General features: G+C 31.7%; 27 protein-coding genes, 3 non-coding genes and 3 pseudogenes across 55 annotated transcripts; 20 read left to right on the top strand and 13 right to left on the bottom strand.

Annotated features, from left to right (window-relative positions):
- The first annotated feature begins 3,480 nt into the window (after positions 1 to 3,480).
- Positions 3,481 to 4,692, top strand: LOC114387707 (S-adenosylmethionine decarboxylase proenzyme 4-like). The gene has a single exon (XM_028347910.1). The coding sequence runs from the start codon at positions 3,525 to 3,527 to the stop codon at positions 4,575 to 4,577; it is 1,053 nt and encodes a 350-aa protein (XP_028203711.1). The 5' UTR covers positions 3,481 to 3,524; the 3' UTR covers positions 4,578 to 4,692.
- A 7,309-nt stretch (positions 4,693 to 12,001) lies between these two features.
- Positions 12,002 to 12,084, top strand: TRNAL-UAA. The gene has a single exon. It is a non-coding gene; the product is annotated as a tRNA-Leu (tRNA).
- Positions 12,085 to 17,069: 4,985 nt separating this feature from the next.
- Positions 17,070 to 21,315, top strand: LOC114388397 (probable protein phosphatase 2C 35). 10 transcript variants are annotated; one of them, XM_028348863.1, is made up of 6 exons: positions 17,073 to 17,370; positions 17,627 to 18,570; positions 19,448 to 19,579; positions 20,101 to 20,392; positions 20,634 to 20,692; positions 20,802 to 21,315. In XM_028348863.1, exons 2-4 carry the CDS (start codon positions 17,653 to 17,655, stop codon positions 20,344 to 20,346), a joined length of 1,296 nt encoding a protein of 431 aa, XP_028204664.1. In that variant the 5' UTR covers positions 17,073 to 17,370; positions 17,627 to 17,652; the 3' UTR covers positions 20,347 to 20,392; positions 20,634 to 20,692; positions 20,802 to 21,315. The 10 variants fall into 10 exon arrangements, with proteins under 10 accessions (XP_028204670.1, XP_028204664.1, XP_028204661.1 ...); XM_028348860.1 differs by having other exon boundaries at positions 17,073 to 17,375; XM_028348864.1 differs by having other exon boundaries at positions 17,074 to 18,570; positions 20,812 to 21,315.
- A 6,748-nt stretch (positions 21,316 to 28,063) lies between these two features.
- Positions 28,064 to 36,964, bottom strand: LOC114387815 (SAC3 family protein B-like). Its single transcript, XM_028348017.1, has 13 exons — positions 36,547 to 36,964; positions 35,063 to 35,722; positions 34,349 to 34,573; positions 33,995 to 34,248; positions 33,650 to 33,750; positions 33,338 to 33,553; positions 32,359 to 32,586; positions 32,187 to 32,278; positions 32,006 to 32,099; positions 31,450 to 31,542; positions 30,547 to 31,295; positions 30,324 to 30,438; positions 28,064 to 29,908 (listed from the first exon to the last, which is right to left on the bottom strand). The coding sequence occupies exons 1-13, from the start codon at positions 36,672 to 36,674 to the stop codon at positions 28,193 to 28,195; spliced, it is 4,671 nt and encodes a 1,556-aa protein (XP_028203818.1). The 5' UTR covers positions 36,675 to 36,964; the 3' UTR covers positions 28,064 to 28,192.
- A 1,984-nt stretch (positions 36,965 to 38,948) lies between these two features.
- On the top strand, positions 38,949 to 40,488 carry LOC114386856 (peptide methionine sulfoxide reductase B5-like). Its single transcript, XM_028346908.1, has 3 exons — positions 38,949 to 39,203; positions 39,941 to 40,097; positions 40,205 to 40,488. Exons 1-3 carry the CDS (start codon positions 39,109 to 39,111, stop codon positions 40,367 to 40,369), a joined length of 417 nt encoding a protein of 138 aa, XP_028202709.1. The 5' UTR covers positions 38,949 to 39,108; the 3' UTR covers positions 40,370 to 40,488.
- Positions 40,489 to 47,279: 6,791 nt separating this feature from the next.
- Positions 47,280 to 48,334, bottom strand: LOC114387366. Its single transcript, XM_028347540.1, has 3 exons — positions 48,138 to 48,334; positions 47,979 to 48,024; positions 47,280 to 47,701 (listed from the first exon to the last, which is right to left on the bottom strand). Exons 1-3 carry the CDS (start codon positions 48,270 to 48,272, stop codon positions 47,646 to 47,648), a joined length of 237 nt encoding a protein of 78 aa, XP_028203341.1. The 5' UTR covers positions 48,273 to 48,334; the 3' UTR covers positions 47,280 to 47,645.
- Positions 48,335 to 52,287: 3,953 nt separating this feature from the next.
- On the top strand, positions 52,288 to 56,554 carry LOC114387874 (putative E3 ubiquitin-protein ligase RF298). Of its 3 annotated transcripts, none has more exons than XM_028348104.1 (4): positions 52,288 to 52,423; positions 52,750 to 52,788; positions 53,031 to 55,152; positions 55,740 to 55,874. In XM_028348104.1, exons 3-4 carry the CDS (start codon positions 53,035 to 53,037, stop codon positions 55,743 to 55,745), a joined length of 2,124 nt encoding a protein of 707 aa, XP_028203905.1. In that variant the 5' UTR covers positions 52,288 to 52,423; positions 52,750 to 52,788; positions 53,031 to 53,034; the 3' UTR covers positions 55,746 to 55,874. The 3 variants fall into 3 exon arrangements, with proteins under 3 accessions (XP_028203905.1, XP_028203904.1, XP_028203903.1); XM_028348103.1 differs by lacking the exon at positions 55,740 to 55,874 and adding an exon at positions 55,246 to 55,727; XM_028348102.1 differs by having other exon boundaries at positions 52,289 to 52,423; positions 55,874 to 56,554.
- Positions 56,555 to 62,420: 5,866 nt separating this feature from the next.
- Positions 62,421 to 64,673, top strand: LOC114387475. Its single transcript, XM_028347666.1, has 4 exons — positions 62,421 to 63,415; positions 63,672 to 63,879; positions 63,962 to 64,091; positions 64,199 to 64,673. The coding sequence occupies exons 1-4, from the start codon at positions 62,565 to 62,567 to the stop codon at positions 64,480 to 64,482; spliced, it is 1,473 nt and encodes a 490-aa protein (XP_028203467.1). The 5' UTR covers positions 62,421 to 62,564; the 3' UTR covers positions 64,483 to 64,673.
- Positions 64,674 to 73,670: 8,997 nt separating this feature from the next.
- Positions 73,671 to 74,898, bottom strand: LOC114388235 (annotated as a pseudogene). The gene has a single exon (XR_003661465.1). The product of XR_003661465.1 is annotated as an uncharacterized LOC114388235 (transcript).
- A 12,908-nt stretch (positions 74,899 to 87,806) lies between these two features.
- On the top strand, positions 87,807 to 92,047 carry LOC114386652 (uncharacterized protein At4g15545-like). Its single transcript, XM_028346688.1, has 9 exons — positions 87,807 to 88,300; positions 88,388 to 88,456; positions 88,554 to 88,610; positions 89,963 to 90,032; positions 90,605 to 90,703; positions 90,870 to 91,079; positions 91,190 to 91,232; positions 91,515 to 91,593; positions 91,690 to 92,047. Exons 1-9 carry the CDS (start codon positions 88,022 to 88,024, stop codon positions 91,780 to 91,782), a joined length of 999 nt encoding a protein of 332 aa, XP_028202489.1. The 5' UTR covers positions 87,807 to 88,021; the 3' UTR covers positions 91,783 to 92,047.
- A 1,454-nt stretch (positions 92,048 to 93,501) lies between these two features.
- On the top strand, positions 93,502 to 97,205 carry LOC114385749 (receptor-like cytosolic serine/threonine-protein kinase RBK2). Its single transcript, XM_028345806.1, has 9 exons — positions 93,502 to 93,665; positions 94,116 to 94,222; positions 94,364 to 94,726; positions 95,022 to 95,273; positions 95,376 to 95,530; positions 95,638 to 95,717; positions 95,842 to 95,977; positions 96,237 to 96,386; positions 96,551 to 97,205. Exons 1-9 carry the CDS (start codon positions 93,628 to 93,630, stop codon positions 96,752 to 96,754), a joined length of 1,485 nt encoding a protein of 494 aa, XP_028201607.1. The 5' UTR covers positions 93,502 to 93,627; the 3' UTR covers positions 96,755 to 97,205.
- Positions 97,206 to 98,426: 1,221 nt separating this feature from the next.
- On the top strand, positions 98,427 to 102,973 carry LOC114388432 (probable prolyl 4-hydroxylase 4). Its single transcript, XM_028348925.1, has 6 exons — positions 98,427 to 98,645; positions 98,747 to 98,909; positions 99,916 to 99,973; positions 101,400 to 101,575; positions 102,140 to 102,209; positions 102,349 to 102,973. Exons 1-6 carry the CDS (start codon positions 98,503 to 98,505, stop codon positions 102,642 to 102,644), a joined length of 906 nt encoding a protein of 301 aa, XP_028204726.1. The 5' UTR covers positions 98,427 to 98,502; the 3' UTR covers positions 102,645 to 102,973.
- Positions 102,974 to 105,731: 2,758 nt separating this feature from the next.
- LOC114386355 (histidine-containing phosphotransfer protein 1-like) lies at positions 105,732 to 107,901 on the top strand. Its single transcript, XM_028346352.1, has 7 exons — positions 105,732 to 105,861; positions 105,976 to 106,063; positions 106,215 to 106,345; positions 106,901 to 106,969; positions 107,236 to 107,307; positions 107,454 to 107,526; positions 107,618 to 107,901. The coding sequence occupies exons 2-7, from the start codon at positions 106,004 to 106,006 to the stop codon at positions 107,678 to 107,680; spliced, it is 468 nt and encodes a 155-aa protein (XP_028202153.1). The 5' UTR covers positions 105,732 to 105,861; positions 105,976 to 106,003; the 3' UTR covers positions 107,681 to 107,901.
- A 3,345-nt stretch (positions 107,902 to 111,246) lies between these two features.
- LOC114388381 (LEC14B homolog) lies at positions 111,247 to 117,428 on the bottom strand. 2 transcript variants are annotated; one of them, XM_028348832.1, is made up of 10 exons: positions 117,219 to 117,428; positions 116,352 to 116,749; positions 116,081 to 116,200; positions 115,823 to 115,900; positions 115,130 to 115,303; positions 114,652 to 114,729; positions 113,037 to 113,212; positions 112,144 to 112,299; positions 111,793 to 111,853; positions 111,247 to 111,677 (listed from the first exon to the last, which is right to left on the bottom strand). In XM_028348832.1, exons 2-10 carry the CDS (start codon positions 116,730 to 116,732, stop codon positions 111,474 to 111,476), a joined length of 1,428 nt encoding a protein of 475 aa, XP_028204633.1. In that variant the 5' UTR covers positions 116,733 to 116,749; positions 117,219 to 117,428; the 3' UTR covers positions 111,247 to 111,473. The 2 variants fall into 2 exon arrangements, with proteins under 2 accessions (XP_028204633.1, XP_028204634.1); XM_028348833.1 differs by lacking the exon at positions 117,219 to 117,428 and adding an exon at positions 117,098 to 117,126.
- Positions 117,429 to 119,684: 2,256 nt separating this feature from the next.
- Positions 119,685 to 124,422, bottom strand: LOC114388126 (annotated as a pseudogene).
- Positions 124,423 to 124,918: 496 nt separating this feature from the next.
- On the bottom strand, positions 124,919 to 129,425 carry LOC114386334 (sugar transporter ERD6-like 16). The gene is made up of 18 exons (XM_028346322.1): positions 129,135 to 129,425; positions 128,815 to 128,877; positions 128,632 to 128,721; positions 128,206 to 128,265; positions 128,049 to 128,114; positions 127,830 to 127,895; positions 127,656 to 127,731; positions 127,503 to 127,567; positions 127,268 to 127,360; positions 127,062 to 127,142; positions 126,886 to 126,970; positions 126,731 to 126,777; positions 126,581 to 126,643; positions 126,426 to 126,485; positions 126,268 to 126,321; positions 126,100 to 126,159; positions 125,461 to 125,575; positions 124,919 to 125,358 (listed from the first exon to the last, which is right to left on the bottom strand). The coding sequence occupies exons 1-18, from the start codon at positions 129,315 to 129,317 to the stop codon at positions 125,237 to 125,239; spliced, it is 1,449 nt and encodes a 482-aa protein (XP_028202123.1). The 5' UTR covers positions 129,318 to 129,425; the 3' UTR covers positions 124,919 to 125,236.
- A 6,362-nt stretch (positions 129,426 to 135,787) lies between these two features.
- On the bottom strand, positions 135,788 to 143,777 carry LOC114387732 (squamosa promoter-binding-like protein 7). Of its 2 annotated transcripts, XM_028347938.1 has the most exons (11): positions 143,081 to 143,777; positions 142,742 to 142,920; positions 142,542 to 142,589; positions 142,333 to 142,499; positions 142,179 to 142,253; positions 141,964 to 142,071; positions 141,476 to 141,590; positions 140,915 to 141,050; positions 139,116 to 139,278; positions 137,725 to 138,294; positions 135,788 to 136,345 (listed from the first exon to the last, which is right to left on the bottom strand). In XM_028347938.1, exons 1-11 carry the CDS (start codon positions 143,563 to 143,565, stop codon positions 136,058 to 136,060), a joined length of 2,334 nt encoding a protein of 777 aa, XP_028203739.1. In that variant the 5' UTR covers positions 143,566 to 143,777; the 3' UTR covers positions 135,788 to 136,057. The 2 variants fall into 2 exon arrangements, with proteins under 2 accessions (XP_028203739.1, XP_028203738.1); XM_028347937.1 differs by having other exon boundaries at positions 142,333 to 142,589.
- Positions 143,778 to 150,709: 6,932 nt separating this feature from the next.
- On the top strand, positions 150,710 to 153,240 carry LOC114387484 (probable 1-deoxy-D-xylulose-5-phosphate synthase, chloroplastic). 2 transcript variants are annotated; one of them, XR_003661326.1, is made up of 6 exons: positions 150,711 to 150,920; positions 151,121 to 151,428; positions 151,618 to 151,899; positions 152,277 to 152,561; positions 152,688 to 152,968; positions 153,043 to 153,240. XR_003661326.1 is itself a non-coding variant. In XM_028347676.1 (5 exons), the coding sequence occupies exons 1-5, from the start codon at positions 150,716 to 150,718 to the stop codon at positions 152,892 to 152,894; spliced, it is 1,287 nt and encodes a 428-aa protein (XP_028203477.1). In that variant the 5' UTR covers positions 150,710 to 150,715; the 3' UTR covers positions 152,895 to 153,240. The 2 variants fall into 2 exon arrangements, 1 of the variants encoding a protein (XP_028203477.1); XM_028347676.1 differs by having other exon boundaries at positions 150,710 to 150,920; positions 152,688 to 153,240.
- Positions 153,241 to 161,095: 7,855 nt separating this feature from the next.
- Positions 161,096 to 166,315, top strand: LOC114388431. 2 transcript variants are annotated; one of them, XM_028348924.1, is made up of 9 exons: positions 161,096 to 161,160; positions 161,277 to 161,338; positions 162,503 to 162,901; positions 163,264 to 163,384; positions 163,858 to 164,170; positions 164,627 to 164,699; positions 165,124 to 165,214; positions 165,305 to 165,384; positions 165,987 to 166,315. In XM_028348924.1, exons 2-9 carry the CDS (start codon positions 161,282 to 161,284, stop codon positions 166,119 to 166,121), a joined length of 1,269 nt encoding a protein of 422 aa, XP_028204725.1. In that variant the 5' UTR covers positions 161,096 to 161,160; positions 161,277 to 161,281; the 3' UTR covers positions 166,122 to 166,315. The 2 variants fall into 2 exon arrangements, with proteins under 2 accessions (XP_028204725.1, XP_028204724.1); XM_028348923.1 differs by having other exon boundaries at positions 161,100 to 161,338.
- Positions 166,316 to 167,353: 1,038 nt separating this feature from the next.
- On the top strand, positions 167,354 to 172,595 carry LOC114388125 (annotated as a pseudogene).
- Positions 172,596 to 173,946: 1,351 nt separating this feature from the next.
- LOC114388670 lies at positions 173,947 to 180,058 on the bottom strand. Of its 4 annotated transcripts, none has more exons than XM_028349280.1 (8): positions 179,804 to 180,058; positions 179,347 to 179,685; positions 176,201 to 178,590; positions 175,846 to 176,115; positions 175,036 to 175,116; positions 174,602 to 174,713; positions 174,458 to 174,524; positions 173,947 to 174,203 (listed from the first exon to the last, which is right to left on the bottom strand). In XM_028349280.1, exons 1-8 carry the CDS (start codon positions 179,889 to 179,891, stop codon positions 174,101 to 174,103), a joined length of 3,450 nt encoding a protein of 1,149 aa, XP_028205081.1. In that variant the 5' UTR covers positions 179,892 to 180,058; the 3' UTR covers positions 173,947 to 174,100. The 4 variants fall into 4 exon arrangements, with proteins under 4 accessions (XP_028205081.1, XP_028205082.1, XP_028205083.1 ...); XM_028349281.1 differs by having other exon boundaries at positions 173,947 to 174,197; XM_028349282.1 differs by having other exon boundaries at positions 176,201 to 178,554.
- A 1,409-nt stretch (positions 180,059 to 181,467) lies between these two features.
- TRNAP-AGG lies at positions 181,468 to 181,539 on the top strand. Its single transcript has one exon. It is a non-coding gene; the product is annotated as a tRNA-Pro (tRNA).
- Positions 181,540 to 182,252: 713 nt separating this feature from the next.
- On the bottom strand, positions 182,253 to 182,324 carry TRNAP-UGG. The gene has a single exon. It is a non-coding gene; the product is annotated as a tRNA-Pro (tRNA).
- A 1,217-nt stretch (positions 182,325 to 183,541) lies between these two features.
- LOC114387804 lies at positions 183,542 to 188,805 on the bottom strand. 2 transcript variants are annotated; one of them, XM_028348008.1, is made up of 4 exons: positions 188,651 to 188,805; positions 188,460 to 188,532; positions 188,088 to 188,211; positions 183,542 to 186,980 (listed from the first exon to the last, which is right to left on the bottom strand). In XM_028348008.1, the coding sequence occupies exon 4, from the start codon at positions 186,794 to 186,796 to the stop codon at positions 183,890 to 183,892; it is 2,907 nt and encodes a 968-aa protein (XP_028203809.1). In that variant the 5' UTR covers positions 186,797 to 186,980; positions 188,088 to 188,211; positions 188,460 to 188,532; positions 188,651 to 188,805; the 3' UTR covers positions 183,542 to 183,889. The 2 variants fall into 2 exon arrangements, with proteins under 2 accessions (XP_028203809.1, XP_028203810.1); XM_028348009.1 differs by lacking the exon at positions 188,460 to 188,532.
- Positions 188,806 to 190,741: 1,936 nt separating this feature from the next.
- On the top strand, positions 190,742 to 198,309 carry LOC114388368 (serine/threonine-protein kinase RUNKEL-like). Of its 2 annotated transcripts, XM_028348807.1 has the most exons (11): positions 190,742 to 191,033; positions 191,140 to 191,229; positions 191,428 to 191,480; positions 191,796 to 191,871; positions 192,144 to 192,205; positions 192,304 to 192,382; positions 192,467 to 192,526; positions 192,659 to 194,317; positions 194,551 to 195,420; positions 196,709 to 197,833; positions 198,195 to 198,309. In XM_028348807.1, exons 1-10 carry the CDS (start codon positions 190,986 to 190,988, stop codon positions 197,825 to 197,827), a joined length of 4,116 nt encoding a protein of 1,371 aa, XP_028204608.1. In that variant the 5' UTR covers positions 190,742 to 190,985; the 3' UTR covers positions 197,828 to 197,833; positions 198,195 to 198,309. The 2 variants fall into 2 exon arrangements, with proteins under 2 accessions (XP_028204608.1, XP_028204607.1); XM_028348806.1 differs by lacking the exon at positions 198,195 to 198,309 and having other exon boundaries at positions 190,743 to 191,033; positions 196,709 to 198,052.
- A 491-nt stretch (positions 198,310 to 198,800) lies between these two features.
- Positions 198,801 to 199,518, top strand: LOC114388369 (classical arabinogalactan protein 26-like). The gene has a single exon (XM_028348808.1). It carries the CDS (start codon positions 198,957 to 198,959, stop codon positions 199,410 to 199,412), a length of 456 nt encoding a protein of 151 aa, XP_028204609.1. The 5' UTR covers positions 198,801 to 198,956; the 3' UTR covers positions 199,413 to 199,518.
- A 6,939-nt stretch (positions 199,519 to 206,457) lies between these two features.
- Positions 206,458 to 208,510, top strand: LOC114386535 (sugar transport protein 1-like). Its single transcript, XM_028346549.1, has 4 exons — positions 206,458 to 206,587; positions 206,746 to 207,071; positions 207,276 to 207,908; positions 207,989 to 208,510. The coding sequence occupies exons 1-4, from the start codon at positions 206,458 to 206,460 to the stop codon at positions 208,433 to 208,435; spliced, it is 1,536 nt and encodes a 511-aa protein (XP_028202350.1). The 3' UTR covers positions 208,436 to 208,510.
- A 4,186-nt stretch (positions 208,511 to 212,696) lies between these two features.
- Positions 212,697 to 215,434, bottom strand: LOC114386488 (acyl carrier protein 1, chloroplastic-like). Of its 2 annotated transcripts, none has more exons than XM_028346506.1 (4): positions 215,165 to 215,434; positions 214,164 to 214,280; positions 213,699 to 213,821; positions 212,697 to 213,051 (listed from the first exon to the last, which is right to left on the bottom strand). In XM_028346506.1, exons 1-4 carry the CDS (start codon positions 215,213 to 215,215, stop codon positions 212,926 to 212,928), a joined length of 417 nt encoding a protein of 138 aa, XP_028202307.1. In that variant the 5' UTR covers positions 215,216 to 215,434; the 3' UTR covers positions 212,697 to 212,925. The 2 variants fall into 2 exon arrangements, with proteins under 2 accessions (XP_028202307.1, XP_028202306.1); XM_028346505.1 differs by having other exon boundaries at positions 215,159 to 215,411.
- Positions 215,435 to 222,090: 6,656 nt separating this feature from the next.
- Positions 222,091 to 225,119, top strand: LOC114386895 (vesicle-associated protein 1-3-like). Of its 2 annotated transcripts, none has more exons than XM_028346960.1 (8): positions 222,091 to 222,322; positions 222,390 to 222,463; positions 222,664 to 222,745; positions 222,853 to 222,968; positions 223,073 to 223,201; positions 223,437 to 223,631; positions 224,295 to 224,372; positions 224,795 to 225,119. In XM_028346960.1, exons 1-8 carry the CDS (start codon positions 222,274 to 222,276, stop codon positions 224,903 to 224,905), a joined length of 834 nt encoding a protein of 277 aa, XP_028202761.1. In that variant the 5' UTR covers positions 222,091 to 222,273; the 3' UTR covers positions 224,906 to 225,119. The 2 variants fall into 2 exon arrangements, with proteins under 2 accessions (XP_028202761.1, XP_028202760.1); XM_028346959.1 differs by having other exon boundaries at positions 222,094 to 222,322; positions 224,792 to 225,119.
- A 1,154-nt stretch (positions 225,120 to 226,273) lies between these two features.
- Positions 226,274 to 232,547, top strand: LOC114385770. Its single transcript, XM_028345834.1, has 13 exons — positions 226,274 to 226,461; positions 226,630 to 226,680; positions 226,762 to 226,874; positions 227,487 to 227,573; positions 228,282 to 228,328; positions 228,787 to 228,844; positions 229,093 to 229,206; positions 229,434 to 229,560; positions 230,101 to 230,189; positions 230,946 to 231,041; positions 231,190 to 231,398; positions 231,761 to 231,956; positions 232,325 to 232,547. Exons 3-13 carry the CDS (start codon positions 226,793 to 226,795, stop codon positions 232,375 to 232,377), a joined length of 1,158 nt encoding a protein of 385 aa, XP_028201635.1. The 5' UTR covers positions 226,274 to 226,461; positions 226,630 to 226,680; positions 226,762 to 226,792; the 3' UTR covers positions 232,378 to 232,547.
- A 6,686-nt stretch (positions 232,548 to 239,233) lies between these two features.
- Positions 239,234 to 244,465, top strand: LOC114387245 (tubby-like F-box protein 6). Of its 3 annotated transcripts, none has more exons than XM_028347393.1 (6): positions 239,234 to 240,055; positions 242,273 to 242,360; positions 242,471 to 242,600; positions 242,689 to 242,868; positions 243,083 to 243,567; positions 243,873 to 244,465. In XM_028347393.1, the coding sequence occupies exons 1-5, from the start codon at positions 239,768 to 239,770 to the stop codon at positions 243,552 to 243,554; spliced, it is 1,158 nt and encodes a 385-aa protein (XP_028203194.1). In that variant the 5' UTR covers positions 239,234 to 239,767; the 3' UTR covers positions 243,555 to 243,567; positions 243,873 to 244,465. The 3 variants fall into 3 exon arrangements, with proteins under 3 accessions (XP_028203194.1, XP_028203195.1, XP_028203196.1); XM_028347394.1 differs by lacking the exon at positions 239,234 to 240,055 and adding an exon at positions 240,077 to 241,188; XM_028347395.1 differs by lacking the exon at positions 239,234 to 240,055 and adding an exon at positions 241,452 to 241,470.
- A 1,841-nt stretch (positions 244,466 to 246,306) lies between these two features.
- On the bottom strand, positions 246,307 to 249,174 carry LOC114387768 (inactive beta-amylase 9-like). Its single transcript, XM_028347966.1, has 3 exons — positions 248,774 to 249,174; positions 247,577 to 248,062; positions 246,307 to 247,463 (listed from the first exon to the last, which is right to left on the bottom strand). The coding sequence occupies exons 1-3, from the start codon at positions 249,011 to 249,013 to the stop codon at positions 246,579 to 246,581; spliced, it is 1,611 nt and encodes a 536-aa protein (XP_028203767.1). The 5' UTR covers positions 249,014 to 249,174; the 3' UTR covers positions 246,307 to 246,578.
- Positions 249,175 to 260,109: 10,935 nt separating this feature from the next.
- On the bottom strand, positions 260,110 to 265,094 carry LOC114388327 (probable serine/threonine-protein kinase At1g54610). The gene is made up of 7 exons (XM_028348748.1): positions 264,272 to 265,094; positions 263,546 to 263,830; positions 263,100 to 263,417; positions 262,687 to 262,914; positions 262,063 to 262,163; positions 261,641 to 261,758; positions 260,110 to 260,796 (listed from the first exon to the last, which is right to left on the bottom strand). Exons 1-7 carry the CDS (start codon positions 264,593 to 264,595, stop codon positions 260,545 to 260,547), a joined length of 1,626 nt encoding a protein of 541 aa, XP_028204549.1. The 5' UTR covers positions 264,596 to 265,094; the 3' UTR covers positions 260,110 to 260,544.
- Between the last annotated feature and the right edge of the window lie 3,205 nt (positions 265,095 to 268,299).

Below are 268,299 nucleotides of genomic sequence, written 5' to 3'. Positions count from 1 at the left end.
AAGAGCTTGACCATTTTTTTATGTTGTGTGTATGATATTGGATACGGAAAGGGAGTGAGATTGTATTGGCAAGAACCAATGTTTGTGAATGTGTGTGTCTGCGCGTGTGGTTTGGTTGGTTTGCCTTGCGTGTGAGAGAACTTAAGTGTGGGCTTGTGAGATAGTGTTGAGTTTGGTAGTGCGCGTGCATCACAAAGAGGTGGATATTGTGGTCATTATGGTGGCTGCCAGCCACAACCATAAGATTTATTGATGACGGCATACATTCTACATCATTTCAACCCCTTAAAACTGCAAAATTTTGATTCTAACTCACAAATTTTCATCATTGCCTTCCCCCCAACCTTTCTCTACTCAAATTTAGTTTATTCAGTCCCCTTATACCGTTCTGTTGTAGTGGTAATAGTATAGTGTATGCTAGATTTTGTGTACTTTTTCTTTTCATTTAGAATAATTAATACATTCTACCCGTCTTTATACTAAGGAGAAGCTTCTGTATTGTTGGTTATGCTGAATTATTATTGACATAATGTCCACAATACTCGTAAATTGAAAGTCAAGGAGACCACCTATATGATGGAGAAGTTAGTTTTACATGTCGGCAGAGACAGGCTACCAAAACTTCTTCTAAAAGACCATGAAGCACTAATTACTTCCTTTTACTTCAAAATTACTGTTACTTCTATATGAGACTAGCTAGTTAAACATTTTGATCCAAATCAACTTTATGTCCCCAAGTTAGAAGAGAGTCATTATATTTTACCTTGGCTTTGATTAGAAACAAAATTGCAAACTGAATGTCATTTATAAGCAGTTGTTGAGTAGTATATACAGGTTAGAATTATAAGCGTTGATGGTATTATTCCATTAGTCTCCAAAATATTTTAAAGGAATTTCAACGTGAAAATGTTCAACTTTCATGGTAACATAATGATGAACGTTATTTAGTTGTTTTTATAAACCAAGCTTTTTAAAAACTAATCACTTGGAGGATAAAGGTAATCGTTTTTAAATTTGATGCTGACATGGTTAACAAGTGTGCATGCATGCTTTGATAAATACAGAAATTAAATTGTTAAATTAGAAGAAAAAAAAATAATGATAATGCCACCTAGCTACATGAAACTGCATGAAGAATAAAAATGATGTTGGTGCTTTTCATTTCACGTACGGGCCTCCCCAATTCAAGGATATTCTCATTATTTACCTGACACGCCTGATTTCTTTTGGTTTTTTCTATTTTGTTCCTTCATATTTTTCCTTCTGCAAATAATAATAATTATTATTCTAACACCAAATATGGATCATATTTTGAGCACGTCAAGATTTTGGTTAATTAACACCTGCTCTCCTAGCAATAGACAAAGATGTCTCCATCAACTGAGGTGTCTTCACTTTTCCATTATGCAGAGGCCATTATCTATATCAGAGTATGCTCATATCAAACAGAGTCCCAAGTGATTGGGTCTTTTTACTTTTTGGTTACAAAATGCTCTGTTTACCCTATTTTTAACTGGAGCTCTAATTTAAACGGTCTATTAATTATCCCTACAGAGCTCATAAATCATAATTGTTGTTTTTCAGAACAACAATACAGCATCTAGCTCCGGTTGATGATTATGTCTCTATTTTAATAGAATTATCATTCAAATAGTTAAGTTGAATGCCGATGCTGAATTTTGACTCACGGAATCAAATTCCTTTGAATGAACAAGGTCTCTTGAAACATTACTAAATCTCCAGTTTCTTTGTGATTGTGAAAAGAAGTATATGATATGGTTTCAACATAATTATTTCTGATACTTCTCATCATCAGTTCAACCAATCATTCTAGTCAAATTAGCCCCACATATCGTTCAAACTTCAAATTTAATTGATTTTACTTTAAACTAAATACTAAATATAGTAGCAAGGCATGGAACTAACGCTACATACTAGAGAGCCCACATTGTAAAATATAATATTTGAAATAAATCAAATATTAAACAACGATATTCCCCCTTAAACCTCTCAAATCGACTTTCACTTTTCCAAATTTCTTAAGGGAAAAAAATACGAAAAACACATAATATTCTTATATACATAAACAATGATATATATATATATATATATAATCTTATATATCAATTAACTAATAGAGTTGAGTCTAGCTAAAGAGACTACTCTCTCACATTATTACGAATTAAAGATTCAAATCTCATTTGAATAAAATATCCACATTTAATGTCCGATCTATCTTAAATTTAGATTACCTCTTAAGAAAGACATCTATGAAAAACAAAATGAATCTTATATATCAAGCCAAATACTAAAAGTTACCAATTAGTTTTCATTACAAACACACAAAAGATGATTTCGGTTAAATTTTCTTTTATATTTTCTAATTATTTTAACCAATATTTGTTATTAAAAAATTAGCACCAAAGATATTGTTGTGCTTCGTATGATTTGTGCGAGCATATATGTATTAATTTGTGCTAAATAGCATCGTTGATATATCAAATACTTCATTAATAGTTTTTTTTTCTCTTTTCTTATTATCTTATTTCACCTTTGCATATGTTTCTCTCTTGTTCTCTCTACGTATCAATTAACACCTAGATGTCTTTAGATAATTTTTCCTATATATTATAAGAAGCTAAGTAGAATTAGAAGGCAGGCAGAAATGTAGAAAATATATTTGAAATATTAAACCACGTTTTTCCCTTAAACATCTCAAAACTATTCTCAGATTTTTTAAAGAGTAGTGAATAGTGATACATTAACATTTCTTAATTTTAAATATCTTATTAATATTTCTTATTTTTCACTATCTCTTTCTTTCCCATCATAAATTTTACTATACTTTTTTTTTCTCCCTCTTTCACTAGGTGTAGAATACCATTATGGGTGCATCAAACATTTTTCTTTTCTAAATTCCTAAACAAATATTCCTATATGTTATTGGAAGGAGTATGATATTTAGACGACTAAACAATATCAACACTCCATTAACATTATTCATTTTTCTCAATCTTTTTTTTTTGTCGCATCATGTTATTAATTACTTTTTTTTCTCTTCCTATCAGGTATCCAAATATAATTTTTCTATTCGAAGTTACAATAATGCAGATTAATAAGGCAGAAAGAGTCATTAAGGTGGGGGAAGAGTGGAGGCATAGAATAGGGAATGACAAAGCAAGAAAGAATTGATGAGCGTGGGCATATTAATTCTGTTGGTGTCTGTGAAGGAAGCTATGAGAAGATTGATGAACTAAAAAAAACATAACAAAATTGTTGCATATCATCATCCTATTTCACTTCATTATGCCTACTATCATGATTCTTGGTTCCATCACCCGCATGCTCATGCTCACACCACCCTTCTAATTTCTAAACACTCACTCACTCACTCACTCACTACTCTCACTCCACCTCACACACACCTATAAATCCAAATCACCCTCAATATCCTTTCCCTCACATTTCTCTCACCATTACCACAAACACCACCATCACTCTTCGTTATTCATTCTTGATCTCCAATGGCATTCGCATTCTCAGGTTTCGAAGGCTTCGAGAAGCGGCTGGAGCTCCATTTCTTCGGTGATGACCCAACCATCCTCCAACTGGGCCTCAGAAAACTCTCCTTCGACTGCATACAACAAACCCTACAAGCAGTCCAATGCACTGTGGTTTCAGCCGTTGGAAACTCCTACTTGGACGCTTATGTGTTATCAGAATCAAGCCTCTTTGTGTACCCAACAAAGATTATCATCAAAACGTGTGGGACAACGCAGCTTCTCAAATCCATTACTCCCTTGATCTTCTACGCGCAGACCCACCTCGGCCTCACCCTCTCTTTGTGCCGCTACACCCGCGGAAGCTTCATCTTCCCCTTGTCACAACCCTTCCCCCATACCAGCTTCGAACACGAAGTTACCTACTTGGAAACAACCCTCCCTTCAGACCTGTGCTTCAGAAAAGCCTCCATTATGCCCTCAAAATCCTCCTCACACTCGTGGCACGTGTTCACCGCCACGAATATTCCTCATCACTCTCACGCGCCTTACAGCCAAAACCACGCTTACACCATGGAAATCTGCATGACCGACCTCGACCCCGTCCTCGCCCGGAAGTTTTTCCGCCGCCCCGGCGACGGAAAAACCGGTGACTCCGCGGGGAAGGAAATGACGGAGCTCACCGGAATCGGCGAGATTAACTCGCACGCGCTCGTGTGCGATTTTGCGTTCGACCCGTGCGGGTACTCCATGAACGGCATGGATGGGGAGTGGTACTCCACCATTCACGTGACGCCGGAAGACGGTTACAGCTATGCGAGTTTTGAATGCGTGGGGTCCATGTCCGATGACGTGGACATAATCCACGTGTTGAGGAAGGTGGTTCAGATATTCCGACCGGGGACGATGTCGGTTTCTACGACGTCGTCGTTGGGGAGCGAGGTGTGGAGAGAGGTAGCGGGTGCGGTGGAGCCCATGGGACTGAAGTTGAGAAGCTGCGCGATGGACCAGTTCCCGGATTCTGGGAGTGTTGTGTTTCAAACATTTACGCCGCTTCGCCGGAAAAGTGCACAGTAGGAGGTAGGAATTGGATGAGGTAGGGTTTAGGTGAAAAAAATTTAGGGGTGGTGACGTGGCAGGATGTGATTGGTATTGGTTGGTTTATTATGGTGGTGAATATATTTGTTTTAGTGGGGGGGGGGGGGGGGGGGGGGAAGAAAGAACTAAGAATTGAAGTAGTAATAGAGAGGATTGGTTTTGGAATAGTAAGTGGTGGAGGTTGGGATACTACTGGGTCTGGGAGGTTCATCATAATGCACCCCACTTAGGCTTGTCACGCCTAAGAATTTTGAAAACGTGTTAGTGGGTGTAAAAGTGCTCTTGTTTTTTTTTTTTAGGTTATATATTGAACTTCCTTTCTCTCTTCTGTGTTTTGTGATCGATCAATCTCTTTGTATTTTAATTATGCTTTGCTTAGCTTCTCACGAGTGTCTACACACCGTGCTCTCCTACAGTTAAATGAGCCACATACCTCATGATTTTGTTCATAGATAAATTTAAAGAACAAAAATTACACTTTTTGATACTTTTTATTTTCAGCCAATATATTTCTCATTTACCCTTTGGTTTCTGGCACTGTGTTTTCAAGGATCGCTGTAGATGCATGAATCATTAACAGGGTTATACTTACATGGAATAAAGATGAGTTGGAACTTGGAATGCCACATTTTCTTTTGCATGGGCTTTTGTCTCGTTATATTTTGTAAATCCAAAAAGAAAGAAAAAAATATCCATGTACGTCTGATAAGGAATTAAACCTCAACGAAGAAAAAATAAGATGGCTATCTGAATTTGTATGTTACCATCTTTCATTCATTTGGATGGATATATAATTTTATTTTTTTTGGTATTAGGGATAGTATTGTTTTATTTGTTAAACCGTTCCTGGAATCTCAACCTTGTAAGAACATTATATTATTCTGAGTGTAATTTGAGGACGTAGCACTTATATATGCACATGCATTGCGCAGGTGTATATAACTAATTAACAAAACATGGTAGTGTAGTGGTGGCATTTTATGGGCATTAAGAAACTTAAAGTGCACGTGGCCATAATGGAATTTGGGTGACACGCCTTGTAGAAGGCAAATAGTAGATGACAAAAGTAAGAGAAAAGTAGAGAAGCAATAATAATTTGTTCCAAATTCTTGGCTGCCTTTTTTGTAAACTATGAGATCTTATTCCGAAAAAGGTTCATAATTAGTATACTCATTTGACATAATACAAATTAAACGACAAAAGACGTAAATACAATTCAGTGACTTTAGGGTGACAGTTCGGGTCCTTATATACACGTTGATTTTGAGTGAAGTCAAGATAAAGGTACGGTGGAACTTAACTTTCCACTGTAACGTTATATTGGTCTAGCTAATTCGGTCCATTAGAAAGTTGGACTTTGAAATTAAAACTGTACTTGTTGATCCACTTCATTATCAAATACTTATTTGAAATATTGCATGACATGTTTAAATACTTGTTTTTTAACGTAGTGTCATTAGTAGGGTATCACTTGGATCTTTGTGATGGTATGGTTATTTAGTATTTATGAGATAAATAATTCATGTGAAGCACTCATCAAGATGAGGGTGGGCTAGCTTATAGCTATTCAGAATGGAGCAACTGGGGTGATGCGGAAGCCACCCGGGTAGGGCTTATCAAGCGGTCTAGATCATATCCACCTCATCCAAAAGCGGGTATGTATTGGCTGTACTGAGATTTTGGTATCACTGGTACCACTTATTTACATAAAATATTTAATTTTCTGATAAAATAATAATAATAATAAATAAATAATTGATCGACCTTATAAATTTCACTTAAATATCACCCCACGTTCCCACCCGACAGCATTAATCCAAATTACATAATTATAAATATTCCTCAAACATAACAAATCTACACAAAATTCATTGAAACGAGGTTTGGGTCATAAAAAAATAGCATATGGATAAAGAAAAATGGGAAATAGGAATTACTTGTTCTTTTTGGGTTTTTTTTTTCAATTAGATTCAATATATGGATCAATTTCCTTCACCAAAAAAAAATGGATAAATTCCACAGGCTAAACAGCTGAGTATATAGTTCTCATATATTGATTGCAAATGAACAACCATATTCGTGTAGAGATTAGACTTTTTTTCTCAGGACGAAAATATATAGGAGATAAGTGATGTCTCTTTGATCCATTAGCATGGAATCGTGGACCCAAATAAAGCCCATCTGTTTCCTTAATAGGCATTTACTTTCTGCACTTCACTCAGTTTTCCTACACTTCTCATTTTTATTATGTAGATAAAATTTTCCTTAATGAGTCTCAACACTTCCTTCCCCAAATGTTATTCTAGAATGGTTATTCGGTAATACACTTGCAATCTGAAATGAGTATTCTGAAATACTCATCCAAAACATTATTCTGGAATATTCATTCTGGAACATGTTTCAAGATTTATAAGTCTATTATGAAATACCCATTTTATAATATAGTTGTAAATTTGGAATCTGTTTCATAATACCTATTTCAAAAGTTAGAAAAACCAAAATTCTTGTATGGGTATTCAAGAACATGTTTCAAGATTTACAAGTTTATTATGAAATACTCATTCTGTAATACACTTGAAAATTCATAACATGTTACGTAATACCTATTTTAGAAGCCAAAAACTCAAAAGTTCTTAATTGAATTACAAAATAGGTGTTCCATAGTACATTTCTGAATTTACAAGTGTATTATGAAATGGGTATTCCATAATAGACTTGAAAATCCCAAATATATGTTCCGAAATACCCAGAACCCTCAACAAAACCAAGCACTCACACCACAGTAGACCACAACCATATTACCTTCTTCGTGATCAAGGGAAGCAACAATGTTGCATGGGAGAGGAAAGCAGTGACAACGTCATGTGGGAGAAGGAAAGAGTGGCAAACCATGGGAGAGGGAAGTGACTCTGAATCGTAGGAGAGGAAAGCAACATCATCACATAGGAGAGGGGGGTTACCAGAAGGGGGTCTCGTGGGGGTACAAGGGCTTCTAAAGGTCAAGGGAGGTGTTAGAGATTTGAGTTCAAGACATTTGGAGGAAGAGAATATTGAAACTCATTAAAGGTAATTTAATCCACACAAGTAAGAATGGAAAGTGCAAGAAGTAGGTGGTGAAGTGCGGAAAATAAATATCTACTTAGTAACTTTGAAACCCAATTAACAAACAATGGAGTTTGTTTATAATCTTATAGTTGACCCATTATGTGCAATGGTTACAATTTTCCGATAATAAAAAAAAATTCTTAATTTAAAAGAACATTTTTAGCCTCAAAATAAGCTAATTAAAACTTAAGCACAAATTTAATAAAAACGCTATTTTTACCAATCAAATTTCGCATAAAACACGTGAATTTATCCTCATTATATCTTATTTATATGTTTCCAATTTTTCAATCATGAATATTTTTTATAAAAAAAAGACACTGTTCCACGTTGGCTTTTCGTGTGTTTTTTACGTCTGATTCGTGCTAAACAGATGTACTCTATTTAGATTAACTTAGTTTGAGACAAGAAGAAAAATTATTAGCTTCTTAAAAAAATTGGATTTATGCATAATTATTTTCTATAGTTGGATGTGTTTGAAAATCGTAAGTTCAAATGGGTATATATTATATATATTATATATACGACCTACATACTAAACCTAGACAGCAATGACGGATGGAAGAAAGAACAAACGCTTGTCATGATTGTGTGAAGTTCTTAGCCCAATGCATATGATATAATTGAAGGTTATGGACTATAGTTCAACTGAAGGAATAGGGAGGGGGGAATGGAAAACTAAATTCATAATATATGTCATATATGATATATTCATAATTCAATTCAATCAAATCTAATTGGTTTGATTCTATTTGATTTTCATAATTTTTTTTTGAAACTCAATCCAACTCAACCCAATTTATTCATGAACAATTTGATTCGGTTCAGACCAACGGGTTATCCATTTAAATTTTATATTTTTTTCTTAGAATTACTATTTTATATCATGATTCATCTAAATATTCAATACAATTAACATAATATTATTAAATGTCTGAAAGTAGTAAAATTGATTCATTTAATACCATTAACATAATATTCTAAAATAGACTAATACAAATTAAAATAAAATATTCTTCAACGAGATTTATTATTACAACCTGAATTACAATTATTTTCTATAAACTAATTTCTCACAACAAGGTTTGCTACAACCTGATTTACTGAAAGAAATCAACAAAATATGATTCATTAATATTGTAAACATGACAAAAAAAATATGGAAAAGGTGAAATAAATAACAATGTAGCTAAAAGTAATATCTTATGAAATTTCACTTGTGATTTTAACCCTTGGAATCCTAATATTAGCATTATTTAAAATCAAACCAAATAATTCTAAAAAATTTGATTGAATTTAATCGGTTCAATTCAATTTTAAATTTGATTTGATTTTGACTTAAATATATAAAAATGATCCAACTCAAATTATTCTGATCGATTTAAATCATAAATTATGATCGATTTGAATCAATTCAAATTTATAATGACTGTATCCATAAGCACCCTAATTGTTATTTCCTAAGCATCGTACCACAAGCTTTAATCAAACTAGTGAGTTGGGATATTAATGTATCAGTGAACTATGTATCTACGAAACTTAAAACCTCAATGACAATTGCAGAAAGTCTTTTTATATTCTATAATTAAGACAAATAACTTGCAATCAAAATAACGGGGTTTGGAATTTGCTCATGTCTAAGAATCCCTTGTAGCAATGTTATTAATTATGAAAACCCCAATACTATTTTGAAATGGATATAGCTAGCCATTTATATCACGTCTCAATTACCATATCTCATCACTGTAAATCATTTCCCTTTGTTGCCACAGTATTTCAGATTGGTACTCCTCATTTAAGCCCACACAAGTCAGTCCTTATCCAATATTAATTATACAAATAAAATATGTGGTATGTTAATTGGTGGATATCGGTTATTTGGACTTATTATGTAAGTGTTCCTATTGGGTTTTACTCGATGCCCACAGGCCACATGAGAGAGATTTCTGTTATCGTCTTGTGGTTATTAAATTATTATCTCATTAGACGATTATATTGTAGCATAATATTATGTGAAAAATCCTAGTCACCAAGACAGAGGACAATATCTCTCTCATTTATTCTCTTATTCAATATTTGGTGGTGTTCGTAATACAATTGAGACATTAAGGATGATTTTTATCTCCTCTTTGGGTACACATTCTTTAATCCTCTTATTTTGGGTACACATTCTTTAATCTTTAGGGAGTTGTTTCACAGACTATTTAATTATTTCTAGAAATATATACAGGACCGGAAAAAATATTCCACATTTATTATGAAGTAATAATAAAATCAATCTTAGGTATATTTAAATTCTAGAAAAAACATAATTCAATGTTCAATTTATATTTTGGAAAAATTATTTCCATAAGACATAAAAATCATGAATAAAAATTTATATATATGTGTCTGCACGCGCACACACATCACATATCATACATTACAATCACACATGTGTGTTTAATTTTTCACTAAATGTCATAACATATCACAATCACACTTTATGTGTGTTTAATGAGATATCACTGAATGTCATAGCATATCACAATCACACTGCTTTATGTGTGTTTACTAACTATCACTCCACTACTATCTCATTAAACACACATAAAGCAGTGTGATTGTGATATGCTATGACATTCAGTGAAAAATTAGAAGCTTGACCGACATAAAAAAGACTTATTGTTGACTACTGGTTTTTAATAAAGAACTAATTTTTACAACAAAAGTTTAAGATACTTATAGCATTTTTTTTTAATTTTTGGATCTTAAACCGTGCGTGTGTATGTGTAGGAACGAGAATTTTTTTTTTTCAATAATGATATTTTAATATTTATAATATATATTTTTAAGAAAAAAATAACTTAACCAACACATGTTTTAATTATTCTTTAAAATATAAAAAATAATCTTAATTAATTTTAATAATTAACCTAAGATATTTTTTAATAATATTTGAGAATAAAATTTTCATATTATATTCCCAGATAAAAATATCACAGGACTAAAAATTATACGTGAAAAGTCTTCCCCTTGTTATTGTTTTCATGTGTTATTAACATGCCATAATTGTTCATCACTTATTATTAATTTTCCATCACAGTCTTGTCAATTGTCTTGTATTAGAAATCTAAAGTCTTGCTAGAAAGTGGGAACTATATTGCAATTAATCAAATATTTTTCTTCACAACTCCAAAATGGAGCTAATTTAGGGTAGATTAAATCTTACTTATCGAGTGCGATAATGTTTTTTTTTTAAATTTCTTTTAGAAGAGATAAAAAAAAATGAATGAAAACTAAGTCCAAAAGACACACACTCCAGCCTAAAGGCATATATTGAGATTCACTAGCGATTCATGAAGGATAAGCAAAGACTCCATTGCCAATGCTCCCAACTTAGCAAGGACATTAATACAATGATTGTACTCTCTATACGTACGAAGAAGAGAAATTTCAATCCTTCGCATGTAATTGGGAATCATTGTTAGCTCATTCACGTAGAGGCTTTGATGTAGAATCTCACTCAGGACTAGTTGGATTGTGCATATAGAGCTTGAATAACCAACTACCTTTCTGAATTTAGCTACCCAACAAATGCAAATCCCATAAAACAGGGTCATAATCTCAGCATAAAGTATGTTAGATTCATTAAATCTAATAACGTAAAAATGTGTGTGTGTGAATTTGTCATGTAAGTGAATTCATTGTCAAAAAAAAAAAGTTGTCGCATTCATTCAATATAATACCATATCAATAAAATAAATTCTCCCCATAATCTTTTAAAAAAATCAGGATTGTGTGATAAATTAATTTTTTTTTAACAATACTAACACATCAAAATTAAACTTGTTGATGATTTAATTTGTCGTATTATACAATCCTCATGCAATCATCTCTTAATGAATCTAAATATAGTTATCTCTTAGCTTTTATTGTTTTACAACTTTATCAAGTGAGCATAATGTCGGTTAATAGAATCTCACACTTTTTGTTGAGGAATTTAACAATACATAATCAGAATGCTAAAAGAAATCTAGAAAAATTTTATTGTTTGACATTGATGCATATAAAAACAAAAGAACGAGATTTACTGGCTTTAACGCATATACGGATGGAATAACTAGTTATCAAAACATTCAACAAAAACTGTGTGTGCCAAACACTAAATAAAAGGATAACTAAAATATAAGTTGTTACCAAATTTAAGTGACCTTTTACAATTTTTCATTTAGGTTTGTTCGACTCAAAGGTGTGGAAAAAAAATCAGACAAGAAATAAAGATCTATTAACAGAAATAAGAAATTCATAAACATCGAGCTGGTTTGCCCGAGAGGTTAAGGGGGAAGACTTAAGATCTTCTGCACATAAGTGCGCGTGGGTTCGAACCCCACAGCCAGCACATTTTGAAACGCACTAACAAACTTTTGCTAACCATGAAAAGTTGAAAACATTTTTGTTTTCTTTCCTATTTTTGAAAAAAATTGGGCTTTCTTCATATTTTGGTATCCCTCCTTTTTCTTAAATTGGGAACCGGAACTGACCCATTATTGTGATGGACGAGCCTAATACAATAATGTCCATGTCCTACATTTGGCATTAGAAAGGAAAATATTTTTTTAATCATATTTTCAGGATTCTAATTAAGAATATTTAAATAAAATATTTTGAAAAGATGTTAACAACACACTCTTAAATACATTTTAAAAAAACATATTCTCTTTTATTAATTAAAAATTTACCTAATGCCACACAAAAGTTTTTTATAGGTCTCACTTATTTATTAAGTTTTACTCATAATTTTATAATTTGTAATAGTTTTAATTAATAGTAGAGAGTGAGTAGGAAAGATTATTAGAGAGTTGTTACTAATATTTTTAACTTTTTATTATATTAAAATTTATAAATAATTAATATTTATAACAGAATGCCACTTTTAGAAAATAGTGTATACATTGATCATATAAAAAGTTTTTATATTATTATTTAATATTTTTTGGTGTCACTCAAACACAAATAGTCATGTATGTTAAATTAGTCATTTTTCACAATAATTTCCTTTAAAATATACTTTATTTGTTCCTGTGTTTATGGAATATTGTTGACTAATTTATGTTTATTAATAAAACTGGATAAATTTATGTATTAGCATTAATTTTATCTATAATAATAATATTTTTTCAAAATTTCTCTTATTGTGAGTCTATTTATGTTTTTCAATCTATATAAGAGAGAAACAACTAATTCAATATATTTTAGTTTAAAATAATTAATGCACAAAAAACTGAAATTAAGTCTTATAAAAAAGATATAAGAAATTTTAAAAATTATGTCTTATAAATATAAAAAAAAATACTAACAATAATTTATTATTAACTGAGATTTTTTTTTTACACTGTTATTACATACAAATTGAACTTTTTTTCATTATCATTCCAAAGTCTGAAACGCGCTACACCTAAATTTCGTTCATTTATGCCGCTTCCATATTATTTAAATATTTCAATGGCAAGTCTATAGCATTTCAGGTGCAATTGGTTTCAGCCTACTTCCTATCAACATTATAAAGAATTTTTACATGCTATAAAATTTTGAATTCATACATAATTATATACTATTTTCTAAAGTCATTCTAACAAAATACTACTATATGTTTCTTATTCTATTAGATAGTAGTATTATAGTAACTGTTTGAGCGTAACGAGGATATCATAACTTACACCAGTTATGGGAAAAAATTATTACTTTTAAAAAAATAAACATAAATATGCTTCTAATATTTCAAAAAAAAATATTTTGTATTTGATCTCTATCATTATATTTACTTTGTTAACTTACTTGTCACCATGTGATAAAAAACATATTAACCGTTATAGTAAAATAAATGAATAAAATATTTTCAGATATTAAACACAAACAAAAAATCTATCAAGAATCAAATATAAAATTTCATAAATTTTTAGGAATAAATACCATATTTAGCCCAAATGGGTAGTGAATGATAGGTGCTACTGCTAGCAATCCCCAGCAATTCACTCATTCTCCTCTCGTAGAGCTTTAGTATACCCTTTATCTGAAAAATACGAAACTGTGGTAGTGCTACTGGTATACTGTATATGCATGATTCCTATTGCCTACTATTACTACAAGGAAAACAATCCTGAGTGGGATTAAATATTTATACTCTATATGAAAAATAAAGACATCTGGGCAAATAATTTAATTAAGTACTTATTTATTAAAAATAATATATATATATATATATATATATATATATATATCTTCATAAATTTAACTATAAAATAAATTAAAGTATAAAAAAATCATAAGTTGTTTTTAAAAACCCGAATTGTGCAGTAAAAAACACACCTGAATTACAAGTTCTTCTAAACTATTCAAAATTATATATATATATATATATATATATATATATATATATATATATATATATATATATATATATATATATATAACTATTCAAAATATCTCCAACTCTTTTATTACTTTCATTAGGGCGATATAATAATTCATAATCTACAATCCAATCAATACATTCGTACTTAAATCCAATTCAATCCATCTCTTTTAATAAATGAAAGTAGATGCGTTGATTGTTGGATTATTGTTATTAATGGGTGGTTAATGACCCATCCATTTTATTTTCCCAATCCATTGGATTATTAAATTATTGGAAATGGATTGAGTGGTTCTTCTTCCTATTATTGTTATCAAAAGTCCAAATCTTCTTGTTGATACATCTCCATCAGTATGTGATCTATAGACAATAATTAATTTACAGTTATTGAAAATGAATTTAAAGCTATAATGTATTTGTAAATGAAACAGTTTTTTTATTAGAAACCATTAATGAATGAGTTGGAGAACCATTTTTTTTACCAGTGTTGGATAACCATTTATTAAAAAAAAAATATTACAAGTACAAAAGCATCTGGTAGTCATGATAAAAGGAAGCATCAGATATGGAAAGTTTAATTTGAAACTTGACAGTGATATCTCAATAATTTGAGATTTCTTTTTGTTACACAATAATTTGAGACTGCATGTAACATTGCAAAATATGAAGGAAGAAATGACCAAGCACCTACCACTCATGAATTGATTAGTGGATGAATGGGTGAGGTTTTTTTTTTTTTCTATATATAATTAAAAGGGTCATGAATGGGTCAAATTTTTTCAATATATTTGTACTGGTAAGAAAATTAGTTTTTAGAGCAAATAAAAGGTAATTTTAAAACTATTGGCTGTTGGCAAACAAAAAAAAAATCTCATATTGCATTTTTTTTACGTCACTTGTTGATGGATGGTCAACGAGCTCAAATTCACTAATTAGTTGATGGACCATATCATTTTTTTTCCTTTTTAAGAATGGGGACGAATCGATTTCAATATTTTATAATATGGTTGAAATAATTAAGGACTCCAGCAAGTGTGTTGCGTCAACTTTCATATTTGATCTTGTTAACTAAGCTAATGTTATTCACTCTTTTTTCTTTTTCTTTTTGGTGTTGCTTTCCAATCTCATGTTAGCCAGAGAAATCTGGCCAATAAAAAGGCAGGAGTTTTATTTGCAAACTAATTAAGGGATGTGTTGCAAATAAAAGTTGGTTCAATCCATAAAAAAAATAGACATAGGCTCAATTTTTGTTGTCGATGTAAGAATATAATTGATAAGTAATTTGTAAATATTTATGTAATCTTTTTTTTGAGCATGTGTACTTTGATTCCAATGAACTTTCAAAATTCAATTCATCTACTAAACTTTTGTTTATGAATTTTTTTAAAAAAATATATGTGAAAGAAACTCGGTTACACAATAACATTTGTAGTGGGCCAAATTGCTCATTACCAGAAAATCTAGCATATTCATTTCTAATGAAAACATGAAAGCTTTTTTTGGTGAATTAAAAAATGAAAGCTAATAATAATAAGAATAATAACCGTCCAAGATCCTAGGACACACCCAATGTTCTCCAAAAAAAGATGAATAAGAAATTCCATAAATGAATTGTAGCAAAACTATGTAAGAATATGCGAGGAGCAAATTCTATGCAAGCACCGTACATTGTTACAACACATCAAGGCAAAGACCTTTATGTGGCCTATGAACATGAAACATGACATTTTTATTAATTTTATTTAGTACTACATCCAAATAAAAGACTTTGACCTTAGATCGAGGGAGCTTTGAATTTGCACAAGGGTTTTTGGCAAGAAGAAAGTTACCCCTACTCAATAAATATCTCAACACTATGAACATAGATAGGCAAGAAGAAAGTTACCCCTACTTCTTGTTGCTTATGCTTTGTACCTCTGATTGTATTTGGAACACCCCTTGTGTGCCAAATCAGCCTCAATAAAAAATTGTCTTTTTTTAAAAAAAAGAACTATCATAACAATGTTAATCGATCCACTTCGTTTTTGAAGGGTTTAGCATGAAGTATGAAAACATTTCAATTATTAAGAACCCAAAAATTATAGAGGAATTCGAGAGCTTTATTGAACTATTTTTTTCTCTCTTCAAGTTGCAAACATGGTAATATGAAAATTAAAGCATTAATTATATAATTAATCCTTTATAGTTTAATTGAGGGATTCAATTATTAAAAAAAAATTAATCAAGTTCTTTAATTATTTAAAACACTATAATTATTATGTTCTTTTCATCAATTCTATTAGTTTCATTGATGAAAGTTTTGTAAATACATATTTTGTATTAGTTATTTTTTTTATATCGGTTATAAATCTTAATAAATATATTGTTTTATATTGGTTATATTGATAATTTATGTAAAATATATATTTTAGTCAATTTTTTCTGGACTGATATAAGTAGAAAAATTATCTTGTTCATTGGACTTAAATATAATTAAATTTAACTAATTTTTCTTATTTAATGTTATTATTTTTAAAATATTCTTTACTTAATTTTATTTATATTTTTAATAAATTTTTTTATTGATGATAACAAATTTTAATAAAGAATATTTTAGAAATAATCTTATTTTTTTTTAGATTAGTAAAATTAAATAATATAAATTAATTAATATAAAATTAATTATTTTTGTTTATATATAAGTTTTAAAAAAATTTAATTATTACATAACCTAGCAGATTAAATTATTTAATAATTGACATATCTGATTGAATTTTTAATTATAATTAAGGAAGAATCGTAAAATTTGAATAGAAGACGGGTTTCATCAGCCAAAATAATTAATACAAAAACAATTTTAAAAAAACTTATAAAAAAATATTTTTTTTAAAGAGTGTTATATATAAAGACATGTGTAATAATTCACTTCACAACTCCCACAGTGAGAAAAACAAGTGAAATTGTGTGTTGTTGGTTTTATTGGGGTGTGTTTCCTTGGAAGAAGGGCTTTCTCGGTAGACAAACCCAACCATGCACTCATAGAATAGAATCTCGAAACCTGTCCCTGTGACTGTGTCTGCGTGTGCGTGTGTCACTGTCATTCTCTCGGGAGAACAAACCACAAACCCATTCCCTTTGGACTCTTGCTTGCTACCACCATTTTCCTTCGATGCTCCCTCTCTGCTCCCAAACGAAAAGTACAATTCTTCCTTTCCTTTTCGCCAGCCCCACTTCACACGTTCTCAATGCCTAGCCACCCTTTTGATCAAAGGCCTAAAATGTCTCCATTTTTTGGTGGGGTAAGCCTTCCCTCTCCCTCTAGGGTTTGAGTTTGTGTGGTTTTCTTCAAATCATTCTCATTTTTTGTTCACTTCTCCATAGTTCTTAACATACCCTTTTCTTTTTGTCAACCTCTCATCTCAATTCCCTCCTCAAAATCATATTTTCCCCCCTCACACATCACTAGGGTTTGTTTTTGTTTCTTCATGTTTCTCAAAGTCTCAAGCTAGGAGCCACATTGACCTTTGCTTTGTGTTTTTTTCTCCTCCAGGCCTTGTTTAGCTTCTCTTTTCAAACATGGGTTGTGTCCATGGCAAGTGCTGTACCCGTTACCCTTCACCCTCAGTGGGTGGCTCCAGAGACTTCAGAGAACTTGGCCCTTACTGTGCCCAAAGGAAGCACATTCTCACTCAGAGTTCACTGCAATTTGTTCCTGTCCCTTCCCATAACTTCACTTTGGAATACTCTGTGCTCACTCAGAGAGGGTACTATCCTGATTCACCTGATAAAGAGAACCAAGATAGTTTTGGCATTAGGACACAGTTTCAAGGCAACCCCAGTGTCCATTTCTTTGGTGTCTATGATGGGCATGGCGAATTTGGTGGCCAGTGTTCAAATTTTGTTAAGGATAGGTTGGTGGAAAATTTGTCAAGTGACATTGCATTGCTGGAGGACCCTGTTAAGGCCTACACTTCTGCATTCCTGACCACAAATGATGACTTGCATAAGAACGAGATTGATGATTCGTTGAGCGGCACCACTGCAATTACGGTGCTGGTTATTGGGAACACCCTTTATGTTGCTAATGTTGGTGATTCTAGAGCCGTGCTGGCTGTTAAGGATGGAAACCGCGTTGTTGCTGAGGACTTGTCCTCTGATCAGACACCATTTAGGAGAGATGAGTATGAGAGAGTGAAGCTTTGTGGGGCGAGGGTGTTAAGTGTTGATCAGGTGGAAGGGCACAAGGATCCAGATATTCAGACATGGGGTGATGAAGAGAATCAGGGTGATGATCCTCCTAGGTTGTGGGTTCAGAATGGAAAGCTTCCTGGAGCTGCTTTTACAAGGAGTGTAGGGGATAAGTTGGCTGAGACTATTGGTGTCATTGCTGTTCCTGAGGTGTCAACGGTTCAGCTTACACCTAACCATCTTTTCTTTGTTGTTGCAAGTGATGGTGTATTTGAGTTCCTATCAAGCCAAACTGTTGTTGATATGGTATGGTATACAATTTGTTGATGATGTCTTTATAGGTTGAATTTTACTTACTGTATTGCTTGTAAGACCTGTTATCTGCTCCTTTTAATTTTTTTATGAAATTTAGAAATTCTCTGTTTTCTGTTGATGACTTGCATCTTGCAAGTTGCAATTACCAACTTAGTTGAAAATATGGATGTGCGTTATGTTCTTTTTCATGTAGTTATGTTTTTTGCTTGACAATACCGTTGAAGATTTTTCTGTTCTGGTATTTGCTTTTCACCTTTTATGCTTTCCTATCTGTGATATTTGTTGTGTGGTTCTTAACTGGTTGCCGTATTCTGTTTTACATCTCAAATTGAAGTTTGCTATTATTATCTAACTACTGGTTAACTACATGTAGTTATCTTATTTCTCAATATTATTCTTTATGTCTTGCTTCAGTTGTTGGATTTTATGACAACAAATTTGTTTTATTGGTATTTAATACCTAATTATCCTTATGAGAGAAGGACATATTAGTTAACTGGCGTAATCTTATAACCTCAGTGTCATAATTATGTAAGCTTGATCTGTAAATTGTTCACAAGATTAAGTACTAATTGTTAGTCATTCTTTGATGTCCTAAATGTTTACACAATCTGTGTAGGTTGTTCTGTGAGGGATACTTCAATTTTCCACAGCTTGCTGCTGATCATCTTTGATTTGTTGCATTACTGCATTAGTGTACACAAATATTCGATGTTTACTGCCCTGTTTAATATGCATTCACAAATTATTGTTAACTATTTGTGTAAAAGTTACCTTCCACTAGTTAACATTTCTAAGATGAGTAGATGCAGAACTATGATTCAATGTCTTATCTTTGATGAATTCTGTTATTCCTTTTGTGGTGTAGGCAGCAAGTTATTCAGATCCCCGCGATGCATGTGCTGCCATTGCTGGAGAGTCTTATAAACTATGGTTAGAACATGAGGGTCGAACAGATGATATAACAATTATCATTGTTCAGATCAAAGGCCTGTCTAATGTATGATTACTTTGTATTCCTTTGGCCTCATTTATTTTAATGTTTTCTTCATTTAGACTTGTGTGAAGATTTAAGACTTACAATGTCCCTTAATATTCTATCCCCCCTAAACACGCCAATGCCCCAAAATGTTTAGTGGTGGTAAGCAATGACTTATTCTGTGGAGCCCCTTAAGAAGTTAGCTCGGGCTGTTCCTATTCAGGTGGTAATTTATTGACGGTTTTTAATGTGTAATATATTTGGATTTGTGTTAAAGATGGTGGATGATTAAGTGTAGTCAGGCTTGGTTACTCACGAGTCATGACTACCATGTGGCGATCTATAGTTTACCAGCCTCAAGAAACTACTACTTCTATTAACAAAATACACAGCAATATTTTACCCTTTTGTGTCTCAAATGCATTTTCCCTTCATGAGTGTGGTATGGCTGAGCTAAAAAAAACCCTTTGTGATTCAATTCATTGGAATCTATCCCATCATTTGTCTTGTTTATCTTATCTTTTGATTTTTTTTTTTGGTAGTCAGTTACATCTGGACTTGGAGCAGGTGAGATCAATGTCAGTACTGTAACAAGGACAAAGAGCAAGAGGGTAAAGGGAGCATCCGAAATATCTGCCACTACTGGGTTAGATGTGTGTCGTTCAGTCAGGAATGGTTTCTCTGATTTACAGTCCTGTCCACAGCATGTGGTCTCAACTAGAAGCCCAGCCATAGTGGTCCCCTCTCCGGCATGTCAAACACCAGTTGTATTGGTACAGTCACACTAGAATTGTTTCATATTAATCATTCAGGAGTGCTAGCAACACACTCCTTGTAAGATACTCCCTCCAATTGCTTAAAATTTATTAAAACTACAGAATTATGAATGAGGTTCATTAAATAAGCAACGAGACCTACACAATTTAATGATTTTCGATAAATTTCAGCCAACAGTAGAGAATGTATTAAGAAGAGTGTAGTATAGAGTGTATTGCTAACATTTTTCTTAATCATTTGATTAGGATTTGTGTAAAGTTTTATCTTATTTTATTTCATTTCATTTCTCCCTTTTCAGTAATCGGAGAGAGGCTTTGCGGAAACTTCACCATGTCTCATCATACTTTCTCCTAGGGGGTACATTTCTATGTTCTATTCTTCTTGAGTCTTCTGCATTACCATCGTAAGTTTACTTATTTGCCACTGTATTATTCTTTAAACCAAAATTCTGACTCAATTTTGTTAGGCTGCTGAAGGTTGCGGGCTTAGGGTGCATTATCTGGGCAGCTGAAGGACCCTTTTCAGAATTTAGAAAGCAGAAATGATTAATGGTCATTTTTTCTTTTCTCAACCTTTTGCTAATTCAAGTTGCTTGTCATTTAACCTTATACAAGCACTTCAGGAGTACACTAAAACATATCCTTCCCGAATAGCGCTGCACTTCACTCTCCAATTTAAAATTTGGAAAGGGGTCTATAAATAACTTGAGAGAAAGGAGATCTGTGCAGGAGTTTGGTTGGTGACTAATTGACTACTACTACTTGCAATGAATTGTAGTCAATGGTCAACTTGTAAGACAAGCCACGTGCTATTAGAATGTAAATCCATTATCCTCGTTCTCATGCTGGATCCAGTGTATCTCTTAGAAACATGTCTGATTTTTTTTATTGCTTTTCAATATTAGTTTCATGTTTTTACTGCAAATTGGTAACTGAATGAATGGTTATGGGTATAAACAATTTATGTGAATTACTGTTTCATGTGTTGCGATTCCGTTAAATGAAAGTAAGAAAAATGTCAGCAATATACTTTTTAAAACATTTTCTTTTTTATTAGGAAAAATTCATATAAGTCTCGTTAAATGAATTTAATTTCTAGACTAATGAAATCTATATGAATTTTAACTAATAAGAAAGGATGTGTATTAGAAAAATAATATTGTTATTACTCTTCATAAAAGTAATAACTACTCAACTAATAGCTAAGCATATTTTCATTTAACAAATAATGAAATACTTCAAATGGAAGCACTTCGCCACATGATAAAAATTAAAAGTTTCCATTATTTTTTGTGAATATTTTATTTTTCACCAAGAAATCTCAAGTGGTACTGACTACCGAGTCCTCGTGAAACTATTTGAGATTACATGAACTTTAATAAATAAAAAAAATTGCATTAGATAGTGCTGCTATCACTCTTAAAAAAAAGTAATAACTGCTCCAAATAATTGCTAAGAGCATCTCCAGTGTGTGGGGTGCTTCCATGATTTTTTAGGCTAAGAAACGAGTTTTTGTAAGTTCTTTTGCATTGAGCATAATGACGTGACAAAGTGGGTTCCTTAGTTGCTAAGGATAATTTTTTATATAAGAAACTCTAATGTTTGAATTTTGTGATTTCTTACGATTTCTTGCATTGAAGTAAAATTTTACATGAGTTTCTAATGACATGACACTGCGGGGACCACAAAAAGTGATATGGGGACCACAAAAAGATAATTAAGAAATTGAAATGAGTTTCTTGCATTGGAGATGCTCTAAGCATGTTTAAGCTTCAAATGTCAATAGCAAATGACTGATTTTGTCAGAAAAGTGGAAATATATCTGCCGCATGAGAACAATTAATAATTTCCATTTTTTTTGTCTCTAGTGATACTGATTACTTACTGTGTGTAATATAAATTTTGTAAAATTAAGTCTATTTAAAATTAGGATATTATTAATATTTTTAGGACATTAATTACAAAATTAAAAAAATATATTTATTATGAAAATTATAGGAAAGTATAAAAAAGTTATAAACAGCATAATTTATGCATTTTAATAAAAATATTTATTTTTTTAATTCTTTAACCAATGTCCTTGAGGGAATTGATTAGTATCGGCTTAAAATCAAGTTAGTAAACACTCATCTAAACACATTATCAACTTTTCTTGATGATAAAAGTCTATTTTGGATGTGAATTTTGATCAAATGAGTTTAATCCTTTGAGTTGTTCTATTTGAATCGGCAAATGATGGTAGATTGAGTTAAGGTTTTCAACTCTTAAAATGAGTTTAACTTAGCCCAATTTATTTTGTTATTAACTAAGTACAGTTTGAGTTGAGTTAACTCAATTTATTATTAACTTTTAAGATTTATTTGTCATTGTGAATTTATTGGTATCAATGATATAAAGTATTAATGTTTTAGTTTTTGCCTTTTAAGATAATTAGTGGATGTATTTGATGTTTCAAGTATTTAGATGTTTTGATAGACTAACTAATCTTATATTTGAATGGTTATTATTTATTTTTCATTTATTCTGCAAGTCAATCCATTTTTCAACTAATTTGTTTGGGTTGAGATTTTTAATTCATTTTCAAAATAAGTTCAACTCAATTTAAATCATTTTTTTGCAAATTGTATTGGGTTGACTCATTTGACCTTTTTTAATATGAATCTAGGAAGTTATAGTTAGCAATTTATATACAATTTTACTAGTATAATAAGTCTTTATAAAATTAAATGTTAAGGACTTTGAATTGAGTCGAGGGCAGAATGGAGTTAGTCAAAATATTTAAGTGGATACGAGACATTAATGTGAAGATAAAAAAGATGGTGCGAAAGAAGGAAATGGCACGTTTGTTTTCGTACCATGTGTCATACAACTGATAATTCAATCACGAAACAGAGTAATGACATAGAGAGGGGGACCAGCATCCTTCGTTTAATGTTTTCCTCCTCTTTTGGGCAATCTTATATTTCAAATATGGTACTATGATGAATTATTTTGGTAAAGATCATTTAAAAATTCATTAAATGCAATGCAATATGAGATTCCCTTCCATCATCATGTCTCCATCTATTTGTATTTTTTTTTTTTTGAAAGGAACATCTATTTATATTATGTACCTCCGAATCTCACCGCTGCTTTAAAGCTCCACCTCCACGGGATGCCTTGGACCATACCGCAACATTCATGAGCAATGGGCTCACACATTAATCAACCATTCTCCTTAAACAGTGTACGATGTTATTTGATGTGTATTTATGCATGGAAGGATGTGATTGTGAAAGCCAACTTTTTTTAATGTGCACATTTGGAGAGCGTATGTTTGATGAGTTAGTTTATGATACACTAGTAACTTTTAAAGGATTTATGGTCTTTTTGTCTAAACTTTTGTAATTTCTATTTTTTTTTCGAAGTTTTTGAACTTTTACTTTGTTACTAGTTACTACTTTTAGTCCAAAATATAACAATAATGACTTCAATAAACTACCAAAAACTTATCATATTATCAAGCAGTCTAATAAAATAGTAATGTATAATTTTTTTAATAAATTATGTTTGTAATTTCTTATTTGTTCTGACCAATTGATAATATCAAATAATTTTGATGATAATTTAAAACATAATTTTAAAAAAATTACACGTTATGTTAGACTCTTCCATGATATAATAAACAAATTATTGAGTAGTCAATATCATTTTATGTCATTGGTTAACATTATTATTTAACAATAAGAACTAATTAGCATAGTAAAAATTTACATTATGGACTAAAAACAGAAATTTGAAAAAAAATAGGGACAAAAATATAATAAACCCTATTTAAAATAATGTGTACATGATTTGATAATAATTTGTTTTGTAAAAAAAGTAAAGGTAAAAACATCAATTTTGATGATTATAAAGTCTGTTTGATAATTTTATTACATGTTTGATTTAGGTTATTATAGACAAGTTGTTATTTTTGAAGAACTCTTTTGAGGGAGTTCAGAGAAATACTTTTCTAAGAGAAATTCTTCTAAACACGATTTTCTCACACAATCATATAAAATAACATCAAAAAATTTCTTTCATACAAAAATTGTAAGATTTCTGAATTAAATGTCTTTTTTTTGTAATTGATAGAGTAAATTGATATTGATTTTAAATATATTTTTCATATTTCTAAAATCAAATTTATGTAAACTCAATTTGAGAGAGAGAGCTTTATCATATATAGAGATACTAATAATTAGAAGAAAGACAAACATTATATGAAGTGATTTTTGTTTCAAGTTATCATAACATATTGGTTTAATGTGACTATTACATCCATTATATTTCATAATTATTTTATTTTAATACATTAAATTTTAAAATTTTTATTATGGTACTTTAAGTTTTTAAAGTATCTCATTTTGATCCTTTCTTAGAGCATATCCAATAGAAAATCATATTTTGAGGCCTTAATTATCTTTTTGATGGATCTAGTAGTGTTACATCACTATTAAGTTTTTCTTAATTTTTTACTCAAATAGTAGATCTCATTTTGAAATCTTAAATCATTTTTTGTAAGTCCCACAAGGGACTCACCTTCTAATATTTAGTTACAACTTTTTTAAAATAATTAATTATATATATATTTTTTAATTTTTAAAAATTAAATAAAAAATTATTAATAAAAATTATTCAATAAGAAAATACTATGTTAAAATAACATAATATTTCAGTATTTATATATTGACCCTGATGGTGCCCGACCATGATCATTGCACAAATAGTGTACAATTATTTGAAATTTTAGTTATTTATATATTGATCACGTTCATGCATGATCGGGTGCATTATATATTGATCCTGGTCATGTACGACCATGATCATTGTGCAAATAGTGTAAAATTATTTGACATAATTCACCATTTTTTTAAATAAATTCAAAATTCCATTATAATGAAAATTTTAATAATATTTAAAACAACTAGTTTTTATAATTGCTAATTTTTATAACAACTTAAAAGTTACACATTAACAAATAATTTATGTAATTAAAAACAAACTTCATCATTTAACTAATTGAGAATGCGTTACAACATAATCAGTGATAACTTAACACATAAAACACAAACTATTAAACTAATAAAAAAAACTAATTAAAAATATACTTAAACATACAACTAATTAACAATAACTTAAGACATAAACACTAACTACTAAACTTCTTTAAAATATGATTACAAGTGATTTTGTGTCTCTTGGATTGATCTTTTGCCTTGTTAAACTTTATAAGAATATCTATATCTTCACGAAATTATCATACTCCACTACCTTTATTATTTGTTTTTGGATGATATTTCTTTCCTTTATTTCTTTTTCAATGGCAGACAAGTCCACAATCGATGTAGAAGAAGATGCTCCTTTCACTTTGATCTTTCTTTTGGCTGCCTTTTGTCCCATTGGGTGAGCCAGTGGTGTAGGAGTGTCACTTTCAAAAATATCAATCAGTGTCTCAGGATTAGAGGACAATGAGTAATTCCAATTTTCATTCAGCTTTGTTCTTTTCGAAGGAACTTTTTTGCATTGTTCTAACCATCTAGGTTGATCTTTCAATAGTTGTCATGCATGTTGCTCCAATGCAAAATCTTTTTTTTTTCATCTTCCTTCCCAAATAACATATGCATTAACCATCACAACGTTCTCCGTGTAACTGTTTTTCTTCAAAGCAACAACTTGCTTGTAACAACTATTGAACTTTTGAATGACCTTGTGAATTTTTTGTCATCAAAATTTTAATTGATTGTTGGATCTCTTACTTAGATTGTCACGATGTGTGTTGTAATTTTCTACAATCCTTACAAAAAGTCTCTAATTTTTTACCATCACCGTTGAATCAAGTGAGACATTAAGCCACAAATTAATGAGAAGTTTACCCTTTTCAACGGAAAAGAATAGTCTTGTGCCCTTTTTCTTCCTTGAAGAACTCCCTTGTCCTTCTTTTACTAAAATATTTTCTAACTCAATTTGGATAGAAAATTGTGTATCAATTTTCTCATTTGAAGGATTTTGTGCACGACTACAACTATTAGGAGACTTACAAAATACGGTAAAGGTGTTTTGTGGCACTGAAAGAGATTTGAAAATTTTTTATATAAGGGAATTGGTTATAAGTTATTGGTGTTGGTGGTGGTAGTGGCAAGTAAGGAATAAAATGAGGAGGAATTTGAGAATTTTCGCTCATTGATAGAGGTGGTAATGGCATGTAGGGAAACAACGGAGAATGTTGTGGATTTTCATTCAAAGGAGGTTGTTGGTAATTTTGCAACAAAATCATATAAGCTTGCCAATTAAATTGATTTGGATCCATATGACAAGAAACAAATAAAACTAGAATTTAAAATTGGAATTGGAGAATATGAGAATGATAATGGAAATAAGAATGAAAATGTGAAATTGTATGCAAATTGCTTCCTATAATGACCAATTTATAAGACCCAATAGGGATTTGTTATGTTATTGTTCTCGATTGTGACATATCTATTGTTGTTGTGGTTCATTGATTTCTTCTTCTTCTATCCGATTTGTTTCTTCCCACAAGAATTAGTTAAGGAGAGAGACAATAAAAAATGATTTTTTTAAATGCGCATTTCTTCAAGGTTTTTCTACAAGAACTCAATCTCCAACGTGAAGACCTTGAGAGTGTCTTTAGTAGCTAGATCTTAGAAGAACATATCTTCAACTTAAATTCATCTCCAAGATCATCTATTGGAGATAGCCTTATGATTTTAACAAAAATTAGTGTCCAATTGACATTTGAATTATAAAATAATTAAATAATATAATGACGATTAAAAATCATCACTATCTTTATTTTATTTTAAAAATTAAAAACCACTAAAAAATTATCTCCTCTGACCAAGATTCAGAACTCCCACCGTGAACCTTATTTGGTTCGTAAGTGCTAATTGATAATTCTCGTTTGAAAGTGTGGTGCTTACTCGTTTGAGGATTTTGAAGTGGAGGTTCGAAAGTATTGTATGTGCTTACTCGTTTTAGCTGATAGTATTTTAAATTAATTATTTTAAAAAATTTAAGTTAACAGATTAATAATGCTGCTAACGGCAATAAGAAAAAAAAGACTAAAATATAATTTTTAAAAAAAATAATACTAAAATGAAGATTTTAAAATTTAACATATTAAAATAAAATAATTATAAAACATAATAAATTAAAAATGACATTAAACCTAACATATTTTCAAAGAATGAGTAGAGAATGTATATTTTTATATTTGTCACATAATTAAAAATAAATTATTCATGAACATAAACTATTCTCAAGAAAAGAATAACTTCAATATTCCCATATTTTTATTCTCAAGGAGTGACTAAATTGATTCGTGTGGGATAAGAATAACATATATGTAAAATTTCCATTCTTATCTTTTAACTTCTTCTACACCCCACTTTTGCAAAAATATTTTAAATAAATTTTAGTTGTTAACCAAACTTTTTTTAAAATATTCACAAATGTCACATATTGTCCAAATGTTTTTCCTTCTCTTTTAACATGCGTTCATCAGTTCCCGCATTCTCTAATTAGTCTAAACATTAATTTGAATAATAAAAAATATGGGACCATATATAATACTAGAAAAGCATGTTTCTCCAATTGTTTCGCACGAGTTACTTCTTTCTACTAAAAGTCCATGCCACATTTGTCACTTTTGTGAACTCGGGAGACGGGAAGGAAATGAAACAACAAAAGAAAAAAAAAATTATAATTTTACTTATTGTACAAAGTTTCCTACAAATCAACATTTGATTGTTTTCTCTTTTACTTTAGTTGAGGATACATACAAAAAATAGAAATATAGAGAGAAGCCACGTTCCCATTAGAAGTATAGAAAGAGCTTCTTATCTATGCCATCCTGCAGCAATTTACATTGCTCCAATAATTTGCTTAACTTGTCAGCTTCTTTGGCTGGTTTCCCATTCATTAATGCTCCACTGTTAGAATCAGCACTGTTTAAACCATATGTTCCAGTTGTATCCATGCTAGGCAATTTATCAAGTGGAAGATTGCTTTCAGTATCCCTCACGTTAACAGTCTCATGGAATACATCATTTGAATCCCTATGTGGAGGAGTTTGAAATGCTTCCGGCCTCGGCTGATCATTAACGGGAAGAGGAGAGTTACAATTAACACTGATTATTTCATCCAAAGACGCGTCTGGATAATAAGATAGCCATGTTTCAGAGCTCACATTTGGAAGACCAACATGATGAGATTCTGAAATGTAAGCCGTGGAGATTGCCCTGCTAGATAAACCCATTAAACGCCAGTTGAAAATTCGACGAAAAATCATACCCCAATGTGGAACTACATGGTAGCTTGAGCCACGTAGCTCAAGTCTAGCACAGCTTTGCATTGTGACACTTGCCTCTTTAGTTGCCAAAGAAATTCCCATTGTCTTACTAGTATGAGTCAAGTACTGGATCAAGCAATTCTCAAGCTGCATCCTCTGGTTTTCAATCTCATATCCAACTTTAGAACCTCTGGCCAACCAGGATATATCATCAGGGAAATTAGGGAGCTTACAGTTTTGCAAAGCACAAATAATTGGTTCAGTTTTCACATTTGAGCTCCATCCCAAAGTTGGCAAGCACATTTTTACTACTCTATCTTCATCACAAAACTTGTCAAGTAAACCAATTTCTGGACAAGGCCAACCGGTAGGATTTGAATTGGCAGTAGCAATAATTTCTTTCATTGAACGATCTAAGGCTTCATTGAACAATGAGATATAGTCATTAGGACCCAAGTTGGAGTTAATGGCAATGTCCTGCACCCCTGAGAAAGAATTAAGATGGGCGTAAACAAGTTCTCGTATTTTCACACAGCCAAGGTTGGGTTGCAACGGTGATTCACCTGCCAGCCATTGCAGCCCTTCCCTTAATCGTGTATCACTGAAAAACCCACCTGAGTGTTCCATCTGCTGCTGGTTTTCACTGAGGAAAACAAGCAGAAAGCTACTAATCCGCAATTTATCAATGCTTTGAAGGCCCAGCTCATTAATAATAGCAGAAGAGAACCTTTCATCGTATGAGCCACATAAGATCAGCAGAGGCAAGCAGGCCCCAGAGGGAATTGACATCAGAAGATTATGAAGATGAGATCTCTGAAGTTCCCATGAGATGCTCTCAGACACAAGAAACATAACTGCACCTGCCCCAGATACCACCTCATCTAGACTACCAAATGCTGTATCCCTAACTACAGAGAGGTAGCACGTAGGATTGATGCCAGATTGACTAGAAATCCATTTCCTCCATACTACCAAGCCAGGAGATGAAATAACCACATCTTTGTCGCTAGAAGGCATCAACTTTGAGGTCAACCAAGTGCTTGCTGCTCCCATTTCATATCTACTGTTCATCTGAGAGCATAGAATGATCTTCCAGCACAAGCATTTAGCATCTGGATTTCTTCCTCCTAGTGTATCAGCAACTATATAGGAAACGTTAAGTCTTGACCATGATTTTTCCTGATTTTCATATCTCTCCCTCATAGCTATATCAATATCAAACTTGTTGAAGTTACCAGGTCGCTACATCAAAAAAGGGAACCACCAAAGTCAATAAATAAAGTCAAAGATATTCACAAAAACTTCCTAATAGACAATAAACAAATGAAAATTGCTTTTTTTTAAGGCAAAAAGGAACAAATGAAAATTGCTAGATGGTATTTATGTTCATGCACACAATGGCAACATTTAATCATGCAAAATAGGTTTTACTAATTCAGTAACTATCTTGAGGATTAATGAGAATTTGAACGTGGTCAGCAGGAAGTAATTAGCTAAATTGTTCCATAAGAATATCAAATGATGATCCAAAAACACATTTATTTTTAAAAGAAGCACGATTAAAAGCAATCGTCTTTATTTAACTCTCATCCTCAACACCTGTCCTCTGGCAAGAGTAATTTACTAAAAATTTCACAAAAAAAACTACCAAACTTACATGTATATAATGTTGAATTGGGGGGCCCAATGACATTGAGTTTAGTGCAGCATTTGATGCTAATTGCCTCTCTTCCCGTAATCTTCTTAATTTTGACGCTCGCCTCCTCCATAATCTGACAGGAAGACATGAAAAATGACTTAAAATAGTAACAAATAGTAAATACACGCAAACATTTTATTTGTAAAAATCTAAATTGTGTAATGAAACAAGGCTTAAAAACCTTAAGAACAACTTCAGCTTGGCCTCAGCAATTTCTTCATCTTGAGAATTTTCTCTAACTTCATTAATTTCATCTTGATGTTCTTGGTGAATAATCAGAGACTCATCCTTGGATATACCCTGGGCCACAGGAGGTGGCACAAAAAAATTATTCCCTAATGAACTTTCTGGTGGAGCTGCATTTGGTACAGTCTCCAATGGCCTTCGATCAACATTAGACTGCAAGTTTCTCTTTGGAGAACCTCTCACAATTAAATCGGAATTGGTACCCTTTAAAACGTCAATTCTAGGAAGTTGTGGTTCAGGTATAATATTAGGAAAAGGAAAGCTCAGCAGTGATGGACGAGTAGTGGACATATCATGATCTTTTCGACTGTCCTGAACATCCTTAAATGCCTTTCCTGATTTACTATCCTTTGGGGAGAAAATAGTTTCAGCATCTGGAATTTCCTCATCAAGTATCTGGACAGTAGTATCATTTTCAACAACTGAAACTACTTGTGGCTCATGCTTGTAAACCTTCCTCATCTGAATCTCTTTCACAGTCTCAACATGTGGTGATTCAGCTTGAATTGAGGGTGAAACATCCTCGGTTATCCTTCCAGACCTTTTCTTTAGCACAAGTTTTGAACACTTTGTGGGATAGTCAACATCAACATTGAGAAATGGGCCTTCCTTCACCATGTATGGTTCTTCAAATGTTTTTAGCAAGAACCCATGATACTCCAAGAGACCCTCTATGCCTTCATCCTAATTAAAATGACAAACGTGAATGTAAGAGAAAGTTGGAAAATTCAACAAAGCAATCCCCTGCCCCGTGCCCTCAATAGCCACACTCTCCGCTCACACAAGAAAAGGGGAAAAAATGAGACAGCACATATACACATCTATCTAAGAAATATACCTCCATAGCAAGCCAGTTAGCAACATGAGCAACAGGGAGACCTTGGCTATTCTGAAGACCAGAATGCAGAGAAGCAAGTGCCTGGGTACGTAACTGGTAAAAGTAACACAAGACATACAGATTAGGATCCTTGATCAGATGTAGCCTAGTCACATCATGACCAAAATCATTACTAAAGTGAATTCCACTAATGTATTGCGGACTCAAAGGGATTGCATAATAATAGAATCAAATTAATTTTACTTAGTTATCCTTTTGAAATTTATGCTCCATGAGAAAGATATTCTATGCAAAAATGAGCAAGAAAATTCTTGCTTTTAAGCATGACAGTATTATCATATGTTACGTAATTGATCACCATATATAACAAGTTCATTCAGGAGATGAAACTACTTCAGTTTGTCTCCAAACAACTCAAGCAATTTCCTAATTGCCTGCAATGATTGAGTAAATGTATGCCCAGTCTGTACATGGCAGCTCTAAGCTTTACAAGGACAAGTCCAATCATATTGTCTTTGTTGAGTGCAAAATAGAAGAAGGCAGGAAAATCCCATACCTTAGCAAAGTGAGCATGCATTAGGCATGCTTGAAGATAAGTTGCTTTTCTTGCAAGCCGAAAGAAGGCAATAAAATTACCCGTTCGGCACGCTCTGAAAAGGAAAACAAGAAGGAATGGTCAGATCGCAAACATGATAACCAAAAAAGAAACAAAAACTAACTTCTACAGGAATTTCAACCTTGCTACACTGCGAGCAAATAGAACTTCTGGAGTCTGCCTTATTGCTGGAGTCATCTTAGCAATTTCAAGGGAGAGCTCTGCAGGTTCAACCTAGTATGACATGCTTAGTTCCTTGGTTTTTTCGTAGTGAATAAAGCCATATAAATCAAAGCACTACAGAGGCTACTTACTTTATAACCAGGGTGCTTATCCAGTTTAAGAAGAGCATAATAGCCTCGAAACTCTTTTTCGGTGGGAATATTGATTCCTTTCTTTCTGTGATCATCATACATCTGGAACAGATCAACTGAAGTTTTGTTCATCTGTTCAATATTGAGATGAGCATCAAAGCCCTCAGAAAATCCTTCTCCTTTAGTGTATTCACATAATTCATGCATTGCAATGATATGTAATTTTATCTGAAACCACAGAAATCAACAGCTTCATTAGCCTTTGTAATCACCAGATACTGCTTTGCAACAAGCAATATATAAATATGAAATTGATAAACACCAAATTTATATATTTGGTATTAATTGTCTGAATCCACATACTTTTAAAGAACTATGAGGAAAAAAACCTTGATATTATCATTTGAATAGGAGCAATAATTTGGGTTTTATATGTAGTATTACAAAAAAAACAGGAATATTTGCTTTGATGTGTGATCTTGATTATACTATTACTCTACTAATAAGGATTACCAAACAAACGGGATAGTCAAGGCATCTAACAGGCTGCGCATGTTGCAGTGAGTCAGTCACTAATAACAAGTGGCAGTAATGTCACAACACCAGACATGACTAAACCAGAAGGAGACTTTCTGAAAGAAAAAACCAACAGATGTCCAAGTTCAAAAATATATAAGGGTTGGCGCATAAAATTGAGACTAATACAGACAGCATAACTTAGACTGACAAGAGACACTTGACCATCCACAAGGGATAAGTTTATGTTGCTAAAACTTAAAAGAGCATAATGTGTTTCCATATTTTAGGTTGATAATGGGAGTTATATATTTCCATTGGGAAGTAATAAATTTGTAAATGTTTGCCCACAGACCTTAGCTCTTTACCATGCACACTCATTAATAAAAGGGATGACTAGAACCAATGTTTTTGAACATGTATGGGAAAAAAAAAGTGATGATATATAGCCTCAAGGAAGCACCATCTGTTCCAGCATAGTAATAGCCCCTTGATTGAAAATGTGCTGCATTCTGAGGTCCATCCGAATTGCTCTCATCCTATCCCACAAGAAATTGTATACACCAAGAAACCTTTCATCATAAGGCTGATCTAGCAAAGTGAGCAGATAATCAATTGTCTTCTGCAGGATAGGCATAGGCCGGATCAGAATGGCTTCCCTCTCTGCTGTCCTAGTATACTGTCATGAATCATGATTTATGCTATTAATAATACTTGAAAAAGCAGTAAGCTGTTTAGTAGGAAAAACAATAGTATTTAGTAATATGACAATCACCTTCTTAACTGCAAGAAGTCTGCTAGTTACATTTCTATCCCCATCCACACGTTCATATTGGTCAAGATCCCCTTTTCTTTCCCGTTCTCCCCTTTCTGACTCTGAAACACAAATCAAAATTTGGGCTAAATTTTTCGGGTTGTGTAAACATTTATGCACTTAATTTGAAACTCCAAAATGAAGTTGGCTTTGGGGTTTTCTCAAACTACACTTTCCCACATTAAAAACAAATAAGGAACCACAAATGTTTATTGAGAAAAGTTCATTGCAGATTTAGAATTTGAGATCTAAAAATATAAAAATTCTCACAGGTTCACTCTTAGATTTAAAATCTGAGAAGTATACCAGGACACATATCTGGGCATAAGCCAATAATTAAATTGGATGTTTCCAAGCCTTCATTGTCAGAAATAGCAAGACCATTGGTAAAGTTGCTAGCTGAATCCATTAAATTCCCTCTCATATATTTCTGCTCCAACACAGACTGTTCATGTCTGTTTGCAAAAGCCTTCTGGTTGGGAATATCATCATTATTTTGTTCAGATTTGCTTAGTTCTACCTTGAACCGAGCTAAACGCTTTGCCTTGGCTAACATTTCACTGAACACAATAAGAATAAAGATTCTTTAAAAATAAATAATTTAAGATAAAGTAAATGCATAATGGATAAAAAATGGTGCCACTGCACTTAATATCTTACCGTTCAGAGTTGTCTTCTGAGGAAATTGAGTTTCCTTCAAGGGTTTCATTGGCTGCAAATGATGGAGGAGGTGATCTTGATCTTTTAGGAGCAGTGGAGCTGATGGGCTTGCTTACAGTGGCTTCAGAAACATTAGACAGGAAAGATTTCTGGTGAATTTGAGAATGAGGGACAGTCCTTGGAACATTTGATGTACTTCCCAGTCTAGGAGGAGACAGAGAAGGCCTGGAAGAACCATTAAACAGGCTCAATAAATTAGAGATGGGACTTCACATTTCTTTGGGAAGTCATGGACAATGTATGATGCTATGCATGCACTATTAGCATAAAGAATCCAAATCTACTTCTAAAAGATTGTCATATTGTTTTTCTCAGCATAGGGAAACACCAAAAAGGGCATTCCATTTACTCATTTCAGTTACCCATGTTGATGTAATATAACCTTGAATTCAACAAACTGAGATTTATAAGGAATTTTTCATGGACAAATGTAGTTTCATGATAAAGTTCAAAACAACAGGGTAACTGATTAATTATTTAAACACCATCACATATAATGATATAACAGAAGTTTAGTCCATAAGACTGGATTGACTTGACATATTTCAGCTTTATACATATGATACTCCAATACAAACAAGAAAAACTGATGCAGAGGTCCTGATACATAAAGAAATGTGATAGTATTACAGTTTACAGATGATATTATCTTACTTATTTCTTAGGACAGTTTGATCAGAACTCCTCAAAGCTTCAACATCTGCATATGATATAGGAGGAGATCTGGTTCTCTCTGGGTTCGGAAATCTTGAAATTCTGGCCGTAACACCAGTTGCAGAATCACGTGAAGCAATAAATGTTGTGACTGGAGATGGCCTTTCTGGAGTATCAGTATCCAAATCTGCATATGATATAGGAGGAGATCTGGTTCTCTCTGGGTTCGGAAATCTAGAAATTCTGGCTGTAACACCAGTTGCAGAATCACGTGAAGGAATAAATGTTGTGACTGGAGATGGCCTTTCTGGAGTATTGGTATCCAAATCTGCATATGATATAGGAGGAGATCTGGTTCTCTCTGGGTTCGGAAATCTAGAAATTCTGGCTGTAACACCAGTTGCAGAATCACGTGAAGGAATAAATGTTGTGACTGGAGATGGCCTTTCTGGAGTATTGGTATCCAAATCTGCATATGATATAGGAGGAGATCTGGTTCTCTCTGGGTTCGGAAATCTCGAAATTCTGGCTGTAACACCAGTTGCAGAATCATGTGAAGCAATAAATGTTGTGACTGGAGACGGCCTTTCAGGAGTATGGGTACCCAAATCTTTGTAGAACGGTTTCAGTCCATCACTCCAACTGGAAGAGTCAATGGATCTGAAAGAAAATATGAACTATGAATATGCATCACGCAATTATCATCTTAAACATAAACTATAGCCACGAAAAGAATGTCTTGTCTAAACAAAGGATAAAACATAAGTTCTTATAAAAATAAAAATAAAACAATGGTGGTCAAAAAGTGCCCTTTAAACATAAACCATGGAATTGTTTGGATTTTATCCAAGTTCTAGGTAGAGTAAGCTAGATGGGTTAAACAATGCCATTAAGAGTAAAGGCTATTTTAATGGTTACGCTGATCCACTTCAACAAGTTACAATGGCATTTCGCTCTGGCAATTTACTGCCTAACATTCACTACCTCAGAGTATCACAAAGCGTAATTATAGTTGTACAATAGAAATTCCTTTCACTTACAAAGGCACTTAACCACCACAGATTAAATCTGAAACATTTCTCCAATTTATCTATCCAGCTTAAATCCCAAGATCATGCAATTTGTGGTATAATGTGATGTGATCCCCGATTTTCAGCTCCAAAACACTTCTAACATATACCCCCCTCCTCATTCCTAATTAAAATAAAATAATCACGTATGCAACAAGCAGCCAAAAACGTTTGAACCCTTCCAAATGCAAACAACAAAGTTCAATACTAGCCACCCCTCGATAAAAACCGTTCATATCAAAATACGATCCTTTGCGGAAGATTGACGTAAAGGAAAGGGTTAATGCTAACAGGTTCAAATTCCTCACCCATTTCAACGAAGGGGGAAAAACCCAGTAAAAAAAAACTAGTTTTTAGGGGTTAATTTGAAGAGATTAACGAAAGAAAATAAAGGGTGTTGAAGAATTGACGTACCTGGGTGTGTATTGTGGCGAAGGAGCAGGAACAGGTGAAGGAGAAGGGTTAGTGAGACCGAAATTGGGTTGGGATTTGAGAGGTGCGGTGGGTCCTGAACTCTTCCCAAATCCCTGATACGACGACATTCTTCTTCGTCTTCTGTGGCATTCGTTTATTGTAATGGGAATGGAACCGAATGCAACAACTCTTGTGTTTTTAGCGCAGAACAGAAGCTTCTTCTTCTTCTAATGACCGTTTTTCTTTCTTCACTTTGGTTCAGGGTAACAACGAAAGTGCAACAATCAGGTATCGTTTTCGTTTAATCTCACAGGCCCTGCAAGAGTGAAGTTTGATAACTATGATGATCTAGTCTTGGAGCTGAATAAGTGGTGAGGAGAAAAACGAAGGCAAGCCAATTGAACTAAATTATAATTAAGACAGCTCAATTTAGGAGTATTCATTCACACAATTCGGGAGCCAAAAAATTATTCCATGTAGTTTCGTAATTTTGGCTTAACGGCTTTTATTTTTTTTACCCCTTTATTCAGATATCGCTCAATTTTTGTTTAGGTTTTCTCCACACGAATTTACTGTTTTTTTAATGATTTGGATTTTGAATATATCTCATTCGCTAACTTCCTTCCCATCTAATAATTAATCGTGGATGCTAACTTACTAATAAATATTTGTTCACACCGATTTTTTTTTTCTTTTTTCAACAATTTTTTATCCGTTTGATTTAAATCCAGATAAAATTTGAATAATCTGTGAGAGAAAATAAACAAGTAGCTCTTGCAAGAATTCTAAGAAATTCTTTGATTTCTTGCGAAAGTAGATACTTATTCATTTACTTCTCATAATCCATGAATAGTTGACACATTGAGAAATATTTAAAAAGATTTTTTCAAAGGATTTTGTGGATTGGATTTTATTTTACCATCTTTGTCTTCTCATTGCATGTCTAGTTTTGTATAAATGTATTGACATGTTATTAGTATTTTGATTTAATTTTTTTTTGTCTAACAAGTGGAATAGAATAATCCAATTGAAATATAATGATCATATGTTTGTAATGCATTATATGTTCCATAATAAATTGTACTCTTCTATCCTTTATCGAGAGTCGTTAACTATTAATGATTATTATTTTGAAATAAAAAAAAATACTAATTAAGTGATCAAAATCATGATAACATGTTTAAGAAATAAAATTATTTATCAAATATGTCACACCATATTAATACACAAACTTTATTAAATTACATCATAACTAATAGGTAGTGGTTAAATTATTTTTTAGTTGTCTTTATTTTAAGTTTTGATTATTATATATGTTTTAGTTTTTGTGTGAGTAACTTAAATATATTTTTGTTCCAACAATTAATAGTTTTTTATATAAAAAAGTATTAGTTTTGGATGCTCTACCATCATAAAATAGAGATCAGTGGTATAAAATTGCTAGAAACTTTCCAACACTTATTAAATCACCGAAAATTTCTTTCACAACCAGAATTAATAAAATAATTAAGATATTTTATTTACACATTATTGTTCGAGATGATTTCTAGTGATAGTGTGTGACGGGAACATCTTCATTTTTCACTAATATGAGTAGTAAAAAAAATTTTGGACGATTTAATAGACGGCAAAAAATGTCTAGTGATATTTCATCGTTAATTTCTAATTTCTGACAATGTGAAAGTACCAAAAGCTAACAAAGTTAAAAGATAACTAAAAACAAATACCAAAATGCATTAAATTTGATTGTATAAGGACTAAACTTATTTTTGCATATGGGAACCAAAACTTAAAACAAGACCAAAATGCATTATAATTAATAACACAACCGATGCATGTTTTCATTAAATCGAGACTGAACTTCTGTTTTGTTTTTTTTTTCACTATAAAACAAAAACATATTTTCAATTGTGTAAAAACATATTTTTTTGTGTTATAATACATGACGAAAACATATTACTGTTTTATTGGCAAGGGGGGGGTGAAGAACAAAAAAGGGTGTGCAGCTTGAGGCGAACACAAAAACAGGAGGGAGAGTGACAAGTACGAGTAAAGATCATATAGAATGGGGGTGCAAGAGAGAAGAGAATGGGAAGGGGAGAGTCTCAAGTAGGGGCTGAGAATTGAGAGGAGAAAGACAAAGTGAATGAGAGGGGAAGAGATTGTGAGGGAGGGATGAAATAGGAATTTTAATTAAAACCAAAAAATTTGGGGTGTGGAAATAGAGAAAATAAGGGTGAGAATAACATGGGCCTTCTCTATGTGCCCCAATAGGCCAATACCTACCTATCCGGCCACTTTTCTTTTCGTTGGGCCGGTCCGAAAGACAATAGGGAATCACCTTCTTCCTTTTTCTTAACCAAAAATCGTTTTTCGTTTTCTTAGTTTTAGTTCATGAGCGTGCCACGTGCCCCCACTGTCACCGTCCAGACCCAATTTTCCGTCCAAGTTCATTTTCCCGGAAAATCTTCTTGGAAGATTCCCCTGTTTTTTCCTTGCAATTGGGCACTGTAAAAAGGGATTTTTTTTTTTTTATTTTCAGTGTGGAGCATCTGGGAAAAAATGGCAGCACCAACGCCGATTCACAAAACTGAAGAGGAATGGAAGGTCATTCTCTCCCCCGAGCAGTTTCGGATCCTTCGCCAGAAAGGAACTGAGTAGGTTCCCAATCTCTTCTTAATTTTTTCAATTATTCGCTTTCTCTGCCCTATCATCTGATTATATTATATTGTGAAATGTTATTTTCTACTTCAAATAGTCTCTCTTTTTTCCCTCTGTATGAAGTGCGAGATTTTTTCGAAGGTAGAAATTGAAGTTTGCGTTCATAGAGAAGGAAGCGTCTCTGGGTGATGGGTGATGATCTTTTAGTGGCAAATGAATTTGATTGCTCTCCCGTAGATTCGTTTCTGTTTTGTGCAGCTTTTAGTTAGTTCCATTCCAAGCACTCTCTTGTTGGTAGTGTTTTATTGTGAAAAAATAGAAGTGCTATTTATTTGATTGTTAAAATATTGACTTGCTCCATTTATTAGAAGTTTCAGTCCTATAGGAAATTTGGAAAAAAAAAAAAGGTAAGTTTTAGTTTTTTGTGACATTTTATCACTGAAATTTTCTGTAGCTGCATCAAAAAGTTTTTTAGTGTTAGCGACTAGGTCCAAAATTTAACTTTTATTATGTATGTACAGATACTAAAACTAAACAGTTTTTACAATAGAAATAATTATAAGGGCCAAATAATTCAACCTTATTTTATCTTGGATAAGATGTCTATAGATGTGTGACTGTATGCCGTTTTGGCTTGTCCAATTTTTTAAGTGTAATACACTTAGCCTTTAAGCCATGAAATTGATTTACATGAGTTGAATTGTAACTTTGCATGCACCGGGAACATGTGCAGATTGAAGGGTACAGGAGAATATAACAAGTTTTTTGAAGAAGGAATTTACAACTGTGCTGGCTGTGGGACTCCTCTTTACAAGTCTTCAACCAAGTTTGATTCTGGTTGTGGTTGGCCTGCTTTCTTTGAGGGTTTTCCCGGCGCCATCAATCGAACCGTGAGTGGTTTTTTGAAAACTTGTTTTCAATGCTCATTTGGCTTGTTAGCAACATTCTTGATTGGAAATTGGAATTGTATTGAATTTATGGAACTTGTGATTTTCAGCCTGACCCAGATGGGAGGAGGACTGAGATAACCTGTGCAGCCTGTGGTGGGCACTTGGGTCATGTTTTCAAAGGAGAGGGATTCAAGACCCCAACTGATGAACGCCATTGCGTCAATAGTATTTCTGTCAAATTTGTTCCGGGAAGTGCTACTTTTTCAATATGAAACCTTACTTGCTCTATTGGAGGTGTCTATTGAAAGATTGTCTTGTTTGTGGTCTTTTACAGACAGCTAGCTAGCTAGCTCTCAAGAATAAAATCGTTTTCTTGTTTAGTCTTTTGCAATGGCTTTCTGTTTCATCGAGTAAAGATTTGGTAAGTCTGCATGAATCATACATAAATCAGCATTTCTTGATGTCTCAAGGCCATTACATTGAAAATTAAATTTTTACATGGTACATAGATTTTAATATAAAATATACTATTGTTGAGATTAATTCAAATACTCGTCTCAATCCCATTTAATGATTCAAAATTAATTTTAAAATATCTAAAATAAACATACTCTAATATGTCAATTAAGAGAAAGATAACATATGACTTGCTACTTGTTTGGATTTACAATTTTGGAACCATACTATGCACATTATTCACACCCAATCCCAGAGTACTTTGTAAGGTGATATTTAGGAATGGCAAAATATACCCAAATTTTATGGGTATATGCAAAAATATTCACAAATGGGGCTTATAATTACCGGTAATATGGAGGTTGGATACGGGGTGGGTATATACCCAATTCATCCCGCACATATCATATATATATATATATATATAACATTTTGTGAAAAATAATTATATTTGTTATGATTAACTCTCTAATATCTAACAATATCATTATTAGAGAATGAAAAACTACAAGTCTTTAATTAGAGTTTTTGTTAAGTGATTAAAACATTAACTTTAATATTATGTTGGGTGATTATCTTTATAATTTTATTTATTTATCACTTGAGTTTTGACCATTTAATTATATTTACTTCTCTGTTGTATGTTTTTAATGTTATGGTTAGATTATTTAAGAATAAATTTTTATTATAATTGTAGTAATTATTTTAATTAATTTTTTATTGATTTATTATTCTTAATCTTATACTTATCGAAAGTTTACATCACGGTTCAGAGATGTGTATATAGGTATTAAGTACACGAGAACAAGTACTGTATGTCAAATTTTAGAAGACAAAATTTGAATATACTTTTCAATTTCAATTTTAATTGGTCATTATTTCCTTTTGAATGGATTAAGAGAAAAACTTCTAATCGGTGTATTGTTTTGTCTTCTGTTTATTCTAATCTATAATATCGGATCCCAATCCTCTAGAGTTTTAAAATAAAGTGCAGTTCCAATTTCCAAATCCAACCATTAAAATTAATAAAATTTAATTTTGAAAGCTACTTTACTATATAATAATAAAGTAAAATGAAAGGCTGTAATTCATGCAATTTCTTCTTTTTTTTGGCTGAATGTTTTCATGCAGTTTCTCTACCAACTGCAGAGGACCAAAATCCTATAATAACATAGTGGGCAAAACATCAATTGGTATCAGAATACAGGCTACAGACTACGGTGTCTCCGATATATAAATAAACCTAACACTAAAACTTAAGCGTTGGCTTATTGAAATGGAATATTAGAAAAGTAGAATAGGACATCTTCTATATGGAATACAGAGGGGAAGAAAAATAAAATGAATCTAATACACTAAGACATGCAAAGTTTATGATCGTAATTTACAAGAGTAGGGACATGATCAAATGAATAAGATTGATAGAGTGAAAAAATAATTAGATAGTGAAACAAAAATGCATAAATTATGCAAATTCAGTTGCCTCCCTTCATCTAACAAAAATGCATGACCAGCATTGGTAATTTGGTATACTAACCAATCTCCCCAAGGTCACTGTGGTCCTAGACCATTCCATTTTGCACATTGCCAATTTAGACCATTCCATTTTCTTGGTCATTTAAAGGTGGAAATGCTCAGGATTCAGATTTTGTTGGTGAAAGTTTTAATATAGTTAAGGAGGAACATATCCCTTCAGCTTCATCGGCATTATTTATTGGTGGCATCCGTGGCCTTGTCCAGGCAATACTTCTTATATATCTGCGGCAAAAAATTTCTTGAACTTTATGGGAGTAACTTCTGTATAAAAAATTAAGGAATGTTCCACCATGACGTTTGTTTTAACTTGTTCCTTTAGTGATTGCCAAATAACATTGATTATTTATAGAGGACTCTCCTATGCTCCACCCTGCACACATTGAGGTCCCTTGGTGCTCCTGCTGTTCTTCTCTGATTAGCAATGCAAGGCTTTATATGCTACTGTTATGATGTCTTGACAAAATAAAATTTTCATTGATAAGTGTCACAATATCCTGCTATTACCTAATTCTAACTCACTGAGGGTATCTTCCTCAAAGAGAATACATCCATGTGAACGGGACCAAGGCTGCATGATGCAATCCACAAATCATCAAGAATCTCTTGCCAAAATGAAATTAGTCACTTTTACCATTTATCCCTGTGCATGGGACCAAGGCTGCCACAACAATGCCGAGGCGCTTAATGGAAATTATACCTTGCTCATGCTTTCATCTTTCATGAGCTTCCTACTCTAACATATAAAAAAAGATTTCATATAACTTTCCTAAACGAATTGACAAAATAAATACCAATTAATCTTAGGACCACCTCTCTCTCGAAAAAATAAATGCTAAATGTTATTAGGATCATCTAATTTAATTATAATATTGAGGCATGTCAGCACCTTTAATTCAATTCTTAGATCTTAATTAAATAACCAGCAACATAAACGATCTCAACGTTCTTTTTTTTTGGGGTGTTAATAGCTTACCCGTCAAACAACTTCCTTCCTTCACCTACGGTATGCTCACTAGTAGTTTGGCATGTTCACATTGTGCATGTCTATAGGGAAACTAATGCAGTAGCAGATTTTTGACTCAAACCCACAACTTGTACTAGGAACAAGTGCACTTTACCACCACACAAATGCATAAATACAGTGATATTATTTACGGTTTCCAATGAAAAAAAGACAGTGTGTTTTTTTAATATATATAGTTTTCTTTAAAAAGGTTAAATATAAATAAGAGGTAACTATTTTGAAATTAAACTTTATATACAGTTAGTAATTTTTTTTCTATGATCAAAGCTATTTAGTACAAAACAAATGGCACAAATTACAATTGTTAAGTAATATTTCTTTTTAAAATAAATATAATTAAAACCAACTATATATGTGATATAAAATTTGAATGAAAATTACGCGTTCCATTTATTGTACGAATATAAGTTTCATACTAAATAACTTTTTTTTCTTTTTTTTATATGCAATTAAAACATAATATTTATAATAGTGGTGTAGTTTATAGTGTTAATTAGTGATAAAAAGATATAGAGATGAAAAGTGTATATGATCCCTATTATAATAGTTACAAAATATTTTTAATTTTTTTTTATCATAATATTCAAAAATTAAAAAATTTACTGAAACAAAAACAATTAATATAGAATATTTAATTGTACAGCTATTATTATTATTATTATTTGTAAATTTTTATTATATTTTTTTATTTAAATAAAAAATATCAAAGTAAATCTTATTCACAAAACAGATATGTCCAATGTGATAACATAGGTCACCACCAGAAATGCTTAGATGTTAAAAAAAAAAAATTGAAAGATAAGATTAATCATATAACATCAGATCATTCACAATATTTTACTTATTTATCCTTTATTTCATCTTTTTATTATGTTGAGATTGCAAGAGCTTGAGGCCTTATAAAGTCTGTTAAGCACGAAATCATTCTTAAAAATGCCAATGATATATATAATGAACCTATGACATCTGATTAAGTGAGTTTTGTTCTCTCTACCCTATTCTTATTCCTAATATATAGTAACACTAGGTTAGCACTATGGAATTTGCTTACAAAAAAAAAAAAAAGGTGAGCACTAGGAATCTAGCTCTTAGTCTCGCAACCAATTTATTGTTGAAATGTTATGCCAACAATGACAGCACACATATTTATCTAATTTTATTTTTTTCTCTCACTTCAGTTGCAGTGTGATATTAAAGTGAAATTGTTGAAGTATCTAGCAATGAATGCTAACTATTTGGGCAAATTTTTTGTTAAACAAAAATAATTAGGTTGATTTCTTGGTTGGTTTGAATGATTTGTGTAATAGTAGGTTGAAATATTAAAATAGGAAAAATATATTTTGTCTTTATATTTTTTTTAAATCTTGTTTTTAGTCTTTAAAATCATTCAATTTAGTTGATGTACATTGCAAGAAAACTTATTTTTATATCTTCGTCACATAATTCTCACAAAGGATGTTAATTTCTTTCCATCTTAGCAAATAAAGTGCATTTTTAAATTATTATTGTCATTGTACAAACAAAAATCTTCCTTTTTAAGCGATTAAAAATATTTAATAGAGTATATTTAATGTTGGGTAGGAACACACACCGATGATCCAATCTGAAATAACATATTATTTATTATTAATTGATAATTTTGTCTTTCATAAGTTTTTGGAGGTAAGCTATGAAAGGAACATGGACAAATATCTTATTTTTAAATTAAGATAATTATATTATTTATATAAATAAACAAAACATTAACACATTAAGTTTATGTTAATATACTTATTTCTTTTATCGTATATTTTTCAAATTAGATGACATATATTAGAAATGAAATATTATGATTTATGAGTCTAGTGATACCTTGTTGGAAAAAAAAAGTGAATTTCTCATTCAGTGGAATAGTGCATTATATATGTACACGATAGAGTTAAAATACAGTTACATCTAATTACTCACTCTAATTAAGAGCTAATTGAGAATAGATTTAGAACTATATATGAGTTATAATATAACACTTGGTTTATAGTATAAATAGATAAGTAATAAATTTACAAAATAATCATTTGTATTTTTATATCAATTAACTATATCTATTAATGAAATTAATTTTAACAATCCTCTCATAATGCAACAAAGAAAACTATGTGTGAGTTCCCCCGTAATTAAGATGAGTGGGCCAAACTTGTTTTTGTCTAGAGCCATTGCTTTGATACCCATTTTTACTATTCCTTTTTCCCATCTGAAAACTGAAACTCTCCATTTTTTGGTCACCCTGCTCCGACCTTACTTCTCCATCTTAAACCCCAACTCCCCATTTTTTTCATCTACTATCTTTAAACTCCAACCCCTCCCTCCTTTTTTGGACCACCTTCCTCCGTCCCACTCACCTGTCTCGAAACCCCAACCCCAGCCCAGCCCCAATTTTTTTTTGTCACCTTTCTCCATCTCACTCTCTGATCTCAAAACTCAAACCTTCCATCTTTTTGCCACCTTCCTCCAACCCATTTCCCCACCTCAAAACCAACCATTATTTTTTAGATTTTTCATTTTTAATTCAATTAAAATAATGAGTTGATGTGACTAAATTGAGAAATTTAATTGGTTGCAGTGTTAAACAATTCTGCATTAACAATAGATAATCATTAAACTCTTAAAATTTTAATACTTGCTGAAAACTATTTTTTGAGTAGTTGCTGCACAGGAACCCAAATAATGCTGAGATGCATAAGCATCTATCCCTATTTTTTTAAGTTTATGCATCCCCGTATTCTATCTTTCTTTGACAAATAAGACAACAATTTCTGTCGTTTTTTCCAAAATTTTTCGGAAACCTCTTTGAGATAAATAGTTTTTTCGGTGTAATTCAAAATGTGAAGTAAGTCTTCGTATTCTATTGGTATATTTGAATATTTGAAATTCAACCATTCCTGGTAAGTTCAACATTTCTCTTTCCTCTCCTTGGTTGTTATGTATGTTTGTTGTTCAATTCCAAATTGAATGATTTAATCACAAATTTGTAAACTTTTGTTTCCAATTGCAAGAACAAGCAAGAAACACAAGAGTACTCGTTGCTGCAATCACAAATCCCAATACAACAGTGACAATGAAATTATGTTTTGTAATGCCTTTCTATGATTATTCCAGTGCACAAATAAGAACATACGGTTTAGCATTTCACAATTTTTATGACACAAGGGTTGGCAACACAATCATAATAGTCTCTAACATTATCAATCGTTTCTTTTTACAATTCCAAGCTCTGCAACTTATTAAACCTTTGTTAGCTCTTTCTATTTGGGAATTTAATCAAATATTGGGTGTGTAGTAATCTTCCTTAGGCAACTGCTAAAGGGTATACAACTAAAGTCAATAGGATTTTATGAGCATGCTGACGTAGGTATACAACTAACAAGTCAATAGGATTTTATGCAACCGCTAAAGGGTACCCCAAAATCCATAATTTCTTTACTGTGTTTGGAGTTTATATAAGATGGTTCAGTCGGTGTCTCTTCAGATACACAAGTGACGCGTAATCATGCTCATGATGTTCATACAGCCACATTCATGTACACTATCAGGGTACATGCTGTTACAGCTTACAACAGCATTAGTAAGTTTGGCTGTTGATCTTGTTTTTTTTGCAGAGGCAGCTCACTCTTGCTGTATATAAACATTTGTTCTCATTATGTAAAAGTGATGTAATTCATTTTTCTCCTAAATTCAATGAATTCAACATTCTAATAGTGTCCCTGAATCTTTGAAAATGTATCGGTGTTGCATGTGCGCTATTTCTCTCTTCTATAAACTATAAGTTAGTCATCATATATTACATTTTTCCTTGATACATTTATAATTTAGTGGAATAATTGAATTGTAGTAGGTAATTGGACCATTGTCTACAATGGCTTTTCACACCAAGAGACAAATCTTTTGATGCATCAGGAGCGTATCTATAAATTGTGCCCCACAAGTCCAATCCATACCTAATATATTGCAGTATTACGAGTTTAGGTTTTTTTTGTTTCAAATCCTTCAAATATGGCTATAATAAGGCTATTTTATCAAGTCTTCTAATTACTTCTAAAGTTATTGTACCATTGCTTCAACAGCCTCATGCAAAATAAACACATAAAACTAGATCAAGATCAGGCACCAAATTGCAAGTGCTTGACGAGTTATCATTCATAAAACACACTATCATCAACAGCAAGAAATACACAATCCAAGTGATTTTAGGAAGTAAAAGCAAGTTAAGGGGGGTGATTGCTCTCACCTCAAAACACGTATTTGGTATTTCCAATCAGAAAACACCGTTTATCACATATCTCTGTATATAAAAGTTCCCTTTCCCCAAGATCAATCTCAATCACTTTCAAATTTCAATTGAACTATACTACAAGATCATTCCCAAGATCATTCATTTTAGTAGGAGTAAGCGTCTGTACTCTGTACATCATAGTAGAACCACGAAGATTAACTAGGGAGAACAGAGGTTAGCCTCATTGTCATTGTCAACTAAAAAAAAATCTCTCTTCAAAATTCTACTTTCCTTGCACGTTCTTTCTCTTTTCAAAGCATTCCTTCAAAGCATATACTTCTGTCAAGAGAGTTCATCAATAATTAACTGTTCTTATTATTTTTTTGGTGCAAAACTGCAACGATTAATTCAAATACAATCATGGCAGCTAAACTTTCTGAAGGAAATATTTCATAAATTATAATTCAATATCAGACGAACAATAAGTTAGTTGGATTCCGAATGAAAAAATTCCAACAATACATTCTTACACACATTCAACTAAAATTTTAGAAATCGAAAACACGTCACGCAAACAGAAAGGGACAGAACAAAGTGTGAAAAATGGATACCATACCTGTCTGGCATTCTTTCCAATTCCTGTTTGTTCGAACAACGCAATCCTGAAAATTACGGAAAAGAATTTCCTCAATGAATCGACGATGAATCTAAAATTCGAGGGTTTAGGGTTTAAGGAAGGGAAAATAAGTAAATAACAAAGGGAAATGAGGTTAACCTGCATCAAGCGATAGAGAGAAGAGCATTCATCGAGCTGCTTCACGTTCTCGTCATCCTCGTCCACATCGCTCTGGTGAAGCACTTGCGGTGGCGGCCGTTTTGCTTCGCTCCGGTTCGCCGGTAACTGCTCCATTTTTGTTTTTTAACTGCAAAGCGTTTCACAAAAAAATAAAACTCAACCGTGTGTACATCGCATATCACCTCTTTAAATAGTGCGCCAAGAAAAAGCGACAATTTACTCTTGGACGTCGTTTAACTATACAAAACTACTAAACGACAATATATCACTTGTTTTCTGAAATACATGGATCAATAATCAATCAATTATACTATTGTAAAAAAAATATATTAATTCTTTTTTTTACCCAAATACTGTTAAAGTTTTTTATTTTATTTGTAATTCATGAAAAATATATAATTATGATAAATAAGGTAGTTATAATGAATATATATTTAATTAAATTAATCAATTGAATGATAAATAAGGTAGTTATAATTGAATGATTATTTGCCAAATTGCTCGTTATTTGCCAAGGCATCCATTTGGCTTGAAATCACGGTATTCGTGAGTTAATTTATGAGATAAATTATCAACTTGCAGTGGATCTCATTAATGATGGAGTCAACGTGACCATGTGTATGCTTTGTTGATAAATCATATCAGGAGGATACTTGTAAAACCTATCCGGTCTTATGGAGAGATAATCAATTAGTGGGCTAGTGATTCAATGAATCAATAATTTATTTGATTTGACTCGATTTATATTTAAAAATTTAAAATTATATAGACATACATTATATATAAATATATAATTAACATTATTTAACTAAGAAAAGTCTATCGATCATTTTATATTTCAAAATCTAAAATAACAATTAAAGTTGATAACACAAGTGAAGTGTATTAATAATAAAAAGAGTATAAATAGAAACTATCAAAATTAAAACACAAGTCTCATTACTTTGCACTCTCATTATTTTCTTCTTTTAATGTGCACAAGTCCGAATTTTTAAAACCATCACCGGGTTTTTATAAAATTGATTGGGTTCGATCGGGTCATCTTGAATTACATGCATGAGCAGTCCAATGACAAAATCAATCCGATTATGTCATCGAATCTCGAATGGATTGATTCGACTTATTAGACTAAATCAAATTTCACAACTATGACGCGGAATCTCATTAGTAGAGATTGGAGATTTCAGATTCCTTATACTCCACTCCACGGGAGAAAGATAATACTTGTGAAAATTTTCTCACTAGAAGAAGTTCTTTCTCTTTTGTTTAAGTTTTATAATTAAACAATTCATCTAATTTGAATATTCAAATATTTTTTTAAAAAGAAAGTAGTATAAATAATTTATTGGCTAAATTGATCTGCAAATCCTCATTTTTTTTTTTATCAAATTTTCAGTTAGTTCTCAATTTTTTTTAATTGTGTCCTCTTGAAACTTTTGTTTTTTATTAATTGGATTTTCTTGTCTAATGGTCGTAGTGAAAAATTAGTTCTATTGAGTCACAATTTTGAAAGACTTTTTAAAATAATTTTTGGTTTCTATAATATATGAAATATTGAATAATAATAAATACTTATATAATATAGCAGATACTATACTTTTAATTTTATTTAAAAAAGAAACATGTGTGATATTTAAACCGAGAGAATGGTATAGCAAATGTAGTAGTCCATTATATATATATATATTTTTAAATTATAATGCAAGTGTCGATATAAAAATAATAAACATATATATATATATATATATATATATATATATATATATGTCATATAAAAAAGATAAAAAGATTAAGTGCTATTTTGTAAAGAAAAAATTACATGTCACGTATCAATCTAAAAAAGGGATTTTTTTTAAACGACATTGCTAATTGTTAAAATCACAAAATTAAATTGTTGGGACCGTAAGTCCAACGAAATAATCCAAAGTTTTAAAGTTGTTCAAATTGAGCAAAAAGAGACACTTAATCACCTTTAGCAAGAATAATTGGGAAAGCTCCATATATAAGATTTAGGGCCCTTGTTGCATAACTTCAAAGACGCAACTTAGCTAGAATAAGAGTACATGAGGCTTTTAGAAGGTCTAAGTTAAATGAGAGGCTTGCTAAAGTACATGGAAGACATATAACTGCTTGCCTAGTCAAACAAAAGATTTAGAAAGTTCAATTACATCACATGCTCATTGGTTTCTTTTAATATTCTACTATTATATTATTTCATTGCTTAACATGTTGTTTGGACAAAAATATTTAGAAAAAGATTAAAATTCTAGTAATTTACAAAAGTATTTTAATAATTTTAAATTGGAGAATTTCAAATTCCACAAACAAAGTCAGAATTTGAAAAATTCCATACTCTTTTTTTTCTATTTTCTTTTCGTCCTCTCTTCTTTTTTTATCTATTTTTTTTTTTTGGGCAAAAAGTTTGCAAAAGCATTACAATAGAAATCTATGATCCCAACCAGGTAAACAATGAAATAAAAAAGTAGTGTTCACAACATACACAACGAAATAAAAAAAAATCATTTAAAATATACCACAACAATAATAAATAGAAATTTATAATTGTATACCCATATGTCAATTCTTAAAGCGTAACAAATTTCTTCAAAATTATATGAAAACCCTACGTATATGTATACTGAAATCAATTTTGGTTATCAATTGTTTAGTAAATAACGAAAAAAATCAAAATAAAAACAACTTAGTGAATATGCTGAGTCATCTTTTAAGAAATTAATTTGATCATATCTTTATATGATCATAAGTTTATTTGTTTGAATTTATTTTAACTTTATCTTAATTTCAAACATATTTGAAAATAATAATATATTTGTCTTTTTCTATTGTCAACAATTATGTTTTTGGAAATTTGAAAACAACCTTGACTAAATCTAACTAACTTGAGGTAAGCACATTTTCACCAAATTCAAATTATTTTGCTTTATTTATATTTAGGTGCTAGCAAAAAAATATAATAATATTTTATTAAAATATTTATTTGATTAAATTTTTAAATTAAATTATTAAATAAAATATTTTCTTTTACAAATATTAAAATACTTGTTCATGTGTAATATCGTAAATTTAGTACTAAAATGATAGTAAATTAATCATAATTATTTTAATAATCAAGATAAATGTCTAGTAACACTCTTAGTGTAATGTTGTTTATAATTTTGGGTTAACTTTAAATATGATATTATTGTCAAACTCTAATCAAAACCTTATATTTAATTGGTGAATGACCTAAGATACTCATTTATTCTATCGTTTAATTGCACTGACCAAGATCTTAATTATATCTTAATGTTCAAACTCATTATCAAGAGTCGATAAATTCTTTATTGATTAATCTTTAATTCTACAAGTATTTAATTATATCTAATGATCATTCAACTAGTGCATTAATACATTACGTATTTAGGATTAAAATATAATAAAAAAAACTTATTAATTATTATCATAATCTCATGTCAAAGAAAACATTATATTTCTTCCTAAATATAAGATAACAATAACTATGAAGAATCTTTCCTTAAATCAATTTAATGATGACATCAACATTTGTATCATCTATATATGTATTTTAATTTAATAAATAAGATTTATTAATTTTTATGCAATAAAGACTATCACATATAGATTAATTTATTCATATTATTGATATTTTATTTACAATAATCCTATAATTAAGAATAATTTAAATTAAAATTATAAAAAAATTATTTCTCCATATAAAAGATCACTAAATTGTTGAGGGGACATTATAATATTGGATCTTTAATTAAATTCTTATGTAATTTAAAGAAAATTTTCTATTAATTAATATTTTTAATTAAATTCTGTATTAATAATTTAAAAATTCAATATTATAGGATGACATTAACAATTTTGCCGTCAATGTTTTCTTATTAACAACTACGTCCCAAAATTGATTGATTGAATAGAATAAGAGGATGAAAATATAATTTTAGCGTTTAAAAATTCCTATTTTTGTATTAACATCTTTGCATTGCACATATTCACACATACCAAAAAAAAAAAAAAAATCTTTGCATTGCACACAGTGCTAACCTAGTTAGTAATTACCATAGAGAGACGTTCTACGTTTAAAAGTCTTTTTAATTTAAGGCTTAAAGCTCTTGCAGCCTCAGCATAATAAAATAAAGGAAGAATAAAACAAAAAACTGTGGATTTTCTTTCTAATTCTCCTATGTTCTAAGATCAATCTTACCTTTGATTTGTTCCAAATTTGCTTCAATCGGGTACGTCTGGATCGTTAAATACTGTTATAACTCTGGTTTTTCTCTTCCGCGTCTATTGGGGATCTTCTGTGTATTCAGGGGCTGCCAATAATATTGAAAATATAATTTTCTTTGATCACTTTTCTGATCCGTGACTGTGTGTAGAGTATTGATATGTCATTGAATTCATTTCGGTACTTTCAGTTTTCTCTCTTTTTCATCTGGGTATTTTCTAAATGCTGTGAGCACTGGGTCTTGGTAGCTTTTGTTTTTTTTCTATTTCTCTTATTTTTTTTCTGTTCGATTATTGATTGATTGATTGTTTTTTCTCAATCTAAACGTTTCAGGAACTCACATATTCTAGGCTGCAATACTGAGATTCAGAGGTAATGGATTTTCTTCTTAAATTCACTCATTGAATTATAATTCAGTTAGTTTTTTCTTCTTTTCCTTTTCCTTGGTCGATAATATTAGAAAGTTTATTTCGAATTTCCCCGATCAATTTTAATTTTCACATTATCCCTTTTAAAGAAACTTGTATTTGGATTCAGTAAATTTTGGATGCTTGTGAATGATGCTAAATAAATTCATAAAACTTGACGATATATATATTAATTCTGGTTTGCAGATAAATGGCATCATTGGTAGCCAGTGGTAGCAGTCAAATGGCTCCGTCAGTTTCTGTCCAAGAAAAAGGGAGTAGGAATAAGAGAAAATTCAGGGCTGATCCACCTTTAGGTGAACCAAATAAGATTATTCCTTTACCTCAACATGAAAGCCTCAGCTATGAGTTTTCTGCTGAAAAGTTTGAAATAACCCCAGGTCATGGACAAGTTAGTGCTTCTGGCATGTGCAGTGTAAGCCAAGATCATTCTGATGCGTTGAAGCTTGACCTTGGATTGTCTAGTCCTGTAGCTTCATCTGATGTCAGGATTAGCCAACCAAAGGAGGAACTTGAGGTAGATGAATTCCATGATGCCGATTGGAGTGATCTCACTGAAGCCCAATTGGAAGAACTTGTTCTGAGCAATTTGGACACCATTTTCAAGAGTGCAATTAAAAAAATTGTTGCGTGTGGCTACATTGAAGACGTTGCTACAAAGGCCATCTTAAGGTCTGGCATTTGTTATGGATGTAAAGATGCTGTGTCTAATGTAGTTGACAATGGTTTAGCATTTCTTAGAAATGGCCAAGAGATTAATCCTTCACGAGAGCATTATTTTGAAGATTTAGTGCAACTAGAGAAGTATATTTTGGCTGAATTGGTCTGTGTTCTTCGAGAGGTTAGGCCATTGTTCAGTACCGGGGATGCAATGTGGCGTTTGCTAATTTGTGACATGAACGTGTCACTTGCTTGTGCAATGGATGGTGACCCTTCAAGCAGTTTAGGTAGTGATGGCATTGCTGATGGCTGTTCTTCTGTTCAGACTGAATCACAGTCAAAATTAGAAACAAAAGGTCCTGAATTGAGTCTTCCAAGTCCTTGTAAATCAGTCTCCTCAGGTTCTCAACCTAAGAAATCCTCTGTGGAAGGAAATACTGGTTTGGACAAGTCAAAGAATTCTCAAATTCTTGTTGGACCATCGGAGAAAGAGGCTGCAAATTCTGGACGTGATTCTATTGATAAATCATCTAGTACTTCTGGGACATCTCAATCTCCTTTGGTGGAAGAAAAGTGTGGAAATATTAGAAAGGTCCATTCCAGTAGCACTAAGAGAGACTACATTCTTCGACAAAAGTCATTCCACATGGAAAAAGGCTATCGAACATATGGGTCTAAAGGGTCTTCAAGAGGAGGAAGACTGAATGGTTTAAATGGATTAATCTTGGATAAAAAACTTAAATCTGTATCTGAGCCTACTACCATAAACTTAAAGAGTGCATCCATAAACATAAGTAAGGCAATGGGAGTTGATGTGACACAAGACAATTTAAATGCTGATTTTTCATCTAATGATGGACCATCAACCCCCACTGCATTTAGTCTGGATTCTACTGTTACTGTTTCTCGGTCAACCAACACTTTATCTTCAGTGCACGATGGAAATATACCTGCAGTTGGTAGCTCAAACGTATTATCAGCTACAGATACTAATCTTTCTCTTTCTTTGTCTTCAAATAGTAAGTCTCCTACAACACCTGTCTGCTGCAATAATAAGCCACCTAATAGTAGTTGTATGGGGATACTGCATGACAGGTCCCTGGGGAAGTGGATACCCCAAGATAGAAAGGATGAGATGATTTTGAAGCTAGTTCCAAGGGTTCAGGAGCTGCAAAATCAGCTTCAAGAATGGACAGAGTGGGCAAATCAGAAGGTTATGCAGGCAGCTCGTCGGCTGTGTAAGGATAAGGCTGAGCTTAAGACATTGAGACAAGAGAAAGATGAAGTTGAACGTCTTAAAAAAGAAAAACAATCTCTAGAGGAAAACACTATGAAGAAGATTTCTGAGATGGAAAATGCCTTGTCTAAAGCAAGTGCACAGGTAGAACGAACCAATGCTGATGTCCGGAAATTTGAGGTGGAAAATGCTGCACTGAGGAAAGAGATGGAGGCTGCTAAGTTACGAGCGGCAGAATCAGCCACAAGCTATCAAGAGGTCTCAAGGAGGGAAAAGAAGACCCAAATGAAGTTTCAATCATGGGAGAAGCAGAAATCCTTGTTTCAGGAAGAGCTAATGACTGAAAAACACAAATTGGCTCAGTTGCAGCAAGAATTAGAGCAAGCTAAAGTGCAACAGCAGCAAGTTGAGGTATACTATTTCAAGCTTATTCTAACTGCTTTTCAACGTGCTTTTTATTTTGTAATGGTTCACCTGATATCTATGCTAACATATATGGCTCAGGTTGTAATTTGCTCCCAGTTGTTCAATATAAAAGCCTTGTCCCTAAAAAGTAAGAACTTTAGTTAGGGAGTAATTATCTGAAATTTCAAAATTTCCCAACTCTCATTTTATGCTCAGAAATAAATGAAATAAATTTGAATTGACACGCATTGACATTTTATTTGTTATTCATCTCTATGCATGGTTTAACCATTGACATTGTTACCATTAGAATGAGTGGGTAGTGCCTGTATTAAATGAATCAAAATGTTTTCCCCTTTCCATGGTGTTAGCTAACAAGGTCATATCCTTCTTACCTTCTAAAAGGTCAAGAATTGAAATGCCTTCCCTCACCAAGAAATTAATGCATATGATGATATATCATCTTTATTCTGTCCTCGTGCATCTTGTTTGATTCATACTTTGAAGGTTCTATTCATCTTGTGGTGGCAAGACTTGTCTTTTAGTTAAAGTATTGATTCCAGAACCACAAAAATGTAAATATTGTTTTACAGAAGTGAAACATGAGAGTACAGTTTGGTACACGTGCATCACTTGAGATTCTGCCGGTGCCACCATATTCAATGTGTAAATGCCAAATGAGTTTAGTTATGAAGTCTGTTCTCATCATAAAGGAAAAATATCACAGGCTAGGTGGCAGCAGGCAGCAAAGGCAAAAGAAGAACTCCTCCTGCAGGCCAGTTCTATAAGAAAAGAAAGGGAACAAATTGAGGAGTCAGCAAAATCAAAGGAGGACATGATCAAACTAAAAGCAGAGGAGAATCTGCACAGGTACAGAAATGGCATCCAGAAACTTGAAAAGGAAATTGTGCAACTGAGGCAGAAGACCGACTCTTCCAAAATTGCTGCACTGAGAAGGGGAATTGATGGAAACTATGCCAGCAGCTGTATGGACATGAAAGGCACGGCTCTGAGAGAATCGCAGGCCACTTTTATCTCAGAACTGGTTTCAAATTTAAATGACTGCTCTTTGATAGGGGGTGTAAAACGGGAAAGAGAATGTGTCATGTGCCTTTCTGCGGAGATGTCTGTTGTATTCCTCCCATGTGCTCATCAGGTAGTTTGCACAACATGCAATGAGCTCCATGAGAAACAAGGAATGCAAGACTGTCCTTCTTGCAGGAGCCCCATCCAGAGGCGTATTTTTGTTCGTTTTGCCCGTACATAATTTATTTACTTGAATGAAATGAGTGTTTTGAATAATGTCTGTTGGGACACTCTTGCAAAGAATAATGCATTCAGAATTATGCATCTCGAGTTTAAGATACATTAAGTTGCTTTCAATGCCAAGTTTGATTTTTCTGTTGCAGCTTTCTTTCTTTTTCTTCTGATGTTCTGGTTTTGCTTGAACTTCTCTTATTCTCTCATGAAGCTACGCCTGTCTTTCTCGTTTAAATATAATGCTCAGCTCTTTACTTTTTCATCCTCATTAGTAATATATAATTTTTTTGGCTCAGAACAAAAATCTGACTAACATTTGCTTAACATGAACATCAAAATGGAGATTTTGGTCCCATAATGAGAAGGCCACAACTTGCTCATTCAGAATTAAAAAGCAAGATGGAGTAGATGAATAATCTTAAAAAATAAAGCAAAGTAAACATCATATCTACAGATATTCTTTACTGAAATTAAATTATGATAGAATGTACGAGCTGCAAGGTATACACAATGCGTCGATTCCTAAATAAAATTCTAAAACTTGTTAGAATGAAACTCTCTGTTTCTAATGAAAATTACAAAATATCATTAAGCTGGAAAAAGCCATAACATTTTGAAATTTGACAATATTTTGGACTGGTTTATTATATTTAATTTATAGACAACATTGGTTGCTTGTCGGAAGTCTTAAATTCTATCTCGTGTTTGCAAACTGCTTTCTTAGAGTAAAACTGAAATACCTTATGGGAAAAATGTAGTTGAAGAGCCATTTTGAAATAGTACAAGATTGGGAGCAAGGTTTCAAAAACATTAAACATGAGTTGCATTGTCTTACTATTATTGATCTTATTTGGTTCAAACAAGATTGCTTTGTAATCTATAAAAAAAAGATGAGTTGCTTTGTGTGACGTGACTGCAATGTTTTGATTGCAACTGCATTAGGCCATGATTGTAACCCACGACGGTTGCAACTCCACTGAGATCAAAGTTTAAACCATTGGATCACTACAGCAGTAGTTAGGTTGAGATTTCTTTCTGTAGCCGTATCCATTTCATTGTTTTCATTCTCTTCATTACCCTTGTGGTTGCCACTTCCATTAGTTTCTTCGTAGGAGGGGAATGAATATCCTCTCACACAAGATTTTCACATAATCGTATCATATGAAAAAATTGTCTTTCTTAATTTTCACATAGACTAATATAGATTTTGATAATAGCCCTCCTATTCAATGCATATGAAAATAGAGAAATAGGTACAGAATTTATTCGATAAGATAATATGAAAATCTCACATGAGAGTATCCACACCCTTGTAGAAGAAAGATGCTTGTGAGATGGAGATCACACAAGAAGCTGCACCTGTAAATTAACATCCTTTCATGAAAATGCACATCTTGGCAACAAATTGTTATTTTGCGCTTGAGCTCACTACAAGTCTATAGTATTAAAAATGTAACATGAAATCACTCACGTCTTTACTAAAAACTTAAACTTTTGAAATTAATGATTCATGTCACGGTAACAGAGTATCAAGTACTTTAGAGTTTGATCCTTGTCATCCTTATTCCTGTAATAAAAAATTTGAATTTCAAGCATAAGGTAGGTGAGCTTTTGTATTATCCATGTTTCTAGTTTAAAAGGATCTTGTGTGATGATGTTGAAGCTATAATATAAAACTATTTACGTGCCTTCACCTGATAGCTTGAGATTTTAAATTTTTTTTTTACTTCATGATATTTAGACCTTTTGTATATTGAGAAATTCTATAATATCCTTGAAAATGTAAGGATTCTGATATTACATTTTGAGAATCTCTCTTAGTGTGCCTAATTAAACTCATTCAATTAAACTAGCGTACCCCATTGTCCAGAGGCTCTTCGCTATGCGAAGGTATGAGGGAGGGATATTGTACGCAGTCTTACCCTTGCATACGCAAAGAGACTGTTTCTGGATTCGAACCCATGACCAACAAGTCACCAAGACACAACTTTACCGCTGCACCAGGGCTCGCCCTCAATTAAACTCATTCAATTATTGAAAAAAAAAAGAACTGTACTAAAATTCTTAGATTTTTTAAAATATAGTAACTAGTGGCGGTACATATTTTGTGTCTTGTGAGAGCTAGCTTTGACACAATGATAAGGTATTAAGGTTGCTCTCCTTCTCCATTCCGCTCCAATCAAATCACAAGAAGCAAATGAATCCATTGATGAAAAAGATTCAAGGCAAACAAGTTTCATAGGAGCTACATCATGTGCTAAATGGAGAAGGAAAAAGATGAATGAAGACACCACTTCAAGTAGAAGATGAGTCTAAAAGAAGTTCACTACCATAGAAAGTAATGAATAAAAGCTTAAAGGTAGAAGAAGATGAATGAAGGGAGAGAAAGAGAAGAACATAAAATTTAATGCTTCTAAAGAAGTCTGAACTTTGAAATTTAATTCTCAAATGTTCAAATCAAGAGATCACAACTAACAAGTTTAATCTTGGAAATAGTCTTTGTTTACAAGGATAAAGATATGTACACGTGCACTAGATTGGCCATATATATTTTGTGATCCTCTTGAATTTTTCTTTTAGGACACGGCCTTTTTGCTAAGGAATGTAATATTGGTGATTTCTTTGTTTGTATGCGTAAGGTGCACCTTCATTGCTCCAATTGTATGTTCTACGTTATTTTGGAGGTATTTAATATTCTTACCAGTGAATTGGAATATTGCAATTTACGGTGGATTCAAATGTTGAGATCATGCAGCATTTCTGCTACCTTGCAAAAGTACATGCGATTTCTTTTGTATGTCCATTTAACATGATTATGAAAAGTCAATAAATGTGAACTAGCTGGTAAGGAATGGATAAGGATGTTGGTTTGATTCTCATTGTCAATGTGAAAATCTTGTTAATGATACTTCTGTAAGTTCTCATTAAATCTTGAAGCATATACTGGTCATGATGAGTTCCTAGGATCAATTCACCTAAATTTTATTTTATAAAAAAAAAAAACATGATTATAAAAGGCTTTCATGGTTGCATATATTTCACCTAAATTTTCGATCCTTTTTTGGTAAGTAAGGACTTTTCTATATCTGTTTAACTTTTGTAGACTGTAGCATTCATCATCCTCTAGTTGCTTGTGTACAGGGCAATACGATCGTTTCGTCCTTGTCCTGCTTGTCCATAATATTTTGGCATTTCCTTTGATGCAAGTATCGAGCATCTTATTCCAATACCCTCCGTTGACTAGCCAATGACAATTCAGCATGTGGCATGTTTTCCAGGAATCTTTTGTTGACTGTACATAATAATTCCCAAAATTTTATTAACTCAATTTTAAATTGTATTTTTTTTATGTAAGTTTTAAATTGTATTCTTTTGTTGACGAAATGTTTGCAACTTTGCATATCACTAATGCTGAAGTAGAATCATTACACGAAGAATTGAAAAACAAACACAAAAGAAAATCCACTAAAATAGAATCCAGACGTGGATGTTTGATTTTCAGGTGAAACAAACTTGAGACAAAAGTAATTTTGTCAAAAGAATTAAGGTCTTCACTCTTATTTTTATCTGTTTGATTTATGTTGGAATACACATTCAGTATTTCTAACTTTAATCCAAACATACACATACATGAAGAGTACTCCAAATTAGTCAATAATATATATATTATCTTTGATAAAAGGAGGAGTATGCTTGGGTTCTAAGCTAATTAAGAATCTTGTGAGGTGCTTATGATACACAAACCATGGCAAGGCATGCAACAATTAAGCTAGTAAGTAAGTGGAGGCCATTTACATATGGGCAGCATAGTGATGAGATACATATCAAGAGTTGATGTGTCCAAGAGCAATGTGTTGTGTACTCAACTTCTGATTCAAGAACCTGCACCCTTAGGATGAACGGGGGCGTGAACAGCGCCATCGTCACCTTCAGGGACAATCTCACTTGTGTGTGGAGAGTGGAAGTAATATAAGAATTGTTAGTAAAACCAGGATTAAACCTTTGTGCAGTGCTCTAATTCTCTTCTCTCTCTACATACTCAGTCGTATATATGCATGAAACTTATTTTCTACATCATTCAATCATTAACTATATGAGATTATCAAGTTTGATACATTACTGATGTACATCAAGCCATTTTAGATAACTATTTAAGAATCTCATTATTTGTGGATCTTTGTAGCAACTATCAAGTACTTTGATTAATAATCATTCACTCCGTATTTGTTTCATTTAGCTTGCTAAAAATATTGACAGTTAAGTCAGACAGAAAATTGATTCAGGAAACTTACTTTAACTTTCTAAGTTTCATAACCTGATTAGAATCTTCCTTAGAAGATTCCCATATAAATTTTTTGATCAATTACGAACTACCTACGCTCGAGCGATATTATACAATCTTACATCTATTGTTAGTCATGCTTATTGCAATAGATTAAAGGCCTCGCTGATTTAATATCATCAATATCTACTTGATCTTCTAACTAACTAGCTAATGTCTAACTAACTAGCTAACTAACCATTGTTAGTATCAATCTTTTAACTAAAAATTTCTGAAAAATCTTTTGAGCGCCAAGTTTTATACTTAACTGAGAAGGGTTTAAAATTTTCAGCTTAGCATTTATCCATTGGTCACAATTCAATCTATTTCTTGTGACTCAATTGTTCACTTCAAAGGTAGGGTCTTTGTTGTCTAATAATAGTGTGCAAAAATTATTAGTGGTTAGTATTTAATATGTTGCATGGGATTTTTTTTTATAAAAAAAAGAAGAACTTAGAAGATATCAACTAAAAGAGTACATATATTTAAAATTAGAAAGAGGCATATAAATAATTCGATCAAAAGAGAATTTAAATTTGAAATTAAAGAGAGAGATAAAAAAAACACGGGTCAGGTGTGAGATTACTCTTTCATTGAGAGTGCCAAGACTACTCTCTATAAAACTCTGTTTAGTCTAATTCAAATATTTAATACTATTACTAGTAAAGCTCCTATCATTGTTTATTAGTAATGTAGTTTACTAACACTAAGGGTAAAATTATTCTTCATATAAATTGTAAAGTGTATCATAAGAGTTTACCTATTGAAACAACTGCATGATGATTTTACATTGGTGTGGTCTTCAGATCTTGTCTGTCTCTCTCGCTACCTACGTTATTGACTTTTGGTTTAGTGAAAAGGACTCTAAAAAAATCTCTGTTTTCCAACTATCCTTTTGAGGGTTAGAATAGCTCAATCCAAATGACAATTGCATACTGCATATACAAATTTTATCAAGAGATTATTATGATAAGTTTAGGTTTTTTTTTTTTAAAGAGCACAAATATTTTCTCTGGGAAGCAATTCTACTCAAGTTTGATAGGATTATTATAAACAACAAACTCTTTTTCTGAGCAGTTAAGGTAGCTGCATATCAAAAGCTCAAAGTCAAGATCATTGGTTAAGCTGGAACAATCCTATGCCAGATGATTCATATACTCGGTGATAAAGTTTATGTTGTTTAAAAAATTATAAGACAGATATAATATTTATTAATAACAGCTCTCTGACCAGGTTAAGAGGAATGTATAATTAATTTTTTTTATGTTCTGGACATAAATAACAATACTTGCAATTAAATTATAGCTTTCTATAGTACATCCGAGAAAGCTAAGATTTCAACTCACATATTATATAAGAAAAGTATAAATCTGCATCAGCATACCCAATGGATGCTATGCCGTAAAAAATGTCCGCAAATCACGGGATGTATATGGAGGCTTCTACTCCACTGGGCATTGGCTGACCCTACTTAAAAAAACCATTAGTTAATCTATGCAAATTTTTTGTAATGTTTTTGCTATTATTAATTAATATAAAAACAGGATGTTAGTTAACTTATCTGCTCTTGTTGGTAGCAGTTGGCCTTGTTTTCTTCTGTTGGAAAAGAAGCTCAACAACATAGCGCCATTGTCAACTCTTCTGACTCTATCTACCTCCCTCCATGGAGTAGTTAGGACCTAATTTTGTCTCCACTTATTCCATATATTGGCTCGTTTGTATGATGTGCCACAAATTAAGGTGCTGAAAGAAAGAATGAACATTTTATGAAATCAGAAACATTGAATTTTTATTTTTCTTCCCAATAACCAGTTTGTTAGATTGTTTCCCTGGTAAGATGTTTGGTGTCATTAGAAGAAAACTCCGGCACCTTTATTCAAGGATATTGTGGCTACTATGGAAGCGCCCCAGGTCTAAAGTTGTTATCAAAAGGTTTAGAAAATTGAACTTTAAGGGTCACCATAAAGCAGAATTGTGTAAAAACAAATCTACAAGTGACCCAAATGGCCTCTTAGTTGAGTCTCAATCTGGAAGGGCTATTAGGATTGCTACATTCAATGTAGCAATGTTTTCACTTGCACCTGCTGTTTCAGAATTTAATGAATGGGTTGTCTCCAATCATGAGAATGGATCTAACAAGAAGAGTCTTCTTGCAAAGGGTGATTTTCCTAAGAGTATATTAAAGCAATCTCCATTGCATGCCTCTCTGGACAAGGCTCAGAGTCTTTCTGACTCCGAGATTCTGCCACGTTCGAATTTGAAGGTTTCTATCAATCTCCCTGACAATGAGATTTCATTGGCAAATAGTAGATTGCTTGCTTCAATAGAGAGCAAAGAGGGCACATCAGATACAATTATGGGAAATGTTTCTGGCAGGCATCAAGTTCCAGCAAGGTCTCCTGTGTGCTTTCCTTTCATTATGAATTACTGTGAGGGCACTGAGAGATTCACATGCAGCAGAAGCATCCTGGAAGTCCTGAGAGAGATTGATGCTGATGTGCTGGCCCTGCAGGATGTGAAGGCAGAGGAAGAGAAGAACATGAAGCCTCTTTCTGATTTGGCAGCTGCCTTGGGGATGAAATATGTGTTTGCTGAAAGTTGGGCTCCAGAATATGGAAATGCCATCTTGTCCAAATGGCCAATTAAGAAGTGGAGAGTTCAGAAGATTGCTGATGATGATGATTTCAGGTGCTTTATTCCTCCCACATTTTCATTGAAATAATAATTGCCACTTTTCAGTTTTCATCATGAAAGTAGTTAGTTATTATTTTCATCTTTCGGGGGCAGGTCAGCCCCTCAAATCAATATTCATGCCTTGAAATATTAGTCTTTGACTCTCGATTGGAGATACCTAGGACGACAACAAAAGAATCATGAAAGTAGTTAGTTTATTACTATTTGTAACGACGGCTAAGTTGCACTGCCAATTGTTTGTGTGATGCAGGAATGTTTTGAAGGCTACAGTTGATGTGCCCTGGGCAGGAGAAATAAATTTTCACTCTACTCAACTTGACCACTTAGATGAGAATTGGAGAATGAAGCAAGTACATGCAATAATTCGCTCCAATGACCCTCCTCATATCTTGGCAGGAGGTCTAAATTCTCTATATGGAGCAGATTACTCATCAGAGAGATGGACAGACATTTTTAAGGTATGTTCTTAGTTCACACAACTAATACATTAAAATGAGTTTCTTTTTCACACCCATCTTAGAGAATTTGTTTATATTGTAGTATTATGAGAAACTTGGAAAGCCTAGGCCAAGGTCAGAAGTGATGAACTTCGTGAAATCAAAAGGCTATGTTGATGCAAAGGATTATGCAGGAGAATGCGAGCCCATTGCAATCATTGCCAAAGGCCAAAGTATTTTTATTTTACATTTTTACTTACTCAATTGCTTCTTTGCTTACTAAACTTATTTATTATTATGATTGTTCATGCTTCAAAGTTTAATTTGAGTGCTGAAATAGATGTGCAGGGGACATGCAAGTATGGCACAAGAGTGGATTACATTTTGGCTTCCCCAAACTCACACTACAAATATGTACCAGGGTCCTACTCAGTCATTTCATCTAAAGGAACTTCTGATCACCATATAGTGAAAGTGGACATTATGAAAGTAAATGCATCTGCTCAGAAAAATGCCATTAGACAGTGCAGGAAACTAAAGAGGAAAGTTGTGAAAATAACACCACCATGTTCTGCAACAGGTGTAAGGGAATCAACCCCACCTCCCAAAATATTTGTGCCATAAGAAATTGATTGATAGAAGTGATATGGTATATTTGGATAAACAATGTATTTTCAGTTAGCTATAAAGTCAAAGTGGTATGGCCATGCAATGGAGTTTGACATTTCTTGGTGCCCTTGATTGAGCCTCAAATCGATGAGGTTTCCAAATCCCATACATGTATAATACTATTGCATTATTTCCCTTTCCACTCATTTTTGTACCTTGTCCTTGCTCGATGCTTCATATAAATAATTCAGTTCAGGGTATGATAACTGCACCAAACTGTACAAATAATTCAGTTCAGGGTGGATAATTCTGTATGTAAATATCCAATTACTTTTAACAACATCTTGCATCATATTGCAAGTAATTTAAATATTAAATTAATTTCAAGCAATAGTTGAGTTTATTTTGGTCTTGGCAACAGGAGATACTGATATTTACGATTCAAACCACTTGTGCCACTTGATGAGAATTGACTACGGATTTCCCACATTGACTTCCAACAAATATAGTGCATGAGTATATAATTAGCTTCTGTTTGGATTAGGAATTTAAAAAATTCAGGGAATTTGAAATGTCTAGAATTTGAATTGCTTTGATTTTAATTTTCTTTATTTTTTAAATGCTTTGTTTGGATAAATCAATACAAATTTCTTCAATTTTAAATTTTTTGTTTGGATAGGGCAATTCAATTTCCTCCATATGCAAAATTTCAATTTTATATTCTAAATAGATGAAATTTTAATACTAAACTTTATAGAAAACAAACACAAGCTAATTTTGAAATATTAATTAAAAAATATTTTTTAATAATTTAAAAATATAAAATATTGATAATTTTAACTAGAGTTGTTTTGCCTAACCACAACCAGTAATGTTTTTAAACTGACACCAACTAAGGTTATTTTTCGATCGACATCAAATAAGATTTTTTTGTCAAAGTGTGCCGGAAATATTTGTCAGCTGACATCAGCTGGAGCTATTTTTCGACTAACGTTGGTTGAGTCTATTTTTCAACCGATGTTGGTTAGGTTTTTTTACCAACATCGGCTAGGGTTTGTTTGGCCGGCCTAAAAAATTATGACAAAAAAATCTACTAAATATCGGCTAAAAAATAGCTTGGTCGATGCCGACCAATAGAACCTACCCAATGTCAGTTGAAAAACATCATTGGTCAACGTTGACCAAAAAATCCCTAGTCGAAGTTGGCTAAAAAATAGTCCTAACCAATGTCAGACCAAAAATCCTACCCAACATCGACTATAAAATAGCCTTGGCTGATGTTGGTTAAAAAATAGCTCTAACTGATGTTGACCAAAAAAACTCTAGTTGATGTCAACGGTAAGAACTTAGTCGATGTCAACTAAAAATAGTCATACCCGATGTCGGTAAAAAATACCTAGCTGATGTTAGCAAAAAAAATCCTAACCAGCATCAACCAAAAAACCTAGTTAATATGGTTAAGAAATAAATCTGGCTGATGTTAGCCAGAAAACCCTAGTCGATGTCGATAAAAAAATCTTAACCGATGTCGGTTAAGAAAATCTAGTTGACATCAGCCAATACATCCTAGCTAACATCGACTGAAAAATAACCCTAACCGATATTGGCTACAAAATAGCTTTGGATGATGTTGGCTGGAAATGTGACACCCTCTACCCCTCACATATATACTAATAAGGAATAAAAAAAATTCAAATATTAATTAAAAGTATTTTTAAAATATTTTTTTTTAAACAAGTCTTTCAAAGGGGAAAAAGGCTCACATTCATTTTCTTCTACATCATATTCAAACTTGTCCAAATAAATAATAAAGTATTCTCGACTCAACAAGGTCTTCATACAATTAATATAGAACCTATATCCTAATGTCACATTCTATCAGAGCGTTGTGTTCTCGTGTCCTCTAGCATGAGGTTCTTCATAGTCATCCACCTATTCATCTGCTCCCCCGAACACAAAGTTCAAGATCATCACAGGATCCAAACACAAACAACAAATCGGGAGTGAGTTATCACATTGCTAACTACTAGAGAGAAACAACACAACATATAGTAGCCAAATACAATTTACTTAGCATATCTCACATTATTTCATCACTTTGTCATTCATCAATCACACTTTTCATCCATCAATTACACCTTTCAATCATCAATCACTATACACAGAAATCACACACTCCGATCAAGACATAATAACACATCAATTTCATAATAAACAATTAGCAAGCGTATGCGACAGTTATGCTAAGACTCAAGCCTATATGCAATGTGGTACCATGTCAGTGAAAAACCACACTGGGGCGCTTAGGAGTACATAACAAGACACACCACACAATGGGTTTGTCAGGTCACTCTCACTAAGTAAGATCATAGGGAGACCAGTCAGGGTCACGATGTTTTGCGAGAATGCTCCAACCATATGAGATCAGCATAGGCTTAAAGGAGCACTCAAACCCGGTGACCCCCAAGGCCTACACTCCGAAGAGTCCGTCAGGGCCTCTCCCTCCTGATTCAGGTCCAACCCCTAAAATAATTTTTGCATGCAGACACTGCTCATGAATTATACAATACCCACGACCTTACACTCGTGTTTTAAACACGTTCAACACAATCGCACTATGATTTAACATTGGCTCCTAAATAGGAAACCTACATTTTCTCTTTAACACTGCGCATCAACGCTTTTCTCAAGATAACACTGGTCGGGTTATTGTACAATTCATAGCTTACAACACAAGTAATTTCACATCAAGTGTTAACTACACACTTATCCACAACTAGAACTCATTCACAATTTCACTTCTCATAGTGTGACAATCCACCATCACATGTTTACATGTATCTCACAAATTAACACATGTTCAACTTTACACTTATACTCAATCTCAATAACAATATTATAATCTCGAAGCAACATATTCTTCTACAATTCATCACATACTCACAATTTGAATCATCATTTCATATCCTCAATATAACAATTTATATAAAACACTATCACAACATTAGGACTAAAACCCCTTAACTAATATTACACAATTATATCAAAATCATAGGTCGAAATATACAAATATCAAGAACACAATTTATCAAGCAATTTTCATTAGGACATCAATATTTTATTTATAATCATAAAGGAAAAATTGCAATTTAATAAACATCTCAAAATAAAACCTCAATTTAATCCTCTAAGGATCCCTACACATGTTCTCACTAATCCCCAACTGTGAATAACTCATCCCTTACCTCTGAGCGGACTCGCGTGTCTTCAGCCAGGGATAGCAACATCTTTAGCGGTTCCCTGAAATTCTTTCAGTTATTCCTCCGACTGCTCCGATAGAATTCCCAAACGTCAGAGAGACGGAGAAGAGATTGAAACCTCCACTTATACTGTCTTCATGCGATTCCTTTTTCTCCTTCCACGAATATTATCTCGCAAATCCCAACGGTGGAAGCGTGCGGAATTGAATTTCGAACAACATATCCAAATTTCACAATAATCCAACGGTTAACGAAACCGGGATCGTAGTTTTACCAAGACAGCTCTGGGTTTCTGCGGGAAAGAAAAAGGCTACAATGCGAAGGGTGTTTCTCTCAGTTCAGACATGATATCAAAATTCCCAACGGTGAGAATGCTCGGAATTCTGTTGCGAACATGATACTCAAATTTCACGACGATCCAACGGTGAACGGGTTCGAGATCGTCGTTTTTCTGAGACTGGTTTGGTGGGCTGCGGGAAAAAGAAAGGGTTTTGAGAGGAGAAGGGGAAAAACGAAAATGAGACCAAAAAGGAGGCAGCTGACTTAACATAACTATTTATACCTAGGGTACTCAGCCTATTATTTGCTCTATATTTATTTATTTATTTATTTTTTTACTAAAAAGCTTTTTAAATTTATTTACGAAAAATTGGGATGTTATAGGAAAAACTTAGTTGATGTTGACTGAAAAACCCTAGTAGGTGGCTACTCAAAAGTTAGTCATGACCGATGTCGGTAGAAAAAATCTAGCCAACGTCAGCCAAAAAAATATTGATCAACATCAACTAAAAAACCTGGTTGACAACTGCAAAAAAAATCATTGGCCAACGTTAGCAAAAAATTCTCATGACTGACGTCAGTAAGAAAATAACCCTAACCAACATCATCTAAAAAAATTCTTAGTCGACATCGGTAAAAAATAACTTTGGTTAACATCATACAAAAAAATTTAAACCGAAAAAACCTCGGCCAATATCAGTGAAAAACAACTTATGTCAATGTCGGCCGTAAAAACTTTGGTCACTCATAATTGCGAATGTTGAGCGACAAAAGAATCGCGAGTAAGAAAATGAGTTAAAATGAACATCTCTAAAAAAAGAATTTCAAATTCTATATTTTTTAAAAAAATTTGAAATCTCACTATTTTAATCAATCAAAATGATTTATAAAAATATTAAAAATTAAATCTCCTTTCAAATATTTTATCAAAATAAGTTATTTCATCATGAATCATTTTAAATTTCTTAAAAAATGAATTTCTTTACTGAATTATTCCATCCAAATTTTTTTTCGTATTTGACATATGTAAGATCATAAATCAACTTTATTATAAGGAGTGCCTGAGGAACCTAATCAAATTTCGTATCTTTTTAAGTCTCAGAACACAATTAGCCCATTATGTCCCGTTGAGTACCTACCCTGCAAAATTTACACACAAGTTATGAAGTCCCAAGAGTGCTTTTGGAAATATCAGCCCAATTTTTAGACTAGAGCTTAGATTTAAATTTTGAGCTTGAATTTAACTAAAGCTTTTTTTTTAAGTTTGATTAGATCATAATTTGATTTAGGTTTAATTCGCAAGAAATCCAAAAGAATAGAAATTTATCAAGTTTTGGCCTCATTTTAAAAATATGAATTGAATTTGAATTTTTTTTTGTTTGGTTTGCTAAAACCTGCCACCCACGTCAGTAACCTGTTTTATCACCTCTATAGTCTTTACTAATAACTTGCAAGTTATTTGTATGAATTAAAACTAAATAATAATAATAATAATAATAATAATAATAATAATAATAATAATAATAATCTGCTTATTATTAATAGGCTAAAATATATTTTTGATTTCTCATCTTATTTTTTATTTCAGATTAATTTTCTAAAATTAAAAAGTTTCACTGTAGTAAGTGTATATGTTAAATCAAATTGAGTCTTTCATTAGTTTTTTACCCAAATGATATTAATTTCAGTTAAAGTGGTGGATATGTGAAATTTCATACAGATTGCCACATGTCATCAAGTTAATAAAGTTAATGTGATGAACTTGCGAAAGAATTAAATGAGTCTAACAAGGACTAAAGTGAAAAATTTTAAATTTGACTAAATTTAAATGAAAAAAAATGATGAGGGTGAAAAGTATATTTTAGTCTTAGTGTTATTATTAAATAAAAATAAATCATGTGTCTTTAAAAAAATAAAATACAATAGATTAAAGAAGAAAATAAAAAAAATAGTTAGATCAACATACATTATTTTTTTTTTATCTATTTGACTTATTATGTCAAATTTTAAAAATAAATAAATGGAGATACAGTAAAATTTTAAGAAGCTTAAAAGTTAATTATTTAAAATATATATTTATATGATGTATTAAGATTCAAAATTTAAAATTAATTTAGGATTTAAATTTGAATTAATTAATTTAAACAATAATAGTGAGAGGAATTAAATATATAAATAAAAACTTAACTTGATATAATTATTTTTTAAAAAATTACGTAATTTAATTAGATAAATAATACTTAAAAAATAGGATTAAATATTTAAATTTATAAATATGATATTCAATAAAATCAAATATTATTATTTTACCCATCAAAATAAAACATTGAACTATACTAGTGAAAAAAATAAATTGGGGATAACGTGTAGATGGGCTTGGTAAAAGGTGCAATTCACGTAAACGTTAGTCAACCAAATCAGGCTTTTGTTATGTCCACTTTCTCTTTTTTTTCTTAGTACACTCTCATTTGTTTTTTTTTTTAACTTTAATTATCATATATACCATTTATACTCATGTATCCTATATGTATGTGAGGTAAAAGTTCATACACTTCCACACTATTGCTTCTTACACTTTTCATTGCATTATGAAAAAATTCATTCCCCCATATAAAATTTGTTTCCTGCACTTTTCATTGAATTATGAAAAAGTTTATTATGGATTCTTTAATCTGTATTTTACACAGAAAAAAAAAATAATACCGATGTACCTCTATTAGCAATCAAACCAACTATCATCACAACCACCACTGTCATACCTACGTAAAACTTACACCTTGACCAAAGCAGCACAATGAACCTCTCACCACAATGAAAAAATCAGAAGAAACCGAGAACACAAAGAATGGGCGTGCTACCGTAAAAAAGTAACTTAAAAGGAAGAAGAAAACACCTAAGGGTATTTTTGGGATTTTATTTTATTGCAGGGTGCACAAGCAATATGCTGGTGCACCTAACAACAGACTATATTGTACCATAGTCGTGTGGACCAGGCTTGTGAAATTCATGGGCTTCCAGAGAACTGGGCTAAAATATCTTCCACACAAGAATAGGTAGGGGGGGTTAAACAAAAAACTCTAGTATTTTACTTGGGTGGTTGTGAATCTGAGATTCATTTACCCAACTTCATTTATTTGTAGGGGGTCCTACAAAATACATTAAATACAATACTCATTTCTTTTCATGCTTCTTGAACGTAGCATGTATAATTTGCTTCAGTTCTTGCAGGATAATCCAATGTCATTTTCAACATTCCAAAATATTTGTACACCACTACACACTATAACCTTTCTCGGCCATGGATATTAGTAGGTTAGTAAGGGTATATTTTACAAGATATTTGAATTAATTTTTAAATTTTTTTATTAATTAAAAAATTTGTTTGATTGTTTAGTAAATAAATCATTTTAATAATTTTTAATATTTTTTTAGATGCTATTTAAAGTATTATTTTTTAAAATATTAATTTTTAACTTTTTTATTTATTTATTTTTGTCCTTAAATATTTATTACATTTTCTTTTTAATCTTATCTATTTAAAGTAAATTTTTATTATTCTTTTTGTTTTTGTAGTTTTATATTTTTTAGTTACTTTAATAAATAATATAACCAAACACTTATTATTCCATATAATAGTTTTTTTAACTTTTAGCTACCATCTCTTTTTCAGCTTTCAATTAATTGTTCCAGTTAATTTTATTAAGTATTATAAAAAATAGAAACACTCATCGTTACTTAATGTTATTTTGGGGAATATGTTCATTATGATACGTTTTTGTCAGGTCTTGTTTTTTTTATATAGGCAAAAGAAAATATTAATAAAAATCAAAAGGCACAACAAGCATAAAAAGAAAGATAAACAGATACAAACTATAACATAAAAAGTGACTACTAAACCTCCCTTCTTTCCAACCATGTCCTCTCCTTCTCAGTTACCTAATCCCAACGCAGAAGAAGAATTAAAAAGAAATGCGCATTGTCTGCTTCTTAACTCTGGATCTACGGTTGTGACTTGTGAGAATTATAAACATTGTACAAGGAAGAAGGAATAAAGACAAAAAAAATCCAAATTTTAAACCTTTTCCCTTTGGTTGCACAACCATACCTTCAATGTTTCAGAACCAATTTCCTGACCAAAAAAACAATGGAATACTTATCTCCGATATGATGGAAATTTCGATCCAAATTTTATAAGTGAATTTTTTAAGTTATTCTTTTTATGTTTTTAACATTATTTTTTATTTCGAAGATGTGATATTTACATATAATTTTACTTAAAAAAATTATATTTTTATTTAATTATGTGTAAAATAAACATTATTTTTTATTATTAAGAAGCCGTTGGTTATAATTTCTTAAAAAAAAAATACATATTTTAGTTTCTTCACCAAAAAAACTCTTGAAAGAAAAAGAGATGCTCTAAACTTAACAAATTAGAAACCCATTTGCATTCATGTCACTCTAATAAAAAGAAGAAAAAAAAACAATTTAAAAAAATCCAGCGGAGCTGCTTGAATTCATTGTGATCGTCATTGGGTTGTTTTTGTCAATTAATTAAAAATAATTCAAATTCCAATTAATATAATTTCACATTAAAACATATAAATGAGCAACAAACCCTCACTCCTTACATTAATTTTGAGATTAAGTTAAACTTATCAGATTATTCATTCTGTATCAGAAATGATTCAAATTCCACGTTAAGTATATAATGTGGTTCATCTGTGAACCATTTAACCTATGGGTCCACAGTAGAAAGCGCCACAAAGTTTATTTATTTATTTTCTAAATTTATTTCAATTCAAAACTATTTTACATAATCAAATTCTTTTCCAAATCAATTTAGAAAAACAGTCACCGAATCAATTGAGAATTTCGTTCACACGGAACAGTCATAATTAAAGAAGACACAACACTAAAATAAAGAGAGAAAAAAAAAGTTAAAGCTGACAAAAAATTTTAGTTTGAGAAAAGTGTATCATGATTCTCCTTGTCCACGGGTAGTTTTTAAGTGATTTTAAATTCTTTTGAAAGGAATAAATTTGTTCTTTTATTTTTATATTTTGCTGTCTTTTTATTTTCTGGAATTGAATATTTTGTTCTGTCTTTGAATTGAACTGCAGAAAGAGAGAATGCCTTTAGGCTTAGGCAACCTGGGTTTCTGCCAGAAGCAATAAGAATAGAAAAATACAACAGCTGCTGACATTTGAACATACAATGACACAACTCTTCACCAAACACCACACCAAATTATGGAGGATTTTCGTCTCTCCTCAAAACAAAAGACAGAAAATTATAGACCATGATTTTATGGCCGAGTATTTTTTTATCTCATCAAAATTATTTTAGAGAATGTTAACTAATATTTCGCAGTTGGAAATGTACAAAACATAACCCAATCTTCTCTACCAAACGTTGGTGAGATGGTGGGGACTTGACCAAGGCCAACCATTCCATGATAAAAAATATGCACCGGGAAAATAATTCAGTATCATGCAACCTATACTGTTTCAATATTATTATGTATATAATAAGCTAGTTTGTTTTTCTAATTTAATTCATGATAATTCTTTCTTTCTGTTCACGGAGACTTTTTTTCTCGGATTATTTCAAAATGAAACAAAGTAAACAAAACTAGTAAGAAAAACGAAACAACGTCAAAGATAATCTGAATCTGGCCAAATTTCCCTATTTTAATTTTTTCACTTTACATTACAAAAGGGTGGGTACACAGACCTACAAGCAGAATCCCTTTTTAGCCCACATAATTAACAACCCCATAATACACTTCCGGAAATTTTACAAATCAAACACCCCATCTCCCTCCCTTCTTTCTTCTTCTTTTTTTTTTTTACTTTTAGTTTATTTATTTTCTCCATTCTAATCTGAAATTACAACCTAAACTTGCCCTTAACAACCAACCTCCACCACAACAACCACAAGATCTTACAATCTTACAAGATGTCATAAACTAATCCAAACTTCTTTTATTAACACTTTGGCCCCCAAACTTTCCCCAATTCCAGATCCGCCCTCCCGTTTAAAAAAATCACGGTCAGGTCAGGACTCCAAAATCAGAGGGAGCGTAACGGAGAAGCAGAAGATTCTAGATTAATGAACAGAACGAAGAAAGGAAGCCAAGGTAGGTTAAAATTGGGACCCGAAACCCAGAAATGGACGCGAATCGGCTCATTCAAGCCGAAGAAGACGCCTGAGATCACGGGTCGCGGAGTCGGCAACCGCAACCGCCGGCTGCTTCTTCGAAAACGACGGCAAGGGCAGCGCGGTCGGCGATGGCGACACCGAGAACGCCGATCCGGCGTAAACCTGGCGTCCGGACCTGAAATCCACGATCCGGATCTGCTTCTGAACCATATCCGGGTCAGGTCCGAGCCTCTGGGTACCAACGACGACCAAATTGTCACCTTCCTTCTTCAAAGCCCCGGTTTTCAGCTTCGAATCGAGCGACTCCCCCCTCCGGAGAATGGTGACCTTCTCCATCTCCAACCTCGAAAACCTCGAATCATCGAAGCTGGGCCTTTTCTCCACAACCCGTTTTCTCTGTTCGGGTCGGGTAACCGGCTTCCGCGTGCCCCTGAAGTAATTGTTGTTGTGTGTCCCAGAGGTTCTTCTCCGGGAAAACCCCGCCGGTGGAACAGCGATGCGGTGGGTGAAACAATCTTGTGGCCGTAGAACCTCCGTGCCCATGGTGTAGAATTTATGAAACTGGAAAAAAAAGAGAAGGGTGGTGTAGATCTGAAGGAGGTTAGAATTTAGTTTCCTTGTTTAGCATATGTGGTTGGCCCTCCTCGGAAACAAGGAAAGGAGGAAGGGGCAAAATGGGAAGAAAAGAGAGAGGGGGTCGGGTATAGGAAGGGAGAGAGAGGGTGAAGGGTAATATATAGGGGAGAAAGAGGAAGGAGACAAAGGTGGGTTTCCACCTACTTTGCGATGCGCGTGAAGAGAGAGATAGTGGGTTTCATTTCACAAGTGGAACGGGTTCTTTCCGTTAACGCTCGACGTCACACTCTTTTTTCTTCCTTTCTTACTCTGTTTGACGTCAGGGAACGGCACCGTGTAGGCTCGGTTAGTTGTCATTCTCGGTGGGGTCCAGGTGAGGTTGCCCAATAATTTTGCAATTTCCAAGATTTTTCTTTTTTCTATTAAAATAAAATTGATGTATATTTTGGCCATCTTCAACGATGTGTAAAAGTGGTAGGAGAGGTTAGCCTGCTAAATCATTATGCACTCTTTTTCATTTTTTAAAAATATTTAATATTTTAACATTTTAAAATCTAATTAATACATTGTTCTTAAATATATTATTTAATATCCCATATTAATAACATAAGCATTATTAGAGATTAAGACATTAAATAAGGATATAATAAATTTTAATTTTATTAAATATTTCTTAATCTATATGTAATATTTTTAAACATCATGAGAAAGAAGTAGTAGTAATAATGAAAATCTCACTTGATACTAATCAATGTTTGATCCAAGTGATATTAGACTTCATTTTTTTATGTTAAGTTTTGAATTTGAGTATTGTGGATGACAAAAACTTATTTGGAATATTTTAAAATTTTAATATAATAATTGTTATTAATTTTAGTTCAAAAATTATTAGTATAAAAATTTGTTTGAATTAAAATATTTGTGATAATATATATATATATATGGAATTTTTGCGTCGTGATATATTAATATCGTTGAAATAATTGAATAAAAAATTTATGCTTGTTTTGAGAATTGAATCTACATGAGATATTTTTATGATAAAAGAGACACTGAGACATCATGCAATATAAATTCGACTCGTAGACCTTTTGAAAAATTTATGATCCCAAACGCTTCTAAGAATTAAACAATTAAGTCTAGTGATTCTCAAAACTACTAAGTTGTGGTATTTGTTTGTTTAAGAATTGAATTTAGTGAATTGTTGGTATTATAATTTTGTGTGGATGTTTTATAAACATGTATATGTTACTTTAATTTAATTTTGCATATATCATGATTGAATTTTTCGATTACCACACCGAATGAGAATATTATTTGCAAATTTTTTTGAAATTTGCTTTATTCACTAAGATTATTATTTTATTAAAAGTATTATTTCCAAAATTCGAGAAATAAGTTTTTGAGACAAAGAAGAATAAAAGAAAAGATTTAGTTCATTAGTAGTTAAACTTTGCAATTGTTCATATTTGGGAATAAAAGTATTTATTTATGCAATAACTCATTTATTATAAAATTTTAGTATTTTAAACCATTGAAAATTTTACATTCTTATTGTATAGACTTTTTAAAGTATATTTTTATTGTAATAAAGGACGGTTAAGAAAAAAAATCTTATTAAAAATTATGAATCAGATATTTTATATCAATAGTATAAAAAAAATGATCACCTACTCCCTGCTGACTAATCTACTCCCACTCCCATGGAAGAATTCAAACTGGACAATAAATATTGCTAGTAGTAAATTATCAACAGATATTTTAAATAAGAAATATTGTTGGTCTGAAATAGTCCAAACGTAAGAAACTACTGTAAGAATTACACTAAAATATAGATGATTTTTTTTGGTCATAACCAAATACAATTGAGCTTAGTAGATGAAAGTTGCGAAAATGCTTATAAAGACATCCAATGTCTCAAAGTTAATAAAATTACAGTAACAGTTTTTAGGATTAAGAAGAAAATACCTGTTATGAAAAGAGTTTTGGTATTTATGTAATGTTTATTTTTTATGTGATTTCTAGTATGTTGGTAACTTTTATTTAGATGTGATTTTTTACATCAATGTGATGCACGTTTTATTTGGCGTCCTTCAAAATTGGACTCGCATTCACTGAAGCTAAAGTGCTTGTTTGAACACGCACTTATAAAATTAATTTTGAATTAATGTAATTTATAAAACTAATTTTAAATAAACGTGAGTCAGTTGGAAAGTGAAATTTTTAAATAAACTAATTTTATCATACAAATTATTTAAAAACTTTCAATTAAAATTGATTTTGGTTTAAAATTATCAAAATATGCATGTTTATGTATTTAATTGTTGCTATCCATTAAGATAATAGGGATATATTTAAAATACATTTTGTAACTCAAGTTTAAGGTGATGGAGAAATTATTTTTAATTATTTCAGCTAAACTTGAGTCCAAATTTCAAAATTATGTTTCCAACATACATCTGAACATCTTAGACTTAAAAATATAACAATACGTGTTTCTAAAACAATGTAGATCCAAACACGTATTTTAATCAATGCAAAAATTATTTTTGACCCATATAAGACTTAAGTTTAAAACTCAAAATACACATCAAAACACAATAATTTAAAATACTGTAGCTTGCATGTCTTTTTAAAAAAAAACTTATATTATATGACATCAACCAACATGACTAAGTAACACAAATAAACACGTTAATAGTGATCTTTTATCTACTTGACGTGGAAATTAGGGTATACTTCGATTTGCAAATGCAATTCTAAACATTCATGCATATGGTAAGGATTTTTATATTATCAATTAACTAGAAATAATCGTAAGTATATATTTTAAATGTCAATTATAAAAATTAATAACTATATTATGTATAATAGTATGTAATTGAATAATAAAATAAAAAGGCTTTTCATTATATGTTGTTATGGTGTATGTCACACATATTGTTTTGAGATAATTATCAAAGTTAACGTGTGATACACTGGGAAGACCAAAATCTAATCTAGGGGTGTATTGAATTAGATTTTTTTTTAAAAAAAATTAACATAAAAATGTTTTATGGATTTTAAAGATTGTATAGGAATATTATGATTTTTCATATTTTTTTATAAAAATTTTATGATGGTTTGAATTTTAATGAATTTATATCATAAAAATTTAAAATAATTTTATAGATTTATAAGATTTAAAAGAATTTTTTGAATTTTTTAAAAACATTCAAAATTACAAGAGTTAGTGAAAAAAATAATAAAATTTGATGAGGTTTGAATTAAAAAAAATAAAATCAGTATAATTTTTTAAATTTTTTAATAATTATATTGATTTTAGTTTTATATTCTTCTATACTAACATTTCTTGTAATAGCATATTCTCATTCACACTTTTAGATTTGAATAATAGATTTAAAATTTTACGTTAATTTTTTTATTCTTTTAATTACTACCATCATTTCATGATAAATCTAAAGATATGTTTAAATGGGATGAATTAATAAACATATGTTATAAGGGAGTAGTGATGGTAGAAAATTAGTAGAAAGGTTAATAAGTTATTTGGATGATAAAATTAAGGGTGATAATCACAAAAATAGTGTTAAACAGGTAATGAACATAGTTAATATAATAACAATGTAGTTAATTTTAGTACATAAGACAAACATTAATTTAATTTAAAAAATAAAGAGAAAAGTGCATAGTGAATGAGTATATTTGACATTTTTTTATTTCAAAAGAATTGAAAAAATATATATGACATACACATCTGGAAGAATATTCAAGAAAGAGGAGAATATATGTGATGAGAAAAAAAGAGTCATATAACCAACAAAAAAATAAAGAAAAAAGTCTAGTAAAATCTTAAGGATTTAAGTGAGATTGTTTGATAGATGTTTTATATTAAAAAGTTTGATAAAATCCATCGAAATCTTTAAAAAAAAAAAACCATCAAAATTTATATATTTTTTAATACAAAAGACTTTTTATAAGTTATAAAAAAAAAATCCTAATTCAATAGCACATGATTTTGCTATCCTCCTTAAAAAGTATTTAAAGTTTTAATTAAATACCATAAGACTCATTTATATTATTTAAAAATCCTAATTGAATATCATAACACTTTTTTTTATAAAAAAAAAATCTTTTTAAAATCCTTTGAAAGTCTATTCCAATACACCCCTAACTATAATAAAATTGTATATATTTAAGTATAGACAATTCAATGTGGTAGCCTTAAATAAGTAAAATAAATACTTGTCTTTTTTTTTTAGGAGATCACATATATCTTTTATAGATTTTTTTGTTCAAATAGAATATGACTATTATATTTACGTAAACTCGTGAGAGTTTCATAGACTCGACTTGTAAACTCGTAAAAATTTACTTCATATAAAAATAATAACAAAATATCTATAAATAATATATACCCATTAAACATTTCAACAGTATAATAAAAAAATAGTATATCATAAATTTCACAATACTTAAATAACTAATTCTAATAATGCATCACTACTAGATAATAACTTGTAGATGTTATAGTAATGATAAATTATTCCCATCGAGGATTTGATGTTATTAGAGAACAAGAGTTTGATGTTATTAAAGGTGAGAATTTTTGTATTTGAGAATAACACAATAAATGAAGGTATATTGAACACAAAATAGATAGAAAATAATCCAAAATGATTTATATTTTGATCTAATTTTTTTAACTTGCTGATTTGATAATAAACTCGAGAATATAACGAGTTTACTTAAAGTTTGTAAAGTTTACCAGAGTCTACTAAAAAAAGAATTTATTTAAGAATCAACTCACAAAGATAAGTGAATTGATAAACTCGTAAGAGTTAACAAATTAACTCAAGAGTTTGATAACCATGTTACAGAATGATCATTGAAAAATTTATATTACTTGCTATATATCGTGGTTATTTATTATATTAATATATAATAATTTTACATGGAATTCTTAATCTGTTCAATGTATTTATTTTACATGGGAGACTTTCCATCTGGTGTCCTATGTTAATCAAGGTAATTAGCTAGTGAAAGCCTAATAGTGTATTTAGACATTATATTCTGAACTATAGTACATATCAAATGAAAAACCACACGATTTTACCCATACTATAATTAGAAATTAATATGTGTGCATGTTGTATAATAAAGGGAAAATGATTTGGCACTTCACATGGCTTCGTTCATGCTCTTAATAATGAATGTTGTTGAATAATTCATTTTTATCTAGTTTTTAAAGAGCAACTCAACTTGGCTGTTCCCTTACCATCCATTTATTTTCTAACCTGCAATCATTCTCTAACCTATTTTATATTATTCATATAATATATTTTTATAATATTCTTTTATAACATTAATTTTTTCATCACATCTTTCATCTTATTATTTTATACTCCTGTCTCTTTTCTTTTAATCTCTCTTATAATTGTATAAACTTTTGAACATTTTTATTGTACAAAATATATAATATCTCAATCACAAAATAATAATCCATAAAATCAAAGCCAATCTTTATAAAAGATAAACAAAAGAAGATGGCCATGCAATACATTAAAAAGTAAGGGTTGAAATGGACATTTCACCTCTCTTCATGGGTGTCAGTGTTCGAATGAAGCAGGGGCAGTTTTGGTCAATCATTCCATTGCTTACTCAAACAGAAACACTTACCCACTTTAACCGGCTCTTGTCTCATTGGATTTTTTTATTTAAAAATTAATACCGTTCAATTGAAAATTCACTTTAAAAAACAAATGAGAAGTTATTTATTAATTACAAAAGTAATAGACAAAATTTAATAATATAATTGCATAAATTATTATGCATATTTAGTTACAATTTTCAGCATTAATTTTTTATCACAAAATTAGTATTCTTATCTTTCAACTTTATTTTTTATTCAATTTGATTCTATAACTTTTTATTTTATTTTTGTAATACATTTTTTTTATATTTTGATTTGGTCCATTTTATCCTTTGTTGTTTTTACTGCTATAAATTTTTGTCCATTATTATAGTTTTTAGAAACTTTAGTAGTTTTTTACTACTAAAATCAGTATATGACAAAAACGGAACAAATTGAAAAGCGTAAAGAGATAAAGGATCAATATCAAATCAAAGAAATTTTAAAAACTTAAAAAAAAGGTTAAAATTTTAACAAACCAACATCCCAGAGAATTCACAAGTTCGTATGTCATTTTTTAAACCACACTTTAATATTACTTTTTTTTATTCTTCATCACGAAAGTGAATTTAACAAATTAAGAGATTTTCAAGTGAAACCTTAATCAAAATTATCATAAAACTTTATAATGTGTATCACGCGTAACATCAAATAAATCTGATAATGTAAAACCATTAAAAAAAAATTTAAGAACCGTAATCAAACTAGACAGACTAGGTAGTGTTTGGTTTAAGAGGATAAAAAACAACTGAAAACACTTTCAGCGAAAAGAGATGAAAGTGGAGAATCAATGATGTTTGGTGGGTGTAAAAGGTACTTGAAATGTGTGAAAAAAAAGTGAGACTCATGTTATTTAACTTTTAAAGTCTCATTGTCTATGTCTGTATAGTGCCAAAATTTATCACTCCCCAAAACAAATTATAGTTATTTGTTTTCTGCTCTATCTGTTGCATCTTCTCTATTGTTAGCAACATAATTAATCATGTTTCTCGCATGGTCGATTGGGTGATTATTGATTTATAATTTATTTTCTGGTAACTGTACATAATGAATTATGTAATTTATATAATTGACTATACAATCATTAAATTTGTTTCGTCAAATATTTTTTTTTGTCACACCTTTAAATAAACATGCTTCCTTTATGGGTTAAAATAAATATTTGTTCAATCTCTATTTTTTTTTACTTTTTCCTTTTGTTATTTACCCTCACTTTCATCTTTCTTTGATGTATTTTCATTTCTCACACTTTCACTATTTAACATCGTTCTCTATCAAACACACCCTAATATAAACCTTAATTAATATGTTTTAAGTATGTTCAATGCCTTTGTGGAATGTGACGTGTGTAAGTTGTTGTTGTTTTTTTTTTTTGGCATAAAATGTTGTTGTTGTTGGGACTTCAAATTATTAGTTTAATAATTTGTTAACATGACACTAGATGATAATGTGATAGCTAACATATTATCTAACATATATGTGAATGTGATTTAATTGTATTTTTAATCCCTTACAATTATGATACCAAATAAATTAAAAATATGATTAATTTAGATTAATATACATGTCAAATAATACATTAACTATCATGTCATTAATATATTATTATCTTATGTCACATAAAAAAATTTGATTACATATTAAATGAAAGTGTAACAGAAGGATCAAATCATATAATTGTGATACTTAGATAACCTAATTCACAATTAAATCTTAAAAGACTAAATTCGCACAATTATAATGCATGATGTGTATGTGGCAAATGAAGGAAAGATGGTATATTTTTTTTGGGTGAGATGAATATCCTCGCAAGCAAAGGTCTTTATGCATGTATTATGATGGTTATTCATTTCAAAATCACAAGGTTAGTCTAGTGATGAGATTTGAGTAATATACATGAGATATTAAGTTCTAACATCAATACAACTATTGTACACTAAAAAATGGTTCTACGTTTCAACAATTTACTCAATGTCACTTGAATTTTGTTTTGGACATGGCTTAATTAAGTTTGTGCATAATGGTTGATAACACTAGCAAGCCATACACCTCAATACTAGCTTCGTTTGGATGCTGAAAGCTCAATAATCTCTCACCTCAGTCTTAGGCCATTTGCGTGAGCCATTGACCCTGGATGTAGATCTTGCGTCTCACACTTGCCTAAACATGTACTATCGTTATTTTACCAATAAGCATAGTTATTCTACCAATTTGCTTATTTAGATGTTCGAATCTTTACAAGTGATCATCACCATTGAACACCAGTGTAAAGAATTGGAACATTGCTACTTTTGGCATCCCGAGCCAGTATTGGAGATTGTACACGTAAAAAGAGTGTTAAATAGATTTCCAACGTGTGTTTGGTAACTTTTGCGTCTTACGATTTTGACGTGAAAATCTGGCTATGCGTGGATCTAAAAGACTAAAACTCACGCCAAAACATGTTATCCTTAACACGCTTATGTTAAACTACAACTTGGACACCTAGGCATATAGTTGGCATTGTAATGCATGATGAACATTCTAAATTCAAGTCATACCAGTTTCAGTAATTAAAATGATTCCATGATATATAAATAATGCGCGCGCAATTCATAATATATGCTGTTTCATCTTTAAATATGTCAGAAAATTATATAATATTTGTTGTGTTGTGTACAACCAAAACATAATTTTGCAAGAGGATAACTTTGTCTTGTACGTTGTTCTGTATTAGAAGAATTCTTAGTAGCATAACTTGAAATAAAGGTAAGATTCACAGTACCTCAAAAAAATATTCATTAGGTTCGAGCAATTTAATTTAAGGAAGCGGATCCATATAAGTATATGATCAAATCAATCGTCGTTATTACTACTTTCAAAAAGTTATTGTTTACGCACAAAATTAAAATATGTTAGTGTTAACGAAGTTTAATAAATAAAATTAATTTAGATAATCAAGTTGATAGAGTTATATGTAATTTATATATATTATACTGAAATTAATTTAGGCATTTAGTATTCTAGAGTTATACATCTGATTATTTGAATTTTTAAAATTTTAATTGCTAAATTATTTTTTAAAAAGTCTAAAGTATCGTCATACAATATTGTTTTTGGAAGTTAAAGTTGGGACATTTGTTTTTAAAACTAATTTAATAATAAATTAAATTATTAAAAGACTAATTTAATGATAAAATGTTTAAATATATACAATTTTAAAAATATTTACGACATGAATTTAAAAAATTAATACAATAAAGCATATAACATTAGAGTTTTCTCATATTACTATCGTTGCACTTTGCTTTCTTTATTTCTTTTTTTCCTTCGCCCTTTGAGTGTTTTCCATTGTAGCTCTCTTTGACTTAGTTCAGGACCCATTTCAATGTTGAGTTTTAACTTCTTTTCTGAAAATAATAACAACAATAATAATAAACGATTCTCTATTCCCACATGTCTGTTTCAATAATTTTTGCTAAAAAAATTAAAAAGAAAAAAAGAAGTAGTGGGAACAAATCAAATATGCTTTTCAGTTTTCATAAGGTGTGGGGTCGAATAAACCTTTTTCATAATAGTTAATTAAGTGCAAAGAATATGTTGTGTGTGTTTTAGTCCCCTTTATCCTGTACAGTTTACAAACACGGTATAGAAACTAATACCATGGGAAGGAGAGCTGAAGCATCCAAAAGAAGGGACAGGTGGCTTGAAAGGAACATGGTATCATTCAAAGGATGGGATCACAAAATGGGTTGGACTCATTTGTCAATTCATGTACGGATTATATTAATATGCTAACTTGTTTAAATCGACAAGAAAATAAGGTGGGACGGTCAATCTATCAGCTTTCTTTAATATAATAATAAGGTAATATATATATATATATATATATATATATATATATATATATATATATATTCATTGTTTAAGTCTTAAATGATTGAAACAAAAGTTTTAATGGTCTAATTATTCCAAAAGTACTTCTTCTTTTGTTGTGTTTTTTTTTAAATAAAACTTGAATCATGTATACTTTAGAATAAATAAGGAAAATTAAGTGATAATTTACCCAACATATACAAAAATGACACTATGTTAAGTTTTACAAATCACTCTCCAAATAAACTAAATGACAATGTTGATGGTGTTAATTCTAGTGTGGCATGAGAGAAATTGAGCCAAATTAATAAATTAAAAAAAACTCTTAAACATAAGGAATTTAACTTTCATAAAAAAAGAGAAAAATAACTTTAAAAAAACAATTGATTGAAATGTAGCATTAAAAAAATCTTGCATACCATAACCTGCCATTTTCTCTCATCTAGAACTAACCATGTCCGACAATGATATTGAGCTTTTAGTTTGAAAGGGAATTTTAAGTTAAAATTGTTAAACAACTTCTAATTTATAAAACTTTTTTTAACTTTAAATTATTATTTTTTAAATTAAGTAAGATACAAAATAACATATCATATGAAAATAAGGTATCTTATGTGAAAGTGAAATAATTAAATTTAAATCATATAATCAAATATGCAAGATCAATAATTAATGTTATATAATTACTTAAAAAGTTAGATAACTTGTTGACATTAAATTTAATTTTTTTTATGTATAATTATACGATTTAACTTTAATTGTCACTTTGATATAAGATGTTTCATGTCCTAACATATATTTTTTCTCTATATATAAATATAATATATACGGTTACTCTCATATAAAAAGATGTTTCGTGCTATAACATATATTTTTTCTCTATATATAAATATAATATATACGGTTACTCTCATATAAAAAGATTGTTATTTTGGTTACTAAAAGTTAGTGAATATACTTGTCACTGTCTGAGTAAGAACACATATTCAATAAGGCAAATATTTTAATCCGAAAAGCATAATCTCAAAGGTCGTGAATATACAATGTGTGAGTAAGTTCACGATTATTGGTTTAACTTTTAACTATACTAATTATTTTTTTTTCTGTCTTGTAATTGTAGTGTAAGAAAAAAATTATTTTAAAATAATTATTATTTTAACTTTTCATTATAATATTAATTACATATTTTTTATTTATATTTCTTATATTATTAATGGTGGATAAAAAAATTTATAAACAAATTAATGATAATATAATATTAATTTTATAATATTATTATTCATTTTCATCTATTTATTATTATCTTTTCAATGTAAAATAACTTTGAACGAATATTATAATGAGATAAAGTGAATAATAATTAGGTAACATGAAAGATGTTCTCGTAATCCTGAAATCTTAACATATGAACAACCTACCTTTGACAAGTTGAAAAGATAAATTATAGTTAAAACATTACCTTTGCACCTTAGATTTTCAAATATTGTATTGACATACCATTAAGATTTACCAATGTGAAAATGCCCCACCAAATGCTCCTTTGCTGTGAAATTTCAACAATGACGTGAAAAGATCTGGTCAGTTATTATACAACAGCTTCAAACCAAAGATAAGAGGAACACTTAGAGAAAATCTACTTGTACATCATTCAGATTTCTGGCTCTAAATGATCGACAAAAAGTTATGGTCATAAAGGAGCTGATTTTTTTTTTTTTTTTTATGCTCTTCCTTAAGGAGCTGGTGAGCAATCAAAAGCATTCATTAACGGGTCAGTAATGAATGGCCCACTAAATGCAGGAAAAAATCTTAAGGTTTCGTTTCCCATCTCAAAGTCTGAAATGAAGGTGACACAAATTTTCAACCCTACAAAACTCGTCATTATTAATTAGCACTAACAAATCATCGTTACCTTAATCAATAACTATACATCTGGGCCATCTGGTCCTTTATTCAACAAAAAGACCAAGTTAATTTCTACTTACACCCTCATTTTTTTTCTAAGTACACCTTCATCTCCCCCTTTTATATTTAATTGCCCATCATACCCTTTTTCTTTAGAAAAATGTAAATAGTAAGTGCCAAAGATTAAATATCTAACAGCCCAATGGATGGTTTTGGGGTCAGTTAGCCAGATGAATAAATGTCCATGATAGCAAGTAGCCGATAACACTTCATGCACTTTCCATATTGTTTTTGGAATTCCGGAAGGGAAACGATTTCGGAAGTCCAAAGTAGCGAGCAAGGTGCTCGGCATATAAAGCCCATCCCAGTCGAAGTATGCTGTGCTAGGCCCATGCCATGCAACCATCTAATCCCACTCAAAATCAAAAGAAACATCTACATATTAGCATATATTTTAGTGCACGTTTAAATTTCAGATGAAAGAATTTAAAAGTATTTTAGCCTCAAAGTAACAATTTTCTTCTTTTTTATTTTGTACATTAAAATTCACATTATATATTAGAATTCACAAAATTATTTTTTCAACTTCAATCCAAACATAACGTTACTCTTACAGGTGTACTTGGGTTGGACACAGATGTATTTGCCATTGAAAGAATGCAACACTGAAGAATTGACCTTGCGTGTATGCAATTTTTATTTTATTTATTGAGAAGATGTCATATGCAATGTTAGACAATGGTAGATCAGGCAAACATGATGACCAAGTAAAAAATAGGTCAGCAAGGTGACAAGTTGTTCTGAAACAACTCTATCGATCGATTGAAGATGTTTTATCAACAAAAATGCAAAAAGAAAGAAGGTGTGCACTGCAATCATTTTTAACTATATTAAACAGCGAAAAATCATGTTAAAAGTTTTTAAAAAATTCAATTCTAAAAGTATAAGTAATGGTTTAATAATGATTTTTCAAGTGTATATTATCAGTCATTACTAACTCTATTTTTTTTTTATCTCATTTCAACCTCATTTTCTTTTTATTAAAAATGATTCTGCCAAAAAATTGAGAAAAGTTAAACATTTAAGAGATTTAACTAATAAATCATAAATAAACTTCTTGATACTAAACTTAAATTCAAAATCTTAATACTTTTATCTTTATTCATATGATACTCAATATTATCATTCCAATTCAATCTAATCCAATGGAGAGACTTTATTTCATATTTGTAGTCCAATTTGTTGCTACCTGGTCCTTGTGTGTTCTCGTTCTCTTGCTTGTGAATGCAGCCTCTGAATCCAGTTAGGGCTATTGTGTCCTTTGTCAAAGATAAATGCCCCTGCTCTGATATTACGAAAATACTGGTGACCCATTTGGCCATTTGAGGAGGTAGGTAACAAAATCAAATAAAGTAAGCACAAAACAGTGACATCTAAATAAATTCTTGCATTGTGAGTTATTATGAGTCACAGAAGTTACAGAGCCAATATCCACCACTGTGTCTTCTTGTCTCTCATTCAAAAGTCCTATCCTTATTCAAACGTTACCAGGCCACAAGTTTTGGCATCAAACAAAATTAAGAAATTCATTCATTAAAGAAAAAAAAAAAAAGAAGAGATAAAGTTAAAACGTCTTCCGAGACACTCATCTGTGTCATCTCACTATCCAATTCCAATCCTTCTTCCTTCCTCTCAGATTCATTAACAAAATATGATAGTAGCACATAAATCCAAAATAAAATAAATTGAACAAGAATTGTACTATATAATATAACCAAAATTAAAAAAAAAGAAAAGAAAAAAGAAACAGGAGCAGAAGAGGAAGATGCTGGTGAGTGAATCGAGTGGTTCGAAGGTGGATCTTCCGGAGGAGTTGCTAAATGTTCTACCGTCCGATCCTTACGAGCAGCTCGATGTGGCCCGCAAGATCACCTCCGTTGCGCTGTCGACACGTGTCGACGCGCTCCAATCAGAGTCGTCCGCTCTACGCGCCGAACTCGCCGATAGGAACCGGCTCATCGCCGAGCTCCAGTCTCAGGTGGAGTCCATCGACGCCGCTCTCTCCGAAGCCGCCGATAAGCTAGCCCGAGCCGACCAAGACAAGGTCCGAACCGGTCCCTGAACCCGGTTCAGTTTACTCTAACCAATTCTTTTATTTATGTTTCATTTTTGCTTGATATTATTATCACAGGAGAATTTGCTGAAGGAGAACGCTTCGCTTTCCAACACAGTGAGAAAGCTCACCAGAGATGTCTCCAAGGTGCAAAATTACGTACTTTGCTTTCTTCTCAAATCTGAATTTTTATTGCATGCAGTTGTTGTTGGACTAATGGGTCATGGGTGGTTTCTCAATGCAGTTGGAGACTTTCAGAAAGACGCTTATGAAATCACTTCGCGAGGATGAAGATACTTCTGTACGTTACTTTTTATTTTATTATAGTATATTATAAAAATGTTAACAAGGGTGTGCATGGTTAAGGAAATCAAAGTTTAAAGTTTTTATAAAAAAATATAATCAATACTTTTTTTTTATTAAAAACTTATTTTGATTATTATTTTTAGATTTAATTAAATTTTTAGTCTCTCAATTTTTTTAACAATTTTTAATCTTCCATTAATTTTTTGCCTTTACTTTTACTTCTTCTAAATTTTTTGGTTCATTTTTAGTTCCTCAATTATTTTATTGTTCAAAATTAATCTTAAATATAAAATAAATAAAAAATAAAAATATATAAACTATAAATTAATTTTGAGTAATAAAAATAAATATGGAATTAAAATGAAAAAACATGTAGAGAGATTAGAAATACCGATGAAAAATTAACAAGGACTAAAAATTGTCAAATTTTTTTTGAAGAAGTAAAAATGAGAATCTAAAAAATTTAAGGGAATAAAAATATAATTAACCCTTATTTTTAATTAACTAATATCTTATTATTATTATTATTATTATTATTATGGTTCTAGTTGTTGTGCAAAAGTAGCTGTTTCGTGTACTGAAGAAGTTTTTTTTATATTATTTATTTATTATCTTGGCCTGGCTTAATTTATTAGTTTAGTAATCTTCGAGTATTGTGAAATACTAAACCAGTTCAAGAAAAAACTGTATCTACTAATAGGATTCTGTGAACGAGAACCTTTTGAGATATATCAATTTAAATCATGATAGTTTTCCTATAACTAATTAAGCTTCAGTTGTATAAAAACAAATAAATAAAAAAAGCTTCAGTATCTTAATTAGTAGCATTGCTTGGGCTAGCTTCATATCTTACTGAATTTAGTAATTATCATGTACTGTTTATTTAAATCAGTTCAATTGATTAATTAATTTTGTGTAATATGCTCGATCTGTCTTTTTTTTCATTTCTTTATCTCCACTCCCCTTTTCTTTTATATAAGGATCATTAATTATAAACTTCACTTAAAAAATTTAATAATTACCATGTTTACATTGTCTATGAAGATAATAACAGGGGAGGACTGCTACTATATTTTCTCTCACATCTTGTCTCAAACATTATATTTATGATTGATTCTCAAACATTATATTTATGGTTGATTAGAATTTATTGAAAATTATCAATTTTGATAAGTTTTATCTCTTATTTAATATACATATATTAAATCAGGAGAGAGAATAATGAAAAAAAAATCCTACAATGATAATTTCTAATGAATTAAGTACCGCTAACATTTCTCATTTTGCTATTTATTTCAAATGTTATCGGGGGACGTAACATTTGCTTTGCATTTGAGTTTGGCACAGGAAGGAACGCCGGACACTGCAGCTAAGTTACACAGTCAAGCAAGTTTCACTTCCACATCGCAATTTGGAGGTACCTTGACTACTTTCAACTTGTCTTCCATTCATTATTCACCTTTACTATTTGTGGTTCTGTTGCTTCCTGTATGTAAAGTAGTATAATTCTTTAGTGTCAAAACTCATATCACCACCAATTGGTCAAATTAATCAGGGAGGAGTGCTTGTGTACATGTTTACATATATTGTGTAATCTAAATTAATATATAACATATATTGTTACTTTACATTAAATAATTACGCAAATTTTTGTTCTAATTAGTAACACTTAATGTGCTTGTTGTTAAATATTGGTTAAGTTTAATTACATAAACAAAATGTACAAGAAATTCTCCAAATCGACATTCATACTTGAAGTCTAGATTAGATGGACCCCCATGTGGTGTGCGTGCCACTTGTAGCACCGAAGAATTGTTTTGGAAATTTACTTAATTGTTCATAGAAACTCTTTTTTGATTTATTAGTCTAGTTTTATAACATAATATTTGGCCGAGAATCCCCAACATGGTAGCATTTTGATCTTACTGTGAATAATATAAGCAGTATTTTTCTCATTTTTGGTTTTGATAAGTTCTTATTTGATTGCAGATGATGATGCATCTTCAACGCTTTCTTCTAGAACATCTTCGATGCGAATAAACACTTCTGATATGGGAAATTATTTAGCAGAGGATCGTGAGTCTGATGGTGAGCTAGTATTATCATCAAATGGGGCAATAGCATACATATATTTAATTGTGTATCATCAAAATAGACACAATATACGGTGCCTATCTTTGGTTTGGTATTGCTGAAAAGTGAACAAAAATATGCTATATATCTTCACCATTCTTGTGTATTTCCAAAATTGCAGGCTCAAAATCTCGAGCATCACATAATCTCCTCTTAGCATCTCAAACTAGCACCCCTCGAATTACTCCCCCTGGTTCCCCTCCTAGTATGTCTGCATTGGTATCCCCAACAAGAACATCATCTAAGCCTGTGTCTCCAAGGCGCCATGCAATTTCCTTTTCAACCTCAAGAGGAATGTTTGATGATAGGTCTTCAGTAGGGTCACAAACTGGTGAGACTTCCTTCAGATCCTTGCTTTTGTTGCATTTCTATTTACCAGATTTTTATTGACATTTTTTCATAACAATGGCTCATTCACTGGTTTTAATTTTGTTATCTCAGGACGAACACGCGTGGATGGAAAAGAGTTTTTTCGCCAAGTTAGGTGAGGCTGCTCGTTTTAATAAGTAATTTTAGCTATCAAACAATTTGCAAATTAACATGACATTTATGAAATAGATTCAATTTCTTTTTGCTACTTAAGTCAAAATAATCTCTTTTAGTCGTTACATAATAATACAAAAATCTATTTGAACTTTTCGGGAAGGGGTTGGAATTCTAAGTGAAACGGCACTTCAATCTGTTAGCACAAATGTCAAAGTGTGTTTGATGATACTTAAACTTTCTATTGAATTTTCATTCATTTTCTCCTGTTTGTTATTATTAGGAGTCGTTTATCTTATGAGCAGTTTGGTGCATTTTTGGCAAATGTTAAGGAACTGAATTCTCATAAACAAACTAAAGAGGTAATATCTCTGCCTCATTCCCTCTTCCATGCTTCCCTCCCAATATATCTAAATTTCTATTAATTGCCACTTGTATGTGTGTGTGTGAAATTGCAGGAAACACTACAGAAAGCTAATGAGTTATTTGGGCCTGAAAACAAGGACCTCTATACTATATTTGAGGGACTGATAACGCGCAATGTCCATTAGCACTATCATGCGGAAATTAATTTCATGACTGAAGTTTTGTTCCAACTTCCTAGTTAATTTGTAACAACTGATATTCCCACTACTTTAGCAACCTTTTCCCATTGTAAATTACATATTACTTATTATTGCGTGATAAAGTTTTATTTGAATTTCCAAGCCTGTAAATTTGAATTGGGGAATGACTTCTCTTGACAAGAGCAAGTCTGTTAACAGGTCGACCATTGGTGTCCTTTTAGGAAATGCATACTGTGTGTTCTTGCTTTCATCCCTGAGATGACTAGACATGGGTAATAATTTAACTCATTTTTGGTGAACGTTGTGATTTAAGATCTTCAACTTTTCTTTTCAATGATGTAACTTTAAGAATATAAAAATGTTTGTTTATATAAAGAATTAACACGTTTATAATGAATCATTATAAGAACTGATTCTTTAAGTTTAAAAATCTCATAACTAAGCATCTCTTGATTAAGATGCTCTGATAACAAATAATTACAATCATTAATTGTTTATTTTTCTTCCATTTTTTATTCTTTACTTGCTTCAAACCGAGACGTTTTCTCCTTAAGGCTGTCTGGCTTTATGCATATGAAAGCAAGGCTTTCTTTCACTGCATTGGGTTAGAGCTATAATTAATGTTCTGATTTTTTTTATTAAGATTACTATATCTTTCTAAAAAATAATATTTTAAAAGAAATTAACGGCGGTGCGTAAACCTTTCTAAAAAAATCGATATTTAAAAGGAAATTAACAGACATAGGTACTAATATACACATGTGGATTCTTCCCACACTTTTCAAAATATATACATATTTTTTTAAAAAAAACTTTGCTAATTTTCTCAAATTGATTAAAATTCTGCCTACAATATTGTTAATTGGATTTTGTTAACTAATATTTTTAAGAAATTAGTTAAGAAAATAAAAAAAATTATTGTGAAGATAAAAAAAAATGTTATGAATATTACAATTTTTCACATGCTAGTAAATTTTTTTTTCCTTTTAAAGCATTTTCAATAGAAAATCTCATTTTGAGATCTTAGTCATCTTTTTTGTGAACCCCTCAATATTATATCACTATCAATATTTTTTCCATTTTTTTCACTCCAATGGTAAATCACAATGGTAAATCACATTTTGAGATTTTAAATAATTTTTTTGGTATATAAGAATTAAATACAAATTAATTTTGTAGAGAGAGTAAATTTTTGTTTTTGAAATATAGGCAGATTTTGTTAATTATAGGTTGGATATCGTCGTTCCAAGCAATTAACATTTTTTTTTGGTGAGGATGATTCCAAACAATTAACTAATAAAGCCATTTATAAAAATAAAATAAAATACTAAAGGCATTTGTTGTCATTGGTTGGCTTCACCTCCACGTGCCAAAGACGTGGGAGGGAGAGAAGTTGCTCATCCCTACGTACAAGCTCATAAGTCATTAAGCATTTCTCCAACCAGCCACAACCTTTTAATTAAACTTGACTGTTTTAATTTCGTAGACTAACTTCTTTATCCATTTTAATAGTATTTTATTTATATATATCAAAGGGTGGAGAAAATTCAGATATGCATTAAAAAGAAGAAACAATGAATGAGCAACAAACTAAAGCCGTATTTTGGGCATTAAAAACCGGTGTGAGAGATAATGACAACGTTGTTGTATTATCATAGGAAAGTAGGAAGACACAGAAAAATCATGCCAACCGCTACTTTCATTTTCATGCATGTCTTTCTCTTTCTCTTCTGATCTTCCTTTCTGACTCTATATGCGTGCTCGTCATTCCCGTGGCTACCCTTTTGGTTCTCGGAAACTCGATCGTCTTGCCTAGCCTAATTGGCCACCATGACCGATGAACAACGAGAACCACAAGCTTCCCCGAGGTAATTAACTATCTTTCCCTCATGCATGTTTTTTTTTTTTTTGTTATTACTTCTTCATTGTTTCTATTTGTTTTTTCATGCAACGTTTGTTTTTCATCTCATGCATGCACCACCACGGTCTATCAATTTGTGTTTCTTCTATTAGTTTCAACTTTCAATTTGTATTTTTTTCATGTTTGTTTCCTTAATATAACATTAACCGACTAGTGAATAAATTAATACGTTTTTGTTACAATATTACTTCCGAGTTTCCAACCATGCCTTGATGTTGGGTTGATATTTATTTTTTGTCTTGTGGTTCTGGCTAACATTATTATAATGGGCTGTCGGTGGCATTTGATCATACATGGTTGCATTGAAATTTGTTTTTAGTCTCTTAGGCCATGCATGTCCAATATATTGTGTCACACTCTTTGGGTTTTTGCTGACAAAAGAAGATTATATTGGCAGCAATGGCGTCCACAAGTTAGAAAGAAAACAAATAGCTGAAAGGGAGAGATCGGTTTTTAGAGGCAGGCGTCCACGACCTGGGTTTTCTGATTCATTTTCAAGCGTTGGTAATTGAAATCCACTTTCTCTTCTTTTCTTGTTTCCTACACTTGTTGCTTTGCTCCAAATTAAACATGTAGTGTTAAAACCTCTTACTCTTTTCATTTTGTTATTTTTTGTACTAATGCTGAAAATGAATACCATATTAGACCTGGAAGCTTTAGAGATTGAAGAGGGCTCTCCTAGGAGTCAAGGGTCTGAAACCCCAAGTTCAAGGGCCAGCACTTCTGATTCGGAGAGTCAGGGATCTTTTGCTGGGACACCTAATAACAATAACCAGTGGCGTGGTTTCTTTAAACTACTCAAGAAAGGATCCCAAATGCCTTTCCAAACTTTTCACCCACTTAAAAATGTTCCAAAACTGACAAGAAGAAAAAGCAAGAGAATCAGGGAGGACCTCATTCCATCACTGAATGCAGCATCTCTTGACACTGAGTTTGGCTGCTTCAAATCTTCCTGGAAAAACTTCACCCTCGCGGAGATCCAGGCTGCAACTGATGACTTTAGCCATGGTATGAAATTCTCTTTTCAGAAAAATCAAGTTACCGTTGGATATAAAAAAAAAACACTATTGCTTTGTTAGCTATTCCATGATATGCTAATCCAACAAGTAGGGTCTGTTTGAATAAACTTATCCATAAGCATTGACCGAAAATGAAATAAATTTCTGCATATGTTCTTATAGAGAAGTTTATACAAAACAGAATCTTAATCAAAGTAACTCTGAGAGAAACCTTTTTTTTATGATGACATATTGACATCATGTTAGCTAGGCTGATAAGCTATTTTATATGTTCACTTTTGAAGAAAATTTGATTGGGGAGGGAGGCTATGCTGAGGTTTACTTGGGCAAATTGGAGGATGGAAACTTTGTTGCCATTAAACGGTTGACAAGAGGGTGCCAAGAAGAAATGACTGCAGATTTCTTGTCTGAGCTTGGCATTATAGTGCACGTGGACCACCCCAACATAGCTAGATTGATTGGATATGGTGTTGAAGGAGGAATGTTTCTTGTTCTTCAATTGTCTCCACATGGTAGCCTGTCATCCATACTTTATGGTATATATACTAACCATTTTGAGAGTTTCTGGAATGCCATGCAAATTTTGGGATAATAACAAAAGTTATAATTACCATTTTTTCTTCTTTGCATGATTTCAGGACCTAGAGAGAAACTGAATTGGAGCCTCAGATATAAGATTGCTATGGGGACTGCTGAGGGCCTTCGCTATCTGCATGAGGGGTGTCAAAGAAGGATCATTCACAAAGACATCAAGGCTTCTAATATTCTTCTCTCAGAGGATTTTGAGCCTCAGGTGCCTCTTAAGCCTCACACATCTGATTATGGAACTTTTTATGTTCTAAATCAAATTAGGATGTTAATTGTTTAATCTAAGTTTGTTTAATGCTAATCTTATACCAGATATCTGATTTTGGGCTTGCAAAGTGGTTACCTGACCAATGGACTCACCATACTGTCTCAAAAGTGGAAGGCACATTCGGGTTTGTATATTTAACATCTTCACAAGTTTTCTGTGTTTACATAATTTTTTTCCTTCTTTTCACCAATTAATTAACACTTGTTTTTTATGTTTTTCTTTTGCATCAACCTTGGATGCCACAACAGCTACCTTCCTCCTGAATTCTTCATGCATGGTATAGTAGATGAAAAGACAGATGTCTATGCTTATGGTGTACTATTATTGGAGCTCATTACTGGTCGACAAGCTTTGGATAGCTCACAGAAAAGTCTGGTGATGTGGGTATGTGTGCCTTTGCACAAACAAATACTAAATGTATATTAATCATCTTGACAAGGAAAATGTTTAATATTAAAAATAGATAGGATAAAGGATTTCTACCATGTCATCTAATAGGATTGACATATAAGATAAGTTTGTTACTTTTATACTAACTATTATAAATTCTAATTGGTCGACAGTGAGAAGATATTTACACTAACAGTGCATAGAAAATTAAAGTCTAATTTTAATCTACCCTTTTACAAAACAATTATTGCAGGCAAAACCTTTGCTAACTGCAAATAACATCAAAGAGCTTGTGGATCCAGTTTTGGCTGATGCTTATGATGAAGAGCAGATGAAGCTTGTAACCTTAACAGCTTCTCTCTGTGTAGACCAGTCCTCAATTCAGCGACCGGTTATGAGCCAGGCATGCCCCTTATGTATTCATTTCTCTACAAATGACCCTAACATGTATAGGAATAACAGCTGCAAAATTGATTAATCTTTGATCCTGTGTTTGATTTTGGCCAAGAAAATAAATAAATAAACAAAAGCTTTTAATGTTTATGTTTTTTTCCTGATTGGATGCAGGTGTTAGATATACTAAGAGGGGAAGAAGAGAGCTTAAGAATCATGAAAGAACGATCGAAGTCAAAACTTCAGAGGACATACTCTGAAGAACTCTTAGATGCAGAAGAGTACAACTCAACAAAGTTTTTGAGTGAGAGGGATCGACATATGGAGACTATTCTAGGCTGCAGTAGCTCTGTTACAGAAGATGAGGATAAAATCTAGCATATGGTCTATGATTCAGTTAATGGGTGTACATGGAACTACATAAGTTGAAATTATAAGGCAGTGATTTATTTGCAGAACATGAACTGATTCTGATTCCACTAGAGGATCCAGAGCTGGCCAGAACATGGGTTGAAGAGGTTAACAAAGACAGAAACTGAGGTGGAGGCAGAACCTCATGTGGATGTAGCATGTTTGCCAATAGTTTTATTTAGTCAAAATGGTGATGAAATGGGACATAATTTGTGATGCCAAATTAAAGCTTCAGGATGGGTTGCCTTTAGATGGGGATTACCGTTTTCCATTTTATCCACGCAGTGTCAATGATCATCATCAATTGCAAATACCATTTTCAGCAAGTTGTTTAATTTTCTATTGTAACCATAAGCAGATTTGTCCAAGAAAATTTCCTTAATTTGTTCATTTTGTGTTATGTGATTTTTATTTTATATCTCACCCGTAGTTTTATGTTTTTAGCTTTTAGTTTTCGAATACAAATTTGAAATTTAAAAAAAAATTGTCTTTTTTTTTTTATAGAAATCAAAATGGATCTGATTAAAATTAGCATGAATTGGTTTTGAATCACTTTAAAACACATTCAAGTTTTACTCTTTTTCTTTTTAAAAGTGGTTTTGGATTTTGATTTTTAATCTTGAAAACAATCTATTTAAGTTCCAAATTTCAAATATCTCTTGAAGGACTCACTTTATTATGATTATTATCACTATTATGATATTATTATTCCCAAATAATTGTTTGTGTCACTAATATTAATGACTTTTTTATTGTTATTATAGTCATCATTATTTTTGATGTCACTATAATTTTAGTTTTTACTTCTTTTGTCTTTTATTATCATTATTATTATTATATTATCACTATAGTTATTATCCGTTTATTATCACGATAATTACTGTTCTTATTATGTTGTGGTTTCTTATATTTATCCTTTGTTAATATGTATTGAGAAACATTTTTCTAACACTTAAAAGTGTGGAGCGTGACACTACAATTTTAGTATTAAAGTTAAAAAGTGTTGAAAAACTGAGCTATTAATAATTAGGAGTATTCATGATTTTTTTTTTTTAAGGAAATAGTATTCATGATCATGAATATAAAGAAGGGAAAGAAAGAAAATGAGAAAAAAGTATTATTTTGTATTTATGCTTGATGGTGATTTGATTTGAGAATGGCAATTTGGAAGAAAAAACAAGAAAGAAAAAAAGAATTGGAGTTATTTTAAAACAATCTCATTTTTCAAAGTCAATATATTTCGTTTAAGCATACGTCTCGTGTTTGGATGCATATTTTGCAGTAAAAAGAAAAACACCTCCTTAATGTAACTTTTGTTCAAATTTAAAAAAGCCATATCTACGATTTCCAAACAAGGTTGTGATTTACTCTTTTATTTAACATTTGTGTGAAATCGCGTTTAAACTATCATTCACTGTTATATTTGAATAAACCTTCAATTTCATTTTTGAAATATTACTCTTAAACAGTTTTTAAAGTAAAAAAAAAATATAAACAGTCTTTCAAATATTAAAAATATGTATTAATTTTTTTAAAAAATATCTTTAAATTTCTCCCATGGCAATAATAATTCTTAAAAAATGAAATTAATCATGACATAAAATCCTTAAAAATGTCAAACTGTCTCTAACAATTTGTTCATCCTTAAAATAAATCGTGTAAAGGCAAAGTACAAAGAAAGTTGGTTGGGAATTGAAAGGGAAAGGGTAACGAAAATGAGTAGTAGGGTTTGGTGTGTGGTGATGGCATCAGCGCTGGCGTTGATGTTGCAATGGCACGAAGCATTCAGCTCCTACGCTGGCTCCGCAAGTGCGATCATCGACCCTTCCAAGGTCAAACAAGTTTCGTGGAAACCGAGGTCTGTTTCTACTTTCTGCACTACGCATGTTTGCATACGAAACTCAATTTCGTACTTAGCGATTGATGATGATGATGATGATTTTGATGCGTTTGGTGCAGAGCTTTCGTTTACGAGGGTTTCCTGACGGAATTGGAATGCGATCACCTGATTTCCATCGCCAAATCGGAGCTGAAGAGATCCGCGGTGGCCGATAATTTGTCCGGCGAGAGCAAGCTGAGCGAAGTCAGAACGAGCTCCGGCATGTTCATTCCCAAGAACAAGGCTGGTTCCCCCTTCTCTTTATTTATTACCTTTTATATTGAATTTTTATGTGCTAGTGCTAGATCCAATGTCAATCTTATAACTCACTTGGTGTTTGTGGGGCTGTAACGTAACTACAAAGGAACAGTTCTTTAATGTCTTTAACTTGATTTTATTTTATTTTGTTTTATACTAAAAATGATAGAACGGAGAGACACTCCCAATACTACGGTGCAGGGCCCCAATAGCTTGTTGGGACTATTATTAGTAGAGACCCATCTAAAAGATTACCGCACATGTGTATATTGCAAACAGTTTTACCCGGCAGTAGATTACTCAACTTGTCTTTGAGCGTCAGGGGATCTCCCTAAGGAGTAAGGAGGTTAAAACAATTGTACTGAACATTCCAGTGTTGTCGGATAAGAAAAGAAAAAAAGTGCTAAACGCACAAGTCCAATAGAAAAGGAACGAGGGGAAGAAGTGACAAGAACATAAAATTGTGAATGAAAGAGTGTGACGAGACTTTCTCCATTCGAGATGTTAGAAGGTGCAAAATCAATAGGTGCCGGAGCTGCTATAATTGCTTCGATGGGAGTTGCTGTAGGTATTGGAAATGTATTCGGGATATCTTTTTCTATTATCCGTACCTAAGGTTCAGTGATGACTTATGATATTTACCCAAAGGTAGATTTGGAAAGCCAATTCCACCCGTGAGAGAGAGAACAATCTCTAGTGATTTGGAAAGTCAATTTCTCCCATGATATTATTTTTTGCTTTTACATGGTGAGTTAGGGAATGAGGACTAGAAGAATAGCATGGTGAGTAAGGGAGAATATTCTGATTGGGATTTGTGAGTTGTCCTGTCTGAGTTTTGACAGGTTTTGTAGACACTATGGGGGATTTTTTTAGGCTTTTTCTGTTGTTTGATCTACGGTGGGTTCAACTTTTAATTCATGTTATACAAAAAAGAAAACTGTGCTGGGTACTTTCTATGAAATGTTTTTTACTCTGTTCAGTTATTTTATAGGATCCAATTGTTGCTGGTGTAGAGGACAAGATTTCATCATGGACCCTTCTTCCAAAAGGTATGGCTTATATAAAATAATGATGGAAGTCTGCATGGTATTATTATAAAAGCTGTGGAACTTATATTATATCTCTGCCCTGCTGATAATTGATACTAAGCTTGTATGACTTTTACTTGCATGTGATTGGGTCAACTGCAATTATGATTGTCATTTGTTATTTTATTTCTAATTTTGTTGGTTTTTCTCTTTCCATAATGTCTGGATTATACACAATCATTTTATGTTTTGGCCTGAAACACTAAAATTACAAGTGAATGAGAAGGTAGTCTTATTATTCTTCTCTGTATCTTGGCACTTGTTGTTTTGTTATGGTAACTGTCGTCTTTGGCTTTAAAACAAAGTCTTTTAAACAAGGGCTATAAAAAACATAGGAGGAAACCAATCATGAATATGTTTACTTGTCAAATAGAATATAATCAGATTATTTCAGGACTGAACTGTGATGCTAGTGTTGGGCTCTGGGGCTATTATGATTTATAAAGTTTTTGAAGTTTTAGGACTCCATTCTCTCTCTTCCATCTGCGTGCCTACTGTGGCCTTCCAAAGTTTCCCTTCCTGTCTTATTCTGCATGTCAAGAAAGCCCTATTGTGACTGTGATGTGTAGAATTGTTTATTGCAATTCTCCATTCCTCCAAACTTCTAAAATTCCACAGTGAACTTTAAACTTGTCCCAATTAAATAATGGAAGCTATTACCATTTAATAATTTAAACAAGGAAACTGTTGTTGATTGCATTCAGTGTCATCTTAGGTGTTCAGTATGTTCTTACTTAAATACCAGTTTAGAAGGTTTTAAACCAGGACCCAGATTACTTTTTCCTAATAAAAGCTTTGTACTTTTATATTCTTAATAAAATAGCATACATTTAAAATAAACTTTTTTTTTACCGAATACTTAAATTCTTTAATTTGTTTAAATTTATCTTTTCCATAACTCTCAACATTGACTTTATAGATGTTAGGGTATATGGAAAGCATGAAGGGACTCTCACCCCTTTTTTTTTTTGTGGGTATGGTACCCAACAAGCATTCAATTGGCTTCTGGTTATATTTAATAGAGCCATAAACATTTGTTAGATAATCAATATTCAATAAATGCTTGACAGCTCCATAAGTACCATATCCATCAGGTACCATGGCAACTTCCAAGAGGGAAATGAATAATTTAAAGCACTCAAAGTTTACTGGAGAAAATCAGAAATAGAGGGGCCAAAGAATAGTTATTGTGAATCACAAGTATCTTGTGCAAATAATCTTCATAAAATCTTGTCCCAAAAAACTTATCTTCATAAATTCAATTATTTTGTCTAATCATTTAAATAATGAAATGCATTTTCAGCTTCTCTCCCCTCCCCTAACCCCTGAAAGGAAAAAAAAAAAAAAAAGGATGCAATAGTCAATTCATTACAGTATTTGATTTCAGAAAATGGAGAAGACATACAAGTATTAAGATATGAGCACGGGCAAAAATATGATCCTCATTATGATTACTTTGCTGATAAAGTTAATATAGCTCGGGGTGGACACCGAGTTGCCACAGTTCTCATGTATCTCACTGATGTAACCAAAGGTGGTGAAACAGTGTTCCCTAATGCAGAGGTTTGTCTAGTATTTGGCATACTTCCATAGAAATAAAAATATAATCCTGGTAAATCATTGTTGTTATAATTTGTCAAATTATTTTTCTTGGCATCTGCATAGTTATAAATGGCCTTGAGGTCTAGCTCAGATCCTTATTTAGTTCTACAATTTTCTTGTGTCAACTGAACTTATCACCAGGAACTATTCAATATTTAAGTTACCCAAAATGTCTTGTGAGATTATATTCACGTCGGAGTTTCTCTCATTTTTTCACTAGTTGCTCATAATTATTTTTAGTTTCTGACAATATTTTAAGATTAGAGACTGAGCAAAAACTTTTGGAGTTAAAAAGCTTATACTTGATTGGGACCTCTTTGGTGTATAATCAAATGGGTAATGATATATATTGACTTTACTTCTAGAAGATGCATGCTAAGAACACTCTAGTTTTTGAGAAACGAGAGGTTGAGGAGATGCAATAGCTGAAGAGTCTGAACATTCCTAGTTCTGCAAAGGAAATTGTTTCTACTTTTTACCTCTAGTGACTAACTTTGATAAGATAACTTATAATTCTGGTTTCAGGAATCTCCACGTCACAGAGGTTCTGAAACAAAGGAAGATCTCTCTGAGTGTGCCCAAAAAGGAATAGCAGGTGGGCAACTGGACAAATAGTTAGTTACTTCTATTGTTTTTCTTTTGCATTAATGTGTCACGCCACACTTTCTGCTTGTTAAATTTTGCTAAATTAAATGGTTAATTTTTTCTTCCTTCCTTGTATGGGCAATTCACAGTGAAACCGCGAAGAGGGGATGCACTTCTTTTCTTTAGTCTCTACCCAAATGCTATCCCAGACACAATGAGTCTACATGCAGGATGCCCTGTAATTGAAGGTGAGAAATGGTCAGCAACAAAATGGATTCATGTGGACTCATTTGATAAGATGGTGGCAGATGGGGGGGATTGCAATGATAAGCAAGAAAACTGTGATAGATGGGCTACCCTTGGAGAATGCACTAGTAATCCCAATTATATGGTTGGATCACCAGGCCTTCCTGGCTACTGCATGAAAAGTTGCAAGGCATGTTAGAAGTGTTACTGAATGCTTTCAAGATTCCACATGATACTTTTGACGTTGACTCAAATTTCAATTGGTTCTCAGATTTGTATTATGTATTTTTTTTGTGTGAATTGTATTGTATTCTGCCTCATTATAATGTTAGCTCTCAGATAGTGTTCCAGTACGCATGGTCACACTTCAAGAGGTACATTTCGTAGGATACTTTATATGTAAAACTACAAAAAAGGAAGTATACGTTGTTTTCTCCCATGTTATTGTTTACCCTCGTTCTCGTCTTGTGTCAATTGTTGATACATTCACTTGTTGCTTTTGTGGAATGAGAATATTTGCTGAAGTCATTCAAGAATTCAACAACATAGCTGGGGTTAGAAATTGAAAAAGAGGCAGAATATTTTCTTATTACCAAGTAGATGAATAAGAAGCTTAATTGCTGATTGCAAAACATACTTTACTGAATTTTATATTGGGGATTTTACTGACTGGATCGTGAGACATTATAAATTTATAGCAATTATTCGTGAACCTTATTTTAAGAGAAACATCTTGGCAACTATGGTGAAAAGAATAAGAAAGTATAATAATCATTGTAGGGCAGTGACAATTTTTTTCCCTGTATCTTAGAGGTATATGTGATTTCTATTTGGTGATAATTCTTTTACTGAGTCGGTCCGTTTTGGAAATAAAGTGATATCTTCAATCTTGTAAGTATTATCTGGCAAGTACATGATAAGTTAAATCCTAATTTAATTAATCATAATTTACTTTGAAAGAATAATTACAAAGAATGTATGAAATGTTTTCATGTTTTGAACACATTAATTTTTTTATTTATAAAATATTAAAAAGATTAATAACTAATATAGTAAGATATAATATACCAATATTCTTTTTTTATACATATATAACAATACTCTTTATAAAAAGTAGTAATTGATAAAATTTCCTTATGAATGAAATAAAATGTTGAAAAAAATATTGATGTGGTCCAATCTTCTTGATGGTGTCTCAAAATTTGTAAGTCGATTGCACCTCTTTGGTTGCGTACTCACTCTTGTGAATATTGATAAACCTAAAGCGAAAAAAAAAAAAATACTTGCTTCCGTGTCATTGGAAAATTGTAAAGGCACTTTGTTGTTTTGGTGATTAAATTACTTCTTTTAACTAATATTTTCTCACTAGGTTAATTTAGGTTTATTGATTATGTCTTTTGTGGTTAAAAAGGAATAAAGAAAAGTTATATTTAATGTCTTGTAACGGGTCCATAAACATTACAATTAACTAGGGAAACAACTATAGGAGGAAAATTCATGTGATGAATAAAGTTACGCACATTTAATAGAACAATCCATGGTAGCTATTTTTTTTTTTTTGGGGGGGGGGGGGGGGGGTGATCCTTGATAACTTCTGCAGTGCGCATGGAGATTTTAACCAAGTTTGAAGGCTTTTTAGCTGTTAAAACATGCTATTATGGATACGATGACAAAACCGTTGTCCAAATTATAAGAGAAGAATACAAAAGAAAATGTTGAATTGGTGATAAAGACAATTGGTGGGAGCATAGCCTTCCAAATCTCAATGAGGCGTTTTGTCATGGAGTATATAATGGAAAACCAAAGGAAAGGATCACAAAGAATCCTGTCAAATCAGGGGAATTAGAAAGATGCCCATGTTTTGTGGTCCTAGTGTTCCCAAGAGATGCTGCTTAGCTCAATCTCCAAAAGATTCATGCTCCTCTAAGTGCATTGCACCTTGCAGGTGATGGCAACAGCCATAACTTACAATATTTTTTTAATCTCTCTCTTTTCTTTCTTTTTCTTTGTCAATGCAACGAATAGTATCAGAATGATTGCAAAAAAATAATTAAATTGTAATAACAGAGAGCAGTGCAAATTGTCATGGTTAGAAATATTGTGAGAAAGAAGATGAAATAAATGTTGTGTTGTGGCAACAGCTATTGTCTTGAAATTAAGTAAATTTGGATGGACCTCTAATACAATCTGATATTAGGTAGCAACATATTATATTGGAGGCCAAAACACGTTGGGGTCTCACAAAAATGCTCAGAAGAATACATAGTAGAAGAAAAATATAGAGAAAATAAAGTGGGAAATGTTGAAAAGTAGAGAAAGGTTATTGGTCATCAAATTTCACATTGTCATTCCTTATATAGTGTACATATAATCAGTCTGTTTACAAAGATTTAAGAACAACTTTTAATATTACAAAAACCACACGGATATGAATAATGGCTAACAAATCCATTTGATTAAAAAAAAAATGGTAACGTCAAATATGCCGACAGTAACAAAGCAATAAATATGTCAACACTAACAAAGAAATGATTAGCACTAATGCGCCGTATTCCAGTAAAAAAAAAAGCACTTATGCGCCATTCTTTTCACAGTTATTATATACGGATACTAAAATAAATTGATACATGTGGTTAATAATTTAAAATTAACTCTCATTCTTCTAATGAATGTGAATTCGCTTCTATGTGATCGCCTTTAAAATCTTGCTCAATAAATAACTTTTAAAATAAATATTCTAAATATTAATAATCTTAGGTTTTATATATTATCTCTCGTCTTTTTTATAGAAAGAAACACATATATTATTACCGAACATGTGAATTAATTCACATGTAATTATTTCAACTAAATTAATAAAATTAATTTTAAGCCTTAAATATACATTTTTCATTGAATTTAAGTTTTACACTTACTGTAATTATGTAAATTTACTTCAGCTGAACTGTGACTAATAAAGAATATCTTTAGTCTCTTAAAAAAAAAAGACTAAGATGTATAGTAAAAGTTTAGAACATTTAGAAATTTATTAAGTAATTTCATTAAGCATAAAAAAAATCAAAATCAAGACAGATTAATCCAGGTACCTATACTCTTATTTCTATTTAAAATAATTTCTTAATGTATTGGTTCCGTTCGGTTGCACAAAAATAAAGCGGAAAAAGAATGAAATAAATCGTAAACGAGATAAAATTCACATGTTTACACCTAAGTTTTCATTTGAATTCACATTGATTCTATTTTAAGGTGTGATATTATTATTGGTAGAACTAGAACAAGTGTTGAGAATGGAGGGATAGAGGAGGCGGGAATGAGTAATGTTCAACTAATAGCTATAAATAAGAGAGAGAAGTGGTAGTGGGGTCCGTAATAGTGCAAGAAAAATAATTTGCTTCTCTCTCTGTCTTTCTCACAAGGTATCCTCTTCATTTCTGCTACTCCTTGATTGAGCAATAATGTTATATATAAAAATATTACTATAAGGTAACATAACAACCACCACTGTCTTCTTATGTTGTTTTGTGTGACAGACAACAGAGGAACACTCCCAAACAAACCATGGACGTGGGTCAGATGCAGAGACAGTGGATCGACTACACCAAATCCCTCTTCCTCGAGGTAACCCCCCAACACACTCACAACTTGTCAATTATACTACATACCATGTTTGTGTGCTTTTGTTTTCTTTTCTTTTTAAGGTTTTGATTGGTAGATCTGTTGTTGGGTTGCTTTCTATTCCTGATTTGTTTTCTTATGATGGTGAGAGAAGGGCTTCCTGGATGGTCAGTTTCTGCAACTTCAGCAGCTTCAGGATGAGAACAACCCTGACTTTGTGGTCGAAGTTGTCTCTCTCTTCTTTGAAGATTCTGAAAGGCTTCTCAAAGATCTCACCTTTGCCCTGTCAGTACTATTACTATCATACCACTCTCGTTTTCCTTCCTTCCACAGTTCTTGCATTCATTATTCCATGGTTGTCATCAAGGTTTTAAATATCCATCGTTTGCATTGTGATTTCGTCGCGTTTGTTGATATCACACCACATCGCAGACAAATGCAGCCGATGCGGTCCCTGTTATGGTCGCGAACAATTAAAAAATGTTGATGTTAGGGTCCAAATTACGGTAGTGGATTGTTTTTTAAAACCTTGATTGTTGTAAATGGGCCATGCATTTAAAAAGGCAACTTCCAGAGGTTTAGAATTTTTTTCAATTATGCTTTATTTTATTGTTTTAATGGGTAGGATTCAGAAAATCCACGCTTGGTTATAAATGTGCTACTGACTGAGTGTGTGGATGCGTGAAAAATTGATTGCACTGAATCTGCTTCTCCTTGTTTTTCTCCTCTTCCCTTGTTGTCAGCTACTACCATGGTGTTTGTTAGACAGTTGTCTTATGTTAAGTGATGACTTTCGAAAAGTGCATGATCTTCCATGTTCATGGGTTTTTTCCTGTGCAGAGATCAGAATGGCGTTGACTTCAAAAAAGTTGATGCTCATGTGCACCAGTTAAAGGGTAGCAGTTCAAGGTATGAAATTTTATTAAAGCCAACAAAAAATGTAAAATCCCACAGAATCCGAATAAATTGGACTTTTTGTGCCATTAAGCTGTTTTGGGGTTTGTCCTTAAAATGCTTGTGTAACTATTGTTGGTTCCTAAACAAGTAGAATTTTATTCTTTAATGCGCATTATAAAGACTAATCAAACTTAATTAGGAGAAAGTAGTGTTAGAGTATGCTGTCTTTTCTTGGTTTGCTGAGACAAATTTTTTTTTTTTTTTTGTCTTGTCCGCAGCATAGGTGCACAAAGGGTGAAAAATGCCTGCATTGCTTTCCGCAACTTCTGTGAGGAGCAGAACACAGATGCGTGAGTTGTTAATCTTTAGACAAGTTGTTTAATGGTCTTGGCCTGAAGAATAAGTGAAAAAGTTTGAATGTCTAAGCAAATTGAGCAGAAAGTGCTAGTTTGGGTAATTTCATGGTCTGATCATGGAAAGTTTCTGATTACTACAGGTGCGTCAGATGTCTGCAACAAGTGAAACAAGAGTACTGCCTTGTCAAGAATAAGCTTGAAACAATGTTCAGGGTAATTAGATAAAAAAAAAACTTAAGTTGAATAACATTCTATTACATTTTGGATTTGAAATTTATATTTATTTTATGGATACTCGTTGCAGCTTGAGCAACAGATTGTGGCAGCTGGTGGGTCAATCCCTACGGAACTGAGTTTCAGTGGATGATGGGTGGGTTTGTAGAGATGCTTGTATTATGATCCTCTTCTTTGTTAAAGATTATCCTTTATCTTATTTAGTCCATGGTGAATGTATGGGTTTTTATGAAGATAGAAGTTTTCCATCCAATGTACCTTTTTCTTCACCAAAAAGCTCTTCATAATTTGTAATCTTTTGCATGCTTTACTGAAGGATGATAGTAGCACCATTAATTGAACTTTCCTCTTTTATCTCTCTTCCAAACAAGGAAGAAAATTAGTGGTGACAACACAATACAATCCTTTGAACACCAAATACTCTAAATGAACATCTGAATAATAAATGTACAACAATGATACATGTGAATACCATAGCATTATAAAACACTTATTTGACACTTACTATTTCTCTCCATCTTTCTCATTATGTTACATCATACTATAACCTATTACACTATCAATTCTTTCTTTTTCAAGGTATAAACTAGTATCATTGGATGTACATAAAAACTTTACACTTAACAAATATGTTTGGCCATGGGGAATGATATATGATTCTTCATTAGACTTCCCTGGAGTGATATGGGGTGGACTAGTGATGGTGATGCATCAAATGGCAGTGTACTATAAATTTTTGGCTTTATTTTGGCTGAAATAATATAGTGGGATAAGCTTCTTGGCATACCTTGGTTGAAAGAATAGGGGTGTTAAGTTAATGGAGTTGTAAATTCACTTTATTTTGGAATAAGAAACTAGTAAGGACGGCAAATAATTATTTTAAATTGATGTGGAAGATAAGAGAATCTTGAGAAGATATGTAGTGGCGTTGTCCCATAATGGAGTAAATCACAAAAGGAAATGAATGCTCAACATGGCCATTGCAGCAAACATGATCATCTTTGAAATTTGATGTTGATATTCTTAGGATGCCTATCCGCAAGATAAGACATGCCAACCCCACAGTGGTGTCAACTCACCAATGGCACGCTCACGCACAACGAAGAAAATTTATCGTTGTTTTCTCTTTTCTTTTTATTAGTAAGAATAAAAAATAAATATAAAAAAGTTTATAATAAATTGTATATTTTATTTAATTAATTAAGCAAGATTATTTTAATGTCGTCCTTTTTTCTTGATATGGTGAAACATGATAAATAAACTGCAACAAGCCCATAATTGCTATATTTTAACTAACATAATATGATTGGTAAATAATTTTCTTTAAACATGTGATCATAAATTGGATTATTAGTTTATGTGTATAAAAAAATATTTGTTGGGAGAGGTTAACTCCTAAAATGGATTTCAGTAAGTTTATGCTCCCTTTTCACGTTTGAGACATAAAATTTATCAGATTTATAATGTATTGTAGCACATTGTTTCATCCAAAGGTTAGTACAAGTTTCATGTTGAAATATACAAAATGGTAATTACAAGATGACAGGCAAAATCAGTATAGGTTAATCTGTTGTATTTTGCTCTTAAGTATTTATTGTATCCTAAGTTGCTTTTATTTGTTCTTTTCCTATTTTAACTTGAAAGTCTACATTAAAGCTTGAAGAATATCAACCACACAACAAAAAACTAGTGTACATAAAATAAGAAAAAGATGCGCTACTTTTAACAGGGAATATCATAAAGAATGTGGATGACTCCATTTCTTGATCTGATCTTCAAAGCTTCCTACTTTAGCCGATTGGTTCCAGTCACCAAGCCTGTTTGCATACATCTCATGATAAGCCTTGGCATTCACATGGCTAAAAATTCTGACTAATTTCCCATGTTCCTCATCCACCACCATTTATCCATCGATGGACACATGTCCTTGGGCCAAGACTTTAATGGTCTTTATCTCAAATTTTCCATTTAGAGATGAAGGGCCTTCAGCTAGGACAACGGCACCTAGAATTTCCCCTAAGAATGTGTCCTACAACATTATAAATACAAACCGTAAGTAACAAAAACAATGTAGAAACCAAATGATAGTAACCTACTATCATATGATGTATAAAAAGTAAACCCAATCTATAGAATAAATAGTGTATACATTGACGAGGTAAAGATTCTTGACATTCGTTCGGTTACAAGTTGACATGTATGATGAGTGTGTTAATATTTGTAATTTACAATAACTACATTAAAAGTCATAATTACTATAATTTGTGGTTGATAGTATAATTTTTTTTACCATGTATTACATAAAAATTAAATTCAACCAATAGAGTAAATATATATACAGTGTAAAAGTCATACTTATCATAATTTTTTTATTAGTTGATAGTGTAAAATATTTTATGATTTTTAAAAATATAAAATATTTTATATTCACAATGCATAAAAATTAAATTCAAAACCTATATGCTTTAGGTGATATTATTTAAAATGATTCAAGGTGCTCCAATTCCCTTTTGTTTCAGTCTCAAAAATTAAAGTTATAGCATTGAAGTCATACCATATGGTGATATCTGTGGTGGATTTGCTTCAGACGGTGTAGCCTTAATAGCACACGTAAGTCAGATCCAACCACCAATAGCATGCCAAGATGTTGCAGTTATTGATGTGCTGAGATTTATTTTTAATCAATAATTACTTTTACGTTTTTTTAAATTTTAATTCTTGAAATAGATATCAAATCAAGATATTTGGTGCAAAATCATAAGTATATTCTCTACTAGAAGTAATATTGTTCAAATTAAGTAAGATCACTTTAAGCTACAAAATCTTCACTTAGATTATTTAACGTAATTATATATTTAAAGCTCAAACTCAATACTATTATTTAGAATCAAGATATGAATAAATAAAATTAAAAGAAATATTAGTCTGTTTTAATAGATTTCATTTTATACTTAATATAAGTTGCTTAAAAGTTAAATCATATATTGATGTATCTGTTATTATATGGTGTTTAAAGTATTTTTTTTTCTTTTTTATTATATGTGAGAGACATGTGACTTATGTAGAAACTAATAAATAAATAATTAATAATTAATAATTAAATTATAATTTGGTTAAATAGAAAAAGTTTTTAGAGATAATGTTATTTAGTGGGAGTAGTGATTATAAAGGGATCAAACATGAAATTAGGTTTCCTTCCTAACAGAAAATATTATTCTCTATAATCTCTAACCATCATGAAGGTAGAGAGACAAAAAGAATAATTAAGAAAATAAAATCTTATTTTTCTTCTCTTTCAAGGAATCAAATACACCAAAAAGAAGTTTTACTATAGAAAGAAGTACGCACTATTTATCTATTATTTGCAAGAATCATATATTTCAAGATCCTATTGATTTCCTATAATTATTAATATAAGGAATTCTTAAGATTTACATTTATCACATAAAAGCTTTCATAATATATTATATCAAATTATTTATTTGTAAAATATGCATGTCAATACTTTATGTTCTATATTTTTCCCCAATCAAAGTGTAATGATATTATTTTAGAAAACGTGCAAAAAACATTTCTCTTAACTATTTAAAAAAATTTCCTTCATTGTTCATCTAGGAAATCTCACCCCTCTTGGAAACTTCATCATCAATGCAAACTTCAAAGCCCAAAGTTTTGAAGATATAATAGACCAGAGAGGAATTGGGCTCGTTTAATAGGGGACAACATTGTGCATTAACCAAGGCTTTATGTTCATCCATGATAGGATTACAAAACGTAAAGAACAAGGTATAAATCAATGTAACATTTTTTTTTGGGACCCTTTCTGTAAGTAGGAAAATAGAAGAAGTAAACAGAAAGAGACATGAATCCCATGTAACTAGCAAAATATAGTATGGATCCAGACACATATGTACAAAGAGCATGAACTATAGATAAAGCAAATTTCTCCTATGAATTCGACCTTCTCTTTTATTTGGAGAAGCAGGGGCTTCATCACTCCCAGGAAATTCCCACCTAACAACATCACCATCCCAAGCCGAAGTGATCATCATTGGATAATAGGGGTGCCAACTACAATCTCTTACAGGTGCCTCATGATGATCAAGTTTTGCAACTTGTGCACCACTCACCTACAAATAATGTTTAGACACTGATATCAGCTGACATAAATAAAAGGATTAAGCCAAGTCTTCTTCATACAAATGCAGTAACTGTTGATAAAAATATACAATTAATTCTTTTTACCAGGTCATATATGTAAACAGACGAATCACTAGACCCGGTGTAAATGTACTTTTGACCAGTGCTGCAATAAGAAATACACAAGAACAAGATGTCATATTCTCGTTCTTCAGAAAAATCATAAAAGAAGCATTATTGAAAGAGGAATGCTACCAAAATATGTTCCAGTCACTTAACTAACAGCTATTGAATTGGTTCACCACTATAATATATATAGCTATTTGATTTCAAAGTAAATACCAAATATCACAAGCAATTTCAACACCTAAATATGTTGGATAAGTTAGAATCTTATATCATGTAAAAGAACAATGATATACACCAGAGTAAGAATGTTCTAAAAGTAAAAGTTACCTATATGAAGGAGAGAAATAACAGCGCACTAAAGTACGCAACACTGAGTGACCTTTATATGTTGCTAACGATTGATCATGAGGATGCTTTAAATTTCTTGCATATTCAGGGTAGTCCATCCATCGATAGTCCCACTCATCATCTCCAAGGCCAAGACTGTTGGTTTAAGTAATAAACATCATTGTTAAATACACACCACAGACTAGAAGGGGAAAAAATAAAATGGAGTCACTTTTGTTTATAAGTTTATTTTTCTTGGACTTACGTATTGACCATAATAAAATACCATGCCCATGTCAATCAAAATTCATAAAAAGAAGTAGTGAGTCTATGCACAAAAACACACTCATGTGGAAGAGGAGTTAAGCTTTACAGTTATTAAAAACTAAGATGAATAACCATCCAATATATCTCTTGAAAGACAAAGTTCCACTTATGCAACATCAGTAAACTACAGTCAGTAGCATTGTAACAACAATTCTCAGTTCAGTTGTTCACAGTTGACAACCAGAATAACATTTATAAGGGTTTAGAAATAGAATCAATTAGACTCATTGTAACTTCCAAATTCGATGAATAATACTTCATGATTTTGCAGATTTTATTATTCAAATTACTGTAGTTTTTTTCCCAGGGGGAGAAGGGAACTATCACAGCCACATTTGGTTTGCCAACAAAGAGGCCTTATCATAACCAAGTTCTCATTTAAAGATCACATTGAATTTAAACAAGATAGGCCTGAGTATATTCTTTGTATTCTTTCTTCCTTCTACTTATTTCTCTTTGAAATGCCTACTCTAACATAAAAGCATTTCAAGTAGGTTTTAGAGGGAAACAATAGAATTCATTAGCATAACTATGAATGTAACAAAGTGAGAGATAAACAGATTTACTTTATGGCATTAGAAGACATCTTCCTTATATCCCATAATTTGGTAGTTTGATCTTTTCCATTAGAAATTAAATATCGACCATCCCCACGGCTATCAATGAATGTAATGCCTTCTAAATGTCCCATTAAGATACCAGCTGGTTGTCCTTTGGCGACAAAACAACGCCTATCCCACACCTGCACAAGGTCACAACAGCTATGAATTCCTTCAATGAGTAATTGCAAGCAGAAAAACCAAAGCAATGTATTGAGAAATAAAAGGATACAAAATTAAGAGTGTCAATGAGCAGCAACTTGAGAGCTAGTTTTAAATATTAAGCTCATTTAGTCATAAGCCAGGTCTAAGCTTAAAGAACATTGTCCTTGGGCTTGCACCCTGAGAGATATTCTGCAACTACATTCATAAATATGTATTTGTTATATATATGTCATATTTAATAAACTAATAAAGTACTGAGTATTTAATGCAGAACTCGTTCTTTAGTTTTCACATAAGAAAAAGATATCCATCGATTGCAAAGCTTGGTTCATTGAGTCACATGATTTCAGAAATACTCTTACTAATGCAAGCAAATCTAAACAACCCGGTCACTAGAGTATAAACATTGCTTGACTTTGATCAACAGTTGACACTAGTATTGTCCAACTTTGGACTCTTTATATTGTCAAACTTTCTCTTCTCTTCAGCAATGTAGCTAATTCATTAATCTAGAAGACACCAGATACCGTATTAAATGTTAGAAACCATGTTCACTTTTTTGACAATTAAATAATTTGAGTGATAATAAATATGCTAATAGCCACATTTTTTTTGGTGAAGTGCTAATAGCCACATTTCAACTAACTTCACAAGCAATATAGGCAAGCAATAGAAAGCCTAAGATTTTTTTCACAAAATCATCTAAACCAAAACTTCCAAGCATTTGATGAATATTCTTACAAGCACGAAGGCTTAAAAAAACTTCATACTGCACTTTGAGGAAAGATAATCTTGAAGAATTTGATTTCTTTAAAAGAAAAAAAAAATTCAAGGAACAAGCTTAATCTTGAAGAACATCTATATGTTGGTTTCATTTTAACACTTTGAGGAAAGTTAATTTATTTGATAAAAGAAGATTCTTCCCCATATTGAATTGTTCTGACAAGCCTTTTTTTTCCAAAAAAAAAATAAAAATCATTATATCAAATACTTACATGCCAGCCTTCAAGTTAGTTGAACTGGGTCCAGTCCAGAAGAAGAAATAGAGAAATGAAATTCCAGACTTCCAGGATCTCATGAGGTATATGATTTAAAATAATATTTCAGAGTAAATTTACTACACATTTATAAATAGTATTTCTTCATAACAAGCTACTCAGGCATATTAAGTAAAGGATGAAATGAATGGAAACTATATCCTTAGCATTACAAGAAACTCCTAAGCCAATTGCATTGCCATCAACTAAGATCAGATTGCATCAACTACCCTTTCAACAGAGCTCTAATGCCGTGATCAGTACTGTAAACTTAACTCGCCAATAATGGAATAAAGACATACATTAAACAAAAATATTGCTTCCAACATAGATATTTGTGGATATTAACAAATTCAATTTAACAAGATTATGAATATTACCTTGATAAAACTATCATCACTACCGGAAAATATTAGATGGCCAGATTCATCAGCAAAGCAGACAGTGTTAACATCAGACTGCAACATGAAAAAGGCACATCAGGGTCAGATATGATCCAACTTCCATGCTCGCAAATAATGGTCCTCCTTGATTCACTATATGCCACTTTAAATTGACGAACAAATTATTAACAATTATATACAAGTCATTCTTAAAATATGAAGGAACAGGAAGAGAAGATTCTCAGACTCAAAATTTGGCTGTCTTAAGGTCTATGCTTCCCCAAAACCCTTAATTGCTCCCATAATGAACCACAAGATTCGGTTTTGACAGATTCAGGTCAACGTATCTAAATTGAATTTCAGCTTTTATTCTGATTTTAAGCAGTCAGCCAACTTTCAACAAGTATCCCAATATATTTGAAACTTTTTTATTAATTATTCAAAAATACAAATTATAGCAAATAATATATAATACCTGGTGAGCAGGAATTCTAAGGCTCAGCTTATCTGCTCCAAGATCATATACACATATCGAGCAATCACTAGTTCCAGCCACAAGCTCTCGCCCATCCGTTGAAAATTTGACAGAGAAAATTCCAAATTCATCATCACCATTATCAGAAGAGAAATTTAATCCATAGTGAATTTCCTGCAATAATAGAAGGGTTCCTGAATGTAAATCAAACAGTTATTTAATGTGTGTATACACACACAGATGCATACATACACTATAAAAAATATTTAAGGTTAGAAGTTTAAAGCATTAGAACAAATATGCTACTTAATAATAAAAATAAATAAACAGGTTGGCTCATTGGCTGTGTCTTTAACAAAGCACTACAAATTTTCCCATTCTATATGTGAGTTTGGAGAGACCTCATCCTATGACCTAGAATTCAACAGTAGTAGGAGCATGCTTGTGACAATGTAAGAAGCATTTCATTATTTTACAGATTCAAATTGCTTAGAATAAGGAACCAAGTTTTGCATTGGCCACTAGTATATCTTACAAAAATAACTTGTACAATAATTGTAAATAATATAACTATCACACAACTAGGGAAAAAACTGTAAATGTAACATCTTCTCCTTTGCAATATTATAAAAAGCTATGAAACTATATTTCTCTGGCTATAATGAATGGGTGTGAGAAATTTTCAGTACATACTGTAACATTTGCTATTGATTCTGTTGTGCCAGATCCCACGGTAACAATATGGATAATTGGTGACATACTGGCATAAACCTGCAATAGTTAGTTTTCAAATTGAAAAATGTGAGTTGCAAGAAGTTAAAAGAAACAAAGTGACAAATAGCTCAGACTTATATAAGATTCACATTCTTAATTGGTTGTTTATAACAGCAAATTCTTAATCCTAGTAATGTCCATGAACGCCACCTCCATTGGCAATCAACTCAAACTTACAAGATAGAGTTGATCTGGCGAGAGAGATGTATCAGTAACTGTCCACCGTAACTTTCTAGCAGAAATGTCCTTTTTAACTTTCCAGCCCTGGTCAACATCATAGATCCTGATGTGGCTTCCCTGTTTTATAACAAAGCACAAACAACTAAAAGTGAAGATCTAGAGACCCTTTTGTACCTGTACCAAACTCTTCAATTTAATAAAATCGCCTTCAGCTTCATACATAATTTATGTACACAATAACTACGATGATAATGACAATAGTAATAACCTGGAATCCAGCAATTAAAAGAGAACCATCAGCAGAAAACTGTGAAACATAGGCACGACTTTTCATCCGATCCACAATCCAAGGACCTTTGGTAGGCAAATAGCGGCTTAACACATGACACCCATCTGCTGATGAAAATCTCCCTCTTCCAGAATAATTACCTTCTCTACCAACCAGCATTCTCACAGTAGATGCAGGTAACCTCATCTTACCAGGAACAACACGACCCAAAAGCTCATGAGGACTTGACCTAAGTTTTGTGAGCTGTGCAATTTCATGATCAAGATGATTATCCCTTTCTCCAACTATTCCACTTGAAGAAGATTCATTATTGGCACTACCATCACTACAAGTACTTTTATTTTTATTCAACCAACTCATAATTCTCTCTCTATATCCTGCAAAAAGCATCAAGTCCAATAAGAAATACTGAACCAGAAGACTTTTTAATCACAAATACACAAAAATCTTATAATTTTTAATTGTTTCAAACCCAAAATGACTAGCAATACTAACATTCAGTGCCAATAGAGAACCCCTTTCAGACTCAATTATGAAGAAGCAAGACAAATGAAATAAAGTAAAAACAGATGTGCTCAGAACCAAACGTTTTTCAAGTGTAGTCCTTTTTGGTTGATGCAACAAAAGGGTAGGTGTGAAAATTGAAGAGAACCACATAATTAAACAAAAAGAAAGGAACTTTAGTCCAATTATGAGAATTAAAAGGAAAATGAATATCCGCGTACCAAATGAAACTCAATTCAGCATCACTGCACTGCGAGTTATCAAACAGTTGAAGTAAAAACTGAAAAAAAAATAGTAAATGGATAAAGGGATTATTGAGGAATGGAGATTGAAGAAGGTGACCTCTGATTGGAACACGAAGGTGAGTCTTGATTGGCTTGCTTTGCTTGCTTTGCTTCGGTTTTTGGTGCTGTAGTGTGTGTGTGTTTGTGATGAAAATTGGAAAGAATAAAGAATGTTAAATATTGGAAAAATGGAAATGTCAAAGCCCCTTTCGTTTCCTTGGCTTTGCTTGGTTTCTTCTCAATTTGCATACGTACACACACATAGAAGGTGCAGCGTCAATCTTTAGTTGAGTTAAATATGGTATTGTTTAAGTAGTGTCTTAACGATAATTAAGTGGGGAAAAAATTGAATGTATAAATCACAAAAGAGTAAAAAAAATATGAGTTAAATATGGTATCATTAAAAAAAATTCTACTCATATTTTCTTAATTAATGCTCTTAATAAATAGTACTTGTTAGTATTTGCCTAAATACTATTAGAACCAAAAAGCTTAAAAAATCTGATTAAGACATTAATGAATATTTTTATTAAAATTAAAAATTATGTCAAAACTATATTAATAATACTTTGGTTTATAAGGAGTACTAGTAACTTTATTTTCAATATTTTTTCTAATACACTTTATAATTTAAAATTATTGAAATTTAAACATAATTAATATGACTTATTGAATAAGAAATTCAACTTACTAAATACGTTTTTAATTTTTATAAATATAGAAATTTTTTATAGTTTCTAAAAAAATTCTTTTCTTTGAATCCATACTTTTTCTTTTAAAAAAACAATAATGTGTCAGTGTATATAGTAATTTTTCTTCAGAAAAAGATCATATCTTTTTTGTTCGTCATTTATAAAAATAGAAAATATACATGAAATATTTTTATGATATAAAAGATTTAATCACTCATTAATTACAATTACAAAAAAATTTCAGAAACATGTGTTTTTAGTTTCTAATGATGGACTAGAATCACATTACTTTTAATAAATGTAGAGACTAAATATATATATATATATATATATATATATATATAATTATAGTGATTAAAAATAATATTTTGAAGGAACAAAAATATATTTGACCTTAAATATTTTCAAGATATTAAATATTTTTCAAAATTAATATTTTATAAGATACTAAAATGATTAGAATGAGATATTATATAAGATATGTTACTCAATTAGAAAATAGTAAAAATATCTAATAAACATTATTTATTGAAATATAAAATATTTAATATTTATCTTTATTCATATCAAACAATTAAAAAGTAATTAAATGATATATTTCAAAGTCAAAATAATATAAATATTTGATATTTTTATATCAGACTTTATTTCTAAGACGTGTAAGATATATGCACAAAAATCAACTTAAATTTTGATGTATCTGGTTGAGGTAATAATTATCATCCATTTAAAAAAACGACAATTAATAATGAACTGATGAGGTAAAGAATATGGATAGTTCTCAAATTTAATTTTTCATGTCAGTAATGCGACAAGGGAAAAAATACTCAAACTATCACATGCTACCTAAGTCTCTGTAGTCCTTTATGTAAAGAAAAAAAACAAAATATAACATTTTCTTTTTATCTTGATTATAAAAAGCATATAACTAAATTTGTCCAACTATTAACAAAACAAAAAATATTATTAATTAAAAAAGTTATCTCTTAAAAAATAATCATCACTTAAACTATTTAATGTTATAAGCAATTTTAAAATAAAATCAAAATTTATAGTATTATAGATTAAAATTAATTAATATAAATATTTTTATTAATTTTGATAAATTAAATATTTGTTTATTATATATAGAACGGAAGATAATAGTATATAGTTCTTTTTATAAAAATAAAAAATCCGTTAAATTTCATAGCCTTCCTCTTTATATTAGAACCTCAACACGTCTCTATCCACCTGTTCCAAATTCGAACTACATGGCATCACAAGAAGCATAGGTGAATTTTTCCAAGCAATTAATTAGTCACGCAATGAAGCTACAGTTGGATTACTTTTTGTAAAGTAAACAACAAATTATTAGAAAAAGAGAAATGATGCTTGTAAAATAAGTTATACAATAAAGAGAGAGAAAAGAAAAAAAGTAAAAGAAAAGACAAAATTTTGAAACATAATAAATAATATAATAGAGAGAAATAAAAATGTAAAATGATGATGTATAAATTATTATAAAATTATTGTATATATATTATAATTCTATTATTATTATTATTATAAAAAAAATGGATATGACACATTTTGTTATTTTATGTCTTGACGGTTCTAAATAAGTAAATGGATTAAAAGAATGATATAAAAATTAAAATATATTTTTTATCTTTATATATATTGAAATGTTCGGAATCAATTTTTATAAAAAAACTTGGTATGATTTTTTTTCATGTAAAATTAGAATGTGTTTAATTTTGATCTGGAGTTAGATTGGGTTATATTTGAACCTAATTTGTTAGATGACTATGCAAATAAGGGAGTCCATTAGTCGATTAACATCCGACAAGTGTGAATGCTCAAACCCTCTCTCTTGAATCCATGGGTGATTCAGCCTTACAAGCCAACAAGTACTGCGTGGATGACATCTATGTGCTCGACATCAGGCGATTTTTAACTCCGAGAAATTGTAACAACTAGTAGTCAACCATGAAACCAATGAAAAAGTGACACAATAGGAGAGTGAATCTCTTTTATCTTTATGAACTAATGCAAGCCTGAACCTCTTCCAAAGTTTTTCCTTTGGTTTCTGGGACTAATTTTGCTACAAACAGAATAGTTAAGAGGGAACTTCCAGCATACAAAAACTAAGTACCTGTCCAAAAAAATAAAACAATATAAATACATTTTACTGATTATAGTAAGATTGGAACAAGAATGCTGATTAACTGTGTTTCTATAATACTATTATGTGCTTACCAGGAGAACTCCAGCTCATGAGAAAGTTGAAAGTATATGAAACTATCCAAGCTCCAAGCCAATTCACCAAAACCACCAAGCTTCCAGCAATTCCCTTCACATGTATGGGAAAGATCTGAAATATGAAAAGTAGCATTTGATAGAATATTCATTTCTTTGATTTTCCTACCATCAAGGATAGGAAAAAAGAAAACCATTCATATATTTTTAACTTCGGGTCTTTACTTCAACTATGTTCTTTAAGGAGGTCTTATATAGGAGGGACAATAGTAGCTCCAGTTGGCAATCTTTTGCTCTTTTTTTTTTTCATTGGAAAACAAAAGCTTAAAATGTTACATCTCTTGATAAAGAACTTTTTTGAAACAAATATTGATGGCTGCCATTTCTTTAACTATATGCTACGGCCTACAAGAGCTTAACTCTAACATTATAACTTTTTGTGTCAAATGATACATACCTCTGACATTATCACCCAAGGAACTGGTCCCTCGCCAATTGAATATGCTGCTATGTAGATCTAATCACAAAAGGTTCAAAAGATGGGAGAATTTCAGGTTAAACTAGAATTCGAGAGAAGGGGGAGGAGGCATTTTTTTTAGCAAAAAAATAAGTCAGCTCAGGTCATCAAACATGTCAAACTGTTCGGAAATTTCTTGGAAGGTTTTCAATCAGTTAAGAGAGCTTGGAAAGCACCAGAATTTCAGCAGCTTCATCAGAAATATCAACATCTTTTCCCCGAAGTCTCCTTAAAGCTAGTTGAAATTATTTTTCACGGCCAACCTTAGCCTACAAACAATACATATATACATACATGTTAACTTTCATTGCAATATTCCTGTTATATTTATATATCTTCAAGAATAAAATAAAGGAGCATTTGGTCCTTAGATAATGATTCTAGCTTAATAATGCTTACCAGCCATCTGGGGGACTCAGGGATAAAGCACAAACCAACCAGCCAGCAATGCAAGACACTAGCCCTTCAAAGTTCAAACCAAGCCAACAGTTATACCTTTCTATCAATAATTTGTTACGCCTTAAGGTACAATTCAAAACTAATGTCATTGTGTACTTACCCGCTAGAGCAAGTTTTCTCCAATTTATGACACTTCCTAATAAGAATGATACTGACGCTTCAGTAACAATCAAAAGCTGTAAAACATTCAAAGTCAACCAAAATTCAACTCAATTATACTTCTTAACTTCTAAATTTTAGTGGAAGAACAAATTCAATAATTTTTTTTTATCGACAAATGTTAGTTGTTAGTATGTTAGTTTTTTTTTAGTGGGAGGATTTGAATCTATGACCTATCCCTCCCTCCCTTCACCATTTACCACCAAACCAACCTTATATCTCCACAAATACAATAATTTTTAATATTCCCTCACCTGATTTGTTGTTGCAAGTTCTTCTCGAAGATTTTTGGGTGCAATTTCTACTATATATACAGGAACCTGTCCCATTTTGCTGACTCTTGTTAGATATAGTGAAGAGGCAACATATAAATATATATAGAGAAAAAAGGTTATGCATTGACGGTGTAAAATAATTTTACACTAACATCCAATTACAGAACACCATGTATGGTAAGTTTGTTAATTTTTACAAAACTAACAATGATTTGTGGTTGAATGATAGTGTAAGATTGTTTCACTCTGTTAGTACATTACTAAAACTCATATATATAACTATTAAAGTTAAATGGCACGTGACTAAACTTTATGAATGAAAATAAATAAATGTGTCTTGATTATCAAAATTATTTACCACGTATGAGATAACTCCAATGCCGTACCCTGTGAAAAATCTTCCCAAGTCAAGGGAGTAAGAACCCTGCAGTAAAGTAAACAGAATAGCATGAGTGAACCTATATTTTGTATTCTGCAACAACTTTTTTTAGTATGAACACATATTGTGCAGAAGATGAATACCTTTGAGAAGAAGACAACTAACCATCCTGTAATGCAAAATCCCGCTGAAATCCTCATTGCCTGTTTCCCATGGAAAGTATACACGGTTCAAAATATATAGTTGTCTTGCGTGAACATATTATATAGACACAAGCAATTAATATCTGAAAATAATGCTAAAATAACTTCAACATTGACTACATTTATTAAGCATTTAAATTTCACATACCCCTTTGCGGCCAATGAAATCTGTAATCCGGCCGCTGCTTATAGCCCCAAGCATTGCACCAATGGTCACTAATGAACCAAACATGGAAAACTACCAATTGCAAAAATTAAAAAAAAAAAATCAGAAGAGAAATATTATATAAATGTGAATGAGAAGGGAAAACTAGAATACTATCCTCAGCAAGAGATAGATTAAGATCTGCTCTGATAGCTGCTTGAGTGGGTGCTGAATATCCCACCTGCCAAAATAATAACTTCAGCTAAACATATAAAACTTTTTTTCTTTTTATTTGGTGTGATTTTTGGTTTGTTTCCTAACCCAGAAAACAAACACATGTAGTGACCTGTATTTTCAGAATGCTTCTTTCTCAAGCCATGCACCAAGTTTTTCACTTTTTTCTTTTCTTATTTTCACTTTCCATAGTTTGGTCACTGAAAACATACAAGCTAGACAACATAGATTGTGTGGCAATTATAACGTTCATGTGCTTAAAGATACTTACACAATTTCCAAATGTGAAAGAACCACAAACAGCAACAAGTGTGCTAAGCAAAACCATTCCAATGGATCCATTTTCCACACTCTCATCTGATCCAACTTCTTTACAAGCAACCTCCTCTGGTTGAACGAAGGGCTCTTGCAAATATCCACTCTCCACATCCTTGTGCTGCTCAATTGCCATTTTCTTAAATAGCTAGAAAAATGGCCTCAAAAAGACAGTGACAACACAATAGCAACACAAGAATTAGAGAACATGCATGCAAAAGCATGCTGTGTTGGAGGGTATTTATATTGCATGTACCACAGCAACATTTTGGGCAAATATGTTTCCAATGTTGCCTTGATACTGTTCATTAGGGAATAGAAGGAATTAAGGGTATGGCATGGTAAAATGAACAAGCATGTCAAATTAGACATAATGTAAACTGCATGTGGGAATGAAGCTGTCTGAAGGGCAATTACAAATGGCCAATCTATGACAAATTATTAGAAACTTCATTACAGCACATGTATGATTCTGACCAATATTTATGTGAGCATATTCAAGATTTTTAATTTATAAAAAAATAATAATAGAACTCAATTATGTGATATATAGAGATTAATGAAAATCACAATAATCCCTATTATATCCAAAACGACCAATAATTTCTCCCAATGTAGACCCTTTCCTTAGAGTAATGGATTAGAAAGACCAAGTTGTTGGTTTCTTTGGTAAACAAATTGCAGGGGGCTGCGGTGGCCAGTGCATGATTGCCCTTTGCTTATTCATCTCAGCTTATGTGATTCCTACTCGGATGGAACAATACAAGCTATATATCAATATAATACGCCTGTCATATTAGGCTTCAGGCTTTAGAATCCATTCCATATTTTCATGGTTTCGGGTATACAATGATTGGGCACATACATGGAAATGTGTGAGGCTGGAAGTGTGTTCTCTTCAATCAAGTAGTAGTATTTCTTTTGGTCTCAAATATAAGCAAAAAATAAAATAAAATAACTTATGTTTGTCAAGAAAATTAGTTGGATTGCATCATTTAATTGCATCAAAGTAAACATTTTTTTTCAAGTTCCCTTCCTTAGAACCTGATTTAAGAAACAAAGAGAGAGAGAGAATCATTGGAAACAAAACATCAATTAAATAAAACAAGTCAGAGATCCTGAAGGTACTATCCTTCTATGCTTCCACTGTCTCACATTTCTTCTCTAATTCCCTTAAACAAAATATAATTTCCACTCTATTTACTACCTCTCCCTCTATTTTCGGATTATTAGCAGGATTAATAGGAATTAGTAACCTGGACATGATGATGAAAACTAGGAGGTAGGTTCTGCCTTTTCACAAACTGCGTTGAGAATGATGTCATGCCTAACATGGTACTAGTTGGAAAACTTTTCTCGTGGAAAAAATGGTCTAACACTTTCTGTGCTCTTTCTGACTCACAAGTTTAGCTTCTCATGTCAGAATCTCAGAGGAAGACGCCACACAGTTGAACCTAAAAGGATAAACTTTTTTTCTCTCCGATAAATAGTTTAAAATATATAATTTTTATATGCAAGTAGTCGTTGAATTCACGACTTCTATAGACATATATATATTCAAAAGGCGAAATCATGGTTAGAATCACGACTTCACTAAAACAAAACGAAAAAGAAAGAGAAATTCTTTGACTTCGATGCAATCAAGAGATGTTTATAAGCTTCTTTTGGATGATAAATATTTCGATTCTAATGGTATTAATTTTTTAAAACTTTTATGTTCCTCATCTGGAGCTAATTATAGTGTTTAAAATGAAGTGTTTTATTTAGAAAAAAAGTACGCATAAAACTTATTTTTTTACTGAGAAAAACTTGTTAAATATGACTTTCTTTTTGTATTAGTTGATTGTCTAGAAATACGCTAAATTTAAATTGAATATGTGTGTGTGTATATATAAAGAAAATTAATTTTTTTATGTATCTGTAATAATTATCATTCATTAAGAAAATAAAGCAAATTAATGATGAAGAGCTTGGATAGTTCTTAAATTTAAATGGTCATGTCAGTATTGCAACAAGAAGAAAAACACTCAAATAATCACATAATTGATAACCTTCTCTCTCTTTTTCCCTTTAATTCGTGAAATTTCATAGAACCTCAACACGTCTCTATCTACCTGTTCAAAGTTCGAACTACATGGATGGCATCAAGAAGCTTACGTGAATTTTTCCAATCAATTGATTAGTCACAAAGCTGAAGCTACACCTGGATTACTTTTTGTAAAGTAAACAACAAATCCATTACAAAACCGGAAGAGGCAGAGGCAGAGTGTTACAGAATGATTTTTTTCTTATCAAATAAGCTAATAATACATTGTTATTATTATTATACTACAACAAAAAAATGGATATGGCAGCATTATGTTATTTAATGCCTTGACGGTCCTAAATGGATCTAAAAGAATTTGAAAAATGATGGTAATGATTTGACAGGGTCCTGCGAGTGCGTTTTTTTCTCTTTTATCTCTGTGAACTAAGGCAAGCCTGGATCTCTTCCAAAGTTTTTCCTTTGGTTTCTGGGACTAATTTTGCTACAAATAGAATAGTTAAGAGGGAACATCCAGCATACAAAAACAATGTACCTGTCCAAAAATAAAACAATATAAGTACATTTCACTAATTGTAGTCATATGGGCACAAGAATGCTAATTAACTGTGTTTCTATAATAATATTGTGTGCTTACCAGGAGAACTCCAGCTCATGAGAAAGTTGAAAGTATATGAAACTACCCAAGCTCCTAGCCAAGCCACCAAAACCACCAAGCTTCCAGCAGTCCCCTTCAAATGTAAGGGAAATATCTGAAGTATGAAAAGTAATATTAGATACACCATACATTTCTTTGATTGGTCAGAAATGCTAGCAACACACTATTTTGGACACATTCTCTCTAATTAGTTAAAATTTATTAGAAATCACAAAATTGTAAGTCTCATATCTTATTAAGCAAACCTTTCCATAATTTTGTAGTTTTCAATAAATTTTACTTAAGTGTGTATAACAATATGTTACAAACACTCTTCTTCTTTGATTCCTACCATCAATGCTTCCTATTTCCTTTTTCCAGAAGCTCAAGGACAGGAAAAGAAAATAACCCTTCATTTTTTAATTGCTGGCCTTTACTTCAACTATTTTCTTTGAAGGGGCCTTGTATATGAGGAACAAGAGTAGCTCCATTTAGCAATCTCAGGCATTTTTATTGGAAAACAAAAGCTTAAAATGTTGCATCTCTTTTTTGAAACAAATATTGATAGCTTCAATTTCAATGTTGACTAGCTTTTCTTTATGCCTATAGCTATAATTTTTGGTGCCAAATGATACATACCTCAGACATTATCACCCATGGAACTGATCCGAGACCAATCGAAAATGCTGCTATGTAGATCTGATAACAATAAGATTCAAAAGATAGGAGAATTTCAGGTCAAACTAGAATTTGAGAAGGGGGTGGAGGGTTGTAACTTGTAAATGAATGTTGCACAAGAAAACTCACCAACACGCCAGCAACTGCTAATATAGGTACCCACTCAAGCAATAAGTTTTGGTCCTGATCCATCAAGTCATATGGGCGAATTTTAGAATAAAGACACACACATTCACACAATTTATGGAGAAAATATTCTACATTTTTTATACTAATTTAAGACTTGCCTTGAGAAAGAAAGCAATGCCAGCAATCAAGCAACCTAAGAATGTCCCAGCTGCAGAAACCTGCATGTATACAAGAATTTTTGTTGAGCATCAAAGTTCTTATTCCACATACTTTAAGTTGACCTTGATAGATAAGGGCTTGCAAATAGATTTACCATTACAAGAGGTCTTCTTCCAGACTTATCCATCAAAATGGCTCCCGATAAGGTAAATGGAATCTGTCATTCATTGTAACAGATGAAATTCAGACAGAATAATGTGGTCACATGATTAATTTATGAGAAATCAGTACAGAGATAAACTACTTGTATACAAGCATATGCTATGGTACCAGCTTTTCCTGAAGAAAGTCCTGCAAATTCAACATTTATAGAAGAATAAATATGACAGACAGAACAAAGAGGTCTTTTTTTATTTTCCAAAATCAGCATGCATGTATGATGTATCTCTTCTCACTTACCAGCTGCTACAAAAATCTCTGCTGTGTAGAATCCTATGCCATTAATTCCAACAGATTGTTGACATGCCATTAACCCGACCCCAATCTGAAATTGTGACAATAACATAATTTAGATCTTTTGATTAATTTTGTGCGTTGTCATTGAATTTCTGCTAGAGAAGTGTGTTGTTACTTACAACTACAGAGCGCACATATTTGCTTTGGAGCAAATCCAACAGCTTAGTCTTAGGAAGGCTTTCAAGAGTTTCAATATAATCCTATTTTATGGGGGGGGGGGGGGGGGGGGGGGGAATAAGTCAGCTCAGGTCATCAAACATATCAAATTGTTTTCAAATTTCTTTGGAGGTTTTCAATTATTCAGTTAAGAGAGCTTGGAAAGTACCAGAATTTCAGCAGCTTCATCAGAAATATCAGCATGTTTACCCCGAAGTCTACTTAAAGCTAGTTGAAATTCTTTTTCGCGGCCAACCTTTGCCTAAAAAAAATACATATATACATGCATATTAAATTTCATTCGAATATTCCTTTTATACTTATATAGTCATATACCTTCAAGAAGAAATAAAAGGAGCATTTGGTCCTTAGATAATGATTCTAGCTCAATAATTAGTGCTTACCAGCCATCTGGGGGATTCGGGGATAAAGCACAAACCAACCAGCAAGCAAATGCAAGGCACTAGCCCTTCAAAATTCAAACCAAGCCAATTGTTATACCTTTCTACATATCCAAAATTTGTTACCGTTCAAAACTAATGTTATTATGTACTTACCCGCTAGTGCTAGTTCTCTCCAATTTATTACACTTCCTAGTAAGAATGAGACTGACCCTCCAGTAACAATCAAAAGCTGCAAAAAAATCAGTCAAAACCAAAATTCAACTCAATTATACTTAAACTTTTAATTAAAGAAAAAAATACGATAGTTCTTAATTAATATTCCCTCACCTGATTTGTTGTTGCTAGTCCTCCTCGAAGATTTTTGGGTGCTATTTCTGCTATATATACAGGAACCTGTTCCATTTTGCTGATTGCTGTTAGACATATATTATAGCAAAGAGGCAACATATAAATAAATTAAGATATATGTATATATAAGTTACACGGCATGTGCCTAAACTTCATGAATGAAAATAAATAAAAGACTTGATTATCAAAATTAGTTACCACGTAAGAGATAACTCCTATGCCGTACCCTGTGAAAAATCTTCCCATGTCAAGGGAGTAAGAACCCTGCAGTAGACAGAATAGCATAAGTGAACCTATTTTGTATTCTGTAACAACTTTTTTTGGTAAGAACACATATTGTGCAGAAGATGAACACCTTTGAGAAGAAGACGGCTAACCATCCAGTAATGCAGAATCCTGTTGAAATCCTCATAGCCTGTTTCCCATGAAAAGTAAGAGTTTAATTAATATATATGGCATGTATAAAAGCTTTTACTGTGTGATAAGAAATCATTAGTGGTATCTATTTTAAAATAATTATTGGAAAAGCTAACAAACTTATAATAGATAATTTGTAATGAGATAATAGTCTAAAGGGTAGAAGACCTTTGTACTGTCTGTATATGTATTATTTATTCAAAATGTAATAATTAACATGGAAAGACATAATACATGGTTCAGAATATTGAACAATTCTTGCGTGAACTTACTATATATACAGGTACAACCAATTAAAAGCTGAAGATAATGTTAAATAACTTGGATATAGATTTTATTTATTAGGCATGTAGACTTCACATACCCCTTTCCGGCCAATGAAATCTGTAATCCGCCCGCTTGTTATAGCTCCAAGCATTGCACCAATGGTCACTAATGAACCAAACATGGAAAACTACCAATCCAAAATTTAAAAAAAAAAAAAAATCAGAAGAGAGAGTATTATATATAAATGTGAATGAGGAGGGAAAACTAGAATAATACTTACCTCAGCAAGAGATAGATTAAGATCTGCTCTGATAGCCGCTTGAGTGGGTGCTGAATATCCCACCTACCAAAATTAATAGTAACTTCAGCTTAACATAGATAAGGTGAAAACCTTTTTTTCTGTATATTTGGCGTGATATTTGGTTTGGTTCCTAACCCAGAAAACAAACACATGTATTGAACTGTATTTTCAGAATGTTTCTTTCTTAAGCCATACACCGAATTTTTCACTTTCCATAGTTTTGTCATTGAAAACATATACAAGACAACGTAGACTCTGAGGCAGTTATAATGTTCATGTGCTTAATTAAGGGTACTTACACAAGTTCCAAATGTGAAAGAACCACAAACAGCAACAAGTGTGCTAAGAAAAACCATTCCAATGGATCCATTTTCCACACTCTTATCTGATCCAACTTCTTCACAAGCAGCAGCCTCCTCTGGTTGAATGAAGGGCTGTTGCAAATATCCACTCTCCACATCCTTGTGCTGCTCAATTGCCATTTTCTTAAATAGCTAGAAAAATGGCCTCAAAGAGAAAGTGACAACACAATAGCAACACTAGAATAATTAGAGAGCAATATGTTATGTTGTGAAAGGAGGACATGCAAAACCATGCTATGTTGGAGGATACTTATATTGCATTCATTTTGAGCCAATGTTAATTTCCAATGTTGCCCTGATACTTTTCAATAGGAAATAAGAGGGAATTAAGGGTATGGCATATGGTAATATGAACAAGCATGTGTGTCAAATTAGACATGTGTAAATAGCATGTGGGAATGAAGCTGTTACTGATGTGGCTACTACAAAAGAGGCCAATGTAGACCCTCTAGTCTCCTTAGAGTAATGGATTAGAAGGACCAAGTTGTTGTTTTTTTGGTAAACAAGTTGCAAGGGGATGGTGTGGCCAGTGCATGATTGTCCTTTGTTTATTCATCTCACCTTACGTGGCTCCTACTCGTATGGGAGCTATATATCAATATAATATGCTTGTCATATTAGGCTGCAGACTTTAGAAATTAGAATCCATTCCATATTTCCATGGTTTTGGGTCTAATTACAATGATTGGCCAACATGCATGGAATTGCGTGAGGCTGGATCTGTGTTTTCTTCCTTCAACAATCGTATCGTATATGTAAGATTAAAATATATTTTTTATCTCTAATAAATATTTATATTTTATATTTATTTTTTGATAAAAAAATTTTATTGAATTTCTAATAAAATAATATTTTTATTTTTTATTTTTGACATTTTTTTATTCAATAATAAATTAATCAATTTTGTATTTATTCTTTGATAATTTTTTTATTTATTATTAGTTTTTTTCAAAGAAACTAATAATAAATAAAAAATTATTAATTTATCAGGTTTAAAAAAGTGCAAAGGACAAAAATAAATTTTGTTTTATCAAGAAGCAAAAACAAAAAAATAATTTATTAAAAAACAAACTCAAAATTTAAATATTTATTAAGAATTATAGACATATTTTAACTTATATTTAATTATCCAGTAAATAATTTGTAGACAATCCAACACAACAAACATTCTCTTGATATTCATTTCTTTTTTATTAGACTTTTCTTTTCTACATTGCATCACCTAACATATTTACATTTGTTTTTCTTCTATATTATTTTGCTATCAGATTGTTTACTAGCAGGGGGGGTGTCCATACACCAGTTTCCTTGATTAATTATATTCTATATATTTAATATTTTCCCACTATTAATTTCTTTTTATTTCACTTCGTTTTCTTATTATTTATTTTTTTTGTATTATTTTAAATCATTATAATATATCTCTCTCTTTATTTCTTCTTTCTACACCTCAAAGGATGTACAACAATGATTTTTCTTAATCTGTCTTATGCACTCCATTTATATGTCACCTCATGAAATTTTGTTATATAAAGTTCGACGAAAAATGTCTAACCAGTTTAAGTGGCTGTTAGATGTTAAATAATTCTGTACGAAAAAAATTATACGGACCACGGAGTACAACAAAATTATCGGCATATGTCACTGTCCGTCTTATGATTGTTTGATCTTGATTGAATCGAGTCTCCGGCTAAAAAAGTACAATATAATCTTGATTGAATCATTTACACAAACTAACTAAAATATTCTAAAGAAAAACTATTTATTCTCAATTTATCTATATGATTAATTTAGCTTCAAATTTTAAGAATGCCCATTGAATACACAACTCATGCATGGTAATTTATTTACTTTATCAAAATTTATCAAAATTTAACTTCACTTCAGATAAGAAAATTTTAAAACTAAACCATGTTCTACCTTGGAGGTGTGTCAACTATGAATTTTGATCAAAATTGACTCTTTAAGTTGATCTAAACAAGTCATAGATCAAAACAATATTAATAACAGAATGGGAAAACAAAAACAAATTAATATAGCCGACCTACATCAAGTTTATGGCTTTTCTAACCCTTTCTGTTGTTTGCTAGAGAGCAAAGGTTATATATATATAAAACATATATGACAGCAAAGGAACCTTATCAATATCTGGCCTATTGTTTTCATGCTTTGTTCAGTCAAGCCTCCGGTGCCAGCTGCTTGATTACGGTATCCCAAGAAGATTTGATTTCTCAATGTTAGGGCAAACAATAGCATCATTTTGAGAATACTTCTTTTTAAGAAGAATTTAAATTTTCATTAAAAAAAATAATTAATGCTAATGAAAATTTATTTTGAAATTTGGTACACTATTAAGAAGAGTTTTTTTAACCGTAAGAATAAAAGACAGTATTAATAAATTTAAAATAATCAATCGAATTAAACTCCCTGGATTACAAGAGTGGTTTGTCTTGATTCAAATAGTTTAATTTAATATTTTTTTCTTCAATTTTAAAAGTTTTAATTTATTTATAATTATTTAAATGAAATATTTATTATTAATCATGAAAATAAATATTATTTTCTTTATTTTTTTATTTATAATTTATACTTAAATTAAAAATATTCGTGCAATGCAAGAAAACTCTTGTTAGTTTTAGATGATATTTCCTTGCTTATATTTAAAATAGTAGTAGTACACAGTTAAGGTTACTTTTATTTATCAAGCTCAGTTTATATTATTATGCATTTCTGGATATAAGATAGAGTCTCGTATCAACTCTACCAAATTAAATTAATAGTATATATAATTAAGCTGTAGGTGAGTCATGAACTTTTGGCATAAATGAATAACATAAATAGGAGTATGTAGAGGATCATTGAATTTGCACGTCTAGCTAGCAGGGTCCTTATCTACTTTGGAGCCTCTTAATTTCCTTTTTCTCTCCCTCCCTTCCAATATAAGAAGAAAGACTCCATGCGTGCTATCCAATCATTTCGCCGCTAATCCTAAATTCCTAATAGGTTAAGAATTTTTTAACGGTTAATTAATTAAGGTTAGTCTTCAACAAGGCCGATCATGAGATTTTATGAGGCCTGGACGAAATATTAAATTAAGTTATTTTATATTTAAGCATTTAAAAATAAACATATAATTTCATAAAAAAATATCTGATTTTACTAAATAAATGATATGATTTTAATAAATTTGAAAGAGATATATCATAATTTTTTATTTAATTTACTCTTATGTTATCATTTATTATTCAGTTTAAAGCAGGAAGCAAGTGTCTCTTAATTCTCATTTGCACAAAAGGTAAGAAACATTTGATTTAAAAGAAACCATATTTTATTCTTAAAACTTATTCACACTTCTCTCAAATTTTATCAATTTTGGGTAAGGTTGTATGTAATTTGTCTGATTTTTTAAATTTCAATTTATTTATATATTTATAAAATGTTAATTATATTTATAATTTAATTTTTTTATATTTAGTCTCACAAAGAAAATTTTATGATTCTATTATTATCTTCTAATATCATTTTATATTAAAGCTTACATATATTTTATTCTTTATTAGTATACTAATTTTAATTTTATTTCTTTTATAATTTTATTTTTTGTGTTTTATCTTGTTAAAAAATATTTTAAATCTATTATCATAGATCAGTCACATGTTATATTTTAATTTGAATAAAAAAAGACATAAAATAAAACAAAAACTTCAATTTATTTATAAAAATAATATATATAGAATAATAAAAAAATTATTACAAGACTTAATTTTGTTTAAAAAAAAATTGAACTTCTTTTAGTCATGCGTTCAGTGTTGTTGCACCTAAGGACGACGGTTAGGACGGACCCGGTTTTGAATAATTCTTTTAAAAAAAAGACTGTTATGATATATATATTCTATCAATGAAAAGCTGATGTAAACGGAAGAAAACAACTATTAAAAGTGTCCTTTAAATTAATCTTTACGTGATGTGTTTCAAAGCTTCACAAAATAGGTGGAAGTTTTGTCCAGGATATTTGCATAGTCTTCTTCCTAACATGCACGTTTTTCAGCCTAGCTAGGCCTAGGACTGGTCAACGGTAATGGATCTAGTTGTCCCTCAACAATTAATATTATTGTATTATTGAACGCGTAATATACAATGTCTGATTTGCTATTGCTTCCAATAACTAAGTCTTTGTATACGTAGGCATGCTGCCAAATCATTGAAACATTATAATAACTAATCAGTGAAAAATAAGAAAATTAAACTAGGATGTTACATGGAGACAGCTGAAAGTAACATCTCTCTCTCTATGGGAGTGGAACATGTTACCAATAACATATCAACTTGTAATTAATATATTAATTATTATAATTACGGGGATATAAGATTCTCTAGTGATTAAAAAAGATAAAGGAAAAAGAGATTATAAGTTTAAATCTTTTAACTAATATTTTTAATAAAATTAATAAATTAATATTTGTCAATAAAAAATTATTAAAATTAACATGAACTAGTAATACGATATAGAAAGTAATAAGTTGATAACTTATATGTTAGTATTATCAAGTTGTAATTAGTATTAATTATTATAATTAGTATTCCAAGTTGGTACTAATTAATTATATAGAAAGTGACATCTCCCTACTCTGATTTGTTACCAATAATTAATACGATATATGGAGACAGCTGAAAGTAACATATCGTCTTAATTATTATATTTAAATTTTTGTTAAACAAATATTGCATTAACAAAAAAATCTTAATACATAACATTTTTAATTAATAATGACATTTTCTGTAATAGAGTAGACTTTATCTCTCAAGAATAATAAGGAATATGCGCATTGAAATTAAGATGAACACTATGGAGACAAGATCGAGAAAGTGATAAGAAGGTCATGATCGAAGTGATTAAAAGTCTTGCTTTCATGAGAACAGCTTACTTGAAGCACATATAATTTTCTATTTTTGACCTATAAATAGCATAAAATGTCATTAATTATTTTTTAAAATAATATTTAACAACGAACTAATTAATGTCTTGTCAAACTAGATTAATATAGTTATTTAGCCACCTTCCACTGATGGAGTTTATTCTGCGAAAACTGCCTACAAGTGGCTCTCTTCTACTCTTTCCACCAATGATAAATGTCCCAGAAAATATCAATTTTTTTCCCACTAACATGTTTTGTGTTTTTAGGCATCTGTCTTTGGATGCCAATTGTTGCAGGTGCGGCTTATTTCCATTATAATCTCTACCATGGTTTGAAGATCGCAAGGCACAATTTGTGAATCTGATTCACAATTCACTTTGAGTGGGAGGTTTTTTTTTGGTTAAATATTAATTGTTAGTTTTTAGTTGGTGGAAAAAATTCAATCGGCGATCTTTCCTTCTTAACCACCCCATCAATCTTATATCTTCCAACCTTGAGTGGGAGGTGAAGTTTGTTCATGCGAGAGAATGTGTGGACTGGCTTGCTAAGTAGGGAACTCTTCTCATGAGGATTTGAAGATTTTTTAATCTTGACCTTCTCCTTTGTATCAAGTTTATCTTGCTATGTAATGGGTGTAACCACCCAGAGAATCTAGTCTCTTTCTTTTGTCTGTTTTTTCTTTCCCACTAATCAAAAGAATATTCACATAGGCACATGCACCCAATAATACACACGATAAGTGCTAAATTAGATCTTCAAAATATTGAGAACATCAATCTGGTTAGTGGAAGTTAGGAAATGAGAACTATGAATTATCAGTGGTGAGAAAAGCATAAATACGTGAAAATAAAATATATATAAAAAAAAATACTAATTGCCTTCCTTCTTCTTCTATCGTCGTTTTACCTTTTGAAAAACTTAAATCAAGAATCATTTATAATTTAATCTAATTTGATTTAAATCATAAATATTAGTAATAGTACCAATAGCAGCATATCATAAAAGAACTTAGTTCTGGTATTTGAGATGTATAATCGATTGATTATTTTATTTAATTCTTTGTATAGTTGTAACTTGTGAGATTTTTGCCATGTTATATAAATATCTTGACAGTATTCAATGGGAAAATCCATTTTTATAGTTAGAGTGAATAATTTAAAACAGATCATAATTCATAATGGTGAAAGCGGAGTTGAATGTTGATGTACAAAAGTACAAACATCACAATGTGGCCTTGCCTCACACAATCGTCCACTCCAACATTACAAGCGGTGCCTGGGGCTTAATTTTTCACTTCATGTATTGTGCCTCTTATTCCACTCCCCTCTCGTCTGATATTCTTACCTTCTTCTCTCTTATATGTACACTTCATTTCTTATTTTTTTTCATTTTATTTGGGCTATAATAGACAATGGACTAAATGCCTACACACATCTTTCTAATTTAACAACAGTTTTACTTTCATATTATAAAAAATATTCCATAGTACTATATATTATTATATCGAATTTAACCTGATTTATCAAACTCGGCCACTTAAGAGTTAAAAATGAATTGAATTTAAAACTAAAAAGTAAACTTATTTTTTAATTGATTAATTCAGAAAATGAGCCACACTTATTCTTGAAGTCTAGTCAGGATTATAATATAATGATAACAAGAATTACACGTTTCTAGAGAGAACTCTGGCATAAAAACCCAATTGTAATAATATAATGATAACAGGAATTACAAACTTTAACTATAATGATCAGACTCGTTGCAGTCACATCACAGCACCTGTAACTGCAAGTCCCTCTGGACATCCGATAAAATTGGTAATGCACAAATTAGCAACCTTGGATTAAGCTTCCAATGTAATAAACTATCTAATTATCCCCATAACACCATTTTATTTAGTGTTACAACAAATATGTACCAACTAGAAGACAAATGCAAAAAATACTAATAGTTAAACAAGCACCTTCTAACCGATACTGCTAACTCACTAACCCTACCAGGATGAAGGACGGCAACACATACCCCAAGACAAACAGCAACCGAAACAATCACAAAAATAGCTGGTCGAGAGGTCAAGAATCCCCTGCCCAAACATCGACGCCCATATCTTTCAGGCAACTCTTCCACGCTCATTATAATATCCCTCTTCAAAAGTGGTATTCTTTCCGTTTTGTCATTAGAAGTTGGACTTTTCAGTACTCCCCACTTCTCATCTGTTCTCGACAGGATACCCTGAAAAACAAATATCCATGTAGAAAAAGCATGTTAAATGCTATAGCAGTGTCACTAGATCTTACAAACTATCTGAAGTTATAAAACGAGAATACTACGTAGGGGATATCCAAACTGCAGGATAAATTAAAACACAAAAAGGAATTGCTGGGAGCTTGGATGTTAACATCAGAAGAACTAAACCAATGAAACTAAATTCTAATATTTATAAATAAAAACATACTCCAAGTTCAGCTAGAAGATAAGAAATTCAGGATAAATAGATAATAATAGGGTGTAATGCAATAAATTAAACATAATCACCAAGACAACTCTTCTTATTGTGACTATCTTAGTGTGCGTCCACCCCAACGTCTATATAAAGGATTACGGATGGGAAATATCGAAACTGTCCTTTCCAGCAGTATTGCTACTGTCTTTTTTGCAGCTTTTGTCGTTGCTAGAACTATGTGGTATGGTTCAGTTACAACCCCCATTGAATTATTTGGTCCACATAAGTATAGGTATAACCTTTCACTTAATACTATAAACCTAAAGTTCAAGCATATGAGGATGCATTAATCGAGGATACATGACAGAAGGAATTAATCCTTTCATTTACAAATTTCACCTTCAGCAGGCGTGGGTTTTTTCCACTTTTTTACCGGTTTCGGTAAAAAAAATAGAATCAAATCGCACCATCTCTATAATAAGTGAATGCCCTTTTTTCTCCCGAAGATATCGCAATTATTTGTAATAAGATATTGGCTACAATTGAAAAGGTTTTATCAATAAAATTTTCATTTATCTGAGATCTAGGTATAGGTAAAAATCCATTCTATAATTTAATGAATTATTGTGTGAGAAATAAATCCCACAAAATAACCATAACAAAAGAAATGGTAACTATTGATTGCTTCTATTATTTCAATGGGTAACCCTAACTCCTACTTCTTTCCCTTACTTTTTTTTATAGGTATACTCTTTCCCTTTTTATTCAATCTTACCCCTGCTTCCCAATTTGAATGTGTTAACAACTTCCTTCTGTCTAACAATCATTGCGACCTCTCTAATAATATCTTAAATACAAGTGTATTAGTGAAATCTGCACATAAACACTTCAATTGCTAAGTTCCAAGTTATCACATTTCACTCAATTTTAAACTGACAAGAGCTCTAACAAATTGATTGTCGTTGCCACCAGTTTAGAGAACAAGAGTTAGACAGCTTATATCAACACCGGATGCATCAACTTTATTTTCCATTAAGTGGCAAGAAAATGCCAATAAAGTAAAATAAAGTTATAAAGCATGTAACTCTAAAACTTCAAAATTTCAAAATGTGTTCATATTTCATCATCATCAGGGAGAAAACTAGGAAAGAAAATTAATAGTCCTAACCTGGCTGTTAATTGCAACTGATAGCATGTTATCTTGGGAGCAGCCCTGAGCAAGTTTAAAGCCTTCCATTTCAGAGTGCACAATTATACTTCTACTTTGCTGATGTTTCTGACATATGACATTACTAGCATTATGTATGTGATTCAGGAGTTGCGTTATGTCAACATCACTTGTCCTATTAATTACAACATTGTTGGATTCCACGCTCTCTGTCAAGATTATCAAATTTGGTAATATTTTTCCCAAAATAATTGTTGAATCATTGCATATCAGAAAATCCAACAAATGGCAATATCTTTGAATTTGTGAAGCTGTCATCACTCTGTCAAAATTTTCTGAAGTGGTGTCCTTAAGCAACCATGCTATATCTACAAGGAAGTCTGATGATGATGTGTGACTAAGTGCAAAAGTTTCACATGAGCTGCAGATAGAACCACCAGATGCAGACTGGAATTGTTTAGAAAGGAGAGAAACATCTAATTTTTGCTGCAGTGTCTTCATTTCAGTACAAATTTCTTTGTCCCCAATGAGTACAGGAATGAAGTTTGATAAACCAGATTCATTCTCCACCTGCAAAAAGCAAAAGGAATGCAATAAGACACAAGGGGTAAGAAATATGAATTAGCATAAAAGCAACAATTTTTAATTTTTTTTTTTTTAAAAAAAAGATCTTTCATACTGATGTGAAGCATTTATAAATGAAACTTAATCAAACTTGTAAATGGACTGACAATCAATGTTGTATTAAACCAAAAGATACAGACAATTTATCTTAATTTGAAGCTATTATCATCAAGAGACATGCCTAATTAATAAATAAAGCATTAGTACAATTCAGTACTGGATTCCAAAGCTCAAAGTCAATAACTCTCCTAACCACTGCAGCCATTAGTTACAGAGCCTACTTACATAAATTACATGTACTTCGGACAAGAACCGGTCTAACAAAAAGAACCAACAGGGTAACAGTGCTGAATCAAATACCAGGGAATGACTTTCTAAGAATGATATGCTACCACAGTTTTGCATGCTCGTTTTGGAGATCTTCTGATGTCTTCAAATTTAGTTATCAGAAATATAAACAAGCACAAAATAAATAAATAAAGAAAGAAAGAAAAATATTACCAATCAAAAATGGCACACAAATTATATGATCTGGTTAAGCTCAAAGTACTCAAATGTGGTCATTAAAAATTATATTTTCATTAATTTGTTTGATGAGTCTCTAGCACAAGCATATGTGTGCGTACAACACGTTTAACAGGCCTGGAAGTAATTACGATCAACATCAGGTGTTCCCAAAGTATAAGCAAAGAAACACAGCAGTAAGCAAATAAAACATCCAGGTCAAAGCATAGTTAAAGGAAACAGAACTATAGGTCAATTATTACCTCAATAAATGCAGGCCCAAAGAGACTTTCCTCTGTATGAGGAACATATATCTTGTATAACTGATTGTCAAAAGCACACGAAATATTGTCTTCAGTCCAGCTATGTGGAGATGGCACACAATACTCACATTTCAGATACTTTCCAGAAAATGATACAAGAAGCCTGTCATGATTACCACCTCAATACAGTCAGAAACACATTGACAAGGGAACCAGAATCAAAACTAGCTGTACAAAGATGACATTTGAAAATTATATCAACTGAAATAAAAGAAAGTATAAAGCATGATCAATTTGATATTACATTAGATATGCTAACAGCAATGAGATTGGAGAAAGACAAAAAAAACTAATAAAGTTAGTGCCACATATGATGTACATTTACCATGCTCTTGGGCTAAACCACATAAGGAACTTAGATTCCAAAATAAAATAAATTTAGGGATGTAAATGAGCTTAGCTATTCCTGAACTATTCAAACTCAACTTATTAAATGCTCAATCAAGCTCATTTGTTTAATTAAATAAACAAAGTGAAGCTTGGAAATAGGCTCAATTATTTAAATGAGTCAAGTTCAAGCATTACAAGCTCAACATTAATGGCCCACGGATAGCTCATTTATTTAAATTGATAGTGAAGATTTTACTAGCCTTTGTTATTTATATATTCATTATGAAAATATGTAGAACTTTGTTGCAAGCTTTTTTTTTTATCATTAGTTCGCACATGCCAGGTTTTACAGCCCAGTAAACCCATTTCAGCCCAAAAAACAATAACACAAGCCATATTTCTTCTTTAGTTGACCAAATTCCCTCACCTAAACTCTCGTGCCCCCTATTCTTTTGTGAAATTAATCCTTGGCTCCATCTCTTTCACTCACACTTCATCTCAAACCCACTCCATCTCGTTCTCTCTCTTTCATCTCTCTCATTCTCTGTTTGCTGCAACTGCAAAGCTTGTGGTTTCTCTTGTTCTGTTTGTTGTTTGCTGCTGCTGCAACTCCCATCTCTCTCGTTTTGCTTGCTGCAACTGCAGTACTCTAGTGGGTTTTTTCAAAGTGGCTTCTCTGTTTGCTGCAACTACAAAGCTTGTGGGTTCTCTGTTCGTTCCTCTCATCTCTGTGATTCTCTTTTATTTTCTTATAAGAGTGTTTTATAACTTCGTTATTCTTTGCTCTGCTTCTGTTATCCTACTTGTCAGATTGCTGCACTTGGACTGTTTTGTACTTATGATTGGTTTATGTATGACTTAGTTGTTTTACTTATGATTTTGAATTTAAGTTTTGTTCTGATTGTGTCGTGTCCGGTGTCCGTGTCAGTGTCGGTGCTTCATAGCTTCTAACAACATAAAACAGTCTCTCTTTAACCATGATGAGATAATCGCAAGAAATGGTTACATTATGAATTATGAATATTTTTTTTTATCAGCATGAATTATGAATATAAAGCCAAATCAATCATAAAACAGTATATAGGAGAAAAACAACATTACATGTCTTCTTTGCCAACAACCAATTACATGTGAACCCAAAGTTCCTTTCGAAGTTTAAAGATTCTTGTTTATGGGACACAAAATACTTAGATTTCAGGTTCAATAAGATCTAAGGATGCTCCAAACCCTCTACCATAATATTACACATCTCCCGCTCTCTTTTTGCTTATGGATGCTTACCCCAACTTCAACATTGCTAAAAACAGATATAATGCACATATGCAGACAAACATGCTTATGTTATGTCTATTATAAAAATAAATGCAACAAAGAACTGGTTTAAATTATTAGAGGTGACAATTACCTACCGAAACTTAGGCTGCAGTAAGTTACTTCCACAAGCAACAAACTCCATAGGTTTGCCAGCCTCAAAGTATGTGGGATGAACATAGTGAAGCCTCGGTGCCAGCATGTTAACTTCAACTTTTGTCACAGAAGTTCCATCTGTAACCATAGAAATGTGCTTGTTGAAATGATAGAGTTCAGGTATAGAGGGAAAAAAACATGAAGATACAAAGACTGAATATATGAAAATTGATATTGACTTGATACGATACGATGTGTTACAATATGATACAAAACATAAAGCAATAACCTCTATTTACATTAATACTAGATCATAATCCTAACTAAATAAGGAAACAAATCATGAAATATTAATAAATAGGGAAACTAATCCAATAGAAACTTGTTATTGTTTAATTTGTTTTGGAAAAATTAGAACATAATGCACATCTCCAAGATGGAGGATAAATACCCTACAAAACCATTAATATTGTCACAAGGATCAAGGTATAAAATACTAAAAGTGAGTAAGCCAAAAAGAAGATATATAACGCATACATAATGAACACAAAACAGCAAAAAACCTTTCATAACACGGAAGATCATGTCATTCAGATGAACTAATGCGGTGCCTCTTCCAGACAGCATCTTTCCAGGAGCAACAAAATCGTGCACATACTCCAAAGAGTCTTTCAATAACTGGTTGGTCCATAAAAGAGAAAGAAAAAATGAAATCAGGAGAAAAAAAGTTAACAAATCAAAGTCCGTAAAAACTTGAAAAATGAGGGAAAGCAAATTTTCTTCTATTTTAGTTGAAGTATCAAGTTCTAGAATCATCAAATTAAAAGAGGGAATATGTATCAGATGGTATATAGTAAATACTAATTAGTAGATTAGAGCACAAATAAGCATCTCAATCAGCAAAATTTAGCAAAAACTGCCCAGAATAATGAGCAGAACAAAGAACCATACAGTTTATTAGTCCAATATTGTGGCAGGTAACTGGTAATAAGACCACTTAACCATGACACAAGAACCACATAATGTAAAGAACATCAAGTTGAACCCTTACAGTTATCCACATAATGTTAGGCATTGCAATAAAAACTGTCAGGATCGTACACCCAGGGCGGATATATCCTTCCAACTCTACAGGCATATTTGCCAACCATTGGAATATCTGCACAAATGCAATTGGCTGCCTGTTAATCAGTTACATACATGTACATAGCAGAAGATCTTGCCACTATTCAAATACTAAACTGCAATAACAATGCTTTAAAATACTTGGTGTCGTAGCCTTCTAGGAAATTCTGCAGGATTCCAATCATAAAGCTTAAAAGAAATCCGACCTGTTTGGCACTACAAATGAACTTTCAATCAGCAAACACTAACCACGATTTCCTAATACATTTAATAACAAACAAAAAGGGCAACCCACCACAGACGAATAGGCATTCTTATTGTTGCAATACGAAGGTGAATTAGAAGTGTTCCCACTATTCACCCGCATTTCACCAGAAACAGCCAAAGACACAACACTGTCACTATTAATATTCTGTGCTTCGGGAGCCAAGCTGGGAATGGAGACCGGTTCATCTTCATGATCTGGAGCCAAGCTGGGAATGGAGACCGGTTCATCTTCATGATCTGGAGACACTCCTACGTCATTGACATCGGTACTCAAATTTGAACAATCTGCACGATTCGTACACAGCCAGTGAGCATTCTTGCAACACAAAAAACCAACTTTATCTAAACTACCACATCCATATGAAGAAAATAATGGAAAAGGGAGAAAAAATGAGACTATCAGCATGGCATAGTAATATCAAATACTGAAAATAAACCTTTTCCAGCTTCCACATGATAATTGTGTTCCTCATTTTGAGCAACAGGTTGAAGTAGTTCACTATGAGCAGCACCTCCAGAATCCGCCGGAGGCTTTCTTCTCCTTCTGGTATTATGCCGCTCCAACTTCCTTCTGCAGCTCCGTTTACCTTCGTCGAAATCCGACAAAACGTGAAACCTGCGAAGAAATTCGCATAGTTAACCGTCAATTCAACAACACAATCGCAAGGTAGCATTCAATTGAAGCACATCTAGAACAATAGAAGTAACTCAGCAGCGAAGTAATAATTGAATCAAATGACGGAAAAGAGAAGAAGAGAGTGAAACAAAAATCGCACTTTCCACACTGTTGGCAGTATCTCTTGGCCTCGTCGTTGAGCATAACGGTGGCGGCATTAGCGCAGCGCAAGCAAACCCTGTGTCGGCGGTGATACCCCTTGAGCTCTGAGATATCGGCTTCGCAGCCAGGGACCTGGCAGCGTGCGGACGCAGATGCACGCGCGGTGCGGGCGCGTTTCTTGACGGGCAAACCCTCGTCCTCGAGTTTCGCGTCGAGTTCGGGGCAGGCGCAGGGGACCCGACCCGCGAGGAAGTTGGAGCATGTCATCCTCGGGTCGCGCTTTCGGACCCTGTCGTTTTGAGAAATCTCGGGAGCGGCGGCGTCGTCGTCGTCGTTTAAGGGAAGAGGGAGAGAGTTACTGCTAGTAAAAATACCATCTTGGTCGTCGAGGTTGAAGTCGAGGAGGTAAGAGAAGTCCCAAATTGAGGAAGGGTCTTGGGCGTCGTCCATGGTGGGAGGAGGAGGGAGAGATTGGGGTTCCATGGAAAATTGGAAAGTGGAAACCCTAATTGAATCGGAATTGTGCTGTGGTTGGTGTCGTTTGTTAGGGGTGGTTGGATGTTTGGCGGAGAATGGAAGAAACAGCGTTGTTTCGTTCTCTCTCTCTGACTCTCGGGGTCTTCAACAACAGCGGAGCGATGATGGGTCATCGTGGCGACATTTGCAAGTTTACTCTCAACTACGCGCTCTCTTTCTTCTCTCACGCGCGCTTTATTTATTTCTCTATTATTTTTAAACTTTTTTTAATTTCTTGCTGTTATATAAAAGTATTATCAATTATTATAAACCACTACAACATTTTATTTTAACTTCTAATAATAATTATATCTTTTAAAACAAGTTGTATCCATATACAGGTACCTTCTAAGTTAAAGCTGGGAGTGTCTTTTTTGCGGTCTTTATATAGATTTTGATAATGATTTCTCCTATTAGTAAAGAATATCATTATTCTCAAATAAAGGTAAAAGGGATAGAAACAAATAAAAAAATAATTAAATGAGAAAAAATAATATTCAATAACCATGCAAGTGATATTGGATTATTTCCTTGAGGAAGGTAGTTTGAGTAATGTGGATATAAAAAATAATATAATTAAAAAAAATCATTAAAGATAATCAATTAGATTTAAGCTTAATCTTTAAGAAAACTAATGAAATTAAAATAGCAAAATTCATACTTAAAATGAGTAAAAGGAAAATATGTCTCTTAAAAAAAGGAAAATATGCATTTATTCTTTATAAATAGAAACAATAAATGGAAAAAGTGCACTCCCTTTTTAGAGGGTTGTTTTTAAATGATATTCAAACTCTTTGTAATATTTTTAAAATATATTGATAACAAGAATACCAAATCCTCTTTTAACATTAAAAAAAAAATGAAGTAAAGAGAAAAATGTAAGAAGTATAGGAAAAAAAACACACTAATGACCCATAAATTTTGTGAAATCACATTATTTTTTCGGTTTTTTTAACATTTACAATGTCCTTACTTTCTTCCTTGTAAAACAATGAAATTTTATATAATTTTATGGAACCTCAAAAATAATTAATATAATTTACTAAAAAATATATTTTACAATTAATATGCGGTAAAAATGTTGATATGTTTGGAACGCACAGAATATGTTTAAATAATTAAGCCATCAATATGGTCAATGCAGTATCACTCTCTCTATTAAATAAACTTTAAATTAATGTAATTATGTGAATAATCATTAAGGTATTAGAAATCATATTACATGGTGCTTTAAATATTGAAATAAACCGTATATCTATATAGATAGATGTAATTTGTTAAATAATTAGAACTTTCTTTTTCTTAAAAAACAAAAAATAAAGTAAATAAAAATATTTGATAAAATCATAATTTCAATTCGATTATATAGATACATAGGAAAAAAAGAATATATAATAATCTGTTCCAAGTTCTAAATTATACTAAGTTTTAGAGAAAAAAAATATTTTAAAATATATGTTGTTTTACAAAGAGTAAAAAAATTGTACATTAATAAAAAAATTACACGATCATCTAATAACAACTCATCAATGTATAATAATTTTGTTAATTTTTAAAATAATTATCTTAAAGTATTTAAATGATAATTTGTAATTGAATGTCTCAATGCATAAACATGAAACTCGGAAAATCTTGCATTAAATATTTTTTTCAAGATTACTCTTAATCAATACTTAGTAATAGGAATATATAAAATAATAAATGAGTCGTTAACTAAATACATAACTAATACATTAAAAAATTAGTTATATTTTGTAATACTTGTTCATAACCTTAAACATTATATAATCTACAACAGATAAGCGGAGGGAGTATATAAAAAATATCGAAATAAATTATATCAACCCAAGGATTAAATTGATGGTTATTCAATATTATAGGGACTAGTTATATAATTTTATTAGTTAAAAAAATTCATTACTTAAAAACTAAATCAATGCTTTATACAACGCATGTCTGTTTCTATTCTCTCTAAATTGCAGAAAAAAGTTTTGTAAGTGCATCCTATTAGAGTAAAATTTATTACTTTGCAAATAACACTTGACTCAATAGATAAATAGATAAGAAAGGTAAAATTTATTAAAAGCTAAATGAGGGTATAACTATCATCATTTGGATATACTTTAGGAAAGTAACTAAATTTTAAAAAAATAAACTATTTAATTTAATTTTAAAAAATATATTAGTTTCAATCATATAAGTTTTTAGAATTTTTAGTGTAATTTTTTGTCCACACCACATTTATTTTTCAGTAAATATAATCATATTCCACCCAAATAAGATCATTATGGACAATAAGGATATTTTTTCAAATATTTAATACAATTATTTATGTCATCTCCAATAAAAGATGTTAGATGAGTTTCTAAGAATAAAAAAATTATTTTTATTATTGGAGCAAGTTCATTTGACATTATGCGTTTTATTTTCATCCTTCCAAATGGACCTAAGTGTCGATTTTTAAAATATTTATTATTTTAAATTTTTAGGAGATTATTAATTATTATTTGTTATTATATTTTTTATCTTTATCTATTTTTAATTGTTCTATATATTTATCATAAAATTTAAAATAAATAAATAAGAAAATAATTAATAAAGTAATATAAAAGGTATGCTAAATAATTAAATAAAGTTATAATAAAACTGTAAAAACAATCATTATATCTTTTAAATTTTATATCATAACTTCAGACCAATATATAGAAAACTTCAATAACAATCTCATTTCCTTCCCATTGAAACAAAATTATAAATGAAAGAGATAGAATGATAAGGTGGACGATCGTCATCAAAGGAATCTTTTGATTACATCCATTAAAACAATGAAGGACCATAGTTGTTGGTTGTTAAGTAACTCATCTTTCAAATTGCAAATCAAGTCAGACTCGGACAAATTGATGCCAGAGCATTGTCCCAATATTTTTCATGTGTAAAAAATAAACCAGTAAAATGGAAGGAAGAAGCTATTAGAATTCCCTAATCCATGACTGATCAAAATTATAAAGCTTATTAGCCTATTTGTTCGTGTTAATAAAAAAAAATGTTTAACTTTTTTATACTTAACATAATTTTTTAATAATTTAATTTCTTTCATAAAAAAAGTTATATTTTTTTAGAAGTTATATATAAAATTTTAAGGATGTTATATTATATATAAAATTTATAAAACATTAACTAAGCACAACTTTAATATTCAAGATATTCAAATATGAATGTTTCGCACTTGATTCCTTGAAAATAGAATTTCTTAAAGAATTTATAATTTCACTTCTGTACACATAGAATATAACACGTACCCTGATATATTTTCTGTCTAGAAACTAGAAAACACTATGTGTTGATTTATGTTCCATAGAAATTTTATTTGTTATTCTTTTTATTTTTATTTAAATTAATAATCTACCTTGCAAAATTTATATTCAAATATGTACTTTTAACATTCAATACCCAAGCATGCAACCTAAGGCAAATTTTATATTTAAATTGATATTTTTTATTTAAATTATTAATCTATCATGCAATTTTATCCAAACATCTCTAATTAGAGATAGTAACGAGTAAGATCACGTTGATTTTGAATTTAAAAAATTAGGTTTAATTGTATTTTGAGTCATGTTTATAATCATTTATCAAAATTGATCTCTCCTCTCAATTTTTTTTCTAGCAAATTTGGAACCCAACTAAGTTTAATTGTATAATTCTAATTCATTTGTCAACTTAACATCTAATATTTAGTAGAAATACTGAGGTGATACTTTATATTCACACATCATACGTAACAATTGATATAAATTTAAATTTTATTAAAATGAATATGAGCATTATTCTGCACCACAACACCAGCTACCAACTTAAGACTCAACATAATCATGATTCATGTGACTCATGGGCCAGTACAGTTATTACCCATACATCTCCTAACTGTTGCAATATATTTTAATTATGAGTGTTTAGAATCGAATGAAATCAAACATAAAATCGAAAAATCAAAAATCATTGAAAAATTGATGGTCATAAATTTGGTTTGGTTTTTTATTTTCCAAACCATGTGGTTGAGTTTGGTTTGTGGTTTGATAAGCAAAAATTCAATCAAATCAAATTGATACACAAATATCCCTAGATAAATGATTATCATTTAAATATTATTCAACTTGAAAACCAATTACTCTTTTACTTTAAAATTCAATTGTTGAAACTTTTGTTATTCATTTATACCATTGATTATTGAACTAGTATTTATTCAAGTTTTGTCTAATTAATAACAATTTTTTTTAGCATTTTTTGATACTTACTAGCATAGTTTTCAAAGTGTAAAAATTGAATCGAACCAAATCATAAAAGATTAATTTGAATTTCATAAATAATTTAAATTCAATCAAACAAAACTTGATTTTCTTGTTTGGATTGGACTAATTTTAAGCTAAGATCACATCAAATCACATTCTGAAACACCCCTAATTTCAATCCTAAATCCTAACATGCTAGTACCATGTTTCCTATATTCTTTTATCACTTGTCCTCTTCATGATCCCGCATCAAATCTTAATTTTGTTGTTCAAGAGTGTTTAAACATCCGTTGAAATCAATCTATCAACACACATAATTTTCGGGTTGAGTGCATCGAAAGTTATGAAACTTTCAAACAAAAAATACACAAAAATAATATGTAATGGGGGCAAATTGATCACATTGAGTTTCATTTACAAACTACTGTTCAATAAGGGTCCATTTTGAAACATATTGTGCAAGGGGTCTGTTTTGGTAAGTATTTCATCAGCACGATCAACGAATCCATCCACATGGCAGCTTGGAGTACATTTCGCCATTGGGGTTGGCGAAACAATCAGCATTTCGCCATCGGGGTTGGTAAAACAGGTTTGGAGTGCATTCATGTGACCATCCTCTGCATGTTTCGTTGGTGGTGTTAGCGAAACAAATTTGGAAAGATTAAAAAATCGTTTGTAATTATAAGATAATTGGTGCTAATAAATGTATTTATTTTATAGCATAATTGATGCTAAAATCGTTTAATCAAATCTCTTAATTGATGCTAATAAATACATTTACTTTTTTTAACATCAATTAATATTTTATTTTATAATTGAAAATGATTTTTAATCAAATCTCTCCTAATAAATACGATTTCAGCATCAAAAGGATGACGAAATCCACTCTCTGCACCTATTTCGCTAATGAGATGGCGAAATCTACTCTACCAAGCCTGTTTCGCCAACCCCAATGGCCAAATGCTGATTGTTTTGCCAACCCCAATGGCCAAATGCTGACTATTTTGCCAACCCCAATGGCGAAATGCACTCCAAGTTGCCACGTGGACGAATTCGCTGATCGTACTGGTGCAATGTTTACCAAAAAAAACCTCCCGCACAATATGTTTCAAAATGAACCCTTATTGAGAAATAGTTTATAAATAAAACTCAATGTGATCAATTTGCCTGTAACGGGAGCCACTATTGACCTCGATCACCCGATGAAAAGTCTTTTTTGCCCTCCTATCCGCGCTCCCCTTCCCTTCATGGCACCCCTCCTTCCCAACCTTCTCTTTCCCTTCTTTGCACACAAAACCCCACCCTTCGCATTCTTTTCTAACCCCTCACAACCCTCCTCCCTCCCTTCCCTTCCCAACCCTTCATCCTCTACCTGGACTAAACCCTTCTTCCTCTCCTTCCCAACTCACATCTCAAGTAGTGATTTTTCCCTCGCTATTTCTTATTCAATGGAATTGTTATTCCCTTGTATACTATTTATGATGGAATCATAATTTCGTTTTTTTTTCTTCTAAAAAAAATATGTAACCAAATTGAGATTTCCATTGTGTATTTTGACACAACGAAATCTCCATTCTATTGCATTTTTTTGGGGTTTATATATCTATAACATAATTATGATTCCATTAATTTTTTCACCTCAATAAAATCATGATTTCATCGTTCCATTGTGTTGTGAAAAAAATAACAACAAAATTACAATTACATAATATTAAAGGGGGTGTAAAAAAATATAACAGCAAAATCGTGATTTCGTTATTATATATGGAGTGATAAAAAAATATAGAATAAAATTATGATAATTTTTTTATATATTATATAATTGAATTATGATTATGTTATAATAAAGAGGATACGAAAATAATTTTGCAACAAAATCATGACTCTATTATATATTTTATTCAAATTCTCTGATAAGGATTTTTTTTTTGAATAAAAAAAGGGGTCTATCCCTTAGTAAGAGTCAAAAGTAATTGAAATGGGGTTAACAACAACCCCCCGTATGTGTCACCCACAAAATCCTGGCTTCGAAACTGGCCGTTTGGAAAATTATATGGGTAGCATTTGCGCTTTTGCATTTGGGAAGGGGATTTTATTTGCACCTTTCTTTTTCTCTTTCCACCTATCGTCTATTTTTTTTTTTCCGACAACATACTTCATGAAAATTAATTTTTGCAATATATTTAAAAAATATATGTTATGAAAATTAATTTCCGCAATGTAATTATCTATTAATATATTTTGAAAATCAGTTTTTGTAATGTAATCATTTTTATACATTACAAAAACTAGTTTTCATAATGTAAAAGCTAACATTATTAAAATTAATTTTTGTAATATATATATATATATATATATATATAATATTACAGAAACTAATTCCTATGAAGGTGGCAGTGGTTATTTGATATTTCGAGATTTTATTCAAGTAGGTCATCAGCCGCCTATAATATTTTAACGATCATCAATTATGAACACCCCTGAGAATGATAACTTCTTTGAAAATTTCTATATTATATAATTCCTATGAAGGTGGCTTTCTCTTGGCAAATGAAAATGAACATGCTTTCATTTTTTTTTTTTTATAGAAATGAACATACTTCTTAGAAAGCTAAAGAAGGTAAGAGTGATTTCTTATTTTTTTTAGTTTGATATATTTGGCTTTAAAGTAATCAGGTGATATTAAAATTAATTAAATGAGATGATAGATGGAAAGAGAAAAAGAAAGGTGCAAATAAAATCCCCTTTAATTAATTTTAATATCACCTGATTAGCACTGTTTGAAGATTACAAAAATTAATTTTAATAATGTTAGCCATGCGCATGGCATGATTAGCAGTTCTGGATCAACACTGTTTGAAGAGCTTGGACTTTACTATATAGGTCCCGTTGATGGTCATAACATGAATGATCTTGTTGCCATTCTCAATGAAGTTAAAAATACTGAAACAACTGGTCCCTGCGTGATCCATGTTGTCACTGAAAAAGGCCACGGATACCCTTATGCAGAAAGAGCAGCAGCCAAGTACCATGGTAAAAGAGTTAATAAGAATGGACCAAATACCACCAAGCTATTAAATTAAAGATATAAAATCTTAATCTGTCACTTTGGACACCTACAGTCCATCACCTATAGTTATTTCTATAGAAAATACACTTTTTTAATAGAAAGCATAATTAATCTTTGACTTGCTATATTCATGACAGGTATGTAACTTGATTTGATTTTGCAGTGGTATCTAAGTTTGATCCAGCAACTGGAGAACAATTCAAGGCCAAGGCCACCACCAAGTCATATTCAACATACTTTGCAGAGGCTTTGATTGCAGAAGCAGAAGCTGACAAAGACATTATTGGAATTCATGCTGCGATGGGAGGTGGAACTGGCATGAATCACTTCCTTCGTCGTTTCCCAACAAGATGCTTTGATGTGGGGATAGCAGAACAGCATGCTGTTACCTTTGCGGCAGGCTTGGCTTGTGAAGGTTTTAAGCCTTTTTGTGCAATTAACTCATCCTTCATGCAGAGAGCTTATGACCAGGTTTGCATAGGCTGATAAGCATAAGATAACTTCTTTCAAAACATCTTCATCTTTGTATAGTTTTTTTTGGTCCCTATTATCAGTTAGTGATAACAAGATGAATTACTATGAGCAATGGTCTGGACATGATTAGTCTATATTGTTACCTTTGTAATCTATGCTAAGTATGTGTTGTGCGTCCATTCGAAGGTGGTGCATGATGTGGATTTGCAAAAGCTGCCTGTAAGATTTGGAATAGACAGAGCTGGATTAGTTGGACCAGATGGTTGCACACACTGTGGTGCATTTGATGTCACTTTTATGGCATGCCTCCCTAACATGGTGGTGATGGCTCCTTCTGATGAAGCAGAGCTTTTTCATATGGTTGCCACTGCAGCTGCCATTGATGATCGACCCAGTTGTTTCCGATACCCGAGAGGGAATGGTGTTGGTGTTGAACTACCACCAGGGAATAAAGGCATTCCTCTTGAGGTAAGTTAGAATTATATTGGTACCTTTATGAAGATGATTACTTGATTAGGAATAATTATGCAAATCAACTTATAACATGTTTGGTTTGACGTTGAATTTTCTAGAATCACATTAAAATATGAGTAATGTAATTTTAGATCAATTTTTACATGTTTGATTCCACTTTTATGGATTGATTCTGGGTCCAAAATTGATTTTAAGTTGAAGCAGTTTTAGGAATTGATAAAAACAATTATACTAAATTTTACTTCTAACTTGCTTTCATAATAAAAACATTCAAACATAAATCACATTTCTCCAAAATCAAAATTCTAACCAAAATTAATTTTATATATATTCATCCAAACACACACATTTGTGTTGTGATATTTCGACAGATTGGGAAAGGTAGGATACTAATTGAAGGGGAAAGAGTGGCTTTGTTGGGCTATGGATCAACTGTTCAGAGCTGTGTGGCTGCTGCTACCCTCTTGGGAGATCTTGGCTTGCATGCAACAGTGGTGAATGCACGTTTCTGCAAGCCATTGGATCATTCCCTAATTCGAAGCCTTGCAAAATCGCACGAGGTTTTGATCACCGTGGAAGAAGGATCAATAGGAGGATTTGGGTCTCATGTTGCTCAGTTCATGGCCCTTGATGGCCTTCTTGATGGAAAATTGAAGGTATTGATCCATAATACTTGTTTTTCTTTAGTATTGTAATACTAATATATACACATTTGAAGTTTCTATGATCATTTAACTAGTTACTGAAGTGAAAACTGATGTGGCTTTGATTTACAACTGCAGTGGAGGCCAATGGTTCTTCCTGATTGTTACATTGACCATGGATCACCTGCTGACCAATTGAATGAAGCTAGACTTACACCATCTCACATAGCAGCAACAGTTTTCAATTTACTTGGACAGGCAAGAGAGGAACTAGAGGTCATGACAAAAGAGAAATGCAAAGAAGGGGTTCAATTTTCATCCCCTGAAATGTACAAAGTAGCGTGATTCACCTGGTGGAAGATGCAGATTGACACATAATAGTGCCTACTAGTTAGCTAGAATCTCAATTTTTTCCATGGGTATGCAAAAGCCTTTTGTGTTCTGTTATCTGCGCTGAAATTCATTAACTAATTGTGTTGTACAAAAAGTTTAGGTGGAAGGAAGGTTAGCCAATCTAGCACATTCGTGGGGGTAGAATTTATGCTCTTAGCGCAACCTTCTTCTCATTTGACAGTGTTTCTGTTTTATGATGTTTTAGGGGTGACAACCCCTGGTAGTATTATTGCTTTGTAACTATCCCTGGGCTTAGGCCCCTTTCATTTTCCCAAAAAAAAAATTGTTGACTTTACAATCATTTTCTTAAAATTTACGCAACACTAATTTCTGAGTTGACAATATAAATTTTGTTTATAAAGAGAGCTACAAAAAATAAATTTATAAAAAAAAAGGTATAAAAAAGAACAAAGGAAGGTTGGACTGTTTTACAATACATGATAAGTGTTTTCATCTAGGATACAACAACTTTCTAGAGAACGTGAATAATTAAATGTATTAAAAGAAATAATATGATCTACATAAAAAATAAAATAAATTATTATTATTATTATTGTTGTTCTGAGTTTGCATCAAACAAGTTTAACGCGACAATTTTTAGATTGTTCTAACCATCCAATTCCCTTCAGGGGATTAATATGAAGACCAATACTATAGTTAAAACTTGTATCACACAGTGCTCTTTAAAAAGTAGATAATTTAAGTCACGGACTCACACCTTTCAAGTTAGGAGTTTCAAAATTTTCAAAGATTATTGGACATAATTTCTGCTGGAAACACCTCATGGTTATGCTTATTGTCAAGATAGTGATTTACTTGCGTATTAGTCCAATATATAAACGACACCTCTTACGCATCCAAGTAAGTCCAATAGTTCAATATATTTTGTTAATTTACACACCGACTTAGGTGTTGCAGTACCGTTATACATATAGTTACTCCCTTCTTGTCGTTCATTGAATAAGCATCTTTATCTTCTCCACTTGAAGCAGACTTAGTGGGTTCTTTGGGTATAAGTTAAAATATTTTCCACAGTAAAAAATGCTATATATTTCTTTGGTTTATAGTTTATGACGTAACGAGGATGTCATAAGGGGTACAAACTGACCGTAGGACTCGTGTTTATTGCCCCATGATTTGACCATTGATTATGCTAAACACCCACAATTATTGAATTTTCCATAATCATCAAAGTTTTCATCATGCTAATGTCAACCTGGCACGCTAATTTTTAGTGTAGTATAATGTGCAAAGACCTACCAAATATAATTCAAGAGAAAGAAGCACAAGCAATATAATAGTGACACCACATACATATCCATTATCCACACATTACTTTGCACTCATCAATCAGTTTCTGATGTTGATACTAGCGTCGGCAGATCCTAGGATGTATATTGTGCAGTGAACAACACTATGGATAAACATTAGCATGTTCCTAATGATGAACATATTTTCAGTTCAAATCCCAAAATCTAGGCTTCTAGTATTTGGCCGACCAGCAACCGACACAATTGGTGTTGAAATAACACATGAATGAATGTTCAAGACCTAGAATGGAGTGGATTAATGAATTGAAATCCACCGTCAACATGGAATTGGAATGTCAATCAAAAGTCAAAAGCAACCACCTTTTTTATTTTAACTAGAAAATGACAGATGTACTAATTGCATCAAATCCTACCAACAACATGGTTTGAACAAAACAGTGGCATGTTCACACACTCGCTTCACAACTATTAATTATATCATCATAAGTACTAAGTAGTAGGTCAAATTAAACACATTAGCGACTAGGTTTTGTTGCTCATTTTTCTGGGAAGAATCGAAGAAATGAATGGTATCATGGATGTGTCATCGTGGTTGCTTATTGAGGACAGTGCAGATTCTGAAGGAGACTCTGGCTGCTTTAGTCTATGCCCTTGCAACATTGGCCACAAGGAGGATGATGCTGAATCTTGTACCTGTGACCCAGCTGGTATGTGTGGCATATTTGAGGATGGTGAAGGTCATGAAGGTGAGAAGGGGTGTGGTGAATTCTGTGCTGATGAAGATGAGCATTGTGGTTCAGAATGGAACAGCTCTACCATGTGGCTCTCAGATGCAGCCTTAGAAATAGAATGCTCTTCACCTTTGGTTGTTGAAGATGAAGAGGAAACAAGGATTGTTAAAGTTAATGTGAATGATGTGGAAGATAAAATATTTTGGGAGATATGCATGGCAGTAGGGTATCCTTGATGAGGCCAGATTTTAGAATACCAATAAATTATCCTGTAAGTTCATTTCACAGACCTTGTTCATATATATATAGACCAAAGGATACATGTTTACTTCTCCTGTCCCAGTTTGCAGATATGTACCTTCTGTCTCATTTTTAGGTACTGAAGAGCTATCGCAGTTTTTCAATTGAGAATATGTCATATTAAATTGGAAATTTCACATGATTTCTTGTACTATAGTGTTTATATAAGAATTGCATTTGGTACCCGCCTCTTATAAAAAAAAATTGCATTTGATTCTCCAAGGGACATGGTAATATCCTCACTCCCTCTACCATCTTTTGTAAACTCCAGGGTACGTACACTACATACGGTTGTGGTTGAGTATTAATTATTACACAATTAGTATTTTGATTCCTATAAGAAGGGGAGAGAAAAAAACACAATCTGTATAATACTATTTGATACTGGCAGGTAATTACAAGTCTTCAACAAAATAGAACCAACATTTGGATTTTGAATAATTAGATGACTTAGGAGAGGTAAGTCTTCCAGTTTGGGTTGGTTTAAATTCATTTTTCTTTTGATAACTATCTAGGATAAGAGCTGTTTAAGTTTATAATAATGATAAAGCACCAGGTTTGTCCACATCTTTATGGCATACTATTCCCATTTTAGCATTTCTCACGCGAGTTGTAATGTGACAATTCAAAATCTAGATGTCAAATATTTTTTATGGATAAATGTTTATTTAAAAATTTCAAACTCATCACTTTTTTTTTTCTCTTTCACCTTTCTTCAACTATTAGATCGGTACGTGATAATGATGATCATTAATTTTGAAAAATGATATTCAAATTTGAAAACATTATAACTTTGGTTCAATTTATAAACTTTAGATTCTTATATTGGAGAACTTTCTTGAAACACTTGAATTGGAAGTTTGAGAATAAAATTTAGGATTAATTACATATTTTATCACCAAATTTTTATTATTTTACAATTTTATCATCTAATTTGTTTTCGTGAATATTATCACTTAAATTTTTAACTTTTGTGCATAAAGTATAAAGCACAGTGATAAGTATTTATAAGAAAGAAAAGAAAAAAAAGAATTAAGACAAGACTAATCAACATTTGCATATAATTTAAAACTAACTAATATATTTTAATCTTTTTAAGAAATTTCTCATCTAACCTTTTCATAAATACTTGTAAATTTAACAAAGTTCAGCATTTTTATCTTATAAAAAAAATATCAACAGTGAAAATTTACGATTAAAAAATTCTCATAAGTTCAAAGTTAATCCAAATTGGGCCATAGTCGTTAGCAAGGCATAGGTGGCCACGGTTGTGCAGCTCCAACATAGCTAGTGATGGCCGGATTGATGTGTATGAGAGCTTCCTACATTATATGTTTTGGATGAAGAGGTTTGAAATTTCGGAGTTGTCCACATGTGACTGTTGCAAGCAATGGTTAATTTGCTTGGAATCCTGCTAGGTGCACCCAGCACTAATCACGAAAAAATAGAAATACCCTTTACGGATCAAGTTGATTCGTAAGTTAATTTTTAAGACTTACGGATCAACTTGATCCGTAAATCTTTTACGAATCAAGCTGATTCGTAAGTTGATTTTTAAGACTTACGGATCAAGTTAATCCATAAGTCTTTTACAAATCAAGTTGATCCGTAAGTTAATTTTTAAGACTTACGGATCAACTTGATCCGTAAGGGAAGAAATTAGCAGGGACGGTTTGACCATTTTCAAAGAATGCTGGGTGCACCTGCAATAATGCTGGGTGCACCTAGCAACACTCATTTGCTTGGGTCAGGTGTCAATGTCCAACTGATTGAAAAAGAAGTAAATGGGCCACACAGTCCATGACCAAAGTCCAAAATTCATCGGGTGCAAACTTTTTGTAATATAATAATTATTTTTATTGTATGTCATGCATTGTTGCTTGAATGGAGCATCATGTGAGGGTTGACACTGGCAAATGTACCAGAGGAGCCGTGTCGGGATTAGAATAAACGAAGAATTACACATCATGAAAACAATCTTGTGATTGATATCCAAATTATATTTTAAGTTACGGTTTGGTTGTGTTTAAATCAAAAAGAATTAAGACGTTTTCAAAATCTTGTATCAATTTTTTAATTTTTATTATATTACTTTAATCAAACCATCCCTAAGAACGTTTAGGTAACATATTGACCGATGTCAAAAGTGCTTGGAATTTGGAAGACGGGCTTTTTATATTTTTTTTTTGTCAATTTTAACTGCTCAATTTTTCTTATGAGATTACCTTGTTAACATAAAATATTTATTGATTTTTTAATGACTATTTTTATTAAAAAAATTAACTATCTAATTTTAATGGAGTTTCCTTTTGTATTGATTTTTTTTTATTAAGAAACCCAAATTTAAAATATTGATTAAGAAATCTAAATTCAATTCTATTCCAACAACGATTAGTTTATTACACTACATCCTACTTGGATGGCAAAGGTAAGAAAGTAAGGGAAACGAAAAGGAGAGGAAGGAATATAGATTTATAGAAAAAAAATCCCCTCATTTAGTATGCAAGAAAGCAAGGGAGGAAAAACAATATATAGGCAAAGCAAATATATAGTGCCACCAATTACATTAATCTCACATGCTCCTATTTTTATGGTATGTTTTGTATCTGTGCTAACTTTTTAATATTTGATGTGTACTTTCTTTTTTTATATACATTAGTCATTTCCATTTCTGAAAAAAAATGTGAGTTTATACATTAATTTATCAAATTATTTATGATAGTTACGTTTTTAAAAATATTGTTATAAATCATTAAACAAATGAATAAGCTCTTGAAGCACATTCACCATACCCTACTCGGTTCTGTTATAGTCATTAGTCAATGAAATTATCTTTTTTTCTCCCAAGAAAATGAAATCTTGGTGGGCTTGGAAGACTGCGGAACACAAATAACAAATTGGAAGCAACTCGGAAGCAACACACAAAGAAGAACATCAATCAATGTCACAGTAATAGTTAATTATCTCGGATTATTGTTACTATTATAGGTGTTAAGAAGTATTAATATTGTGACTTAATTCTCTATGTGGTTAAGAAAGTGACAAATAGGATTAAATAATGTTATGCCAACAATTGCCGTTACAATTTAATTTCAATATATTATGAACATAATAAGTCCATTTTAGTTTTCTTTAAAAGAAGTCCATGTTAGTTTTAGGATTTTTTTTATCAAGATGGATTAAAAATTAAAAATAATTATTATAATAGATTGATCAAGGAAATATTTATTAAAATGAGTGATTTTCATTCCTTAAAAATATATAAAGCGTTATCCTGATTGACTTATAATTTTTATTCGCTGACAAGAGACATCATTATTGGTCATTAGTTAATACTAGATATATGTTAAATGACTATATCTCATGATACATTTTGACTCAATTTAGCTTGACTTAGCCAATCCAAACTACCTATTTTATATTATAAAACATAAAATTGTTTATTTTATTAAAAAAGGTTTTTTCTAATAAATAAATTTAAATAAACTCACACTATGTATTCATTCTTATGTTTTTTTTAATCTTTGTTTCAATTTTTATGTAAGATTATAAAATATAATAAAAAATGAGAAATATATTATAATTACAAAATTTATAATGAAGTATAATTATGCAGTGAAAGGTTAAACAATAATTGAAACACAATTTTAATTTTAATTTTCTTTTATTTTAAAAATATATTTATTTAATAAAATAATCTAACTTGACCACAAAATTCTAAGTGAGTTGATCGAATAGAATCTAAGTTGTTATAAATTTCTTGATTCAATTTCTATAAATAAAAAATAATAATGATGATATTTTATATAAAATAATATTATAATTAAATAAATCTTGTTTATTATGGTACAAATATATAATATAAATATAACGATATTTATATAGGTGGTATGTTATATCAAGCCTCAACAATGCCAGCGAGTACTCGCAAAATAGAACAAAGTATGGCTTTTGCTTATCATCTTCCTTCCAGGACCGGACATTGAACCGGATTTATCAGACCGGACAACGAACCGGACATACGAAACTACTCTGCTTTCTGGTCTCTCGCAGTGAAGCTTCGTTTATTTTTTTCTTTTATTAAAATATCCCTATAGATCTTTTTATAAAATTAATTACTAAAGTACTCTTGACTCTTTATCAATAAAGGCACAGAAGCTTAATGATAAAAAAAAAGACACGGAAGCGTCTAAAATCTTGATTAGTGAGTATCTCTTCAAAAAGATTTTCTGATATTTATTATTGAGGAGCTAGTAGCATGATTTTAATTGGATTGATTATTTGTAGCAATCTTCTAAGTTGAACTTTTGTCAATCTCTCTAGTCTCTAGCATGCTATTTGATGCCTTATTTGTTATGATTTAAAGGTCTTCATGAACATTATGTTATGAATAATAAGAATATTCCTATATTTTTTGGTTTTTCTTGTCTTAGTGAGACGCAAGAACATCTTTATTTTTTTTTAAACTTTTAACAATCTGGAAATTAATTCGTCTTCCATCATTATCATAAAATTATTAATGGGTGGCATAATTCATTTTGTAATTCTTAAATCATAATTAATAATATTTTATGGTGAAAATTTATCATTAACACAAAATTTTATAGTAAATATATAAAAATCTTGACGATATATGCAACTAATAAATTAATCTTATTTTAAGATTATTTTATAGTAAATATACTTTCCATTGTATATTTTTATATTGCTTTAAAAAATACACAATATAAACATTTTATATAAAGTTTAATATTTATATATTTTTAAGCAAATTTTATTTTTTTATAATCATACTCTTGTATCATTCACATCTCAATTCAATATCCAGACTCAACTAATATTTTTCTTATATGTATTTTTTAAAAATAATTTTGTTTAAGACATAATCACATTAAATAAGAACATATTAAGAATTGATGAAATAATGTATATTTCTTTTTGTATTTAAAAGTGGAGAACAATTTATTTAACTAGATAATCGTATTTGATTCATTTTATATGTAAAATTCTTTTAAGTTAAAGATAAACATATATTACAAGTAAGATTGATTTTTAACTTAGTGTTTAATGGATTGTGAGTGTCTCTAACCTAGTGGATTAGGAACACTCATGGTCTATGACTTATAAATAAAAAAAATAGGAACATGTAAAAACATTTTTAATGGAGATTCTTGAACTCAATAATTCTTTTTTATCATATCTATCAGTATACGTGCTTTGAAGATCTCTAGCATGAAGGTTGCATTCCTTCTTAACAACTTTTTCCATTTCAAAAATAAATATTTTTAATGTTTTTCTTTCTAAATGATTAATAAAATATACTTTCTTTATCTTTAATTATAATATTTTTAAAAAAAATTGATTGTCTTTTTTATAAGATTTTTTTTTAATTTTTAGATGTATTAATTATTTTTTTTCTTACATACATTTACTTAATTATTTTCTATTTAAACATCAATGAAAAATAATTAAGTAGATAGAGAAATAAGAAAATAATAATTTTGGAATAATAATATAATTAATTAACAAATGTAATGTAATTAACTAAATTAATTACTTTTTTAAGAAATATAAATTAATTAAAATATTCTTATAATTAGAAACGAATAAAATATTTAAATAGGGTCTACGAAATTCACAAAAGTGACTTAAAAATTCAAAGTAAAATCTACTACTAAAACAAAAAAGGAAAAATCTTACGTAACATGTGTGAGACTAAAAAAAAAAAAAATCCAAAACACAAAATTGGTTATATTAATAAAAATGCTCTTAGAGACGTTCCGCTTGACCTAATATCTCCAGCTAGACTCAAACAATAATAATATAATAGCATTAAAATTTCAGACATACAATGTAAAATAATTTACACGACCCACGGTCTTCTGCAGTTGCTTGATTCTTTTTGGTTCAATCTTTGTTGGATTCTATTCCCTTCACTTTCTCTTTCTCTCTTTCCTTTTTATTTTTTCCTCTTATGCTTTTCTTTTTGGTTTTTTCCCCCTCACTTTGCGCTTGTCGATCTTTGTAACTAGCTATAATGCAAGCACCTCAAGCTGCATCAGCCACTGATGAAGCTCCTGAGATTTCCCATCAGGTGAGCTTTTCATCTTAAACATGCGAAGAAGCTCTTTGCTTTTTCACTTTATTTTTTTCCGCTTTGGCTTTATCCATTTGATTTTACAACTCTTCTTTTTAACCCTTTTTTTTTCATTGTGATTCCTCATATCAGCACTGGATTACTATCTCTCTGTTAGTTTCTCAGTCATGTCTTTTGATGGGCATGCCATGCAGTGACTAGTATTTGATTTTCTAGACACAAGTTTTATTTTGTGTTTGATTTTGATCCAATTGATGTTAAGGGTTTTATAATTTTAGCTTATTCTGTGTCTACTCAAGACTGTTCCTGAAAAGCCCATGTTTTTAATTGTTTTCCTTAATTGTGTCTCAGTTTCAATATTAAGAATGTTGTTGGGTCAGGATATGTATTTTCTCTTCCCTTCTAACTGTGGGCTGAGGTTGAATTGAACATGAATCCATGTTTAAATGGCTACTTTTTCTGATGAGAGCATAAAAAACTACTTCAAGTTGGTTTTATTGTTTCAATTATTAGAGGGTAAAGGAGAATATGAGGGAAAAGACCATGCATTCATTGTTTTATAGCGCGGAGACAATTTAGCCACGAACTGGTGGTGAGAAAATTTTGATTTTAGTTTGTAGGTATTGCAAATGTAAGGGTTTCTGTAGGTCCTTGAAGTTTATGCTTCAGCTTTGTGCTCTAACTGGTAATGTAGTTTGTAAAAAGGGTTTTGGATATGTCCTTTTTCTTCTTAACTTTATGTGACATCTTGCTGTGTTTTGTTTTACCAGTTGCTGTAGAGAAATTTATAGATTTTTTGCTAGTTTCATTGACTTAGTGCTTGATTCAATTCTTGATCTTTTGTATGAAACGAGGACCTCTAGTTCTAATAATTATCAGCTTATTGAGGATCATTAGTTATTCATCATGGAATTAGATTTGAGTGCAATCTTTTGATGTGCTTGCATTTTAATTATTGCACTCGGGATATGCAATCTTTTGACAATGAATGCATTTTAATTATTGCTCTCGGAATATGCAATCTTTTTTATGTGCTTGCATTTATCATGCCCTTTTAACTATTTATTGCTATATTATCTGCTGTTCTTTGACACATTATGCCAAACTGCTGGGAGCCTAGGACTAAATAAGTTGTTGTTAAACTGTCCCTATTACATGCAGGCTGTCCCCCAGCGAAACAAAGAAGTTTCAGACAGTGGACCCGGTGGTAGGCGCCCTGATATTTCACTTCAAGTTCCCCCTAGACCTATAGGGTTTGGTAGCACTAGTAGTGGAAGGGTTCTGGACCATTGTCAAAGTTTCGGTAAAGGGATTTCATCATCAAGAGGCTTCTTGCGGGCCTTGAGCTTGAAAAGAAAAGGAAATGTAGCAGATGGCGAAAGAAGTTCCCTCCTTAATTCAGACCCCAAGACAGCTGCAGACGGACCTAATATGGCCTCCATATCTGAAATTGCATGGAAAAGATGTACTTCTCTTCCTGTTACACCTGCATCAAATCTGTCTCCTTCAGTTTCTACACCCATTTCTGCAAGGACATATAATGAACAGACTAAGCCTCATGTGAGTTATCTTCTACTTTATTGAGTTGCCTTATTTATGGATTTTCTATATGAAATGTTATGCTAACTGTACCTGGGGCCATAGAAAAAGTTGAATCATGTTTAAATGTTATATTACACTCAGGATATTGTGTAGAACTTGCAATCAAAGAAACTGAATATATGCCTTTAACCAAAAAGGGAAATATGAAACTAATCAGACTTGAGATTTTTAACAATGTATTTTAGAAAGCATATAGTTCAAACTTATGTTTAGTGCCTTCTAAAGCATATTTCATGCGCATAGTCGCATCAAACTAAGGTTGCCTTAGGTATCAGAATCTTTTAAAGTAAAGAAAATTAATGACTTTTATTTGTACGCAGAAAGATGTTGACCGTTCTAAGGTTTCAAGGTCCCTTTCTGTACCTGGGCGAAATGTTGTTATTGTAAGATCTGTCTCTTTTTCTACCCGTAGCGAACAGGAGCAACAAGATTCAAATGATGGTATGCTACGACATAAACTAGTATTCCAGTTTCATAGTCCTACTTTTTTCTGTTTTTAATTTCATAAGCTTGAAGAAAATCTAATCCTTTCTCCAAGGTTGAAATTTGTTATTATCCCACCTAGTATGGTGTTTCCCCTCATCACCATGCTCGTTTGTTTCATGGAATTCAATTTAAAAGTCTCTTAAGTAGATTATTTGATGTAAAGGTTTTCATCTAATTGGTTTTTATCATAAACAAGTCATCAGGTCAATGGTTAGACACCTAATCATAATCATTCAATTGGGTAGAAATTATCTTGATCAGTGGGTAAAGTTTGAAAATGTTGTATATTGACAATAGACAAAATGCTGGACTAGTTTTGTTATTTTTTGAACTTTTGATGTGTAATTAACACTTGAGTTACTTTACTTTACATGTTAGCATATATCACATTTTAATCTTATAGGAGCTTTCTATACTTGGCCAATCAGATCAAATAACTCCTGTGCAAGTAGAAGTTACTGCCGATGAAGAAATCCCCGAAGAGGAAGCGGTGTGCAGGATATGTTTTGATGTATGTGATGAAAGGAATACCTTTAAAATGGAATGCAGTTGCAAAGGTGACCTGAGATTGGTGCATGAAGAATGTTTAATTAAATGGTTTAGCACAAAAGGAGATAAGGAATGTGATGTATGCAGGCAAGAGGTTCAGAATTTGCCTGTAACTTTGCTTCGTGTGACTAGCTCTGTTAGACAAAACAGACAGCTGCAAGGTCAGCATAACCTACATCCAGAGTCAATAAGGTGATTTGAAAACCAATTTCTCTAATTAAGTCATCCATTATTTTCCATTCTTTACTGTGGACACTTTAGGTGTCTTTAACCGACCTAATGGCATTGTGTCATTCATGTAGCCTACCTCACATGGTGGGATAAGACTTTTGTTGTTGTTGTATCATGGACATTTAAGGTATATCTGATTATAGGTGTCTTTCTAGCATATTACTTGTACAAAATTTTCAATATCTGTGCTGTTAGGAACCCAGTTCATCTTTTATTTGTCTTAAGCAATATTCTTAATTCATTATTAATACAACAATACTGCTGCTAATAAAGTTTGACTTTGGGAAACTTATTTGGAGTAAATTGATGAGTTATTATATTTTCAAGTATTTGATACTCCTATATTTTAGTATTTTTCAACTAAATTTCTTTAACTTATTTTTTATTAATTTTGTTTCTTTTTTTTTTTTTTTGCAGCGCTTGGCAAGACTTTGTGGTGCTTGTCCTGATCAGCACAATATGCTACTTTTTCTTCCTTGAACAGCTACTGGTATGCCTATTTCCTTTGACAAAAGACTTCTGGATAATAACATCCATCTTCAAAGAACTACTCTGTGTGTATTATTCTTACTTTCTGACATTTCTTTATCTTTTAACCCATTAGGTTCCTTTACAGCATAGAATTCACAGATATAGAATATAGCCAAGAACACAGCTTATTAGATGTTTCCCATATATATTTTACATGATGTACTCACAGTAGAATTGTATTTTACTATGAACAGAAAAATAAGCAGTAACTACCCATGCATAACTATGACTGTATAACACCCCTTCCCCAGTAGAAAGTAGGCTAACAGAGGAGGTATTATTAGAATGTTTATTGTTCCAAGGTGTTATTATTTTCTTTCTTTTAAAGACATTTCTATGTTCAAGCATAATTAATTTTATATATTGTTTGTTCCACGTTGTAGCTTCCTGAATTAAAGACTCAAGCAATTATTATAGCAGCACCATTTGCCTTTACCTTGGGCCTCCTAGCTTCTATTTTTGCAGTCATCCTGGGTATAACCTCTGTAACAGAACTTTATATTTTTGTTAAAAAATGATTTTTTCTTTGAATTTTAATTGAATGTTTACATATGTTATTTGCAGCAATTAAAGAGTATATATGGACATATGCTGCTCTTGAGTTTGCACTTGTGGCTTTAACTGTGCATCTATTTTATACTATGGTGAGTATGAATGTAGAGATTTCTTGTTCATTATTTCAGGATTGATGCTAGATGAATCAAAGGCATAATAATGACTATTACTTCAAGATTTTCATATTAATAACCGCCATGATTAATCTGTTACTTCTGCCTCCTTAGTTGCAAGTTACAACTTTGAATGTATCTGGTGCATTCATGCATTATCCTTTGTGTTTTTCTGGAATAGAAGTGTTAAGATGTCCTCTAGATATAATGGTCATTGGTCAAAGCTCTTCTTATAAGCCTCCGCAGATCGCCCCACTCCTCCCCTTGAATTAGCTTTTTGTAGTTAAGTCCATTTTATTTCTACTGTGGTATCAGATCTTATCCACTGTCAAGTTGTGATGTTGGATCACCCAAAAATGCCGTATCCTGCAAACTTTATGTCTAAAGGAATTGCAGAGCGTGTTAAGATGTCTGTCCGCATGCAATATTATTGTTCTGATTATTTCATGCAGTCTTCCTCTTTTGTCATGCAGTCTTCCTTGGTAATTAAGAAAACCATGCATCCCAGCTCCTTAGTTGATTACTTGTCTGACTCAAGTGTACCTTTGATATGCTAAAGCTTTGTGACTTTGTTGCAGTTGCATTTGACAGCCATATATGCCATACTACTTTCATCAGTTTTGGGTTTTGGAATTGCTATGGGCATCAACTACGCATATATTCAGTTTGTCACTTGGAGACTTCAGGTTTCTCATGATGATAACCCAGTATGAATCTCCTCACAAGGGAAACAACTTCATGAATTTTTTTTCTCTGTATCTACTGACATGATGATGACCTGCCACAATGTTTTTATGAACCTTGTGTTTGTCAATCAATACCACTACCATGTCGTATATTTTTGCCAAATAAATATCATGAAGTGCATATGCAAGAGAGAAAGAGAAGCAGAATCTTTTTACATTTTTCTATGAAATTCTAAATTTATTTCACTGAAGAATTTTCTGTCAAAAAAGTGAAGAAGCAACAAAAACTAAGCGAATTATTCAGTGAAAATGAATTTAAAATTATCCCCTGCTTCTAAACAAGGCACTCTCGTCTGGGCTCCATTTTTCATTGGTTGAAGTTACCAATGCTAAATGAGAGAAAATACTAATCTTCTTACAGTTAACATTATAATTTTGACAGCTTTTCTCATTTTTTTAAAATAAAGTACGAAAAAAAGGCATACAAGAGCAAGTGTCATTATTTATTATTATAAAAAGAAGACTAAAAAAATCATCAGATGTGATGGCTGGTGTTTTTGTTTGTATTTCGAGTATTATGTTTGTAATGTTATAAGCCTATTAAAAAATTGGTATTTTGTACAAACTAGATACTACCCTCGAAAACTCCCTTATACAGCAAGCAAGAATGGCATGAATGATTTTATAAAATGTTTTTATTTTATATTTTGCTTTGTGTTTAAATCTTCAACTCAACTTGATAAATACACATTTCCATAGGAACACGTCAAATTAGTCAATTGGCAGTAAAAGTACAATTGAGCAAGCCTCAAGGCATCAAATTACTAACTGGGAGCAAAGTATAAATGCGAGTAGATCTTTTATGTATTTTCCTCCTTAACTTTTTTTTCACATTAGAAAAAGTAAAACAACGTATCTTTGATAAAATAAAATGTTAAAAAAATGACAACAAAAAGACAAATTCAAAAAATATAGATAAATTGGAATCCAAGTCTACTCCATCGACAAGAAAGTTTGTTTAAGTATGCGGTGAAGGGGCAGTGGAGAGAGGCATTAGAGGCCTACAACAAAAACCTAGGAGCATTGGAGGCTAAGATCACAAGAGTGGAAGACACGGTGCTACATGTTGCTGTGTATGGAGTGTGTCGGATAACATCGACAGAGAGGTGTCTCTCAACATCTTGTGCTTGCAAAACTCAAAGGGAAACACTCCCCTTCACCTTGCGGCACAGCTTGGGAACGTGGAATTGTGCGACAACATGGCCAAAAGGAACCCCAAACTTGTTTCATGTCACAACATTGAAGGTGAGACCCCTCTCTTCTAGGCAGCTGTTCACGGCAAGAGAGAGGCGTTCTTTTGTCTCCATGAAAACCAACCAAGACGTGATCATGAGGATGGCTCGTTGTTGGTTAGGAAAAGCAACGGGGATACCATTCTTCATTCTACCATCTCTAGTGAATACTTTGGTTAGAGTCATCAAATTATTCTAAAATAGTACTATTTAGTTTTAGTTTGATTCTTTAAGTTTAAAATTTCATTTTTTATTTGTGTATTACACTAATTAGTTTTTTCTATCAGTTTTCTACATGAACACATACAATGCCAATTTTGGCTGACGTGACAAATAGACATATAATATGTCATCTCATGTTTTATCACGTGTCATTTGGTTAAAAAGTTAATAATATAAATTTGAGAAATTATTTAGATAATCTAGATTACTATGTGTCTATATATGCATTGTGGTCTGGATTAATCTCTACCATTGTTTCAAAATTATGATGTTTTAGTATTTTAAAAAAATTATATTTACTGATACTTATAGTTTTCAATGTGATATTAAAACTTTTGTTCTAATTTTGTCTCTGATAAACTACACAATGATTATTGAGTATTGTGTTTATCAATTATTCAACTATCTCCATTAATCACTCAATAGTTACCAGTAATGCATTTATGAAATGTAAGAATATTTTAGTAAAATTATTTCAGCAAAACAACTTATTTATTGTAAAATATTCTTAATGGAGATGTATATAACAAATTTGATAGGTTTGGCGCTTCAAATAATTGAGATGTACCCAAACCTTGTAAATTCTGTAAATCTGGACGGGTTATCACCTCTGTAGATTCTTGCTGGGAAGCCTAATTGTTTCAAAAGCAGCATGCGAATGGAGTTACTTCAGCGTATTATTTACAATTGTAAGAATTTCCAACAAATTGTTTTTCTGCATTTTTTGTAATTATATTCGCTTATTAAAGTCACATGACAAAATTATGCCTACATTAGAAGAGAGACGAAAGTTTAAACATATAACTTAATAAATGGTTAAAAATTAAAATAATCCTAACTATTTAGGTATGATTGAATATGAGTATATGACGAAGATTAAGTATTATCATCACTCACTAAATAAATTCCACACTCATTAAATGAGAACTATATAGATTTGTGTCATACAATTATATATAAATGATCAAAATTAAATGTTAGTTTGTGGTTACGTGATTTTATCATTCAAATATAATCTAATCTACTAATGGTCTAAATATATAATACATCAATACTTATTATTTCTCACATTAATTAACAGCTTGAGTGCTCACTGCTTGATACGGTTTATATAGTACTGATAATCGCGTGTTTTTGTCAGGTTCGATTGTTGATGAGATTGAGAAAACAGATGATTTACGTTGTAATGAAGCAGACACAGCTCATCACTACCCAATGAACTATGAAACACGCGCGACCTTCTTATCATTGTTGAAGAGTATATATCATGGCAAAGTAATTTGCGTGGATACTTGTGCGTCAATCTTGTTTCATTTACTCCTTGATTTTCATTTTCTACCTATCTACTCCTAGTACCTAGCACCAGTATATATCATGGCAAAGTAATTTTCGTGGATACTTTCATATATCATACACTCTGTGAACATTTTTTTTTTATTATATCATGCTATTACTTATTATACCTATCTTCTTCAACCAATCTTTTTTCCAGAAAAGCTTAATATTGCATCTATATATCTTTTACGCTGTGTTACAGCAATAGGAAAAGATGACAACGCTGCGAGCAATGACGAAGAGAATAATGTCTCCCGAAAATCTGATAATTTTTCGTCTTGCAAATCATGATGCTAGTCCTACCCTCTAAAATAAATCAAAGAGTATAAATTAAACATGTATATATCAAACCATTTCAAATATTGTAGAATCCACACATGATATATTCACCTATATATTTTGTGGCATACATGATATATATATTAACAATAGCTGCTGCCAGCTGGTAAAAGTACTTACTCACGGTCAACTTTAATTAGTTAATGTACTAATGTCTATTTTATTTATGTATAGAGGAAGAACAAGCAAAGAAATTGGAAAAGAAACGCTACCGTTCCCTCCCAATTGGGGAGCAACGATCCGATCGATTCCTAACCCATATGATGAAGATATTGCTAATCATTTGCGGTGTTGGTAAGAACATCACCATCTATTTGTCTTCTCATTCTTAGTGAAAATCAGTAAGAAAATGTCTGTGTAAGTGCAACATATCTTTTTTTCTATGGAAGACTATGGTGCATCATGTTTATAAGTGGATTATCACTTTCTTTTATGTTTTTGCATTTTCTTAAAAAAGCAATAAGAATATAAAATAATTTTATATTATCATTCAATTACAAATCATTAAGTATATCAAGTTTATTAATTTTTATAATAATTATAAGTTGTATAACGATAAATTATAATTGAATAATAATGTAAAATTATTTTATTTTATTAGTATTTGACCATTAAGCTCATTAAAAGATATTATATTTTTCCTTACAAAATATCATTGTTAAATGTAAAATTACTTGAGAAAGAAACTCTTGACAAAGTAGAAAAAGGTAAACATGTTTACTTTTTTCTTTTAACGGAGTGGCTTTGATCACTCATGCAGGAGCATCTTGGATGGGAAAATCCAACGAAAAAAGGTGAAAGACATTCTGGCTAAGCAAGTGATGAATGAACTAATTCAGCGAACGTCTTCTTCTCTGTACAACCATGCTCTGTACAACCATGATCATACGGGAACAGGAAGCATAAATAGTAGTAATAATGATCAAAGTAAGGAGAAAGGAGGGTTTCAGAAAATAAGAAGAACGGATTCACCTATTTTGATTGCAACAAAGATGGGAGTGACCGAAATGGTTGAGAAGATTCTTGAGATAGACCCGGTGGCAATCCTTGACGTGGACGCTGATAACAAGAATGTTGTTCTTTCGGCCATAGAGAATAGGCAACCTCATGTTTACAGCCTGTTGAATAAGAGGAGCATGATTAAGGAGACTGCATTTCGTCAAGTGGACAACCAAGGAACAGTGCATTGCACCTTGCTGCCACCTATAGGAGTTATAAACCTTGGCGTGTCCCTGGTGCTGCAATGCAATTGCAGTGGGAATACAAGTGGTATAAGGTCAACATTCTTCCTCTTTCTCTGTTTTCCAACAATTTCTAAAAAACTTCACAACAAATTAGCATTTATCTTGTGGATAATGTTTTTCATAAGTAGGACATCCTCTATGGTATTCTATCTATTTAAGATAAAATATATTTTAAGTGTTTCATTTTGATCAAAATTAATTTTAATCTCTATATTTTAAAAATAATAATTTTGATTTTTTCATAATTTTAAATTGTAGGTTGTGATCACAATTGTAACTACAAACACTTTTGACCACAGTTACCCTTAGTTATATTTTTTTATAATTTATCATAATATAAAAAATTACGGTAAAACTGCAACTATAATTTAAAATCATGATTCTTATCTATACTAATATAAAAAGGTCTCATATTGTTATTCTATGCATAAGTGTGAAATCTGGTTTGAACGATCAGTTGGATCAATGACCTAATTGAATTGGTTTTACTATTGGATCAATCATGCAATTGATCCGGTCAAATTATAGTTAAGTATTGGATTTTAGTTGGACCGGTCCGATCCAACCAATTTTACAAAAAAAAATGGACCCTCTCTATGACATCGATCATTTTGATGTCTCATTATTATTCATTGTTATTTTGAATTTTGGAGTATGGATGAATTTTTCTTACTCAAATAATGTTAGTTATATATTTATATATAATAAATACATATATAATTTTAAATTTTAAATTTATATTGGATTAAACCGGGCCAATTACTAATCCATGGTTATAATATTGACCCACTACCTCGATTGGATCAATAATTAGACAAGCATAATTATACTTTTATATGTTGTTGACCTACCATTTTTTTTCTTATTTTTATCTTTTTATTTACTCTCTTTCATTTGTGCTTCATTATGGGCCCACCACCTAGTATTTCTAAAATGTGATGAACTTTGTCTCTAATCAAGTCAAAATAAAATAGAAACAAAGATAAAATCTACCATATTTTAAATATATGAGAACCAAAATCATTGTTTTAAAATGTAGGGACTAAAACACATTTTTTGGCATATGACTATACAAAGCATATTAATCACAGGATCATTTAAATTTGGGTGATTAAGTGACTTTTTAAAAAACTCATGACTATGTTGTTTTAATATTAATCATCCATGATAAAATTTAATGGTTAATATTGATTCCTCTCTCACATTTTCACGGAGACATATTTACTGACAGAGTCGTCTTTTTATAATAGTTATGTAAGTACATTGTGCCTTTGTTCATGATGTTTGTGCTTTTTAGCTTGTTAAGAACTCCATGCCACCAAATTTCTATGAACGTTACAACAAGAACGGGCAAACAGCAAAGCAGGTATTCAATAGTACACACGAAAAGCTCGCAAAAGAAGGTGGTAAATGGCTGACCAAAACCTCAGAATCATGCTCGTTGGTAGCAGCACTTGTTGCAACCGTTGCATTCACAACCTCAACAGCTATACCAGGTGGTCCGGATCAAAACACAGGCTATCCATTGTTTCAAGGAAGACCTGCTTTCAACATCTTCGCTGTAGCATCACTAGCTTGTTGCACTTAGTTCCTCAGTCACAGCCCTCGTTTTATTTCTCTCGATACTCACATCTCGGTTCCAAGAAAAGGATTTTGCTATGGACTTGCCGAGAAAGCTTCTTCTGGAATTGACCACACTCTTCACATCTATAGCATCTGTCTTGGTGTCATTCTGTGCAGGGCATTTCTTCATCGTTGAAGACGAGCTGAAGTTGGCAGTTTATCCCATATATGCTGCTACGTGCTTGCCTGTGTCATTTTTTTGCATTTGTTCAACTTCCTCTTTACTTTGATCTCTCCTTGGCTATGATAAGGAAGGTTCCTCAGCGCAGCTATAAAGTGCTTTCTCACGAATCGCATCATCATTAGCTCGAGTTACTTTTTTTTATAATATCATGTTAATTAAACTTACACTTTTGCACTACTCATCTTGTTTAAGAACTTTTTTGTTGAACTCATCTCCTTGTTAATAAGCAATTATCATAAGCACCTTTGTTTATGAATTGTAAAATTTGTACATTTCATTTGACACCATTTACCTGTCTATTTATTTATAATATATTAACAATCACTTTTATGCCAGTCCCCAAGTTTTTATCGTACGGCGAAGTTATGGTACAGCTGTTCAAGGGTAGTCTGAGAGGTCTTTGTTTTTTGGGTATTAATTACTTGGGTGATAGGTGGAACTTTAGAGAACATTCTTGTAAAACCGAGTTGCCAATGATGAGTTTTGGGCTGATGTGGTCACAGGCCAGTAAATGGGGTGGCCTGATGGATGTGGACAATCCGAAAGAAATTTGAGTTCCATTATTCATACCAACATTTTTTCACAATATTTTTTTTTATATTTTTCAATCGCATTACCACCACGTTTCTTTCCTTTCGAAATTTCTCTCATGTTTTGTAGCATACTACCAGCAACATACTACTACGAAAACTTGACAACACTAAGTAGAAATGCAAGCTCTTTTGTTCAAAATAAAGGATAAATAGTCACTTTTATTTTTTAATGTGTAATTTATGGACAAATGTGTATATGAAAGATGAAAATACAAAATTTAATTCTTGAAACTATAAAAAGTGCAACAAATATATCTGGCCGTTAATTTTTGTCCGTCACCGTTAATAAAATAGCTTACGTGACACGAATGAATAAATTTGTCACTTAAATGATTGTCAACGTGGATTGTCAACACAGGAGCATATTTGTCAAATACTTTTTTGACTTTTTGTCTTCCCACACTACTGACAAATGCGTCCATGAAAGATGAAAATGCAAAATTTAATTTCCAAAAGTATAAAAAGTGCGACAAATATATTAAAAAAAAATATATCATTATTAACGTCAGAATATATTTGTCATACTTTTTATATGTTCGAAAACTAAATTTTGCATGCATTTATCTTTTAATGAAGTATTTGTCAACGGAATGGGACGAAAAGTCAAAAAATATTATAACAAATATACTCCACAATGTACGTTAACAATCATTTTATTAACAAATTTGTCCCTCTGCGTAGGCTATTTTATTAACGGGAGGCACAATAGTTAATAGCCAAATATATTTGTCACTTTTTACATTTTTAGGGACTAAATTTTGTATTTTCATCTTTCAAGAACATAATTGTCTATAAATTACACATGCGGGACAAAAATAACTATTTAACCAAAAATAAATAAATGCATTAGGACACTAAAAGATAAAGAACATACACGAGATACCACCAATGCAGCATACTACGTTATTTCATCAGACAAACACAGCCCAGGTCCACGGCTACCACAGATTTATACCCTCATGTCTTACGAGCATCACTCACAAATCACAATTATCACAACTCAACATTATCGCAGAAGGATTCAAACTGAAAGAAAAGAGAGCATAAAAACCTTTCAAAGATTTTTACATAATAAATATATTACGGAGAGTGGGACTTGGGAAATGTGTTTTGGAAAGTATCTACATGATCTAAACTACAAATTATCAACAGGAAAAGTAAAAATGGAACCACTCTAATTAGATTTAGTCACAGGAATAAATGTTCTGTCATCTCTTTTCAACCATAAGGTGGAACGAGTTTTCTTCACATTGTCTGCAAAAAGTCGATGCCTGCAACTGAAATGTGCACATCAGGAATGAACTACCATAGATACTAGACATCATGAAACCCATAATTAGAAGATGCAATTTTGTAGCACCACATTAGACATAAAAAATTGGGGAGAGCAGAAATTTCGGCTAAGGAATTGACTATACGTGATAATGGTATACCCTCCCACCCACTACCACCCTAAGGAACAAGATCTGTTTATAATGAAAGCATTCTTCAAATTCATTAGTAAAACGAGCAAAAGAACAAAAAATATGACCTTTGATACTCCAGCTTCTGAGTAACTATGCCATTCAGCAACAGTTCTGAACTGTACACCATTGCCCCTGCAGGTGCAAAACATAGTATACTTAATTTTGAGCAGATAGCAAATTTTCAAAAGTCGAATGGAACAGTTTCTAACCCTTTTCAAGAAAAGGCACACAAGAGGCATAATCTTCTTCACAAGATAAGATCAGGAGATTATCTGCAATTGTATTGCCCTTGAAAACAGATCTTCCTACTTTCTCCACCACCTAGAAAAATCAGTTACATGCAAAAAGAATATTTGAGACAGATCAAGTTTAATGTTGGAAAGTTGTGCCAAAAGAAAGACTTACTCAATTGCATGTAGACATGTAGTGATGTAAATAAGTGTCTGTTTTTAAATCATTACTGAACCGCAATATTGATAAATAATAAAATAGAACAGTTAAACTGATTATATATATATATATATGTTTTTTTCATAGAAAATCATGAAAAGGAGAAACTATCCTAATTCTAAAGATATGCTTTTCTTTAACCATATAGGAGTGCAACGATGAATATACATGGAGAAAGATGCATAGTGCATACCTGGCCCTGAACTGCTCTCGCTAAATTTGAAACAATCTCTTTACTAGGTTTAGTATTTGTGGTAACCAATACTCTTCGACCCTACAGAAAATTATGATCATTTATCAGGAGCAACATGCAGAAAAATGCAAGTTTGTATTTAAAATAGGTCTAATTAAACTTTTATCCCTCCTAATCTTAAAAAAATTAAATTCTGGTTCACTTAGTTATGCTGTAGAATTCTATCCCCCTTAAGCAATGTTTCGCTGATATGGTTCCATTATGAGCAATTTAGTTCCCTGTTAACCTGCACTTTAGCACTGAATTTTATGACACAAACTCCTTGTTTACTGACTAGTGACTATACTTATGGAGATGAAGCAGCCCAATTTTACATCAACAATAAACTAACCAGGGGACTTAATTGCATCGGACTGAAAACTATGGGGACAACACTGTTACAATTACAACCAAATGGAACAAGATAAAATTGGTAAAGTAAGAGATTAAAAGTAAAAGATGTTTAGAAACAACAGTAGTTAAGCCTTATCTCACTGCGTATGGTTGGCAAGACATATACACGAAGGATGTATTAGGTGAGAACAGTTTATAGATTCTTTTTTTTTTGGCGAACAGAACAGTTTATAGATGAGAAACATGTCGAATGGATCTTTTCATAGATGATCAGAATTAGAAATTGCTAAAAATAATTGCAAGATCACATTAGAAAAACAAAATGACTTTTTTACAATTCCAACTGGTGAAACACATCCATTATCCCAAGATTATGATTTACTACTCCTTTCACTATGTATGTTCCACATATATTACCTTTAAAAGAGGATGCTGGATTGCACGTGCTAGTGAGACTGGCATGCTGAAACCTAACTCCTTTTCCTTTTTCGCATCCCTCAATATGTAATTTCTCTCATCAATAAAACAGCTAGCTTGACCACAGCTTTCAATCCATAAGTGTGTGACCACTGGTTTACCAAAAGCAATAGCTTCTACCATATTCCTTGTACGCACAAATTGATTAGCTATGAAATGGGTTGCATCTGCAATGGAGGAAGCCACAGAAACTCCAAGCCGTGCTAAAATCTGCAATAAGCACAAGAAACAAGATATGGCTGAAAACCATGTCAGTACTTACTGATAGAAGTTTTCATAAAAAATCAAATGATACCTTCTTCTGATGCTTAAGAATATCTTCATCCAAGTGGTGGCTGTAAAGAATTCGAACATCAGTCATGTCCCTCCTCTTTCTTGAATCTTTAGACGGAGTAAGTAATTCAGGTCTGATGTCACTCAAGCTTTGAAGTTCTCTATGGAGCTCCTTACATGATCTTGAAAGATTTCTATTGCATGATTGTTTGTAATATTCATCACCCATACAAATGGGTGATGCATCATTCACAGGCATCTTACACTTTGCCTGAGTTGCAGATGCCAAGTCAGATGACTTGTACCTCTCTCTTGGTGATTCATCTGAACTGGAGACTTCAGAATTATTGATATTGTCCCCTGGGTTAGCTTTATCTAAATTTATCTCTGATATTTTACCTTGTTTTCGATCAACAGAAGTTATTACTGAACCATCATACGAAGATGAGCGAGCTTGGCAATTCACATGGAATTTGACTACAGAATCTGTTCTCATTTTTCTCTTCCCAGCAGTAGATTTCCCAATATCTTCAGGGTGTGCAGATGGTTTAGATGAACCAACTAATGTCTCAGATTGTTTATCATCATTAGACAACTGCCTAATCCTAAGAGATCTCCTTCTTTTAGGACAATCTAATGTATCTATTTTAACATCATCACTGACATTAACAGCACTTGCCTTTGGAACCGAATTCTCAAATTGACATGATTTGGAATTATCATCTACTTCAAAGTGATCAGAAGATCCTGTAGTAGATTTAGAATTCAATGCTTTGGATGCCTGTAGGCCAATTCCACTGCTTTTCTCAAGGGAACGAATCCCTATATCCCCACCTCTCAAACTTTTGGATGGTATGTCTCGATTTATCAATTGGTTTACTGCTAAGGACCGTCGAGTTCTGCAGGCAATTGGTGTAAAATGCCAAACACCATCCTGAAAATGCCTTTTGTCGACTGAACTCCCTCCACCTTCTCCATTATTACCATCAGGATTATCCAACTCATCAAGCTGATGTCTTTTCAAAGCTCCATCTGACTTTCTTTGTGCAATTATTGGAGACAAGGATACTCTACCATTTTCATTAGCACTGGAGGTTTGGTTGCCTTCTGCATTTAACTTGCTTCTCTTCGATCTTGTCATCATATTGTCCTCTGTGCATTGCTTGACTTCTTTAGTACTTTTCTTTGATAAACCTGAAGTTTGCAACTTTGATTTAACATCAACTTTCCTTTTCCTGTCATATTGTACCGAACGTTCCTTTGACGAACCCGACCCCACTTTTCCAGTAGAAGAGTTATTAAGTTTATAAGTTAAACCACTTCTAGTAACATGAGTGGCATTATTAGCAACATGATCAACAATATCCCCGACATTGCATAAAGCTTCCATAGCCTCAGCAGCCATTTGAGTATCTAAACCTACATCCAGCATCTCCTGTGCACATGCATTAGCATTGGGCTCCATCTCTCCTCTAGAGCAATCAGTGTTAAATTGTTCATCCAATTCGTTAGCAAGATTCCGTTTTAACATTGTTGCTTCTGGTATAATATTGTCCCTTACTTTCAGAATATGCATCCCTAGTTTTGAATCAGAATGAACTGCAGTCTTTCTTTTATTAGGAATACTAAATTGTTTCTTGTCTTCCTTATCATCATTTAGTCTGTGTACTTTGCTCTTCTGGAATCCTGGCAACGACCTTGGCCTACGCATTTCACCCTTAAAAAAATCTTCTTTTCTCCTTAGGAATATATCTCCTCCACCTTCATCCTCACGGCTATCATCCCAGTCATAAATCCCAGTTCTTCTAGCTTTGCCTTTATCATTTACTGTCTTGGCCAAACTGTGTTGCCTTTTCGTACTGGGGATGGATTTTGACTTTCCCTCCATTTTAAGACAGTTAGTTTCTTGATCAAACTCCATGATATTATCTTTGAGAAACCTATCTACAAAACAAAGAGCATTGTCCTGTGACAAAACTCCAGGTTCTTGAGAGTTCACATAGCTTAACCCCGACAATTCACCATGGTAAATAGGCAACTTGTCCAAGTCGTCTCCTTCATTAAAATCATTGCTGCTAAGAGAAGGTTGGTTTGTTTCAACAGGTAAAACATCATTGAAAAGTTTTCTCACTGTTGAGTTAGCAACCTTGCACATACTTTTGCTCTTAAACCCCCCAACTTCCACACTGTATTTCCCATGCTCGTTTTCTTGATCAACTCCCCCATCCTTCTCAGAACATCTAAGAAAGGATTCTCCCTTATCCTTTACAACCAGTGGTTCCTGACAAAACTGACTCGTACCCTTGACAGAATTGGTCACATCCAGGGTTTCTTTCAAATCCATGTCGCAGGCTAGAGCAGCTTGCCGCAAAGATTCTGCATGGAGAAAATTAAACCGTGGTGGCATAGAACCTGAGAAAAATATAAACTTCAATAGCAGAATCAAAAGAAATGAAATGCATTCACATGACATGTTTCCAACAAGAAAAGCAACAATAATTCACAAAATAATCAACCTGACAATGTATTTAGTCCTACAGGGAAAGTTAAGACAGTCAAGTAAGATACAAAATGCTGGAGAAAAACAGAGAAGCAAGGATACCACTTCTCACAAAAAAAATGACAAAGATAAAAGAACATGGAAAACTCGTCAAAACAGCCAACCAAATTAGTATTCCACCAACAAAAGTAAGCTAACAAAACAAAATATTAGGATGAAAGCCATAGGTAATCCAAACTTCAATATGCATGCCCCTTTCACTACTGCAAGAGATAGGTATAAAATAATAAGTTTTCCACAAAAATTATTGTAATTTTCTATTTCCATTAAAATCCCCAACACACACATGCATGCGTGCACAATAGACATCATAAACAGTTAAGAATTAATAAGCCACTAACAAAATGGGCATTGTTAAATAAAACAGCATCATCAGCACATTTGTTTGTCTTTCAAAGCACCAACCATTTCAAAATCACCACTTTTCACTTCACTATTTCCTTTTCATCAATTCAACTAATGGCATCTCTAAATTCACAGACAAGAAACAGAAGGCACGACAGCTGAAACAGTGTCAAGTACCTACCAACCTAATAGCAGCTCCCAATCAATGCACCCAAAAAAAAATGGTGGGAAAAAAACAGTTTTGAAATGACTTCCTCACTCACCATAGCTGTTTTGTTGTGAGGATTCAACCTTCTTGCTATCCGCGGCTTCACCATTGACATTGTCGACAGATACCTCATCATCATCCACAGTCTCCAAAACTTGCGTTCTATCCGAATCCGACTCTTCCTCCAGCAACTGCGTGTCACCGTCATCCAATGCCTGAATTTCCTCGGCAAGGTTCACCGCTTCGGTCTCCAAAAGGACATCATCGAAAGCGTCACCATCATCCAATGCCTGAGTTTCACCGGCAAGGTCCACCGCTTCGGTCTCCAAAACGTCGTCGTCTTCGTCGAAAGGCACTGTGTCCTCGAAGTATCCACAAACATCGTCCTCCTCGCCTGACATTTCGCCAAAACCAAACAAAAAAAAATGTTAAATTTTATGCAAATTAGGGGTTTCTGTGACATAAGAAATAGAGAAGGAAATCGAATTGAAGATGTGAAGCACTGCACTGACCATCGGTGTCGAATGGTTGAGTGTCGACGAAGTCAAAATCTTGGTGGATTTTGCGATCATCATTGCCCGTAGAATCAATCGGACTCATGGCTGAAAAAACCCAACAGGAAAGTAGGGCATCAAGAGAGAGGGAGAGAGAGAGTGAGGATTAAAGACTGGGTATAATTTTTATGGAGGGAAAATCTCGCGGTTTTTTTGGGTTGGTGGATTAGTTAATGGACTGGTTGAGATTGAAACAACAGTGTACGAGGTCGTTACTCCGCGCCTTTAGGGGGTAAGGTAAATTGATCAAACGGGGTTAATTTTATAAATTATTTTTTAAAAAGGGTCTTTTTTGAAACTAATTCTAGAGGGGATTTTTGTTTAAAAAAAGGCATTCCGCCAAGAAGGCTGACGAAACACTATTGGGACACGACACATGGCGAATTTGCCAATGTCACTAGCGAGACAGGATTCTGCCAGGTTGGCTGGCGATATAGCTGGTACACGTGGCAATAGACAAAGTGTATTTTGCCATTAGGAATGACGAAATACTTTCGACACAAAAAATTAATTGAACTTGAAATGGTTGTAACTTTTGATAGGAATGTCCGTTTGAGGCCCATAATATGTTAAAATGTTCAAAATTGAAAGAGGAATCCGCCACGTGTCACGTCCCAACTGTGTTTCGCCAACCTCCTTGACGAAATGCCTTTTAAAAAAAGATCCCCTTTGAAATTTGTTTCAAAAGATACCCCTTTTGAGAAATAGTTGGTAAAATTAACCCCATTTAGTCAATTTGCCCCTCGGTAAATTTCTTTTTTTAACCCTCCAATTCATGGTAAAAATAATAATCTCATTAATTTGGAATTTGACTCAAAAATTAAATAAAATATGATAAAAAATTATTTGTTAAAAATCAAACTCAAATACCATTTGAATGATATAACCTCAATTTTATCACATTAATCACTTATAATCAATCACTTAAGTTAACATCAACGGTAATAAAAGATATTTTTTATTTTTTACATTTTAGCATTCTAAATTAGGGTTTTTTAAAGAAAAAATATCCCCTAATGTATAAGTAGTGTTTATAAACTGATCAAACCTAATTAAAAATTTTAAAAAAGTGATCCTACCAATTAAAAACCAAATAAACTAAAAATCAAAGTAATTGAAAGTCACAAAATTTGAATTTTCTATTGAATTGAATCAAATACTTTATTTGATTTTTAAATATTTAATTCAATCTAAATTGAACTTAAATGTAGAAATGACCCTACTCATTGTTATCCCTAATAAAATATTACATACTTAAATTTGATAAAGAAAGAAAATGTATATTTTTAAGTGGGAGGAGAATGGAGTATAATACTTTATCTAGAGAGTAAGGTAATCTATTCAATTGTAATTATTTTATTTTCATTGTTGATTATTGTTATTCAGATTTATAAGAGAGAAAAACAAGCCTTGAAATAAAGTTAAATTATTAGTATTTAAACAATTATTTCTAATCTTAAATTTGATAATAGGATGTACCATATTTCATCTGTTAAAAATATGTAATTTTTAGATGAAAATAAATAACATAATTCTTAAGTATTAAAGAAGAAGAAAAAATTAAAGCGAATGATAGCTTTCTATTTTTAATATAATATCACTACTTCATAATGTTATAAAATGGGCATTTGGTCTAGTGGTATGATTCTCGCTTAGGGTGCGAGAGGTCCCGAGTTCAATTCTCGGAATGCCCCAATTTCTTTATTTTACAATCTTTTCAGTCCGCCAAATTAAATGCCCAAGCTCGTTATTTTATGCCTTATTAAGGTGGCCGATTCCTTACTTTTATTTATTACAATGAATGAATATGTTTAATGATATAAAATTATTTTCTAATATCATAAAGATTCAAAGAGTTGGCATCAGTGCCTTTTTTTCTCCCCATTTTTTTTTGGTAGATATGTCTAAAATCTCAAAACCATTATTTGTAAAATAAATTACACATGTATTTTAAGAAATTGTCTGACTACCACAAGTAAAACAGGATTGTCATAAAAGATTATTGGTGTAATTAAGTATGTACTTCAAGATCATTGGCATAATTTTCTTAGCTGCACCAAACATCTTTTATGGGTTGTTTGACTTATTTTTACTGGGTTTTGAAAGTATGTTTGTCAAGTACTTTTAGTTATAGTCTTTAGCTTTTTTCTAGTAGATGAAGAACTTGCTTTGAAAAACTTGTCTATTTTTAATTACTTATAGGATTTTTTGAGAAATTATTTTAATAGTATTTTAATTTCGAGCTTCTTATATATTTTTTTAATCCTTAAAAAGAAATATACTTTTTGTGGATAAAAAAATTATATATAATATAATTCAGTACATAAGTTAGTCAACAGTTTAATAGAAGTCATCGGAAGAGATTGTATATAAACATGATCTGTGAAAATAACTAAAGAAAAAAAATGGGGCATTCCGAGAATCGAACTCGGGACCTCTCGCACCCAAAGCGAGAATCATACCACTAGACCAAATGCCCAATTTTAATGGTAACAAATATGTTTCATTTCATAACGATACTAATATTCTATATAAATAAACTTATATTTTTTGTTTTAGAAATCTAATAAACTTTTAACATAAAGTCTTTCAAAAACTTAAATTATGTTTTTATAAAAACAATGGATAACGATATATTATATTTTGAATTTGTGTGTTTGTTTGTTTATATATATATATATATATATATATATATATATATATATATATATATAATTTTTATGTAAAATATTTATAAAAAAATTAAAATTTGCAACTGTCATAAAAAAATCAACATTGTGCATTCTTTATTGAAATATTATTTATAAGTAAAAAAAAAACTTTTAAAAAATGTTAGAACAACAACTATCAGCTTCCCAAGCAACAATGCTTCACAACAACCCTTTAAAAAGTGCTCTAGAAAAGAACGAAATGAACTTCTTTTTTTTTTTTGCAATATATCAAAATAAATGATTTATTATCAAATTATAAAATTAAATCGTTCAATTTTCACATTTGCATGGTTTATTGCTATAATAAAGTTTGTATATATTTCTTTCCAATAAGAAATTTATCAATTATCCCAATGATTTCATTCCCAGTTATGGTAGACTGATGTTTTTAATACTAGTACATTACAAAAATGTTTAGAGCTTCACGTGTGTAATTGACTAAGTGGTGAAATGAATGTTTTTGCTTCTTTTTCCCCTCATGAATTTCATAGGTCATAAGGTGTTTTTTTTATATATATAAAAAAAAGCAAATGGGTCATAAGGTGATTTGTTTATCAACTTGTGCAATTTTCTCATTTTTTTTAGGAACGATTTTGTTGGTTGGAGTTATGAGAAGACTAGAAACCATGTATATTTGCATATAAAGGACACGAACTAATTAGTTTTATAAGACGAACTATACTTTGAGACTTTTTAGTATCTTCAATATATAAGAATAAGACGATTAGGGTTTTACCAACCAGCCATGAAATTAACTTTTAAAACTAAATTTTACAAGACGATTGGAGTTTGAAATTTTAATGTGACGGAAATAGTTATTTACCAACCAGCCGTAAAATGTATTATATTTGCGCAAGTCTTGTCTGAATAACATTGCATAGCTCTTGGCTCCCCTTCCATAACAAAACAGATCATGCATGATGAGATACCTTGCATACTTAAGGCTATTGCACCCCACATGTGGTTGTTGGTTAAACTCAATTACTTTAGTAAATACTGATTTTGTAACATAACACTTAACGCAACTCAAATTCTAATGGAAGAGAAACAAAACAAGGAACGCAAATGAGAGCCAGCAATACCTCCATACCTTGAGGCAGCTGGAACAATATCTTAGGGATTCTCAGGTGATGTCATATCAACTGTGATCATGCAGGAGCTACTACTGCATAGACACAGAAAAGTGTATTGTTTTTTTATCTAATTTAAGCAACGACTACTGAAAAAAAAAACCGAGTTAAAAAATGCCATTAGGATAGCAAATTTTGCTTCCTGGCAAAAGAGTGATACATCAGACCTATTCATGTTCAGTTCAGGAACCCAAGGCTTCTTTTTATTTGTTGTTAAAATAATGAAGGGGTACTGCTCCCGGATCAAGTTCCCAGAAGCCTCTCAGAGTGCCATCTTGTTCTTCTGTCAGTTTGAAGGCAGGGATTTGGTGGGAGAACCTGAGCAAATCTTTCCAGTATATTTTCGTGGCCCTAGCTGATCCTGCATTTGACTTGCGCTTGAAAACTGAATTATAACCACTTACCAACTCCAAAGGTAAAACATCCATCCATAAATCATGTTCTCCAACAACTTCAACTATGTCATATTCCAGGTTTAACAAGTCGGAACGTTTTATTTTAGTCGTCCAATTCCTATACAATGCCCAGATTTCGCCTTCCCTTGGAAAAATTTCATATTCCTTCTTCTTACCATCGGTAATAACCTGCACCTGATGCGAAACAGAATAGGTGTTTGCATATGTGCAGGAACGCGCACCTGCTTTGATTTTAAATCTTCCAATGGAAATAAGCATATCCTTATCTTCCCATTTAACACATTTCTCCGGTAGCCAGCAGTTAGTAAGATAAGTAACTTGCAACTCAAGATCTGGACTACTCTTAACCCTCTTAATCTGACCATAGTATTTTGGCAGTCCATCCTCATCACCATAAAATGCCCAAATCTGACCAACCTGAAACTTTTCAAGGGACCTCTCAGCATCAAAATTGCAGAACTCAGGATCAGGAATTTCAAAAGCATCTGCGGCTGAAGCTGAAGGGTCACTACCATTACCTATATGATCAACAGGATCCTTGTTCTCCTCTGCTGAATTGCTTCTTTCCCACTTAACCTTTTCAGTAGAAGCTTCTCCCTCTGAGTTCATTGTGAATTTCGACATATCTGAATACCTTGTGCCCACCCCACTAGATGGACAATGACCCTCCTTTACTTCCAAATGTTCAGCAACAGCAATCTCTTCAAGATTCATTGGCAAAGATACCGGATCAAGTTCATAAGATCCTACAGGAACACCAACTCTTTCCTGACCAGTCATTTTAAAAGATGGAACCCTGTGAGAGAATCTGAATAACTCGGTAGATGGAATTTGAAATGTGCAATTACCTCCCTCCATTCGAGAGAAGAGAGACACAAAACCTTTCAATTTAGCTAAGTACAAAACAACTACTCCCACACCTTCAACATAATCTGACAAGATTTCAACAAATTCATATTCATACTGCCGATGAGATTCTGCATCCATATGCCATTTGATATCCCAATTTTTAAAAAGAGCCCAAGTTTCTCCCTTTCTAGGATATACTTTATAAGTACAGCGGCCAATCTTTTCACAAACAATCAGATGAGAGAAACTTAGACGATCTTCTGTGGTTTCAGTGATGCCAAGTTTATGTTTCCCACAAGCAATTGGCAATTGCTCTTCTACCCAGTGGACTTGATCTTGCTCATCAGGATCTGGTTCAAACCATGTTATCCGTAACTTGAATCCGGGAGAGAAAACTTTTCTGATTATGGCATAGAATCTAGGCATACCATCTATAGTATCATAAATAGCCCAAATCTGCCCAACGGCAAAAGACCCCTCTTTCTTGTCCTTGTCAAAGTCACTGAACTCTGCATCAGGATAAACAAAATTATCTAGTTGATTTGTTGATTTCGAGGGTGAATGCTCTGAAGCTTTGTCTATCTTTGAGCTGCCCACTGCCTCTTTTCCTCTCACCTCCTTAATTTCCTCATCTATATTTTGTAAGCTCTCTCCAGAATAAAAGTTCTGTTTCCGCTTTGCCCCTTGTTTATCACCTTTCAGATCAGCAGCCAAACCATTCTGATTATTCATTTTAGATACCTCCCCTGTATTTTCAGCAGCACCAGATGGAGATCCACCCCCTTCATCATCATCACTCACATTCTCGTTGTAGGAAACCTGATGCTTTTGCCGCGTAGATCTACGGGGATTCTCATCTCTATGAGTCGAAAAACCATCCTTGTCATAAAGTGTATCCTCTTCAGATTCAGAATCAGTGCTACCAACAGATTCGGCACTTTCACTGGATTCTGCTACTCGCTTTCTCCTTCTCTTTCCATTTGGCTTTACAGAGACATCAGCAGCAGGACCTTTTTTATTATGTGATTCTGTATTGGACCGGCTAGTATGCAAATTACCTTGAGATCCAGCAGCAACGTCAAAAGCACCCTGATTCTGACTATGGTTCTGCGCACCAAAAGCTTGCTGACTTGAATTAGTTGCTGGTGTTGTGCCTTGCATATTCACATCATATGCAATGAAGGGCCTACTGCAATGTTGACAGCGAAGAGATCTGTTTAAAACCTCCCTATAATACTCATATCTAACAGAACAAAATGAGCACATGGTCCAAAAAGTAAGGCGGCCACCATTAGGCCCCTGCTGAGATGCCTGCCTAGACTTTTGTTGCGGCTGAGGATTTAAGTTTGTAAAATTGGGCCTGGCACTGGTTTGCATCATGGGATTAAAACTCATCTGAACATTCTGCTGATGATGAGATGGCATAGTAGTTCTGTTTGTTGGAACCCTGCGTAAATTCATGTCAAGCCTAGATCGTTTTTCTCTATCCAAAAGAACTCTTTGGGCTTCCCCAATCAACTTAAACGCAGCTTCTGCACCAGAAAACTTGTTTTTGTCAGGATGAAGCTGGAGGGCAAACTTCCTGTATTGCTTCTTAATTGTTGTATCATTAGCCGTTAGCTCAATTTGAAGAATTTTATACCAGTCCATCTCATTGCCAATCAATTTCTGCTCTGCAGAGCAATGCACATCACAAACAATAAGCATTTGAGTGATATTCTCCAACTCAGGATATAGCTGCTGAGCCTTAAGAGCAAATTTCCGAGCCCCAATGAAATCTTTGTTTTGCATTTTCTTTTCAGCAAGTTCCTTGGCCCTTAAGGCCTCTTCTTTATTGCACTCCATCAACAATCCAGATTTCAAAACCTGAAAGCGAGTGCTATGACCAAGCAAACAGACAACCAAGCTACATTTAATTTATAACTGCTATGAGAATAGACTGGCCAAAATTGAAATGCAAATAGTGAATAAATCTTCCAAGACTCCACCAGTCCCCCAAAAGATTACAGTCTTCACATTCAGATTGACCCTGCAGGTATTGTATAACTTGCAACTATTAGATCCCACATTGACAAAAAAAAAATCTTTTAAAAAGGAAAGAGTTGACATCATCACCAGGTTTCTAAACATAAAATTAAAGCATCAGCAAATGGATTAGATCTTTCAATTCGTTAGGAAAACAGCAGTGCAAACATAATAGAAATCCAAGACACAGTTTCTAGATCACCATAAGTTGTATGTGTGTGAACTTAAGGCACAAAACAACCAGAATATCTGAGGAAAAAAACAAGAATCATTAACATAAGGTGCTTTCTTCATATTATCCCCCCCCCCCCCCCCCCCCCTCTCTTTAGCTTATTTTCTGTTTATTTTGGGACCAAGCAAGAATTATCAAGATAAGGGGTTTTCTTTGTACTATCCTCCCCCTCTTTTCATCTAGTTTTATTTATTGTTTATTTTGGGGCCAAGCAACCCCAGGCACCATAGGCATAAAGTACATAAAACCAATAGAAGTGTTAAGAAAAAACAGAGGATGCTTCCATTTATCCAGAGGTTGGTTCAGCTAATCAAAATACTTAGCTTGAAGTTTGATTCTCAATTTCTCACTGCCAACAATCCCCCTTCATACACAAACTGCAAATTCAGCCAGCAGACTCTAGAGAACACAAATACGACGTGGGACAAGGGAATGGACATGACAGATACAGACACAAAGATACAATAAATTTACTAAGATATGACAAACTTACTAAGACACAACAAATTTACTAAGAATCTAAGATACAACAAATTTTAATAATTACATAATATAAACCTTCATTAAGCACATAAAGTTGGTATGACCTTTAAAATTAATTTAAAAACAAATCATATATCTACAGAAAGAATCAATATTTTAAAAGTTAGCATAAATCAAAAATCATTACAGGAAAATAAAAATGTTTTCAGTTTTTTCAATTATCGTGATATTTCCATATATACAGCTCTAAAAGTTTAAAAAATAAAAATGAAAAATTGTATAATATGCAATTAGGAGTATTTGAAGTGCCAGGCAAAAATATGTATCCAACATGGTTACAAGTCACAGCTACAATTTTCAAGTGTCTGTACTTTGTTGCTTAGGGTTGCAGCATACCTGATTTGTATGGGAGTTGGTGTAGCACTCCTTCACCCTAACCTTTCACCGAGAAGGAAGAAAAAAATCTCCCCAACAACTATAACTTCAAAAACCAGCCCTACAAATTCTGACCATTTACAACCTGCACCATCACAAATCACTAAATAAATTAAAACCCTGATGTTAAACAGGACTACTATGCCATTGGAACTTGTTTTCTCGCAAATCATCACAATCCCAAACAGAAGCAACATTCAAACACCAGGTAAAAAGTAAAAGACAAAACCCTAATCTGTTCTGATATCAGCAAGCGAATACACACAATTGAGGATTTGTTTTCAACAACAGATAAAAAAAGAAAAGTGAAAGGGCTTGAATAAACCGTCCCACCGGAAGAAAAAAAATTACGGAGGCACTCATTTCTCTTCAAGTCAAGGGGCATAAGTGAATGCACTCGGCAATTCTGAACATGCAATAAGGGACGAGAATGATTAAATCCTCCCTATAACTGAGTAATTGCGAAATTCAAAAAAATAGAGAAAAAAGGGGTTTAGAAACACAGAAGGAGTGTGTGTACGGACCTGCTAGAGTAATTGAGAGTTTGAGAGGCGAGAAGCATATGCCGCACAAAAACAAGGGAGCAAAGTGCAAACCTGCTCCTAGTGGAACCCCAAATTAATATTATCACTGATTTATTATTAGGCTCCTATCCTGCCCCTTCATTTTCTGGGTTGCAATGTTGTTTCCATTGTAATTTACTCAGTGCTAGGGGTTCATTATAAATTGTTGTTTGACCAGAGAGATTGCTGATCCAACGGTTCACATTTTTTATTAGGGGCATTTTCGTCATTTACAAAGATAATTTTTTACCATTTTGTTTAATCCAATTGATCACAACATTTTCTTGTTTGGTTTTCGTGGGAAAAATAACTGTGTAGAAGTCTAGTTTGCAGGTGTGTTTGGTTGTGTGAAATTGTTTTAATTTTAATGTGAATTTTACGCTTTTATTTATTATATATCAAATAATTTTAATTCAAACAATCATCTCTATTTTATTCTATTCTATTTTATCAGTGTTACATTCAGTGTTTGTAAAATTGATTTAAATTTAAATTGGTTTTGAATTGAAGTGATTTTTGTTTGGATGTTATTTTTCTAAAAGTAAATTGATAGTAAAGTTCTATATAACAAAAATTATATAATACATAAGTCACTTAGCTTTGAATGTGTATGGATAAGTATTGACAAAAATTATTTTTGATTGAATTATTTTGATTAAAATTGATTTTGAAGTTATGTGATTTATATTTAGATATTTTTTATTATATAAGTTAATAGTTAAATTCAGTATAAGTTTTTTTATCCGATGCAAAAGCTCCCTAGATATGTTTTAATTTATAATCAATTTTAAACTCAATTAATTTCTCAAAGTATAATCAAACAAGTGAAAATTTACCTAAAATCACCTAATTGGTATTTCAACATGATTTAGGGGTAATTTAATGTGAATCCAAACATGAACTTAAGCTACTTATGAATTAATGGAAATATATGAGATGGAGTGAAATGAAATATATTAACTAAAGAAGTTTAATTCAGTTAATTCGATTACATGTATAAATTATTGTAATCTTCTTATACATAATCTTGGATCCATATGAAAGAAATAAAAATTTCATTTCATTATTTGGATATATTGTTATAGTGTGAAATAAAATTCTTATTCTAATATTTATGTGATGAACAACAAATAATAAATTATCATGTATTCATATATTACCTCGGTGTTATCCATTTTGAGATAAGGTGGAGAGTTATTCTTGTTTATCATCAAGAGTTCCATAGTATTGTTGTTTAGTGACTTTTGTCTACATTTTATGCATTTTAATCTAATTCTAATATAAGGTCAAAACTTGTTTAGAATATGTGGCATGATACAAAAAAATGTTTAAGCAGTTTTAACAGAAGTTGTGTTTGAAGTTTGCCGGTCGTGACTTTTGGTTTAACTATCTTTTGGTTTGAAGTAAGCAGGACGGTGCGGTGGTTGGGTCGCTGCTGTTGCGTGCGCACAGAGGTGGATTAGGGTGGTGATGGTGCGCACGCACAATGACGGGTCTTGGATGCGCATTGCACCTTCTTCCTCGCGGATTTGCATCATCGGTGTTGCATCGCAGAACCATCCTTGCGGATTCGCACCACCGTCCTCGACGCACTTGAGGCTGCTTGTGTCGTTGGATTCAAGGTTGGGTTGGGTTAACATGCTTTGGGAACAGAGATCCATTTGAACAAAACTCAAATCTGAAAAACTAAGTGGGAGGAGATGAAGATTTGTGTAATTTTTATTTTTTAAAATAAAATAAAAATAATGAAAGGTTTTAACTGTTACTATTTTACATTAATTATTTCATAGTTTGAAAGTTGATCGAATATTAACATTTTTGACAGAAAATAAAAAAATATTAAAATAAAACTTTCAAAATTATAATTAAATGCTTAAAAATTAATATAATAAAACTATGAAAAGTGATATTAAGGCCCAAAAAAATATATGAAGTGATATTAAGCCCAAAAAACATCATATTTCCTATGGACAAAAACTCGTTTAAACATTAAATTTTATAAACAATTCCCCGACTCGAACACACCCTTCACAACTTTACTAGACACTACAGTTTACGTTACTTAAGTCAAAAGTATATTCTCTTTCCAATTCCAAAATTGCGCTCGTTGTATCCTTAGTCCCTGTTTGGATGCTTAAATAGCATAATCCCCCGAATTTTGATTTTGAAATGCCCCGCCCGTTGGCACAGTCTCTCTTTCTCTCCCTCTCTCAGTCGTATCCTAATTCATTTCTATCTCTCTCATGTTAATGTTCATCCTCAACATTTGAAATCTGCGAAGCAAAATCCCAGAAAGATGAACCAGTACCACATCTACGAAGCCATCGGTCGCGGCAGATACTCCGTAACGCAACCTCTTCCCTTCTTCTTCCATTTTCCCCTTTCCTTTTTTATCCCTAATTGGAATCGTAACACGCGATCGCTCTTTCTCTCTTTTTATGCATACGCAGACCGTTTACAAGGGCAGGAAGAAGAAGACTATTGAGTATTTCGCCATCAAAAGCGTCGATAAATCGCAGAAAACTAAGGTCCTTGAAGAAGTAAGTCATTCAATTCCGGAAAATTTATGCAGGTTTTGTAGTGTACTAGTGTAGTTAATTTAATATGCTATATCTTTGTTTTTCCTTTAATTAATTATTAATTATTGTTATTTGCATCGGTGATGTGTTTTTCGCATTTTTCTAGCAGATCCTGAGCTGTATCGTGCGTGTTGAATTAACCACTTTCTTCTTTTGCAGGTCAGGATTCTTCACACATTGGATCATGCAAATGTGCTGAAGTTTTACGACTGGTAAGGAGTATGAGTATTATTTTACTGAAACGATTAGGGAGAATCAGAAAATTAGGAAATCATATAAAAAATGTTTGCTCTGAAAGGAAAAAAAGTATTTTCCAATGAAATTTTGAAGACTGTAAAAGAAGGAAATCCTACTAATAAGTTTTATACTCTGAAATATGAATACTGAAATGATTATTAATTAATTATTAATTATTTTGCATAAATAATGTACTGTGTAAGACTTCCTAGGGAATTGTCTCAAACAAATGTTTCTTACTTATTTGGGTTAGCGGTTTTGCTAAAGTTTGGTTCAATAATGCTTTTTAGGTATGAAACTTCTGCTCACCTATGGTTGGTTTTAGAGTACTGTGTTGGAGGGGATCTGCTTTCCATATTACGACAGGTACATAGTGTTGCTTTGCTTGTTGGTTTTGAGCCCGTGTTTATTGTAGCTTCATTCATTTGAAGTGGGAAATCACACTTACTGTTTCACATAGCTTTGTAAAAATCTCAAGTGATTGACTTTAGGTTGTCTCTATGTTTTGGATTTCCCCCCATCTTATTCTCAACTCTTCATTTCTAAATTTGCCGTTGTAAATTGTAATCTGTAGGTGCTGGGAATTTTTCTGTTCTATGCAATATTAATTTGGTATTGATTATGTGGATGAATTGCAGGATAGTCAACTTCCTGAAGATTCGGTTCATGGTTTTGCTTATAATCTAGTCAAAGCTTTGCAGTAGGTTCACGAGTCTTAATTTTGTCTTTGTTTTTCCAACTGTTTGGTAGTATTATTCTGATATATATTCACTAAAACTGATATGATATAATGTACAGGTTTTTACATTCAAATGAAATAATATATTGTGACCTGAAACCTTCAAACATCCTACTAGATGAAAACGGATGTGCAAAGGTACCTGATTGGTTGGTTGAGTCATTTTAGATTTTTTTAATCTAATTTGAAATGAAGTGTGTACTTTTTACATGATTGGTGCAGCTATGTGATTTTGGATTGGCGAGGAAGTTGAAAGATATATCAAAAGCTCCTTCTTCCTCGGTATGCTCGACCAACTCTTACGATTTCTGACATCTTTATGGATAAACAGATGACTCATTACTCAAATGTATTTGTCCCTTTTCTCCATGAATTAAATTCTGTTAATATCTACTAATTTTGAATACCTTTTAGTTACCGCGAGCAAAACGTGGAACACCCTCTTACATGGCTCCGGAGCTTTTTGAGGATGGTGGAGTCCATTCTTATGCTTCTGATTTCTGGGCACTAGGCTGTGTACTATATGAATGCTATGCTGGGAGGCCACCCTTTGTGGGAAGAGAATTCACCCAGCTTGTAAAATCCATCATTTCAGATCCGACTCCACCTCTCCCTGGTAATCCAAGTCGGCCTTTTGTCAATTTAATTAATTCCCTGTTGGTAAAAGATCCAGCTGAAAGAATACAGTGGCCTGAGCTTTGTGGACATGCCTTTTGGAGAACCAAATTTACTCTGTTGCCTCTGCCTGCTCAACCTGCCTTTGATGATATGATAGAGCTACATGCTAAACCATGCTTATCAGAACGTAATGGAGATAAATCTTCGCATAACAGGACCCCTACCAAATATCGTGAAAAAGATGTCAAAGGGGCGTTGAGAAAGGATGAGAACTCTGTTTTAGGATCTAGAGGCATTGAGACACCAGCAAGGGCAACACCAATTGGCCACAGAACTCAGACAAAGGGTTCTGGCAGAATACATGAGGTAAAGCAAAAAGATAATTCTAACATTAGCAAGGGTGTGAATCTTTTGAGACTGTCAAGAATAGCAAAAACAAATTTACAGAGAGAAAATGAGAAGGAAAACTATCGACGCCCCTTGCCTAATAACTCTGAGAATGATTCTGAAGTTAAAATTGAGAACACTGACATGGAACTTGATTTTAACGAGAATACTGAAGATGATGCGCATGAAGAAACTGATGGCACCGAACAAACAACTCCTGTGCCTGATGAGAAAACAGACAATCATTTTCTGAACCAGGGAAAAGCAGAGGAGATTGAAAATAATACACACCAGTTGGACACCCCATCTGTTGTTCACCCTCCAGTCTCGGATGACCCAAGGTCATTTGATCATGAATCAACTCCTGACCTTCCTGACATATCTGCTATTTCTCCCAGTGTGAGCCCTCAGGTGAAGAAGCATAGAACTAAAGAAGACGCAGGATCAGGCCTTGACTTCGATTCTTCAAGGTTGTCTAACAACCTTTCCCAGGTTCTTTGGCATCCATCTGATCTCTCAGTCAGACCTGTAATGCCTAGCAGAAAAATTGATAAAGCCTCAGAAGTCATTCCTTCACTCCCTTTTGAGGCATTGCAAGCATCTGATTTTGTCAAGATGCCCAAAGAGAAATTGGAGGCAATCCACAACCGAATATTATCCATTTTGAATGGAAATACCAGCATTGGAGAGAAACAGAATGTGATTAGGTACCTTGAGATGTTGAGCAGTAATGCTGATGCAGCTAATATCTTGACCAATGGGCCAATAATGCTCATGCTTGTAAAATTGCAGCGTCAATCCAAGGCATCAGCTTTGCGTGTTCAACTTGCTTCACTGATTGGTCTGTTGATTAGGCACTCCACCTTTGTTGATGACAGTTTGGCTAGTTCTGGAATTTTAGGTGCACTGACTGATGGCCTTAGAGACAGGCAGGAAAAAGTAAGGAGGTTCTCCATGGCTGCTTTGGGTGAGTTACTATTTTATATATCCACTCAAAATGCGGACTGCAGGGATAACAATCAACTTGAATCTCCATCAAAGGACAATAGGACTACACATGGCTGGCAGGTTAGCTTCCAAGCTTGTTGCATATTATGTTTGTTGTCTACCTGCCTAGGTCATTTGAAGCTTGGCATCTCTAATACTGGTATATGATAATTTACAATTTTCTAGATATGTTGCTTGCAGTATGGCAATATATTTTAAGTCAAATTCGTGTCTTCCTGTTAGCCGTTTTAACTTTAGCTGCCTGCTTTCTAAGTGCACATTTTCATGTTTAAATTATTTCTGCCTGGCTGCAGGTTCCAAATTCATTAATATCACTTGTGTCATCAATGTTGCGGAAGGGAGAGGATGATATAACTCAATTGTATGCATTGAGAACAATTGAGAATATTTGCAGTCAAGGAGGTTCCTGGGTGGGGCGTTTGTCCAGTCAATATGTTATTAGTAATCTCTGCTATATCTATAGGGCCTCAGGGAAACAAGAGAGTATGAGGCTCACTGCAGGATCATGCTTGGTGCGCTTAGTTCGTTTTAATCCTCCTAGCATTCAGTTGGTTATTGAGAAGCTCTCATTCAAGGACCTAGCTTCTGCTCTTGTCAAGGGCAGTCCACGAGAGCAGCAAATCAGCTTAAATCTTCTTAACATGGCAATGCTTGGAAGTCACATGTTCACAAATATTGGAAGATGCCTTGTATCACTTGCTGAGGATAAAAATCTGATCCCAAGTCTTTTGGGTCTTGTCGAGCAAGGTAGTGAAGTTTTAAGAGGAAAGGCACTAGTCCTTGTGGCCCTCCTCTGTAAGCATGGCAGGAGGTGGCTTCCACACTTCTTTTGTAGCCAAAAGTTACTCTCTGTGGTGGATAGGTTGGGAAAAGAGAAGGATGCTTATGTGAGGCAGTGTTTGGATGCATTTGTGCATATTGTGGCATCCAGTATTCCAGGTTTATTGGATATAATAACAGGGGATGTCCAGCAAATGATGGGAGGAAGGCGCCAAGGACACATCTCTGCCCTTACCAGCAGATCTGCCCCAAAAACCAGCATTCATTTGTTTCCTGTTGTCCTTCATCTTCTTGGAACTTCTACTTTTAAGCACAAAGTAGTCACACCGCAAGTCTTACGGCAGTTAGCGAATTTAATTAAACTCGTGGAGACACCGTTTCAGGTATGTGCGACTCAGCCGTTGTATCTTCTTTCCTTTTAAGAGAAAAAAAATGCCAGCACCTTCTCTACACTTTTTCAAACAAGTCCTTTTTATTACCGAGTGGATTTTACGTAACTAAACGAGTCCTACGCCCTATTTCGTGTGTCTTATTTGTAAATTCTACCTAAATTTCATTTAATTTACAATGTGTTAATAAAATATTTCTCTAGCATTTGTTTTTCTTTTTAATTGAATGCTTTCATGAGTTTTGAAATAGTGGAGCTGCTATATTTATTTAGATATCAATTGTGCTATTATGTAGTGGCTAGATACTAAAGAATTTTTTAAGAGATGAGATTGCTTTTTGATTTACGGAAAATTAATGTCTAAGGATGACCTTAGAATAAATAATTGATCATAAGGCAGTGTAAAAAAAATTTAAGGTCAATTGCTTCTTTTTTTTTATAAATAAAGTTTTTAATTAAGAATATGTTCTAAAAATTTTATAGAAAAATATTTCAATATTTTTCTTAAAAAAGTTGAAAACAATAGTTTTATAAATCTTAAAAAGTGATTATTTATTTTCTCTAAATCATCAGCAAATTTGGGCATGATTTTAATTTTTTAGTTTAATGATTATATTTAGATACAAGAAAATAAGAGGAAATTTGGGCATGATTATAATTTTTTAGTTGAATGATTATTTCTTTTCACTGAACGGGTAGTAGTTGCAAATGAAGTTTCGCGTCAGATTTATGAAGTTAAAGAAGAAATTTGCAAACAATACTTATTATTGAATTCTAAAGTTCGCATTGAGTAATTAACAACACAAATGTTCTTTTTGCACTTACGTTAAGTTAGGATGGAAGTTGCGAAGTATATTTATTCTCACCAAGTAGATATTACTTTTCAAAGTTTTGCTCCACAATTTGTCTTGTGTTGCTCTTATTATCAATTCAATTTTTTTTACATCCTTAAGATTAAATATTTCTTCTTAATGGTCTTGTTTTGATTTAGTGTATGCTTGATTTGGCTTAAATTTTAGGATTTCATTTTAGTTTTCAATAGCTCTCATTAAGTTTTAACTTAATTCAAATGAACAACGACATTTGATTCAGTGCCTGCCTAATTTTCACATTTTGTTTGGCCACTTAATCTCTCTCGAATTGATGGCAATGATTTCACTGATTTTACCGTTGATTGGAACATACTGTTAGTTGGATGGCAAATGGCATTTTTAGTAGAACAAGGTGGACTTTTAGGTAATAATTGGTATTTGATATCATTGTCTTCATTGATTGTCTTTCAGGGAAGAGATGACTTCCAAATAACCCTTCTTCGAATTTTCGAGTCTCTCACAGAGGAATCTCCTGTGATTCTTGGTAATCCTGACATTTTCATACGTGAAATCCTCCCTAGTTCGACAGTTCTCTACAAGGGGAACAAGGACGGTGATGCCAGATTTTTGTGCCTTAAAATTCTTTTTGATGTGATGATCATTCTTTTGAGTGAACCAATTGAAGAAGAGCATAGATTGAAGGATCTGAAATTCGTATCAAATACCCATTTTCTTCCTCTCTACCCAACCTTGATTGAAGATGAAGATCCTATTCCTATCTATGCACAGAAGCTTCTTGTCATGCTAATGGAGTTCAGTTTTATTACAATTCCTGACATTCTACATCTGAAGACAATTTCACAATGCTTTGAGTTCTTGCTGGGTGATCTCTCAAATGCAAATGTGAATAATGTTAAGCTGTGTCTTGCTCTGGCTTCTGCTCCTGAGATGGAGTCCAAATTACTCTCTCAGTTAAAGGTGGTTAGGAGGATTGGCAACTTTCTTGAGTTTGTATATGCAAAGGGTATGGAAGATTTGCTGGATCCAACTCTTGGGCTGTGTAAGGCTTTTCTAGCACGTTCAGTCAGCTGCACAAAAGGCTTCAGCTACACAACAGAACCAATTCTCTTAGGTGACTGTCCTCCTGAGTTGAGTGGTGGTGCTGTTGATCCCCAGCAATGCATAAAAGATATAGCAGACTTTGGAAGCAATGTCGGTGTCTTACTAGAGTTGAGTGCCTCTGCAGAAACCAGTATTGCTGATATAGCTTCTGAATGTGTTGTCTTACTGCTCAAGGCAGCTCCTAGAGAAGCCACGACTGGTATACTAACCAATCTCCCCAAGGTGACTGTGATCCTAGAGAGCTGGAATAGAGGCATTCCTCACTTGATGGTCCAGCGAATGCTTCACGCTTTAGGTTATGCTTGCAAGCAATACTTACTGCATGCAATGATATTATCAATATCCAAACCTGAGATTTCAAGAACTGAAGTCATAGTTTCTGAACTCAAAAGTTCAGGTGGATCAGCTTTAGCCAAAACAGCTGGGCTGGCAGCCTTGGAATTGCAGCGGTTGCCTCGCTGCATTTGAATAATTGTAGGTATCATGTTCCTCTCATTAGAGCTGTAACTTTTCTAGTTCAACGTTTACCCTTATATTTCGGCTCTTATTAAATTCCTGATAAAGGTTGAGCAATTTGGTGAATTCCACTCAGGCTTCACTGTATTTCTATGTAAAGCATGTGTACTCTATATCTTCGTGGTGAACATTAAAATATAAGTCAACGAATTTTTTCCTCCTAAATTTTTCTATAAATTGATTCTTGTCCATGTAATATAGGCTCCTTTCATTAAGTTAAACACTAACGTATTTTACAAGTATAAAGTTACCCAGGAAAAACCCTTAAATGGAGTGAAACTGCATGCATATGAATATGATTGAGATTCCTATTTGATAGGTACCATGGTACACAATTACACATACTTCCAAGACAGAAAGATTGTCAGCTATGTAAGAAGGATTATTTCAATAATTGCTGCTCAAGCAACAAAAATGTCCAGCCTAGCCACCTTTATGCTCATAGGAATGTTCGTCACGAGACAACCTCGCGTTAAAAAATCAACATTTACCATGCAAAATAGTAACATGAAGACAGATGATCATGCATCTCCTTTTGTAAGAGTTAGAATACGCAACAAATTTTGAATCATTCTGGTTTCTGTCTTTTTGTTTGCCGGGTATTTTAAAATCACCCTTTGAAGACGAAGCAGTATGATTGTGAACTTTGTAAAGCAAGACTACAGTAAGTTTTCCCGTTTGCTAATAATTAACAAATTAGCTTTAGGGATCAGCAAAAAATAAAGAGCTGCAGGGCACCAAATATCACGGGCCGAAAAGGATTCTCTCTCATCAACTGCATCACATGGAAACCTTTCCCAATCTTTGTCTCTTCCTCAAGGTAAAAAAACTGAGTTCCCTTATCATCATCCAATGGAATCTTGCCACGTGGTGCCCCATTTGACCCCACCTAGTCTTAGGTTGGAGGTGAGAGAGAGATGATGGGAACCTGCAGATCTTCAGGCCCCGACGATTTAAAGCCTTTGCATCCTTTTTTCCACTAAATGCCCACATTCTCCATCTCCCTCAGAAAAATTCCTTACACAACTATATCCATTTTCAGGCAGTGTAACTTGGATTTTCTATTTTCTTCACCATCAGAATGGCATCATACAATGCTCATCTAAAACTCATGATCATCATCATGGCTTTCATGCCCTCACCTCTTCTTTCATCATATTCACAAGAACCTATTCCCAAAGTTCCCACACTCTCATCTTCACCAGCAACATTAACGGATCCTCCTCCATCTCCCTCTTCACTATCTCCTTTCCAAGAGCTGTCCCCAGACATTGCTCCACTGCTGCCTTCTCCTGGTGGTGTTTTGCCAACTCCTGCTGCTGGCTCAGACATTCCCACCATTCCTTCCAATCCAAGCCCTCCAAACCCAGATGACATTATTGCTCCAGGGCCTCTTTCTGCTTTCTCACCATTTGGATCACCACTTTCTTCCAATGCCCCTACAACAAGTCTAGTTGGTATCATAGCCACTGCTTTTTTTGCTGGTTTAGCAGTATGCTGGTCTTTGCACTGTATGAGAGAGTATGAGTGGTTTTGATTTGGGATGTGGCAGATTCCAGATTCTCTTTTATTGTATGCTAATTTTTCATTCTTACCTTGTAGTATATGATAATATAATAATAAAAAAATCCATCTTTCTTTCTTGGTTGGCTTGAGAATAATTTTCCCAACAGTATCAATTCTCCTTTTCTGATTCTACTGTTGATTTACCGTTCTAATTATTGAGGTTAGTCCTTTTTTTGTTTGGTTGGTTTGTTTTTACATTATGTTAAATGATCCTTTTTTACCTTTTCCAATCAGAGGCCCATGATTGAACTTTAAGAGCCTTTTTGCATTTCAAGCTTTCACTTCGCGTATATAGCTGGAACCCTCGTTCAGATGAAAATGTGAGATTTATCTGCTTCCATTTAATGTCAGGTTTGCATGTAATCAATTTAGGTGGTGGCACATGCACATGGTTTGATCGAGTGCCATTATTTTCCAAGTTGCAACTGAGGTGCACGTGACAAACACCTAATTCATCAGCAGGAATCAGGCGTTTTCCTATTGTTTTTCCTCCAATTATCGGTCACATGCTACTAAATCAAGTGACAAATTTCAATAGTATAGTGTTTAGGTAATCCTGTTTTGTCCGGTTAAGTCTTATTCTTGAAAATCATAATAGCGTATAATAATGTCATGTGCTGTGCTCTACTCAATGCCTTGATGTTCTCTGCAATCGGCATAGTAATGTTTTTTTTGGGGGTAAACAAATAAGGAAATACTCAAATACTATATAAGATAGGACGCCAATTATACTATAAGATAAGTCTAGTCTCTGTTAGTGAATGTTGTTACATAAGACTTAAGTGTCCCAAATTTATTGGCACTAAATAGTGTGTAAAATCTTTACGTTAGACTTAAAACAAATTTTTTGACATGTCAAGTATCTAATGCAACAATTTTTTTTATTAGAAATCAAAAATAAAAATCAATCATTTATCATAAACCTAAAATATATTTAATCTTTGATTCTTTGATCATTTTAATAATTAGTGTTATATATGTCACTTTACAAGTTAATGGACTTTCAACCCGCGCAACGCACCGGTTGTTTAAATTTTATATATATATATATATATATATATATATATATATATATATATATATATATATATATATATATATATATATATATATTTATTTATCTATATAAATAAAAACATTTTTTTTAAATATTTAGTAGTATGTTAAACATAATTATATTATTAATGAGAAATTTGATTAATTATATTTTTAATTGAGTTAATTTTATCTTGAAAATTAATTATATTATAGTTTATTGTAATTTTTTGTTCATTCAAGTAATAATGGAGATGTAATATCTTTTAAAAAATAAATGTACATAAATAAAAATTATTTTAAATATTTTTAGTACTGAAACAAATATATAAATATTAAAATTAAAAAATAATATTAAATATTATATTTTTAATGAACACATGTTCTCTTTAAACTTATTAAGTCTTTTAAATTTTATTATAATTTATTTTTTCTCCAAGTAATAATATTAATGCAATATCAATATGAAAGAAGTTAAAGAATAATTATATAATCTATAATATTTATTTAAATTTTCGTGTACATTTATGATAAAAATTTAAATATTTTTTAAATTTGTCGAAATAGTATAAATTCTATTAAATAAATATGGTCATTAATTATTTTTAAAATTATAATTTTTCTTATTTTAAATATATTAATTTTGTATAATATTTTTAAAGTTTTGAAGTTTGAATTAATAAACATCACTATGACGTAATATAAATTGAATAATCTCAATTTAATAATAATAATTATTATTTATTTTTTCTTATTTTTAGTTTTATGTTCATTGCTTACTAATTTTCAAAAGTTATTTATAAAAATAATTATATGTTTCAAACTTTAAAGTTTATTGTTTACATATTTATTAACTTATTAAAGATGTCACTAATTATTTTTATTTATTATTAGTCTTTAATATGTTATTAATTATTACATTCTATAATTTTTTTGTAATAATAATTATATTGTTACATACTTTAATTATTTTAAATTAATAATATTTAATTGATATTTATTATTATTTATGGTCTATGTATAAGGATATTACATTATAGCCTGACATTTATGTTTACTGTTGTATTATTTATTATTATTATTATTATTATTTTGTAATATTTATTATCAATTTAATTATTTATGGTAAGTTTTAGCATATATTTTAAAACTAAAATTATTATTATTAAATTGATTGCGTTAATGATAATTATTAAATTATTTACAATGATAACATGTATTTTAATGAAAATAAATTAACCAATTGATAGTTAAAAATTATCATTCATATCATTTGACAATTGATTTGAGTAGGAAAAAAATTATAATAGAATTATTCAAAATATGATTGATAAAAAAATAAAAGTTATCACGATAATAGAATCTTTTCATGTCTTGTTGAACAAATATAATCTAAAAGTAAGATTTCTAATATAATAATTATAGAAAAAACATGAAACATATATAAAAAATGAACAATAATAATAATAATAATAATTAAAACTTATAATAACATAACACTAAGACGAAGAAGAAGAAAAAAAATATTGATTCAGCTAAGAACTTTCTAACGAAAGACAAAAAAATCATTCGTGTAAGAACTTTCAAATAAAAGTATGATATTGATTCAATTGTTTATTCAATTTCACAAAAAAATATTTAAAGAAACAATTAGACCTAAAATCAAAATATAAATATAAAAAACACTAAAAATATAAATTTAAACAAATTTATGTTTTAATCAATGATAGTATAGATCCACATTATACCTTACTAATCTAAAAGAGTTAAACTTTTATTTTTGACCATGATCGATATCACATTTAAAGTATCCTTTCATACATAAAAATGAAGAATAAAAGAAATAATATTATATCAAAACATATAATAACATAACAATAAAATGGTGGGAAAAAAATAATGGGAGTGATACTTGTAAAGAAAAAAAAATAATGATAAAAGATAAGATGTAAGATGATATATCTGATTAAATATGATTTCTAATTTCTATTTTACATTCCTTTCTCACAAAATGTATTGGATAAATGATTCATATAGGAACTTTCTAATAAAAATATTATATTGATTCAAATATTTATTCAATCTCACAAAAATCATTCAAAATCAAAATATAAATAACACTGAAAATAAAAATTTAAATAGATGAAATTTTATCAAATATAAATATAGATTCACCTTATACCTTACTAATTTAAAGAAGCTGAATTCTCAAATTTGACAATGATCAATAACACATTGAAGTATCATTTTTCATATATAAAAATAAAAATAAAGAATGAAAGAAATGATATTGATGAAAAGAAGAAGACAATAAAAAGCACGCTCGGAAGAAATTAGATGGATATTTATAACTCTTTGAAATAGAGTTTACAAGGAAAATGAAACCATTAATTTGATAATGAAACGGTAATATAATTTTAATTATAATCAATGACTATAAATATTATTAATTTTATAAATAATTTCATTATTAAAAGCTTTAAATAATAGTAAATTTATATAAAGAACCAAGTGAAAAAAACAAGAAACAAATAATATATTATACAATTTTAATATATAATAATAATATTGTCTACTATTTTATTATATATTATAATAACAATATATTATTTTAAAGTATATAATATTATAAATATTTTTAGTTATCTTGTGAAATATATACTTTAATGTACCTCATTTAAAAAAAGTTTAAACACAGTCAAATATTATTTAATTTATTATTAATGTGAAAAATATTATTTAAAATAGTATCAAAATTATATAATTAGGGTTAATACATTTAAATAAATATGAATAAACTTAATTGAAAATTATATTTCACAAATAAGTTAAATTATAGTTCATATTTTTTTATTTACATAAAATTCAATCTTAAAACTATTCATGTATATATAACGATTTTCTATTAATCTTGTTTAATATGATTCAATGGTATTTTAATATATGTAACCCTTAAATCTTATTGGTATTAATTGTGTAACTTCAATATGATATTAAAATAATATAAAATGTAAATAATTTTTTTATCATTGAACAAAAAGTTATTTTAGAAAACATAATTTAAAATTGAAAAGTATTGTTAACTTTATCATACAATAAGTTTTGTAACACAAATTTTTATATAAAATTAAAGCCAATAATATTTATTATTTAATTAATACATTTATAGTTTTTAAAAAAATTAGTTTACAAAATAAAATTTACAACAAAAATGTTATATAATTACTTATATTTATAATAACTATTAGTCTTCTATCATTAATTTATATTTATCTAATTAGTTATAATTTAAATAAATAACATTGAATATAACTATTTTAAATATATATATATATATATCTAACTTTTATTTTTTTAATTTCCATTTTATATTATATTATTTTATAACTTTAAAGTCATGAATTTATTTTATTATTTTTCCAGAAATATATTTTAAAGTAACTAATTATAAAAACAAATAAATTTGTGTATACATAGTAATATTAAACGAGTGTAAATTTTTACATTTATTTTATTTAATAATTTTTGCTTCATATAATATGTAAAATTAAATATTACAAATAATTTAAATTTTTTAATGTGGAAAACTATTGATTTTATTAAAATATATAAACGGCTATTAATTAGTGCTACATATACAGTGACAACGTGATATTGAGAAGAAACACAATTTTTTATATAGTATAAATAGATAAATAGATAGATTGACATTCATGTAATTTAATGGGTTTTCAATATTTATGAGATGTATGATTATTAAAATCTTCTCTTCATATAAAAAAGAACAGCTCTTTCAAAATTTCATTTTTTTAATTCCTAAATTAAGTTTCAATATTTTTTTTAAAAAAATATCAATAGTTAAGAATGACACTTTTGTGAAATAAAAGTTGACAATAGTTGACAAAATAATTGACACTTGTGTGAAAATATTTAAATATGTATTTTTATTTATCTTTAAAATATTTTAGATTAAAATTTAAAAATAAAAAATGAAAAAGATTGGTTCAAACTGATTCTCTACACATGTTTATCACCAATTTTGGATAGATTCTTTACTAGTTTTCACGAGTTGAAGTGCCCCAATTCTTTTTAGTGTTTGGCTTTGTCATCATATTGATCTTTAGTGAAACCAATTGATTCAATTCGATTTTCAAAATATTATTCAAAATTATTTATTTATTATAATTTTCTTATACAAAATAAATATTTATCCTATATTGTTCGTTTGTTGGCAAATATACCAATTCACACAAGTAGTATATAGAATGGTAAGATCGAGTATCGTATCCAAAAGGAATTTGTTTCACTTAGACTATGTATATTCAGTGAGTAAACACTTATAAGGCTTGAGATGAAGCAAATGTTGGGTTCTGCACTATAAAATCTATTTAAACATAAACAAAATATTTAAAGTTATAAAAAGAAATGACGACTATCAAGTTAAAAGCGTTGGGGAGTGTCCTACCGAATTTCTCTTGCTGTATAAAATGTGTTTTTCTCTATCTAACGTTATCCTAGTGTTCTTACACTGAAAAATTACTCAAACCATGATTCATCGCATGAATAAGCTTAATTCTCTTTAGCCTTTATTCTTGATCCCTCAACAAACTTGTTCTAAAAGAGTTGAACTAAGCCTACAGTGTAAAATAGACTAGATCAGTGGACTTCATTCCTAGACATACAGATTTCTAGCTTATTCTATCAAGTTCTAAGGTTTTAAAGCATTTTTCAATACTAAAAAGCTTAACTACACATACAAATGGGTGATCAAGCTACAAACATGTAAAATAAGCATAGATAGAAGCAATGAACACAGAAAAATAACATTAAATAGATAGTAAAGAGTATTACATCAAAAGGTTCAGTAGTAACTCCCCAACAAAGAGACTTAGCCTTCAATGACAAGCAAAGCTTCACAAAGAAAGAAGAAAACTATTTTTTGTGAAAGAAAAATGGTGGAGAATGTCTTCTCTAGCCTCTCAACCTTAACTCTTTCTATTTTTCACGAAGCTAAGCTCCCTTTGCACGGCTCTCTTTTCAAGTTTCGTGCCAACTTCAGTGTTTTAAAGGCTCTTGGACTCCTAAGCGAGAGTAAGTGAAAATCCGCTAAGTGAGCATGTGTACGTTAAGCGCGAGAAGATAGTTTTCTGTATTTTTGTTTTATAAATAAAAATATGTCATGGAATATAGTCATTCACCAGGGATGGGCTGATAGATAGAACATACTAAGGTAGCACTTCACACTACAAGACAAACAAAAATTAGAAGGTGTCACTTAAGGTGATCTCTCCTTTATTTATAGGTGACAAAAATCACTTATTTTGATATATACTTTCTTAACTAACTTATTGTGATGATTCATTTTCATTTTTAGTAAAAAAATTGGATATTCATTTTGATCAATATTTGAATAAAGAATTCTTTATATATATATATATATATATATATATATATATATATATATATATATATATATATATATATATATATATATACGTGTAAAATTATTGGCATGAGAGCATGAGACTATTAATATACTACGATACTGTCTCTTTCATTGGAATCACTCAACTGCAAAAAGTGTTATGATTACTGATTATGTTAAAAGAAGAATGCAACATGCATGTTAAATAAGGTTTATCTCCTAAAGGTGATGCAGGTTGTCAGAGTATGAGAGTTAAGATAAGGAGAAGTAACAGAAGAGAATGAGTGATTTGGATCATAAGAGTGAGATCAGTTACCTCAAAGAATAAGTCAGTTACAAATGAACAACAGACAACAAAATGGATAGAGAAGAAACACGAGATAAAGTTGTTTTAACCGTAGCTCTCTCCAAGAATATCTCTTAACGGAACTAATTTGAAAATATAGGATTACGATCCTATAAATTAACATATCTTAACTGAAACTATTTTGATAATATAGTATTAGGATCTATAACATCAGTGCCCCTTGATCATTAACTCTTCTCCGCCTATAGTATGGCAGGTGCTCTCATCTCCTCCAAAGGAGGCAAAGCTTATCCTGGCCGGCTTACACAAAGAGTCTTTTTCACATGTTTCGTTGCTGCATTTGGAGGACTAATTTTTGGTTACGATCTTGGCATATCCGGTACGTACCCATATATTTTGAGATTCATCCTTTTCTCATTACTCACGTACATGTGAAAGTTTTTTTTATTAAAGATCATTAACTGTTTTGTTACTGAAATTGATTCACCTTGGTGGAGATTAGTGCTTTCTATTAATTGATAGTGGATGATTATGTAGGTGGAGTCACCTCTATGGATCCATTCTTGAAGAAATTCTTTCCGGAAGTGTATGAAAAGGAGCACGACATGAAACCATCTGACAACCAGTACTGCAAATTTGACAGCCAAACTTTGACCTTGTTTACTTCATCTCTGTATTTGGCGGCTTTGGTGGCATCACTTGTTGCATCTGTGGTGACTAGAGCCTTCGGAAGGCGGCTTACGATGCTGTTTGGGGGTTTGCTTTTTCTCTTTGGGGCTGGACTTAATTTCTTCGCTTCACACGTTTGGATGCTTATTGTTGGTCGTCTACTACTTGGCTTTGGAATTGGATGTGCCAATCAGGTAATCAAACACATACCTCATTAATTCTTGTTTAGTGTAAGATTCTTTGCTAACTGGTTTAGTGTAAGATTCTGGTTTGAGTGAATCACTCCTAAACTATTTGCAATTGAGTTTTTAATTGTCTTCCATTTAACTTATTAGTTACGTATCTGGTGAAAAAGGCACCTAAATTTGTTTTGTTTTGTTGTTGTTTTGTTTCTGTAGTCTGTGCCAATCTACATGTCCGAGGTTGCTCCCTACAATTACAGAGGAGCTCTTAACATGATGTTTCAGTTAGCCATCACTATTGGAATCTTTGTTGCTAATCTCTTAAACTACCTTTTTGCCCAATACAAGGGTGTGAATGCGTGGCGCTACAGCTTGGGTTGTGCTGCAGTCCCTGCATTGATGATAATCTTTGGTGCATTCTTTCTTCCGGAGTCACCAAGTTCCTTGATTGAACGAGGTTTAGATGACCAAGCCAAGACAGAGTTGCAGAAGATCCGAGGAAACAACGTCGACGTAGACGAGGAGTTTACAGATCTTGTGGCAGCGAGTGAATCCTCGAAAGCTGTTAAACACCCTTGGGCCTCTTTGCTCAAGAGGCACTACAGGCCCCAACTTACATTTGCCATAGCCATCCCTTTCTTCCAACAACTCACTGGCATGAATGTCATCACCTTCTACGCTCCTGTTTTGTTTAAGACCATTGGCTTTGGTGCCACTGCTTCGCTCATGTCTGCCCTCATCACTGGGGCTTGTAATGCAGTTGCCACTCTTGTTTCAATATTCACGGTTGACAAGTTTGGGAGACGCACCCTCTTCCTAGAAGGAGGGACACAAATGTTTCTTTGTCAGGTATATTCCTTAAATTTGTTAATTAATTAGATTTGAGTGCTCTTTTACTGTTATGGTATAAATTTATTGTTTTTGTGCAGGTTTTGATTACTAGTTTAATTGGAATTAAATTTGGAGTTGATGGAACACCTGGAGAGTTGCCAAAGTGGTATGCCACTATAATTGTGGTTGGCATATGTGTGTATGTGGCAGGATTTGCATGGTCTTGGGGTCCTTTAGGGTGGTTGGTGCCAAGTGAGATTTTCCCACTTGAGGTGCGATCGGCTTGCCAAAGTATCAACGTTGCTGTTAACATGATCTTCACCTTTGCCATTGCTCAAATCTTCACGACGATGTTGTGCCATATGAAGTTTGGACTGTTCATCTTCTTTGCTTGTTTTGTGGTCTTGATGAGCATATTTATCTATAAGTTTCTACCAGAGACCAAGGGTGTCCCCATTGAAGAAATGCATGTTGTGTGGCAGAATCATCCCTATTGGAGAAAGTTTGTTAAACCAAGTGACTCCAAACCTGGTGATGAAGTATAGAACTATGCTCCTTTCCTTGTGTCGTGTTCTTTCAATCTATGATGGATCATAGATCATTAATATGTGGAGATTAATCGGACCTATGTTAACTTTAAATAATCTAATGATTTCTTTAATATTAGGCATTGTTTTTTCTTCTAAAAATGTTAGCATGTTCTTGATATTGTGTTAGATTTCAGTTGTTGTTTGCTTAGGGAGTTACTATTCATACCTTTGAATGGTAAAATTCATAGAATTAATATTTGAGTGGTAAATTAAAATTTGTAAAATAATAAAATTCTAGTGGTAAAATTTACAATTAAGTCTATATTAATAATACAAAAATACTTATTTTAGTTCACATAATAATTAAAAAATATACAAATTTGATGCAGTCCATGTCATCTTTATTATAGTATTTCTTTAGATAGGTGATTAATTTTTATTAATTTTAAAATTTGATTATGTAACCTTTATTTTAATATACCTTTATTTAACATTTTTGAGATAGGTATGTAATTTTTTTTAATTTTAAATTAATGTGATCTAACTAAGGAATGATTATTACCTTTTAAAATTAATATTTTGTATATTTTTAGAAGATAATTATGATTCCATGTTTTATTTATTTATTATTATTATTATTATTATATGTATAAACAAGAGATAAAGTAACTACTTATAACATTCGTTCCCATTCACACCATTAAACTTAATATCTTTAAGAATTATTAAAAATATTATTTTAATCTATTTAATAAAAATTATACTATTTCAATAAATTTAAAATAAATCTTAATTTTGATAACAAATGTATTTAAAAATTACTACATATTAAAATTATATCATTAATAAATAGTCAAATTTAATAATTATAGAGTATTATAGTCATATTTATTATTTTTAGATTATTTTTGAATTTATAATTTTCATATAGGAAAAATACCTAGGAAATGAAAATTAAGGTGACACTTGGTTTGAGTGAAAATACATTTGCTTAAAATTTAAAAAAATATTCTCTTTGAAACTATTTTCAAAGATAGACCCAAATCTAAAAACAATAAATTAACTTTTTCATTCTTTTCTTAAGAAGTGAAGATGCAGAATAATCTTGCAATTGCTAAATGTTTGATCATACTTTTATTCGTCCTTACTTCATACTAATTGCATGAGTGAGAAGTTATATAAGTGTCAAATTACTTACATAATTATTATGATTTTTTCTCCAAAATCATTATTATGACTGTGTTATAAAACTAGACTCACACCTTTGTTGATTCTAGAGTTAGGTTAATTAATTAGTTTATATTTTCTCTTATTTAAATGTTAATAAATATAAAATATATAGTTTATCTGGAAATATAAGTTACTTTAATAAACTATGATATTTAATGTATTTTATTTTACAGTGATAATCTCATGAAAAAATTAATAATCAATATGTTTAATTTAAAAAATACACATAATACTTAATATTCCATTTACAATGAGTTATGTATAATAATTATAAACTGATAAAAAATTATTTTTTTAAAATATATCTTCTTATATTTAAATAAACTCATGCAATATACAAGGAAGGATATTAGTTATATTATTAATGCAAATATGAATATATACTTACAAATAAATATAATAAGCTTTAAATAATAAATCATCCAAAGGCTATTATATTTTTTTCTAAAAAAAAACGGATGAGATGCATATCTTGAAGTAGAGAACACATGAAATGTAAGACTAAAACTTGCTACCACATCAATTACAAAAACACATGAAACCCACAAGAAGATTGGAAGAAGTATTCACCCAAGGTTGAATTGAATGAAGTAATGTTTCCCTCTCATGTGGAGCTGTCAATCTCAGCCATAAAAATTAGAATGGAGTTAGGTAAGAACATCAAATCAACCCAATGCATGTGAAGCATCCAGTGCCATGCACGACAGCTTGGAAACCCAATCAAAGCTACGGTGGTGCCGCAATCGCCAAAAGAACACGAGCTTTGTATTTCTTAAGAAATTAATTGCTAATGCTAAACTTTTCTTTTTCTTTTTTCTAAATCCATTTGTAAACTTCAAGTATTTAATCACATTATATGTTTGTGCTATAATAATGGAGATTCATTTAGTCATAATATTGTTTTTATATAAAATATCATTTGTTTGTTTATCCGTAGAAATCTGACTAAAAGATTTATAATAACTCACATTTTTCTTAACTTATGAGTTAAACTTTTGTGATAAAATATATTATTTTATTAAGGAAATATATTTTTAATATAATGAAAAATTAAAATTGCAGTTGTATCAGTATTTCAATAATTATTTAACCATTTACTATATAATTTTATTTCAGCGTAAACTTTGTAAATATAATATGCTCCTCACTTTTTACTTATATTTTATAATCTAAACTAAAAGTTGAAATAAATATTAACAAAGTATATGGAATGAACATAGAATATGGGTGAATTTATTTTAACATATTTTTTAAAAAGTGTTTTTTTAATAAAATAAATAGTTTTCTGTATTTTTGTTTTATAAGTGAAAATATGTCATGCAATATAATCATTAATTAGTGATAGATAGAACATACCTCATACTACAAGACAAACAAAAATTAAAAAGTGTCTCTTAGGATGACCCCTCCTATATTTATAGGTGCACAAATAACTTATTTTGATATAGACTTTCTTGACCAACCGACTGTGACGATTAATATTTGTTTTTAACCCAGATATTATTTGATTCTGGAAAGAGAAGGAGAAGTAACAGAAGGGAGTGATTTGGATCAGAAGAGTGAGATTAGTTACTTCAAAGAATAAGTCAAAAAGATGAAGAACAAAAATGAATGGAGGATAAGTACCAGATTAAGTTGTTTTAAAACCGTATTTCTCAGCAATGTATGCATATCTTAACGGAATTATTTTGAATATACAGAAGTAAGATCCTATGAATGAACATATATTAAGTGAATTATCTTGAAGATCTAGAATTAGGATACCATGACTTACATCACCAGTCTCTGAATTTGGAAGTTACGATCTTGGCATATCCGGTACCTATTTATAAATTTTGAGATTCATGTACTCATATTGCTCACCTATATGTGACAAGTTTGTTTTTTTTCCTATTAAAGATCATTAATTGTTTTGTTTTGTTATTAATAAGAATGGCCAACTATTATCATGTATATTATCTGCCACCTCTCTGACTTTATATGTAGTAGTATATTCGCCAAACAACTGCATTGGTGACTTTATTTATTTCACCATTCCTATGTACGTATTCTCTTAGGTAGTTTCAGTTACTGCACAATTAAAAATATTAAATTTATAATAAAAAAACTTGATCACATTGTCCCGCAAGCTGTGATAAAGAAGCAATATAGCATTTACAGTGAAAATTGAAATTACTGTATAGTATGTTGCTGCCAAAATACGGATCTTATTAATGAAGAATCGATAATTAATTCTTTAAACATTCTTTGAGTCTTAGTTCTGATATACTCTTAAGAAGGACATTAACTTCTTATTGCTGTTAACAATCCTGTCTAAGTAACATCAGTTTCTGCTGGAATTAGTATTTTTAAACATATTGAAGAAGGGAGACAAGATACAAGCAAGAAATTTCACCAAAAAGGTTCCTTCGAATATTTTATTTTTCATTTATACGTTTTTGAGACAGCACAAACACACACTCAACAGAGTGCAGGGGGGCGGGGGCAGAGAGAGAAGAGGGAGAGTTTGAGAGAAAAATCATGTTATATTCTAACTGCCTTAGGCTGCTACCACATTGGCACAGCAACAGGGATCTGGGAATCATCAATAAAAATTCATTCTTTCTTTCTGAATCAGTTCTATCAGATGCTGGCAGAAAATTTTGAAGAGCTGCATTCATTAAATAGTCTCAGCTTTAATTTAGCTCTTGTGTAATGATGCTGGCATTGTTGTGAGCTTGATTAATTGTAATAGCTTGGTATAATTTATAAAGTTTAATATACCATTAGCAGGTTCTGAATTTGATTATAGTATCAATTTTGTCGCTTTAACTTTGCAAAGTTCCTAGACTTTCATAATTTCAAATTCAATTTGTTCAATTTTTAAACCTATTTTAGTATGAATTTATGAACTTTGTGATACGGAGTGATTAATGTCTCGTCTAAACGGCGAACTGAGAACACTTACATTTTTACTAAATCGAATATATCTATCCAAAGGCACCTAGCAATCGTTCACACTTTTCTTTTGTCATGCAAGTCTATTGTTAATTGGGTCTCCATGAAATGGAATAATGAGAAGCATATTTTGAAATAGGGAGCAAAATGGTAGGAGTTTGACGGTCAATTTGAAATGTCTAAAAAATGCAAATACTCATGACTTTGAGGACCAATTTCTTTCAACGGGAATGAAATGGCACGAGTTTTATAAAATTAAAACTAGGTGTAATACCAAAGATAAAAATTAAAACCCCCTTCCATTGAAATAGCAAAAAACTCCAAAATGCACACGCTTGTTAAGCCTTGGTTTCAAGAAGCTTATCGATCATATCAGCAGCTTCTTGAACGGTGGTGATAGTCTGGGCGCTTTCTTCTTCCACAGTAATACCAAATTCCTCCTCAAGTCCCATCACAATCTCAACCTGCACAAATTGAAAAGCAAGTCTTAAATAATCAAGTAAAAGATTATCAAACATAAACCACGGATATTGTGTTTTGATCTGTTCAGCACAATAACAAAATTTAGCACACGCCATTTGAGGTTATAGCTCATTTGGTAGGGTGGAGTGAGGTGAGGGAATAGAGGTCAGATGTTTGGTTCCTATCTTCACCAAAAAAAATTAAGAAACGGGAAACATGTCATTCATAAACTATAGACCAAAGGAATAAGGCAACCAAGAATGAAGAAAACTAAATTGCTTAAACAAACTGAGGGCCGAACAAGGACACAATAATAGTAAGGTAAGAACTATTTTGACAACTTCAGGTATTTTATCAGGAACACAATTGTAGTCTGTAAATTTCCAGTTATATATCAGGTAAAGAATTTTAGTCCTCCACGTCATTACAGAGAGACAGAGAGAACACAAATAACAATAAAAGCACTAATGAGAAAATAAGACCTCAACAAAACATGCATATTGTTAAAATAACTAACAGATGATAGATACAATCAAGTGTAGCAAATACTAATAATTTATATATTTATTAATTTATAAACTTCGATTTACCTAGCATGACTTTACACCACAAAAACAATTCATAGATAAATAGATGAATACAAAAATACCGTGTCAAGAGAATCAGCTCCAAGTGCAGCAAATTTAGACTCTCCAGTAACAGATGATTCCTCTGGTAGTGCTAATTGCTTCTTAACTATGTGGCACACCTTCTTCACTGTCTCTGGTTTTGCCTGCATGAAATAAAACTTTGCTGGTTATATAGTTCATGCCACATAAAAACTGGCCAGAGCATTGATAAAGTAAAAAAATTACAAGCAAAAGGCTACATGGATAATACAATACAAGTGATATTCTGCGATTATTAACGACACAATAACAGCGTCTGTCACAAAGATAGTTTAGTACAATATCAAATTACAATAGCAGAAGCTAAGGATGAAAGATGCATTCTCTACAAGATCAAAAGTTGTTTAGAATATCAGATCAAAGATAGAGACAACAGAGTAAATTAAGCTAATTGATCCCATTGCAGAGGCAATGGTAACATATGGGTTTTTGGCTGCAAATCTTACCACACATCTAAATCGAAACCGACATCCTCTGGGCTGCAATGTAACGGATGGGAAACTTCTTCCCTCCTTAATTGAGAGGGAAACTGAACTTGGGTGGGAGATCCTGGTACCGGGTACCTGTTTTTGTATCCAACAAGAACTGAATGAGTCCAGGCAATATACAATATAATTAGAAGAAACCACAAAATATTACACAAGACCAGTTTAGTTTTCAGCCATGAAGCAAAAAACAATGAAGTAAAAAAGGTAAGAAGAATGGCCAAAAAGATTTTTAAAACGAATAATTAAAAAAAAAAACATAAAAACTCAGCTTCAATTCAACATATGAGGAGTGCTAGCAACACACTCTTTTTAATTGGTTAAAATTTATCAAAAACCACCAAATCATAGAGAGAATCATTAAATGTGATGTGAAATCCACAAAAAAATTGCCATTTTTAATAAATTGTAACCTATCAAAGAGAGTCTGTGCAAAATAGTGTGTTCGTGAGTGTGTTTCTAGCATTTTTCTTCAACATATACACCAAATTTTAGAATAGAGTTGGTTCTGTAAAATCTAGGGCAATTAAGTAAAATAAATTATAGCCAAACCCCAAGACCAAGAGCATTTAGCTGCTAAAAATCTTAAAAACTTAACATAAAAATAGATAAAAGGTAGGGTGTTGAAGGGAAATTAGAGTCAGACCACCCCTTTAATTGAAAGTCCAATCGACTAGTAAAATCGTCTATGAATTCTCAAGGAGAATAGCTTAATATTATATATCTCTAAAAACAATGAAGGCATGGAAATGCAATCGATATAACGTGAGTGAAGATGAAGAGATGGAAATAGCAGGGGAAAATATCTCCCTTGCTTAACCAACTCAACAACACAATATTAATCAATTAATCAAATGGGTTTCCTTTTAAAAGGATTAAGAAAACAGGTTTACAAAAGAAGCAGATGGAACAGAAGCAAGTGAAATGAAGAGAGCGAGAAAGGAGATTTTATAAACCATAACTAGATTGGGAAGAGAGGCGAGGGACATGAAAGTTTGCGTCAGGGAAGCCATTTGAGAGACAGGGAAGAGGGACGGAGTGTACAAAGTGTGTTGTGAGTTTGTATTTGAAATGACGAGAGGAAGGGACAATGTGTATTTATAGGGAAAGCATAAGGCAGTGTTGGGGTTCTGATTCTGTGGGTTCTTCAACTACGTTTCGTTAATTTCGAGGATAGCAAGTGGGAGGAGAGTAGCCGTTTGTTCGCTTTGCCTCTCCGAGATCATGTCCCTCGAATCTGGATCTTCTTATTCTTTGTTCGGTGCACCTGACAACCATTAGTTATTTAATATGTAAAGGGCTTATTAATTTACAATAAATAATACGAGGATCTTACTGAATTATAACTAAAAATTATCTTAAAATATTATTAATGATATAGTTTGTTAACACATTTATATTATAAAATTATTATGATAACTTCAACAAAATTTATTTGACATATGAGTTCTGATTTAAATTAAAAATAAAATCAAAATAAAATTAAGAAAATAAAAGGATTAAAATTATGAATATTTTAAAATATTGAATGAAATGTCTCAATTAAAAAAATAAAATAATTAAAATCACAAATTTAAAAAAATAGAGTAACCTAAAAAATAAGTTAAGTTTCCAAAAAATATTGGGTTTGGAAAACTCACAAGAAAACTGCTACAGACATTTAAATTTTTCATTTACTAATAAATTTTTAAATAAATCATATATTAAGTTATTAATAAATATAACTAATACTTTTATTCTTAATATCTCTTATATTTTTTTGTTATTATTTCCCTACAAATTCATGTCAGTTAAGCTAAAATTTGAATTTTTTTTTATCTAATCATAACTAAATCTCTATATATTCATTGAAACTATTACGAAGATCAGTTATCATACTTTACACTCCAACATGCTATGTTTGATGTTTGTTGAGAGATAAAATAGAATAGATAGTAAAGTTGTTTGATTGAAATGAAAAAGAATTTAAAAAAGATGAAGGATTTGAATTAATGAAATAGATAAATAATAAAGAAAAGAAAAAAAAAACAAAGATCCATCAAATGTCCCTTTTACCTCTATTATTCACAAACGTTTCCTTTTATTCCACGGTAATTTTTTCTTCTTGAATGCTGTTGGTTAATTATAAAAATTCCATAATCAATTATACAATTTTATCTGATCGTCTATTTGACTGTCATAAGCATAATTAATTATGTTGTAAATGTAAGATCAATTATACACAATTTAAACGATTTAGTGGATACATAAAGAATTATGATAAAAAAAATAATTAATTATATAGTTAACATGAGAGTCATAAGATTTTTCAGGACAATTTTAAAAAGATAAAACTTTTTTCTCACTAGTCAAGACTTTCCTCTCTTCCATCTTATTTTGATGTGAAATTTTACCCATAAAACCCATAAAAAGAAATACATCACACATCTACCTCAAACAAACACACATCAGACAATTTTTATCCCTAAAACATCTCATTTCAATTGCATCTCACATTTACCCCATAAACTAAACACAGCCGTAACTTTTATACAAATACACCATACGAGATTTTTCATTCCAAGGCTTTGTAAATGGTGAAAACGCACGTGATAAGAATGATCTCATTTGTATTGTGATAGTAATAGTAATATTTGTTATAAGATTTGCTGACCATTCTTAGAACAATTGAGACTTTGTTGAATTTTATATTTGAACATTTTTTTCCACCAAATGACTCATCCATGTTCTTACAATGGGTTCCATGCTCTAAAATCTCTCTCTCTCTCTCTCTCTCAGTGTGTATGGAGAGGGGCAAAGGCCACGAATATATTTAATATTTTTACTTTGAATGTGAGTTTAGTAGGTTTCCAAAACATCTCTATATTGCTGCTGGACGTACGGCAATACGGCTGGCACTGAGAGGAAAATTTCTAATATTCTTGATCACTTCATTATCATTCCACCCATTCGAATACATTCTTATTTTCTTAAAACATTTATTTATTCGAGATACGTTAATTTCATAATTTCCAGAATAAAAATTAAATACAGTACGTTTCTTAAACATTTTTAGTGTTGTTATTCGATTAAAATTGGGGTGTCACCTATAGGTTTTTAAAATAAAAATTTAATTTTGATTGAATAATCTTTATTAAAATCTTTATTTTTTTTTATCATTTTTTTATTAAAATCTTAAAAAAATATATACTTTGTTTTTAAAAAAAAGTTCTCAAACATGAATTAGGTTTGCATTTTTTGGTTTCCATGTACCTATTTATTGCCAATTCATATACAAGTTTGGTTTTAGAAGATAGAGTAGATTGTTCCAATTATTGGAAGGAAAATTAATAATTAATATTTATCGATGTAACAAATTATGAACGTGTTAAAGCATTAATGGTTAATTTTTTTCATTAACAAATAAGATTATTTACTTTATTATTACTGGGGGGAGAGAGACACCTTTATCTATTTCAACTAAAAAAAAGTTAAGAAAACGTAACTTTCAACTAAAAAAATTAAGAAAAAGTAACTAAAAGCATGAGAGTAATAGATAATTATTATGAGAGAAGTAATAAAAATTTAAAAAATTGATAAAAAGTAAAATAATACAGGAAAATGTGTACATCAAATAAAAGTATTTCTTTTATTATTAATATAGGTTCACTTTAAAATAATCAAATTCTAGTTTTTCATCTATGTTTTTATCTTGAAATAATCACAAATCAATTCATATAAACATAAAAAATACATTGAACTAGATGGATTTTAGATTTTTTATTTTAAAAATCATTTCAATAAAAACAAACTAAACTTTACAACACATAATTTTCTTTATGAAATGATTGTATTATACATACAATTTATCATTTTTAAAAAATTAATTCATTTCTTTATTTTGTCATTTTGTTGCAATCCTCGTTGTGATACTCACTAACTTATTTAATTAAGTTATAATTTGGAAAGTAAGTTTATCTTACCAATTTGTAATTTTCTTTTTATACGTTACTCAAATTAATGTCACGAATTTGTGATTTTTCGTTTATTATTTTTGTTTTATCCTAATATTTATCACCCCTCTTACTTTAATTATAAAATTATTTACGATGTTTATTTTAATATTTTAATTAAACATTTGATCTTTAAACAAAAAAAATATAAAAATTAAAATTAATTGAAAGTAAAATTATTTAAAACATATTTTTAGTTATAAAACATAAAAAATATAAAAATATCCTTTTATATTATTTATATCTATTATTTATTTAAAAACTAATTTGACTAGCCGTAAAAAAACTAATTGATTTTACTTGAATATTTATAATTCAATAAATTAACCTAATAACTTTCATTTTTTAACTGTTAACTTTAATTTTTACTTTTTAAACATCCAGTTACGTTTTAAAGTTCATTCAACTTATTCGTTAAATACTACTCTCTCTATTCCTTTTTGAAAAAAAAAACATTTTTATTTATCTATTATTTACAAAATTTAATATCACGTTAATTATTTTTTATCAATTATACTCTTACTTGTCACCTATTAATTGTTTTACACTTGCATGATTGTGAAGTGAAAAAGAAAATGAGAAAATAACTAATTCTACAACTATTTTATTAAATTGTTTTTACCTGAAAGCTTTCAAAGACAGATAAAAAAAAATAGAAAAAAATATTGTGAAACAAGTCATCTATGATAATAGCTAAAATTGGCGATGGCATCAAAAGCTCTTGTACAACAGTTTGACAAATATTTTAGAATCACCCATCGTGATTTAATGTTCCAACGGCACAATCAACGCGCAACACTCACCAACCACCACCAGCTATACCAATGCCAGAGTAGTTTACTGTGTTTTTTTTTTTTAATTATGAAAATCAAAGACTGCATGAGGAAATTTACAAAAATAAATGCATCCCACTCAATCCATTAATCTAAACAATGACACGGAGTATTTGTCTTTATTTTCGGAAGACTGCACATTTTTAACTACAGTTGAATAAGTGTAATTTAATCATTTTAATGCATGTCAATTTTTTTTTTTATTCATCATGTCAATTCTTTTAAGTTTTAACAACAACCCCTGCAGCAGTATAATTTTTTAATTAAATTTCAGTGACTTTGGAATGAATGATAATTGAAGATCACACATATATTATTTACATTTTAAACTAACAACTCGTGAACTATGGTCCTGATAGAAAAATAGTAAATGCGTACGTGCATTATATAAAAAGTTTTTATATTGTCATTTGACCGAAATTATGTGCGATAATTTTATTAATCTTTTTAATATATTTTAAAAAAAATCATATAACGAAAAATTTTAATTAGTTAATAATATAAAAAAATTTACATTAATAGTACATAAATATTAACATCAACTATGTTAATGAAATTCAATGAAAGAAAAACATTAAATACTTTTTAAAGATTAAAATGATCAAATTGAATATTTTAAGATAGACACCAAATTAAATAATAATTGATAAAATAATTTATACTTATCTGTAATGTTTATTTACATTAAAATTGTTTTAGATTAAATTAAAATAAAAAATAATTTTTTAAAACTGAATGATTGAACTAAATGGTTCAATTCAGCTTTTAAAAACGATAACTCATTGAAAAAAAAAATCATGAAAACAAACTTAATTACGGCAATCGATAGCTAGTGCCATTGTTCATGATCCTATGGGAGGATTGACATCATTCTTCCCCATTTTTTCTTTTTTTGTTACGTAGGGTTTCGGTCCTACCATTTTCCAATCACGAAAAGAAAAGTGGTGACGAGAAAAAGATAAAGAAAGAGATAAAAAGTTGATACTTTTAAACGTTAGGCTCGTCACTTTTTTTTTCAGTACACAATTTAAAATTATCATCAATAAACACTTAATTCAAAAGGAATGGAAAGCAAAAGTGCTAGAAAATTTAGAAAAAAATGCTGATAAACATTTCTTGTAATACCTTACTACATTATCAATTGTTTTTTTAACTGATACTTTTAGTGTAATTGTGTTAGTTTTCACGGGAGAAAAAGAAAGATGGTAAAATGTCCTTTACATTTTTGGAGCAATTTTATTGTTTTATTTATTAGTAGGATGAACAAATCCTTTCCTTGTTTTTTGGTGTTATCTTTTACCTTTCGGTGGGTTTGACTTAAATTTATTAGTGACAGGATTATTCATTTATTTATACTCATTGTTTGTAAGTAAGCGAGAGATTAATATAGCAAGGAAAAAAATTAAGTGTTAAAATGAATATTCTTTTTATGTTTAAGTTAGATCTACCTCATATTAAGTTTAGGTTAAATCAAACTTATTCATTAAATAACTTGTGTCGGTACTTATGTAAAAGTTTATTTAATTTAAAAGATTAGACTTTAGATAGTTTAAAAAGTTTTTTAAAGTCTAATTAATAGGTTAATTTTTTGAAGTAAATAACAACAACAAAAATAATGTAATATATAAGTCTATAATAATAATAATAATACTAACATTATATTAACCTTTTAGTTTTGATCCATTAACTTATTTAGAGATTTTTTTTTATAAATTCTTTCTGCAAAATAGGTTTTAAAGCAAATTTTCTGATAAGGTATATTGGGATTTAAAAAATGCAAGTCTAAATTTGAAACAGAATCTCTATCAAGTAAATAATTGAGACTCAACTCTTAAATTTGATACATAAAATAGCTTAAGTTATATATTTTAGTCTAACTTTATATATATATATATATATATATATATATATATATATATATATATATATATATATATATATATATATCCCCATTTTCATCCGTAGAGGTGTTTACTTTGAGAGTAATAATGTTTGTCTCATGCTGCTTATGCAAAGTGAAAAATATGAAAATAATTAACGGAAATAGAAAGAGAATAATAAAAAAAGAAAAAAAGAAACGATCGAAATGTGATAAACAAGAAATGAAACATAAAAACGAAGAGTTTTAAGAAGAATACAAGACAGTAAAAACTTAACGAAATCTAAACCCTTAATTAAAATATTTAAATAATTCGGTCTGTTAAAGACACTTGAGTTGAAAATGAGGATAATATAAACAAACCATGTGTCAAACATTACCTTACAAAAATACTTATTAAATAGGAAAATATCGTTAAAAAAATCAACCTTGCGACTATAAGCACATAACGAGTAAACAATATTGCATGTTTTACACAAGTGCCCATTAATTGTTATGGTGTAGATTTACTTATATGGTGGAGTATTTGTATTAGAGCTGGCCACCTTAATTTTCATTTAAGGCAAGTTTAGTAAAACAAAATATTCTTGGTTCGGACAGAACGGCATTGCAAAGTCCTTCCAATGTGGAAAGAAACTAAATGGTTAGTTTATTCGTATAAGATCGAGGATTCTTGTGTAGGTGTGGGGAGTTGGAGAATTGAAAGATGTTTCCATGGTGACCATCTAATTATGAAATTAGTGGATATTTCCAAACATACATTGGATGACCATCATAATTACTCTTTTACTAATGACAAATGTTTCTGTTTGGATAAAACACCAAACCTCTAAAAAAGTTTTGTTTGCCTGGGAATCACAAATATAATATGGCTAGCTTGGTCAAGTGTATCGTATCAGATGGCGGTTAAATTAATAAAGATCCCTTATTCTTATTATAAATCCATGAGAGTGGACTTCACTTTCACCTTTCAATAGATCCTTCCCCATGATATCACTACACTTGCACAAGTGTGGATAGTTTTTATAAGCGTAAATTAAATATATATATTCTCCTTAGTTTACAAAAGCAAAAAGTTAAAGGGCATAACTTGTAGAAATGAGAAAATTGAAAATTTGAAAAAAGGAAGAAAAAAAAGAAGAAGGAAATAGTGAGAAGTTGGGCGCGGAGACAGGACAAGAAAGGATGGTAAGTTTACAAGCAGTGGGTCGCAGTCTCACACCCTCACACCCTCCTTCCTCACGTAACCAACGCCACCAGCACCAATCCAATGCCCTCTTTTCTCTCTCTCATAGTCTCATTTTCCCATTCGTTCACTCATAGTTCCTAACACACACTGTCTCTGATCCTGCATTATTGTTGACAACATGGCCACGGAGCTTCTCCAAATTGATCCCCCTCAGCTCACTTTTACCTGTAAGTTAGTTTTCATTTCACTCTCCACTTTCTTTCTACTCATTTTCATTCCTCATTCCTATCCCAGTTGAATTGAAGAAACAGAGTTCCTGCTTGGTTCATCTCATCAACAACAACTCTTCTCACCATGTCGCCTTCAAGGTTCCTTCCTTCGCCTCTCCCACCTCATTCACTCTCCTAACTTTGCTGAATATAAGGTGGGTTGAATGGTTAAGGGAGAAAGGTCCTAGACTCGATCCTCTGCCAACAAAAAACTAACAAACAACTATAAATTATAAAAAAAAAAAACTCTGCTAACTTCTTTCTCATCAAAATCCACATCTCATGATTCCATAATTCAGGTCAAAACCACGTCGCCCAAGAAATACTGCGTCAGACCAACTGTCGGCATCGTCAAGCCACACGGAACATGTGATTTCACCGGTAAACGTTGTTGTTTGATTTTGAATTCACATCACCTATTACTGTTAAAGTGTTAGTAACTAACGTTGTTGTTCTTGTGTTTGTCTTGTCCCTTTGGCTGGAGGTAGTTACTATGCAGGCTCAGCGCACAGCCCCACCTGATCTGCACTGCAAAGACAAGTTCCTCGTTCAAAGCGCGGTTGTCCCAAAAGGAACAACCGAGGATGAAATCTCCTCTGACCTGGTCTGTCATGTTAATTTATAATAATTTGTTTATGTTAGGCTTATCTTGTTAATTTGTGATGTGGCTAAGTTGAATTAATTCCTTCCGTTTTCACTTTCACTCAGTTTGTCAAAGATAGTGGAAGGCTTGTTGATGAGAAGAAGCTAAGGGTGGTCCTCATTAACTCACCTTCTTCCCCTGTAAATGGAGATCTCAAGCAGGATCCACCCAGTCAAATGCTTCCCTCCCTTACAGTGAGCTTCCACCACTTTTATATCCTTTTGGATCGAGAAATTATTACATGATTTAGGATCACCACATATCATCCGAACTAATTTTCACATGACACGTAATTGAGTTTTTTTCTATTTATAAGGAGTTAATAAAACTTGATTATATGTCGTCATCTGAATATGTTGTCTTGAACCATATAATAATTTCTCGTGAATTAGGAGCATTGCTCTATGACGCTGTTTCTCCTTTTCTTAGGCTGAAAAAGGTATGGAAGCAGCTCAGGATATGGAGGAGGATGGAGCTGATAAGGGAACTTTTCCAAGTACAAGGAGTGTTGAGAAGGTGGGGGACATGAAGCAAGTAAATGATGCTGTGAATTTGAGTTTTGCTACTAAGGATTCCGAGGAATTGAAGTCAAGGTTGAGTATAATGGATGCAAAGCTAAGAGAGGTTAGTCATCAATGCTTCTTAACTTAGGTTAGCAGTTATCTCAAGGTAACTTTGATTTTAAGTTTCGTTAACCGTTGGTTGGTTAGTTAGTTATAGTTTAACATGAATATAATATTAATACTCTCTCAAGGTTTGCTCCCAGTGCCAAAATATTTGAACTTAAATTGTACTACGAGCTTTAAGGGGAATTGATGGTGAAATTGAATTGGGGAAAATTATGTTCAAGCTATCTATTATGTAATAACTTAGGATTTTGTTTAATTTATTTTTCTTCAAAAGGCTGGTATAAGACCTTGTTTTTTTAATTCAAACTTCATAGTGAACCGAAAGGTGGCGTTGAATTGTTGATGCCAACTCTAACACCTCTATTATGGAAAAGTTTATCCTATTCCTAAGAATTTATACGGATAAGTTTATCTAAACAAGACTAGTATATCCTTAAAGTTAAAATGGCTTTTCCCTCCATAGTATTCGTGATTGCATATTGTCAAGTGCTTAAGGTTGTAAAATGTTTACTCTGTAGCATTTTGCTTCACAAAGATGTTGCTATCTTACTCGAAGGTCCAATCCATTAAATCAGTTCTTGGAATACAATTTGACCTTTTTAGTATTTTTAAACCTTCAAAGATGAAAGCAATCAACCATTAATTATTATCTTTGCAGGCTGAAGGAACCATCATGAAGTTGAATGAAGAGAGGCGCAGGAACATCCGAGAAAAAGATTTGCTGAAGCAAGAGTTGGTAGGTACTTTTTCATTGGCATGTCCATCGTAATAAAATATAAAAACTCCATGAATTCCATTTTTTCATGTTCAGTAGCCACTTTTCATCCCCAGAACTCTTTCCAACACAAATTCTCGCTTGTAAACGCAATAGAACTACAGGAACTAGCAAATTATCACTCCCTTTCAATGGACAATAGAATTTAATTTTCCTCTCTTAAACAATTTAATTATGGTATATTATATTTAAAAATAGTTATTTAGTTGATGCTATTGTGATATTGATTGGCAGTGCAAATTAGAAGAGGTTTCTGTGGAATGCTTCATCTCTCTTAGTTGCCTGAAAGAAATTCAACTATGTTTGAAGTTATTGTTAACTTTTAGTTGCTGAATGATCATATTCAATATTTGACACCCGTTTTTCACTTTCTATATTAGGAGATGTTGAAGAAGAAAATTAAGATGAAAAGAGCTCAGGAGGGATTCCCGTTACTGTTTGTCTGTGTGGTTTCGATTGTCAGTATGGCAGTCGGATATTATATTCATCCATAAGGGGGAATTGAGTATAGTCACAGATGTTCCAAAATCATGGTGTTCTCCTTAATGATTCGATAGAGGACAATTCGTTGTTAATTCTTATGGTTACACTCGACGAATGTTAATATGTGATACGTTGGAACCTTCCTTTCTGAATTGCTTGTAAAATCAACTACATCTATTAAGAAGAGAATCATAATATGCAGCCAACTGATATTTGGAGCCAAAATGATAGACCTCTTAATTGACTTGAAACATGTACCCTTAAAACCATTTAAAACCAATTCGAAACCTAAATGACCAAATAGAAATTAAATTAAGAACCTACTAACTATTTAAAGATAAGGTTAACAATGAGAGAATAATCAATTGAAATAAGAAATTGGAGAATTACATTGCATGATTGAAATCATAACTCTAGGTTTTTCTATCTGTTAATCTCTTGACTTTGGGAACTATTTGCTCTTTGAATTCTACTTCTTGCGGGTAATTGAACATCCTTCTTTCAAACTGTTGAATATAATCAAATAATGTTTAGTTTATTGCAAAATTGGATTATTTTGAAATTGTCGTTAGTCTTTTGATTACGACGTTCGAACTTAAGTTCACCATTACTACCATATAAGGTAAGTTTGTCCTTAGTAAAAATATATTTTACACATCAGCAAATAAGTATGAAGGATTCAATCTAAAACACAATTTAACTTATTTAAATAATTCTTTGCTTTCAGTCACAGAAGGCCTGTAATCAAAGTTACATTTGCTCCAATATAAATGTTTCCTTGTGTTTTCTTTTTGTAAAACAAACTAAAAATAGTTTTTACCATGTATTCATGCACAAGGTAAACACATTTTTGTCAAAGTTACTTTTGGTACAACGTTAAAACTTAAATGTAAAGAATTTTCACCGTGAGTTAATTACAAACGATTTTAGATATGATTTTTAGATATTACTATAAAATTCAATCATTTTTAATTATATGATAATTTCTAATGAAATAATATTTTAAAAATAATTACACTATAATATTTTAATTAATTTTAAATTCAATTTTTGAATACATTTAATAATGGTACAAACAACTAACGTACATTAACATCTTTTAATTTTGTAAGTAGTGTTTATTTAAGATAAATTTGTTTATTGAAATAAATATTTATTTTAATAAAATAGGTAATTTTTATTTTTTTAAATATGTTTGTTTAAATTATTTCTGTTAAAAAATAATTTTTTATTTATTTTAAGAAATAAAGTTATTTTTTTTAGTTTAAACAAATTCACCTGAAACGAGGGAGGGTGAAGGCAAAGGCATGGCGTGGACAAATGAGTATAATAAAATAAAAAGCAAGTGACAGGTACAGTACAGTTACAGTATATGGTGCAGAATAGAAGGCATTAAGCAAAACAAAACGCATTCGCACAGCCGAACAAACAGAATTACTCGCTTCTTCAAACCTCTTTATTCTATTTTTGCCTTCTCCCTCTTCTGCTTCTCCCTCCACTCCACTGGAGAGAAGAGAAGAGAAGAGAGAGAAACACAGATTCTTTCCTTCCCTTCCACAAAAAAAAGGTAAATCCTCCTCTCCTTTTCCTTCTACTCCGTCTTCTAGGGTTTCTCTTCTGCCATTGCCGACCTTGCCCGTACCTTCTGCTTACTCTTCTTCACTGGCATTGCTCTCTGATCCTCTCTACTCCCCAATTTCATTCCGATTCCCTAATTTCCTCCCCTCTTTTTTAGGTTTTTCATCGCTCTCTTGCCGATTCCGCCATTTCTCATTTCGGATTCGAGGTAAGCCTCTCGATCTTATCCGCTTGCTATCAACCCGATTCATTTGCTCTGTCGCGTCAATTTTTTCTGTGTTGCTCGTAGATTGTTGCAGGTGCATTGCTTTTGCCTCTCGATGGTATGTTCCCCGGGAAGTGGGAGAATGGAAGTCATGGCCAGGCTTCTCGCTGCTGAGACTTTCTCTCACACTGTAGCAGGTAGGTACATGGAGACCCTACCTTTTAGAATTTCTTACTCATACTGCCTGACATTGTTTGCTGGATTTAGGTTATTATATATTATATATCATTATTATAATATAAAAATAATATATACAGTACTTCACAATAAGTAGTTGTTTTTGATTTAGAATAAACCAGTGCAATGTAAAGATAAACGAGAATTTAAAAGAAGAAGAAGAAAGAAAATAATAATTGATAGTAGTTTGCAGAAATTACTTAGTTAAAGGATAAGTAAGTGGAGAAAAAAATCAGTTGAAGGGTAAAAATGTCTTAAAAATGTGTACAAAATAACATGATATCCCCTTTATATAATTGTCATAGATGATATGTGCGTTGACAATGTAAAATTTTTTTATATTATTAACTAATTATCTAATCACAAACTGTTATGCATGGTCAATTTCAGTTATTTCTTTTACTTTGATAATAATAACTATCTTACCATGATTTCTGATTGATTGATTATGCTGACAATGAAGGTTGGAAGATCATTTTTTCATGCATGCCTATTAAATTCTTTAATTTATGAGTTTTGTTTTCATTTCCAATTTCTGATTGAACATCATTTTTTCATGCATGGCTTGGAAGATGACTTTGCCCGTGAGAAGTTGGCTGCTGAGTATATTTGTAGAGAACTACGTGAGGCAGATGAAACAAATTTGCTTCAGGAAGAAGGTTGTCTGATTTTCTTTTTTTTACTTGGTGAATCGGCCTTTTTTTAATACAATGTGTGGATATTCCTTACTTACTAGATACTCCGTAGTAGTTTATGATTTTCATAATTTATTTAGTTTAATGTGTTTTTACTCATTTTCAATTTATAGAAGAATGAAGGTGCTGATTGTCACATGCTGAAAATGAATAAGGCTCTGTTTGGAAAAACTTCTCAATAAGCACTTATAGAAGAAGAAAATAAGAAGGTAAAGTGAAGTAAGCTTCTCTCATAAGTCAAAATTAGCTTATGCACAAGTTAAAATAAGCTTTTGGAGAAGCTAAATGAAAGACCTCTGATCTTCTACAAATTAGCTTATGTATAAGCTAATTTTAACTTGTGGGGACAACTTATGTTGTTTTACCTTCTCTTTTTGTATCTTATAAGTGCTTATTGAGAAGTATATCCTTAAGGTGCCTAAATGTAAATCTTTTCTTTTTTTTTGGGGGGGGGGAGTGCTTAGTCAATGTGGTACTCTGTATAATGGTTGAACGAGCATGTTTAGTTTTCAGGATTTTTGTTTTTTGGGTCTACATTTCTATTATTACATTATTTGAATTTCATGATTATAATTCTTATTTGTGTTCCTTTTCCAGTTTTTTTGTCTGGATACAATCTTCATTTTCTTTTGGGGATTTTTAAAATGCTGCTTCACATATCTTATATCACAGATATGCATGTCTATGGTGAGAGCCCCATGACTGATGCCTTGCAGCTGGTAAGGTTTGCCTCTTGTTTCTACTTTTTCTTGTGTGCTAGTGGACTAGTATTTGTGTGTATGTTCTCAAGTGCCTTGCTTGAACCTTTCATGTGGTTTCTTTATTGGTATTGAGGGCTCACATGAATTAAATGTCCTCTATAATGTTACTGGATATTTTGTGGAATAATATTTATTGCCTGTTGTTATTGCTTCCTATAGTTTAGTAATTGTTGCTCCCTTCTTTACTGAATAATTATTGCTTTCTTACTGGCATATTTATCAGAATGGCACACACCACACAGTAGCTCACATGACACAGTTTGGAAACAGTTTATGTATTTTATATCAATATTCTAAATTGTGGAATTCATTTGGATGCTATAACTTATAAATATCTTCATCTGCAGGCAGTGGCTTCTTAAAATGTTTAATCTAAAGCAATTCATTTTAACTGATTGTTTGGTATCCTTTTCGAGGTATGCTGCAACACTTGCAAGAAGCCAATCAAGGACAGTCAATTTGCTGCTCATGCAGGTTTGGTGGCTTTTCTATTTGTAGTAAAACTTTCTGGTATTTTTTGTATGATATTTGAGGTTTGACAACCAGTTGTTCTCGTGTGGCATTGAATGCTCATTATATTATCCTGTTAATTTTCAAATTATTCTGTTAGTTGCACATTGATCTGCATTTGCTGGCTAGTTTACTACCAGCTTTTGTTTTTTGGCTCCTTTTGTTTCTAAAGGTACTAATATTGAACCTTCCATCCCCCCTCTTCTTTTCAGAACTTTGTAGGTCATTACAGCTCACAGAACAGACTATGTTGGAGCTTGATGGCAGCACTGGGAATCGAAAACCTCCTAGGAAGGAAAAGAAAAAGTTAGGAGCTTCTTCTGCAAGTATCCTTAAAATACGAATTCAGTAATCAGTTTGGAGCTTCTTGTGCAAGTTAGGGCTTTAGCCTAGCCCATTTAATTTTTTCCATCCTTCATAGTCACACACTCAGTTCACACTTCACAGTCAATTTGATAACTTGATCGATTTTATTTTCTGGATATGAATGTCTGTTATGCCATAGCCTAAGCCATTGGTTTGTTAATCAATTTGATAACTTGATCGATTTTAGCTCCAGTTTCTTTAGGATACTCAAGTTGTGTAGATGCAGCATCTATGATGGATGGTACTGGAATTAATGCTGGAAATAGAGATCACCCAGCTTCTGTAATGCATCCTCCAACAAAACGTCATAAATTGTATGCTTTCTTGGTTCATCCAATGTGAACACATATGTTTTATGGTTATTTTGATATCGTTGTTGATTTTGTGCCTAGAAAATATATTGATGTTTGGAGTGTTCTTGTGATTTTGTGTGCCTTTGCTAGCAGAAAATATAATCATAAATTCATGATCAATAGAAATGAATTTGAATTCCTCATTTATATAACATGATACCTCCATTTCTTTCCTCCCTCTTAGAAATTATTATATTATTAAATGGAAAACTATATGCTAATTTCATAGATAATAATTTTTAAATCAATTATCAAGTGAATGGTTGCCATATGACTAGCATACCTCCTCTTAACTGAAACAGGATAAACTACAATTAGTATGGCTTGTCCTGATTGTCATATTAAATCTTGATTAATAATTACTAACTAGAAAACCCCATCTATGAGGTTAATGTACATATTTGTTTAAAGATTATGTTTGAAATTCAATATTTATTCTCATTTCTTCTTGTAGCTTTTCATCATCCCTCTTAAATTTATACCCAATTATGTTTATTGTAGGATAGCAAACATACTTCTACCTGTATTAGAAAGCCATGGAACAGAATCTGGAGAGACAAAAACTGTGAGTTTCACAGATGGAATTACTTGTAAGTGTGCAATTATACACGTGCTGAAATAATTTTATCTTGCAGGACTTACCATGATGAGTTCCTTGCACTAAATTTTGGCTAATGAACTATCATTTGAATAATAAATGTTTTTCTTGATGTAAAAATACAAAATATCGACTTTGTTCCATCATATTTCGTTGCTATAAATGCACTAGGACATGGACATGTATTTAAAACATTCTAGTGCGCAAGCATAGGCATATTGAATGCCAAAACTTCAATCAAAATTCAATAGGTAACATGAATGCTAAAATTTCATTTTCACAAAAGTTACAATTAGATAAATATTGGGTTAGTTAAATCAAGTTCTGCTATTCATAAATTTAAAATTGAATACAAGCTATTCTTCATCTCCATGTATGCTCAAAGTTAGAATTCTCCAATAAATGTATCCATCGAATAAGAAAATGGTGTTCAAATGTAAAAGTTCTTTTGCAAAGTGTTTTTTTTAATCCTTTTCTTTTTTAAGGTTTTTATCCTTTTTTGTATAAAAAGATATTAGTGGAATTAGTCCTTTCTTTAATTTCATTTTTTATTTGCAAAATTGCGATTGTGTTCTCGTTAACTTTTATATGTAGGTTGCATAGTGAACACTTGTTTTTTATAATTTTTTAGTCTGACGTTAATAACAACTCTGCTACTGCTTTTACTGCATTATGCTGTTAGCTCTTTGGTGGTTGGTTACCTGGCCATGAAATCAATAACCTACTTATCTTTCCGTATTCCATTTAGGCAATTTGCTGGAAAGAACTATTTCACAACGTGGAGATCCTAACCATAAAAACCATGCACAGGTCCTTGTGCAACATCGACGCATAATGAAGAATGGTATTTAAAAAATAAGTTTCAGTTTTAAAAGTTGTTTAATTTTAGTAACTGGTGAAATGGAAGCCCTTCCCTCAAACATTTATTTCCTTTAATTTTTCAGTTGAGTATTTCTAAACTTGGTGTTGGTTCAACACTTTTTTTTAATTAGATTTTCCTGCACCCCTTGCTACGAAGATATATTATTCACAAAGGACCAATCGACTGCGTGCCAGAATTCGTCATCTTTACTTCCAGGACTTAAATGGTCAATGTTGTACTGATGTTGTGTGTCCAAAGACATCACATGCAGAGATGGCTGTGTTGCAAGATTCATCTCCAAGGGACCCTTCATTTGATCAAATGAACAATGTGCATGAGGTATGACATTCTTTACTTTTATTTAAGATTGATTATTTAAATTATGGGTTGGGTCTTGTGACCTGAGTTATGCGCTTTGAATGTAATTCAATACTAGATGTACATATCAGGCTGACATAATTTAGTATGTTGTAAGTTCAATACTCAGGTAATTTTTTTTAAATCATTTGATTATTGGAAAAAGAAATTAATGAGGAATTAGGCTTTACGCTATACTGGCAGGCTCTGACATTCTGTTTTGAGGCTAAAGATGGAAATACCTTCCATCACCCACCCCAAATCCAATTTCTCACCAAGAAAAGCTTGGTTCCATGCTAATGAAACTAACATTGAATATTTCTGTTTTTGTTTTTGAAAAATAGGGCCGATTGCCTGCTCAAAAATCTGATCATATTCTTGCAAAAAGCTCAGAAATTGGCTTGCTTAAGGCAGGAGGCCTGCCAAGTAGTGGCTTGTCAAATCAATTTCTTGATAATGTTTCTAGGTCTGCAGCCACTTATGGTGGTTTGACTAGAAGCAACTTTCTTCCAACGTCTTATTCTTTTGGGAGCAACACAGGTAAGCTAATCTATTATGGAGTTGTCTTTTTTTATTTTTAGTGTTATACTAAACTGCATGTGCCATTTATTGTGTATGCTAAATTAAGAAGATTCAGTAGTCATCAAGAGTGCCTCTAACTATATGACTGCTAGTGGATTCAGTGTTTTAGTGCTGTGATGTGAGTGGTAGTCTTGAAGTAGAAACTTTGACATGAAGCAGACAAATTTAGCAGTGATACTTTCATTGCATTTAGATAAGCCGTAGCATGTTTTACTAGTAGTTTTTCAATCTCATTTTTCTGTTTTTGTTTTGTTATTTTTTAATTTACATGATGACGATTATGGGAATTAGTTGTCAATAAGAATTTTTTGTTCTGTTTTTTTTAGGAAGTCCACTGGGAACAATGCAGCAACCAAATGGGAGTGTTCCTGTTATTTAGTAGCCTTGGTGTAATTTTTTTGGGTAGGTGAAGGTACAGGTAATCAATACACGACGTTAGGATTTAGCTATAAAGTAAATTTTACTCAAATTGTGTATCCTGTCATCTGCTTTGTACATGAAAACTTCTATTATATAATGAATGGAAATGAAGAAATTGTTAGTTCTATATCCTCAAGTATTACTTTTTCTTGTGTTATCTATGCTGAACTTATACCTGTAAGTCAGGCCCATTGCATAACAGTTGCATCATTCTTGAAATTACAAGGTTTCTAAATATAAGAATATATTAGTAATTGTTCATTAAGATTTTACGATGTTATCAGCTGTCAAAAGAGAGTTTTGGGCTTGTCTATCAATATGATCAGGTGATAATCAGAATCTGTATCTCCGATTATTTTCAGAAAGCAATCTTGAAAACAGTTTGTTTCTCGAGATAATCTGCTGTTATTTATTCAGGATCACAGTCACAGTACAAATTTTGTATTCGTATTCTGAGGATTCTGAAAATCATATCCTAAAGTAAATAGCCAATCAGGATTCCTCTTTTTCGGTTTGCTCGTAGTCCATTTCTTGTTTGGCTTGGGCCAGGTGACATAAAGATAATGATTGCCGTATGTAAGAGTAGATTATCCATCCATTACGACTTCGTATTTCGGTATTTCCTGTTTAAATTGGAGCCTCTCTTCATTTTGTAAGACTCCCAAATTTAAGTCAGGTGTCAAATCGTTGTTTTTCCTTTTGAATTTATTTTGGACCAGCAAAGAACTCCCCCGCTCGCATTATGGTACGTAGAAGAAATTGGGAACTTGTGAGGTATATTTGAAAATTCAGTTATGTATATTTGAATTTAGAATTTTTTAAGTAAAAAAGGTAAAATTGTCCAAAATGGAGGCCACGCATTTGTTGGGCTAAGCACACTTTAGGAACAGTACCTTGTGATTTGTTTTATCGTCTTTCAGCAAGTGTAGTAAATGTAATAGCACGTTTTTGTGTGCAATTTCATGTTTAACATGAAGCATATTTACAATGCTATGAATATTCACCACGTTCACTTCACCTATCGATAAGTTCGATGCGAGTGGAGAATCCGGTGCCCCAATTCGATAAAAATTCGAGTATTTCATTCAAACTTTTGTTATTATGCTTTTTGTGTGGCAATTGGTAAATTGTCAGGCTCAATAGCAAATATAATTGCATTTGATGATCCTGTCTAATGTCCATGCGTGATGGCCGTAGACATGGACTTATTTTTGTCTCTTATGATGGGAATTCAAGACACTTATCCATATCTTTTGTCTTTTAAATATCTAAAAGCAGATTCTCCCTTTATGCCACCTGGGAAGAAAATCAACAAATATACGAATTTAAATTTGATTAGAATAGATGACATCATACCACGTGCTCGTACAGGTTGATTGCAACTAGGCGAATGCTTTGTTGGGAAAAAAGAAATCAAAGATACTTGATTTTAATTTGACTTTCGCGAAAAAACTAATAGTTTTTATTTCTATAATTATTTTTAATGTTCTTATTATATATTTGTTATTTATGAGATAGGTGTAAATAAATTTAAATCTTTAGTAAAAATAATTGGTGTTAGGAATTAAAAATATGCTTTTACATGCAAGAGTATTTTAGTCTGATCTATACTTTTACCGTGTTATAATTGTATCAAGCCGTAGTATATAATAATGATCTGTAAAGGTCATATAAGAAATTATTGTACGAATGAAGATTAAAGATTTTTTTTTATAAAATTAAAGTTGCGTATCCAGGAGGTGGTGCGCCACCCGTTTCTCTTCCAGTGGTTTTATGTAGTTCTCCGTTTCATCAACTATTTCCTTTCTTTGATAGTATGAAAATAACTAAATAAGGGAGAAAGAGTAGAAACAGTTGTCGGTTGTTTGATTGAATAAAAAAAGGAGTGTAAATAGGTAGAATTATAATTTTTTTATTTTTTATTTAATTTTCATATTCTTTTTTCTTTAACTAAATATTTTAAATGTTTACTTATTTCTTACTTATTTATATTTGTCTTTTTTCATTCATCTACTTTATTTCTTTTCTCTTAATTAAACGGTCCATCATGAGCAGAGAGGGCTCTATTTTATACAAGAGTGATAGAAATAAATATTATTGAATATTAAATTTAATTATGAATGGTTAAGATTAAACTATGATGCTAGTTTTTCAAATTTATGTTATGAAATTTAATAATGTATATTTAGTTGTATAATTTGGATTATTGTTCTCACTTTTATATAAAAACGTTTTCTTACTAGTAAAATGTATAAATATGTAATTTTAATTTTTTTTTTCTGGTAAAGGAAAAAAAAGTTCATCTTGTGCCACAATAAAACGGATATGTATATTAACATATCTGTGTTAGCATCACCGCATTACTCTCTGCTTCCAAGGCATTACCTTACCTTGGTTTTTTTTTTCTCTCTCTCTCTCGGATAATAATATTTATCGGTTGAAAAGTTCAATTCATATCATTTTTAATTGCAGAGTCGGAAGAGCTGAGTAATGTCTTTTGCCAAATGAAGTTGCTAGTGCTTCTATGACTCAACTCAAAATCATACTTTCTCTTTTTTATTTGCCGAATTGGTTCTTAATTTTTGTCTCCTACTACGGCCATGTGGTCCTTCCTTTTTGTCACTTTCTTAGATTTTGATTGGGCTTGCTTTGGCTTATCTGTAATTCTATCAACATACTACGCTCTTATGCACAATTCAATAAAATGTTGGATAAACTGGTCACTGACACAAATCTGAATACGAACATTAAATAAATGTTGGATACATAATTCTTCAAACATCTAATAAGATATTTACCTCTACCTTCGTTTTGTTATAATCTATATTTAGCTTCTACGAAGATACATTAATAACATTGCGTCATCGCTTCGCTAAGCAACAAATGTGAAAAATACGACAAGAATTCACAAGAATAGGAAATTGCCTAACATGTCACTTGAACATTAATACTCGGCCATGATGTGAAATGCATACGCTATTAAGGTAGATGGATCCATTGTTAATAGTTTTAATAAACTCTTTTGCCCTCACAGTTTTAAGAATTGTCTTTATTCTATTTGCGTGTTATCTAATAATCAAAGTTGTAGATGTAGAAATTTAAAACAAAATGTTTTTCTTTTTTGTTTTTTTTTTACAAATTACATGTCAATTTTTTATCTAGGGAAAATTACATGTAGTCATAGGTTACTGGTATGACTCATGCAATTGAACAATGGATTAAAATAAATGAAAAGATATTTAAGTCTCTAAGATTGTACGTCTGTGTCTTTTAAAATGACGACTAGTTTGTCGTGAAATTGTGAGACGAGCGGTTGTAGTCGGCGACATGATTTTAATTATGTGCTTCCAAATTCGAAACTTAATTTTTTTTTTATTACAAAGAAATGCCAAAATACGTACTCAGTTTTTTTTAAGTATATATATATATATATATATATCCATTTTCTTACAATCGTAAGAGGAAATTGAGAGATTGTTACCAATAATACTAGATATTTTAGGAATGCGACTTTTGACGGCTTAGTTATATATATATTATTGTGCAACTTGATATATTTCTCTTCTTTTCAATTTTATACAGCTTCCCACATCCCACCTTATAAGATAATACTATTTTGTCAAATTTGGGGGCGAGGTGGAGAACATGTTGATCCACTTATATAAATTATTACAACTATTTTTTTTATTGTTCGAATATTTTAACACCTAAGTTAATTTTAAAACCTGGTTAAATTCAAGGTAATAATTTTTTTATCCGTAAAAATTCGTGTCATAGGTGTTTAATTATAATAATGCTTTTTTTTTTTATCAAATATATGGTGTGCATTACATGATATTTACGTGGCATTAATACTGCTAATTGTGTTAGTATTTGGTCTAACACTAACTCGTTTTGAGTGCGTTGAGAGGAAAATTTGGATTAAATATTTTAAAAAAAAATCCTTAAAAAACAATTATCTTATTTTTTTATAAAATATAAAATATATCAAGTAGTTTTTTAAAAAATATAAATAAAAAAATATTTCAAGAGTTACTTTTTTCTTCTCTATCTCTTTTCCAATCCTCTGACTCTCTTTTGGTTCTCTTCCTCTTAGACATGATAATGGGGTGCCATGAGAATTGATATGTCATTCGTTCCTTGTGCCCACTCCCTAACATCGTCCCCCACCCATTGAAGATAAATTTGTGTACCCATCTTTGTCCTCTTTGAAGTTGGGTATGCCCATCTCATTTCTATTCCCGCTCAATTAAAATGATTATTATTTATAACAATATATTTGCACATATTTATTGTCTAATTTAAAATCTAAAACTGATTTTAAATATCATTAAATTGAATGACATAAAAATGCAATGATTCTTAACATAAACTTAGTCTATTACAATAAAAAAGGTCAAATCTCATCAAAAGATTAAGTAAATAAGGGAAATATAATAAACATATGTTAGGAAGACAATAGACATATATATATATATGGATCCTCATCTTTGGTCAAAGTGGGGGTATTCTTCATCAAAATTAAAACGAATTCGAATGAGTACCTGCAGGTATGAAAATTCTTGTCACCCTTTCTCTCCTCTCCCCCCCCCCCCCCCCCCCCCCCCCATTTTTTTCTTTCTCATGTTCTCTCCTTTTTCTTTGTTCTCTCGCACATAAAATTATCAAACAAATTCTACCGTGTTTTTAGAATTCTTATTTTAAATTTTAATTTTAAATACACTTTAAATATAAAAATGGTCTTGTCGAAGTCTTAGTTGATGATGAAAATATCAAATATCCCTAAATGTTGTTGTTTTAACTTTTAAGCAAACATTCATACGCTAAACAGAAACTTAAAATAAAATAAAACATAAGGAATTAAATTGATATTGATAATTTTGTATTTTTGTACAGGGAAGAAATTAGAACTTATATTAATCCTTCACACTGTCTTAGTTGGAAACTTGCTAAGCACCACTAACATCCTTCGCACGACACAATCCCAAGTACAAATCTCTTGCAAACTTGCAAAGCCCCACTATCTATTACATCACAAAGCCCTTTACAACGGTGTATTATAATATTAAGTGATGTAATAGATAGTTTAAGTGGAAAATGTTCATACCTGAAATTAAAAGCGTTTTCTCTCTCATTGTGGTTTTTGCTTCTATGATCCTATGTTTAAAGCTTTTATATTTACCCAAATATAGTAATTCATTCGAGAGATATTTGTTTTTTATAATAATTCATAATGGGTCTATAATAATTTCTTCTTGGAATGAAATAAATTAGATGTGAGTTTATTTAAAATTATTCAAATCCCTTGCCATTAGTTCACATCTAATAACTATTCCTTCCACGAGCAAATACTATAAAATAATATTTTTTTTCAACAAGATTAATTTAGAAAGTGATGAAAAAACTGGTGTAGCATGATGTTAATGTTTGGCAGTAATTAGCCTAACTTGAAGAGAAGTTTTAGGAGAAGTTGTTTCCGTTGTTATATAAAAAAAAATCTAAACCTAATTATAAAGGCAAAGGGACGATATACATGAATAACCATTTGAGCGTGTGAAAAGCAAAGTTGGTTAGCAAATTAATCGAAGTTGTTGATAGAATGGACCCTAATAACGCACTGAAAACCATTGTTTTTGCGTATAGATATTAGTATGGTGGGGTATGATGACTTCTACCTACTGCTAAGTTGTGGTAGGAAGGCTAAGAACAGTGCTACTAAACTTATCCACCCTATTAGGATAAGTACACCAAGTTTCTTTTCTTCTTATGCATTAATTTTATCAAATCCACAATAATGCCATCTAAGACAATAAGCTTCTAAGGCAATTGGTTGATTATTCTCTTACCCATCGTTAACCTAATTTTGGTAAAAGGGAAATAATCTACTAAAATATTGATGTTACAAACAATGACGACTAATTAACGAGTCATTGGGGGTCATATATAATATATGATGGCATATTTCGTCATGATGAATTACTGTAAATAGGAAAAGAAGAGAAAACTGAGCAGGCTTATTTTTTGTATTTTATATAAATTTATTTGTTTATTTTCTTTAAGATTTAAAAAGTGATTACTTTCGCCGCCAATTTCAGAAAAAAAAATCACTTTTTATCCTTATATAGAAAGATTAAAATTGTAAAAAAAAAATCTTAAGAACCAAAAGTGATTTATTTTCAAATTTTTTAAGAAAATGAAAATAATCACTTTTAAATTTGAATAGTAAAAGAAAACTAAAATCTAAAATCTAATTTGAGGAGTAAAAAGATATCCAAGACAACTTTTTATTAGTAGTTTTAATATAGCATTACTTGAAAAACTAAAACTAAAAATAAAATTCAAACATGAGTTGGTGAAAAATTTAAGGCTATACTTGGTTAGAAAGAAACATGAACGAAAGAAATTAAAGAAAATAAAAAAAGTGAGATAATATTTTTAGATTGTTTGATATGGCATAAAAGAAATTTGATAGAAAATTAAAAAGATAAGACAAGTGGGTAAAATGATAAATGTCTAATTAAGAATTGAAATGTATCATAAATAATAACATTTTTTTACTTATATACATAAACAAACAATGATGAGAACTTAAAAGTTCAAGACCTAAATAATGTTTTTTTCAGAACAAAGAATGACGCTCCATAGTACTTGAACAATTAAACAATATTTAATCTTTTGTTTTCCTCCAATTTTTAGAAAGATTTGGAGAGAAAGGGACGAAGATTTTAAAATTATATATATATATATATATATATATATATATATATATATATATATATATATATTAATATAATTAAAACTAATTGAACAATACATTCAATGAGAAGATCAGTTAACCTTTCAACCAGATCATGATCATCATTTTGTTTCCTCCACTGGACTAACCAAGCCAATTACCCCAAAAGCGCAGTGGCCACCACCACCAAACAATTTCCTAACTAGCATGTGACCAGTAACTCCTCTTCATCTTCCTCTATATTGCTCTCTACTACTCAGTAACTCTCATCGAATCAAACCATTTTACAGCTTTATCTCCCTACCTTTCCCTTCTCTCTCCCCAAAAACACACACACACACACATACACAAAAGTACAAAACCACTGAGCCTCTCTCTCTCTTATCAGAATCCCATCTCTCTCTTTTTTCTGCATCTCTCCTACACTTTCTTTCTCTTATCTTCCCAAACCCACCAAAAAAGAATCAATTTTTTAATTCCCCAGAAGGAAAAAACAGGAACTTTTTTCTCCCTCAATCCACCCACCCTCTTCTCTCTCTCTATTTCTCAACACACACAAGCACTCCTCTTCATAAAGCCGTGACCTTAGGTGGAATTGGAATTGGAGATCTAGATGTGCCTAATCAGAAGCATGAGATCGCAGTCGCAGCGTGTGGTGCAGGAACAAGAAGAAGCAGAGTGTGTCGGCGACAGCATGCGACAGAGTTGTTGGGCCAACATGCCCCAAGAGCTTCTCCGAGAGGTCCTCTTCAGAATCGAGGCCTCCGAGGACGCGTGGCCGCCGCGGAAGAGCGTTGTCGCCTGCGCCGGCGTTTGCCGCAGCTGGAGACAAATCACCATAGACATTGTCAAAACACCCGAACTCTCCTCCAAGATCACCTTCCCCATTTCTGTTAAACAGGTTGCTCCACCACCCCTTTCCCCTTACTTCATCTTTTGCCTCAAATTTTTCATGGGCGTTGCTCAAAATTAAATTTTTATTCAATTTAATTTCTATTCAGTTTACAAAATTTTACACCGGAGATGAAAGGATGATTGAGTGGTTAGAAAAGAAGGAAAGGGAAGAAAAGTCGCGCGTGAATCCTCTTGCTAATAAAAAACTAACCGTTAACATTTCTCCATAAATAAATAAAAAAACAAAATTTACACCGTTAATTACAGTTGTTGTGATATAACTTGTAAGATAGTCATGGCAAATGTTTAACTATTCGTTTGATCTCTGAACTTCCACCATTTATTTTTTACTTTTTGGTCTCTATACCTACAACACGGTATAGTTTCTTACGCATGCACTTTTAATTTTTGTTTTTGATTTGGTTTGGTTTCTGCCGTCAACTGTGTCTTAACTACATTAACTAACAACGCCATAAATAGGAATTGGAGGGTGTAAAATGGTCAATTTTTTTTATTAACAACTGTAAGAAAATTTCTGGTAGTTTTACGTGACGAAATTAAGACACGATTGACAGCAAAGATCAAAAGAAAATTAAAAGTGTATGAATAAGGACTAAAGCATGTAATTTTTAGGTGTAAAGACCAAACCTTAAAAATGATATAGGTATAGCTATAATTAAACCTGTTACAAAAGTCAACAAATTTCATACTTGTCTTTATGTGATTGGATTGAATTTAAGATAATTATTCCAAAAGTGATTAACCTTACAATACATGCTTGTTTACTAGTGAATACACTATTTACTTATTTTCATTTACCTATATACTCTTTTACTTTTCTTTTCATTTTCTGCTCAGTTGGGTGGGTATTTCTTTTTGGCGTTGGGATTAATTTATTAATTGGGTTTGGTATGATTCCTAATATAAGCATGATTGCTTTATTTTCTTGAGTGGGTGCAACGAGGTTTTCTCGTGTAACTTACTGTTTGTCTTGTTGGTTCCTAACATTGTTTTTTGTGAAAATTGATTACGATATTTTTGGCTCGACGTTGTGATGAGTTGTGCTTTAGATTGTTTTATGGTTAAAAAATATTGATGCTGCGGTTAGTCGGTTACCGTTGCGTGAAGGCAAGGGTGAAGGTAATTGTCAACCGACGGGTAGAGACTTGAACTAATGAACTTTTTTTTTTTTGGTTCTTTCACTTTTGATACGTGTCTCTATTAAATATTATTAACTTCCTTTGTTTGGGATATTAATTGATAAGCTGTTCGTGCTTTGCTTCTTCCTTATCTTTTTATGACATATAGGGATATAGTACTTATATATTGATTGGGTTCTTTGAGCTTTGCTGATGGTCTCAAGTTTGAGTTCTAAGTATGCAACTGTTTTAGAAACTTAAAGGGAAAACTTTACTGCCTATGGTGGTTTTATCTGACTTAAGCAATGAAGATTTTTTATCCCAGTTTCTCTTTCATTATTTTTAACACTATCTCCTGTGGAAAAGAAAGTGTTAAATTCCTGCTTATCATGTATAAATATCTCTAAATGTTCTTCTTATCCTTGGGAAAAATTGTGATTTTGGTTGGTCTATCGTATTTGTGGATATTTTTGGGTTTTTGGCATAATTCTAGATACGCTTTTCTCCTTTCCATCACTATGATTGAATGTTCTATATTACTTCCTGATAGGCTGGGACCACTATATAGTGATGTCAATTTTATAAATATTATGAACATTACATGGGAATTTACTCTCTAATTCCTTCCACAACATTTTAAAGGACCACTTTTAGTGGCATCTGGGTATTGTCACTGTTATTATTGGCATACTTTGTGCATCTTACAATGAGTTGTGTTTTCTTATGCTGCCTAGTTGTTCTAATTCAATTATCTTCTACTAGTTTAGGTGGGATATATTATGTTTTGGTTGGGTAGTGGCCATTGTCATATATAATATACCTGCTAAAAAAGATTTAAGGAGAGGTCACTCTTTTGGGCATATTGAGGGGTACCAGAAGATGCTCTTTGGTGTGGAATGCTTTGATTTGTTTTTATTTCCCTACTCTCCATGGTTTTGCTCTGAAGATTCCCTTGTTAGTAGGAAAGGCATGATGCTTGAATGTGACCAGTGTTCTTGTCTTTTATTACTGAGTATTTCATTGTATTGTTTTCCTGCCCTCTGGCCTTACTTTAACATGTTTTTATTGGCGAATAAATTTGGCAGCCTGGCCCAAGGGAGAATCTCCTACGATGCTTTATAAAGCGCAACCGTTCCAGCCAAACATACTATTTGTATCTCAGTTTAACCAATAGTGAGTATATAATAAAACTTGTGGTTGAGTCTTCCTGTAAAAATTTTAGTTTCTTTGTTTTCCCCCTTTATTTAGCTTCTAATCCTAAGTGAGTGTGGTCTTCAATTCAGCACTAGCTGAAGATGGGAAGTTCCTTCTTGCTGCACGCAAATGCAGACGTCCAACCTGCACAGATTATATCATCTCTCTTGATGCAGATGATATGTCAAAGGGAAGCAACTCCTATGTTGGGAAACTAAGGTGTGATGCTAATTGGGTACTGTGGCTATTATTGTTGTCTTGTTTATTAGTGCAAAGACTTATACTTTTTTCTTCCCCTTATAACCAGATCAAATTTTCTTGGAACAAAGTTCACAATCTATGATGGCCAGCCACCTCATGCAGGAGCAAAGATTATGAAAAGTCGCTCCACAAGGCTGGTGAATCTAAAGCAAGTTTCACCCAAGGTCCCTACAGGAAACTATCCAGTGGCCCATATTTCATATGAATTGAATGTGCTTGGCTCAAGGTAAGCTTTATGTATTGCAATTGTTGCAGATCTTCATGCATTAAATCAACTGATTTCTTGGCATAAATTTTACCTGTCATCCATAGTTTCCTTCGGTGGACATTAGTGCTTTGACTTTGAGCAGCCGAAGTGTTTTCTGAAAATATATCAGCTTACAATGTATTCTTTTTATATTCCTACCATGCTATACTTACAATCTATATACAACTAGCAGGGGGCCTAGGAGAATGCATTGTGTCATGGATTCCATTCCTGCCGCTGCAATTGAACCTGGAGGTGTAGCTCCTGTACAGACTGAGTTTTCTCTTAACAACATAGACATGTTTCCTTCATTCCCCTTTTTTCGATCAAAATCAAATCGTGTGGAAAATTCCGTGTCTGGACCATTGGTTGATCAAAAGGATGGGATGCTAGTGTTGAAAAACAAGGCCCCTAGGTGGCATGAGCAGCTGCAATGTTGGTGCCTGAACTTTCATGGACGGGTGACAATTGCCTCAGTTAAAAACTTTCAGCTGGTGGCTTCTGCAGAAAACAGACCTGCTGGACCAGAACATGATAAGATCATCCTCCAATTTGGAAAAGTTGGGAAGGATTTGTTTACAATGGATTACCGGTTCCCTATCTCAGCATTTCAGGCATTTGCAATCTGCCTCAGCAGTTTTGATACCAAGATTGCTTGTGAATGACATGTTTAAACAGGTATTCATTGCATTAGGAACTTAAAAAACATGAGTTTTCATTCGATACTTTCTATTTTTCATCCTTAAGAATTTTTTCCATTAATTTTCTGGGGTGGGAGCTTTGTGACATATGCCCTCTTTCTATTATTTTTAATGATTGCCACATTTTATGACCGTATGAGAGGATAACTACCTGAAAACCTAATTAGTCACTCCATCTAGCATAGCAACACTTATCTCAACTCCAATTTTATGGCTAGTGCTTTATTCCATTTGTAGTTTCTTTGGTTTGCCAATTGACCATGTTTGCTCCTTGTTTGTCAGTTTCAATCCAGATTATATAGGTATGTCTCTTGCTGCCGGGAGAAGTATGGTTTGAAGGTCACTTGTTGGGAAGCAGACAGATGAAAAATGTTTGTCAGGGTAAAGATTGGTTGGATGGGTGTTGAACTAAAATCAAAAGGAGCATTCAGTTTCTGGGATCACAATTCACCAGCTCTTGGGAATGTTACTTGGAACTTCTCCACCATCACCCCACAAAGCAAAGCACAAAAACGGGAAAAATACATTTATTCAGACCCCCTTGTACATAAATTCTCCATTTTTTTTCTTTCAACAATTTGGTTGTTTATTGTAATATAGAAATGGTTGTTTAAAACATGTCCCCGCTAGACATGTTTTGTTAATGAGACTACTAGCTTTCAACTTATCCTTTCATGAGAACATGTGTTGGGGGGACTACTTGCAAGAGCACAAGCAACTTGCTATGTGCAACTCCTTTCGTTACGTAATCCACTCTTGACGTGGTTTTTTTCCAAAACAGTAACACACTGTTCTAATAGTGCATGTCACGAGGGATAATTGCCACTGTCTGTATTCTCTTGACTGAGGAATAAACCTTCCTTGGCTTTGTATAACAGATTATGTTATATTTACAAATTATAACCACTGTCTTTATTAAAAAAAATAAAATATTAAGAATATGTAAATTTAAAGTATCGACAAAGAAAAACTGATTCCAACCAGAGGTAGCAAAACAGGCTATCTGACTATTTGACTATGCTGATTGTTTCATATTTCAAACCTTGTAACGATATTTTATGGCTTTTAGCTGGTTTTTGCTAGCTAAACCTAAAAATGCTTGCATTTAATTCGGGTTTAACATTTAAAAGTTTAAATCTTACATTTTATTTGACGAGTTTAGACTGACTCGGCTAGCTTAACTTATTTGTCACCTCTATCAACCACCACCCGGTGTGAATTCTCTCATAGTTGCACACTGCAACGATAAGAGGCGGGCAATTGAGGAAAATTACCTTAACAAATTATTATTAAAGATATATAAGAATTTGAATAATATGATTTTAAAAAAATTATAACAGTGTCTGCTTGTTCATGTTGCACGAATTGGAATACAAATGGACGAACAAAAAGTCAGGAAATTCAGTCAAATAAAATGTCATGAGTTTTGCAATGAAGATACATAAATGTCATTACAAGTTTTAAATTTGAAACAAAATTGTCGTAGAATGATGTGTGTAGTGTGGTTGAACATCTTTATTATAACTATTGATTAGCCAAGTTTCTTAGTCAGCATATTGGCTCAATGTGACTTAGACGGGAGTTTTTTAATTGTAAAACTTTATAACGAAGACTTTTTTAATGTAACAATGTTTAGGTCTCAAGTTTATAGCTGTTAAAAAAAAAGGCCCCTCAAGTTTAAAATGCTTAGGAACAAGTTACTAATGTGAAGGCTTTCAAGAGAGTTGATTTTAATCTATGGAAGGAGTTTGATTCATTTTATCTTGTTAATTAATTGAATTAATTTTTTTTATAAGTGTTATTTAAAAGTTTATTCAAGCAAGTTCTTCTGCAAGTACTTATTTAGAAATTAGTGTAAAATTACATCAATTTGATAAATAAAAAATATATCAGTGTATCTTTTTATTTTAAGTTCAAAGTTGTTATTATGATTTTCTACCTTGGCTATCAATTCAATGCAAAAATTGGCCTGAAATTATCTTATCCATATAAAAAAACTAATTCTAATCAATTTTTCAAAAACTTTTCTTAACTAGATTGTTTAATGTCATTCATAATTGAATAGGATTCCCTTGATAGAATTGAAAATTTTGGATGAATAAATAATCAGTGTGTAAATTTGTACCTTATTTTCAAAATATTAAACATGATATATATAGAGAGGAAGGATCGACTTATTCCAAAAATAATCTTGAGAAAGTTATTCCTCATTCTCATAATTCATTTTCTTGAAATTTAGTGATAATAGTGAATCGTTAATCTTAACAATTAAATTTCAAAAAAATAAATGATTAAGATGAAGAGTAACTCTTGGAGGAATTAACAGTTGCTTGATTGCTTTCATGAGCGCTATCCATAAACGGTAACTACCACAGAATGATGCACTATGATAATTGCTAGGCAGCAATGCAAGACAAACTTGATTCCTCTTGGTGCAACTAATATTATTGTGTAGAATTGGAAAGGAGTTAGAATTAGAGAGACTACTATGAAGAAGATCACATACTAACACTTAACAGCTACTGTATACAATGCATTAATACTCCTTCATTTCAAAATATGATTAATTTTAGAGGAAAAAAACTTGCTTCATACCATCTGATAGTTAAATAAAATTCAGAAAATATTAATTAAATTTTCTTAAAATTAAAGATATTTTATAACTTCCACAATTATTATGTAAAATTCTAATCAACTGATATTTTAAAATGAGATGTTTAAAACTGGTGCTTATTAAGCTAAGTAATATTGACCAGAAATGTATACCACATGAGCACAAATGACAAAAAGGCAATCTGCCACCCACCTGGCTACATTATAAGGAATAACTATAAGGTCTCTGCTTAGAATAAACAAGGAAAAGGGATCCTCATATTATGCTTACAAAATAACCTGTCCTCAATCTCATCCCATGCACTGATGCAAGGGTAGTATAATAATAACTAATTGTTATATACATGATTATCATAGATTACAAATTTACAACCATTAGGCTGCTTGCATGCTCACAGTTGAATCACGGCTCATAACCACGGCGGATTCAGCACCTACTTCCTCCTCAGCAGGTAGATCATCTGAATGCAGTTCCGGTTGCTTAAGGCTCCGGACAAACTCAGTGAACAAAGGAAAATGCTCTGGAGAGAAGAATGATGCTCCCATTCTATGATATGTGAACAAGTCCAATACATTATCTCCAGATAAATTCTTCTTAATTTGTTCAAACCCCCCTGGAACACCAGATTCAGACGAATTTTGACCTGAAACCTGAACCTCATGCTTTTTGCAAGCTTCCATAATTTGTGCAAGTAGCAACTCAGGGCTAGAATGGTTTTCCTTTGGTTGGTTCGCGTCCGAAAGGTCCATGCCAGGTAATATAATTTTGCACGAGTTCCGAGCAAACATCTGTGCAACTGGTCCATAGCCATCCCTGTTAACTGTGTTATAGAACCCTGCTGTTAGCTCTGAAGGATGGGATCGAGTTCCATACCAAGAGTGCATAAGAGGGATTTTTCCATAGATCGCCACTCCAGAGTCACCAAAAGTTGAAGATGCTAATGAAAGGAGGCAGTCTCCATGAGCTATGAGCTGATTGGAATACCAAGAGAGGAAGAAGTCCCCATAAGTAGACTCCCAAGAAGCCCCATCATTGAAGAAGCCATTGTATGGGGGCTGGTCATAGATAGGTGCATCATGAGGACCACCAAGCCCCCACAGAGGATTTCCAGATGCTTCAGCATGTTGCTTGAGAAAGCTGAGCATGTTTTGGTCATAACACTGGAATTCCCCAGCACCTTGAGTTTTACCATTACTCGGCAGCCAGTGGTGAGATGGATAACGTAGCTCACCATCTGGTCCTAAACCCATGGAAATGCTCTGTAATATGGCAAGAAATGAGGAAATTGTTAGTCATATATCATATATATAATCTGAAGGTGGATATGTATTAATTAGCATATATAAGTGGTCCTAGAATGCAGAATTTTTACCGTGATTGTAGAGCCCATGAATGGAGAGAATGAAGACTTGAAGCTCTCACAGAAACTCTGGTACACTTGGACTGGAGTCTTCCCATCAAGAACAGGAAGATTATCAACTGCCATGGACAGGCATTCTTTATAATGCTGTCCTGACCTATCTGTGAAGAAAATACTGGGTTGAGATTCACCAATCTGAGATACCCATTTAGGTAGGGGGATATTTGGTTTCTTAGACCCATGAAAGCAAAGAGACACATGAAGCTTGAGACCCACTTTCTGGACCATCTCAGCAATAGCAAGATAGCCTGACCAGTCATATTGTCCCATGGCATCTTTCTCAACAATTCCCCACCAAATAGGGAGCTCAACACCTTCAACTCCTAAGAGCTTCAAAGCTTTTAGGCCAGCTGAAATTGCTCTAGCATGGTTTATTGAATTGCAGGCATAAGAAACTGCATCTAGGGGAAGCCCCACAAATAATCTTAAACCATTTGCCTGCAACATATTATTTCAAGCATGTCAGTTACCTTCTAATGCCTTCAGCTAGTCATAAGAAGCTGGGTATTTGACCACCTAACATGTGACATAACTACATGAGATTTGACTAAAGCGGAGTAATAAAATCTTTCTATGAGAGATGCAGGACTTACATCTAGAATTTACTAAACCTCTAGCATGTAAATTCCATTCAGACACTAATCCGTGTCTCATGGTTCTCAAAATGTAATCACTAATCAGAGCTAACAAAAGAATAAAAGTTCACAATTGCTCCTTTAACTGGATGAATAGGTTATCCATTATCAAGGAAATTTTCCCAGGCAAAATATCCACAATCAGGGTTATTTTTGCCAAAATCATCCCAACCACCGCTCCAAATAAAAATCTACTACGGATAATTACTCAAATTTACCAGATGACAAATTCAAGGCAAAATTATTTACCACCCCATAAATATATTAAAATTCTCAAAATGGTTGACTTCATTATTTACCCCAACTTTGTAAATGAAGAATTTAACTAAATAACTCAGACACCCTTGATATTTTCATGTAATTTCAAACTAAAAGATACAAACTTCAAGTCAAACCAATCATAAAAACTATTATCAATTAATTATTTAATTAACCGTTTCCTTCAGAATCAAACACAAAATAACAATTCCCAATTTCCCCCCATAGTACATGAAAAACAAAACACAAAACTCACCATTTTGGATCTTGTTCCAATCCCAGAAGGCTTCTTCTCCTCTCTAACGGGTTCAGTCTGAAGAGCCCTCAAAGTGAAGCTAATCCCAGCCTTCTCCCACCGTATATTATTCCTACCAAAACTAACTCTATCATTCAAAGCCCTTAAATTGTTCTTAAGATTGCAAAATCCAACTTCCCTAGATGCCAATTCCGACGCTCCCAGATTCGCTTGAGAGCTTCCAATCACCGAAACCTCCATATCCAACAAGAACAGAAAAACGTAATAATCAAACCTAAAAATCCGCTTACCAAACGAATCGAAAATCTAGTGTTTTCAGGATACCCACTTAAGGTTTTCAGCAAAATTGACGCAGAAAATAATGGGATTCAAAGAAAGGAGAGATTTTGAAGATGGGAAAAATAGATATGGGAAAGGTGCATATATAGGATGTGGAACCCGAAACGCGCTTTTTTTTTTTTTTTTTAAAACAATGTGCCACGTGCCCTCGTGATAGGAAACCAAAGTAGAGCCGCAGAATAGTACTATTGTTGATTATTTTTATACATATATAAAAATAAAAATATCAAAATATTAAGGGCCCCAAACAAATCCTCATCATTATTCTACCAACAAAAAATCATCATCATTGAGTTTATAATTCTGAAAAAGAATAACAATTAGTATATAGCAAAGACTATAAGTAAGGTAAGTAACCAATATTAGGTTGGTTGAAGTAGATTTGATCCATGATGTTTTTTTTAGGTAAAAAAAAAGAAGCTATGATGTTTTAAATATATGTTTTATAAGAGAACAATATAAGAACAAAAATTAAATAAATTTATTTCAAAGTTAGAATTTCTTGATGTATAAGTTAATCGGTAAAATTTTTATCATATTAACTTTTTCAAAAATTAAATTTTAATTTATGAGAGAAACTTATTTATTTATTTATTTTTCTCTTTCAAGTGTTAATAAAAAGATTTCAAACATGAGATTTTGTAGACAAATAAAAATTAAATAAAAATAGATACTCTATTAAAAATTATGAATCATACTTTCTAACAAAAAAAAATAATTATCGACAAAATATGGCAAATTCTTTAAACCTATAATTTAGTATAAAAAAAAGTAAATTAATAATATTCATAAAAAATTGTATCGTGTGCCGTAGATGAGTTGGATATGGCTGGATATAAGGCTAACACACGTAGATTATTGTATTATTACGAAAACAATTGATTATTAATTTGGGGGTCTTTAATTCTTTACTTAGAATGGTAATACGTTTAAAATTATTGATGATATTTGGGACCGACACAAGGGTAGATTCAAATCCCATCACACAAAAGATGTTACATCAGTTATCCAAAACGAATTAATTATGCATGCACTTTTAACTGTTGATATAAATTGTTGTCTTAATTAATAATGTGTGTTTGTATAGAAAAATATGGCAAGTGGCAATTGGATGGTTGAAAAGTACTAGGTGCGTCAAGGTAAAGGGACAAATACAATTTTAGAGTCACAGAATGAATGATAGGTTGTGGATGGGCACAACGCGTGGAGCACACACATAGGGCAATGCTGCGTGTGTGCTGACTCATTTCCCCTGTGCTCTGTGGTGTGGTTTTGGGACATTGTCTTGTGGGGTATTCACATTCAGAATCAGATTCACTTCATTGGTCCGTGTTTCAGGATCTGCTTCTGCTTCTGCAGTTTTGGTTTTGGATCCCTCCTCCTATGACTCGGATCAGAGTGTGCATTTTTTGGATAAGAAAAAAATTGCCTTCCTTTGTTTTTGGTTACAGACAAATCTTGCTAACAGACAGAAACATTGTTTTACATGTACCATGTACCATGTACCATAACACTATGCTGTTGTTTGTTCTCAGCCACACAAAGTTGAATTGAAATGCTCAAAATCCTCCTTGGCATGGCACCCCTCTTGTTTTTGAATTATTATAATAGATAAGGTGGTGGAAGATTTACACAAATGGGAAGTGGTACTAATCTACTAGAAACTACTTAGGATAATGGTGATGTATTGTTAGAGTATATAGCATCATCTATCAGATTGGGTTAGTGGTGATAGATGTGGTGGGGTTGTTACTTGTTATTGAATTAGGGAATGAAGCTTGCTTATTCCTCATTAGACTTTTATTCTTGATTACAGATTAAATTAAGAACTTATTTATGCTTAAAACTGAAAGAGATCTAATTCTAATTCTAAAAGTCAAACAAATAGAAATTTAAATCAGTTGTCCTCTTAGCATTTTGTTTTCATCCTTTTAATTCAAGAATAATCTCTTATGAAAAAAGTAACATTTTTTTTTCTTTTGTATAGTTATTAATTAATTTGAGGCATCATTCTTCAATTGAAATTATTTTTAATCAAGAAAACACAGAAAAAGAGATATGCGATTTGAATTTGTAAAACATATTATATTTGTTGAGTTGTTCTAAAATTTCGTAAATATATTTATTTAATTTTTCAAACTTCTGATGATCACATATAATAATAAAACGATTTAATTTTGTGAAATAACTACTCATGTGTTAGGCACGCACAATTCCTACAAAAAAATGTACACGCTTCATATATATCAAAACTAATAGCTGATAATTGATGAGAAAAGGCTAAGTTGCTTATTCTTTTGGGTATTTGCCAAAATATTGATGAGCGGTTCACTTTGTCTTGTTCTTTTTTATTTTCTTCCAAATACTATGACTTAGCGAGGAACAATTACTCTGAGCCGGAAAAATTGAACAGAGTCTTGTAATTTTGTGACCGCCAATTATTCCGGGGGCGTTAGGCTGATTGATCTTGTTACGTGTCATGATAGTAGACATAATAAACGTGTTTTTGTTTGATTGTTTAATTGAGTACGAGGAAGTAGGGGATACTCTCGAAATCTCCTGTTTGGAGTGTGTTAGAAATAGATAGTATTAATGGTTTTTTTCGTGAATATACCTTTTTTTTCCTTTTTTTTAATTAATATTATTTTATAATTTAATTTCTAATATATACTGCTTAGAAACTTTGTGCTTTAAACAATCAATTTACACTAATTTGCAAATCAACTTCGCCAAGGGACTACTCAGAACAAATAAGATATATAGCTATGTAATGTATAACTAACTCTCTCTTCTTTTTATTTTTTTTTAATTTAAAATATTATAAAATATAAATATTATATTATATAATTTTTTAAATTGATTTTAAAATTACTTATTTATTAAATTAAATTTTATAATTTTGTTTTATAATTTTTTTAAAGTCAACATTAATTTTTTAAAATTACTGATAGTCGACATTGACAACACTCGGAAGACATGTATCTTACACAACATACTATAGATCATCATCAATTTTATCGTATTTATGTTGTAATTGTATTTTTTAATATGTTTCATTATTTTTGACAATCATCTAAGTTATTATTCTTTGAAATTTTGTGTCTATTATATAAGATAGATATATCAATTATTTTTTTTCTGTGTTTTTTTAGCAATTCTTCTCATATATATAAGTCAAGACGTGAACTTATGCCATGTTTCTCTCCAACAATTTTATATTATTGAAATCTCTCAACTCTTACCATTTATTTCCTTTCTTTCATTTCATCCATATTTCCCAATACGAGTGTGTATGGAAGACAAATTTATTTCCGCAGCATAAGTCATAAGCTCATCTTTCAAATTCTCCCACATTCCCTTCCCCGTCCAAACACTTGTCAATTTTTTTCTTCTTATAATCCTCCACTTTCTTGCAAAACTGCTCTTTTCTTTATGGCTAGAAATACCCATCAAAGATTTGCACGGGAGTCATGAAAACGCAAGATTTGTTGATCATTTTTATTTGTAGTTATCCTTTATTCAAACGTAGTGAAAGATTACTAAAGTAGTCATCAAGAGATTGTTGTCTTTGATGATATTAAAGATTATAAACCTATTAAAATATCAAAGACTTCATTTCTTCTAAGAACATTTTGGCCTTCGCATACATTAATGTCTGTTTACATCCTATACTAATAATTTTTTATTTGCAGACTCATAGGGATACAATGAAAGAATGGATGCAATTCCAAGAGAAAATACTTGATGCTGCACCTACTGACTTGCCACTCAAAGAACTGTCAACAAATGTCAATGAAAACCTAATCACAATAAACTGAGTAGTGTCCAGAGCCATGCCATGACTGACCATATATTTACTGGAAACCAAAATGCAACAGACATCTTCTTGTGTTCACCGATATTAAATTGTCAACAAATATGTCAATGAGAGTAGTGTCCAAAACCATCCACGGGATACCAAAACTCAACCATAGTAAATTGCACATCCTGCAATGTATTATTTTACATCATTTGACTTGCTTGTTATTTTATAAATGGAATTCAGGAATATATTTACTATTTGGTACAATGCTACTAAGACATAAATGGTTGATTAAGTTTGTTCAAAAGTTTTTTTTCTAATCCACAATCCATTATTAGATTTACAAATGACTCCAAAAAAAAAAAAACCTAATGTGAGAGTTATTGTGTAGAGTTATTCTGGCTCAGAGCCAATGAGTGGACAAAAATTGAAACTATCCATTTGATTTGTTCGGACAACTATGAAGAATTTGTCCCAACATTAATTAACATAAAGGAGTTATTCTCGAACGATGTTGTTCATTGGGTGGCTATTGCTATTAAAAAGAATGTTTTGTCTAGTTATCATTGCATTTAATTTAATCATAAGTATCTTTTCAGAAAAACAAGTGCCATATGTTTTCAGGAGGTGGACTTTGCGAGTTGTGGTTTGATAGTACATAGAGGATTCCTCTATTCATGTGGTGAAGTTTTTTTCCCCAAGAAACTTTTGACAAATATAAGCAGACTGACTTTTAAAAGAGTACGAACTGCTCACAACGTCATTCTACCTTGGACGACATTGTAGTGCCAGAAGTCGTATAAAATCTCAATAATCATTGTTTATCAAATTTGCGACCTCCAACAGTGGCGGGATTCTGAAGATTCAGTTCCTTTTTCTATGCCACCTTATTACTCATGTCATAGCTAGCCATCTTTAATTTAACTTATAAATGCTTTTAAAATATTAAATAATTGATATTTAAAAAATTATATATTTCTAAATGTCAACTTAAATGAAACTTGACATGCATAATCACTAACATGATATTTCATGATTCAATGACTAGATTTATGAAAATTATATTATAGAAAAAAATTATTAAATAAAGTAAATATTCAAGACTTATTTTATAAAACAGGAATCACTTCTCTTATCAAAAACATGTTTTAATTTTTTACAAGTATCGGGATAAGCTTGTCTAAGGATATCTAAGAAAGCACATTTTGTAACAAGGGATGGCTCATGGCCAGCAAAATAGTATTTTGTAAATAAGAGGGGGGAAAGAGCAATAGTGGAAGAGACATCATTTGTTAGAAGAAGAAAAAAGAACTAATAAATTCTATTCTTGATGTGAGTTTGTTACCTCCTTCGGATTGAAAAATCAGGTCATAGATCCATTCTCGATTGTTAACCGAAATTACAGGATGATTTGGATAAAAATAAATTCAATGAAATCAAATGCTGTGATTGACCACACATGCCAATCAATTCTTTTCGGAATGCGAAATCCCATCCTCATGATGGAATTTGCATTTTTAGTCCCACATTCATCTCACTGAAAATTAAAAAAACAACAAATAGTTTTACCAAAATTAGATTCAGCTTGAAGCCTTTGACTTTTATCTTACATACTATTGTAATACAACAAATTGCAAGCAGCTTAAATTTTTCATTCTCATAACGACCTATCAAATCCTAAATAAACAAAACCAATCAGTCAACTTCATCAATAAGACATGTAAATGGATATTATTTTACGTAGAAAATATGAAATCAGATAAATTTCATTAACAAGCTAGAATTAGGTGACTTCTTACACTGACTCCTTTCCCGTGAGGAACCTATCAAACATGTTCATTGCCAGGTAGAGTGTATAAGAGCTAATAATTTCTTTGCCCTGACATAGTTGTGGTGAAAAATATTTTAAGAGACAGAGAATCATGCAAATCAGAGAAGCTCAAAGAGCAAAGAATCACGCATCACAAACTACATTCAAAAAACTTAAAACCTATTGAACAGATATAATTAAAGTGGACCTGTGTGTAAAAAGCATTTAAAGGAACAAAGAGAATCATGCTGATCAGAGAAGCTCAAAACATTTAGAGGAGATATTTTAAGAGCAATTTTAAGTCATAAGCTCATTTTTCAAATTTTTCCACATTTCCCCCCTCAATGCATCCAAAAACATGTCAATTTTTGTTTTCTAATCCTCTACTTTCTTTGCAAAATTGCTCTTTTCTGTATGGCTAGAAATGCCCGTCAAAGACTTGCACAGGAGTCATGAAAGATGCAAGATTTGTCGATCATTTTTATATTCTGTAGTTATCTCTTATTTAAATGTAGTGAAAGATGACTAAAAGTAACCATCAAGTGATTGGTGTTTTCGATGAATTTTTTCCCCTAAAATTCAACTCGGATAGCTTTGATTTGCTACTTCATTTTTTCTACTTCCCTTGGCTCTTTTTTGGTAATCAGGTGCGAAGTTTGCATCCAATTCTTGGAATTCTTGATGGATCCATTGTTTGAGTGTTAATGTTGCAACTTCTATTTGGTAGTGGTTAAGCCTTTTTCCTCAAACATTATTGTTGATTACTCATGTATCTTATAAATGTTTTGTATTTTCCTGATATGATTATTGTTTATCCTTCGAGTTCTAGTTTAGTTTGCATTAGTTATCCCAAGTTGGAAGTGCTAGACGCTAGCACACACTTTCCAACTTTGGAAGGTACTAAAAATACTTAAATAACATTTAATTAGTTTTATGGTTGCTTAATTAGTTAGTTCAGTTGCTAGATTAATTAAATCCCTGGTATAGGTCAAAATGTAAAGATTGCTAATGAGTAGCACAAATATGAGTACCCATCATAACATGTAAAGATTGCTAATTAAATCCCTGGTATAGTTCAGTCAGTTCAGTTTGCTAATGAGTAGCACAAATATGAAAAGATTGAGCCAAAGAATGGAAGGAAATTGGACACATACAATTTGTTTAATTAACTAATTTATTTAAAATATCAGTACCCATCATAACATGGTTAAACTCTAATAATCTTTTGATCCATATTATGAGATTTCATGTGCTCACAATGAATATACATAGATTGAAAACTTAAGAAAATCTTTCGATGTATGCATTGGGGTTGGTTACTTGGTTATAAGTGGGTGAAATAAGCTAGATGTGACCGGGTAAAATCTCATTTTCTTCATTAATAAGGAGGTTCCTTGATGGGCTATCAGGAGACTTTGGTAGCCCATCAAAAGCCCAATTGGACCACTTGGAACACTAGGAGGTGTTGGAGGCCGAAAAAGAGCAGGCATTGGGGGTGGCGGCAAAATGGGGGATGATGCTAGGTGCACCCAACATTTAATGTGAAAGGTAAAAAATACTCCTTGGCTTGATTTAAAAGATTTTGGTCCACCTAGTACCATTTTACGCATTCCGTACACAAGAAAGCTGAGCTTCCATTTGCGTTGTCGCTATTCTTCTGCCCTCCGTTTGTGTCGCCGTGTCATTTTCGTTGGGCTTTGATCCTTCTTCTCCTCCATCGGCATTGTGGACGTGCAATGAAGGGACTTTTCCACCGTCAAGGTAAGCTTCATTTCCCCTTTAACGGTTGTTGCTTCCGTTGCTGGTTTTTAATTTATTACGGATGTAGTTGATCCGCATTTGATGTAGGAAATAGGTTTAGGCATACGAATGAAGTAGGAAGTAGGTTTGTGCATACGGATCAACTTGATCCGTATGAGGTTTAAGGATCAAGTTGTATGAGTCTTACGGATGAAGTTGATCCGTAAGCCTCATATGGATCAACTTGATTCGTATGAAGCTTATGGATCAACTTGATCTGTATGACCCCTTTTTAAAAAAAAATGTGAAATATGTATTTTTGTTTTGAAAAATGTTTCTTATTAGGATTTAGGGTTATTGTTGATAGTTTAGGGTTACTACTGATTGTTTAGGGTTAGTGTTAAGGGTTTCTATTATATTATGTTTGAATTGTTTGAACTAGTTGATATTGGTTTTAAATATTTCAGTTTACTAAGTTTGTATCGCTTAAAAAATGCTACATACGACTGACTTACGAGTTACAAGTAATAAACATCTGTGAAATCACTATCTTGAAATGTGAGAATAGTTTCAAATCATGGATTATATACCAAATATGTGTGTCATTAGAAAATATCAAAATTCCACACACAAGCACACATATAAGAATGTTAATGGCAGGCTACTGATAAAATAGGAACTTAAGAAATACACTAGATGTGATAACTTAAGAAAATCTTTCGGTGTATGCATTAGGGTTGATTAATTGGTTATAAGTGGGTGAAATACACTAGATATGACTGGGTAAAATCTCATTTTCTTCATTAATAAAGAGGTTCCTTGATGGGTTATCAGGAGACTTTGGTAGCCCATCAAAAGCCCAATTGAATCACTTGGAACACTAGGAGCTATTGGAGGCCAAAAAAGATCAAGCACTAGGGGTGGCGACAAAATGGGAGGTCCAGGTTGGCTAGACACAAATGGCAAGGGATCCGGTGGAGGCAAAGCTTGTGGTGGGGCCACTGGAATTGGTGGTGGTTTAAGTGATGCACCAAAACAGTTTTGTAGCAACTAGCAACAGCAGACTATGTAGAAATTGTCAAAACACTATTTGGAAATATGGTGAAATTTTGCATCTTGTTTAATTTCTCACCTTTTCCTCATTTAGCTTTACAAAAAAATGTTAGCAGCACTCAATTATTCTTGGGTCCAATCTGCAATAAGTTCAAAGTGATATGCACATGAAATTTCAATATAATGGAGAGTTGGAAAAAGAGTATAAAAAAATATATCGATGTTACTTCTCTAATACAGTAAATAAAAAAAGAAAAAAAAAGGAAAGTTAATTTTGCAATGTTATTTATATGGTGTAGGTCTTAATGAAGAGAAACATGTTACCAAATACCAACCAAGAAGATATGGTGTTACAGAGGCCATTGAAGAAATTGCCAAGAAGGGAAGGTGGTCCGGGCCATGAACCTGAAGGGCTTTGCTAGGTGCACCTAATATATTGCTTGTGCACCCAGCATCAAAATAAAATTCCAAAAATATCCTTAAGTGTTTTTTGTTTTTATGGATTACATAATTCGTATAGTTCATACAGATTACATGATCTGTATGAGTCATACGGATTACGTAATCCGTATGAGTTAATTCGTATGACTCATACGAATCACATAATTTGTATGAGTTAACTCATACGGATTACGTGATCAGTAAGTATTTTTTTTTAATTTTTTTCAATTAGCTAATCCATATGTTTTTTTTAATTTATTAATAAATTAATTTTTTTAATAGTAAATTTTTTTTACTTATAAAAAATATACATATTAAATAATTTGTATGAGTTATATCAAAATTAATTGTCACAAAATTTATTATTTAAATTTACATGCGCATTAAATATACATTATAAATTTTAGTGTTATATATAACAACACTATTTTATAACATAATTTGCCTATTAGTTTAGTTGGTTAGAACATCGTGCTAATAACCTGAAAGTCACATGTTTGACTCCTGTTTGGGCCATTAAATAAAAAAAACTTACGCTTACAGATTGGACTCATACGGATCAGCTAATCTGTAAGCCTCATACGGACTAGTTGATCCGTATCCCTTTTACAGAAGGGCAAAATGGGAAAATTATGCAGGGTGCACATAGCAATGCCCGAACCTGAATAGTCCTAAGGCCCAGGTCCTTCAGGGGGTGGTGGACTCATTCTTAGCTTTCAAGAACCTGTAAGCTACCAAACACAAACCTACTTACTACTGCTATGGATTTCTCACTCTCACTATATCACACTTAAATTGTCCTAAAGAAAAGGTAAGGCTAAGAGCTTTGACCTTCAGCAATATATATAGACAAATCCCAAAAATATTGAGTGGTAGCTATCTTGAAAGTTCTCAACAAAAAAAAAAGCTATCTTGAAAGTGGTGGCTGCCTCGTGTTCTTAAAACAAAGTTGAATCTAAATGTCAAACTCAGCTACAACAACTATTATTCAATCTACCCTTCTGTCTTGGGAGAGACATGAAGTATAAATGGCAACAAAATTTGACAATGTAATGTATGGAAAATTTGATAACTGAAACGGAGGGGGCATAAATGGAAAGTGTTTTGGTGCAGAAAAGTTAAGATATGATCATTATGATTAAACTTGATGTAGAATGGTAGTTGAATTCGGCCCATTCACGTTCCAGTGTCTCATCCCACACCAACTCAGAGCAATGATTTGACCAAATGAACCCCACATAAAGGGTATGATTTATGATGAGTTGGGAAAGGGAAAAAGGAGGCAATTCAAAAGAGGGAATGAAAGTAAGATGGCATAGATTGGATCTCCAATGTGACATTGTTGAATTCTCTCCACTGAAAGGTGTATATAGGTTATCCATAATCGTTTATTTAATAATATAACTTATTTCTTATAAATATGATCAGAGTATTGCATAATTTAATCGTGCAAACCATTGATGGTATCAATTCAACATCATTAAATTTGTATAGTTCAGAGAAAACCATAGACGTTTTTTTAAGCATTATATATTTAAAGGTTAACTCCATCTAACACAGTTTATTTAACAGTATTGCGTAATTTAATAATCTTACAAACCATTGGTGGTGCCAATTCGACATCATAGATTTTGTATTGTTCAGAAACAACCATAGACTTTTTTTAAGCATTGTATATTTAAAGGTCAAAGTTTGATAAAATTTGGTAGAAAATTAGTCTTCAAAAGCTAAAGAAAATTTCTCTGAAAAACACATAGTTCATAAAATTACGAATTGAAGCCAGAAACAAATATCAACTTATATAATCATTGATTTACGCGCGCATATAAAACAAACTTTACATTTCTTCCAACGAGAACCCATGTCACATCTTGGGTTTTCTTTTCTGATCCAGTCCAAGTCAAACGAACCATATAATTCCAATTTTACTTTTAGATTATATACCAGTACCACGTCCATCCAGTGATCCAAATGCAAACGTAGTATAAATGATTGATTTTTCTGATGTCCCCCCCCAAATCACAATCAACAAAATGGAAATATTTTACCAGTGCAACCAGGAACCATATCACTATTCATCGTCAAATGACAATCACAAGGCTTTCTTTAAACTAATGCACAAAAAAGGATAATAGAGAATCTTATGAATAAACCAAAAAATTTAAAAGAATGCTGTGTATAAGTACTGCACAGTTCACAGGCTTCTGGAAAGTAGAAATTAAATGGGAAAAAAATTAGGGAGAGATATAAATTGCCAATACTGTTCCCAAAACCTATTTATTAGATATTCATCTAACCTAATTAAACTTTGTAGTTCAAGAAGAAAAAAAAAATAAGATATACAAGATAGAGAATAAACCTTTGATCATTGAGAAAGAAATGGAAGCAGGAAAATACAATTTGGTTTACCTCCAATGCCTTTAGCAACTAGAGGACTGACATCAACTCAGCAACATTTGCAGCTTCATCATGAATACTTCAAAAAAATTGATTGGTGTTATACTACAAGAATATTTCTTTGACTCCCGACTCATTCCTATCTTTTTTGAGTCCTCCTTTGATGAATTTGATTGTATATGATGCTCATCACTTGCCATGTTTCTTCTTTCTCCTCGGCACGCCCACACCAGAAGGATCTACCAATGGGCCGGACCAGGTTTGGATATTTGCTTTAGGTTGTGAGAAGTTTGTAGAACTAAATGGAACATCAGGGGGATCAAAAACTGGATCCATGTGATGTGAAGAACCCAAAGGATAGCCTAGAGCTCCATCTTGGTGGGGAGGAGGAAACTTCTCACTCTTGCTCTTAGCATTTGAATGTGTGATCAGCCGTCGTCTCTGCAGTAAGAGCTGAACATTAACACTGTTCTATACGAATAGAAGCTGTAATATAACACAATTATCTTGGATAGCCCAAAAAATTCCACAAGGGGAGAATATACTTATACAACCAAGGCAACCAAATGCCACAAATCTAAAGCATTACAGAAGATGGTGTCAAAACAGTAACAACAGTTCAATCTGCACTTGATCAGTGGCAGTTGTGACTGTTGGCAAAATGTCTTTATTCAATTAATAATTAAACAGGAACACAAGGGAATATTGGGAGGAGCCTATATATCATTATAATATCCAAACCAAATTAAACTAACTTAATTTTCACACTAGTTTTCTGTCTATTATTACTAGTTTTCAGTTTTCGCACATTTTAAGACTTTAAGGGACAATGAAGCCTAAACTACTGCTCATGTTTGGAAATTTTCATGCCCACTGCCCAGGCAAAAGTAAAGAATTAAGAAGGACTGGATTTTCTAGTTTGAGTCATTTGAGGCAGCTAGAACAATTAAAGGTTAAAATTTTCCACCAAGACTTCTACAACAAAAATACAAGTTTTCACCAAGACAAAATCCACTCACAATAACCTCTTGCAAATTCTTCTAAATATGAAAAGTTGAAAACAATAATAACTGAATAAATTAATAACTTCTGAAAAAAGGACGATTCAACCTCTCAAATAAACATCCATAAAGATTGCATGCAGGCAAGTGAAAAATGAATAAGAAATGGATATTGTTAAGTTGAAATCTACACCATTGCTTCTAATTGATAAATTTAATAATTCATCACATTAATCATATAAGAAATAATTGCTGGAGTGAATTGGGTGCCTAATCAGACATACATCAATATTTGCTTGCAGTTCGGCATTGGCCTCTGGAACTGCAATTCCCCTCCCAACTCGCTCACGTGGACGAGATTTCTTGACACCATCAGCATTAGCTTTACCAGCTGCTCTCAATCTATAGTCAAGACATATTGAAATTAAATACTGAATTGTGTGCATTTTCATTGTCTTCTGAAAATATATATACTCTGCAGCCTCCAATATCATGAGATCGAGAAAATAAAGATGGAGAAGGATAACTAAATTACATGTTAAAGTTATATGGATGCCTAGCAACCTCCTCAATTAAATAAAGAAACATGAACATGATCAAAATCTAACCAACATGTATGCATTTCGGGAAACTTTTTAAGAAAATAAGGGTTTTATCAGACTGTTGATGAAACGATTATTTATATGTCAAAAGTAATTTAAGCCACCTCCTAGCTTCTTCATCCCGTAGCTTTGCATCCATCTCCTTGCTGGGAGGATATTTTGGAAGGCTAGAGGGCTCACAAGCATATGGTTTTGTTGTGAAGAACTGCAAAAGAGAACCAAATGGCTTTAAATTCGGACCATTACGTACAATTAGTGAAAAGCTTTAAGGATTGCAAGTACAATCTTCATCCTCTCAAATTTAAATTATATACAATTGACAACATATGCCACTATAGCTATCACTGTTATTTCCTACGACTAAGAAGCAACCCCATTTCTAGTGCAGTATAGAGTTATAAGCAGCTGTTCTAGTGCATCACACGATATTTAAACTATGTTGTTTCCAATTTATTCTTTCTCCATCGTATGTTCTGTTCTGGTTGAGTAACGATAGAAAGGAATAAAAGCAATCCAACTTATCAAACAATGCCTCTGCTAATATATTGTGAATATATATTCATGGTTCTTGCATTGGAATATAAGTTAGGACAAATTAAGAATAATATTTAAATATGACAAAAAGTATCTTGTTATGCAGTTGTAGCATGCCCATATAAAAAAGTATGATAAAAGCATAAGAAATTAGGTGATTTCACAACATTTAGTCAATTCAATTATTATCTTACTTCACTATGCAATGCAGCAGTGGCAGTCAAACGTTCATCTGGATTGATTGCGAGAAGGGTATCCATAAGTGGCAGAGATGATGGAGGAAAATCTTTATATGTCTCTGCAATGCATCGCTTGTATGATTGTTGGGGCTTAAAAATGGTAGCATGAGGCAACTTTGACTTTTTCCAATATTCATCAGAAGGAGAACCACATAGTTTGAATATCTTGTGTAGCTGCTCCACCTACAACACATAAGGATGCTAATTATAGAAGTAAAATCCAAAGCACAAATTTCACAATCAAGTAGCAGAAAATTGAGAGGCCATGGACAACAAAATCTTGCACCTTAGACTAGTAAACTGAATACACATTATGCCCTTAAAAGATGCAACTATAGACCCTATATAATGTATCCATCATAGATTACCTCTGTTCGACCAGGCATAATAGGCTTTCCAGCCAACAATTCAGCAAGAATGCAGCCAGCACTCCAGAGATCCACTCCTACACTATATTCAGTGGCCCCAAGAAGAAGTTCTGGAGGTCGATACCATAAAGTAACCACTCTACTGGTCATAGGGTGCTTGTGATTAGGATCAAAGAAGGAAGCTAATCCAAAATCACCAATCTTGAGAATTCCATCATTGTCAATAAGAAGGTTCGACCCCTTTATATCACGATGCAGCACATGACGGTTGTGACAATGTTCCAGTCCAGAAAATAACTGATGCATGTAACATTTTACCTAAAATAGCCAGATACGAGCATATAAAAAGGGACTACCTCCAGAAGCAACCAAAAAAAGAAAAAGATTCTGGAATCATATATTTCAAACAAAACAAGAGCATGCACTCAAGGTGAATACACCAATACCTGAGACTCTGTGAACTTGATTGCTGGGTTTGTGGCAAGTCCAGCCAAATCATGCACCATGTATTCAAACACAAGATATAAACTGCATGACATTCTAGAAGTCACTAAGCCTTCCAGTTTGATGACATTGGGATGATCCAAACGCCGGAGAATCAAAATCTCTCTGGCCATGAACTTGACACTCTCAGGCTCTAAATTGTCAAAACGGACCTTCTTTAGAGCAACAATTTTCCCCGTTAAAGTATCCCTAGCTTTGTAAACATTGCTGTATGTACCTTGCCCAATCTGATTGAAAGATAACAGAAGCATCAATAAGAGATTTAATAATAGCCAGGCAAGTCGCCAGGAGAAATAACTTTTAGACATTTTGATGGAAGGCTTTTCAATTTTAATCACAAACCCCACCAAATAAAATAAAAAGTCTAAAATCCACATTACTACTTTTAGGTGTTGCCATAGCTTGCACTCAAAAAACTATACAACATCAACAAAAAGTCATTTTTTAGAGCCAAACCCCTCATACTACGTTAAAACTCCAAAGAGAAACACAATAACATCAACATCCTCCATTCAAGGAAAGGAGCAATGAAGAACATAAGAACAGCTCAACATTGTCAAAAAATCAAATCTAGACATCAAGACCATATCAGAATTCAGCAACATCACCAAACCAAAATTGGAAACAAAATTAAGTGTACTATTCATCGAGTTCTAGATGCTCTTTACCTTATCAATCTTCTCAAAAGTGTCGGCCCTCCGAGGGGTCAATCCATTGATAGCCTCACCAGCAACCTTAGAGAGCCAAGAGGGCCACCCTGCTGCAACCTGCTCACCATGAACATGGTTAGGAGGATTGCTCAACCTCGGATTCGGCTTCGAAGATCGCCTCCTCTCTCCCCTTGCCCTTGTCCTCCTCTCCTCTCTTCCACCCTCCTTCTCAATGTTCTCATTCTCAACAACCTCTCCTCTACCCTCCTCCTCAGCTTTTGCCTCTCTCACTTCCTCTCTCCTCTCCTCCCTCGAAGCCTCTCTTCCAAACGCACACCCCATCTCTCAAAATTTCTCATTTACTCCCCCCACTTGCACCAACCACATTTTCCCTCAATTTCTCACCATCCAATCACCCCCCAAAATCCCTCTCCCCTCCAAAAACCCTAATCATAAATCTCCAAAAGCTGGACTGTGCAAACGCTAATTCTAAAGACCCTAACTTTGGCAGACAAAAGTGAGAAAGCAATGATTTTGAAGACACCCCACAATTTGTGGTGCAGTCAAAGAAAATAAGACCACTGTTTCTTTTTTTTTTTTTTAAGGTGGGTCTTTTTTAAAAATAAAAAAAAAATCTCCTTTTGGGACTGTGATATGGAGGAAGATCAAAGTTGAAACAGTTATGGTTGAAGTTGAGTCTTACCAGATTCAAGGATCAGTGAAAAGAAAAGAAAAGAATGTTTTAGAGAGAGAAAAAAAAATGTGAGGGTATCTTCCTTTATTTTTCAACTTCTCTCTCATACTCATAATGGTTTCTGTATTTAAGTTTGACTCGAGGAAGAGCCAAAGGTAGCAAAGACCTGTACCTATAATAACCCAGTTATGGGTGAGGTGTGTCAATGTCTCTATGCCCACTTCAGTTTTTTTTATTTTTTACCCTTTTTAACCCTTTCAGAGTACTGAGTTTGTATCAAGTTGAAGAAGCTTCCATGATAGTGTCCAATCAAAGCAAGACACAAAATTCAGGTTCAAGTACCATGAAGATGTTTGTGTTAACTATAATTACATTTCATGATGGTTTATTTATTTATTTTTATTTGTTATTTTTTTTCTTTACTTGCTTGCATGAGGTAAAAATATTATTGGTGTAGTTGGAGAACGGTGGAGGTAGAACTAGGAAGGTACGTAGTGTTGTATGTACACCTGATCAGTTAACAGTTATTATGTATTGTATTGTAGTACTTCGTTACATTTTTTTTTGGGGCCTGTTTTGGTGGTTTTTCACTTACTTGGAGGTTGGAACATTGCTTTCAGGAAGAAAATGGGATTGTGAAGTTGGTCAAGATTTATGATAAATAAAAAAAACAGAGGAAGATTAAAGCATGTGCTTGATTAATAGCATCAATAAAGATAATATATTTCTCACTGCATAAATCTTACTTATATGTTTATGTTTTGGATTATAAGATTGTTGTTTAAGAACAAATTTATTTAGCCACTACTTTTGAATCAATATTGAGTAGAATATTTAGTGAGACAGAATATTAGTGAGTAATTAAAATCATGCATTCATCAATTTTTTTTACTAGTCTTAAACACAATTATATGGATTTATTTAGAGAGAATAAATGCATTTATGCATAAGGATAATGTAGAGAAAAAGAAGAAAACAACTTTTCTTTTCTTTTTTGTTTGTTTATATCCCATTACCAAATATATATATATATATATATATATATATATATATATATATATATATATATTAGTACATACACTTTTTAAAATAAAATATTGAACACATTAAAGACAAACTATATTTTAGTCTTTATAAATATATTTAAAGATTAAATATACTTTTTAGTCCCTATAAATCTACTAATAGTCTAATATTCATTTTTAGTGTCTAAAAAATAAATAATTTTCTTTAGTTCCACATGTATGAAAGTATGCCATGCGTAGTCCTTATCTCCATAAATGAGATACCAAAATGAGCTAATTTCTATTTCTATATAAAATGAGATGATTTTTGTGAATGACAAGAACTGATTTTACTATATTTTCATAAATAAGAAATTAAAAGAAAATATTTTTTTAATAAACTAAAAACAAATATTATCATAGACTAAAAATGTATTTAATCCTATAACTAAATTTGGTTTTAACTAAATTTTAAAAAATAATTTTATTCATCATAAATTATAATTTTTGAATGATTCTATTATTGTTTATTAATGATATGACATGTATCTAAATGAATTGCATCACTTTTCTTTTTCTTTTTCTTTTTTTTTTTACCAAGATGAATGGCATCGCATACTACTTTAGGATAATTGTTTGAAATATAAAATGCCTAATTGCCTATGACACCTTTCCACTAAGTGGTGGTAAGATTTTTTTTAAAAGATTAAAATTAACTAATAAATAAAATTTAATTTGACCACATTCTTTCTGAAGAATTTATAATTATATTAATAATTTATACTTTATTATATATTTTAAAATTTTAATTATTAATCTTTAATGAATACGTAATTATGAATTTTTTTTATAAAAATAAAAATAATATATCCCTAGTATCCTACTTCAAAACAACTAAATTCTCCGCTCCTAATTAAGAGGCATATAAAGTATAAACTCACCACCACCCCTTCTAACCACAATAGAAAGAGTGTAGTGCCAAACACGTCCAATTTAAATTGACAGAATAGGAATGTCTAATTGTACTGTCTTTAATTATGCATCTAATAATCACCCACCATGAAAATGAAAGCTCATACATCTACCCTAGCATTGCTTTTCAGGAGGAATATATTTCCCTCTTTTAATTTTTAATAGAACAAGCTTCTATTTACAGTAATCCCAACTTTTTCAATCATGGATCCAATTTTAAAATATTTTTAGATTTATTTTTAAAATAAAAAATTATTTGTATATTTAATTTTTAATTTTAAAAAAAGCACCTTATATTTATTAATGATTTTTTCTGATACCGTCATCATTTATATTATTATCATTGACATCAGCACTCTCATCACCACGATCATTAACATCGTTATTATTATTATCATTAGTATCATTGATCTCTTTCATGAACATTACCACGGACACCACCTCATTAGTATTATCATTGTTACCATTGTATCCTTAAACTAATTTTAATTAATATGATAGAAAATTTTTATTTTTTTTGTAAATTAAATATTAATATAAATAAAAACTAATTATTATTTTAAAAAATTAAAAACCTTTTAAGGAAACGCTTATAACTAAAAATCACTCAAAACAAACATTTAGTTAATGGCAATACACAAAAAAATAGATATTTTTTTTAAAAAAAGTAACAATGGAAGAGAAGACTACATTAATTAGACTCAAAGTTTATCCACATATTTTTTTTTATCTTAACCCTTCAATTTATCAGGGAAAATAAATCCTAACTTATCCAAAATTTGGCTAAAAAATAAATAAAATTTAACCAAAAATTATTTCTATCAAAAACTAAACTCAAATATTACTCAAACAATCTAATTTTAACTTCCACCTATTAACTACTTATATACAATCATTTTACTTGCGTACCTTCAAAACTTTCAAATTATATAATGATGTTATATAATGGTTTCTCAAAAAACAATAACTTCATATTTCTAAAATAAAAAGTATGAAATTAACACCAAAATGAGTCCAGAAAATTATTCGTAAGAGTCAAAGACTGACCTAGACTACACCTCTTTTATATATATTATTATTAGTTTTTTTTACAAAATATTATTATTATTAGTTGAAAGGCACTATCTATTTGTTTGCCTTTTTATTTTTTTAGGTAAGAGGTTCAATTTGATAATATTACAACAATATTTCTTATTATACATTGTACATTTAAATTTATCAGATTCTTAACCAATAAAAATATTTATTGTCTATTTTTTAAGATCTTTGTTTTTATATTTATAAATCTCATATTTTCTATCAATAAGTAATATAAAATATGAGTAGACGTATCCAATGCCATGTTATCATAAATGAGGTAGCTATTACCGATCGCT

Source organism: Glycine soja, chromosome 15, assembly GCF_004193775.1.
Source record: "Glycine soja cultivar W05 chromosome 15, ASM419377v2, whole genome shotgun sequence".
NCBI classification, from domain to species: Eukaryota; Viridiplantae; Streptophyta; class Magnoliopsida; order Fabales; family Fabaceae; genus Glycine; species Glycine soja.
Note: the sequence above shows the minus strand (reverse complement) of the source record. Positions and strands in the feature narration are given on the sequence as shown.

Excerpts from the sequence above, each read along its gene's own strand:
- LOC114388432 (XM_028348925.1), top strand. The coding sequence starts at position 98,503 with ATGAGTAGTAGGGTTTGGTGTGTGGTGATGGCATCAGCGCTGGCGTTG. Across the intron at positions 98,646-98,746 it reads CAAGTTTCGTGGAAACCGAG|AGCTTTCGTTTACGAGGGTT; the intron begins GTCTGTTTCTAC and ends CGTTTGGTGCAG. Across the intron at positions 101,576-102,139 it reads CAGTGTTCCCTAATGCAGAG|GAATCTCCACGTCACAGAGG; the intron begins GTTTGTCTAGTA and ends TTCTGGTTTCAG.
- LOC114387475 (XM_028347666.1), top strand. The coding sequence starts at position 62,565 with ATGTTTGGTGTCATTAGAAGAAAACTCCGGCACCTTTATTCAAGGATA. Across the intron at positions 63,880-63,961 it reads GATGGACAGACATTTTTAAG|TATTATGAGAAACTTGGAAA; the intron begins GTATGTTCTTAG and ends TTTATATTGTAG. Across the intron at positions 64,092-64,198 it reads AATCATTGCCAAAGGCCAAA|ATGTGCAGGGGACATGCAAG; the intron begins GTATTTTTATTT and ends GTGCTGAAATAG.
- LOC114387366 (XM_028347540.1), bottom strand. The coding sequence starts at position 48,272 with ATGGAGCAGTTACCGGCGAACCGGAGCGAAGCAAAACGGCCGCCACCG. Across the intron at positions 48,025-48,137 it reads CTCTCTATCGCTTGATGCAG|GATTGCGTTGTTCGAACAAA; the intron begins GTTAACCTCATT and ends CGTAATTTTCAG. Across the intron at positions 47,702-47,978 it reads TTGGAAAGAATGCCAGACAG|AAGTATATGCTTTGAAGGAA; the intron begins GTATGGTATCCA and ends CTCTCTTGACAG.
- LOC114388327 (XM_028348748.1), bottom strand. The coding sequence starts at position 264,595 with ATGGGGTGTGCGTTTGGAAGAGAGGCTTCGAGGGAGGAGAGGAGAGAG. Across the intron at positions 263,418-263,545 it reads TCAAGTTCACAGAGTCTCAG|GTAAAATGTTACATGCATCA; the intron begins GTATTGGTGTAT and ends TGGCTATTTTAG. Across the intron at positions 262,164-262,686 it reads CTGCTGCATTGCATAGTGAA|TTCTTCACAACAAAACCATA; the intron begins GTAAGATAATAA and ends TCTCTTTTGCAG.
- LOC114386488 (XM_028346505.1), bottom strand. The coding sequence starts at position 215,215 with ATGGCTTCCCTGACGCAAACTTTCATGTCCCTCGCCTCTCTTCCCAAT. Across the intron at positions 214,281-215,158 it reads CTCTTCCCAATCTAGTTATG|GTACCCGGTACCAGGATCTC; the intron begins GTTTATAAAATC and ends ATACAAAAACAG. Across the intron at positions 213,822-214,163 it reads GGTTTCGATTTAGATGTGTG|GCAAAACCAGAGACAGTGAA; the intron begins GTAAGATTTGCA and ends TATTTCATGCAG.
- LOC114386652 (XM_028346688.1), top strand. The coding sequence starts at position 88,022 with ATGCTGGTGAGTGAATCGAGTGGTTCGAAGGTGGATCTTCCGGAGGAG. Across the intron at positions 88,301-88,387 it reads CCCGAGCCGACCAAGACAAG|GAGAATTTGCTGAAGGAGAA; the intron begins GTCCGAACCGGT and ends TTATTATCACAG. Across the intron at positions 90,033-90,604 it reads TTCCACATCGCAATTTGGAG|ATGATGATGCATCTTCAACG; the intron begins GTACCTTGACTA and ends ATTTGATTGCAG.
- LOC114387732 (XM_028347937.1), bottom strand. The coding sequence starts at position 143,565 with ATGGAACCCCAATCTCTCCCTCCTCCTCCCACCATGGACGACGCCCAA. Across the intron at positions 139,279-140,914 it reads TTACTGCAGCCTAAGTTTCG|GCTTCTTGTATCATTTTCTG; the intron begins GTAGGTAATTGT and ends TAATCATGACAG. Across the intron at positions 136,346-137,724 it reads CAGTTGCAATTAACAGCCAG|GGTATCCTGTCGAGAACAGA; the intron begins GTTAGGACTATT and ends TTTGTTTTTCAG.
- LOC114387484 (XM_028347676.1), top strand. The coding sequence starts at position 150,716 with ATGATTAGCAGTTCTGGATCAACACTGTTTGAAGAGCTTGGACTTTAC. Across the intron at positions 150,921-151,120 it reads AGCAGCAGCCAAGTACCATG|TGGTATCTAAGTTTGATCCA; the intron begins GTAAAAGAGTTA and ends TTGATTTTGCAG. Across the intron at positions 151,900-152,276 it reads ATAAAGGCATTCCTCTTGAG|ATTGGGAAAGGTAGGATACT; the intron begins GTAAGTTAGAAT and ends ATATTTCGACAG.
- LOC114388397 (XM_028348863.1), top strand. The coding sequence starts at position 17,653 with ATGGGTTGTGTCCATGGCAAGTGCTGTACCCGTTACCCTTCACCCTCA. Across the intron at positions 18,571-19,447 it reads GCCAAACTGTTGTTGATATG|GCAGCAAGTTATTCAGATCC; the intron begins GTATGGTATACA and ends TTTGTGGTGTAG. Across the intron at positions 19,580-20,100 it reads AGATCAAAGGCCTGTCTAAT|TCAGTTACATCTGGACTTGG; the intron begins GTATGATTACTT and ends TTTTTTTGGTAG.
- LOC114388431 (XM_028348924.1), top strand. The coding sequence starts at position 161,282 with ATGCAAGCACCTCAAGCTGCATCAGCCACTGATGAAGCTCCTGAGATT. Across the intron at positions 164,171-164,626 it reads CTACATCCAGAGTCAATAAG|CGCTTGGCAAGACTTTGTGG; the intron begins GTGATTTGAAAA and ends TTTTTTTTGCAG. Across the intron at positions 165,215-165,304 it reads TATTTTTGCAGTCATCCTGG|CAATTAAAGAGTATATATGG; the intron begins GTATAACCTCTG and ends TGTTATTTGCAG.
- LOC114386895 (XM_028346959.1), top strand. The coding sequence starts at position 222,274 with ATGGCCACGGAGCTTCTCCAAATTGATCCCCCTCAGCTCACTTTTACC. Across the intron at positions 222,746-222,852 it reads CGGAACATGTGATTTCACCG|TTACTATGCAGGCTCAGCGC; the intron begins GTAAACGTTGTT and ends GGCTGGAGGTAG. Across the intron at positions 224,373-224,791 it reads ATTTGCTGAAGCAAGAGTTG|GAGATGTTGAAGAAGAAAAT; the intron begins GTAGGTACTTTT and ends TTTCTATATTAG.
- LOC114386856 (XM_028346908.1), top strand. The coding sequence starts at position 39,109 with ATGGCAGCACCAACGCCGATTCACAAAACTGAAGAGGAATGGAAGGTC. Across the intron at positions 39,204-39,940 it reads CTTCGCCAGAAAGGAACTGA|ATTGAAGGGTACAGGAGAAT; the intron begins GTAGGTTCCCAA and ends GAACATGTGCAG. Across the intron at positions 40,098-40,204 it reads CCGGCGCCATCAATCGAACC|CCTGACCCAGATGGGAGGAG; the intron begins GTGAGTGGTTTT and ends TGTGATTTTCAG.
- LOC114388368 (XM_028348807.1), top strand. The coding sequence starts at position 190,986 with ATGAACCAGTACCACATCTACGAAGCCATCGGTCGCGGCAGATACTCC. Across the intron at positions 192,206-192,303 it reads AATCTAGTCAAAGCTTTGCA|GTTTTTACATTCAAATGAAA; the intron begins GTAGGTTCACGA and ends TATAATGTACAG. Across the intron at positions 195,421-196,708 it reads TCGTGGAGACACCGTTTCAG|GGAAGAGATGACTTCCAAAT; the intron begins GTATGTGCGACT and ends ATTGTCTTTCAG.
- LOC114385749 (XM_028345806.1), top strand. The coding sequence starts at position 93,628 with ATGACCGATGAACAACGAGAACCACAAGCTTCCCCGAG. Across the intron at positions 95,274-95,375 it reads CCTGTCATCCATACTTTATG|GACCTAGAGAGAAACTGAAT; the intron begins GTATATATACTA and ends GCATGATTTCAG. Across the intron at positions 95,531-95,637 it reads CAGAGGATTTTGAGCCTCAG|ATATCTGATTTTGGGCTTGC; the intron begins GTGCCTCTTAAG and ends ATCTTATACCAG.
- LOC114385770 (XM_028345834.1), top strand. The coding sequence starts at position 226,793 with ATGGTATGTTCCCCGGGAAGTGGGAGAATGGAAGTCATGGCCAGGCTT. Across the intron at positions 228,329-228,786 it reads TGACTGATGCCTTGCAGCTG|GTATGCTGCAACACTTGCAA; the intron begins GTAAGGTTTGCC and ends ATCCTTTTCGAG. Across the intron at positions 231,957-232,324 it reads TTCTTTTGGGAGCAACACAG|GAAGTCCACTGGGAACAATG; the intron begins GTAAGCTAATCT and ends TGTTTTTTTTAG.
- LOC114386334 (XM_028346322.1), bottom strand. The coding sequence starts at position 129,317 with ATGGCAATTGAGCAGCACAAGGATGTGGAGAGTGGATATTTGCAACAG. Across the intron at positions 126,644-126,730 it reads TAGCATATGCTTGTATACAA|ATTCCATTTACCTTATCGGG; the intron begins GTAGTTTATCTC and ends AATGAATGACAG. Across the intron at positions 126,322-126,425 it reads GCATTGCTTTCTTTCTCAAG|GACCAAAACTTATTGCTTGA; the intron begins GCAAGTCTTAAA and ends TTGATGGATCAG.
- LOC114386535 (XM_028346549.1), top strand. The coding sequence starts at position 206,458 with ATGGCAGGTGCTCTCATCTCCTCCAAAGGAGGCAAAGCTTATCCTGGC. Across the intron at positions 207,072-207,275 it reads GAATTGGATGTGCCAATCAG|TCTGTGCCAATCTACATGTC; the intron begins GTAATCAAACAC and ends TTGTTTCTGTAG. Across the intron at positions 207,909-207,988 it reads CACAAATGTTTCTTTGTCAG|GTTTTGATTACTAGTTTAAT; the intron begins GTATATTCCTTA and ends GTTTTTGTGCAG.
- LOC114387874 (XM_028348102.1), top strand. The coding sequence starts at position 53,035 with ATGGCATCATTGGTAGCCAGTGGTAGCAGTCAAATGGCTCCGTCAGTT. Across the intron at positions 55,153-55,873 it reads TGCAACAGCAGCAAGTTGAG|GCTAGGTGGCAGCAGGCAGC; the intron begins GTATACTATTTC and ends AAAATATCACAG.
- LOC114387707 (XM_028347910.1), top strand. The coding sequence starts at position 3,525 with ATGGCATTCGCATTCTCAGGTTTCGAAGGCTTCGAGAAGCGGCTGGAG.
- LOC114388670 (XM_028349280.1), bottom strand. The coding sequence starts at position 179,891 with ATGAGTCCGATTGATTCTACGGGCAATGATGATCGCAAAATCCACCAA. Across the intron at positions 179,686-179,803 it reads TCAACCATTCGACACCGATG|GCGAGGAGGACGATGTTTGT; the intron begins GTCAGTGCAGTG and ends GCGAAATGTCAG. Across the intron at positions 174,714-175,035 it reads CGAGAGCAGTTCAGGGCCAG|GTGGTGGAGAAAGTAGGAAG; the intron begins GTATGCACTATG and ends TGATTTTTCTAG.
- LOC114387245 (XM_028347393.1), top strand. The coding sequence starts at position 239,768 with ATGTGCCTAATCAGAAGCATGAGATCGCAGTCGCAGCGTGTGGTGCAG. Across the intron at positions 240,056-242,272 it reads TCCCCATTTCTGTTAAACAG|CCTGGCCCAAGGGAGAATCT; the intron begins GTTGCTCCACCA and ends TAAATTTGGCAG. Across the intron at positions 242,869-243,082 it reads TTGAATGTGCTTGGCTCAAG|GGGGCCTAGGAGAATGCATT; the intron begins GTAAGCTTTATG and ends TACAACTAGCAG.
- LOC114387768 (XM_028347966.1), bottom strand. The coding sequence starts at position 249,013 with ATGGAGGTTTCGGTGATTGGAAGCTCTCAAGCGAATCTGGGAGCGTCG. Across the intron at positions 248,063-248,773 it reads TTGGAACAAGATCCAAAATG|GCAAATGGTTTAAGATTATT; the intron begins GTGAGTTTTGTG and ends AATATGTTGCAG. Across the intron at positions 247,464-247,576 it reads TCATGGGCTCTACAATCACG|AGCATTTCCATGGGTTTAGG; the intron begins GTAAAAATTCTG and ends GCCATATTACAG.
- LOC114388369 (XM_028348808.1), top strand. The coding sequence starts at position 198,957 with ATGGCATCATACAATGCTCATCTAAAACTCATGATCATCATCATGGCT.
- LOC114388381 (XM_028348832.1), bottom strand. The coding sequence starts at position 116,732 with ATGAGTTGGTTGAATAAAAATAAAAGTACTTGTAGTGATGGTAGTGCC. Across the intron at positions 116,201-116,351 it reads TTTTAATTGCTGGATTCCAG|GGAAGCCACATCAGGATCTA; the intron begins GTTATTACTATT and ends GTTATAAAACAG. Across the intron at positions 111,854-112,143 it reads TATTTCTCTCCTTCATATAG|CACTGGTCAAAAGTACATTT; the intron begins GTAACTTTTACT and ends TTCTTATTGCAG.
- LOC114387804 (XM_028348008.1), bottom strand. The coding sequence starts at position 186,796 with ATGGAGTGCAATAAAGAAGAGGCCTTAAGGGCCAAGGAACTTGCTGAA.
- LOC114386355 (XM_028346352.1), top strand. The coding sequence starts at position 106,004 with ATGGACGTGGGTCAGATGCAGAGACAGTGGATCGACTACACCAAATCC. Across the intron at positions 106,970-107,235 it reads TTAAAGGGTAGCAGTTCAAG|CATAGGTGCACAAAGGGTGA; the intron begins GTATGAAATTTT and ends TCTTGTCCGCAG. Across the intron at positions 107,527-107,617 it reads AGCTTGAAACAATGTTCAGG|CTTGAGCAACAGATTGTGGC; the intron begins GTAATTAGATAA and ends TACTCGTTGCAG.
- LOC114387815 (XM_028348017.1), bottom strand. The coding sequence starts at position 36,674 with ATGTCGTCGTATCAGGGATTTGGGAAGAGTTCAGGACCCACCGCACCT. Across the intron at positions 32,279-32,358 it reads ATAAGCACCCTGGTTATAAA|GTTGAACCTGCAGAGCTCTC; the intron begins GTAAGTAGCCTC and ends ATGTCATACTAG. Across the intron at positions 31,296-31,449 it reads CTAACTGGCTTGCTATGGAG|GATGAAGGCATAGAGGGTCT; the intron begins GTATATTTCTTA and ends CATTTTAATTAG.